General features: G+C 35.2%; 45 protein-coding genes, 6 long non-coding RNA genes, 6 other non-coding genes and 3 pseudogenes across 89 annotated transcripts; 27 read left to right on the top strand and 33 right to left on the bottom strand.

The window, feature by feature from the left end:
• Positions 1 to 1501: 1501 nt before the first annotated feature.
• LOC130510930 (CASP-like protein 5C2) lies at positions 1502 to 3922 on the bottom strand. The gene is made up of 3 exons (XM_057007645.1): positions 2119 to 3922; positions 1874 to 2006; positions 1502 to 1785 (listed from the first exon to the last, which is right to left on the bottom strand). Exons 1-3 carry the CDS (start codon positions 2247 to 2249, stop codon positions 1585 to 1587), a joined length of 465 nt encoding a protein of 154 aa, XP_056863625.1. The 5' UTR covers positions 2250 to 3922; the 3' UTR covers positions 1502 to 1584.
• Positions 3189 to 3256, bottom strand: LOC130512174 (small nucleolar RNA Z105). The gene has a single exon (XR_008945734.1). It is a non-coding gene; the product is annotated as a small nucleolar RNA Z105 (small nucleolar RNA).
• On the bottom strand, positions 3357 to 3443 carry LOC130512253 (small nucleolar RNA SNOR75). The gene has a single exon (XR_008945809.1). It is a non-coding gene; the product is annotated as a small nucleolar RNA SNOR75 (small nucleolar RNA).
• Positions 3923 to 4064: 142 nt separating the features above from the next.
• LOC108851632 (cold-regulated 413 plasma membrane protein 2) lies at positions 4065 to 5298 on the bottom strand. Its single transcript, XM_018625091.2, has 4 exons — positions 4912 to 5298; positions 4709 to 4816; positions 4555 to 4625; positions 4065 to 4390 (listed from the first exon to the last, which is right to left on the bottom strand). The coding sequence occupies exons 1-4, from the start codon at positions 5088 to 5090 to the stop codon at positions 4134 to 4136; spliced, it is 615 nt and encodes a 204-aa protein (XP_018480593.1). The 5' UTR covers positions 5091 to 5298; the 3' UTR covers positions 4065 to 4133.
• Positions 5299 to 6847: 1549 nt separating this feature from the next.
• On the top strand, positions 6848 to 6920 carry TRNAV-UAC (transfer RNA valine (anticodon UAC)). The gene has a single exon. It is a non-coding gene; the product is annotated as a tRNA-Val (tRNA).
• A 1756-nt stretch (positions 6921 to 8676) lies between these two features.
• LOC130511883 (AP-3 complex subunit sigma-like) lies at positions 8677 to 10230 on the top strand. Its single transcript, XM_057009691.1, has 7 exons — positions 8677 to 8822; positions 8913 to 8955; positions 9027 to 9088; positions 9172 to 9268; positions 9501 to 9571; positions 9686 to 9777; positions 9864 to 10230. The coding sequence occupies exons 1-7, from the start codon at positions 8754 to 8756 to the stop codon at positions 9934 to 9936; spliced, it is 507 nt and encodes a 168-aa protein (XP_056865671.1). The 5' UTR covers positions 8677 to 8753; the 3' UTR covers positions 9937 to 10230.
• Positions 10231 to 19535: 9305 nt separating this feature from the next.
• On the bottom strand, positions 19536 to 20908 carry LOC108852834 (mitogen-activated protein kinase kinase 3). Of its 2 annotated transcripts, XM_018626314.2 has the most exons (5): positions 20766 to 20908; positions 20394 to 20621; positions 20097 to 20315; positions 19828 to 19985; positions 19536 to 19726 (listed from the first exon to the last, which is right to left on the bottom strand). In XM_018626314.2, exons 3-5 carry the CDS (start codon positions 20277 to 20279, stop codon positions 19675 to 19677), a joined length of 393 nt encoding a protein of 130 aa, XP_018481816.1. In that variant the 5' UTR covers positions 20280 to 20315; positions 20394 to 20621; positions 20766 to 20908; the 3' UTR covers positions 19536 to 19674. The 2 variants fall into 2 exon arrangements, with proteins under 2 accessions (XP_018481816.1, XP_018481815.1); XM_018626313.2 differs by having other exon boundaries at positions 20394 to 20845.
• A 4342-nt stretch (positions 20909 to 25250) lies between these two features.
• Positions 25251 to 26964, top strand: LOC108853196 (GATA transcription factor 18-like). Its single transcript, XM_018626641.2, has 2 exons — positions 25251 to 25825; positions 26396 to 26964. The coding sequence occupies exons 1-2, from the start codon at positions 25355 to 25357 to the stop codon at positions 26762 to 26764; spliced, it is 840 nt and encodes a 279-aa protein (XP_018482143.2). The 5' UTR covers positions 25251 to 25354; the 3' UTR covers positions 26765 to 26964.
• A 4683-nt stretch (positions 26965 to 31647) lies between these two features.
• Positions 31648 to 32887, top strand: LOC130511450 (zinc-finger homeodomain protein 7-like). Its single transcript, XM_057008443.1, has 2 exons — positions 31648 to 31850; positions 31995 to 32887. The coding sequence occupies exon 2, from the start codon at positions 32010 to 32012 to the stop codon at positions 32703 to 32705; it is 696 nt and encodes a 231-aa protein (XP_056864423.1). The 5' UTR covers positions 31648 to 31850; positions 31995 to 32009; the 3' UTR covers positions 32706 to 32887.
• A 101-nt stretch (positions 32888 to 32988) lies between these two features.
• Positions 32989 to 33062, top strand: TRNAN-GUU (transfer RNA asparagine (anticodon GUU)). Its single transcript has one exon. It is a non-coding gene; the product is annotated as a tRNA-Asn (tRNA).
• A 968-nt stretch (positions 33063 to 34030) lies between these two features.
• LOC108853368 (uncharacterized) lies at positions 34031 to 34686 on the top strand. The gene has a single exon (XM_018626785.2). The coding sequence runs from the start codon at positions 34168 to 34170 to the stop codon at positions 34576 to 34578; it is 411 nt and encodes a 136-aa protein (XP_018482287.1). The 5' UTR covers positions 34031 to 34167; the 3' UTR covers positions 34579 to 34686.
• Positions 34687 to 37538: 2852 nt separating this feature from the next.
• On the top strand, positions 37539 to 40091 carry LOC108855226 (uncharacterized). 2 transcript variants are annotated; one of them, XM_018628991.2, is made up of 4 exons: positions 37539 to 37801; positions 38284 to 38965; positions 39197 to 39619; positions 39705 to 40091. In XM_018628991.2, the coding sequence occupies exons 2-4, from the start codon at positions 38293 to 38295 to the stop codon at positions 39866 to 39868; spliced, it is 1260 nt and encodes a 419-aa protein (XP_018484493.1). In that variant the 5' UTR covers positions 37539 to 37801; positions 38284 to 38292; the 3' UTR covers positions 39869 to 40091. The 2 variants fall into 2 exon arrangements, with proteins under 2 accessions (XP_018484493.1, XP_018484492.1); XM_018628990.2 differs by having other exon boundaries at positions 38281 to 38965.
• Positions 40092 to 40142: 51 nt separating this feature from the next.
• On the bottom strand, positions 40143 to 41458 carry LOC130511680 (lipid phosphate phosphatase epsilon 1, chloroplastic-like). The gene is made up of 4 exons (XM_057009056.1): positions 41042 to 41458; positions 40714 to 40939; positions 40544 to 40617; positions 40143 to 40453 (listed from the first exon to the last, which is right to left on the bottom strand). Exons 1-4 carry the CDS (start codon positions 41435 to 41437, stop codon positions 40226 to 40228), a joined length of 924 nt encoding a protein of 307 aa, XP_056865036.1. The 5' UTR covers positions 41438 to 41458; the 3' UTR covers positions 40143 to 40225.
• A 3280-nt stretch (positions 41459 to 44738) lies between these two features.
• LOC108855229 (uncharacterized) lies at positions 44739 to 45956 on the top strand. The gene has a single exon (XM_018628995.2). It carries the CDS (start codon positions 44917 to 44919, stop codon positions 45715 to 45717), a length of 801 nt encoding a protein of 266 aa, XP_018484497.1. The 5' UTR covers positions 44739 to 44916; the 3' UTR covers positions 45718 to 45956.
• A 5135-nt stretch (positions 45957 to 51091) lies between these two features.
• LOC108855425 (uncharacterized) lies at positions 51092 to 54323 on the bottom strand. Of its 17 annotated transcripts, XR_008945207.1 has the most exons (11): positions 53968 to 54317; positions 53772 to 53894; positions 53599 to 53693; positions 53387 to 53495; positions 53189 to 53267; positions 52964 to 53078; positions 52743 to 52856; positions 52237 to 52332; positions 51813 to 52132; positions 51621 to 51673; positions 51092 to 51550 (listed from the first exon to the last, which is right to left on the bottom strand). It is a non-coding gene; the product is annotated as an uncharacterized LOC108855425 (long non-coding RNA). The 17 variants fall into 17 exon arrangements; XR_008945214.1 differs by having other exon boundaries at positions 51813 to 51945; positions 52010 to 52132; positions 53189 to 53693; positions 53968 to 54322; XR_008945213.1 differs by having other exon boundaries at positions 51813 to 51945; positions 52023 to 52132; positions 52227 to 52332; positions 53189 to 53693; positions 53968 to 54320.
• Positions 54324 to 55594: 1271 nt separating this feature from the next.
• LOC108837153 (uncharacterized) lies at positions 55595 to 58958 on the bottom strand (annotated as a pseudogene).
• A 1815-nt stretch (positions 58959 to 60773) lies between these two features.
• Positions 60774 to 62352, top strand: LOC130511872 (protein HYPER-SENSITIVITY-RELATED 4-like). The gene has a single exon (XM_057009664.1). It carries the CDS (start codon positions 60841 to 60843, stop codon positions 62350 to 62352), a length of 1512 nt encoding a protein of 503 aa, XP_056865644.1. The 5' UTR covers positions 60774 to 60840.
• Positions 62353 to 63475: 1123 nt separating this feature from the next.
• Positions 63476 to 65437, bottom strand: LOC108851500 (thioredoxin domain-containing protein PLP3A). Its single transcript, XM_018624937.2, has 8 exons — positions 65104 to 65437; positions 64688 to 64762; positions 64556 to 64603; positions 64337 to 64479; positions 64190 to 64262; positions 64043 to 64104; positions 63850 to 63947; positions 63476 to 63754 (listed from the first exon to the last, which is right to left on the bottom strand). The coding sequence occupies exons 1-8, from the start codon at positions 65185 to 65187 to the stop codon at positions 63645 to 63647; spliced, it is 693 nt and encodes a 230-aa protein (XP_018480439.1). The 5' UTR covers positions 65188 to 65437; the 3' UTR covers positions 63476 to 63644.
• A 141-nt stretch (positions 65438 to 65578) lies between these two features.
• LOC108848893 (uncharacterized) lies at positions 65579 to 67009 on the bottom strand. The gene is made up of 4 exons (XM_018622347.2): positions 66663 to 67009; positions 66392 to 66571; positions 66075 to 66316; positions 65579 to 66005 (listed from the first exon to the last, which is right to left on the bottom strand). The coding sequence occupies exons 1-4, from the start codon at positions 66954 to 66956 to the stop codon at positions 65753 to 65755; spliced, it is 969 nt and encodes a 322-aa protein (XP_018477849.1). The 5' UTR covers positions 66957 to 67009; the 3' UTR covers positions 65579 to 65752.
• Positions 67010 to 67101: 92 nt separating this feature from the next.
• On the bottom strand, positions 67102 to 68270 carry LOC108848894 (uncharacterized). Its single transcript, XM_018622348.2, has 3 exons — positions 67970 to 68270; positions 67627 to 67748; positions 67102 to 67463 (listed from the first exon to the last, which is right to left on the bottom strand). Exons 1-3 carry the CDS (start codon positions 68226 to 68228, stop codon positions 67296 to 67298), a joined length of 549 nt encoding a protein of 182 aa, XP_018477850.2. The 5' UTR covers positions 68229 to 68270; the 3' UTR covers positions 67102 to 67295.
• Positions 68271 to 68677: 407 nt separating this feature from the next.
• Positions 68678 to 69531, top strand: LOC108850197 (uncharacterized). The gene is made up of 3 exons (XM_018623767.2): positions 68678 to 68790; positions 68889 to 68964; positions 69061 to 69531. Exons 1-3 carry the CDS (start codon positions 68749 to 68751, stop codon positions 69336 to 69338), a joined length of 396 nt encoding a protein of 131 aa, XP_018479269.2. The 5' UTR covers positions 68678 to 68748; the 3' UTR covers positions 69339 to 69531.
• Positions 69532 to 72094: 2563 nt separating this feature from the next.
• Positions 72095 to 73295, bottom strand: LOC130510466 (thioredoxin H1). The gene is made up of 3 exons (XM_057006800.1): positions 73080 to 73295; positions 72556 to 72678; positions 72095 to 72430 (listed from the first exon to the last, which is right to left on the bottom strand). The coding sequence occupies exons 1-3, from the start codon at positions 73167 to 73169 to the stop codon at positions 72299 to 72301; spliced, it is 345 nt and encodes a 114-aa protein (XP_056862780.1). The 5' UTR covers positions 73170 to 73295; the 3' UTR covers positions 72095 to 72298.
• Positions 73296 to 76082: 2787 nt separating this feature from the next.
• LOC108851438 (uncharacterized) lies at positions 76083 to 79849 on the top strand. Of its 2 annotated transcripts, none has more exons than XM_018624865.2 (13): positions 76083 to 76310; positions 76485 to 76643; positions 76742 to 76993; positions 77074 to 77193; positions 77272 to 77352; positions 77474 to 77569; positions 77687 to 77782; positions 77923 to 77976; positions 78067 to 78289; positions 78334 to 78479; positions 78569 to 78634; positions 78727 to 79026; positions 79101 to 79849. In XM_018624865.2, the coding sequence occupies exons 1-13, from the start codon at positions 76248 to 76250 to the stop codon at positions 79572 to 79574; spliced, it is 2130 nt and encodes a 709-aa protein (XP_018480367.1). In that variant the 5' UTR covers positions 76083 to 76247; the 3' UTR covers positions 79575 to 79849. The 2 variants fall into 2 exon arrangements, with proteins under 2 accessions (XP_018480367.1, XP_018480368.1); XM_018624866.2 differs by having other exon boundaries at positions 76087 to 76310; positions 78067 to 78270; positions 78354 to 78479.
• Positions 79850 to 87651: 7802 nt separating this feature from the next.
• LOC108828196 (uncharacterized) lies at positions 87652 to 91775 on the bottom strand. Of its 4 annotated transcripts, XR_008945528.1 has the most exons (5): positions 91616 to 91775; positions 91464 to 91534; positions 90856 to 91012; positions 88020 to 88242; positions 87652 to 87931 (listed from the first exon to the last, which is right to left on the bottom strand). It is a non-coding gene; the product is annotated as an uncharacterized LOC108828196 (long non-coding RNA). The 4 variants fall into 4 exon arrangements; XR_001949304.2 differs by lacking the exons at positions 87652 to 87931; positions 88020 to 88242 and adding an exon at positions 89534 to 89763; XR_001949305.2 differs by lacking the exons at positions 87652 to 87931; positions 88020 to 88242 and adding an exon at positions 89534 to 89750.
• Positions 91776 to 99542: 7767 nt separating this feature from the next.
• On the bottom strand, positions 99543 to 100561 carry LOC108851434 (uncharacterized). The gene is made up of 3 exons (XR_001949303.2): positions 100428 to 100561; positions 100201 to 100316; positions 99543 to 100012 (listed from the first exon to the last, which is right to left on the bottom strand). It is a non-coding gene; the product is annotated as an uncharacterized LOC108851434 (long non-coding RNA).
• On the top strand, positions 100210 to 100745 carry LOC130510741 (uncharacterized). The gene is made up of 3 exons (XR_008944478.1): positions 100210 to 100307; positions 100400 to 100527; positions 100608 to 100745. It is a non-coding gene; the product is annotated as an uncharacterized LOC130510741 (long non-coding RNA).
• Positions 100746 to 102873: 2128 nt separating this feature from the next.
• LOC130510852 (uncharacterized) lies at positions 102874 to 103734 on the top strand. The gene is made up of 2 exons (XR_008944645.1): positions 102874 to 103131; positions 103400 to 103734. It is a non-coding gene; the product is annotated as an uncharacterized LOC130510852 (long non-coding RNA).
• A 6492-nt stretch (positions 103735 to 110226) lies between these two features.
• LOC108849871 (protein FMP32, mitochondrial) lies at positions 110227 to 112320 on the bottom strand. The gene is made up of 7 exons (XM_018623485.2): positions 111705 to 112320; positions 111344 to 111475; positions 111183 to 111242; positions 111028 to 111104; positions 110877 to 110933; positions 110722 to 110788; positions 110227 to 110615 (listed from the first exon to the last, which is right to left on the bottom strand). The coding sequence occupies exons 1-7, from the start codon at positions 111954 to 111956 to the stop codon at positions 110496 to 110498; spliced, it is 765 nt and encodes a 254-aa protein (XP_018478987.1). The 5' UTR covers positions 111957 to 112320; the 3' UTR covers positions 110227 to 110495.
• A 236-nt stretch (positions 112321 to 112556) lies between these two features.
• LOC108851446 (uncharacterized) lies at positions 112557 to 114381 on the bottom strand. The gene is made up of 5 exons (XM_018624878.2): positions 114091 to 114381; positions 113702 to 113874; positions 113307 to 113379; positions 113102 to 113207; positions 112557 to 112936 (listed from the first exon to the last, which is right to left on the bottom strand). Exons 1-5 carry the CDS (start codon positions 114263 to 114265, stop codon positions 112816 to 112818), a joined length of 648 nt encoding a protein of 215 aa, XP_018480380.1. The 5' UTR covers positions 114266 to 114381; the 3' UTR covers positions 112557 to 112815.
• Positions 114382 to 117779: 3398 nt separating this feature from the next.
• On the bottom strand, positions 117780 to 123555 carry LOC108851444 (zinc finger CCCH domain-containing protein 44). 2 transcript variants are annotated; one of them, XM_018624876.2, is made up of 11 exons: positions 123061 to 123555; positions 122784 to 122863; positions 122491 to 122678; positions 121142 to 122036; positions 120907 to 121034; positions 120708 to 120767; positions 120569 to 120619; positions 120394 to 120464; positions 120023 to 120174; positions 119753 to 119916; positions 117780 to 119654 (listed from the first exon to the last, which is right to left on the bottom strand). In XM_018624876.2, the coding sequence occupies exons 1-11, from the start codon at positions 123387 to 123389 to the stop codon at positions 117921 to 117923; spliced, it is 3852 nt and encodes a 1283-aa protein (XP_018480378.1). In that variant the 5' UTR covers positions 123390 to 123555; the 3' UTR covers positions 117780 to 117920. The 2 variants fall into 2 exon arrangements, with proteins under 2 accessions (XP_018480378.1, XP_018480379.1); XM_018624877.2 differs by having other exon boundaries at positions 120038 to 120174.
• Positions 123556 to 125239: 1684 nt separating this feature from the next.
• LOC108851443 (PHAF1 protein At3g51130) lies at positions 125240 to 128449 on the top strand. The gene is made up of 14 exons (XM_018624874.2): positions 125240 to 125469; positions 125779 to 125936; positions 126139 to 126206; positions 126289 to 126394; positions 126489 to 126549; positions 126638 to 126804; positions 126899 to 126961; positions 127026 to 127073; positions 127214 to 127327; positions 127413 to 127503; positions 127616 to 127689; positions 127844 to 127948; positions 128065 to 128129; positions 128275 to 128449. Exons 1-13 carry the CDS (start codon positions 125376 to 125378, stop codon positions 128110 to 128112), a joined length of 1197 nt encoding a protein of 398 aa, XP_018480376.1. The 5' UTR covers positions 125240 to 125375; the 3' UTR covers positions 128113 to 128129; positions 128275 to 128449.
• Positions 128450 to 128494: 45 nt separating this feature from the next.
• TRNAE-CUC (transfer RNA glutamic acid (anticodon CUC)) lies at positions 128495 to 128566 on the bottom strand. The gene has a single exon. It is a non-coding gene; the product is annotated as a tRNA-Glu (tRNA).
• A 35-nt stretch (positions 128567 to 128601) lies between these two features.
• Positions 128602 to 130292, top strand: LOC108851441 (protein CHAPERONE-LIKE PROTEIN OF POR1, chloroplastic). Of its 2 annotated transcripts, none has more exons than XM_018624872.2 (5): positions 128602 to 128751; positions 128985 to 129142; positions 129231 to 129322; positions 129399 to 129843; positions 129925 to 130292. In XM_018624872.2, exons 2-5 carry the CDS (start codon positions 129000 to 129002, stop codon positions 130073 to 130075), a joined length of 831 nt encoding a protein of 276 aa, XP_018480374.1. In that variant the 5' UTR covers positions 128602 to 128751; positions 128985 to 128999; the 3' UTR covers positions 130076 to 130292. The 2 variants fall into 2 exon arrangements, with proteins under 2 accessions (XP_018480374.1, XP_018480375.1); XM_018624873.2 differs by having other exon boundaries at positions 128631 to 128751; positions 128998 to 129142.
• A 2142-nt stretch (positions 130293 to 132434) lies between these two features.
• On the bottom strand, positions 132435 to 134869 carry LOC108850195 (uncharacterized). Its single transcript, XM_057007805.1, has 2 exons — positions 133081 to 134869; positions 132435 to 132768 (listed from the first exon to the last, which is right to left on the bottom strand). Exons 1-2 carry the CDS (start codon positions 134684 to 134686, stop codon positions 132608 to 132610), a joined length of 1767 nt encoding a protein of 588 aa, XP_056863785.1. The 5' UTR covers positions 134687 to 134869; the 3' UTR covers positions 132435 to 132607.
• Positions 134870 to 136040: 1171 nt separating this feature from the next.
• LOC108851439 (kinesin-like protein KIN-7G) lies at positions 136041 to 141657 on the top strand. 4 transcript variants are annotated; one of them, XM_057008763.1, is made up of 15 exons: positions 136041 to 136320; positions 136571 to 136630; positions 136985 to 137221; positions 137298 to 137387; positions 137472 to 137572; positions 137674 to 137787; positions 137881 to 137962; positions 138036 to 138103; positions 138189 to 138254; positions 138334 to 138458; positions 138595 to 138931; positions 139095 to 139223; positions 139306 to 140409; positions 140483 to 140808; positions 140925 to 141657. In XM_057008763.1, the coding sequence occupies exons 3-15, from the start codon at positions 137017 to 137019 to the stop codon at positions 141253 to 141255; spliced, it is 3078 nt and encodes a 1025-aa protein (XP_056864743.1). In that variant the 5' UTR covers positions 136041 to 136320; positions 136571 to 136630; positions 136985 to 137016; the 3' UTR covers positions 141256 to 141657. The 4 variants fall into 4 exon arrangements, with proteins under 4 accessions (XP_056864743.1, XP_018480370.1, XP_018480371.1 ...); XM_018624868.2 differs by having other exon boundaries at positions 136483 to 136616; XM_018624869.2 differs by having other exon boundaries at positions 136483 to 136630.
• LOC108851440 (GDP-mannose 4,6 dehydratase 2) lies at positions 141550 to 142821 on the bottom strand. Its single transcript, XM_057008765.1, has one exon. The coding sequence runs from the start codon at positions 142746 to 142748 to the stop codon at positions 141666 to 141668; it is 1083 nt and encodes a 360-aa protein (XP_056864745.1). The 5' UTR covers positions 142749 to 142821; the 3' UTR covers positions 141550 to 141665.
• A 2239-nt stretch (positions 142822 to 145060) lies between these two features.
• On the bottom strand, positions 145061 to 146285 carry LOC108852678 (60S ribosomal protein L8-2). The gene is made up of 2 exons (XM_018626174.2): positions 145775 to 146285; positions 145061 to 145570 (listed from the first exon to the last, which is right to left on the bottom strand). The coding sequence occupies exons 1-2, from the start codon at positions 146215 to 146217 to the stop codon at positions 145234 to 145236; spliced, it is 780 nt and encodes a 259-aa protein (XP_018481676.1). The 5' UTR covers positions 146218 to 146285; the 3' UTR covers positions 145061 to 145233.
• Positions 146286 to 146528: 243 nt separating this feature from the next.
• On the bottom strand, positions 146529 to 147485 carry LOC130510504 (WEB family protein At3g51220-like). The gene is made up of 2 exons (XM_057006885.1): positions 147306 to 147485; positions 146529 to 147198 (listed from the first exon to the last, which is right to left on the bottom strand). The coding sequence occupies exons 1-2, from the start codon at positions 147480 to 147482 to the stop codon at positions 146749 to 146751; spliced, it is 627 nt and encodes a 208-aa protein (XP_056862865.1). The 5' UTR covers positions 147483 to 147485; the 3' UTR covers positions 146529 to 146748.
• A 2573-nt stretch (positions 147486 to 150058) lies between these two features.
• Positions 150059 to 151531, top strand: LOC130511095 (naringenin,2-oxoglutarate 3-dioxygenase-like). Its single transcript, XM_057007929.1, has 3 exons — positions 150059 to 150418; positions 150681 to 151109; positions 151214 to 151531. The coding sequence occupies exons 1-3, from the start codon at positions 150059 to 150061 to the stop codon at positions 151529 to 151531; spliced, it is 1107 nt and encodes a 368-aa protein (XP_056863909.1).
• A 1463-nt stretch (positions 151532 to 152994) lies between these two features.
• LOC108851357 (proteasome subunit alpha type-7-A) lies at positions 152995 to 154523 on the top strand. Its single transcript, XM_018624774.2, has 3 exons — positions 152995 to 153255; positions 153598 to 154012; positions 154182 to 154523. Exons 1-3 carry the CDS (start codon positions 153083 to 153085, stop codon positions 154344 to 154346), a joined length of 753 nt encoding a protein of 250 aa, XP_018480276.1. The 5' UTR covers positions 152995 to 153082; the 3' UTR covers positions 154347 to 154523.
• Positions 154524 to 154808: 285 nt separating this feature from the next.
• Positions 154809 to 154882, top strand: TRNAA-AGC (transfer RNA alanine (anticodon AGC)). The gene has a single exon. It is a non-coding gene; the product is annotated as a tRNA-Ala (tRNA).
• A 230-nt stretch (positions 154883 to 155112) lies between these two features.
• LOC108849714 (uncharacterized) lies at positions 155113 to 158638 on the top strand. Of its 3 annotated transcripts, XM_018623306.2 has the most exons (14): positions 155113 to 155129; positions 155463 to 155597; positions 155702 to 155748; positions 156187 to 156257; positions 156375 to 156488; positions 156588 to 156763; positions 156853 to 156941; positions 157025 to 157142; positions 157247 to 157320; positions 157410 to 157457; positions 157579 to 157744; positions 157864 to 157995; positions 158098 to 158199; positions 158281 to 158638. In XM_018623306.2, exons 2-14 carry the CDS (start codon positions 155514 to 155516, stop codon positions 158431 to 158433), a joined length of 1374 nt encoding a protein of 457 aa, XP_018478808.1. In that variant the 5' UTR covers positions 155113 to 155129; positions 155463 to 155513; the 3' UTR covers positions 158434 to 158638. The 3 variants fall into 3 exon arrangements, with proteins under 3 accessions (XP_018478808.1, XP_018478810.1, XP_018478811.1); XM_018623308.2 differs by lacking the exon at positions 155113 to 155129 and having other exon boundaries at positions 155239 to 155597; positions 158104 to 158199; XM_018623309.2 differs by lacking the exons at positions 155113 to 155129; positions 155463 to 155597; positions 155702 to 155748 and adding exons at positions 155885 to 155924; positions 156039 to 156085.
• Positions 158639 to 158812: 174 nt separating this feature from the next.
• LOC108849260 (protein POLLENLESS 3-LIKE 2) lies at positions 158813 to 160471 on the top strand. The gene is made up of 3 exons (XM_018622807.2): positions 158813 to 159035; positions 159103 to 159315; positions 159402 to 160471. Exons 1-3 carry the CDS (start codon positions 158883 to 158885, stop codon positions 160305 to 160307), a joined length of 1272 nt encoding a protein of 423 aa, XP_018478309.2. The 5' UTR covers positions 158813 to 158882; the 3' UTR covers positions 160308 to 160471.
• A 1172-nt stretch (positions 160472 to 161643) lies between these two features.
• LOC108849833 (rac-like GTP-binding protein ARAC11) lies at positions 161644 to 163145 on the top strand. The gene is made up of 6 exons (XM_018623438.2): positions 161644 to 162080; positions 162181 to 162268; positions 162359 to 162468; positions 162561 to 162624; positions 162712 to 162842; positions 162926 to 163145. Exons 1-6 carry the CDS (start codon positions 161982 to 161984, stop codon positions 163025 to 163027), a joined length of 594 nt encoding a protein of 197 aa, XP_018478940.1. The 5' UTR covers positions 161644 to 161981; the 3' UTR covers positions 163028 to 163145.
• A 139-nt stretch (positions 163146 to 163284) lies between these two features.
• Positions 163285 to 167215, bottom strand: LOC108849832 (aspartyl protease family protein 1-like; annotated as a pseudogene).
• A 5990-nt stretch (positions 167216 to 173205) lies between these two features.
• On the top strand, positions 173206 to 173936 carry LOC108850192 (probable protein phosphatase 2C 79). Its single transcript, XM_018623763.2, has 4 exons — positions 173206 to 173430; positions 173487 to 173534; positions 173604 to 173753; positions 173874 to 173936. The coding sequence occupies exons 1-4, from the start codon at positions 173206 to 173208 to the stop codon at positions 173934 to 173936; spliced, it is 486 nt and encodes a 161-aa protein (XP_018479265.2).
• A 1070-nt stretch (positions 173937 to 175006) lies between these two features.
• Positions 175007 to 176925, top strand: LOC130510851 (uncharacterized). Of its 2 annotated transcripts, XR_008944644.1 has the most exons (3): positions 175448 to 175854; positions 175939 to 175999; positions 176265 to 176925. It is a non-coding gene; the product is annotated as an uncharacterized LOC130510851 (long non-coding RNA). The 2 variants fall into 2 exon arrangements; XR_008944643.1 differs by having other exon boundaries at positions 175007 to 175999.
• LOC108850191 (methionine--tRNA ligase, cytoplasmic-like) lies at positions 176237 to 178945 on the bottom strand. Its single transcript, XM_018623762.2, has 2 exons — positions 178170 to 178945; positions 176237 to 177878 (listed from the first exon to the last, which is right to left on the bottom strand). Exon 2 carries the CDS (start codon positions 177873 to 177875, stop codon positions 177036 to 177038), a length of 840 nt encoding a protein of 279 aa, XP_018479264.2. The 5' UTR covers positions 177876 to 177878; positions 178170 to 178945; the 3' UTR covers positions 176237 to 177035.
• Positions 178946 to 186160: 7215 nt separating this feature from the next.
• Positions 186161 to 187157, bottom strand: LOC108836439 (uncharacterized). The gene has a single exon (XM_018609597.2). It carries the CDS (start codon positions 187125 to 187127, stop codon positions 186291 to 186293), a length of 837 nt encoding a protein of 278 aa, XP_018465099.1. The 5' UTR covers positions 187128 to 187157; the 3' UTR covers positions 186161 to 186290.
• Positions 187158 to 189204: 2047 nt separating this feature from the next.
• Positions 189205 to 190662, bottom strand: LOC130510740 (uncharacterized). Its single transcript, XM_057007339.1, is given in 2 exon segments — positions 189205 to 190428; positions 190431 to 190662. Coding segments are annotated over 2 exon segments (837 nt in total). The 5' UTR covers positions 190450 to 190662; the 3' UTR covers positions 189205 to 189610.
• A 6425-nt stretch (positions 190663 to 197087) lies between these two features.
• Positions 197088 to 199190, top strand: LOC108849868 (diacylglycerol O-acyltransferase 2-like). Of its 2 annotated transcripts, none has more exons than XR_008945581.1 (9): positions 197088 to 197376; positions 197460 to 197534; positions 197607 to 197692; positions 197779 to 197885; positions 197997 to 198152; positions 198287 to 198373; positions 198457 to 198560; positions 198657 to 198744; positions 198862 to 198905. XR_008945581.1 is itself a non-coding variant. In XM_018623482.2 (9 exons), exons 1-9 carry the CDS (start codon positions 197222 to 197224, stop codon positions 198961 to 198963), a joined length of 954 nt encoding a protein of 317 aa, XP_018478984.1. In that variant the 5' UTR covers positions 197088 to 197221; the 3' UTR covers positions 198964 to 199190. The 2 variants fall into 2 exon arrangements, 1 of the variants encoding a protein (XP_018478984.1); XM_018623482.2 differs by having other exon boundaries at positions 198457 to 198554; positions 198862 to 199190.
• Positions 199191 to 199915: 725 nt separating this feature from the next.
• On the bottom strand, positions 199916 to 203360 carry LOC108855232 (receptor-like protein kinase FERONIA). The gene is made up of 2 exons (XM_018628998.2): positions 202965 to 203360; positions 199916 to 202839 (listed from the first exon to the last, which is right to left on the bottom strand). Exon 2 carries the CDS (start codon positions 202811 to 202813, stop codon positions 200135 to 200137), a length of 2679 nt encoding a protein of 892 aa, XP_018484500.2. The 5' UTR covers positions 202814 to 202839; positions 202965 to 203360; the 3' UTR covers positions 199916 to 200134.
• Positions 203361 to 203723: 363 nt separating this feature from the next.
• LOC108848618 (proline-rich receptor-like protein kinase PERK10) lies at positions 203724 to 206021 on the bottom strand. Its single transcript, XM_018622026.2, has 4 exons — positions 205575 to 206021; positions 205055 to 205490; positions 204604 to 204722; positions 203724 to 204426 (listed from the first exon to the last, which is right to left on the bottom strand). The coding sequence occupies exons 1-4, from the start codon at positions 205704 to 205706 to the stop codon at positions 203971 to 203973; spliced, it is 1143 nt and encodes a 380-aa protein (XP_018477528.2). The 5' UTR covers positions 205707 to 206021; the 3' UTR covers positions 203724 to 203970.
• A 694-nt stretch (positions 206022 to 206715) lies between these two features.
• On the bottom strand, positions 206716 to 208320 carry LOC108852308 (non-specific lipid-transfer protein 12). Its single transcript, XM_018625810.2, has 2 exons — positions 207941 to 208320; positions 206716 to 206936 (listed from the first exon to the last, which is right to left on the bottom strand). The coding sequence occupies exons 1-2, from the start codon at positions 208279 to 208281 to the stop codon at positions 206918 to 206920; spliced, it is 360 nt and encodes a 119-aa protein (XP_018481312.1). The 5' UTR covers positions 208282 to 208320; the 3' UTR covers positions 206716 to 206917.
• Positions 208321 to 209630: 1310 nt separating this feature from the next.
• Positions 209631 to 210404, bottom strand: LOC108852418 (non-specific lipid-transfer protein 5-like). Its single transcript, XM_018625920.2, has 2 exons — positions 209993 to 210404; positions 209631 to 209866 (listed from the first exon to the last, which is right to left on the bottom strand). Exons 1-2 carry the CDS (start codon positions 210337 to 210339, stop codon positions 209857 to 209859), a joined length of 357 nt encoding a protein of 118 aa, XP_018481422.1. The 5' UTR covers positions 210340 to 210404; the 3' UTR covers positions 209631 to 209856.
• A 464-nt stretch (positions 210405 to 210868) lies between these two features.
• Positions 210869 to 212982, bottom strand: LOC108850187 (uncharacterized; annotated as a pseudogene).
• Positions 212983 to 215921: 2939 nt separating this feature from the next.
• LOC108850186 (uncharacterized) lies at positions 215922 to 219048 on the top strand. Its single transcript, XM_018623759.2, has 7 exons — positions 215922 to 216211; positions 216389 to 216586; positions 216723 to 216815; positions 217024 to 217206; positions 217294 to 217396; positions 217735 to 217920; positions 218057 to 219048. Exons 1-7 carry the CDS (start codon positions 215990 to 215992, stop codon positions 219046 to 219048), a joined length of 1977 nt encoding a protein of 658 aa, XP_018479261.1. The 5' UTR covers positions 215922 to 215989.
• Positions 219049 to 220075: 1027 nt separating this feature from the next.
• On the bottom strand, positions 220076 to 220527 carry LOC108852991 (uncharacterized). Its single transcript, XM_018626456.2, has one exon. The coding sequence runs from the start codon at positions 220525 to 220527 to the stop codon at positions 220321 to 220323; it is 207 nt and encodes a 68-aa protein (XP_018481958.1). The 3' UTR covers positions 220076 to 220320.
• Positions 220528 to 222019: 1492 nt separating this feature from the next.
• Positions 222020 to 223439, top strand: LOC108849796 (uncharacterized). Of its 2 annotated transcripts, XM_018623401.2 has the most exons (3): positions 222020 to 222562; positions 222660 to 222744; positions 223015 to 223439. In XM_018623401.2, exons 1-3 carry the CDS (start codon positions 222334 to 222336, stop codon positions 223028 to 223030), a joined length of 330 nt encoding a protein of 109 aa, XP_018478903.1. In that variant the 5' UTR covers positions 222020 to 222333; the 3' UTR covers positions 223031 to 223439. The 2 variants fall into 2 exon arrangements, with proteins under 2 accessions (XP_018478903.1, XP_018478901.1); XM_018623399.2 differs by having other exon boundaries at positions 222038 to 222562; positions 222660 to 223436.
• A 1476-nt stretch (positions 223440 to 224915) lies between these two features.
• On the bottom strand, positions 224916 to 235204 carry LOC108849858 (uncharacterized). The gene is made up of 2 exons (XM_018623470.2): positions 234919 to 235204; positions 224916 to 225301 (listed from the first exon to the last, which is right to left on the bottom strand). Exons 1-2 carry the CDS (start codon positions 235027 to 235029, stop codon positions 225074 to 225076), a joined length of 339 nt encoding a protein of 112 aa, XP_018478972.1. The 5' UTR covers positions 235030 to 235204; the 3' UTR covers positions 224916 to 225073.
• Between the last annotated feature and the right edge of the window lie 281 nt (positions 235205 to 235485).

Here is a 235485-nt window from a genome sequence, read left to right as displayed (position 1 = left end):
CCAATTTGCATCGGTTATCATATACTCTGGTGGGTTATTAATTATCTATGCACATAGTGTATTTTTATTGACAATGCATGTTACCCACGATTTTATAATGTGTGGGTATGCATATTTACCTATTCCATTTTGTTTTCGTAATTCTATATTATGTCATATTTGTATAAATAAGAATTGTGTTTTCATATATTACAAAGAAAAACGTATAATTTGATAATACATCATGCATACATATACGAAGTATTTAATAAATATACATTTGACCTCTAAGCTAGGACATCTCCATTTCTTTCTTTTTCTTTGGTTAATCAGGAGGTCCGAATAGTAAAACTACTTAAACATGCTCAGAATGATGGGTAAAAACAAAACTAATAAGAGCAAACATGAGAGAAAAATTCTTGATATTTATTAAAGGCATGTGCATTTCGGATCTCTCTTATTTTAGGTTTGTTGCTTGCATGTGATGGTTAGAATAGTTTCTTATCCATCATTATGAGCATTCAGATAGTTTCTTTCTCTCATGTTTGTTCTATTATTTTCGGTTTGATACAACAATCTTTTTCTTATGTTTAATTTGCTCTTATCATTTTTTTACTCATCCTTCTCAGAGCAGCAAAACTCATAAGTTAGCAAAAAGCACCCTTAAATTGAGACAAAAATCTTTTTCTTATGTTTAATTTGCTCTTATCAATTTTTTACTCATCCTTCTCAGAGCAGCAAAGCTGATAAGTTAGCAAAAAGCACTCTCAGATTGAGATACAAGAATGAAATATTGAAATTCGGTTCGATTTAGAGGACAAACTACCAAAACCATTGATTAGTACATCCAATCTAAAATGGCATAATTTAAATTTATTTTTGTAAAATAAAATAAAGTGATAGTTTCTAGTTAAATAATATCTATTATACATTTCTGGTTATGATATTTTTAAAGTATTATATTTGAATTTATAAACTTCTTTAAAATATATACACTCATATGTAGCGATGATTTTATTTATGGAACTTAAAATTTTACTAGCTTCAATACCAAAAAATTAAAAGATTTATCAAACTATTTTTCAAAAATAGAACATTATTATCAAAATAAAAAGAAATTATCATATTTTTTTATATAAATCCCTACAGCTAAAAAATATATTTGAAGCTGAAACTAATAAATAATTATTTGTCATCTAACATGTCACAAAAATATTAAGTAAGATGATTTTCTTATCAATTAATATAACTATGACTGAAAGATTTGATTCAATTAGTTAATTTAATGAATAATTTTGAAAATGAAAAGTAAGAAAACTCTATTTTAAGTGTTTTAAGTTTATTATTTTTATAAATAACTGTTAATATCCCACTGATTAATGAAAAACTTAAATTAAATTATATTATTATTTTATATTTTGAGTTAAATTTAATAGGGTATAATTTTCAGATTGGTTTAGGTAATGTAAAATTTAGACCGACATTGACTGAAATACGTGTGTATTATAGAAACGGGTAAAATATTTAAATTTATTTCACAGTATTAACATTAACAGGGCTGAGGTTCTAAAGTAAATAAAATAAAATGCATATGCAAGTGCTATGTCAATAGAATAGTGAATATAAGCTCCAAAGATTGAAAATAGCTGAATCAAGAAACAGAGTCCAACACAAGAAGGCCAGTAGAGCCGAGACTTGGTATTTGATACATCTGCTATCTCCGCACATGGCTGCATCAATAGACAAAAGCATTTCGGTTGCACTGGCTGCACCACAAGCCCCACTTAGAGAAAGAAACGACAGTACCTGTTACATATACAGTATATAGAGAGAGAATAAGCATAACGTTCAGCGTTTTGAGGGGAGATACAGAAACTCTTTCGCATTTGCTTACAACATCACCGGCGAGAACTGTGGATAGAACTCTAGGTTTGTGAGGAAGTTGTTTCACTAAGACAGAGTATGTATCGGCCAACGCGTGTAAGATGCTCCATAGAATTACATAAGCCATTACAACCGCCAAATAGCTTAGGAAAGAGAGACAAGAAAGATTAAAAAATCAAATATCTTTATGAACTGATGCAATCATGCAAATTAACGTTTTCTTTTCTAGAAGGGCTTACAAATTAACGTATTTACCAGAAGGTTGTGACTTCGTACAAATTGTAATCCAAGCACATGGAGATTAGAGAAGCTGAAGAGAACCCGAGTTGGAAGATACGAAGAACGAAACTGACGCTGGTGCCAAACGATCCAGGCACACGCTCCATCTGATTACTAAATGAAATCTTAAAACTAAAACGTTATATGGAATTTATATTAACTGTTTTTTTTTTAAAGTTCTAATAACGAAAGGAACTGCCAATGCTATTGTGCTAGCTCCAATCAACAAACATCGACCAATAATATAACCAAATTAAAAATACTTAGTCAACTTCGAATTAATTATATGAAGAAAATGCGAGTATATTAGTCATTCCAGTCTATAATACTGAAACATATCATCACTCCAATGCACCTAATCTTTTCTTTTTCATCATAAATAAAGGAAAAACAAATTCCCATTATTTATTACAAAATAAATATATTTTCTGATTTTCATGATGAATCGTAACATGTAACAAATTCGTAAATAACTCAATCTTCGTCAACTCGATCAGTGAAGTTACGAACTGCTTAAATGAAAACCGTCGTGAGGCGAGTAGGGCTTCGGTATCAAAAGCATCAAAGAAATTCAAATTGCTCATCCTCTTATCAATGTTTCAAGTCAATACTAATTTACTGAACTTTTATTGGGCTCAACTTCTAAGGCTTCTCCGCTAATCATTTATGATTTACTGAACTTTAATTGGGTCACCTTAAAGGGCTTCTCCGCAAATCATTTACTTTTAATTTAATTTAATTTATGCTTTGTTAACCGTTCATTTCAGGTTGTATAACTTGGTATCAAGTCTCGTGGTCATGCTTCGATTCGAATACGGTCATCGAAATATCTCGCAACCACATGAGTCATGACTATAGTAGGCTAGAAATCTATGAATTGGGTTTAGCAAAATGTTGTTATTCTTAGGACAAGTATAAATAAGCAACTACACCCAGTCCATATATGATATTTTGAAATAAGATCTACAAAAATAAAACGATTTCACTTGAAGAATAACAGTTTTAACAAATTAAAAAAAAATTAAGAAACAGAAAAAAAAAGGCACTCAGAATGAGTAGGAGGTATTAATTCATCAAAAAATCAGATGACAATAAACAATCCTCATCATGCCTTTATATTTTCTACTTCGTTTTGAAAGAAAACAACACCAAAAAACCTTTTAAAATCGTTTTGAAGATAATTCAAATAGGTTGAAAATTAAAAAAAAAAGGATTCCTCTCAGACAAATGCCTCGTTTGTCCCCACGATTTAAAGAATGGATTGATCGGACTCGTCATCTATGTTTTGTTCATCACTGAGAAATCCTTTCACTCTCCCGTATAATCAGAGAATTAAGAATGATAGCAAATCAAATCAAAGTAAAGAGATATGAAATAGAGATAACATACAAAAGAATTTGGAAATCAATACGATATAAACGAACATCTAGAGAAACACATTGCAGAGCCTGAGATTCTGATTAGGGTTGAGCTACGAGATAGGAGGAGAAGACTTATGATAAAAATCGGCGGAGATTGGAGTATTTATAAAGAAGCCGAACTAGGGCTAGGGTTTTAGGAAGTCCCCTACATATAAACGACATGTAGTTTTCATTTAAATCGAACAGCGTGTAGTTCTGTTAACTATAAACAGACGACATGAAAGCTAGTCCTAAGTTTTGAAACAGCGCGTAGTTCGATCTCCTTTTCGAATATGTAAACGACAAACATTCCATGGCTGCATATATGAAACGGAATACATTAGCAATTTACACAGAGCTTTATACAGTTCTTATTACAATAGACAAACAAATTGTTTTTTTTTCTTTTTCTTTTTAATTTCTTTTGATAAGTACAGACAAATAATTGAAAAAATGAGATTCTTATTTTTTATAATATGGAACATTGATTGAGCTTGAGACAGTAGTATAAGGGTATGTAAGAGAAGCAGAGCAATAGGGAATTTATTAGACAAGACATATACAACTTGAGGGATATGGAAGAGGCAATGTCTATTTTGTGACACGAACGATTAGAGCCCAAACAGGGTAGACAAGAATAAGGATGATCCCTAGAGTGTTGGATACTCCACGGGGCTGCGTGAACGAATTCCTGAACCCACCTGAGACTCGGATATGTTCTTGAAGAAGGTAACAGCCTATGAAAAGACCGATGACAGAGCCAATCCAGGTTCCACGTATATGGTGAGCTAGAAAATGTGGAGACACTACTAGCAGAAGGATCAGAGAACCAGGCATCTCTAGCCAATCTGCAATTTTTTAGAACCACAAAAAGGAAAAGAAAAAAAAAGTGTTGTTGAAGATTGTTGCAGCTATTTATATCAATAGACATCATAGAGCAAGGAAGACATACAATAGTGATAATAGACAAAGATGTAAATGAAGAGTGATAGGAGGAGATATTAATAATCACCTGGGAAATGCTTAGGGAAGAAAAGTCTGAGCACAACTGCAACGAACGCAATCCATTTCCCAACGTCTCCACTGATTTACATATAGGAAAAACTTTTTACTTTAAACCATTGCAAACTATAGATAGACTTGAGATATTTATTCTTTGTGTTCACCTGAGGAAGTTGAAAATCACACCAGGAAGGCTAAGGTAGATGTATGGTATCAAGAGTGATGTAAGCATCTTGCTTCTCCAATTTGTACGATCCAATATCAACAAGTAACTTCATCAACAAAAAACAAAAGAAAAAACAGAGTATCAAAGCATCAATCATCTGATCAAATCTCTCGTTAAAACACCAGAGGAGAGAACACGCACATGGCAGCGAAGCAAGCCATCCATTTGACGAAAGAAACACCAAAGGCTGATCCACCAAGCTTCGAGACATCGCTGAAGAGCTTCTTGGCAGCGATCTTGAGCTCCTCCACGTCGGAGTTGACCAAAGCAACCGTGTCGACGTCGTCGGACTTCATCGCTAGGTAATCCACACGCCCCATTAGTACTTTATTCTTTCCTCAGCTGAATAATTGATCTTTCGTATTATGAAGACAATAATTTGGAGGTTTTTATATTTTATTCTTCGAGAAACAATTTCCTCCAGCCTATCTTTCACTATCAGTAATTCAGTATGATCGCCTTCTATGCTTTTCAACTTGCTTTTTATTCTTTTCTCATAAATAGTTCTCTTTGTTTACCGATTATGGTAAGTGATGTGTCCTTCACCGGTTGATTGATATACTAGGGAGTAGGGAAAAAGGTCAAAAAGCCACGTGTCAGGCTTATCTTTCGATTGACCTATTCCTTCGGTTAAGCGCACTAATTGCAATGTCCCAATCATAAATTGTTATTTTTTCTTTGTTTGGTATAAATTAATAAGCGTACACAAAAACGAGAGAATAAATTAATAACAAGAGGCAGGATTTTATAAGATTTCTTTTATTTATACAATCATAATTTCTATAAAATTAATAAATCTGTCACATTAAAATTTATTGGATATGGTTTTTAATGAAAACATCATGGTCCGACTATTTCATCTAAAGCTACTATTCTGAATGAGCGAGCTCTTAGATGAATATTTGATAATGATTAAAATCATTCTAATGTATAGCGAGCTATGAATCCAATGGATAATGATTATGTTCAAGTTATTTCGCAGTCAATTGATTATTCAACAATCCAAAATTAATGGAGTAAGATATAACATGTCTGCCCTAAATATGCAGAATAATTGGATCGAAATAGCAGTATAAAAAAGCTCTTTGTGGGTATCACGACGCTACAAATACTATTACGACTTAGGGGTGTCAAAATGAGTTATAGCTTATGAGCTAATTCAGTCCAGCTATTTTTTTAGGAATATGATCTCTATATTTTAGGTTCATTTAATAAATAAGTTTATTGATCGAATTTAAAAAAGATCAAGAGTTATATGAACGATTTTTAATGCACATGAGCTAACTCATGAGCTTATTCATTTTTATACTTGTAATTATATATATATATATATATATATATATATAACTTCTATTTTTCTTTTGGAAAAAGATAATTTCTATTTTTATCATATTTATCTTCTAAAATTTAAATGTAAAATATACATAAGTAATATAAGAATAAAACTTTTAAAGTTATTTATACTTTTTCGAAAAAAGAAAAAAGAAACTATTATGTTTAGAAATTATCAAAATCTTCTATATAAATTTTGAATAATATTGTAGAAGTTATTTTATCACTATTTAACTTAATTTAATTTAATAAAAATTATTTTTTGTTAGATCACGAGTTAGCTCATTTAACTCATGATCTAGATGATCTGAGTTCGAGCTTACACATTGAAACTCATATAATAAATGAGTTGAGCTGAGTTAGCTCATGAAAGAGTCGAGCTCATTACAAGCTGAGCTGAGCAAGCTATCTCATTTTGACACCTCTATTTATGACTAAGCAACTTCTTTCATTCTCCTTACGCCTTTTTTAAACACTGATGATTCTTTTAGACCTGAAACCGATTACAAAGTGGACGATGAACAATCCTGGAATATAACAGTCAGGCGAACAACACACTGTCCCTTGGAAACTTAAACCCACAAATGGGAAAGAACATGACATAAACAGCATCAAGCTACATATCTTCTCTTCCTCTCTTTCTAACTTGGACATATTAGTACATCAAGCTACATATCATCTCTTCCTCTACTTCCAATATCCATGGACACTGATATTATAGACAAACACCATAGTTCTAACATCAGGTGCTGTGGTGTAGTGGTTATCACGTTTGCCTTACACGCAAAAGGTCTCCAGTTCGATCCTGGGCAGCACCATGTATTTTCTTTTTATTTTTTATTTAATCCAGAATGGTGCTGCATCTGTGGAGGTTCTCCAAAGACAAAATGTCAGTTTAGTTTTCAGAAAAACTCTGACATTCAGAGAAGAAGTTGTTTAGATTCAGCTAACCTTATGGAGATGAAATGTCATATCATCTATTTCCATTCCCATTTCACTAGATAATCATGATACTAATAAGTAAAAACTCTCTCTTCTATTTTGCGTTCAGTAGTTTCTTCTTCAACTTTTGTACGTATGTGAATGCAAATGATTAGTTATTAGAATATTAATGCGGAAGCATAGATGCAGTTGGTCAATGTTTATTGCTTTTTTTTGTATATATAATGATGATTATCAAATGCTGTCTCGATCATGCTTTGAAAGTTTGTTGGTACTTGGTACATATATATCATTACTCGAGAATTTTTCATATCAATCATGCTTAAAAGATAGTTCATTTATTCTTCCTCCTATCCAACTTTTCTGAGTGAAAATATCATGTATAATTACTGATTAGGAACTGACAATTTGTGTGCTCATAGGCTAGATGACAAACAATTATCTAAATCAAATAACTAGTTGGTTAAACTTTTTTTTTTTTTTTTTGGGCAACAACTAGTTGGTTAAACTAAATAAGACATCGTCAGTGAAACAAAAGGTCACCGGAATGTTTTTACCACAACCAAAGTAGCTTCCATGTAAGAGTTCAATACAAAATCTACATGACTAGGACAGGATATGTGTGACTGATGCAGACATGACAAGCACTGACCGATATCAATGGTTGTAAGAATTTGTCTTCTGTAATGACTGCTTTAGACAACTTAACCAAAACAGTTTGTTGGCACAATATCAAGATTGGTCTACTGCGTACACCACGCCTTCTTGGCTTTTGTGGGGTTTCTTTCTAAATTATTTGGTTCAAGGAAAATACATTGGTAATTTCAAGCTGTGGCTACCTTGAAGAAAAGGTTTGTACCATTTATCAAAACAGTATTAAAGCATCGCAAATTGTATACACTGGCATTAACAATACAAAACGAGACAAATAGCGGTCTTATAGGCATATAATGGCATTCCGAATATGAGATTTATACAAGAGAAGAAGTAAATGCAGTGATCATATCTCATTGGAGTATATACACTCATCTACGTGCTGACGGAGAGTAGGATTCTCCAATGCAGCTATCACTCTTTCTTTATCATTCTCCAATGTACCCGATGCGTCCATGTTCAGAGCAAAATACATCAATTATGAACAAATACAAAAGAGAAAAGTTGAAATATAGTCTTGACTAAGGACAAGAGCATAGTTCGTGACATGTACATAGAATCGATTTTTTTTTTTTTTTTTTTTTGGTTAACCGAGAGTGTTTAAGCCGAAGCTCAACTAGTCATTAGAGGACTATACCGACCACTAGTTTGGCTTCAGAATTTCTGATGAGGCCGGCCTAAGATATAACTGCATCTTCGTTTAGTCAAACATCAACATGCAACTCCGTTGACAACAAGATTTGAATTTTGGACTGACAGGTTTATGCGTTGCTTGAAGCTAACCTTTAAGACTAGGGTACCACTGTTTGGTTTATATTAGGGCATTCGAAAATGTTTGGCACTTGGAAGTTTCTCATTAGTGATCACATTCGGAAAAGACTCTAACCTAGCAAGAGGATTAGAGGTGACACCCAATTAGTTAGGAAAAGCCTCTGAGTAATACAGAAGGTTAGAGGAGTTGAATTGTTTTTTTTTTTTTTGTAACAAAAGGAGTTGAAGATCATCATTTGGAGATCAGAGTCGTGGAGAGTTGCAGGGGGAACGAGATTGTGAAGATGATAAAGGCAGTGATGATAATGAACACACAAGGCAAGCCACGCGTAGCCAAATTTTACGACTTCTTGGTCCGGTGACTCTGATCATAATTTTCAGAGTTGGATCTACTTCGACCGATTCTAAGATTTGGATTTTTTTTTTTTTTTGGGGTTTTTTAGGCTGTAGAGAAGCAACAAGAGCTCATCCGCGGCGTGTTTTCAGGTTTTTTTAATAAACAACAATCACATACTCTCTTTGATCTTTTTATAATTCAAATGTGTTGTTGAGAGCAGTGTTGAGCAGTAGACCTGATAACGTAAGCAACTTTCTGGAGATTGATTCATTGTTTGGTCCGGTAAATGCCTTCTTCTTCTTCTTCTTCAATTAAAAGAAAAGAGTCAAAACTTTGTATGTGTATTTTGATGGTTTGAATTGTAGGATTCTCGGCTTGTGTACAAACACTATGCTACTCTCTACTTCGTGCTTGTTTTTGATGGATCAGAGAATGAGCTTGCTATGCTTGATCTCATTCAAGGTAATTAGTTTTTTTTTTTTTTTTTTTTTGCTTTCTCTTTATCAACCACTCTTGTTCTTAGACTCCAATGTAGTATTATATGAAACACAGACAATACAAGTCACAGTCTTGACTTGTAGAATTGTGTAGTGACGTCTTAGCTTCTGACCATAAATGTAGGTATAAAATGCATCTTTCATAGTATCATAACTTCAGTTTCAGTTTTGATTCTCTCTCTCTCTCGCGTTTGTAGTTCTTGTTGAAACTCTGGACAAATGCTTCAGCAATGTTTGTGAACTCGACATTGTGTTCAACTACAGCAAGGTACGCCGCATTATAGTTGAAACCTGGTGCTGCATAATATTTTCGATAACTTACTTACATGTTAGTAGTGGTGATTTGTGTTATCGGTCTTTTCTTTGGTTCGCAATGTTGCAGATGCACACAGTGTTAGATGAGATTGTGTTTGGAGGACAGGTACTGGAAACTAGGTCCGATGAAGTCATCAAGGCTGTTGAAGAAATATCCAAGTAGGCAGTAGCTCCCTCTCTCTCTCTCATCTAACTACTGTTGTGTTTCATTTGGATAAACAGATTCACTTTCGGGCATTGTGCAGATTAGAAGCTGCCTCTAACTCCATTTCACTTGTCCCCAAGTCTGTTTCCGGCTGGCGAGGAGGAGGCCGCTAGCTTCAAAACATGCCTGAACCGTGACAGAGAACAAGTCAGATTCCGAACTATATTAAAAAAGTTTTTTTTTCAGGTCTCCAAAAGTTTACTTCATCACTCTTTGTAATCGTTTCTTCCTTTTTAGTGTTTTGTTTATATGATAGTATATTGTTTCCTCCTCTTGACTCTTGTCTTGTGACTCCGTTTGCTTGAAAATGCGACTCATTGCACCAACGTAAGTGGGCCTGAGAATCGTGATTGTAGATTTGAACTGTATGCTGTTTAGCAATAAAAAAACGGATAGCAGTTGAAATATTGAATCGTGAAGCGGTGGTTAGAATCGGAGATTAATTACAGAACCTATAAATTAATATTTGATAAATTAATAATTTTTATAAATTAATATTTTTTTCGGTTCTAAGTTGAACCAGTTCAAAATATAATACAAATCGATAAAATAATAAAATAATATTTTTCAAAAAAATCCGATGTAAATAGATGGTTCCATTAAAATCACAAATTAGTAATATATCTATATATACATTTCATATAAGTACAAATTAAACATTATATTGTTGGTTTTGTATTCACAATGAAATACTTCTATTTTCTTTAACATTTCAAAATATTTTTATAATGTATAGTAAAATTATATCAAAAACCATATATAAGTTATATGAAACATAAAATATAAACCAAGTAATATAATAAAATAATATAAAAATAAAATTTCTAAATCTTTTTAATTATATATATGATAAAATTAAATATAATTTTATTTATAAAATAAAATAAAAATTTAAAAAAACTTTTGTAAATTAAAATCTCTACGAATTAATAAAATTTTAAAATTTATTGAATATGGGTATCTTTCTGCTTGAAGATAATAATATGGAGGGAGGCTGAAGATTCCAAAATGGCTGAAGTGACAATTCATATCAAAATATCATTCTGCTTTTTGAAATTCTTATGAGCAGTCCCTGCATTTTTCAGTGACAGTCTTTTGACTTTTTACTACCCAATTGATGATTATATGCAGTGATTGATCTACACACGGTAATATATCCAGTTTTCCATAATTATTTTGATCTTTTTATTCCATATTTTGAAATTGATCTAGATTACTTGTTTTATCAGTTTTACTTAGATTCAGATTTTAAACCAAACAGAATTTGATTTTTTCAGTGAGTTAAGGTCGGCCAGTTCGACCAACCGGTTCAATTAGGTTTTCAAAATACTGTTCATTTATCACTATTTTTATTAGATATATACTATGTCTCTATATTTTCGTTTAGTATAATTAAATGATTAAGAATATGATTAACTTAAACTTCTTATTTGGGGTTCTTAACTCGTTATTTGACATTTTTTTTGCATTTTCCGGTTAAGAGATGCTAATTATTTTTTTATACACGGTAATATATCCAGTTTTTTTATATATACTTTTCGGCTAAGATGATATACCAGTTTTCCATAAGAATCTTACATGTTTTCTTCTCCATAGAATAGTCTTCTATTTATTTATTTTTTTGATCAAAGTCTTCTATTTATATCTTGATATTTAATAGAAGTTTTTGTCTCATTTCCACCTTTTGTGAAGCTAAGCAAGATATATGATTATGTCACAATTTCATCTACATCTTCTGACACTTCTAACCGAAAAGAATTTTCAAATGTATAATGGTTAGGTGCTGTGGTTAAAGGATATTCTTCCAAAATTATCCAAATTAAGATGGAAGTCGCCCAGTCGTCCTCTTTATGCTCTAAAGATTTTTTTTGGGTCAAATTTTATGCTCTAAAGCTATTGGGTTAGAGCATCGCTAATGTAAAATTCTATTTTTTTCCTCCAAAATAAAATAAAAGAGAAAATAGAGTAAAATTGTTCCAATCTAATTTTATATCTCATTTCATAATGAAGTAATAAATAAACAAAAAAATAAATTATTTTATTTATGAAATAAACTTTATTATGGAATGAGATATGGAGTTGGATTAGTACACTTCTTATTATGTATTTCATTTCATTCTATTTTAGAAAAAAATATGGAATAGGATTGGAGCTACCATTACTAAAACAATGAAAAAGTTGCAAATCTTGTCTTCTGTTAAGTCAACATAATATAAGTGGAAGATTCAAAGTGGTATGATTTATAAAAAGGAGAAACTTGTTTGGTAAAGATGATACAACAAATTCAATACATTTGTGCCCTAGAAAATTGGTGAGGCTAGTAAAGATGTTCCATGGACCAAAGTGACTGCCTTTGATCATATATATACATATATCTTTTGTTTTTTTAAACTATCTTCTTTTTTCTGTATAATGATCGATATATATACCACCTAGTGGCGGAGCCAACCAAAATGTTTACAAAATAGGTTTTAGAATAAATATATATTATATTGGTCAATAAACTTATTTTACTATGTTTTCTCAGTTTTTAGAGTAAAAAACACAAATAAAAAAAACATTTTTTTTGATTTCACACCTCACCTTTAACTACCACCGTCGTGTTACCAACAAATTTTATTTTCCATTTATACCCTAACTATAGTCAACTGTTTGACGAAATAACTCACGCGCATATGAAAACTAAATACTACTTCCTCTGTTTCATAATAAATAAATGTCATTCTAACATTTTTTCTTGTTACTATTTCTTCAGTTATTCTACAGTTCCAATACAAATAAATACTTATTTTCAGCTGAATATTAATTACAAACTGCATTGATTTTATAAGTAATCCCTTTTATTTATCTCCAATACTATTAGTCAGATATGTCTAATTAATAAAAACTTACATATATTTCTGTCATTTTTTTAATATGTGTAAAAAATATCAAAATTACAATTATTAAAAAACGGAGGAAGTAATTGTCAATTTGAATAAGAAAAACAGCAAACCCAGGGACATATAGTGTCTATGGACTTCTAAAATTCTAACTAACTCACCTGTATAGAAGTATCATAACGAGTTTGGTAGCAATGTATTTCTAAGATTTTTTTTTTTTTTTTTTTGAAACATTATATTTCTAAGATGAGCAATATATTTTAAAGAAAATAATATTATTGTTTCACTAACTTCCAAATATCCGTAAATTATTTTAAATGATAACTATAAAAGTTTCAACCAACGTTGAATCTAAATATAGTAGATCGACTAGTAGCAAAGGCGTTTCTGAGATATTGGAGGCCATAAACATTTTAGTAAGGTGTTAACAAAAAATTTTTTTACAAATTCGGGAGCTTTTTTCAATGTATTTTTTAAAAAAATATTTGGAGACCTTAGACCAATATTTCATTTCACTATACTCAGGACCATTTCTTATAGGTAATTTTCACTTGTTCAATTCTATCACAAATTTTATTCGTTAAAGAATTCAATAAATAGAATATTTTATAGTTATACATTTATTCTAGGAAATTAATATGGTGGTAAGAATCTAGATCATCCTCTACTTTGAAAATTCTTGACAACTAGTATTAAAAATAGGGAAATTTGGGAAAAGAGAACAAAATAACTATGACTTGTCCCCTTAGTACAAAATAAAAATTTGTCACTTTTGGACTATCACTACCCTTGAAGGTTATAAAAATTCATATCAATTAATTTACAAGGCCAAAAATTAAGAAAAACATAAAATATGAAGTACTCAAACATGTGCATATATGAAAAATATTATTTCATATAAAAAAAATTGGAATAGTAAGTTCAAAAATGGGCTAAAAGTGTTAGTATATCAGATCTACCATCTACGGCGTTTTAGAATGTGCAATCTATCTCAAACACAATGATCTACACTAGGTAGACTGTGAAATACACCCGAAACACTAGGAACTACGAAGGCAGGAACTACAAAGAGAACATGTGAATAAAGGTAATGAGAGCAGAGAGTAAGAAAGAGGTTTGTATGTTTACAAGAAGACTTACAATAAGGAACCCAAGAAAGTGTTGCCAGTTCTAACAGCGAAACACATGGCACTAAGTGCAAGTTTGTGTTGGTGTAGCATTGGCTCCAAGAGACGTTGTTCTACCACACCAGCCAATACTTGGTACCTTTTTATTTCAAAAACCATACCTCATTACTTTATTCAATCTAATACTAAAAATGCAGTATATCTCTAAGCCTTTTTTTGTTAAAGACTTCTTGTGTAGTTTTTTTGTTAAAGACTTCTTGTGCAACAGAGTTTAGGAAAATTGTTTATGGAAAACTATCTATCTTCTGACTTGTGTTTTTCCCTTTTAAGGTAGATATATGTTTTGACTCACCAGCGATGATGTGGTGCCAATAGCAAACAGCTTAGTCCCATTGCGCTGCATAACAAATACAAACGATATATATAAACGATCAGCCCTTAAAACAAACTATTGTGTGTAACTGATATCACATAGAAAGAAATTAAAAAAAAGGAACACCACATACCGCTATAGCACCAAGCCTTTGCAAGAGAGAACATGAGGTTCCAGACATAGTAATCTGCAGCAAACAAACACATTGGATTATTTAGACGGGAACGAGCTTCTTCAAAGTGATCCAGCATGTGACAAGCAATGTTTTTAACAAAAGAGTGATAGCTGTAAGGCATTATCAGGGCAGTTGTGGAAAAACTTGGATAAACCACCAGCAGAAAGTGCGAGAGGTGGTCTAATCGTCCTTTCTAAGAAACAAGAAGCTTGTCCCGAGTTTGAACAACTCCGATTGTAGCCGGATGAGATTACAAAGTTATTGTAATCGGTGGTGTTTAAAGAGGAGAGACGAAAAAAAGGGGACGAAGAAGAGATGTGATAAAGCTCTCCGACCAACTATGATGGCTAGAAGGTGTCGAGGGCTTCACCCAAATGGCCTCTTCCATGGAGAAAGATTGAAAGAGTCGGAGGCGAGGGTTCTATTTCTTTTATTTCTTACGTGCCTTTTTACTTTTTAATAAATTGTTTATTTTTTATTTTATTTATAATTAAATCTTAATTGTATTTTAAAGTTAATTAGAAGGGACTAAATTGGGTTTTCATTAATGTTTATACTATAGGAACAATGATTTTATTTTTAATACTAATGAGACAAAACTATAGTTAGTTTGTTCTATTTTTCCAAATTTCCCTTAAAAATATATATAATCAACAATATTCTCCCGTTACTATAAAATCAGAAAGCATTCTTAGTTAGTCCCTGCAATGGTTTTTCATTTTTTAAGAACGCTTACCATTTACCATACAAACAGAATTTTCAGACAAAAATAAAAGAGAAAGCAGAATCCATCAAAAGGGCAGAGAGAAAAAACATTCCAGTTGTGTTTTGTAACTTTTGAGGAATGTGTTTTATTTAAAAAGAACTTTCGAGGAATGTCCCGTTTTTTTCAATTAACGTGACTCCAATACCAAGACATACTATGCATTAGTTAAATTAGTTGTTCACCAACTTATCATTTGATTGCTTTACATGCATGCATGCGGAGCTGAGAACTGAATCTCGTGGCTTGTGACCACGTAGCACTCTGATTAACGATAAACTGTTTCATTCCAGACTCAAGTCTTGGATCAGACACGATGGAGCAGAAAGGGGGTGGCAACCGACGGATAAGGACTCTCCGTCGACCACCGGAAACGAAGAACACAAGAGTTTTTTTTTTTTTGAAACTTTAAGAACACAAGAGTTACAGCGAGACTTACGGAAATTTGGGAAAGAGAGAGAAAAAGCGTTTTCTCTCACCTCTCTCTTAATGGGAATTTTTTTATGACAGTGTGTTTTATTGCTCTTGTACAGAATTTACGAGCCGTTTAGTTTTTTTGTAAGACTATATCCAACGTATCTATATTAAATATTTTTTGTCAGCTATATTAAATATTTTATTTCTAAAAAAAATATAAGAAATACTATTTACGCTTTTATATTTTAAAAGCAAAATTGTTTGCTCTATAAATAGAAAACTCTATTACAAAACAATTATTGAAGAAAAATCACCTTTGTTATAAAATTTATTTTTTAAATAAAAATATAAAGAAAATAGAAAAGAAAGTCAGAGCTGCTCTAATATTCTAAATTATTGTCCTTACGAATGGCCAGATACAATAAAAGTCACGACGAATAGTATACATTAAAATGTAAGTTTTTTTTGCCAAAAACATTAAAATGTAAGTTTTAAACTAAAAGCATGACTAGGTTGTTTTTCTCTCATTAATGTATTTTGATGTGTTGATTCTTGAAGTATCTTAAATATATGCGCACTAATAAAAGATCATTTGTTGAACCGGACGTAGTATTTATTTTTAAAGGATGTTTGCCTCAATAACTTTTTATCTCAAGTTATATAATTTAGAGAAAATTTGGCTCATAATACAAAAAGAACAGTTGTCCAAGAAAATACAAAAACATGGATTTAGCAATCTACCTATAATAGTAAACTTTGGTGTTTAGCAATCAAGATAACATCTTCTGGGATTTAGATATTCATCTAATCAGAGAAAAAGTTTTGTGTACAGGTGCAATTTCTCTTGTTTATTCGAATTTGAGTTGTTCACAACTATATATCATAGTTTTAGATTATGAAAATCTAAAAGATAATCAGAGGAAGTTTACTAACGTTCGATGTACCGTGGTTCGATGGAAAATGGGTTTTTGATCTTTGGCAATGACGAGTTAAAGATTTACCAACACAGCAAGGGTAAAGAAGGCTCTGTTAGAGTCAACCGTAAACCATATAACATGATGATTGAGACGAGATCCAGGATCATGTTGTCTTAATATTTCATTTATGTCAAAATCGTTTCCAACAAACTATATTTCAAATAGAGATTGTTTGATTTAAAAATTATCGAAGAATATTGGAGAACTTTTTGTTCTTGAGTTTCTTTGAATTTTTCAAATCTGATTTGTGTTTGTGATCACAATATGACGTACTCGTAGAAACATACATCGTTTTAAGAATGTGGTTGTTGTCACTCAACCGTGATTCAGTCGAACAAGAACCTTTCAAGCGTAACAGTAGTTTTCTTCTTTTTTAAGGTCAAACAGTCTTTTTTATCTTAATATAAGTTTCAATTCAAACTGATTCATCACCACCATCGTTTGATAAGCTTTAATACAAGCTGGTTTTTCATCGCCAATGTAACAGTCTTTTTTATATTTCATTTTATTGTGGATTTTACTGGCACAAGTTACGATTTTCTGAGGAAGTTTTTTCATCAATCCAGTTTACTAATTACATTTACTATACTCCATCTATTTTTAAATAAGTGTCACTTTAACATTTTTTACACAGATTAAAAAAATAAATAAAATATTATTAAGATTTTCTTTTGCTAAAAAAATATTATTAAGTTTCTATTAATTATATATGTTTAACCAGTAGTATTTGAGATACATAAATACTACTGGTTAAAATTCCCCTAAAATTATTTATAAGATCAATACACTTTATAATTAATTTTAAGCTGAAAATAAGTAAATATGCATTAAAATTCTAAAATGACATTTTTTTGTAACAAAAAAAAATATTAAAATGACACTTGATATTAAATAGAGAGAATAATATAATACTCCTTCTATTTTATAATGATCTATGTTTTTAGAAAAAAAATGTTTCTAAATGATCGAGATTTTACATTTTTAATGTCATAGTAATGGCAAATTATTGATTTCAAAGATATTATTTGTGTTTACTGAATGTTGATTAATTAAAAATTATAGGAAATAGCTAAATAAAGAAAATAATGTATTTATTATCAAAATTTTACGTATTTTCTTAATAAACGTGAAAACTTTAGATTATGCATTATTTTGAAACGGAAAAAATATTTAAAAGTTACAAATTTAAAGTCTCAATATTTTAATACACATACGATTGAACGTGATGAGGGTGTAACTGAGAACCAACAATTTGTATGAATAAATAAGTATGAAATAACTCAGATAAAAAATTTGGAGTAAAAGAAATAAATAAAAAACAAAAGTTTGTGTAACAAAATTTTTAACCAAAAACCACAAGGAAAAAGTAAAAACTTCATACCTTCAGCTAAATAGTAAATAGAATAATATTTAAAAAAACATTTTCACATGATTGGTTACTTTATCAGCTGAACTGAAAAGAATAAAATTTTCGCTAGAATAGTTACTCTATTTATATCTTTCAAAAAAAAAAGTTACTCTATTTATTACTTACAGTCACATCCGAAATGTTAAAAATAGTCACTTGCCAACAACTAATATGTATACTTAAATATTGAGCAAAATAGTAAACCTTAGTTACTTGACTAGAATTATAAGAATTCAACCAATCACAAAAGTATCAAAAAAACTTTGCTGGCTAGTGGTTGAAACAGCACTTATCAACTGCTTCAAAAAGAGCAGGGTTCAAATTCTCTATAGTGCAAAAAATATTTTCCGGCCACTTCTTACATGTTAAGCTTGCAGCCTCAAAAAAACTAGGGCCGGCTCTGGATATCCGAGGCTTGAAACAAAAATCATGAGTTCTTGACTATTGAGTAACATTGTAATTGTGATATTTGGAATTTTAACAGATTAAATGACAATATTAGTTATTACTAAATTCAATTTCTATATTAAGCAAACCCCGCAGTATAATTACGAGAAGCCGATATCGCGCATTAATTTAATTGTTCGTAGTTTATTTATGATTAGCGAAATGTTTGGTTTATAATGTCACGATAAAACAATGCGTCGTCTTATCATGTGAGTTCAAAACTTGTTGTTGGATGGGAGCGTATTTGATCACAGGGTAGTTGGGTCACGTAAAATATCTGTAGCTTTGCATGTAGTGTCGAATCGTAACGCTTTGTGTCTTGGGGTTATCACGTATTACGTTTCGAGTTTAACAAAAATTACCACTATAAATATAGATTACGTACAATAATTAGAGATAAATTGTTGTATGAATATAAACGTGCGACAGAGCATCTTTTGGAAAGTGGTGGTCGTCTCATTAGACGAACTAGTTTCGCCAATCTCAAGACGATCTGATTTCACCTTTTTATTTCTAAATTTATCGTTTTCAAATATTTTTCTCAGATGTTAAGTTTATGTGTAAATTTGTTTAGCTATATAATTTCCCATTTCAATCTGCGTATATTTAAAATTTTAAGATTTAGGCTCTGATCATTTACAGTTTAAAATTAATATTTTTCGTAAGTTTAATTTTGGATTTTCTTTAGAACTATAATTTCTTTTATATATAATGATGAGGTCAAGAGTTTTTATTTGGTCTATTTTAATTAAATAATTTTATCAGTTTATTTTAATTTTAATCTAGTTAAGAACAAAAATATATTTACTTCTAACCCAATTTGGAATTAAAATAAAATAGGATTTGAAACAAAAAAAATTGAAGTATCAAAAAAACTGAATCAGTAATACTCTAAATTAATTTGTTTGGATACATTCTTTTACAATTCAACTTGTACATGTTTTATTTTGAAAGATTTACACTTTAAATCAAAATTTAAAACTAATACTAATTTTCAATACGTTTATGTTTTAAGATTTATTTAACTATATTTTTGTAAGACTGCACAATGATGAACTCTAGGAAGTACGCATAATCGAAAATTCACAGACACTCTCCTTAGGATTATTAAATATTTTTTTTTGTTTTTTTAAATAGTTAAGGACTTAGTTAAAAAAGAGTGTGCAATGGTGTTCCTTATATTTGAGATATAAAAAAATGTATTGCATAAGAGTAGAAAACACAGAAAACTCAGACACAAACATTTCCCAAAACCAAACCTGCAGCTGGTAGATCATTGTTCTCAATGGCTTGTCCTACTTTGCTTAAATTGTAAAGAAGATCCTGCAAATACCCTGCAACACATACACACACACACGCAAATTGCTGGATCAGGTTCTCTGTTTTCTTTTCTTTGAACAAGATCAAAAACAGAACAAAAGAAACATGAAAAAACCTGCAATTTTCTGCAGTTTGCAACACCACTCTCCAACAAGAGAGAAGGTCTTGAACAGCATTCATGGTGGGCATAGCTGGAATAGCTCCTCTCTCTGTTACAGTAATAGCTCCACAAGCATTTGCGAATAGAAGCGCCTCTCTTAGCTTCTTCTCATCCTGTAAATATATATCACACATAAGTCCACCTAGAACCGAAACGCATCACAAAGAATGAATTTTTATATACGACAAAGAGTTAAACATGCAAGAGAGTTAAAGTGTCTTTACTTGCAAGAGTTTGTGGAACATTGACGAAAGAACGGGCTCAGGTATCTTCTTAGTTACTTTCAAGATATCTGCAAGAGATCCTCCATCCATATATTCAAGAGCTATGCTGATCTGTCCCGAATCAGGACTATAAAACGCTCTGTGGAAATCCACAAGTCCTTCATGACAAGGAGCTTCACACATCGTCCTTATCTCTGTAAGCAGTTGCTGCCTTTTCTCCTGCTCAACCAAATCAATAAGCATTCAAAGAAACATACTATATATGATGATATCCAGAAGGTGAGTTACTTTAATTACCCTTTCGAAGATATTGATTCTCTTCAAGGCTAGAAGCCTGTGTTTCGGGATATGAATAGCACGTTGAACAACGCTGCTAGCTCCGCTTCCTATAGCTCCAAAGACCACAAGAAACCCTTCTCACGATGAATCGTTTGGGTCTAACGATGAGGATGAAGAGAAACCTTTCTCAGCATCAAACAAAGGAGAGGCTGAACGTGTCTGGTCTTTTGTAGAACTCCGGCAGAGCTCCAGCAAAAAAAATAATCGAACATAGGAAACAAAATCAAAATTGTCAAGCTCTGATTTTAAAAGTTTGAGTCTTTTAATCAGGAAATCGAACACAGGAAACAAAAATCATATATAATCAGGATGATGGAGAAGAAGACTCACCGGATCGGAGGCGAGGAGGTGGGCGATTCGAACGATGGAGAAGAAGATTCACAGGAAACAAAAAATCAAACGAAACACAACTCTTGCTGTTCAGAAAAAAAAAAAAACACAACTCCCTCCACCCAATGGCAACATGCCACGTCCCTAAGGATTTGATTCTTATAATCCTTATTTACGGATCAATCCTTAGTTATTTAGTTATTATATTATTATTTTATTCCGAAAATCATTGGATTAATTGCTAAGGATTCCACAAGGATCACCGTTGTGGGTGGTTTTAGGCTATTAGCTACAATGATTTAAGAGGTGGGTCCAATCGCTTTTTCTTTGTTTCTTTTCACTAGTTCAAGATCAAATTTATGGGGAGTATTATTGTTCTTTGACCTTCCCTTTTTAGAGAGTCTTCTTTGACCCATCAAGATTCAAGAGCCGAATCTCTCACTTGCTAAGCTAAGATAACATGAAAAATGAATAAAAATACAAAAGAGATATATAGTTCACAAATGTGTATGCATAGGCTAATTCGTTTGTTGCTTTGATGATTGTAGGGATGTACTTCACTTGAATAGAGGGGATTCGTCCCTTTATCTTTTGGGTTCTCCACAATCTAGTCTATTAGCTTTTCTTTTCATGCAGTATTTTCATGTTACTTTAAAAGCTCATCCAAATCTTCCTGAATATTTTTGTTTTTGACTGAAAAATCTTCCTGGATATTCCCATGTCATTATGATTCTAACTTCGTATTCTCTTTATTAAAAACCACACAAGGAATTGGATTCTCATAGGGCTTGGATACTGAACCATACTACGACCATGACTGGTTCTTACTTCTAAAGAGACTGCTGGAGACTTTTTTGTTTAACGTATATATGTAACAAAGACAATTCGAAGATGTATTATATAGTATGAGTTTTATCTTAATTTTTGGGCCTAAACACATAATGGTTCTAAACATATAGCTAAAAATATTTATGATATTAAAACGTTAAATCAACAATCCATCGAACTGATATGTCTGATTATGTGACATATCACATGATATCAGGGACTAATCATGTAGTGTAATGGGGTCACTTGGCTCGTATCATTTTAATTTCATATTAAAATATATATTATTTTATTTGTAAAATTGGGTATATAAGCCCCCATAAAACTCATATTTATCATTTTAAATTTTGGATCTCTTCCGAAAGTTTTAGTTGCCATCTTACTAGTTTCTCTGCTTTATTCAGAGTGTTATTTTAACACTTTTCACATTGTTTTTTTTTTTGTAACTGGCCACTTTTTTGTAAAATTATTTATTTTAACACTTTTCACATTGTTCTCTAGCAAAAAAATACTTTTCACATTGACTATAAATAATTAATCTATTTTGAGATGAATAAAGTTATTTATAAGATCAATGTATTTTGTAATAAATACTAATTTTAAAGTAAGTATAATACATTAGAATATTAAAATGATGCTAGTTATGTAACAAGATAAAATTATCAAAATGATATTCTATATAAAACAGAAAGGTATTAGTTACTGATTTGCAAGATATTTTTTCCTTTAAATTGGTTTTAATTTGCAGTATTTCTTTTCTCAAGACTAAATATTTTTTTTTTAAACGTGAAACACATAGAATTCGATTATATAGCTATCTTTGAAAAGTTTTTACATATACAAAGATGTCACTATCATTGATTGATCCACCACCACCACTGCACATTAAACGGAAGCTCTTCTCCTACCATCTATCTACAAATGAAACAAACCGAGACTCCACGTTTTGAAGAAATGGAGAGTTTTAAGTAAAGCATAATTATGCAAATCCATTGAATAGGGGACTAAGACTACTAAAGTAAACTACGTGATCAGTGGTTTAGTGGTACGAAATTTGAATTACTAAGCAATTCAAGTTTGAAAGAATTTTTCTAAATTATGTGAATGTGAATCTATTGCTTAGAACCTATTTAATATTCGAAAAATGATTAATATGTGGGCTGCATCTTTTTTCTTTCAGATTAGTCTGGATTTTTAGAAAAATCTAAAATATTTTCAAAGTTAATTAAAAAAAGAGACCGCTATAGTAGAGTATTGAGTTGACAAAGTAATTACTTGATCCGTACTCGCTTTAAAAATCCAAATATTGGGCGATACCAAACTGAATAACAAGTTAGCAAATTTTATTATTCACAAGGACAAAAGAAAATATCAATTTTTATTTTTATTTTTTTAGTGCTTATCTTGTTACTTGCTGCTCTTTAATTATTCTATAAAATACTTTAACTTAGTTTTTTTTTTGATTAACCTGGGGTATCCCGGACCTATGGAAAGACCCAAATTAATCCTCAAGGGGAGGTGCAGTCCATAGATAGACCCTCTCTCTGGGTATGCAAATGGGTCCTAAAGCATAGGCCCATATCCGTGTTGGTATCCAAAAATCATGACTTAATTTCCTCCAGCAAGATTCAAACTCACAATCTGGGTGCAGGAAGGAGACCGTCTTTACCATTGGGCCATGATGTTCTGGACTACTCTAACTTAGTTGTTAAGTACTATTTGTTACTTGCAAAATAATACTTGTCTTGTTTTTGATATTAGTTTAATAAATAAGATATCTTATACGGCTTAAATTCGTTTTTATAATATGCATAAATATTTTTTTTAAAGCAAATTTTTTTAGTAGAATAAATAAACAAATTTTCCTGTCTATTTCTTATAAAGTATTAATTGGTAAGTAATTCTCAAATACTAATAAATACTCGTAAATAATTCACAAGTATTCATAATTAGGAATTAATAAAACAGACAAGTAATTTGTAAGTAATTCATTTTTATCAAATATTCGAGAAGATATCTCGTTTTTAGCAAATCAAATATAAATAAAAAAAATTATTACTCATGCAAAGTAAATCAAGTAGCAAATACACCTAAAATAGCGAGTACCGAATCCTATAGTATAACTATAGCTAAAGTTTTGGAGAAATCTTTCTTTTTAACAACTATTTTTTGATAACCAAATCTTAGTCAGTCTTACTTACATAATCGTGGATCATCATTAACCACTTCAGGCTGTGCAGATATCGAACGTGTGATGGCGATGTGGTGGAAGTAAAAGAAGGAAGGCCACGCGCGAATGAGCAGGGTCGCATGAGACTCAGGGTTTTACTAGGGCATAGATACGGATAGAGCAGAGGTTTATAGCGATAGCATTATATTGGAAAAGAACAAGTAAAAATCAAAAACTGTGCCTTGTGATCGGAGATTTTTTTGCAGTGATGACTGTACGCTCTCCCCCTTGTCACGTGGGCTACATTTTGACCACCCTTCTTCGGTGACCATCAACATCACATCACTTTCTCCTTCGATTTTTTCTTTTTTTGCATGGTTTAATTCTACTCCACATAAACCGATAATTTCAAATCCTGCTTTACAGTTATATATATAGATCTAGTAAAAACATTCGTGTGTGAGTGACATAATATCAATTACCTTAAAAAGCAATAACGTATTAACAAAAATTTGCAAGTATGCTGGTCCAAAAGTTGTATGTTTTTCATCCGATTGACCCCACATATCATTTATTAACGTACTTGAACAAAATTTCAATCTCTTTGGAAGCACGTATATGAATGATTTCATTTAATATATATTTCCAAATGTGTTCATCTTAAATTTAGCATCTACATATCCTAAGTTTAGCATCCATCACCAGCTGCCCAATATTCCTTTTACTCTATAGTTTCGATTATTTTACTTTCAAGTTTTATATATTTTGTTTTGTTCAGAAAAGTTAAAATATATTGTTGCAGTTTTTTATCATTACAACAGGAGAGTATCAAGTAAAAGAATACAAATATAAGAATTACTGATTAAACTCGCATGCAGTAAGCAATCATGATTAAAGTTGATGGAGAAAAAATAAAACCTTAATCCCTTAATGTCAAGGGTGAATCATCCAGCCATACTAGAACACCACTATAGTTACATTTGTGTTGTCTTGTATTGATATTATGATGTGCGGCATCATGTCATCTTTGTATCTTATGATCCTTTTGTAAAGGCTGATCCCTTCTCTTAAAGAATGTCATTATTTTTAAGCTGAATGTAGAAAAACATAAGCAAATTAACTCAAAATAGGTCTAGTTTGAGTCATTTAATTATCAACAGTCACATAGATTACAAATAGTGGAAGCATATGTGTTTTATATAATTAGAAAATATAGATAGTGATTAAAATATAACTTGTATATCTGAAGAAACTTGAGAGTACTGGTATCATCGTATTTTGTAATGGAGAAAAACGTAAAAAGTAAGTGAACCCTATTTGAGTAAATTATTTAAATTGATATTACTTCGTAAAAAGCTGAGTCCCTACATATTCTATTGATTTTGATTATTCGTTTACTAAAGACCTGCATATACACACCTCTGAATCTATAATCTATATATAAGTGTGTGCCCTCTTCTCCATTCGTCACTTCACTCCAACGTGAACTTACTCCTTGAATTTATCTCTTCATATTTTCTTTATTTTCTTTCAATTTACACGTAGGGTTTTCAAAGTTAGAGAGAGAGAGAGAAGTGTGTAGAGTGAGATAATGCAGACTCCATACAATACTTCAACGCAGGGGCAATATTGTCATTCTTGCTCAATGTTCCACCACCATAGCCAAAGCTGCTGCTACAACAACAACAACTCCAACTCAAACGCCGGCGTTTACCAGCATAACGGCGAAGGTTATTACTCTGCCTCCGTCGTTGACTGTACACTATCTCTTGGCACTCCTTCCACACGTCTCTGCGAGGAGGATGAGAAACGCAGACGCACTGCTTCATATGGTGCTTCTTCTAGCATTTCCAACTTCTGGGAGTTGCTTCACACCAAAAACAATAACACCAAAACGACGCCGTCTTTTGACGCCCCTTCTTTCTCTACTAGTAATCCCATCAAGCCAATACTCGGTTGCTCCAGCATTTACGGCGGTGGCGACTCTCTCCTCGCCCGACGCTGTGCCAATTGTGACACCACTTCAACTCCACTCTGGAGAAATGGTCCTAGAGGCCCTAAGGTAATTAATTTCTAATCAATCATTATAAAATATACTACTTCTTGTGAATAATCAACACATAAAACTTTAAAAGAATATATTTTTTTCATTAACAACATAAAGATATTACAAAAAGTTTTAAAGAAAAAACAAAAGGATCGGTCCAACAAACCCTAAACCTGAAACCGGTTCTATAACCGACACAGAACTGTCGGAGCAAACCACATCGCCAGAGCGGAACTAAAACTTTTTTTTTGGTAAACAGCGGAACTAAAACTTGGTTATCTTTTATTTCTCCTCTTTAACCGATATTTTACTGTATACAAATAACTATCTATCGAAAATAGCATTAAGTAGGGATATTGATGGTTAAATAAGGAGATTAATTTCCAACAACTTCTTATTTAAAATGGACTTTTAAATTTTCAAATGCAACCTCATATAAATAAGAAACAAAAAACAAAATTTTCAAATGAGACAGTTCATCCCCTTTTTGGAATACTTCAATTTATCTATAGCTTTATTTATTGAAAACAACATTAACTTGTGATTCTGGTTATTTAACGAAATGGATGGTTTTGGAATTTACAGTCCCTGTGCAACGCATGCGGCATTCGTTTCAAGAAGGAGGAGAGAAGAACCACGACGGCTTCAGGGAATGCCGTCGTCGGAGCCTCACCGGTAGCAGGGGTTCCGTACGGACATCACAATGCCGGCTACAACAATTACAACATTAACCCTGGTAACAACAACAGCGGTACTTCGTGGGCTCATCATCACACGACGCAGCAGAGGGCTCCGTGCAACTATCCGGCAAACGAGATCAGGTTCATGGATGATTACGGAAGCACTGGAGCTAATAACGGTGACTCTGACGGTAGCCACGGCGGCGTTCCGTTTCTTTCGTGGAGGCTAAATGTGGCAGATAGGGCAAGTCTTGTCCATGACTTTACCATATGAAAAAGAAAAAGAAATTGACATTAGATTCTTAAAATAGCATTGTAGTTTAATCTAGTTTTCTTAAAAAACGAAGAAAATGTTTGAAAAAGAAGTGTATATCGCGAGACGATGTTGATGGTATTGATAGTGACGATCTAATTAACTTATGACTTAACTATTTAAAATCATTCTCTATTGCAGATTCACAGATATAAACCTACTTCTTATGAGAATTTCTCTGCCTCTTTAGTCCTTTTTGTTATCTTAAAGTTCGAATATAAACCATTATCTTGGTTTAAGCTCAAACTGAATATTACATTCATTTGATCAATCATGAGTGTTAGTACAAAAGTGATGTACATGAAAGAAAATGCAGACCAAAAGTATAGACATAGGATATAACTCTTTTAATGTATACAGTTTTGTGGTTAAAACGGAGAAGTTTCAGTTTCACCTGAGTCCCTGAATTTCACAACTGGGACTTTAATTATTATTTTGTTCTTTTAACTGGTTTGAAATAAGAAAATAAATGAAAACATAAACATTTGAGGGTGATCAGCTGCATGGTAGTGAAGATTGAAATCTGATCGTCGAATTAAGAGATTAGATTCTGATCGTACCAATGTGGGATTACTCGTGTCTGTAGTACTGTTGTGTGTTCAGTTTGGATCAGAGCATTGTAGTGATTTAATGAACTTATTTCTGTCGTATTATGCTCTGTTCTCTCCTCCTTTATATTTTGACCGTCGTTTTGTCCTTTTCTAATTACATCATCTTGACCTTTTGCTCGTGTCAATATGCGCTCAAAAGAATATTTGCTTTCTTTTTATTATTAGTTTTCCGATTTTACTGAACCGATTCTGCAGCTTTTTTTATTTTGGTAAAACCGATTCTGCAACATGGTTTGTACTAATTCTACCTGCTTTTAATCTACTCTGCACGATGACACAAAAATCTCACTATGATGTTATATTTTTCTATCTAGTCGTCGTCGACAGATATTCAACTTTATTCAGCCTCAACCATGTGAAATGATATTTTACATCTACGTGTATGATCAGTGGCGGAGCCACATTGTATGAGATGGGGACGTTTGACCCTAATAACTTTAAAAATTTTAATGTAAAACATTGAATAAACTCAAAATGCCCCATTGTTTTTAACAAATATACTCCTAATTCATTGAACAATTTTACTTATGCTCCCCTACAAAAAAATTCTCCGCCTCCGCCCCTGTGTGTGATCATAAACTTTTAAGTTATCAAAGAGCCGTAACAATTTAGTTTTTATTAGTCACAGGAATACTCTAAAAAGCGGACAGTAGAGTATGTAAAGAACTCGCTGCCTATGAAGCAGAAAAGAGAATCAACTCAATACGTCAAAGTATGCATATCAGATGACATGATCAGGGCTAGGCTGGATAATGTGTGATCATAATGGGAAGTCCACTGATGGTTGTATGAGGCAATGTCAAGGATGATTTACATCAGAAAAACCAGAATGTTCGGCATTAATATGGACAAACCAAGCATAATGGTCTTTGGGCTATGATCTAGTTGAGTTCAAAGGTGATAATTTTATTCTTAACCGGATATTTGACGGAGGTCCACCCAACATAAAACTGCAACACTATACATAGACAATACACGAGTGGACTTCACGATTCATAATTCTCAAGTTTAGTTATAGAATACGAACAATGAATAAAAAATGTGTTTACGTACTACCTAAAACCATTTTTTTGACGTCTAAATTTCATTAATTGGAATCAAAGACCAGAGTTCAAACATAAATACAACAAACAAAGGCTCTCCAAACAATTCAGGATCCAACTGGCATCGCACGAAAAGCAAACAAACAACCCAATAACACAAGAGAAAAAGCTCAGAGGAACCTGCTTCCATTTTAAAACCATTTCAAATAGAACATTATTTTCTCTTATAGAGTCACTTTATTATAAAATTAACAATTTGAGTAAAACCAACTTTATAATAAAGTTGCTCTAAAATATAGTGAATTATAGAGGAGAAAATAGTGATCCACTGGAGATGGAGATGCCCTGATAAGTCGATTTTTTTCACTATATCAGAGGTCTTTGATTCATACTTCCCTAAACTCAATTACTGCCGTTTTATGCATCAATAAAATAAAATGTTTTAGCTGGCAAAAAAAGTTTGTGTGATTGGGCTAAAATGTGCCCAATTAAGAATTTGATCGGGCTTATATACTTGTTAGCAGTTATCGCTAACGACGACGAAAGGAACATATTGCAACTGAACCAAAAAGTGTTATTGGGTAATTAATTAGGCGCCAATTGATATTGCATGAGGCCCAACTAAGTTTCTAGCTAAATGATAAATTTGTCGGTCTATAGATGATTGCTAATGACTAATACTGCTAACGAGAGGTTGACGATCATCGCCGGACCAGTGAGCGATTCTGCCATCTCCATGTCTTTACATAAAAACTTTAGGGTATTCCATTGATAATTTCTTAATATAAAATAACATTAATGTTTAAATTTCAAATACAACAAAATTTTTAGTATAGAATTAAAATACCTAATTTTGTTCCCCTCATGTTTCATATTAAATATTATTTTATCCTTTAAAATTTATTTCATGTTAGTATTGTTTTACATTTTTAAATCAAATATTAAATATTTGTTTTACACTTTTACCTCATTAATTAATAAATTCAAACAAAATTGTATTAAATAAAAATAAAATATAAAATCTGATCATTTTCTTAATTCGTATGCAGAAATTTTAAATGACACTTATACTCAAACATAAAATATTATAAATACATTATTTCCAGTAAACTAAATCCAAAACACTTCGATAAGCTCATTTTTTAAACAATTAGAATTTAGAATTATTAAATAATAAAATTAATATAAACACACAAAATAATAATTTCTCTGTTTCAGTTTCGTTATCATTATAGAGTAAAATATCCGTTTCAAAATAAATATCGTTTTAGAATTTCAATGAAAAATTTATTAACAAAATATTTTTATTTTATTTTTCTATTAGTTAAAATATATTTAGGTGTATAGGTAATAATAAGACTTTCTTCCAACTAATGATTTGCTAGGAAATAGATTTGATTGATATGTATATAGGGTCCATAAAGAATTAACTTTTTTTTTTAACTTAGCTTTAGGATATTAACTAGTTAAGTTAAACATCTATTTGAAGTAAGTTTCCTGCATGGGTATATGACATATGATTAACAGCTAAGCTTTTATCTTCCGAATGGAATATAAATACTATCGGTCGCAGTATCTTCTATATGTAGCATGACTGATTGTTATCATCTTTTGTCACTGAAGCTTCTAAATCTAGCATCAATCATCGTACTGTGATTGATCTGGGATCACTTCGTAATCAAGACCCACTTGCTCTGGGTCGGCCAGGACAGCTAATCGTATCCTGTGAAGAAAAAGGCTATTCCACGCCCACCACTTTGTTGTGACTTCCCTTCTCTTCCAAGCTTCACTTGCTAGATAATCTTGAATTTTGTCCTTGTTTTTGTTTTCCTGTATTTGCAACTTAGAAAACGTGACAGAAACCCCATCTGTAACTCTATGTGGAAGTACGGAATGTCTCAAATCTAGTTTCATTTTGCTAGTATTCTTTGCTTAGACAGCAATAGCATGGCTTCTTTTTTTCTCCCACTTCCTTGCATCCAACCTTCTATAGGGCTTGGGCCAATGTCTAAACAGCTTGGATCTGATTTTGCAATGTCACAGACTCACATATATCAACAAGAGCAGCATTTTTGAAGTATTGGGCGTCATGCTTGTTTCTTTTTAACTTGGGGAGTTCTCTATATGGAGACAATTTACTGAAGTTCAAAGATGCCACGCTTAACATTGATCAACCTCTTGAAAGTTTGTAAGGCAAATCTATTTTCATTAATTTTGGTATATTTGGTAAATAAGAAGATCATCATGAAGTGCAACACAGCTGTGGGAAACAAAGAATCTGAAAACAAGACATGTGGAGATAAATAAAAGTGCAGGTCTTTGTTTGTGCTTATGTGGACCAGCTTTTCATTCTTTTTCATTATTTCCTCAACCCTCCCACCAGAAAATTAATTTAAAATGTCTTCTCTTTCAATCAAGGCGCAGGATTAACTCTGATTAGATGCTGTTAAAGCAACCCTAATTCCATTGGTATGGGAAGTTGAAACTGTAATAAATGTTTATTAGTCCCCAATTCTCCATATAACCCCCAAGCCACCGCGCTAATGTTGATATTAGTATAATTTTCTCATATTTATAGTAACAACAGTTATTCCGGATTAGATTAGTTGTGACGTAAAGTGTATATATTGCCATAATTATACAATTAGTGGATATTTGAATAAAATTTTATGTACTTCAGAAATTAAATTTTTTATGATATGTTATAAATTTTTATAATTTTTGTATAAATTTTCACAATAATACACATAAAAATTTATTCATATCATGTGATCAAGAAAATCAAATTTAATATTTATGTCTTCATACAGCCCCGCCCCCAAGCTACCGAGCTTAATGTCTCCATACTAATCAACACATGTTTTCAATTTGATTTTCTTGATCACATGACACATAATTTCAACTAAACTAAAATTATTGTTGAATTATCTAAAATTGAAATGTGAACTAGTTCAATAAGTTTCTTTTCCATCTCTCACCGCACTACACCCTAATGTCTTAACAAGTTGGTAATTGTTTGACTAACCTAGGGCTTTTTGCAGACACACATTAATTAGTAACACCAATAACATATTAATATCATCATCACAAAAGAAAATAGAGAAAAAAAATAGGAATGCAATAATGGGAGATGGGCCAAAGTTGCAGGTGGTGGGAGATAACATATGACAATGTCTCGAAATTAAGAGGCACCACCACACACACACTCTCTCTCTTTCTCTCTCTTGTAGGTTTGTGTGTTTCTTTTATAAAATCGATATTTTGTTGGATTTTCATGTGAAATTAAACTTGATGGGTGATAGGAAACAGATGCACACACGTCACCACCACCACCATTTCTAATTCTCCCTCTTCTTCAATATCAATCTCATTGAGCTCTTTAAATCCCTCCAGGTGAGTCTAAAATCAGATAACCTTTCCTCTTAAATTCCAAATTTAATAAGTAACTAAACTGCAATGATATCTTTTATTTATTTGCATGCATCAGTTATGATTTATAAGTAGGTTATTACAATTTAACAAATGTATCTTCTTTAGAGCCAGATTTTTACAATGGAGCATGGAGGAAGCTGCAATGCAATTACTACCACAACAATAACCTTAAAAGCAAAACCACATTCCAACCCGGATCCGAAAGACAAACCCGTTTCAGATCCATTCTTGATCAAGAAAGAAAACCAAAAGCCAACGACACGTGGCGACCAAGCAGCCAAGTACAAGGAGTGTCAGAAGAACCACGCCGCCTTAACCGGAGGACACGTGGTGGACGGATGCTGCGAGTTCATGCCCGGAGGTGAAGAGGGCACGCAAGGTGCGCTAAAATGCGCAGCCTGCAATTGCCACCGGAGTTTCCACAGGAAGGAAGTCTACGGACATAGAAACAGAACACGAGAAGAGCTGATATCTACGGTGGTTTACAAGGCGATCCAGCCACGTGGAGTTTATCCAACTAGTGAGATTGGACGGAGGGCTTCGTCGTCGAGCGAGGATATGAAGAAGATATTGAACCAAAATACTGATGGAAAAGATTCGATGAGGAAGAAGAAGAGGGTAAGGACAAAGATCAGTGAAGAACAAAAGAAGAAGATGAAGGAGTTTGCAGAGAGGCTAGGGTGGAGTATGCAGAAGAAAGATGAAGAAGAGATTGATAAGTTTTGTAGGACTGTGAATCTGAGGAGACAGGTTTTCAAAGTGTGGATGCATAATAACAAGCAAGCAATGAAGAGGAACGGTAATTTAAACTTGTGATCTGCAAAAGTTTTTTTTTTTTTTTTGAACAACTTGATCTGCAAAAGTTAAAATTAATAAATCTTGTTTTTATTATTTGCACAAATATTGCTTTGAGTATGAATTCGTGACTAGATTATAGGATTGTAGATGCAAATCTTGAAACCAGAAGCGTCTATCTATGCTATGATTTATTATGTTAATTTGCGATTTTTTAAAAAAATTAGTTTCTGTGTGGTTACAATGAATTGATAGTTGTACCTAAAAGCATAGATACGAAAGGATTTAAAGATATAACAAATCAGCTGGAATAGCTCAGTTGGTTAGAGCGTGTGGCTGTTAACCACAAGGTCGGAGGTTCGACCCCTCCTTCTAGCGTATTTTTTAACATTAATTTTGACTCTTAGTAAAAAAATAACAGAGACTTGATTATTGTAATTGTCAAAATCAAAGATCAAGAATCTTGTATGGTCAACGTTTAGCGTGGTCCTATATTTGGTTCTCGTGTTTGCTCATGAAGTTTATGCTTGTCCTTTTACTTGGTAATTGGTATGGGAAAATAATTTAGAAGCATGATGTATTTGGTTGATTTCTTTTGCTACCAAAAATGAAAAGAAAATGTATTTGTTGACACTAAAGGGTAGATAGCATGGAAGATAGCCAGAAAGCAGCACTTCTTCTTGCCAAGGCAAGAACGCAACAAAGAGAAAGTTATGTTCTGCATTTGTTTTTTCTTTTCTTTCTCTTCACTCCTATCCGCTTTTTTCTATCTCCCAATCCTACCTTAGAGTCCTAAGATGCTGACAAACACAAATATATAGCTATATATAATCATACATATATGACCAAGTCTAACTTTAAAAGAGATTTGATGCCAAAAAAAAAGAAAAAAAAAGAGATTCTCAAGAAGAAGGAGAATATGATTTATATGATCTGTAGAGTCAATTGGGCTTGACCAAACCTCACATGATCAACTCAGTCCTAGACTTAACATGGATTTGGAAACAAGCTTCAGATGTTTCTTTACAAATGATTTTTTTAGAGGTGTTCCCTTTGATCTTGTAAGTTTTCGATAAAGTTGCAACGTTTTTTCTTCCTTCTAGGACTAATAAATTGTTGGATCTTGATGAGAGAAAGAAAGTTCGTTTTGCAACACGACAAGTTGAGTCTAAACTCTAATGACATTGTCTGAAAAATGTAGATGTAATTGTCTGCATAAAGCACAATTTAACGGCGATTAAATAGGGACAAAATGTATACATCATGTGGGTGTAACACTAACACATGGTTATTAAATTACACACATATTTAGTTTTGTTAGTTGGAGATCTGCGCATATATAAAAGTCAAACAGATCTTACTATTTTCCTTTTCATATCACAAAGCAAACTTGGCCTACTTACTCAAATAAACATCAAGAGAAAGATTCTAAGAACACACCTAACCTAACCCAAGAAACTCAACCTTTTCTCACAATACTACCATGTTTAGAGCCATGAGCACCAGAAAAATCCACGGCGGCTACGAAAAACTCGTGGAAGAAGAACCGATATTGAATAGTGTAGATGGTAATTCAAGAGACCCGGTTCAAGAGATGAAGAAGACGCCGACGGAGAAACGAAAGGGTGGTTCTGTTCATCCTTTGCTAAGTTTATTCAATGTTCGTTTTCAGAGGAAGAAGAAGAAGAGTTTGGCGACGGAGAAACCAACCGGTGGTTCTGTTCATCCCTTGCTAAGTTTATTCAACGTACGTTTTCAGAGGAAAAAGAAGAAGACGACGAAGAAGAAGAGTTTGGATACGGCGAAACCGGAGTTTGCAAGGTATATGGAGTATGTGAAGGAAGGAGGTGTGTGGGATCCGAATTCTAACACACCTGTGATTCATTACAGATAGAATCGATGAAGGAAGGATGAATGAAGACGTTTTTTTTTGGTGCACATGAATGAAGACGTTATATATTGTTTTTTTATATATATGTATGAGGAAAAAAAAGTCATTGTGAAGGATCCAACATGTAATTCAGTTGCAATTCTGTTATTAAGAACCTTCGTGTCCTATATTATGTTTCTAAAGATATTTTCATTTTTTTGGGATCTCTTCAAACCTTTGCTTTATCAAGCTTTTCTATTTATACCTTTGTTCACTATCTTATATAGTGAAAAATTCACATTTTATTTAAGAAAAAAAAAAGAAAAAAGGAAAACCATTCCTGTGATCTGATTCAAAAGATGGATCAAAACTATTTCTCCTTGGAACTATTATAGAGCAGTCTATACAGAGCTAAAGATATCATATTTAGAATGAAAGTTCAAAATCAGATTTTACACAAATGTGAAAGTTCTAAAACTATTTTCCATACCGATGAAATTATCCGTTAATTAACTCTTAAACAATCGTATACCAACTTCGTAGAAAACCAAACAAATTTTTAACACAACTGAACTAATAAATCTGGACCCGTGACCAGATCCGGTTAGTCTCACGTCTAAACACGTAAAGCCCCCTCAATTTTTCAGCAAAGTTGACGACTCTAAAAATCAAATTGTAGAACAGAAAATGACGGGGAACACTACGGATGAGCAATGTGTCTGGAAATTGGAGTGAGTCATCAAAGTTGATGTCAAATGGAGGATTTGTGAGTGTGCCAAATAAATATTGGTAAAGAACTGAAATACTGTCAAAGCTGTTGAATTCAGAGAACAACTCACACCGATGTAACTATCTTTGTGCGTATGTGGTAGAAAGCAAGGTAAAACCGAAACTACAACTTGTAGTGGTTAGAAAAAGTGTATATTTTATAGCTTGTGATTCTCATTGTTATAAAGTGTCTATAATCATCTTTTCAAGTGCATCGATGAGGGCTTGTTATATGAGATAGATATACTACTACACAATAAAAAATAGCTTGAAGAAATAGTCGAATAGATTCTGACATAACGTGTGTGATGATCATGGTGAGAAAAGGGCGTTTGAGAGGTTGGCAATGAATCTAAAGAAGAAATATTTGAGAGAGGGAGAGAGAGTTGAGGCTGTGTTTGTGGAGTCGAAAGAAAGTATAAAGAGAATGTGTTTTCTCGTTGTAACTGGTTGTGTAATGTTGATCAATATCACGAAAGTTATAGGTTAATTCATGTTGATTGCTCTTATGTGTCACATGTGTGTTGTCTTTCATATGTTGTTGATTTGTATGTCGAATGGCTTTGTTATGTGGTAATGACATGAAGATTTGGTGTTAAAAGGGAAAAGAGATCTTAGGTAGATACAAGACCCCTGAAATTTTGGGAGTTTTTTTTTTTTGCTAAAGTGCAAATATCATATAAATGAATAAAAGATGATACAAAGTAGGATCTTAGTTTTGGGCTTCCTTGGCAAAAAAGAAATAAAAACAAGGGGGACCCTAGAGAAATTAATCAAGACATCTCATTTATCTCAGCCACATTGACATAAGTGAATGACATTGTTTTCTTTGCCTTCTTGCAGAGATTATGTTTCGCATTTCTCTATCAATGGAGTTGAAGACAATACCCGCGGGTATGGATATCTGATTGTGTATTAGATTGTTCCTTTGCTTCCATATGTGATAGACAACGGTTTGTGTCGCCAGCTTCCTTAGAAGAGTAAGCTTTGCAGATGTTGCAGCTCTTATCCAAGAGAGAAGTTCAGACCAGCCAGTGAGCATGGAGATAGGCAGATGGCATCTAGTGAAAACCCCTCTCCAGACTTCTTTGCTGTACTCGCAAATAAGTAGCAGATGGTCCCTGGTTTCGGTGGAGTTGGAGCAGAAAGGGCACAGTGGTGTGATGGGCATTCCCCAAGCCGCCAGCCTTGCTCTTGTTGGGAACCTGTCATAGTTTGCAATTCACATGTTGAAGCTATGCTTCGGGATGGCACCTTTAAACCAGACAATGTCTACACACGGTTTGATGTCTTGTCTAGGCCTCAGCACCTCTCAAATGGTGGATGACCTGAAATTTTGGGAATTGTAAACAAGTAAACAGAGAATTTAAAAATCTAGGTTAGATGTTCGTACATGAGAATAAGAATTGAATAGCAGATTTTAAATGTTCAAAATGGAACAGAATGACATCCCAATATCGGAAACAAACGTAATGACAAATACAAAAGGAGAGAAAGTCGGGTATTTAAAAACAAGCTTTGATTTTCTTTATAAAGACGTGTTAATCGAATACATTCGTTGTTGATTATACAGGAGGTCCTCAGTTGTTTGCTTTGAATCATGTTCTATATTCTTGATTTCATAGTTTTTTTAGCTATAAATTTAAAATAAAACAAAGTTTCTAACGGCAAATGCATTAGATTTTTTTTTTCTTCTCATCAATGCTTTGAATCATGTTCTATATTCTTGATTTCATAATTTTTCGCATGGGTCATGTATGTTTGGAATTGGCTCCAAAAAATATCAAAAGTCCAGACTATGAGAAGACAAAAATAACTTTCTTAAGAAAATATATTTTATTTGAAAAATGGGCTATACAGATTCTTGAACAGACATGTTGGGCCACAGGGTCAAAAGTTAAAACCAAAAACTTGCTTTAGGACCTAATGTCGCCACGTCAACGTTTTAGTGACGTAGCTGAATATTCGTGATAGGACCCGTTCATATAAGACCCACTTTTAACAAGATCCCTTCCGCGACGTCGTTTCGAATACTCTCGAAAACCCTACCGTTGATTCATTTACACAAAATACCCCATCTTAATCGCGCCTACCTTCCTCGTTAGTCATACCGTCAGAGGCTAAACTCGTCTTTTTCAAGTCTCTCTAAAACACACACGTTTGTCTAAAATGTTCGACGACCAAGCAGCGGAGATGATTTAATTTAAAAAAATAAAAGATAAAATAAGGAATCTGTTCAGAAACTGGTCGCCAAGAATAGAATAGGGGAAAGGGTTTTCACAAATCAAATATTTGCGGAGAGACAAAGCGGAGGTCTCGTTGTTTGCTTGCGTCTCCCTCCTCCTCTTCCTCTTCATCTCTTATACGGTGCCGTATCACCCCTCTTCTTCTTCTTCTTCTAACAATCCTCTCGTCTAAACCAGGATCCACCGTTTGGATCCGTTCAGCTTCTTCCCTGGAGATCTCCTTCGCGCCTGTGGTAATTCTTCTTTTACGCCTTGTGATTTCGTTTTCGGTTACGTTTTTTTTCCCGCCGAGAAGCTTGGAGGTGTTGTTATTGCTTTCCGTTGAGAGATTCGATTTGACTTCTTCACGGCTTGACCTGTTGTTGTTAGCTTCTAGATTCTCGATTTGTAGGTTGATTTCTCGAGCTTCTTCTTCGTTTTTTTAGGTTTTCGCGAGCTGTTTTCTTTCAAATCCTCACGAGATTCCTCGAGAATCTGCTGATTGAAGTTTTCGTTAGGTATAGCTTTGTGGTTGCGATGGTTTTGAATTGATTTGGACTTTTTCAATAGCTGATTCGAACTTGTGATTCCGTTACACCTCTGCTAGTAAATTTCATTTCAACTGCATCTGGTGCTTGTTATTCATATGTAATTCTACTGAAAAAATATAAGAAACGATCTAATTGTTTCGTCTCCTCTTTTTTTTTGATGGTGGAATCTTGAAATGATGCAGCAGAGCGCCACCATGCCTACTTTCTCTGCTATTGCTTTGGATAGAATGCTAGAGCCAGGGGCCGCTTCCACGTCCGTTACTAAATCCTATTATTCAAAGCCACCTACATCGAAGGTGGATAAAGGTAAACCAACTAACGAGAGGACATTCACTCGTCCTAAGATGTCACCGTCTCTCTACGCCACTCCTGATGCAATCCCACTGCCTAACTCCCCATCTTCCTTCCCGCCCTCGCCTTATATCATCAACCACAAGTCTCGCGGCCCGCCGCGCCTTTTGAAAAGCTCCTCCGAGGCTAATGTGGCTTCCCAGCAGCAGAAGGTCTCGGAAGATGAAGGTGTTGTCACTGGTAATGCAGATGTAAAGGCTCCTTCACCTAGGAGGAAGTCTACTTCGTTCTCGTTTTCTACGAGTGAGCCTACCGAAGAGGATTTTGGTGGGATTGTTGATGGTCCTTTTGGGAGTTGGAGTGGAAAGTCGGGTTTGGATAAGGCTGCCAATGGTTTGGAGCGGGGAAACAATCTGCCGGAGCATGTTGGTGCCAAAGCGGAAAAGGAGAGTGACTGTGAAGATTTCTATGACCCAGGTGAGTCAGCAAGCTTCACAAGTAACACAGAGGTAGAGGGTGAGGAAGGTTCACAAAGACTTGCTACACCTGTGGGAGAGTTTTATGATGCTTGGGATGGTACGTATCTTAATCCCACTTTCTTGCTATTGTTCTTCCTTGTCAGGTGGCTGAAAATGCTTATGCTTTTATTGTTTCCGGGGTAGTATGATGAGTCACGTGTTAGAATCAGATTTAGTATGAACGCGTTATTTGCTTTCCTATGTTAAGATAACTGGACATTAGATGATTTGGAAGTGATTTGTAATCCTATACCCTAACGTTAAAGCTTTCATTTTCATGGTATTTCAGAACTATCAACCGACAGTGGAATGCAGAGTTCAGCTAACAACATTGAATCTGAACTAAGGGAGATAAGGCTGAGTTTACTAATGGAAATCGAGAAGAGAAAACAAACAGAGGAATCTCTAGAGCAGATGCAAACACATTGGCTGAAACTCCGTGAGCAGCTGGCCCAGGTCGGTCTATTCATTCCTATCAATCCTACCACCTCCCCCAGCAACATGAACCTATCGGAAGAACTACATTGCCAACTCGAGGTTGCTAGGTTTGTCTCCGACTCTCTAAGCAGAGGTATGGCCAAGGCAGAGGCAGAGATGGTGATGGAATCTAGGCTCGAAACTAAGAACTTTGAGATTACAAGATTGTCTGACCGTGTACACTACTACGAAGCCGTGAACCGAGAAATGTCCCAACGAAACCAAGAGGCCATAGGTAATAGAAAAAAAATCAAATGATTCTTAGTCATTTGTGTCTTTCTTGTTTGCATGAATCTGATCTCCAAATTTGTTGATACCAGAGGTGGCACGACGTAAGAGGCAGAAGAGAAAGAAGAGGCAGAGATGGATATGGGGATCAATCGCAGCAACCATTACTCTTGGAAGCGCGGCGTTGGCATGGTCTTACATTCCTACTGCATCAAAACCTGTTTCCGAAGTATCACAAACTCTCAAGGATGATTGAGTAAGCCTATTGTCTCCATAATGGGTGTTTGATATGAGCAAGAGAAATAAGATACAGGACGTTTAGCACACGCCTTGTGAATAGAAATATATACGTATTTGGTTATTGTTTTAACCGTTCAAGATTGATGTATAGCTCCAAGTAGCTGTAATACACATGTTTCTTTATTTTGCGGTGGCATACTAAAGTGGAAGCCACATTCACTAATATTTGGTTCATGTTAGCTCTCTATTCTCAAGTGCTTGGGTTATTATGTTTGGGGAACTAATTAAAGAATGCGAATGTGGAATTTTTTTAAAAAAATTAAGAGTACAATTTTGAGTTTTTGCTTACAATGTTAATCAAAGCTTGTTTTGCTCAATTATCGTTTCTGAGCCAGTCAAGTACAACATGGGTTGCAAAAGCTAGCGCAAGAGCAGCTGCAACCAGAAATACAGATATTTGGAGTGATAGAGATGACTCGAAGGCTTCAAGGAGAAGCGAGTTCCACGTTGTGTACCAGAAGATGCAGAAAACAGAACCCACGATTGCACCAACCACCACTTGACTGCTTGTGTGAAGCTTCTGAGAAACCCTTAACCGTATCTGCACGTCAAGTTTTTGCAACATTTTAGTGGTTACAAAGCATTTGCATAGGAAGGGATTACAAAGCATGTGAACTGGAAAAACACTTACAAAATATGAACACGACACGAGTATGAGGCAGCTAAGGAACATAGAGACTTTAGTGGTTCCAAGCCATTCCATAACTGTAGAATAACAATATGATCCATATTATCTTAACAGTACCGTACTAGTGAAAACAATTGTTGACTAGTTCCAAGTTCTTTTTTTAATTTGCTTACCAGACAAAACAGCAAACACAGATATGAAAGAGATAGACTGGGCGTGAGTAGATGGCATCCCGGGATCAGTTCGCGAGGTCGTAGCAGGTCTCGCTTGGTTAAGTATACGTTTGAGTACCACGGAGAGAGCCGCGTTCGAAACGGATCCAATGATTCCCCACAAGGCGGTACCATCATGCCGCAGAAGAACGATGGAAGCAAACAGAATAGACACAACCCATTTGCTCTGTCTCCAATAAGAAACATATACACAACACGAAATGAGTATACTTAAAACGAGGCATTTCATCGAACATGTTGCGTGCATCAGGGAGATTCCTTTACTAACCAGACTATTAACGATGGCTTCGATCCCACTAACCGGGACCATCTCGTACCGGATCTCCGGAGACCCATTGATCTCCGAAGCTTCTTGCTCGACCGACCCAGAGTGTTCGCTTCCGTCTCTGCGAGCAAATCTTTCGACTAAAACGGCCATAGATCTAGCGCGGGAAACAGAGAAAGGAAAACAAAACAAAAACCACGAGGGATGATCGAACGAACTATAGCTCGGATAAGCTTTGAGTGGCGGAGAGAAGACGCTGTAATTACCAAAACGAGAGCTAAGTTTCTGTCGGAAATGTGGAAACTTTAGGATGGAATCGTAAGGAGACGAAGAAAGAGGTTGCAGATCAGTAAAGAAAAGAACCTGAGAGGGCTTCTTCAATCTTCCCCTTTGGCGCATTTTATTTATATTCTTGTTCGATTCTTCTTCGGTTCTTCACCACGTGGCATTTTGTTGAGTCAACGGTGAACCAATGTTGAAGAAGTAAACTAATAATGGGGGTAATGTCATTTGAAATTCGAACCAATTACAAAATATTGCATCTTTTATTATTGGTTAAATTAATTTTATTTTATATTATAAAAGTAAATTGTATAAAAATTTATATATTTTTTTAATTTTTATGCAAAAATCTTAGTTACTTCTTAAAATAATACAAAGAACGTATGATTTTAACATTTATATTGAAATCTTGTGTCATTAGAACGTCTTGATTCTATGGTTAAAAAAAAAGTTCTATGGTTTATAATTCTAATCCAAAAATAATGTGTTATTCAATCATATAGACTTACAAATAAATTTTATTCCATAATGAAATTGAATGATTTTTGTTAAAAATAAAGACCTAAATCCAAACAAAAATCTCCAGATTTTAAAATACTAATTAAAATCAACATTGTTGCTGGCAAAAAGAAAAAATAAATAAAATCAACATTGTTAGATTTGTAAATAAATAAATTTACTTTAGTTTATAAATCCTATATGGATTCTTAAAACAATTAAAATGCATGAAATATAATTAATATTATTGGTTTGATGATTATTTAATTATATACAAACCTCTATTAATTTAAAAATAAATGTGTATATAGTTTAGAGAAATGTATGTTTAATCAGTGTCAAGATGCGTCTATCAATCTATCAAACTCAATCTTGAAAGTACAGTTCTGGCAGAGATTGACGATGACCCAGTTCAAGTTTATAAATTTTTTAAAACGCTACGATGTATGGGAAAAACATGGTCTCGCTTTATGTCAAATCATTCCTGAATATCATGATGATGTTTCCATCTCTGGGCTGTGATCAAATCTATGTATCTATGTCGGTATAGCTCGAGTAGTGGTCAAATATTGAATGAGGACTCCAAACAAGTAAACCATATAACTGATTCTTTCCTTTTTTATTTATACAATGAGGCTATATTTTGAAAATATAGTATTTTGCAAGAGATATTTTGAAAATATATGCCTAAGATATTTTTAAAATATTGAACTAATAGTATACGAATTTGCACATGTTGTAAATTCTACTCCTATAGTACTAAAATGTCTCGATTTCTAGTATATGTTTTATCCTACAGTCTGGGTATATTAGTGACCAAAGTTGTTGCCAGGCGGGTCAGGCGTGCAGGTATGCGGTTCGTATGAACAAATAAAAACGCAAGTAAGTGGAACTTGTGGGCAGAAGCTAAAAGGAAGATCAAAACTAAAGCTATGGGTCGACCAATCTTTATATCCACTATCTATTTATTTCCATTTTTATCGATGTGGCTTCTAATTATAAATTGAAGCGACTCAGAGCATTCTGTGGATCCTTTAGCCGAATATCTTTATATTCGGCCTCACCTAATATATTAATTCATCATGCCCACCAAGTGTTTGTTTCTCTCTGCTAGTGGTGTATCTGTTTGATTTGTGTATGTTATGCAATTTAGTTAGTCATATTCATAAACTTTAGTTACCCTTTCTATGACAATCCAACGTGCTATATATAATTATATTGTAAAAGAATACAGTGTGAAAGGATATAAAACAAAGTGATAGATGCGAATATATTCGGACAACAATTTTCATGCGTGACTTACAATTTCGGTGATCCTTGAACTAACTTTTTCGGTAGTCTAATTCAATTCCAATATAGTATATATGGATAAATGTGAGAGATCCATCTAAAATGTGTATTTTTCTATAACCAAAGCACCATAACGAAAATATTTATCAGATTTCTCACAATCAAATTAACAAAAAAAATGAAATCTATTAAAATTGACTAATGTTTTCCAAACAAGAAATTCTCAACAAAAAATAAACTATCAACATGTGCCATTATACGAATGGATTATCATTATACGAATGGATTATTTTTACCATGAAATTATATTATTAGATAATATTAATATATAATAAATAAAACTATTTTGGGAAATTATTAATGCTCTAAAATAAGTAAATGACAGAAACCTATAAGAATTTCGAAGGAAGGTTTTGGGTATAAATCAATAAATCAATTTAAAATAGAACGTAGAGAAGAGTTCGGACTATGGCTTTCATACAAAGTCCGTATATATCCCTGCAATACCACTTGTATTATACAAGGTACAATATTTATGGCCCCTTATTTTATGCACACAGTGCCGGTCCAGCATAATCTCATGCCTAAAGCAAAAAAAAATTATCTGCCCCGTAAGTACAATAGGTTGGTTCGAACTAGGGTTGTTAGGAATATTTATAACAGCTTTTACCACTAGGCTATGTACAGTTTTGACAAATTTGGTGCCCCTTAAATCTTAATATCTTTTGGCGTCTAAAGCCCTAGCTTGTTGGGCTTTAGGTCAGGGCCGGGCCTGTATGCACACGTGATTCATGGCAGATTATTATTATTATTTTGACAACTCATGGCAGTTTAATTATATGTAGAATCTTTCTCGGAACAATGTTAATAAGCATCATGTTACGGTTAAACTTCTTGGTTCCATTCACACGTGATAATTAGTTTAACCGTATTTATATGAGATCAGATCAATTCTTGTGCACCCATAATTTTTTTGAAAAACCAATGCATTCTTTCACAAATTTTTTTATGTGCACCCATAAATATTTTAATTTAATACTAATGCACCCATGAAAATAGTTGTTTGGATTCGCCCCTGCCTTAAATTAAGAATCCGAAAAGAATAATAGCAATGCACTTTCTTTATAAAATTTGAAAGAATCAATGATTTGATGAAGAAGAAAAACCAACCATTAATACCAAAAAATATTTGTTAAAAAAAAGCATACCAGTCTTCATTTTTTTTTATCAAACAAGCGATAACGCCGATACCAGTCTAAAGTGGTGAAAGAGCGGTTGTAATACGGATTGCATACGGCTCACGTGAAAACCTGATTCGTTCTTACATCACTTTTCATTTTTGCCCGGTCCAATTTTCTGTTTTGTTTACTCTTGTTTGTTAATAACAGCTGTAACTCGTTCAAACTTTTTTTTTGTTTGGTAATATTTTCCTGTCAACTTTTTTTTTGTAAATAATATTTTCCTGTCAACTTGAATGCATGAGTCTTCTTTATTTATTTTTTTCACTGAAGCGATCGTCCACTTTAACACTTCCAAAAATTTCAGAATTCCATAAAAAAGAGTCAACAATTTAGTGTTTTTATGTTAAAAATATAGTGTTTTAAAATATCAAAAACCTAGACAGCAAAAATAATTGGAAAAGTACAAGAAAAAGTTCAACTTATTTAAAGAAAACAATAAAAAATTAAAAAAAGGGGGGAAAGAAAGTCTATAAAAAGAGACGCTTGGGGAGAGCCTTGGGTCCACTTCCTTTCTTCTTCTTCTCTGAACAAATACTTTTACTCAGTCTCACATTTCTGATCAGAGAAATGGATTCCAACGCGCTGCGTCGTTTCCAGAGCATTGGTTTCCTTCTCCGTATAGCGGAGATCTTCGCCGCTCTTCTCTTCGTCTGTTGGATTTTCACTTGCCTCCCTTTCGCCGCCGAGTTCCTCCGCCGTCTCTCTTCCGTCGTCTCCACTCCTCTCTTCATGTTCTTCCTCGGGAACTCCATCGTCGTCGCTCTTCTCACCACCACCAAATCCACCGTCTTCTCCGGCGGAGCGGAAGCGGATATCCACCACGCGCTCATCAGATCCGGAGACAATCGCGTCAGTTCTTCCGACGGAGATCTGACCGGAGAGACGATCTTCTTCGACGACAGACAGATGATCGACGCGGAAACCGATTCAAATTCAAATCCAACGGCGGCGCGTGGTGAGCACGCGGCAACCGAACCGGAGAAACAGATGATGGACACGGAAACCGATTTAAATTCAAATCCAACGGCGGCGCGTGGTGATCACGCGGCCACCGAACCGGAGAATGGCTCGGTTACTGTTACTGATTTAGCGAACGATCATCCTCCTCCTCCAACGACGAAGGTTTACAAAAGAAGCAAAACGGAAATCTCCGCGGAACAGAGTCCAGAGATGGTGTCGAAACCCACGCTCCGGCGATCGGAGACGGAGAAGGGCCGTGAAACCGTCGAGTCGTGCGAAGAAGCGCCGTTTCCGGAGGATAATCTGACGAACGAAGAGTTTCAGAAAACGATCGAAGCATTCATCGCGAAACAGTTGATATTTCGTCGCCGAGAATCTCTCGCCGTCGTTATCCATAACCATAACTAAATAATATCGATAAATAAAATGTAGTATCCCGACATAATTATCTATGTTGTTTGTATCTTCGAGTTTTCGGACAAACAAGCACAGTTTTGTAATAGAACGATCGATCGATCTCATTTTGTTTGTGCTAGTTTTCTGTAATATTGGATCGGATCAGATTTGTTAAACGATTCAGGATGAATATGAACAGTGCTTATCTTGTCTGTATGTTTAGATTTTTTTATTTAATTTATGTTGGTCTAGCGAGTGTCACTTCCTGAAGTGATAATAATACAAACTTGAAGTAGACGCTATGTTTCGTGAAATCATGGTATATTACCAAATTACCTAGGGTTTTAGTGCAATACAAGAGAGGAGGCTGTCTGTGAAGTTATTTAATCATTTTAGTTGAGTACATAATGTCTACTCACAATCAAAAGACAAAAGCAATCACAACTCACACGACAATGTCAGAAACGCGATCTTGTTTACCCTCATCATAAACCTTACTTTTAGATGATTTGTATTATCTGTTAAAACAATTTAAAAAGGTCTTAATCTACAAAATCATGGAAAATCTATTCAGGCTTATATGTATACAAGAGATAAATATTATCCTACGGAAGATATATATGTACATGCAGGTGCGGATGTAGATCGGTCGTGGGATCATGTGTCCTCGGCTGAATTTTGATTTTTACAAGTTATCAGCTACAAAGTTTGATAATAGTTTATATATTATTAGTTAAAACTTTACAGAAAAGGCTCTCGATTAACTCAAAACTCATGATAATCCTTTCGACTATAACAATTTCTAGATCCGCTCAGGTGTACATGTAATCTTTGGAAAATTATTTAAGTTCGAGTACGATACAGTATAATGTATATCTTGTATTGATTAATTATTGAAGGTGATGGTATATGTATCTTGATACAAAACTAATATCAAAGCAATACATCTTAAAGACAAATTAAATGTGTAATTGCTCTTTAAGTACAATCCAAAAACGAGACAATCGCCTTTTGAAATTAGTTAGCATTTTGGTTGAGTACATAATGCCTACTCGCAATGAAAGACAAAAGCAATCACAACTCACAGGACAATGTCAGAAACGCAATCTTGTTTGTCCGCATCAATTATCATCATAAAAACTAGTTTTTAATTATTTGTATCATCTGTAAATCTAATCTCTGAAAAAATCATTGAAAATCTATTCACGCTATATGTTTTCAAGAAAATAAAGTATTTTCCTGTGGAAGGAGTACCTATTTATCGTTCTGAAAGGTATAGTTGTAATATTTATAAGATTATATAAATTAATATTTAGAAGATTATATAAATTGTAAAAAAAAAATATATATATATATACGATACGATCTATCTTGTACTGATTAATCATTGAAGGTGATGTAGTATATGTATCTGGATACACACCAATATATAATATTGTATCTAGAGTGAGACTTATTCGATGAATTAATTTTGTTGGGATTGTGAAAGCCCATATCCAACTCTATTTATCCGATTAGTACGATATTGTTCACTTTGGGCTTTAATGGCAAAGCCCGCATGGATTTACTTTTGGTTTCCATCCCAAAAGGCCTCGTACTAATTAGAGTTGGACTTCTCTTTATATATTAGATACTTCTTGTCTAATTCTCCAATGTGGGATTTAGATTGCATCTCTCATTCTCCCCCTCAATCTAAGGATCACATTCATCTCGTGTCCTTTCCTCCATCGAATTGAGGATGATCCTCGTCCTCCACAACATCACAGGTTTCATGATCTTCTAACTCGATCTCTGCCACATACACCTCTTATCATTCCTAATTCATAGGATATATCCATTCTTCTCTCGAAGGGTATTTAGGTCTTTTTCCAGATTTTTCGTCAACCGCTCTGATACCAATTGTTGGGATTGTGAAAGCCCATGTCCAACTCTATTTATCCGATTAGTACGATATTGTCCACTTTGGGTCTTAATGGCAAGCCCGCATAGATTTACTTTTGGTTTCTATCCCAAAAGGTCTCATACTAATTAGAGTTGGACTTCTCTTTATATATTAGACACTTCTTGTCTAATTCTCTAATGTGGGACTTAGATTTCATCTCTCAAACTTGTAGGCTGGCATCAAACAACTATTTGGTAAACATTAGTGAAAATCATCTTTTCGTATGATAAAAACGATATGCAAACAAATTGGGCACGGTGAATAGGCCTAACAGTGAATATATATTTTGAAACATATTTCATTTTTTATAAGTTTCTCATGGGAATGATTGATGGTCTCATAAGTCGTACTACAATCTATATATAATATATTCAAAGTTGAAATTAATGTAATATCTGTAGCCGTAGAGTGTCTGGTGGGTACTTATTAGCACTAATCATAGTGCAATAATATTGAATTGCAAAAGTATTTTGAAAATGCACTTTTATGTAGACAGTACTCAGCAGAATTAAGATGAGAAGTGACTTTCTTTTTCACCGAGACCCGTAATATCTGCTGATAATATTTTAAAACATCCTCTTTTCACCTTTTCTTTTCCAATATATATTGTGTATTTTTCCAGAATTTTAATGATAAATTGTATAAATATTAGATTGTCGCTTAATTTGTTGTATGATCTTTATCTGAAATTAGTATACAGCATTAGTTCATTTAAAACTGGCATGCGTTACATTGACATAGTGGAAAATACAGATTATATTTACGAATATTTTGATTTACAAAAAAAAAAATTACGAATATTTTGCATGAATAACTACACTTTTCACTGTTCCAGAGAATGTCTTTCCTTATTTTATGTACTTTCACTCATGCTCATAGCTTGGGGACCCGATGAAAGAAAACAGATTCATCTTTTCTTTATTATTTCCTTTATGTAATTACAAAAAGGAGCTAAGACATGGATTATTGTGCGTATCATGGATGCATGAACGAAAACAGGAAAGCTAAGGTCCTAAGGATGTTGACGTAAATCAATATATTGTTTTGGGTCCAAGCCTATGAGCTGTATTTGGCCCACAACTATATCACCGGTCGAGAAAAAGATAAAAATTGTCCAATCCCCATATCAAATTACACTTAGGGTGTATTCGCCCGGATCCTTTGTGTAATCACTAGTCCCTCTAACAGTGTATCACTGAAAATTTAAAAGTATATTAAATTATAATTTAATATATATTACATTATAGAAGTATATAGAATGATATACAAGATCCAAACTAATATTAATAAATATTGTATATTTGTCATATAGAAATATTTACATATATATATGAATTTATTTAGGTCAGGAAATCCCTTTACTATATAAACCTATATAACTCTTATAAGTACTAGATCGTTTTTCCGCGCTACGCGCGGAAAATTGCTTTTAGATATTTAACTATTACTTTTTGTGCGTATATCAAATAATGAACATGTTTTATAAACTATTAAGAGTGTGGAATATAGTATAAAAGGATGGAGATGACCTGGTTTATGTTATTTTAATGTTGTATATAGTTTTATGGGTTTTATCTACTCATATTTTTTGTAGTAAATTTGTTTTATTAGTTTGGCAAATTAGCAAGACTGACTTAAGAACACATAGATAAGTTGGAAGATGATGGGAATTTCTTCTTAGTTTTGTTTTCTTGATGGTAATCTTTTTATTTGTTGTTGAAATTTTTTTCTTCGAAATCATGCATTGAACTTGACTCTTATCTTTTCTTTGATTTTTTTGATGATGCTCATTGTTTCGTCAAAGTAAAACTATGTGGCCGATGATGAGGTAAGTAATAACTTCCCTACAAATTAAAAAGTTACTAATATGTATGTATTAGTAGGTTGTCTCGTCAAAGTACAACTATGTTGCTTAGCTTATTAAAAGAAATCAAAATGCGAGAAAGAGTGAATAACATGAATATGAGGATAACTTGGACGTTTCTCAAGTGGTTGGGTATTCGAGTAAGCATTTTTTTTTGGAGAAGTCCTTCTAAAATGATTTGTGAAGACTAATAAAGAGCTTCAGGTGCAGCATTGAGTAAGTAATACTTTAAAGTGAAACATGAAGGTCCTTGTAGAGAAGATTGCTGGGCTAAATTTAAAGAATTAAGTTATAATGAATAACTTTGGTGAAGCATTGAAAACGGATTTGTTTTACCTGCAGTATCCTGACTGTGGGGAGGAGATGGGTTCTCCATTTTGTCCGAAATGGCGATCCTTAGAATTAATCCCATAGTAAGTTAGATTTGTGGATTAAGTTATGTAAATTGTTGACTGATTTTAAATTTCATACACTTGCATAGTCTTTTGGAATATTCCCTTGCAACGACAGGATTCCAACAGCCCAGACTTTGTAAAACGGTTCCAATGGTGTTCTTAGAAGCGAGTTGGACATGTGAAAAGAGAAAAAAAAATTCTATGCGTCGTGTTTTTTTTTAGAAAGACTTTTTCACGCAAAGCAAGTATGAGTTTTATTTAAATATTTAGTATTTCAGTTTGATATCTTTTTTTTGTAAAATTCTACTTTCCTTTGTCGTAAAGGGTACGTGTATATCCGAATATATATTCTTGTAATTAAACTGAGATGGAAGAAGGTTTGATTCCATAATTTTGTATCTTTTCTGTCTTGGTTTTGTTTCTGAATTCCAATGGGATGGATGCTAAATTTAGAAGGGAAAATTACATAAAAATACTCCAACTAAATTTTGTTAAGTTTTTTAATACCCAAAGTTTTTGTCTACCCAATTTAATATTACAACTAATTATTTTGCTCATTTTAATACACAAACTATTAAAACCGTGCCTATTTTAATACCCAAACTTTATATATTTTAATAAAAAATACTAATTATTTTCAAATAAAAATTAAAAAATCTCTAAAATTTCAAACAAAACTCAGAAAATTCTAAATTTTTTTTTATTTGAGAAACAAAAGTAAATAAATTATGTATAATATTAAATATTGTAATAAATGTTTTAAATTTTAAATATTGAATTTAGTTTGTTTTCTGAAATAAAAGATAAATTTATTTTTTTCTTAAAAAATTAAATTTTCAAAATTTTTAAATTTTCTCCATATATTACTTACAAATCTCCTAAATCTTACAATAAAATTAGAAATTTGTTTTATTTTTCTTAGATTTTTTAGATTTTTTAAATTTCATTTGAAACTTATTAGTATTTTTAATTAAAATAAATAAAGTTTGGATATTAAAAGGAACACAATTTTAAAAATTTGGATATTAAACTGGGCAAAATAATTAGTTTAGATATTAAAATAGATAACGAAAAAGTTTGGGTATTAAAAGACTTAATGAAATTTAGTTCATATATTTTTATGGAATTTTACATAAGAGGTCCCTGATATCAATCAAAATGATCACATAAAAAGTGATAACTCAGTAAGCTGGAAATCATTATGTGTGTATTCTAATAAATCAAAGTCTAAAGAAAGAAGAATACTGTTTGCAAATATTAAACCAAAGCAAGATCGAAAGTCAAAAATAAAACAGAGAAAACATAGTCTTGGCTCGAAGAAAATAAAGAAGACAATGACACAATCCTTCCGTGATTCATCCCTGTTACTGATACTTTCATTTTGCTCATCAGTATTGAATCCAGAGCCAGCAACGACACAGAGAGCACAACAACTTCATTCTTTGCATCAAGTGGGATTTCAGTTGGAGTTGTTACAGGTGGAAGAACTCCTGGTGAGACAATCTTAGTAACAGTTATAGCGGGAAGTCTTGTCTGTGGAGTTGTAGTCAGACACCTTGACCCTGAACTTATGTGTTTGGGCATTGGTGTCGATTAAAATTTGGGGGCAGGCATCTCATGGTAAGAACCAATTTCTCGATTAGCCTAAAAAAATTTGGGAGGAATAAAGTAAGTTTTAATGAACTGGGAGAGTATTTTCAGTTGATCTAGTTACCTCAAAGTAGTTGTCAACCAACTCCGAGGCATGCTTCCATGTCCACTCACGTCCTGTGTCACCAAGTAGGACAAAAACAGTCTGGGTATTATTGTCGTAGACAGAGAACTTTGCAAGATTCATGCGAATAAAAGAGAACAAAAATCAAATTTGAGAAAGATAAACATGAAGCTGTGAGGTTAGAGTTCATACTTTGCTACACCAGCAATGTTTGTGTTGCGTTGCCACACTTGGTTCACATCAACGAAGAAGGGCCTCTGGTGGTCTTAGTTTGACAATCGATGGAGGAATAATAATACCATGCAGTGTCACGCTCAAAAGCTTCCTGCAGTAGATAAAAAGCTAGTGATCTACATGGATATGCCTCTGTTTTAACAGAGCTATCTTACGCTTTTATTTAACCTTGGCAATCATGCTTGATGTAAGCAAAGATTTTCCCAATTGTCATTATCTCAGCTCCGGTAACCTCATCTGCAGTAACCAGCTTAGCAATCTTTGTGTTAGAACTCTACCTGAGACAATAGAAAACAATAGATTTCTCAGTCCAAGAGAGACGGAAGTTATAATATTATTTAGAATTGACAAACATAACACTGTTTGCTTTACAATTGCTAACCAGTTGAAGTAATCAATCGTGGGCTGGACATCTTTGTCTATGAAGACACGTGAGAATGACATTGAACTGAGAACTAAATTCCTCGTTCTTGATAAACTATTAAAAAATAGACATCAGCGAAAATGTTTCACAGATGGCAACATATTCGTTAGGTCAAAGTAAACACATATTACTTGAACAGCAACGTAATTCTACTTAGACATCAACTTCAACTTTAATAGCTTTGGGTAATAAAAGACTAATTTACGATGGTGATAAACCTGATAACATGACCTAGTGGTTTCTTGAAGAACACACTATCTGGCACACATATGCTTATCTCAGGTTTGAGAGTTCATGAGAGCAAACAAATATCTTAAATATCACGCTTCAAGAAAAATGTTACAATTGGATTAAAACTAAATAAGGATAACAATAGGAACCGATGAAAAACAGCTTGGCAAAACATTAAACGTTAGGACTACTGACAACAGTGAATTGGTTATGCTAAAGGAGCAAATAATTACCTGCATGACGTTTTGGGTTCACCGTCGTTACTAAAAACATGGTGGGAGTTTTTCACTGTTTTGTAGAAGTCTTTTGAAGCCTGGTGCCAAAGGTACATCTTCATTAAAGGACCACTGAAAAAGTTTAGTTCAAACAGGTTAATTAAAATTGTCTGTACTGTAGAGAGATAGAATTTCAGTACAGAGGCGTCGACATTATTCTAAGTACAGGAAACACATACCCTTTTGATTGCAAATGAACTAAAAAACGACGTGTGGTTGCTATCTCCGTTTCGTCAAGGACAGGAAAGTCAATTAGAGACTGTCTATTTACCAGTCTCAAGTGGCCGACAACATCTACAACATGGTTCGGGATGATTAGTAGTTGAATGTGGCCAGACAAATCTAAATTAACATGTAGATACAGAAATAAAAATGGAGAATATTATTTAAAATAGACAGATTACCGTAGAGGTCACCCCTGAGACCAGACCACAGCCAGCTTGGAAGTTGTCATGTGTGTGTGGAGCCTGAACCTGTCTCTGTCTGCGTCAATGTCAATAGAGAGGCGGATGTGGTCGATCACAGTAAGAACAGAGTTGTGCGAAAAAGAAACTGTTAAACTCTGATCAGCAACTCCATAAATTAAGGGTTGCTCTTACTACCTGTTGCGGTTTGTACCATGCTAGCTGCAACACCAAAGGAGAGATTCCTTTGTTCGGTGTGAGGCAAAATAACCACCGAGTGGGAGATAGGACCATTCCCGTAGTTAATCTTAATCAAATTAACAAAGTGCTTTGAATAACATAAAATTTTCATTGTTGTTCAACAAAGTCAAATCTCTACTTTTCCTTTTGCACTGTATAGATTTATTTACCTCTTCGTTAGACTTTCCGAGTGTATCTAATCTTAACATAGCTTCTTTTTTAGAAGATCAGAGGACATGACATCTTTTGAGGCAATACATGTGTCCTGTAAGGAATTCCAGTTGATCAGAAACAGAAATTTTGTTATAAATAATAGAAGGGGATAAGATACAACAGAGAGGACCTCACAGAATACTCTTATATTGGTCATCGGAATGGCGTACAAAAACTTCGAATACTCAGCCACTAAGCTCCGAACTTTCTGGTTCATATAATCTCTGGAGTCCATGAAAACCATCTGGACTGGCTGAAACAAAAAAAAAGATTTCGTAACATTATTATTAGTTTTAGGAAATTCAGCAGAAAATCAAAAGTTTTACCATTTGTTGTTGCCAGAGGAGCTAAAGAGTAGAAATATTAGTGTTATGAAAAGAGAATTATGGAGAGAGTTAAAGCAATTTGGATGTAAATCCAATTTCGTGAATGGGAGGTTTTATAAAGGATCCGAAGGAGGAAGCCAAAGGATTCCATTAATGGGGTTAATGAGGGACTAAAGAGTGCGAAGGCGTGGGGGAAAAATTGATTACACGGACGATTGGTTCGCAAACAGAAGGAAAAGGAAGATGAACAGGATCATGAATCGTCAATCCCATACGGCTATTAGGGTTTCTTCATCGCGTTAAGAGAAAAGTGATGAGAGCATTGTCTCGGGCTACCGGGCTCGCAGAAACACCCATACGTCGAAGCCCAGAGTCTGATTTTCGGTTGAAGCCCATCAGATTAAAGAGTGTGAGCTGAGGTGGAGGAATGCTTATATCTGATTGGACTGAATTAAATAAGTGACGTGGACATGCTCTCCATTAAGCTTATTTGTCTTTTAGTATAGTACTAGTCCGATGTCCGCGCTACGCGCGGAAAATGTTTGATGTTCAATTGACATATATTATATTGATTTTTTATTATATTTTATATGAACATTGTGTATTTAATATTGGGGTCATTTATGATCAAATACTTTAAAAAAACAATCCAATGATAAAGTTTTTTAAAAAATAAATAAGTTCAAGTATCAAGATGTGTGGGAATGAGAAAAATAAATTGAATGATGGTTGGATCGATTCTTTTCTTTTGAGTTCTCTTCATGGGGTTTTGCATGAACTAAAGTCCCTCTTCACTTCATGCTTTTACTTGATCTCTTATTCATCTTTTGAAATGCTTGACGTATTTGATTGATTTGTTAAAGTAGAATTTCGTTGCTCGTGATGAATTCATTTGTAGTTTGCCTGCAAAATACTGTATATTATTTAATTGTGTTACATATAGTATTTTATTAAATCCTATTTTATTACTATTTTTCATAATATATTTCTTATGATTATAACATGTTTTATTACTATTATAGTAAATAAGGATAATTTAATATATTCATTGTTTTAAGTTAAAACATGTATTTCCTTTTCAAAACAAAGACATACAACAGACTAAACAGAAAATTTAAAAAAATATTATGATTTGAATTCACTAAAACTTACTTAGAAAAATATATATTAGTCTAAGTTTTCATAAATTTTTAAATTTAAATTTTAAATTTTTTTGAGTAAGTAATACATATATTGTTTAAAATATACTATGAATGAACTTAGTAGATTATTTTTTAAAAACTAATTCAAAATTGGTTGTTTCAATAACACAAAGCATAAGCTTTTAGTCAAAATAAAATAACACAAAGCATATTTTAGATTGTAAACAATAAGAAGGTGAATATAAAATTAACTAAACCTAGTTGTGATTCGATTGATTTCTTACTAATTTCAACAAACATTTTAACTTTTTTCCCGTTTGTATCGTATTAATTTCTACACTAATAAATCTATGCAATATACCCATTCCTCACCTTATATGAGACAGTAAAATTAAACTGAAGCAGAGTTACTAATAATGATAGAACAAAATACTATATTTTCAAAATATTATTATACAAAAGGTTATTTCTCTAATTTAAGTGCATTTTATAAAAAATATTAAATTAGTAAGAAAACTGGTTTGTCATTTCAATACACAAAGTACTTGTAAACCAATATATTCATAGTTACAATACTGAAAGCACTTGTAAACCTTTAATAAATACGTTGAATTTTTCGGGAGTACAAATCTTGATTAACATATTTGATCGTCATTTACTTGCAAGTGAAGGATGTTTAGAAAAGTGACGTCCAAAAGCTGCTCCTTATGCATTCCATGAAGCTGTATAAATACAATACAGACCCATCGTGGCCTCCTTTCCAAAGTGCTCAACAAACACATGACTCTCTGCTCATATCTGCTTTTGTATCTTATCCAACATGGTGGCCAGAGTTCAAAGGTCACAACCATACCAGGCTCCACATGACCCACCGGCACCGTTCCAATACAACCCTTAAACATCCTGGAGTGGAAGACGGAGGGGATTGTCTGATGGCTGCTTGGGCTCGCTGATCTGGTCAAGTACCTCAAGGAGAGTTGGTCTCTTATACCAGTCAAGGTTGGTAGACCTCTCAATCATGTTGTCATCCTCAAAAACAGAGATGGGAACGATTGAGATTTTTCAAGTGTCGTATCCAAACTTCTTCAAGTAAGAAAACACCTCCCTGATAATCTCATCGTACCTACCCTTGGAGTATATGGGTGTTGTTGCATTCATCTGCAACAGAAAAACAACAAAGGACATGACTTTATTTTAGCATCGTATCAAAGGAGTATGGTCACATCAAGCAATGAAAAATGAAAATCTAGTTCACCTTATTAGAGACGAAAATCATTTGCTTGATACCAAGGGTGAAGCAAGTAGATTGTGCTCACGGGTCTATACGTACTTAGAGATATCAGCTTCGAAACCACAATGGTGGAGTCCGTGATAAAAACAGCACAATCATCCTGGGAGGTACCAATAAGCATGTTCTTGATGAAATCAAGGTGCTAAGGAGCAGCAAAGACAGTGCAGTAGCACTCGGTGGTCTCAAACTTCCAAAACCACGAAGCTTGTCGATCAAGTGACCAATGTTTGTCGATTTTCAGAGTCGTCTTGGCCTATGACCACAATGTTGATGTAAAAATTTTCTTTATGCATGGCTATTTATCTAATACATCTGCAGAAAACCATATAGAAACAATAAATACAGTAAACACATACTTTCATCAAAGGAGACATAAAACCATATAAAATTCTTCATGGACACTTACATCGGAGGCGAGCTCAGAGTCATTAACACTTACATTGGAAGGTGTCTCACAGAAGGAGCAGCGCCTCTTCCTAGTCTTCCTTTCCAGCGTCCAACTGCTTCTCTACAATAACCAGTGGCTTGTTTTAGTCTTCATGAGTGCAATCATCAGCAGAATCAGGTAGCAATCTCAACTATTCTATTGTGAAAGAAAGAAAGACAAAAAAAAGCTGGACATACCCAGTGGAAACAGTCCTCTTAATCCACATAATTTAAAGCGAGCTGCAACAGGAGCAACCTCATTGTTTTCCATCCAGAATCTTTTGATCCATTTACCGTCCATGCAACAGTACATTGTTGTATCTCTTCGTAGCTTGGAATTCATCAGTTCGTCTCATAAAAAAATCTTCCACCGAGCCCTGTATCACGGCACACACGGCTGTAATGAACAGATAAAACCAAAGCAAAAAAAGTAAACAAAAAGAAAGACTTCGTTGTTTACAAAAACTTGATGCGAGATTGGGTTTAGGCAGAAGATCTTTCCCTTTTCCATACTCAAGGGATGCCCAAGTGACTATCTCAGCTTTTGTGAGACGGATCTCTACTTTGGTTCCAAAATTTTTATATATGAACTTCTCGTACTATCTATATAACACATGGATATTGATTTAGTAAAGGCATGGAAATAAAAAACTATTCAGTTTGACGAATATATATACCTTCCCAAACAATCTTGGTTAGGAAAGATAAGCTTCTTCTCCAGCAAAATCAGTCACATCATTCAACTGGAAAACATAACCTGAATAGATATCTCAAATCAGTACTTTTTAGAGTAATACATTTATCATTTCAAACGATACTCAAAATCCGGTCATCAAACTCGACTTTTTTTATGTTGTGCTTTGGAGAAAACTGAGACCATCATTTTTTCCGGCTTCTGGTAGAACTCATGTATGTTGATCTAGCGTGAGTGTTAAACGAAAAGAAGAGAGGAAAAATACTTTGGATAACTAAACTACCTGAACATCAGGCGGACCATCAGCTGGGGTTGCTAGTGGGGTTGTAGAGCTTGAAGGAAAAGTCAGTGGCATCTGTTGAACCACATATTTCTCTTCCTCTCTGAACAGAGTTAAAAAAAATATATATATATATATATATATATATATATATATATATATATATATATATATATATTGAGATTCTTTCAGAAGAAAACTTTTATTTTGGGTAGATGTAGTACCTGTGATGCAAATATTGCATTCATCTATCATCTTCTTAGGATTGGTATCATTTTGTGCGCCAGGATCTGCTCTTTTCTAGGGCTGCTTGTATATTCTTCTAGCTTCACACAAGCAGTGCTGCAAATACAGAATAATGTAAGAAGATAGATCATTTTCCAATCAAATTAAAATATATATCATCATCAAAGTATCATCAATTTATACAAAGAGACGATGTCAATATCAATGTTCAATCTTATCAGTAAGCAAAAGGAAGTAAGAGTATCCGGCTCTAACCAAATTTTGATCTGCAAAGAGAAATGTCTTTTCTTCAATCCAATAAATTGACTGCAATCAGCATTCTGAATCAATCTGATCAACCGCAATGTTTCAATTTTGATTTCCTTCGGAATAATCAAGAGAAAATAGTTTGTTAAAGAAGAAAATCACCGGGAGTGAAGCTCAAATCCCTAACTTACATCCAGGCGTTTATGATATCACAGACAGGAAGCTTGGGAGAGGGATCCAATACAGCTCGTCCAAACCTGGATTCCACTTCCATTTACGACTGAGGCTGACAGAGGATTCATTGGTTGGAGGGATGGTGACGTCGGACTAAGGAGTCTTAAGAATCCTAACTTTCTGCTAAAACCTTTGAATCCTATGTGAATTAACAGAAACAAAGAGAGATAGATAAAGCAGAACTAAAGACTATAGCAGAACAGCAATAGACAAACGCTGTACAAATTTGTCCGGTCTCTTGTCCGAATCTAGAGTTCAAAAGAGTTTGGCTTCATCATTATGCAGACAACAACCTTTATAAAAAAAAAGTTCAAGTCTTCAACAGAGAAACGAAATTCAAAAAAACTAACCTTGGAATTTGAGAGAGACGACGCCATCTTCAACAGAGACAACGTCAACGTTCCCACCATCAGAGATAAGAAACCCTAACATCTTCGAGGACCAAGTCAACATTTTTAGGAGTCAAATCGAAAGTCTGAGCAGAGTATAGACCCGGTGGGTGAAGCAACGGATGCGAAAGGTGAAGCCTTTGTCTCCTCTTGGCTCGAAGCGTGTATCGCCGATCTGGTAAAGATCTCAGCTTTAGATGTGAATTAAGGATCATGATTGAGGGGAGCGGAACGTTTCTATCAATATCAAACTGGAAATCGTCGGGGTGAAACGCTTAGAATTTTAGTTTCCTTTAGAAACGATGAAGATAGAAGATGTAGAACGTTTCTATTGGCTTGGGCTTTTGGGCCAGATTTTTATTTTACGGATCGAGAAAAAACAGTCACACCGATCTGACGGGGCAAATAATCTCATTTCTTTGGTTGATTTAAATTGAGGACGTGGACAGGCTATCTATGGAGTATATTAGCCTTTTAGTATAGTATAGTTTTATAAGAGTACATATTCTTTATTTCGTGATCTCGGTAACTCTAATATGAGTTGCTCTGAAGTTCTGATCAAGTGATCTAACATTATTAAGCAATGAGTTTTTTTTCGATTTTAAAGCTAAATGCTTTCTAAAATTCAATTCATCATAAACTTTTCAATCCGAGTCTTCAAGATTCTCTTATTCAAATCTGCCATACACCTTAAAGAGTATTGACTAAGTATATTATGTGCCTCTGAATTTTTTTAGCTTCAAACTTTTACAATTGGTTTGTTCGATTATTTCCAATCATTTTTAAAAAAAATTAGTTATAACTTCTTTATCACTTTTTATTTTTCAAATTACAAAATAAAATATCTTTATTTATGAAGTCTTTCGCTTTCTCATTATATATTTTAGTTACTATATCTTAAATGATTTCTATAATTTAAACATAAAAATACGAAAAATTCTTCTCCAAAAACACAAGCGCAACTCGAATAATATGTATTTAAACATAAACCTTAGCTTAAACATATTTAAAACCAAAATATCATATGGACTCTTATAAAAGTATATTTTCAAAGTAAAAATATCTTTTTTTTTCATCTAGTATGCATATTCAAATGTTTATTCTACTTTGATCTATGAATATGCATACTAGTCTTCATTCAAACTCATTGTATTTCAATTTTAGTTTTATTTCCATGTCTTCAAATTCTCTTTTAGTTGATGAACTGGTTGAAATTTAAGAAAAAATATCAAGTAGACCAATATATAAATAAGTTCACTGTCTCTTAATAATATGTTACATATCATAATATGATGTGGTTACTACAAAATTTCATGCATTTTAATTTCAAATTCAAATTGTACGTTAATTCTCTTACAATAAAGAATAAACATTTTGAAATTGCTTGTAATTACTTGATATTGTTTGCCATTTCTAATTTCTCTAGTGGGACTTCCACTTCCTTGCTTGTTTATTTCCTAGAAATAAAATAAAATGCAAATATATGTATCCTCAAAGAAATTATACGTGTTTGATTCAAACATTTTGTTTTTATAGAATGTGGAACTGATTTGATAGTAATATACAAGTCATCAAACTTGAGTTGTTTTTGTATTTGATCATGCATACTAGACCTTTTCTAATCTTTTCTCCAATACTTCTTTTGAGAGAAAAATTACCCACACGTAAAGTCAGTCTTTGTTTACTATTTTTCCTCATCTTCCTTTGACGCACGTTCTGTTCTCTCGTCGATAAATCCGAAAAGCCTCATGACCAAGTCATTGGACCCCTTCTAAAACTCAACTTTCATTCTTCCTTTTTTTCTCATTATTCTATCAAAAAGAAAGGCCAATGTTGTTGCAACGTGAGGATTCTCGTTTATTCCTTGCGTCCACCAATAATAAAACTATGAGTTCTTGTGTCGAACACAAACTCTAATAAAGAAAATGAGTTCCTCTGACTCTTCTTCCGCGGAGTCTCGTCTAGCCACGGCTAAGACGGTTCTCACAACCGCGGCCTCCGTGGCTGCAACCGCAATGCTGGCTAAATCACTAGTCCAAGACTATTTGCCTGACGAGGTGCACCAATACATTTCCTATGGTTTCCGCATCTTCTTTGGTTACTTCTCATCCCAAATGACAATAATCATCGAAGAGTTTGAAGGGTTTGTCCACAACGAAGTCTTCGAGGCCGCCCAGGCCTATCTAGCCACCAAGATCTCTCCTTCTAACAAAAGAATCAAAGTGAGTAAACACGAAAAAGAAAACAACTACAACGTCACCGTGGAACGTGACGAGGAAGTTATAGACACCTTCAACGGCGTCAAGTTCAGATGGGTCCTCCATTGCCACCAGGTTGAGTCCAAGAACTTCCACAACCCGCGGGATCTAAACTCTACACTCAAATCCGAAGTACGATCATTCGAGCTCAGCTTCCACAAGAAGTTCAAGAACATGGCTCTTGAGTCTTACTTACCCTTCATGGTCAAAAGAGCCACGTTGGTGAAGCAAGAGAAGAAAACTCTCAAGATCTACACTCTTGACCCGGAGAACATGTATGGGACTTACTCTGACGCTTGGACCTCTGTGATTCTTGACCATCCTTCGACGTTCAAAACGTTAGCAATGGATTCAGATGCCAAGAGAAGTGTAATGGGAGATCTTGACCAGTTTGTGCAGAGAAGGGATTTCTATAAAAGAGTTGGTAAAGCTTGGAAGAGAGGTTACTTGTTGTACGGTCCACCAGGTACAGGGAAGTCAAGTTTGATAGCAGCTATGGCTAATTATCTCAACTTTGATATATATGACTTAGAGTTAAGTGCGGTGAACAACAACTCTGAGCTCCGGAGATTGCTGATTGCTACTGCTAACCGCTCTATTCTTGTTGTGGAAGATATCGATTGTTCTATCGAGTTGAAAGATAGAACAACTGATGAAGCTAATAAGGAATCAGATGACGGTTATGACACACGATACAAAAAGGTGACACTCTCTGGACTGCTAAATTTCATAGATGGTCTATGGTCAAGTTGTGGCGACGAAAGGATTATAGTATTCACAACGAACTACAAAGAGAAACTTGATGCAGCGCTGTTGAGGCCAGGACGTATGGACATGCACATTCACATGTCGTATTGCACGCCGAGTGCTTTCAAAGCTCTTGTTTTAAACTATTTAGAGATCAATGAGCATAAGCTTTTCAGGAAGATCGAGGAAGGTATCGAGGCGACACAGGTTAGTCCAGCAGAGATAGCTGAACAACTCATGAGGAATGAGAATGTTGATAGGATTCTTGAGGGTTTGATTGAGTTCTTGAAAGTCAAAAAGATCGAAAATGAAGAAGATGAGGCTAGGAAGGAAGAGCAAGAATTGGAGAACAAGGGCAAGGCCACCCAGGGCAAAGACTTGGAGGTCAAGAAAAACGTAGAGGTTGATGAACAGCTTATTAGAAGCCAGTGAAAGTAACTTGTGAAATTAGAAGATGATTATTAAATAACATGCATTAATTATTGATAGTTTATTTTGAGATGATAGAACTTTTCAGTTTTGTAAGCAAGACATGGATCAAGATAGAACGCTGCTTACACATGAAAAGCTCCATAGCACGTGATGGCCCTCATGGCCGATTGCTAACCTGCTGAATGTCGAAATTGCATTTAAAACACTTTTCCGCAACAATTTTACTAATTAAGAAAATTTGTTAAATCAAATAAAAAATGTAAATTTTGTGATTTTGCTGATAAAAATACAAAATTGAGGGTTCTGATTGTTAACGAGGTTGTATAACCAGAACTGCAGAATAGTTTTATATAACTGGATAAATTTAGCAAAATGGTGGAATATAAATAATGTTAAATCTTATATACATTATTTAGTCTATTAAAAAAGTTGATAAAATTAATTTGTTATAATACAAAATTTCACCATCGTATAATTAAATAATATGAAAATAATAATTATTTATTTAGTAGTTTAAATTTTCATTATCATATAGTTAAATAATATAAAAAGTTGATTTCATAAATAATCTAATAAAATTTCGGTTGTGATTAGTAATATGTTGAATGGTGGCACTGTGTTAAAAACTTCATTCCCCAAGAATTTTACCAGTTAAATAATTATGGAATAAAATAAAATAAAAACACAAGTTTTGCGTTTTCACTGATAGAAATTCAAAGAAACTTTCACTAAATGAAAAAAAATGAGGTTTTAATCATGTCATGTGTTATAGCAACTAGTACATGGATGGATTGGAGAAGGGTTTGTCATATTGAGAAATTGATAATGGAGAAGGTTGCTTTTCAGGACTCACGAATTGGTGTCTAGTAGAAGTTGTTAACAAAAACATGTAGTGGACCCATCTTTACTTGCAAGATTCATGACATGGTGATTGTCTTGTTCAAGAAACTCCTTGTACTTGACACGACAAACTGCGGATGGGTGCAAGCTCAGTGAAGTCAGAAAACTTGGTCTTTCTCTGACTCGTGGCGACCAGATTGAAGATGTTGGCTTTAGTGTGTGGACGAAAACACTACCACACATGACCTGATTTATGGCAACGTTTTTAAGCAAACCGTTGGAATGTTTGTGTCAGCAACAATAAACATGGTGCATTACATACAAAGTCATGTAGCATTTAACAGTTGGGATAATATGTCGAAATGTCCTTTTCTAGTAACATATAACAAAAGAGCAAAAGGCAAAGCAGAGACAAGCAGCAATGCAAAAATCTGTGAGGTAAAGCTGGTTGATCAGTCAGAGTCAGAGTCCAGATTCTCTGAAGACCTAACCGAACGCCTTATGCTCTCTTGGTATTCAGCATCTTCATCATCTTCCTCTTTCTTCTTCTTGCTGAGCATTCCTGTTTTAAATAATTCTCCACATTTTAGAATAACAATACTCTATATGAACACTTTAATTACTCAAAAAGATGGATGTGTGGTCGGTCCACCATACCTTTTTTAATCAGAACGTTCTCCAATTTGGTAGTGGTGAAATCATCCTTTGTGCCAAGATCCTGGAACCCAACAAGCCTATCTATCGCAATTCCCTTGCTGAGTAGAATGATAAAAAAAAGCCATATTCAATCAGTAAAAATAGCCTAGGCAACAAGCCATGTAATGTAAGAAAGAACCGAAAGAGATGAAACCTGAAAAGCAAAACGCAAGGCAAGGTCTTTATTGCTAGTTTCGTGACAAAGAAAGGAGCATTCTGCATTTATATCATCATCACCTAAGCATTAGTTTCACAACCCATTTTTATCTATCTTTTTTTTTAGTAAAGTTGGTTGACTGACCTCTGCGTCAACTCTAATGAACTTAGTGTCCACATGTCTAGGGGCAAGAGTCTTCAGATGCTTGTCCATAATCCTAATATATACATTAGGTTTTGTATGAGCTCACATAAACAGAAGATAAAAAAAAAAGAAGAGAGAGATGTTTACTTGCAGCGGTAAAACTCCTTGTGGTAGAAATGACAAATAACATTGGGACTCGTGGTGACTTCCCCCAAGAAATCACCCTCGGTTACCTCTCGATATTCACCATGTCCTTGTCTTTTGAACGCTTCTCTCTTCTCAACTTCTCTCTGCTCCAGTTCAGATAGAGATTTTTAGTTCATAACCAATAAAAAAGTAAGCAAGTGGGAAAAGTTTATCAACAACCTTGAGTGCAGCAATCCTATCAGCGTGCAACTTTTCTAGCTCTGGATCCTACAGAACATGAGAGTCAACACCACCGTTAGAGACAGAAGCTTCAAAATACTCAAAAATAGCAAGAAACAGTTGTGCACTTACATCCATGAGATCATCAAGATCAACCTCCTCATTCACATGATTCGATGATTGCGCCTTCTCATTTGCAAGAACTTCCTGCACACACAGCCCCGTATACAGATGAAAAAAAAAACAGATGAATCATTTCGTAACACAGATCATAACCACTTGTCTGAATATAATATCCAAAAATTGTGCCAAAAAACAGAGACTCATAAAGTCTACACCTTTTCCAGACATAACCAAAAAAAAAAAGAACAACATTTCGTAACACAGATCATAACCACTTGTCTGAATATAATATCCAAAGACACACACACACAGAGAGATCATATGCTAAAAACACGAAAACGAATATATACAATTTTCAAAAAAGTTGAGAGAAAGGCATCGCATTTGATGGATTCCAATACTCAATAGAGAAAACTGATTTTAACCTTTTTGTAATCTCTAGCAGCTGCAGCCAATACGTTTCCGAAGGCCAGATTCGAGAGTGTCGACTTTACTGCATCCGGATCCATCTTTAGTGCCCCCCCCCCAAAAAAGATATCTACGCTCCTCCGAGATTTTTCTTACTGGTTCATAAATTATAAACAGAGTGAGCAATCCGAAATTGGAGTGTTTCTTATTGCCTTCAATTTCAAATCTGGAGCGGAAAAGAAACATCAAAAATAATCCCAAAAATCAACAGCTGAACATCAAAGGTGGAAGATAACCAAAACGACGGCGTTTTAGAGGGAAATATGCATCAGGACTTCCGTTTCAAGCCCTTGTGTTTATGGGCTGTACGAAAAGCCCCATACGGCCCAAAATGTATACACTAAGCAAAGACTTTCTTTATCTAGGTCACTTATTGTGATGATTCAGAAGACACATTTCTACCGTAAACAAAAAGTGTGTAGAAACTTATGGAGCAAGCAACAAATGTTTGATATCAACGACTATATACTGTCTTTCTCACTTTATTTAACCATTATTTTGCCCAAGTGATCGGCTTCATTATTGGATACACATTAGTAGTTTAATTAGTTGTAGCAACATAGTAGTTTCTTTTTTATAAAGGCCATAAAAACGGCATGATGTTTTTTACTCTGTTGTTGTACATAACTTGTTGAAGAAGGAAAGAATCTCCTCCGAGACTTGTTTAGCCTTCTCTTGCTGGATAAAATGATGACCATCCTCAATTACAACAACTTCAACGTTAGGCACATGACTCTTGAACATCTCTCCCTTCACATACCCCATCGTTTCATTTGCTCCTATATCTTTGTCTCCGGCGATAAACTTTGTCGGAACAAGGATCTTGGAGCCTTCCCACGGCGCCAATATCTCCCAGTTCCTGAAAATTTTGATCACAATTTGCGCCAATAACAAGAAGGACACACTAATGGGAAGATTGAAAACTTACAGATCCATGGCTCTGTAGTAATTCAACGGGCCAGTGAATCCAGATCTCTGAAACTTGTCTGCATAAACCTGAATCTCCTCTTCTGTTATCCACTCTGGAATCTTCGATGGAATCTCAAGGTCATCGATGATCTCTGTACCGGGAGGAGCCACCATGAAATCTGTTCTCGTCGTTAGCAAGAACTTCTTCATAACCGTCTTGCAATCATGCTTGGCAAATGCAGCCTCAGCTCTTCCAGGTTTCTTGTAAAATAAACAAGGAACTGAATCAGACGAAGATGATAGAAACAAAACCACAACAAATCTTGAAAAGTTTACCTGAAACTGAGTGATGTATAACCCATCTCCAAAGGTTTTGGAAAACTCTGAAGGTTTGAGGTTTGGATCTCTTGGAGAATATGGAACAGAGAGACTTATGAAACCTTTGACTCTGTCTGGTCTAAACAAGCATAGAGACCAACCTATAACTGATCCCCAGTCATGTCCAGCCACAAAAGCCTATTTAACCAGTAAGAAACAAAAACAATAATTGTAATCCTCTAATTTTTTTTCTTCTTTTTATCAAAAATGTAAAATCTCTATATCTAACCTGAGCAGTGCCGTAGTGATCAAGCAAACCGATGACATCAGCGACAAGGTGGCTCACAGTGTAAGACTCGTGGCTTGGAAGGAACTCGGAGTCACCGTAGCCTCTGAGGTCTGGAGCAACCACGTGGTAGCCATGGCTGGACAAGAAATCGATCTGGTGACGCCACGAGAACCATGTCTCGGGGAAGCCATGGAGTAACAGAACCAAAGGTCCTCTTTCGTCTCCTTTCTCAGCAACGTTTAACCAAATCCCGTTGGTCTTGATCTTCTTCTCTCTCACTAAGCTTGTTTTCATGATTCTTGATATGATGGAAGGGATGAACCTAGTGAAGACTTTTATTACAAGAATTTGAGATTTTGAATGTTACGTAACGATCTCTGAGTCATGGATTTCAGTTACTTCCAGTTGACGTGAATAAAAGACTCTCGACAAGTTTCCAGAAAGAAGAAACACATGACTGAGATTATAAAAGACAAGAAACGTCAAGTAACTCTCGGTTCTTACGAAACAGTAGAGGGACAGACAAGAGTGAGTGAATCTCGGCAACACAACAAAGAAGGTAGGAGCAAAACCTAATTCAAAAGAAAAGAGATTTATTCTATGTTTTTTTTTGGATGAATGAAAAAAAGCAATTCAAGAAGACATTGACTTCTTCTTCTCTTCTTCGAGTCGCTGAAGCTCAGCCAGCCTTTCTTCCCAAGCTCGCTCCCTTGCGACTTTAGCCATCTTGCGTTCCACTTCCTTGATTCTCTTCTTCCTCTTCGCCTCTTGCACCAGCGCTTGTCTCTTCTTCTTCTCAGACTGTGAAAAAGTATTAAGACTTATCTCATTAGTAAACCACATTACTCATCTATAATAAAAATAAAAATAAAAAAATAACACCCTACCAAATGTACATATATGCAAAAGACTTCAATATCTTTTTTTTAAAAGACGACAAACTTGAGAGAGAAAGCACACATACCAGTATGAAAGCACGGCGCTGCCCTATGCGCTTCTTAGCATTCCTTCTTTTGACACTACCCTTGCTGGGATTGTTTGAAGCAATTGGCTCGCCAGGTGTATACTGAACATATGCATAAGGCCCTGCATTTTCCTCAAAAACAATTTTATTCAATCCAAACCATATTATAATATTCTCTGTCTAACATAAACTTCTTTAAGTAAGAACACTCTCAACTTTAGCTTTAAACACACAATCACAAGTTCCACCAAAAAAAAAAGTAACACAAAAGATTCTTCATGCTAAAACCCCCTAGTTAAAATGGATACATTAACATCAATCTTTAAGCGCAACTAAGACAAACCTGGAGGTTTAAGTTTGAATCTTTTCTTCTTGGGATGACTCATGGGCCGTCTCTTCGGGAGCCGAGTATCGGTTAAGCTCAAGCTATGAAAATGATTTGCCATCGGAATCCATGGCAACCTCGATCCACCGGAGAAGGAGGACCATACCTCGTGTCTCGCAGCCGGAATCGCAGGCGTAGAGGAGCGGCTAGAGACGACACGCGAAGCTAGGGTTCTCGACAGTGGTCGGAGAATCGATCTAATCGCACCGAAACCCATTTCACCAAAAGCATTAACGGAAGAGATTGCGATGCTTTGACTCTCCGCTAAACCCTGAATACCACAGTGAGCTATAATGGGCCGAAAAATTATAATTGGGCTAATGACTGTGGTGTTCTACGTTGGCCTAATAAAGGCCCATAATACGTTATTCTGTATATCGTATTAAAACTAAAATCACGTAGATTGCAATAAACAAAATATGTGTGTTTATTGTCTGAAGATATGGAGCTGGAGAGAGACTTGTGTTCTAATTTTCTAACGACAGTAATCCCAAAGTATGCCACATAAGGAAAGCAAATATTATCCCATTAACGACACTGATTCCAAATATGAAACCCATTATGTAAAATATGGATATGGTAATTACCATATTAGATACAGATTTAAATATCCAGTATTGCATCATCGAAGCCAATTAATATAAATATATACACCGTTCCCGTTCATTTTTTTCACAGGAAAACAAAAACTTTCAACTACATACATAGTCTTCTTCACGAGTTCATTTATATAAAAGATGACAAGCATGTTTTTCTCAAATCGTCGGACGACAAGGCTGGTCCGTTTTTAATCGTCATGTGTTCTCATTTCATGTATTTATAATTCTTGCTATTTGTATGTTACCTTTTTTAAGATTATTCGAACGTTTTCTTGCAGACTTGTGGGTTCAAATTGAACACTAACTCACCCGAGTGGCACAAGAGCATGACGAAAATTCTCAAGAAAATCAGAGGTTTGTACACTTTCATTTCGTATACACACATTTTGACATTTATATACCGTCTCAAATAATTTATTTTCTGATTATGAGTTTTTATTTATGGTTTAGGAGGAAACTTTTGGATAGACGTGGACGAAGGAATGGCATACGTAACGGGTCAAGGCGACCCAAACAAGCTATTGAAATTGATGGCTTCGAGGAAAGGCAAAGATGCTGAAATGGCCTTTGTGAAAACCGGAATACATCATCATTCTAATTTTGGCAACAGCTATCAAAACTCTTACTTTGGCCAATCAACGCCTTATTGGCCTGCAGGGCCGCCGGCTATGCAACCTTACCAACATCAGTATTCTTATCCGGGTGGATATGGTTACAGTTATTATTAGGATTTTATGTAGTTTTGTTTTATAAAACTACGTCGAGATCAAGCAAAACCCTTCTTTCTTTAGTCTGTTAGGGTTTTCTGCTTGTATCTTTTTTTTTGTTTTTGCTTTATTTGATTTAAGTTCTCTCTGCTATTTATTAGTATCAGCAGAAGAGGATCAAGGATAAAAGGAGGTTTTTGAATTTTGTAAGAATCCAGTGATTACTCACTGAATTTTCAAGGGAGTTTTGAAGTTCTTATTTTCACGTTTGCATAGTTTTTCTTTCTTTTACCATTTGTGCATACAAAAGTCTAGATTCTCTCCTGCTTCTCGTCGTCAATTAGCTTTTTATAAAAGGAAAAAAAAAACTTGAGCTAGTAAAAATAAAATAAAATGAGATTAAAAGAATAACTATTAATATAAATTGATTAAAATCTAATTAATATAATATGTGACGAGATTTGCGTCGTAATTTTATACCACTAAAGAATCTGGATCATCAGATCGCCACATAAAGGAGCAAAATATCATATGCCATTAACGACAATAATTTCATATATGGAAGGAACCCTTAATGTGAAATATAGATATGGTCAATTACCATATAAATACAGATTACAAATCCAATATTAGATTCTATTTTGCCAACAAAGTCCAATATTAAATATTGAAACTAACATACATATACTGTACACCACTCTTTCATTATGCAAAGAATATCTAGCAAAACTTGCAATTGTACACAACTCTATATATATGGTTGTCGTCAGGAGGTCATAAAAATGACAAGCATATTTTTTGTCGAGCTTTCAGAAAACTACAAGGCTAGTCCGTTTACAATCTATCACTAAATGATTCACAATCATACTTCTTATTTTGCATTGATAAAATCTATACTATTAAAGTACAAGCATGTTTTGGATTTTTACTCTTTTTACCCCTACCGAAGAATATTTCTTTTGTATTCATTAAGGATATTCTGGACATTCTGCGCCAGTTTCTTCTTAATTATTTTTTGGTTTGTCATTAATCACCGGTTTCCTAATTTAATTTCGGCCTGCGATTATTTCTTTGTTTGATACTGCATCGATTATTTCCATGTTTGATACTGTTATTAACACCGGTTTTCTAATTCTAAAATTATTAATTTTGACAACAATCATTATCATTTAGAACGATTTTGAAAAATATAAATATATTTTAAACAAATTTCCAACTTATGATCACCGAATTTGTCTTATCATTAGAAAAAATCACAATATTAAAAATACCGGGTTACAAACCGGTAATTCGTTCAACCGCAGGTCCGAGTCGGGTTTCAAAACACCGATCAAAACTATAAAACTGTTATATTGATTTATATTTAAAATATCTAATTCAAAATTAAAAACCTAAAAATACATGTACAATATAGTTTTAACCGAACATAAACCCAGATATAAAACACATATATGAGACGGGTTATATAAATGCATATACAAGATAGATTATATAAATGCGATTATATAAAATTTTCACCAAACATAAACCCGCGCTTTCATATAGTTTTAACTGAACATAAACCCGGATATAAAACACATATATGAGACGGGTTATATAAATGCATATACAAGATGGATTATATAAATGTGATTATATAAAATTTTCACCAAACATAAACTCGCGCTTTGAAAGCGCGGGTCAAAATCTAGTCTATCTTATTAAAACAGAAACATTCTGTTGGACCTAACATTTATTTTGTAAGTTTTTAAATTAAATACACATTTATACTTTATAGTTAAACGTACATTAAATCACTAATGTTCCTTTCTTTATACTACTATTCATGTTTCCAAACAATATACTTATTTCTTTATACTACTATCAATGTTTCCAAACAATATATTTTTATACTACTATCAATGTTTCCAAATAATACAAAAATTAATCTTAGTTATTTTATATCTATCATTTTCTCTTTAAAATTTTGTAGAAACGTTATAATTTCATAAATTGCAAAATAATGAACTTTAAAATTTGGATTATAAGACTACAAAATATGAAACTATTACAATTTAAATCCAATTAGATTACATATCGGTCATCCATCAGTTCAATCGGTTAGTCTCGGGTTTTAGTAATTTTTTTTAATATGAATATTTTAAAAACCTAAATTGAATTGTCAGATCTCCGGATTAACTGGTATAATCACAATCGGGTTGAATTTAAAAACACTGATTTAAATGCAAAAATATTTTAAATACACACTCTTTAAAAATTACCAAAATATTTGTGCTTCCAAAGCGCGGGTCAAAATCTAGTTATTGATTAAGACTATTTTATTACTGACTTGCGGGTTCAATGTGAATACAGACTCTCCCCAGTGAATAGCATCACGAATATCCTCAAGATAATCAAAGGTTTGTTATTTGACATAAACATAAATTTATATATCGTGTACATCGTCAAAGTACCATTTTGTAAAGCTGATAATGCCTTTTTATGATTTTAGAAGGGAAATTTTGAAAGACATTAAGCTATTGAAACTGATAGGTTCGAACAGAGGCAAGGATGCTGAAATAGCCTTTGTGAAACCTGAAGGGCAACATCAAAACACCTTATTTAAACATATTTTCATCTGTATCCAAACAAGGCCAGTGAGCTTTCCCGTCTTCAGCTAAGGAACACCACCATTAGCTGCCTCATTTTTTTAAACTGTCTTTTAGTCACATCCATTGTAAGCAAATTTCTTTTTAGGAGAAGCAGACGAAAGTAGAAAAAGCAAGAAGCAACTGGGATAAACAAAGCAAAATAATAATTCATCAAATTCTAACAGATCTTATCAGATAAGATTAAACAGGAATCATCATAATATTCATAGCAAAGGCATTCATAACAAAGGCGGGAACAAAGTCATAACATCTCAAGAGTAAATAGAAAGGAATTAACCAATGACTTAATAGTCTTAAGACAGAAGACATGTCAAAGCTAAAAGGGTGTAGTTAAGCCAAGTGTTTGGCAATAGTAGACTGAAGCTCATCTTTCCTGGCCCCAACAACTTTGTCTACAATCTTTCCTTCTTTCATGAACATGAAGGTCGGCATCGACTCAATGGCCCAGTCACTCGCCACTGACTGTTCCATACAAAAACAAAAAGGTAACTTGTGAGATCTTTTGATCATATAAGAATTAAAAACAAACTCTCTCAACAAAGAGGATGAATAAAGAGAAAACATGGTTGAGTTTTTTGTATTTTTACCTTCAATTCGTCAATATCAACCTTCAGGAAAATCACATTAGGGAGTTTCTTAGCCAAATCAGCAAAGAATGGAGCTATGAAACGACATGGTCCACACCAAGAAGCCGTGAAATCAACCACCACCTTCAACAATTAAACCCTCTCATGAATCATTTAATTAAAAAAAATTAACAATACAATGAAAAGAGACCAATCATGTCATAACAACGTTAAAGCTACAATAGTTTGTAACACATACAATAGTCGTTGCAGTCTTTCAGAGTAAACATTTCTACTTAGTCTTTTAGTTTCATAGAATCATCAAATATGACTCGCTAACTCTCATGATTAATACGATATATTCTAACCCTAGAATCTAATATATGGTAATTCAGATTCAAGAAAGAAGAAAATATTTCAATTGCTATGTACGTATAGATATATCGCATGTTAATTTAGATACGGTTTGTCAAGCATCGTTCTAAGCGGCAGAAAACAAACGTATTGTATTGTGAGACAGATCGAGACTATGAAAAAGAGATTACAAGAGTTTTGGAGTCATTGCCCTTTTGGAGTTGCTCGTTCCATGCTTCCACGGTGTGACATGCGATCACTTGCCCTTCTTCCCGAGCCATCTTCTTCTCTCTGTTTCTCCTTTGTGGCTTTGTCTTTTGGGTCTCTCTCTGTTTATGATCTATTTATGTTAGCATGCTCTCCCTTTGCAAATCTAGTCACATAGAAATTACAACTTTTGCCATCAATATTTTTCGATTCTCTCCTTTATCGGACGCGTGATTTAATTTTCCATAATTATACCCACCCAATATGCTACATCCCTTCTTTACCTAAATCATAAATATTCCCCTTTACTCTTACCACTTTTATTTTCTGTCAGTTTACACCATTTTATGTGTAGTTGTTAAGGTTCGGCTTGGATTTATCTAGATTTCAAATTATCGGAGATAGAAATTTAGATTTCATTCAGATATTTACTAATCTTAGTTCGGGATTGATTTGATTTGAATCATTATCAGTTTGAGTATCTATTTAAATTATATAAAATATTGGATTGGATCTAAAACTTTTTACCCAAAAAATAAAACTGAATCCACCAAAACAAAATATTTAAATACTTGTTAATATCTAAATCAAAATTATATATTCAAATACATTAATTAATTTAGATTTATATTGATAAAATATTCAAAATATCTGAATCATAATTATATATTCAAATACATTAATTAATTTATATTGATACAATATTTTTATGTATTTTGAATATTTTATCAATATAAATCTAAAATAATTAATGTATTTGAATACATAATTATGATTCAGATATTATCGATTATTTAAATATTTTTTTGATGGATTCAGTTTTATTTTTTAGGTAAAAAGTTTTAGATCCAATCCAATATTTTTCAATTGTGATTCAGTTTGGTTTTTCGAATGGGATATTGAGTTTTAGGCTCCGATTGGTAACCATCGCTGAATCGCAGAAAATAGTTAAGCTGATGAAAAAATAAATAAGTTGTGGGAAAATTTAAAATTTATGGAATGATAGAATGCATATTAAATTGATCAAAATATTTTATTAGTATTCACTTTGTCATAAGGAAAACAAGTTGAAAATAACTAAAATTGATTAAAATACTATTTATCACTACAATATTATTACTATTTATCAAATAATATTACAAAATAATTTATATTATAACTTTATTTATAACATAACTATTTACCACTACAAAAATTATTGCTATTTATTTAAAAATTTAAAAGGTTATTAGCATATAGTTTAATAACATGAAAATGTTAATTTTGTAAAAACATTGCATGATAATCTATTAGAACTCGTTTTTCTACTTAATGAAAATTATTTATATTTTGCTGCAAAAACGCAAACTTGCATTTTTGCATTTTTTTTATTTTGCAACTTTTATCCCCTAGTCTATATTTGAGAAGTGATTTGCCACATGTCTTCCATACAATCGTTTTCACAAAAAAAATTGTGACGTGGCTATTAAGATTGATGACATGTCATATGGTTAAATATGACATGGACAATTACATTTAATGCTGTATATATTTTTGGAAATCTTTTTAAAATATGGCAATAACTCATATATTACATTTAATATTGATTTTTATTTTTGGTAAACTTTGTAGAATATGGTAATAACTCATAAATCATCACTAAAATAAATATATTCAAATATAACATTTTGAATTTCGAAATATTATATAATTTACTTTTATAATTATAAAGTTTTTATTATCTAAAATTTTCTAAATTTTCTGATTTTTTTTAAAAATATAAATCGTAATATCATTAGTTTCTTTTAGATATCTACAAATTATATAAATATTATTTAGTTTTAATTTTTGATAACTATACAATTTTATATGATTTTTAGTAATTTTGTACAAGTTGATTTAATACATTTAACCAAATGAAATAGATAATCTTTTTATTTAAGATTATAACTTTATATATATATACATATATATTCTTAAATATAATTTAAAATAAAATATTTTCACTTAATTTTATGCTTAATTAATTATATTATATTAATTATTGTTCAAAATAATAAAATATAGAATATTAATAAATTACATTTTAAAATATAAAATTGAACTTTAAAAAATTTATCACTACACATGGTGCAGGAAAACACCTAGATTAATAGTTGTGACATGACTACTAAAATTGATGACATGTCTTATAGATTAATATGACATGGATAATTATATTTAATGTTAATTTATATTTTTGGTAAACTTTTTAAAATATGGTAATAACTCATATATTATATTTATTGTCGATTTATATTTTTGGACTTTTTAAAAATATGATAATAACTCATAAATCATCGTTAAAATAAATATATTCAATTATGGCTTTTCAAATTTCGAAATATCATTTAAGTTAAAAATATTTCAAAAATATATACATATGTTTAGAAAATATAGAAATTAAATCATAAAATCAAATTAAATCGTAAAATCATTAGTTTCTTATATATATCTACAGAATTTATAAATAGTGTTTGATTTTAATTTTTGACAATTATGAAATTTTACATATTTATTTAATATATTTAATTAAAATAAATAGATAGAAAAATCTACCTAAGATTATAATTTTAAATATATACATGCACATTCTTAAATATAATTCAAAATAAACAAAAAATTTTATCTTAATTTTAATGTTCAGTTAAATCAAATTTATATTAAAATATTGATAAAAAAAAATTTATAATATTAATATAAATTAAATATAATTTATATTTATCTATTAAAAATATTTTAAAATTCTTTTACTGCACATGGTGCAGGAAAACACCTAGTTGATTGATAAAATACTAGTGGAATTACGTTTGAAGTGCAATTCCGCCATTCCTCAAGTTACCATCAAACCCTTGTTTTTCCTAGGTTAAAACTTAAAAGCAATTATCTACATGGCGTCTCCACGAAAATAGACGACACATAACAATGGATCCAGTATGATGAAAAAACGGCATGCTGTTTATTTACGTAACGTCCAACACAAAAGTACGACATCGTTTTATACGAATACTGACCGGAGAGATTCTGGGTCGCCTGCGCTGCTACAACACACTGAGTAATTCCAAATCAAATGCAAATCTGCCATTGATTTTGATACATCATCATCAATCACGCCCCACGACGCTAAAACGAAGATGAGGAAACGCGATTTGGCTATCCTGATGCTCTCTGGATTTGCTATCTTCTTCACTCTTCAGGTAATCCGTCTTCTTTAGTTCAATCACAGCATAGAACTTATCGATCTGCTCCCTAGAGCCAAGCTTCGAAACGTTCCTCCTGTAATCGTTAAAATTCATTCTATTGATTGTGGAATTTCGAATTTCTCAGATGGAATCTTATTGACTCGTTACTGATTTGTTGATTTTGCACAGCACGAGGGAGATTTCGCGTTCAAAGAAGCATGGTTCCATCTGTACGATGATTACCCAGTCAAACACGAATCCGATCGTCTCCCACCTCCTCTCGTAGCCGATCTTAACGGCGATGGCAAGAAGGAGGTCCTCGTCGCTACAAACGATGCCAAAATTCAGGTTATAAAAAAACGAATTGATTTGCACCTTAGTTCTTATGGTTTTGCTATTACTTACTGCTGATGATTAACTGTGTTATGGGATGGATGGTGGATTAGGTCCTGGAGCCACACTCCAGGCGTGTGGATGAAGGTTTCAGTGAAGCACGTGTTCTTGCTGAGATCTCCCTTTTACCTGATAAGATCCGTGTTGCCTCCGGGAGACGCGCTGTGGCCATGGCCACTGGTGTTATTGATAGGTATTATAAAGATGGGACACCTCAGAAGCAGGTTTTGGTTGTTGTTACCTCTGGTTGGTCTGTCCTCTGCTTTGATCACAACCTCAAAAAGCTCTGGGAAACTAATCTTCAGGTTTCTTTTTTTTTTTTTATCCTCTCTTTGTCCTTCTTATTGTCTTCTTAGTTCTTACTGATGTTGTTTTGGGATAACAGGAGGATTTTCCACATAACGCCCACCATAGAGAGATTTCAATTTCGATAAGCAATTACACGTTGAAGCACGGTGATACTGGTTTGGTTATTGTTGGTGGAAGGATGGAGATGCAGCCTTATGTATGTAACTAGGCGAAATTCCCCCCTGTTGATTTCCTTTTTGGTTAATTAATAATAGATTTATTCTTGTTGTTGTAGAATCATATGGACCCATTTGAGGAACTCGGCATTAATGAACAAAATGCTGAGCAACACAGAAGAAGTGCTACTGAGAAACAGGTACACGAAAGATGTGCAGTTATTATTATATCTGGTTGTAATTAAGATGTTCTTGTTACATATTTTGTATAGGAGATGTGTTTTGGACTGTTTAGAATTAACTTTTTGAGCTTCTTTTCAGCCCACTGAAGATTCTGGAGGTGTAAACTTGCGTCACTTTTCCGTTTATGCATTCGCTGGCCGGACTGGTGTTCTTCGATGGAGTAAAAAGACTGATGTCAGTTATTTCTCCTATTTGCCCACTTCTTCTTTTGCATATAGCTTAATTGGATACTTAAGTGCAACAGATTTACTGGTCAGATTGATAGAATATTGTTTTTTTCTTCTCTTCTAGGATGTTGAAGCTCACACGTCAGATGCGTCACAATTAGTTCCCCAACACAATTACAAGCTAGACGTGCATTCTATAAATAGCCGTCACCCTGGAGAGGTAAAGTGAATTCGTTCTCCATTGATCATTGAGAAATATAGTTAACCTGTTCTAGTTGTCGTCTTTTTTTTTTTGGCAACAACTAGTTGTCGTCTAAGAGACTTATATTGCATTGAAAACTGAGATATGTTGGAATGAAGTTTGAATGCAGGGAATTTAGAGAATCAATTCTTGGTGTTATGCCTCATCACTGGGTAAGTCTTTTGCTTCATACACGTACTTCCTTAGTCTAATATACTTTTTTAAAAAATCTGTTTTGAACGATGTTGTTGTCTTTGTATCAGGACCGACGGGAAGATACATTGTTGAAGCTTGCTCATTTCAGGCGACACAAGAGGAAAACGTTGAAGAAACAAGCTGGTAAGTCTGCAACGTTTCCGTTTCACAAACCTGAAGAACACACACCAGCTGGAAAGGACTTGTCGAGAAAGATTCCTAAATTGATTGGGAAGGCTGCACGCTATGCTGGCTCGGCAAAGCCCAAGAAGGTGAAAGCTCTTATAAAACGTGAGTACTCACCCACATGAAAATACACATATTGTATATGACAGCAAAACACATATTGATGCAGGGCATGCAATACATACCGACTATAACTAACTACACTAAGCTTTGGTGGGTTCCCAATGTTGTTGTGGCTCACCAAAAAGAAGGAATTGAAGCTATTCATTTGCCTACTGGTCGAACTCTTTGCAAGGTAGCTGTTACTTCAGATCATGAACAAGCTTACTATATCACGAATCAGTCTTTAATATGTTAGCTTCCTTGAACTCTTCCTATTTCCAGCTTCATCTGCTCGAAGGTGGGCTTCACGCCGACATTAACGGAGATGGTGTACTCGATCATGTCCAGGTACACATTACACACCTCTCCCGCTTTCGTTTATTTGGCTTTACAATGGAACTTCATTTGTTACGTCCATATATTCTCTGTGCGCACCATAGGCTGTCGGAGGCAATGTGGGAGAGAGAACTGTAGTTAGCGGATCAATGGAAGTATTGAAACCTTGCTGGGCAGTGGCAACCTCAGGCGTTCCCGTCCGAGAACAGCTCTTCAACGTCTCGATCTGCCATCACGCCCCCTTCAACTTCATGCACTACGGAGAGTTTTCACGAAACTTTGCTCAGGCAAGAGACACATCCTCTTTGGAGATTGCAACTCCCATTCTCATCCCCAGAGATGACGGTCATAGACAAAGAAGAGGAAGTCGCGGAGATGTAATCTTCTTGACAAATCGTGGAGAGGTACTTTTTTCTGATGATCCAATCTCTCTTTTAACTTTGAATCTCGCTCAATAGCTCATTGCTTTCCCTACCAGGTGACATCATACACGCCTGATGTGCACGGCCGCGAGCCGCTCTGGCAATGGCAGCTTCAGACAGAAGCCACATGGTCAAATCTCCCATCTCCATCTGGTTTAACTGAGTCAGGGACAGTGGTCCCAACCCTGAAACCATTCTCGCTACGCATTCATGATAATCAGCCTATGGTCCTTGCCGGAGGAGATCAAGCGGCAGTCATCATATCTCCAGGAGGAAGCGTATTGGCTTCCATCGAGTTACCGTCACAGCCGACTCATGCACTCATCACTGATGACTTCTCTAACGACGGATTAACGGATGTGATTGTGATGACATCAAACGGGATATACGGGTTCGTTCAGACCAGACAGCCAGGAGCTCTGTTCTTCAGTTCGTTGGTGGGATGTATCTTAGTAGTAATGGCAGTTATCTTCGTTACTCAGCACTTAAACTCCGTTAAAGGTAAGCCTCGGCCTTCCTCTAGCTTTTGATAAATAAAACCTCAGAAGTGGGGTTTTCTTCCTCTCTACGGAAGTTGAACCGGTCCCATCAGGGGCGGCGTTTACGCTCACCGGTTTGGTATACCGGAGTAGATTCAGTGTTTCAGCTTTGTAATTTTATTATTATATATATAATTACAGAATTCTATTAAGTGAAAATGGTAGAGGCGAATGTTAGGACTTTTTCTTGTTTCTCTCAGTTTTAATGTTTATTAAGTTGCAAGTGTTACTGTGACCTTTATTTAATCAAGAGTTTTTTTTCTAAACACTGGTCTAATCGTTTTTTATATCTTCATATAATATAATACTTGTATTACATCCTTTATATTATAAATCACAAGTCACTCAATCAATCATATTTTGACATGTGTAAATTCTGTTATTTTTAAAAAAAGTTTTTAAAACAATTGAAAAACAAAAAAAGAACTCAAAACCATAACTTGCACCCTTGAAATGACATGTATTTGAATCTTACTTTAGAACAGACCAAGACTATTTCAATAGAAATAGTAATACAAAGGTTTTAACACAGAGAAACTTTAGGGATGTAGCTTGGTATGGTTGATTGGGCACGCTATAAAGTTACTTATATAGTAGAAACATGGACTGCCGATAATTAATGAGAAAGATATAAAAACTTAATATGCATATCTTTACTTTCAATGTACAAACGTTGCAGAATTTTGTAATATTACTATATTGAATTGGTTTTGTTAACTTTCATGTACTCTTCCGAGGATAAAGGAAAAAACTACTTCACACAATAAATGTAATTAGTTTCCATATGATAGTCAGAGATTTGTATTGCATAAATCAGGCATATAATTGTACGGTATGTATTATATACTCCCTCTGTTTCATAATAAGTGTCATTCTGAGCTCATTTTCTTGTTACACAAAGAGTATCACTTTACAATTTCAATGTAAATTATACTAACTTTCAGCTGAAAACTAATTGCAAACTGCATTGATTTTATAAATAATTTTATTTATCTAAAATACTATTGGTCAAAGAGGTATAATTAATTACAACTTACATATGTTTCAATAACTTTCTTAATCTATGTGAAAAATGTCACAACGACACTCTTTAAGAAACGGAGGGAGTATAAATATACTCCCTCTGTTTTTAAATAATACATGTTTTAAGATTTTCACACTTTTTAATAAACCATATTAAAATTTACTTATTAGTGCATAGTTTTTGTTATTTTATATTTCCTATATTTCTAAACCAATAAAATTTCAAGAAATGCAATTAATGTTTTTGAGATTCACAATTATTCATAATTAGTTGACAAAAATTACATTGAAAATATGAAAAATACATCTTTTTGAAACAAAAAAAATTCCTAAAACATACATCTTTAAAAAACAGAGGGAGTAGTCAATATTTTTGGAGTTATGGCAACTTAATGGGAGCGCCAATTTTGTTTAAGTTTTATTGTGCACCATGAAATCTTCTATATTTCAAATATAAATGCAAATGAGATAAAGCAATTACTCCCTCTGTTTTATTATAAGTGTCACTCTAGATTTTTTTTTTTTGTTATACAAAGAATGTCACTTTACAACTCTAATGCAAATTATACTTTTTTCATCTGAAAATTAATTGCAATCTGTATTGATTTTATAACTAATTTTATTTATCTACAATATTATTGGTCAAAAATGTGTAATTAATAACAAGTTACATATATTTCAACAACTTTCTTAATCTGTGTGAAAAGTGTTAGAGTGACACTTATATAGAAACGGAGAGAGTATCATTTTATTGTGCATCACAGTTTTAATTATCATATATGAAACATAAATGCTGAAAATACAAAAGTACCATTTTAATAAGTTCAACCCAATGTCATTATATATACGAACCTTCACAATGTTTATCATGTTGCAGAATACAACCTAAAAAAAATACGTTAACACCTGGAACGTGGTCGGATTGTTCGTAGCCAAGTGGCTACTGAACTCTGCCTTCGGACCTTGACATTAAGGGTTCGATCCCTCCTTACTTCAGATTGAGAATTTCGGTCCAAAAGTGACCAGTTGACAAAAAAAAAACATCTGGAAAGTGTTCTAGAAAATTGCACTATATGAGATTTCATTGCAGAATAATTTTAACCATTAAGCAATTTTCTGTCATGTTAAACTGAATAATGGACAATGGTACTAAGCTTGAGTCGATGGTAGATCTGCTAAAAAGTTGCATTCGTGAGTACAGTTTTGTACGTCACAACAACATGCTTGTACAATGGAGTAAGTGTCTTTGGTACAGATAAATTAATAGTTTATCTTAATATAATGGCCTAATTTCGATCAGAGGGATATATATTATCATCAACAAACGTAGCTACTATATAGTGTCATCTGCTTAATTTTGTTCATGAAAATATGTTTTAGAAAGAAATAAGCACTTTAGCAGTTCAGGTATGACCTTTCGATGTCCAAAAAAAGCAGTTCAGGTATGGCCTCAAATTAATACAAAACAGGTTGTGCAGGAAAATACTTTTATCATTTTCAGTTTATATGATCTAGACCAGTTACGTTTTGTTTATTAGATAGGTGATGACGAAGAAGTCAAGTTTTTCAGTGGGGCGGATTAAAGTATAAAACATCTCAAGAAAAAATATTTTATAGAAAGTTTTGCTGGCAATAACCGGTTAAGAAAGTTTAAGGAGTACCAACTGTTAATTGTTATATTTAAAACTCGATAGTGTAATATCCAATAAATTTTATTGTCATTTGGTTCGAACCGTGTATTGCCTTTTAGGAGGCTAAGAAAAATAAAATATAATACATGGAGTACCAATGGCATTTTTTATAAATATCCTAATAATTAAAGATTAATTAATTTTGTTGAATGAGAAGGGCTATGAGCTCGCAACCTAAGTAATAATAGCATAAGTGTTATTAATCTACCAAAGAAAAATTTATTCTTAAAAATGCTTCTTGATTAATAAGTAAGAGATTTCTTCGTCCTTATTATTGCTTCTAATTCCTTTTTTGTAATTTTGTGAGGGTAAGGTGAACCGATACAAAATAATTATCAAATATGTTTTCTCATACACATATTAATTTGTTTAATAACTAAATACCAATAAAATAATATAAATATATAATAATAAAAAACAAATACATGTGATGGTTTTAAAATTTTACAACATGTAAACTATAAATTATTATATTTGCAAACATGTTAAGAAACATTTAAATATATGACTAAAATTAATTCTAAAATAAATATATATACATATAAAATTAAAACTTTAATTAAATTCTTTATAATATTAATATTGTGAAACTATAAACTTAGTTTTTTAACTATCTTATTTTGTGATATATTACACTATCTTTGCATATGATAATATTTTAATATTTTACCAAATTCCATTTCTATTTATTATTTATTTATTCAGTAATAAAATCCCTAATCTAACAGATAAGAAAAATAAAGAAGAAGAAATAAATACATGTGAAAGTTTGAAACAATTATTTGATGAAAACAGATATTGTATGCATAAATACATTCATAAATTTATTTTATTTTTAACTATCTTATTTTGTGATATATTACATTATCTTTTCATATGATAATATTTTAATATTTTACCAAATTCCATTTCTATTTATTATTTATTTATTCAGTAATGAAATCCCTAATCTAACAGATAAGAAAAATAAAAAAGAAGAAACAAATACATTTGAAAGTTTGAAACAATTTATTTGATGAAAAAAAATATTGTATGCATAAATACATTCATAAATTTTGTAAATTTTTTTAATTTATGTAATATTTATATATTTTTGTATTTAATTTGTATTTTAAAAAATATGTTTTTTAAATTATTTTAACGGATCCTGATCCAAATCCGGATACTCGCGGATATCATGATATCTAGACGGATATCCAAAACCCGCATATCTGGAAAACACGAACCCAGATCCGACAGATACGGATCCGGATCCGACAGATACGGATCCGGATCCGGGTACTTCAAATATCCCGGATATCCGGATCCGTCCCATGCTGCTTATTATTATTAATTTTTTATTTTTTAACTAAACACATAATTATTACTAGAAACTTTCCAAGGCTACATAGAGTTTATTTTTATAAATTGTTAGTTGCTTGAAGATACTAAATTATTTATATTGGAATAGTTAATTTATATATATTGGAAACAATGAAAAATATAAATTATCATAATGAAGTTTAAATTATTATAATATAAAATGAAAAACAATAATATAAAAACACACATGTTGCATCACTCAAAATATCACTGCAGTAGAAAAAAAAATCTGGTTTAAACTCGAATCATTTTAAATTTTGATTTCCTAACTTATTCATTCCCTCTTGCTTTCAGATTTGTATTACCTAATCAGTGGCTAATATTTTTTTTTAGTTTTAGCAATAAAACTAATCTTTCTAGAAGTATGCATGAAAAATATTTCAACTTCAAAAATGTTGGATCTGATAAATATTTTTGCAAATAAATTGATAAAAGGTAAACAATTAATTGCTTATTGTGTAGTTTCTGAAAATCTATAAAAATTGAGAAAAATAGAATGCTTTTATGAGCTTTTTATGTCGTGAAGACCAGATATGTCTACTAAGTATTAATTTTATATAGAGAACTCGGCCAAAAAAACACTGAACATGGTAAGAATGGCCAAAAGAAACATGTACTCGAGGCTAGCCAAAAAAAGCCTGAATTTTTGTTCACTTTTATCAGTTTATTAAGAAACTCTGATTGACCGACCAGATTAAGACACCGTTAACTAACAGTTAAGACGGTGGTTAATAAACGTTAAATACAATCGTTAAGTAAAACGATGTCGTTTTGAGATGGAATGAAACAACGTCGTTTTACCTATTTTTATTATCAAAATATGTTGTTCACGTGGGTCGAACTTGAGAACTCATGGCCAAATGACAAGGTTTCTTACCACTAGACTACTGTCACTTTTAAGTATATCCATAACATGTTTTCTTTTATTGAGTATCAAACAAATCTCGAAAAATCTAAATTCTTTTTTAAAAAATTCCAAAAAATCTTAAAAATTCAAGAAAATTCTGAAAATTAAAATTCAAAATTGAAATTATAAATATTTTAAAATAATTCAAAAAATGCAACGAATTAAATTTAATGATTAAAAAACTTGAAACATATTTTTAAATAAATTAACGTATGTAATATAAAATAAAAATTATATTATCACACTATAGATTTTAGTATGAATAATGTATTTAAGATAAAATAGACAAATGATAATTAAGATACAATAAACAAACGATATTATCACAATTTGTTTTCTAAAATATGATAATAATTAAATGAAAAACATTTGTAGTGTGATAAATATCATTTTTCTATTTTATCTCAAATATATTAATTTATAAAAAAGTATGATTAATGTATTTAAGATAAAAAAATCAAATGATCTTAGATACATTAATTTTATTGAAAAAAATAATGTTTTGATTTTTTTTAGATTTTTTTGAAATTTTTAATGTATTGATATTTTTTTTTAAACTTATTTGTAATTTCAATTTTAATTTTACTTTTCAGAATTTTATTGAATTTTAAATTTTTTTGGAATTTTTTAAAAAGAATTTAGATTTTTGAGATTTGTTTGATACTCAATAAAAGAAAATATGTTATAGATATTCTTAAAAGTGACAGTAGTCTAGTGATAAGAAACCTCGTCATTTGGCCATGATTTCTCAGGTTCGATCAACGCGAACAACATATTTTTGATAATAAAAATACGTAAAAGACGCCGTTTCATTCCATCTCAAAACAACGTCGTTTTACTTAACGATCTTTGCAAAAGTTGTTTAATCATTCTGTAACGGTGTGTTTAATTTGGCGAGTCATCGATAACTTACTGATTAAAGTTTAAAGTCAAATATAGTTCGGTGTTTTTTTGGCCAGCCAAAATATTCGTATTTATTATAGCAATTCGTGCAAAGTTCATAATTTTTTTGGCCGAATTCCCATTTTATATATGTTATTCTCTGCTAAATATTATTTTTATAAGTTTTTTTCAGGAAAACTAGTAGATATATTAGTTTATAGTTATTTGAAATCTATGATACGTTTATGTAAAACATTAGCGTGTCATTTTACATCAATTAATAAAAAGAAACATTAGGTTGACAATTGTAAATTATATTTTTTAAGAAAATTAATTGTGTTTGTTGAGTTACTATTAATTTATAGTTATTTAAGATTTAAAATCTATAATAAAATGATACATTTATGTATAATATGAGTGTGTCATCTATAATAAATTTTGCAGATTTTTAAATGTTATAAATTTTTAACTATTTATTAGTATGAATAACTTGTGACTTAGAAATAATTCATGTTAATATCTTATGAAAAAAGCAAGATGCTAATATTTATTGACGGATTTCGTGGTGTTTTGCTAATAGAAGATAATGTGTTACTTTCTTAGAAACTTGAGTTTTGTTTTTCCTGTCTAGTCATTGGTGTTCTTCATAGTGCTCAAACAATCCTCCGTTGTTTCTTCTGCATATATTTACTAATTTAATATATATACATTAGTGAAAAGCAAAGTCAATAAAATACTGCAGAATATACATTAAGACACGTACAAAGAAGAAACTCTCAAATCTCCAAACACTAAGCCAAAACTCTAATATACTAAGAGCAGGACTTGGCTATACTTGTTTCTCCGCTGGTTGATTCAAGAGGTAGAAAAAGTCTACAATCATAGCAAAATGGTGATCACAAGCACATACACACATATACAGATGTTGGCTCATAAGCTGTTTAAGGAATACTACTGAAAGAAGCATAAACTTAGGCGTGGATTTGTGAACAATAGTTGCGATAGTTCAAAAAAGTTTAGAATCTATAATCACAATAGTTTGATTGCAACAATTGTGAACATAAACTGAGTCTTTCATTGCAGAGATGTGTTGATGTGTTTACTTCTCTTTTTCTTCCACAAGTCCATGAATTTTAGCATACCTTTTGTACTCTCTGATATGTTTGATCATTGATCATCATATCCACCTGCTGATACATTCCAACGTTAAAACTGTCAATTGAACAAAAAAAAAAGTATATATAAAAACAAAAGCAACATTTACTGCCCAATTCTTCTGAATACAATTTACTTTAGCCATGTTCGTTATCTCAGTTCCCAGAGTGTAAACACATTCTACGATATTTGGGTTGCTCAGGAACAGAACCTAGATACAACAAAGAAGAAAAAAGTCTTGATTTCAGTCCAGGTGGTCAAATATCAAACCACAAAAAGTCCCATTTAGCGATAATGTATATGGTACTATGCCTTTCAAAGGTTCTTGTAGTGGACCAAGCTGCACTGCCACGATCCTCAGGCTTGAGAATAATCGAGTAGCCGCCTTGAGCAACTTGATCTCCTGCTGTCTTCTAAGTGACAGTTTTCCAGTTGGTGTTACCAACAGGTCCAGGCTTTTGAAATCATCAAGAAACCATAAAAATGCAATCTACCGACTTACACGAAACAATATTCTCAAAATCATACAGTTAGGAGATGTTTACCATCTTATGGTCTAAACTAAAAAATTTAGATCAATTACAATTAAAGAGAAAATATTAAGCTACGCAGAGCAGGCGGAGTAACAGAATGGATATATACATAAAATGATTCGAGTATACATCCATCATTCCCACAAGATCTGGCAACCAAAAACAAGACCAGAAACAGAGTTTCTAGCGATCCTTGTTGGGTAGATGAACAACTCAGCTAACAAAGATTTGTATTATACTCCACTAAAACAATACTTCTTTATCTGTTACATTCTTGTCTGTTTTGTTTTCTATATTTCCTCTTTTTGGAAAGAATCTAGCAACGCAATACAAAGTAATAAACAGTTGCCTGTTTGGTGAGAAAATCCGAGTTTAGCAAACCGATATCATTCTTTTGGAACAGAAGCTGATTAGTAATGCTCAAATTGATTATCTGGTCTTAATGATACAAAGCGCGTTTGATCAATACTCATAAGCTTGTTTGAAAGCTCATGTAAAAGCGATCAACTTTGAGATTATCCAATGCGTCGAAACAGCTAATTTCATTCACAATCGTCATAACAACTGATACATAATACCAAAGCATAGTCAGAAACATAGATAATAGAAACCCTAATAATCTAGAACATATGCTTAATTATTCTCCACATCTTCTTTTGGCTCCAACTTTCCCCCTGGGTTCTTTAAGAACTTATATTTGAGCGTAACGACACCAAGGGCCCATCCAAAGGTTACTCCTGCGACCAAACGGGATGCGTATCCAACCATACCAAGATATCCCATTTTTCTCTTGTCCTGCATATAGTAAATTTTGAACATAAGAAACTCTAAGATCTTGCAGATCTATAATAACAATCAGAAAGAAAGAAAGAGGCAGACTCACACGACAGACGACGGCGAGGCGTTAGGGTGCGGAAGAGTGACTCAAAAGAAAGAAAGAAAGAGACTCGAAGACGCGGCGTTAATAATTGCTAAGATTGATCCTGCATGCTTCTTATAAAGTTCAACGAAACCTTACAATACCACCACGGGCCCAGCCCAATTAACTTTACTACCACGGGTCCAGATCGCATCTTTGGGCTGTGCTTATCCTTTTTTTATAGGTTCTTGAATTTATAATTTCTTTGTCAGTAACTTATACTAAACTAGATATAAATCAGTGTGTTGCACGAATTTTATTTGGTATTTTAATTTTAAAACACATTAATTAAATATATATATATATATATATTATCACATTAGTTCTTGGATTTCTAGTATATATTGGTGACTTGTTTTATTAGTAATAATTTGTTTTTTTACATAAAATTTGATTAGTGTTCTATTTCAATAATTATGATGTTTTTATAGTATATTAGTTTTTATTTTATTTTTATTAGATATTTCATTTTTAATTATTTTCCAAAATACTATTAATTATAGTTAACTGAAACATATAGAACTGTGAATCTTTTGTGTTGTTTAAAACAAATTTAAAATAACACAAATCAAGATATATAACACCAATCAATATATATTATCAATAATCAGCTAAATCTATACTATTATAACACAAGACACTTTTTTGAGGTATCCTTCTGTTTTGAAATTATTTACAGATCTATACCACAAACATATTTTTAGGTTATGCTTTTTATTTAATTATAGTTTTCAGATTTTCCTTTTATTTAAAATTTAGAAAACAAAATCGCCTAGCCATCATAATCAATCGGATCTACACAGCTATTTGGGCCCTTCGTCAAAGCCAACTGTTTAAATAAGAGCAATACTAGATTTTGATCCGCGCTTTCAAAGCGCGGGTTTATGTTTGGTGAAAATTTTATATAATCACATTTATATAATCCGTCTTGTATATATATTTATATAATCCGTCTCATATATGTATTTTATATCCAGATTTATGTTCGGTAAAACTATATTATACATGTATTTTTAGGTTTTTAATTTTGAATTAGATATTTTAAATATAAATCAATATAACAGTTTTATAGTTTTGATCGGTGTTTTGAAATTCGATTGAGACCTGCGGTTGAACGGATTACCGGTTGATCAAAGATAAATTCAGTTCAGGTTTGAAAAAAAAAACAAAATTTAAAAATCCAATAAAAACTACTAAAATCGAAATCCAGTTACCGGTTGAACCACTGGTTGAACCAATAAACAATTTTTATTTTTTATAAATAATTTTTGTTAGATAGTTGGGATTATATTTAGGAAAAAGTGGTTTAAAACCAAACCATTAAATAGTTTGAGAAAAAACGATGCAGTTTCAAACATGTCCGGTTGGAAAAATATTAAAATGATGCAGTATCAAACACGGAATAATCACATACCAAAATTGAATTAGGAAACCGGTGGTTAATGACAAACCAAAAACAATTAAAAAAAAAACCAATGCAAAATGTCCAAAATGTCATTAATGAATACAAAAGAAAGTCTCTTTAATAGGGGTGAACAGAGTAAAAATCCAAATGTGCTTGTACTTTAATAGTATAGATAATTATTTTACAAATATATTTCATTTTTCATTTTTGTAGTATACGTATCAAAAACAAATTCTCATGTACTCTTAATAATCTTCCATGAACACCACTGCTTCATCGTCCATTAGAATCTGCAAACTTTCACTTCAAAACAACATATTGATGTGCTATAATTGTTTCCATTACCATTCATCAGTTCCAATCATTTTTTTATTATTTTACAAACAATTGCATATCAAACCCAATATACAAGTTACAATATTTTACAGGTTACGATATGCAAGGCGGTGAAAGTTTTTGATTTTTATAAACCACTAAACTAAAAGCAAACAAAAAAATTATAATCAACTAAATTTCCGGAATTTCCATGCATACCAATATCGAATATTCTAAAACATAAATACCAAATCGTTTTCGAATCAATAACCATATACAACTAAATACTTAAATAAAAAAAACCATAACTCTACTCAAATAAACTAAAATCTAGGTAAGTTGTTAAATTAAGGAAACCGAATATAGTAGATCGTAAATAACTGAGCAATCTAAGTATCCTCATATATATTCAAAATATCATTAACAACCAATCATAAAATAAAAACAGCAGCATTTAATAACTTAAATCTATATAATTCAAACATGAAAATATAATTCACCATAAATTGAATAAACTTGATCCCCAAGATATATGATTCACTAAACAGACGGCTAATTTTAAGAAAATATATACAATTTGAATGCCCTAAACCATCAAACTATTCTTTTCTTATATATACAGCATTTTGACCTCAGAGCAACACACATATTTCAATACATTTCTCAATCTGTTTCTTATAGAATACGGCAGAGGGAAAGCAACAGTACAATCAGCAGTATTCAAGGTGGAATAGATTCATAATAGCATATCAGACTACAACACAAACAAATAGTTCAGGCCTTACTGATATTCCACATTTTCAAACGGGAACCAATTATACATAAGGTTCTGAAGGTAGAGTTTCATGTGTTTTTTTAAATCATATCGAAAATCTATTTGTTTGTATATGTTTTTAATATATCCATTCTCATCTGTCGTTTCTCTCTAAAATTTCAGAGAAAATCACACCAGTGAGACGACGTTTAAGCAAACTAAGTCATGTTCAATTACCCAGCTTAGGAAGATACCTCACACACACGATAATGATATGTCTCCTAACTCAATATTTTAGACACTGCCACCAAACAATCAGTTTATACCTTTGAAATCTATATTCGGCTGGGTACTGAAGGATATCACTAACTCACATCAGAGTGGTGTTTTTGGCTCACAAGTGGTTCAATTTCCTTATATATTTTCTCCAAGATTTGGCGCACTTTCGCAAACTCTGTACCTTGCTTCAACGAGTATGGGATACTGCAAAGGTAAGTGAAAAGACAGCCATATCAACATACGATAATACTTTGTAACAATATGTTTTGTGCTAATTTGATACTTTCATCACAGAAAAAAACGGAAACAAAAGCCATTGGATCAAAAATGTCAGTTGTAAGTTTCTATGAAGTTTATGTGATTATGTTTTGTTTTATGTTAATGTATAACATACAGCTAATGGACTTCTAAAGTTTGTAGCCAAAAAAATATCAGAAACTTCGAACCCCATTATCTATATCATCATCTCGCAACCAACAATTCAGCAGTAATGAAAGAAAGACCAGTTTAACATTGCAGAACACTATGATTCCACCAAAATCCAGATTTAATATTACTGTTATTGAGCCAAAAAGGTTGTTTGGAACTGATGATATTAATCCGGGTGAAGGTATTTTTTTCCTATAACTGGATTTATGACCTAATGAAGACAAACCTTTGGATTTTTTATGACTACATGTGATTCTTTTTGATGTACTTTTGTTCTATTTCACCTTCTGGTTTATTCTGTCATGTAAAGAAAAAAGACAGTAAGAGCAAAAACAAAAAATTTTCGAAACTAGATCTTTAATCAAGACAAAAACTTACCAATCTTGTCTTTCTTTCTCCGAATGGAAAAAAAAAGATGATTTGTCTAAGTTTTCCAGATTCACCGCTTTGGATAGATCTCTCAGAATCTGTCAGTTCTTTTTTTTCTTAGGACATTATTTCTGATTTTTTTTGTCTGGATAACACTAATCTTTTTAGATTTCAGGCCACAACTTTTTTTAATTATTTAATATAGACCTTGAAGATTTACGGACCAACAAGGCAATAATATTATTTGAAGCCCACTTTATATTACACAATCGAAATTCAACAAAACCCCAATGAAGTATATGTATTTTATAAATTTGAAAATCCAGTCAACAGCCCAAACACAATAATAAAAATAATCTATGAAGCAATAATTGTTAATATTTCTATAATCATTCAATTTATAATTTACAACATACAATTTATCATCTTAGTTATGAGACCAAATATATTTAAATAAACATACCAAATTAAGAGGGGGTTATTGGTTTAGAATTTTTAAGGAATTATAAAATTTTAAGAATCCATGGTTATTGGTTTATGGATTTTAAAAATCTTTCCAAAATCCATTGTTATTGGTTTAAAGACTTTTAAATTCCATTCAAATCTTCTGTTATTCAAAAAGTTTAGTTTTTATTGATTTTGATATTCTATTAAATTCTATGGTTATTGGGAGTTGAATTTTTTATATATTTACTCATAAGCTAGATTTTGAAAATACCATGTCTACTTATAAGATTTCTGAAATCTGTGTACTAATAAAAACATTTCCTTACAGTATGATATTTTTTTCTTGTTTGACATGTGATTTTCAGAAGATTTCTTTGTAGATTAGTTTCATATTTGGTGTGTTCTAACATAATCTTTCGTTTGTAAGAGTGATGTCTCAAAAAAAATGTCAATGAAAACAAGACTATTAAAAATCTGCCATGTAGTATGAAGATAAAAAATGACTATTTTCATAACAAATCAAATAACAAACCATAATACAAAGAATCAATACCATAAAATGCATTTGTCTATGTGAACACACCAAACGATAATCTAATAGTGTCTCATCGAGATTTATTGTTGAAAATTTTCTACAATATTCCTGTATATTACCTTAGAAGGATTTTTTTTTAAAACTACATTGTGCAAATTTTAAATAATCAATAACAATCTATAGAAATTAATACAAATTATTTGATAGAAATTTAGAAAACATTTGTGAAATCTCATAAACTTTTAAAAATCTGTCAATTTCTAAAATCACTAAACTCTTTCCGAATTCTATTTCCAATAACCCCCCCTAAGAGAAATTGATACAAAATTAAAAAACTGAAGAATCAAAGGGATAGAAGTTATTATATTTAGTTTTTAAAATTATGTTTTAAACCGGGTAGGTTTAGCGGGGTTTTAAGGGTTTTTAAATTTTGGTTTTTCACAAAACTTAAACCAAATTTATTTTGGATCACCAGGTTTATCGGTTCAACCGTATGTCCTGGTCAAAATTCAAAAAACTACCTATAACTTAAAAATATATAATCTCACATGATTCGTAAGTTATACTTAAAAATATGAATATGATATATACTATATATTTTTTGCATATTTTAATTTTTGAAAGCAATACAAAAATTTAAAACATATACATGATTATCTATTTTAGAGTTGTAGTTAAAATTTTAAAATATATACTATTAAACCAATGGGAACTGTTTTCACTTGCTCAAAACATAAACTAAAATCTCAAATATGTAACTCGAAATAGTATTACGCATCCTAGTATGTGTTTTGCTATAATTTACAACCAAAGTATACATGGTTTAATATTTAAATTTAACAGGAAACAACTCCCGCGCTTTCAAATCGCGGGTCAGTATCTAGTATCAATTGAAGAAGATACCAAGTGGATGGATCAGAATATTGATCAAGTATGTGGCTTCCTCACTGACAATCAGATCAATCGTTGGGAGCATATAGCTCAAAATATCTCACTCCGGCAAATCAAGTCTTGTACAAACTTGTGTGCTCGAACTGGATCCCTACCATGAACTATACAACGATGAATCATGAGCGTCTTAGGCTCATCTACATGATTTATCATCATCGGGGGTTTGACTTTTTGGAAAGATAATCTACAATCAGATTATGTCTATGGCTGAGAAAACTAACAACAAAAAAGTCGCATGGAATCATATTCTCTACCTTAATTCAGCAAGTCTTTGTTATTCTTGCTTGAAAGGATATAATATGAGGATAGTATCCACGGTTGATCACTCCAACTTTTAACGTGGGAGTTCATTGCGAAAAATCACTCATCAAATAATAGTATATGTATATATGTGTGTGTGTTCATTATTGTGTTGTAATTTTAAAAAGAAATATTTACATATTACAAATATCTTTATACAATTTTTTTTGTTTTTAAATATTTAATTATAAATTGTTTATATGTTTTCTAACTTTTATAATTGAAAAAAGAATTAAGGTGACAACAAAATTTATAAGAATTATCTTATTTAATAAAATTTTAGTATTATTAATAAAAATTTCTTTTAATTATAAATTGTTATATGTTATTTTGTAACTTTTATAATTGAAAAAAAAATCAAGACAAAAAAATATATAAGAACTAGAATGTTTCACCCGTGCCAAGCACGGGTATACTTTAATTTTTTTTATCAACAGTTATACTTTAATTACTTTTAAGGGAATGTTTATTTCACATCAAATTAAATTTGAAAAATTTCTGAATTAGAATATGTTTGATAAAAAAGTGACATTTAGTGCATCTATTTGTATTAGTGAAAAAGTATATATATATATATATATATATATATATATATATATATATATATATTTGTAAAAAACAATAGTAATAGAAATATTGCATAATTTAGATTTTTTATGGCAAACCAGAATATAGGATAATACTCTAGATGTGAACAGATTAAATAATTTTTTTATTTTATTTTACTTTCGTTTTTACCAGATTTTTTATTTACATGCTTATTTATGCTAAGACAATGATATGTATTACAGAAAGTGATGTTCAGAATTCATAATTTAGGGGATGCGCAATTTCGATATTAAGAATTTGTCAAGAGTAAATTGTTTTCAACATTAATTGATGGTTTATGAGAAAAAGTAAAGAAAATTAATTTGTTGGTCAAGGTTTTTCTTCTGACCTATCGATCACAGCTGCGCAGTGGGTTGAGACTTGAGAGTGTCTTGGTAAGTTGGAGTCCATCTTCTCTTATATCTTTCATTAACCCGTGTGGTCTTTAATCTAGAACAAAACTTGTCTCTTCCTCCACCTAAGAAGAGAATCTGTTTTACCAAAAAAAAAGACGAAAAAAGAATTTCTGTGAAAGTTGAAGTCTCTTCTTCACTTTTCATATATCTTCTTCTCTCTGCTTCGATTTTGTGATAATCATACCTCTTTATTTCACTCTTTTTCTTTAGTTGAAATTTTGTTCCCAGTTTATTGCCCTTCGATTCTCAAAGTAGCCGCTTAAGATCGAGGAAGAGTCATTCCTCTGTAAAAAAACGTAACAAAGAAGTTCCCTAAGGGACAATAAATTAGCTCCGAGAGTAAAAAATTATCGCTTACTCATTTGTTAAGAAGCACTATAATATAACTCCATCACTAACCAATGGTGACCGACATATTATCCAGAGCAATGTGTAACTTCGCTTAATCATTTCTAAAAACACTCTGTACACAATATCAAATTGAAGCATCTGCTGTTCTACACTGTGGAATAAATTAAACTGTTTGAAATTTTGTGAATATGTTTGTTGTAGAAATCAGATGCGTGGAATAAATTAAACTGTTTGAATTTTGTAAATAAATAATATATGAGAAAAAGGTGGAGATCGTGACTGAAACAGTTCAAACAATTTCTTTTTTTGCTTTTCAATTGTTTTAAAAACTTTTTTTTAAAAATAATAGAATTTACACATGTCAAAATATGATTGATTGAGTGACTTGTGATTTATAATATAAAAGATTATCTTATCAAATTCATTAACGTTAACATTGACTTTAACCACTTAATTATTATAAATTGTTTTACATCTGATTTTAAAATTTTTAAAATTGAAAAATATGTTTTAAGATAACAACACAACATATACATAGGATTCAAACAGGTCATCCCTTCCCGTCCCGAGGTACACAAAAGGGCTGTCCCGCACAGGTTGCGGTACTGAAAACGTCAAGCCCAATCCCGTCCCGCCAAGCCCACACTCCTTTACAGGCCATCCCGCGGGACATAAAGCAGTTCCCTTGGCTTGTTATCTCGAGATCTCTGCTTTTAACTGTTGATTCTTCGGTTATCAGTTCGCCGTCTTTGTCTGAAAGTCAGGACAGGTCCAGAGGGCAAGCGACTCAAGCTGTCGCTTAAAACATCCAATTTTAAGAGGGCATATTTTATTAAGTTTTTATAGTATTAATTCTTTGTTAGTATTATATGTAAATCCAATTTATAATTTTAATAAACATATTTATAAAAAAAATAACTCTAATATGAAACTTTTCTTATAAAATATATTAAGTCAGTACATTCTAGAGAAATAACATATTTAAAATGAAAATTTTGAATTTCCAATGATTTTTAATAAAATTAGGAAGGAATATAGTCAAATGTTTATGATAACATATAAAGTATTGGTACGGAAAAAGACCGTTTTTGACCTCAACAATTTCAATCGTGCCTTTTCATATCCGGAAAAAAATAAGTGCGAATTCATACCTAAACCGCAAAATTATTTAAAATTCCTACCTGAACTTTACAAAATCATACTTTGACTAACTAATTGTTAGTTTTGTATGTAAAGCTTAAAACGACGTTGTTTTATCGTTTAATTAAAATTTGCTATACATGGGGGATCGAATCCTGGTTTCCTTCAATCAACCAAGGAAACAGAAACCATTGTGCTACCGGAACTATATCTTTAATATAACAGACTATTAATCCTCTAACACATTTATAATCTTTTGAAATAAATTAATAACTAATAACTCATATATAATATATATGTATCATAATAAAAAAAACTAAATATATACACATTTAAATAATTACAAATTATATATATATATATATACATTTTTATCAAAATTGTGAAATAAAATATTAATTTGCGATAAAACATTAAATATATAAATTTTATATATTATATTTTGTATACATATATTTATAAAAGTTAATGATTTATTAAAAAAAATAATGTTAAATGTATATATGTATACATTACGAATTTTCTTATATGTTTTATCAAATATATACATGTTTTATCAAAATTTGTAATGCACGTTTTGTATGCATATATACATTTTAACATTAATTGTGAAATAAAAATTAAATTTTATACAATGTATATATGTATACAAAATATAATATATCAAATGTATATATTTAATTTTATTTCAAATTAATGTTTTATTTCACAATTTGATAAAAATGTATATATATATATATTTTGTAATTATTTATATATGTATATATTTAGTTTTTATTATTATGATACATACATATATATATATGAAGGATTCCATTTCCTAGTACCATGTCCAAAATGAACTCGTTATTAGTTATTAATATATTTCAAAAGATTGTTAAAACTCTCGGTTATATTTATTAATAGATGACTTCTCTTTATTATAATTTAGTTAGCTTTATGTTTTTAAATTTCTCAAATAAATGATATATTGATTTTTAAAAAAAATGATATATTGATTTTTTTTAAATGTAGTGATAGATTTAAAATATATTAAACAAATTGATTTATTTTATAATTTTAATGTGAGTAGTATTATATATATGATATTAGATAAAAAAATAAAAATATATTATTTATTGAAATTTTGCTTAGGGCATCTGGAAACATTGGACCGGCACTGCTGAAAGTCCATCATAAAGCAGAGAACTTGGTCTTGGACTTGTATTTTGAGCTGCAAGAAGAATAAATCCCATTTCTGTTCAACCGATTGGAGTTTAAAGAATGACATATAGACATAATTTTCTTTTTAATGACGTAACGAGAACCAACGAACCAAGACCAAGAGGTGGTTGGTAATAGTTGGAACATCTAAAGAATATATTTCCTCTGTAGATGGCCAAAACATCAGTTGTTGGCGAAAGCTCTTTTGCGCAGCCTTTAGCTACTTTAAGACTTGTAGCTTACCTGGTCGTGGCCTGAAGATGATCAGCAACTGAGAGACTGTTCATCAGCTTACCTGCTTGTTGTATGTACAATATATAATGGAACAAAAAATACACACGATATGGTGACAAAGATGGAGATGATAACCAAAGCAAGTAAAATAACTGAATCCAAAGCCGTAGCATAATACATTATTTGGTGAGACAGGAATAAAATGAATAGTTGACCAAAAAAATATAGAAAGAGGTTGGAGTTTTTTATATGTATTATTTTTGTTGATATTGATTTTATTTTATACACTTGTTTAAGAAAAAATCTACATTCTTTTAAAATAATAAATTGTAATAGTTGTTTAACATATTTTGATTGGTGGTATTAGCTCTATTTATAATATTTCATATCCTCATCTTTTATATGATATAAATTATAATACTATTTATTTTATTAGGATTATGCAAACTGAAGACAGTTTTGACTTATTAGAAATTAAATATTTATCAAAAATAAAGATATGTACATATATTAGTTTTATTGCACTCTCCTCTCATCACTCATTTTGAGTTTTTTTTTGTAAATATGTTAAATTTATTATATCTACGTAAAATATACTGTACGTATTAGCATGTTCATGAAATTATTTTGTAACATTTTTGATAATTAATAGTTTATTTATATTTTGATTTACATTTCAGTGATTTATGAATTGAAAAATATATTCACACTAAATAAAAAAAAAAATAGTTTAAGTTTATGCTGATTTAATTTATAAATTATTTATTTCAATTTGTTTGCATAAAACCTACGTATTTGAGTGTCTGGCAAGCTTCTATGTTTGAAGTTATTTCCTATCAATTTTTTCCGAAAACATTTTCCTACAGTACAATTTTTAAAATGTGTTTGCATATTCCTTTTCCTCAATAATACTAAATGCTTTCAGTTCTCTGTTTTCTCCTTAAACGTGCAGCCTTTGTTTAACCGGAACGCATAATATAGTGTTGTTGTTGCATCATTTTAGTCTTCTTATTTCTTGGAGCTCATGGAGTGAGAAATGGATTGACCATATACAGCGCAAGCTCAACAGAAAAGGAACTCCTGAAAGCATTTTATCAACTAAGACAACTCTGTCGAGTTATAAGCTTGTGAACATTCATACAAATTTCACATTATAATTTTGTTAAATATGAATTTTACTTGAATTGTATTTATTTTCCATAAATATTTATTAACTGTATTTTAACCAGTTTCAACTGAAAATTATATTATTTTTAATTTTTTGGATAAATTTGAAAAATAATTTGCTAAACTTTTATTCTATATCATATATCGTTAAATATTATAAAATAGTCTTACAGTTTATGAAATTTGTTGTTAATTTTTTAATTTTCTGTAAATATTATGTTTTTTCATTTTCATTTGAAACTTTGAATACTCATATATATTTGTTGAAATAAAATAATTTTAATGGTGTCGTGGCCATTACTAATTTCACTACACTGTTTTGATTAGTGTTAGAATATATTTTGTTAGAATGTATCCTTCATAAAGGTAGAAAATATAAATCTGTATTCTAAAATAACAACCAAAAAAACCCATTTCATACTTATAGAAAAAGCTTACGTAAGGAAAAGAAAGAGTTTCAAAAAAACATATGGACAATGGCTACAACCATAAGGTTACTAAGAAGAGAGTTTAGCACAAATATAAAAATAGTAGAAAGTAATATATACCAATCTTCATGTAATACTAATCAGATCATAATAGAATAAGTAATAATCTAAAGGGATAAGCAAAAACCATATAATTAAAATTGTATTCAAAGTACAAAAATAAAAGACAAAAGTCTGAAGAGAGAAAGGAAAGAAGCAAAGTCATTAGGGAAACTTAAAACAGTACTTATAATGCAGCAAAAACAATCACTGCATAAGAGGATAAGAAGAAGCTATATTAGCCACTCTTGGAACGCTTGATTTCATCCGACTCAAGACTCTCAGCGGCTTTTCTAACCCCATCACCTGCAGACCCTCCAGAGCCTCTAGAAGGACCAGATTCGTCACCTCCAGTCTTCGGAATACCATCAGACGTTGCTGGAAGTGAAACTTCTAGTGGGAGTATCTTTGTGACAGTTAGTGTCTGAGTCTTACCTTTCAAATTATGATTAGAGACTTTGATGATGAGTTTGCGTGTCTGCCCTATTGTATCAAGTAAAGCTTGCGGAACGGATACGCAATGATCAGCTCCTACCCCTTCATTAGACTAACAACCATGCAAAATATACGTGTGTTAAACTAATATTGCCTTCTCAAAATGAATGATTCGGTGATGTTCTAACTATTCAGTATTTGACGGGAACAAACGAGAGAAAAAAAAACGAGAGAAGACAAAAGTATGGGCCCTTATTTACAGTCTTATCTTTGCCTATGAGTATGGTCAAACTCAATTACCGAGTCAAAGTTTGTGATGGCAGAGACAGTGCAAAGTTTGTGGTCTTTGATACCGAGGTGTCTAAGCTCACCAAAATGGAAGCAGCGACACTAGCTCTGGAGAGGAGGTTTGGTCTCTACGATAAAGAAACCATTCATATACCGTTTTCAAATTTTGATCACACCTCTAGCTAACACACCAATCTTTAACCAAAAACAGATTAAAGGCGTTGGAGGTCCAGAGCTACCTCGATGCCTTGAAGAGCTAGCTTGGAATCAATACGTTTTTCACATACGTGTACCTTCACCGGGTCTGCAATCACTGAAGATAGGCTTGACCCTCTGACCGTAGGTTTCCTCTTACTCTTATATATTCAATTTAATAATGTTAGAAGCAAAAAAAACTAAACCGTTTATTTATCTTAAAGAAACCCGAGGCTGAAAAGGCTCCAGGGGGAGATGTCCACACAGAACAAGCACTGTCATCTGCTAGCGACACTGGTGGTCCTTCCGGCAAGGCAAAGGAAGTAGATGACCCGAATCTACCAAGCTTGGCTGAGATAGAGAAGAGTCGCAAGCGCCCGCGTGAGTGATTGGTACAAATCCACAAAACCGTGAACGGTGAATCCCACTTAGCTTTCCTGCGTTTTTCAGTTTTTACCAAACTGATATGTTTTTCAGTTTCTGAGTTTTCGTTTTAGTTTTGTTTAAAAAAAAAAAGAGTTTTCGTTTATTTCCTTTCAATTATCTGCAAACTATCTCTCACTGGTTTAGCATTTACTTTTTTCATTTTCCCACGCATACAATCTATACGTAACTTTAAAACACTGGTGGGGTCAGTCTGAATGTGGCAAGATTAACACAACTATTCAAATGGTTTAGTGAAAATAAAGGTCTCAAATGCACACCTTAGTTGGAATCACAATTAAGCAAACCTCTGCCAACAACCCCGCAAGTGATTTGGTTACTGACACATAGGATGAAAAAATCACCCAACTAAAATGGTTTAGTGATTTGGTTACCAATTGCTAAATCTCATTTTACTACAAACTTCATGAGCAAGGAATTAAATGACGTGTTAGAGAAAAAGACAGAGAAGAATTTACGTGCAGGAACACCAGTTATTGGAATTAATGAGAAATGGTAGAGGTGATTTCTTTCTATTGTCGAAAAATACTTTTCTTTTTTATAGAGTGGAGTTGGTGACAAAGAAGTTAATCAGCTTGACAAATCTTTTAATTCAAACCTTGAGGCAACAATAGCGTTAACGTGTCCATTGAGAAAAATGAAGTTGCTGAGAAGATATATCGTGGCACTACACAACTTTTCTTGATCTTTGTGTTATTTTATCGCTGTCAATGTTTATGATTGTGATCTCCACCTACACTGTTTTAGTGGACCACAGTACCTGCTCTTAAGGGGTTAAAGCTGGTGGTCTAACGTTTCATCAAGCAGGTGGAGTTGAATATATTGAGTTTGTACGCACTACCATAAAAGCATCACAAAAGAAGGTCTTGGAACAAAAGAAAAGAAGTGAGGCAAGTGTGAGTCTAATAGAAATGCATCATAAACAAAGGTCTTGGAACAAAAAAGAAGTGAGGCAAGTGTGATAACAATAATAAAGCAATTCGTGGGTTTGCAACTCAAATTGTAGGGCAGGATCAAACCGTAGCAGTTAGAATTCTTAAATTCTTAAACCGTTTGTGTTTCATAAATTATTTTTAGAAAAATATAAAATATATATGCAATGTGATTAATCAGATTTAAATGTGATTAATCAGATTTAAATTAAGTGTTCTTCAAAATGTTTTAAAAACAATAGCCAAACAAATAGAAACCTAGTTCCAGACTTTTGACTCTGATTATTTTTTTATATATCTACCATTAATAAAATTTAGAGAGATTTTAAGTTTGGTTTGAAGTCCTCAATCATACCTGTTTTCAAGAGAAAAAAGGTCATTTAAGCCTTCCAAAAAGAATGACACAAACATTACCCAACAAAAAAAACCAAAAAACCCAAGAATCAAATAAAAGTATTAATATTTGCAATTATTTCCAAAGTGAAATCTAATTACTTAAATTATTAAAATACTGTAAAATTAATAGTACATTAACTGTAAGAAAGTAAACCTCTATAATTACTTTACTACTGAAAATATTTCAAATCATGAAGAAAATTTATTTCCATCACAAAACAAACTTAGAAAAAAAGAAATTAAATAGCAAACAATAAATGATAAATTTAAATTTTGGTTAAAACAACAAATTAAAGAGAACAAATAAAGAACCTATTCACAAGTCGGTTGGTACTTTTTTTTACAGAAATAAAAACTAAATAATTGTAAAACCAAACAATTTTATACAGTATTAATTATAAGTTTTACAATGTTTTACATAAAAATAAAAAACCAAGATCAAGAATTCATATAGATGTTAACTAATAATTTAGTTAACTTCTTATTAATCTTACTAATATCCTATATAAAATTTTAACCAAACTCAACAAAATTATTTAAATAGTTTTTCACTTATTTTTATAATTCTATAACCACTTCCACACTATTTATTTTTTTTTGTTTTTTTTTAAATATATAGAAATTAAGTTTAATTAATATTATAGGAAAGAATCCGGGCGTAGCCAGAAAACACCCTAGTATACATAAGAAAGTTATTATTAACGAGAGTAAATCGAGAAACAATTTCAGCAAGAACCTATTAAAAGGCCGGAAGGGATAGGGCCTCCTTATATGTGGTCCGGCCCGTGTTGGCAAAAAATAGGGTTTGAATATAAAGGATTTGGGATTGGGATATTATCATTCATCCTCATCCACAAGCGACGCGTCTTCGTGTGAGTCACTCTCTCCTCTCTATTTCAAAACTCGGAACTCGATCTTTTGATGGTATCTCTGAATGGTTGTTACCTGAGAAATTAAACGAATCTTCGATCTGATGGTAATATCTTAATTAATCTGTATTGAAACGGATTACTACAATATCTTACTGTTTGTGATTCTTGGAATCTGTATAATTGAATCATCAATTTGAGCATTCTTATGTTGTGAACTCTCTCTACTCTCTCTCTATTGTCGTCGGGCTTTTATGATGCGATTAGGTTCCCTTCATTCAGTTTCGTCCGTGATTTAATAATGTTTATGAATCCCTCTGCCTGGGTTAATTATTTATATTTTTATTTATTTTTGATGGTATCTCTTATGCGCAGGCAAAATGGCTCCTATGTCTATTAAACCCATCATGGCTCAAGTGAGGTCCATGATCCGCAGTATTCCTACACCCTCCACGGAGGTGACTTCCCGACCAGTGTTCTGGGAGGCCACGATGGGTACGTACGCGGTTTATGCCCAATGGATATATTACCAGATGTTTAAAGAGAGGAAACTGTAGGAAGCTCTTGATGATGTGTTTAACCAAACTGTGGGTGGGTGGGGTGTTTTTAATAACTTATTTTAAAGACTGATGTAATAATTGTTCCAGCTACAATTGAGATTGAGATTGTGTTTTGCTTTACGTTGAGATTATGGTTTGCTTTTCCTTTGAGATTGTGTTTCCCAAACTTGAATCAACAAAAGAATAATTGGAATCAATGCGCCATCAGGTGTTCTCTGCCGGTATGTTAAAAGAAAATGTATTCAATTAGAAGAAACCAACAGAGTTCTGTGCTGACATTGTTGGATGAATAAACATCCTAACAATTTTTTTTTATCTTATATGAACTGATATTAGTACAAAACTATATTTGATTGGACCGTGGTAGAACATTTATCTAGCTAGCTGAAGAGAGAGAGCATACTTGGGCTTGTTGTAAACCTTCAGCTGATTCTATGGTAAATTCTTCGATCCAAGCAAACATTAGAGAGGCAGATTCCATGCATTTATTAAAATACTGCACTGCTGATCCAAGTTCCCCCAGCACAAGATGGCAGCTAAAGCGCAAACATAAAAAGAATATAATATGAATACATCAAATTCCATACAACAACAACATGTTGTAGTTGATTTTACTATACACGGACGGAGTGTGGTATCTATTTGCTAGGATACACTTAATTTCTGAACATGATATTTCTCCCTGAGATAGAAAATTGCGGCATCTGAATACTTCCACCATCCTCTGCCGTGAAGACAACCTTAAAGTCAGTCAGTCATTAGTAGATCGGGAGTTTACACGTTCATTCGATGTCAGAGGAGTTTCTGTGGGAAACTGATTGCTGGATTTCTCACCTTCATAAGTAGAAAAATCCATGGGTGAGCAATAATATCCAGGGGAACTGAGTTTTTCCCGAGACTCAATGCCCTTAGAAGCCTCATCATTGCATCGATTCGGCTCATGCTGTTTCTTTTTTTTTTTTCTTCACTTTATTTGATCTCTGGTCCTTGGATGAACGTTTGCTGCTAACATGTACTGGAGTTCTGCCTATTTCCGGAAATCGACTGCTCTTAAGCGAAGAAGGATCACATACAATGGTACTTTGAAATCGCCAAAAGTAGTGCTTGTTAAGTTGTTTACGTTGCTAGTGCCGGAATGAAAAGCAGGTCTTTTATTAGATTAAGTTGATTAGATATTTTGTTGATTAAGTTGTTTAAGATTCTTAAACTGCTATACTATAAGATTTTGGTGATAAATTTTTTAAAAATTACATTTTTCAAAATTTTATATAAATTTTAGCATCTAAAATTAGTACTATACGAACTTTGGCTCATGATTAGAGGCAAAGGCATCTGGTTCTATTCGCTAGTACGCTCACCGGTATGTTGACTATAACTTCTAATCTTCAAAGTGATATAAATTACATCACGTTAATTTGTTTTTAATGTTTGTGCTTTTGTTTATTTACATTATTGGATACTGATTTTTATTTTACTTAGGTAATATTTTTATTTTTGACAATCTTGATATTTAAGTTCTCTCCAGTCGACCATTATGGAATATGCTTACTTGGTTTAAGTAAAATTAATATTCACCACATACGTTTGGATTACACATTGGCTCTTTTTCGGTTTATTTGGATGACGGTTAGATTTTTGGATTCTAGGAAGTATAAATAACTGGTACTAAAGCAACATTCCGGTTTTGAATTCGGATCAAACGCAATTAGGACAGGTTACGTTACTGAACAGAATCTAGTTTGGTATCGCGCTTGTTTACTCTCTCTCAGTCCATGAATAAGATTCTGCTTACGTGATGACATTCTCTCCAAGATAAAACATTTGAAGCGGAATTGGGTCCAAGCTGAACATTGTATTTGAATAAATGATCCAATTACACAAAAGCAAAACAAAAAAAAATCATAATCAAGCGTCGCTTAAACCGAAACAAACGAGAAGAAGAACACCAAAACGAGAAGAAAGAGAGTAATTCATTTTAAGGGATAGCTAAACAACCTCTCTTCTTTTGCCTCCTCTTAAGTGTACTTTTCGGAACGTGAACCAAACTCGGAGCATAACTGATGATACGTGGATGTCTTAGCTTTATAAACTTTTGTTTATCCATATCCATAGACTCGTCAGCAATGTAGATTCTGGTAACAAATCTATGACGCAAGCTTTCTTCTGCACAAGACAGTACCGCCACTTTATTCTCTTCGTCGAACAAGAAGCTTTCGAAATACCTGTCAGATATTATAACAATTTAATCCCATGACAAAGTCGCTCCCCCACGACAGGTAGTTGGCTTCATCATCATCGTCAAACTTGTTGGTCACCCATATACTCATGTTCCCTTCCAATTTACAAACGTCTAACAAGGCGATTTTTTTCGTCTCTAACAACCGAAAGAAACGCTTTATCCCAAGGATCAAGACTCTGAAACGGAAGAGGTGCGTCTCGGTTGTGAAATCGAATTTTGTGATCAAGAAAGCATCATTTCCTTTGTCTCGTGGAGCAACGAAGTAAGCGTCTCCTTCCAAAGACACGCCGTTGCGATTTACGGAGTAGCCAAGAGGAGGAAAGGAATCAATCATCAAGAACCCTCCAAGAGTCAGAGGTGAGATCATACATCTCACCCTCCGGAACCACCGACCCTTTCTGACGATAAAAAACGCCTCAAGATTTTGTAGCTACGGAGGCCACAAGAAGAAGAAGATGTGGTCGTGTATCCTAAAGCATACGCATCATCATGAAGTCCCGGGTTCAATGCTCCTAGTTTGACCAGTGCATGGGTTCCAAACCACAAGTTTCCTCCCCGTTAATCTGCATAACATTAAACCGTCGCACTGAAATAATGGAAGTTTATACTTTCACTGATATACTATACTATAAGGCTTTGGTGCTAGATTATAAAAAGAAATTATATTTTCAAAATTTCATATAAATTATGGCATCTAAAATTAGTACATTATGAACTCTGGCTCATGATCAGCTCTGTAAAAAAACATTCGGGTCTAATCGCTAGTTGCTCACCGGTCTGTTGACTAACAAATTTTAGAAGCTTTGCTTCTCTACCATCGAATCTCCAAGGGGGAAAAATACAATAGCCACACAATAAAACTGCAAATTGATTCATGTAGTTGTATAGCCATATATCATAACTTAGTTACTTACTATAGTCTGCGTAGTTTTGGTCTTTGGAGATTGGATGCGTCCATCTAGACTTCTAGTGATGTGCAATACTGCCAATTTTTGGACTATTAATAATATTCGTTGACCATATCTTTGAGATTCGCACGAACGTCCATCGCTCGCTTCACTAAAGTTTTACACTTTTGTTATATTTACAAATTTCTATAAACTTGGGGAGTTATTCCTCCACTGGTTTTAGTTGACTTTTCTTCCAAGTGTTAGCCTAAAAATCAGAAAATATATTGGCATGTCTACTTTCGCATATACCAAAGAACACATATATATTTATATATATTTCGACCAAATATATATATATATATATATATATATATATATACTGTTTAAAATATAATATACAATATTTCCAATAAATTACTAATGAACTTTATCATTTTTTACTTCATTGTTTTAATAAAGTCATATACAAGCATATAATTAAATGAGTGAATTGTAAGAGCAATAACATCAGTCAAAATTTCACAAGAGGTTATTAATAAAATAATAATTTTTGATATAATTAAATTTAATATTTTTAAGAAAATTTATCAATGACATAATACCAAAAATTTCTGAAATGTTCATAAAATGCCAGTTCCCATAATTTTGTTTCTTTTTACCTTTTTTTTGGTTTTAGTTTAACTAGTAAGATACACTCCTTTTTTGGTCAACAAGTGAGATACTCTAAAAATATGAAAATAGACCTAACACATTTTGAAGTTTGAACTACAGATTGAGCATTTCCCCCACCATATTCAACTTCTTTCACACATTCCCGTCGTCGGTTTGACGTTGTTATGGTCCATTGTCTAAATAGTTAGTTCCATCATATCATTAAGTTTCCTAAGAGAAAAGTTACAACTAACCATCTTCCCACACCAGATTGTATATTTTTGAGTAGGGTTTTCAAAGTTCTACGGATAATAGATAAATTGTTTCAACGGCGTTCTTCTCCAATTGTAAAGCAATTATTAGAATTAGGCCTGCGATTTTTGTCCGAACCGAATGGGCCGAACCGGACCGAACCGGTTTTTTTCGGTTTTCGGTTCGGTTCGGTTTTCAATTCGGTTCAATTCGGTATGAGTTTGAAAATTAATTCGGTTATCGGTTCGGTTCGGTTCGGTTTTCGATTTTAAAAAAAAAATTAAAAATTGTAAAAACCGAAAATAACCGATAATAACCGAAAATAACCGAAAAACCGAACCGAAAATAACCGAATAAACCAAAAATAACCGAAACTATCCGAAATAACCGACTTTAACCGAAAATACCCGAATATTTTGGAAAAACTATACCAAAATTAACCGAATTTTTTAAAATCGGTTATTTTCGGAAATAAATTTGAAAACCGAAAAAAACCGATAACCGAACCGAAATTTCATTCGGTTTATTTCGGAATTTTTTTTTAAAACTTCGGTTAACCGAAAACCGACGGTTCGGTTCGGTTCGGTTTCGGAAAACCGAAGTCGCAGGGCTAATTAGAATGGTAGGGAGGATCCTTTGACCTTACATTATTGTTTGCTTTACGCTTCTTTTTTTTTTTTTTTTTTTTGAACTCTTTACGCTTCTTATATTCAAGTAGTAGCCAACATAACACCCAAACTCACACAACTTCAAAACTTTAGGTTAAACCAGTTTATGTTTTTGAACCGCACATTGGTGTTATTGATGCGTTGCCGGCCGAACCACTTTTCTTTCCACGGTTCCACCTCTCCATTCAACACTACTTTTATAAGAAAAAAGCAGTGTTTTTACGACTGTTGTGAATGCAAATAAAGTCTTACATTGGAAGTTTAGATAAATAATGTCTAGTATATAAAAAGATGTCCAACTCTGATTAGTACGAGGCCTTTTGGGAATGAACTCAAAACCAAATCCATGCGGGCTTTACTGCTTCGGCTCAAAATGAACAATATCATACTAATCGGATAATGTAGAGTTGGACATGGGTTTGAAAAAGCCCAACAATTGGTATCAGAGCCGGGATGACGAATATCTGTAAGAAGATCAAAATACCCTTCAAGTTCGAAGTAGTGCTTCCTTCGATCGGAAGGGAGGGGTACGTAACAGAGAACAGTCAAAGATCCTGGAAACTTCGGTTGTGAGAGGAGAATCTTCAAGGTGACTTCGCGATTAAGTGGTGCCGGAGACTTATATCGAAAGTCTCTCCCTAACGACGATACAAGATTAGGTGGATATTTCTAACGGTACTGCAAGGATTAGGTGATGAATGTCCTAATGGTGCAGTAAGAGTTAGGTGGATAAATCCTAATGGTGTAACAAGGGCTAGGTGAAGAGGCCCATTGGTGATTACGGCGGTACAAAAGGTGTGCCAGGTTTCGCTGGAGGTTGAAAACCAAGGGTTCATGTGGTACTTGGTTTGAGAGGAGGTTTGTTGTGAATGCAAATAAAATCCCACATTGGAAGTTTAGACAAATAATGTCTAGTATATAAAGAGATGTCCAACTCTGATTAGTACGAGGCCTTTTGGGAATGAGCTCAAAACCAAATCCATGCGGGCTTTACTGCTTCGGCCCAAAATGGACAATATCGTACTAATCGGACAATGTAGAGTTGGACATGGGCTTGAAAAACCCAACAATTGGTATCAGAACCGGGATGACGAACATCTGCAAAAAGACCAAAATACCCTTCAAGTTCGAAGAGCCTCCACTTCGATGGGAAGGACGGGGTGCATTGCAGAGGCCAGTCAAAGATCCTGGAAACTTCGGTTGTGGGAGGAGAATCCTCAAGATGACTTCGCGATTAAGTGGTGCCGGAGACTTATATCGAAAGTCTCTCCCTAACAACGATACAAGATTAGGTGGATATTTCTAACGGTACTGCAAGAATTAGGTGGTGAATGTCCTAATGGTGCAGTAAGAGTTAGGTGGATAAATCCTAATGGTGTAACAAGGGTTAGGTGAAGAGGTCCGTTGGTGATTACGGCGGTACAAGAGGTGTGCCAGGTTTCGCTGGAGGTTGAAAACCAAGAGTTCATGTGGTACTTAGATTTGAGAGGAGGTTTGTTTTGAATGCAAATAAAGTTCCACATTGGATGTTTAGACAAATAATGTATAGTATATAAAGAGATGTCCAACTCTTATTAGTACAAGGTTTTTTGGGAATGAGCTCAAAATCAAATCCATGCGAATTTTACTGCTTCGGCCCAAAGTGGACAATATCGTACTAATCGGACAATAGAGAGTTGGACATGGGCTTGAAAAAACCAACAACAACTGACCACATTCAACACTACTTGGATTCACAGTTTTCCCGGTTTAGGTTCGGTTTGAAATTTGGGTTTCCATATGAAAATATCTTAAATACTGACTAAAATACACCTATATTATCTAATGGGCCAAAATCTGACTCATTCTTCAAAATAGCATTTATCGAGGCCCGAAAGGTTATTTATGGGCTTTTATCTCCAAGCAGAGAGCTAGCTATGGTTCTAACTATCGTTGCGATTGGTTCGTCATCACAAGAACAACTTTCCACATCCAATAATAATGTATGCATACAACCAAACTATTCTTCATACAGGTGGAAGAACATCATCATAAACGTTGATCGCAAATCTCATAAATTAGTTATTCTTTTCTTTCTTTCTTTCTTTCGTCATATATAATATACTACAACATACGAATAATTCACAAGATGTAGAGAGCAGACCAAGATAATCATCCGAAATAGTTAAAAACAGCAAAGATGATGGTGTTGGTCAACGATGGAGAGTCACATCACATGACGATCCGGAGGACAGCTAGACCAACGGCTGAGATGGAGACAAGTGTACCGATACAATACTTGATCACCTCGTACTTGGCCGCTTCCAACTGAGCTCTCAAAGTGTGAATCTCCTGAGATACATTGAAACCAAAAAGAAAAACATAAACAATCAACTTTTTGCTGCAAAATAAACAAACAAAAACGCAGAGAAACCAGGGATGAAGAGTATATACTAACACGGTCAAGTTTGTTTGTAAGGTTAGAGGTTTCGGCGTTTTGATTCGTTAGCTCATCTCTTATCCTCCTGCTCTCCATCATCGAAAAGATATTTCAAGAAAATCATATAACAGATAAAATGTTAGTTTGAATAGAGATAGAAGAAGTAAGCGGACCCTTTTTCAAGATTCAGGTCCAATCGTTGTCCTGCAGTGACTTTGTCGATCTCGTGCCTGCAATGTATATAAATTGTCTTAGTCACTACACTGAGTGTATAGCAAAAATCAAACCATATAGGGTTGGTTTGTTCATAAAAAAAAAACAGACCTTATATCAGTGCGGATACGTTCAATGTCATTGCGGAGTTTCTCATTCTCGTGTTGCAGCAAAGAGAAATGGTGGTCCTATTACCATGAAACCCAACAATCTTTATAAGACTCAATAAAAAAATTTAAATTATACACTTGAAAAAACAGCTTTACCAGAGAACTGTTAATTTCACTTTTGAACTTGGATAAGTTTGATTCCTGTGTCATTTCAGCCTAACCAGAAGAAGCAAGAAGGTCAAAAAATGAGTCTTTAAAAGAGCTATAAAATGGTGGTCATAAGTGTTGTTGTGACGAGACAAATAAGAAAGACTTACTTTCTGCATCTCACCCTTGGAAACAACCAACTGAGAAACAACTCCTAAGCTATCATTCAGAACCTCAGTTATAGCACCTGTGATAGCCTCTGCTTGCTTTGAAGGCAACCCTTGTGCTTCTAAGCTCCTTACCTGACAAAAAAAATCCTTTGAACCTATAACTAATATCTAGGAAATTAAAGATCAGACATGTGTGTGTGTTTCGTTCAATTGACTCCGGTCTGGAACATAACCAATTGCATTGTCTCAATTCAAAAAAAGGCAAACAAAGTTTAGACAATTCAAAACCAATGAAACATTAGAGAGAAAAAAAACAATTAAGCATCATCAAAAAGATTAAGCATAAGGAGTTGTTTGTTACCAAAGCGAGTGTGTCGACGAGATACAAACGTTTGCCATTGGTTTTGACAAGTTGAGATATGAATCTGGAGTTTGATTGTCTGTACATGTACAGAGGAGATGATGATGATGATGAACGAAGAATGTCGTGGTGATCGAAGAGAGTCCGGTCAAATGTCGGGTTCGGTGAACCGATTGATCTGAGAGTCGATAAATTTACAGCCGAACCGGTTCCAAGTCGTGCCAATCGTAGATAACTCGCGTAACCGGCCATTCAATTTGATGCAAAAACTCGGAAGCCGTAGAGTTTCAATCGATCACAGGTTTTAGATCGGGTAAACCGGGTTGTAATAAGGATGATGGGGTGATGAGTATAAAAAAGACAAGAAGTTTCCCAATTGGGTAAGGATGATGATGAATCTCGCGACGATCAAGAGAAAAAGGTGAGAACTTTGAAGATGGGGTTTGGTGAGAGGATTGTTCGTATGGATATTCTCTGGTTTCTTTTTTCGAATTGAAATCGCTACGACGACTCTGTACCATCAACAGAAACAGACGGACCACGATGATATATAGAGAGAGAGAGAGAGAGAAAGCGTGAAGCTTTTGTCCTTCTTTCCGAATTGGGCACGTTTCCCAACTTGAATTCTGTTTAGTTACTCTTCCACATGGTGTTCGAAACAAAAAAACAAGTTACTGTCCCACATAGACACATGTGCTAATAATCTCTAACTTGACTATGTTTTTCATCAATCAGTAAAATATTTTTACTTACTAGTAAAAGTTACTCTGTATTAATTGATGGTAAGAGCCAGAGAAACAAGTTGTACAAAAAATGAATACTATTAAGATAAACGAGAGTAATACACAGAAATAATGCATAAGCAAAACAATAATACGAGTTTATGAGAATCTTTTTGTCATCTAGACCCTTTTGGTATACAAAGCACAAGCAAAACTGAGGAAGGTAGAACACATTACAATTCTCATACTTGTATATCAATACATCCATTTTTTTTATTATTACGAGAATCCAAAAGGAGTTTTCAAAAAGTGTCAAATCATTCATATCTTGTTGACTGTCACATGTGCTTTTCTGTTCTTTTTTTGGTATCTCACCACAGAGATTTTATTTATTTAGGCCGCTTTCGATGATCGTCCAAGGAGTCGTCCAAATGCTCTTTGACATAATTACCCACTCTCTTCAGGTTCTTCATCACCCCTGCTGCTACCAGGTTTGCATTTCTTGTGAACCTGCATACATCACACCCCCAACAGTAAAAAAGAATTAATGAGTATTGTGTTACCCCCCCCCCCCCACCATTAGGATGACTTTCAGACATGGCTTTTTATATGGTAACATAAGACCTGACTCGTTAGTCTATAGTCGAATCTTAAAGGTCGTCGTCACTAGATTACCTCGTTATGAAGCCGTTTTCAGTGTTTGTAGCAGTGGCTGGGGTTGGGGTTGGTTTTGGGATTGAAGTTGGTCTATGGTTCTGGTGCTGCGGCAACTCCCGAGAATCTACCGTATACACACACAAAAAATAAAAAAAAATGATGAGCATAAAAGATGGCACGACACTTATCAAGCTGGTGACCAAGAGAAGATCAGGTGTGTTACCATTTCTGTTTTGAGCGCGGGCAGGAATAGAAGAAGTGTTGCTGCTTGAAGCCGCTCTTCTATCTGCTAGTATCTGCATGAACCACACTAGAAAGTCTGAGGGAGATAATAGGGGATTACAAACAACACAAAGTAGACCATATTCTTCTGTCATGCCATTGCCAGTAAAAGGATCGTGTTTTGTAGTATAAAATCCAGTTTTACAAAAGTTGATAGTGTCTTAAAAGATAAACACAAACCCCAACAAAAACAAGCCGACAGAAGAAAGGAGACCAACTAGATTGTCCAGAGCGCATAATACTAAAACTCGATGGGCATAATAACATGAACACCATGGCGTAATGTGTATAACTTTCAGAGTAACGAGACAGAAGTGATAAAGAGTGAGGTCAAACCTCAAGGCCGAGACAAACGGGAAGTTGGGTCTTGGTTTGTTGCTTCATGGCAGTAGAGGAGTCTTTGTCAGTCATGTAAACGGAATAACCCAGACATCCATAGTAAAAATCAGCTAAGGTACGCCCTTCTTTAGAAGCTTCAGCTTCAGATTGTCCTACAACGTAATCAGGAACTGCCAAACCAAAAAAAAAAAAAAAAAAAAATCATGAAATCTAATTACTGTATATGCATACAGAATCCATGAGAGAGGGGTGATGATTTCTGATTTCTGCCTATGGATTATAGATTATCTCTGAACCTAATCGCAATTGAGAAACCTAACCAATATCAGGGAAAAAAAGAGACGACTACGTGGCGGATTCGGGAACCCTAGAATAGAATTTGGGACCTTGACGGAGAGTACGAGGGATGCCGACGCAGCGAGGATTCTTATCCTTGGATTTGAGAGTGGAAGAGTAGTAAAGGTATCCTTTGCACGATCTTCCTTTCGCCACCCCTCTCTCTTCCGTTTTCTCTTCCATTACCCTCCTATTCTTCACTTCTCCGCTTGACCCTTCGCTCATCCTCAACCTTCCTTCCTTCTTGATCGCTTTCCAACTTGTCCTCTCTCTCTCTCTCGCTATGTTTTAGCTCATCTTCAAGCTCATTCGTCCGATCTCGGAAACACTGACGGCGGTGCCCTCTTGTTTGTAAATGTTAGCTAATGAACTTAATGAGCCTTGGCCCATTAAGATAACAAGTAGACTTCAGGAGAAAAAAAACTAAACGATCTAACGACTGCGTATTGGTGAAGGTTTTATATAAAGGTAAAGGACTAAACCAAAAAAAGGAAAAAGCAAACAAATGTTAGCAAATAAACTAAAAGGTTTATAATTTGTTTCAGATTATTTAAATGCTTCTAAGATGCCAAGTTCGACACCCCATGCTTGCAGCATTCCTTCTTTTTCAAATAAAATCATCTTTGTTTCTATATATTTGAGTGCCTACCATTCACATATCGTTCGTTTCGAAACTGTCTACGATTCACATATTGTTCGTTTCGAAACTATTACATCAGCATCTAGATGTCTGACATCTTAGATGTACAAGATGAAAAGTTCGAATGACACATTTGCACCTCAAAATCCAAAAAAAAAAGAGAATTTGCATCTCATATACAAGAATTATGTCAATATTAGCAATGTAGGTTTTCACAGGAAAAGCCTAGGCATGGAAGTGGGCCTGCTTGGGTCTGGGGTGAATCAATTACAACACTGCCCTCCACTCTATATAATATGCATATAATCAACAAATATTATAACACCATCAGGACCATAGATTAGATAGTTAACTTCAAATACAGCGGTAATATGAATTGTTAGATGGCTATAAGAGCTTAAAAATAATTTTAACAACCCAAAAAATTAGACAATTTAAACCCAAACTACAAACATTAAAGACTCAAAAAAAATTCTAAACCCTAAAAACGAAAATTTTAAACCCTAAACCAATGCCAAATTCATAAAATAATTAAGTATAAACCTTTAACCCTAAACTCAAATCATAACCATAAACACTAAACCCTAAATCCAAATCATAAAATTATTCTTAAGCTCCTATAGTCGTCTAACAATTCATATTACCGATATATTTGAAGTTAACCATCTAATCTATGGTCATGATTTAATAATCGTCTAATAGAATCGATGTTGGAACACGTTTGATTTTACTAACCATTATTCTGGTTGCTTATAACAAATCCTAAGCTATAAATCATCCCAAAATATAAATTTAAAACTAAACCCTAAAACCTCAGCAGCAAAGATTAAACCCCTAAATCATCAACCCAAGCACAAACAAATCAGTTCTGATCTCTAAATGCAACCGCTTAACGATAAATACTAGATCCCTAAACCCAAATCTGTTTAGAATTTATGATTTGGGTTAGGGTTTAGGGATTATGATTTGGGTTTAGAGATTATGATTTGGGTTTTGTGTTTATGGTTTATTATATAGGTTTAATAAACCATACAAATTTAGGGATTATGATTTGGGTTTTGAGTTTATGGTTTATTATATAGGTTTAGCCGACTATCATAGAAAATATCCATACAAGTTGTTAGTAAGCCGACTATCTTAGAAAATATCCATACAAGTTGTTAGTTATATATCTATCTAAATCTTATAACTAAGCTTATATTTGTGGAGGCGTCAAGGTTCCTGGCATGTCCCGCGTTGATACCAGTACTTCGGTTCTCTTTGCCGTCTTCACCGAAATCAATTTCAGAGTTGAGAGAGCAATCTTCGTGAACAACTTCAGTCAAAGCAGGTACAACTTCCATCATGACTAACTGCAATTCCTGAACGAATCCATGGAATGCAATTGTGTTCTGTGAGAGCGCTACCTCGTCCTTCTCCTTTATGCTACTTATAAGCATCTCAAATGATAGGCGACCCCAAGGATATGCGAAAAACTCATCAAGATCTTTTATCCTCTCCGCATGGACGGGCGAGATTTTCGGTATGGGTTAATCAATAAGTGGATAACATTTCATCTATCCTTGTTAAAGAATTTATTAACCGTCTAATAGGGTTTACTGTTTAGAATTAATGATTTCGGTTAGGATTAATGATTTCGGTTTGGGTTTAGGATTTATGATTAATGATTTCGGTTTGGGTTTAGGGTTTAGAATTAATGATTTTGGTTTGGGTTTAGGGTTTATGATTAATTATTTCGGTTTGGGTTTAGGATTTAGAATTAATGATTTCGGTTTGTCAAATACTAACATATAAACCACCACAAAAGATAAATTAATCATTAACTCTAAACCCTAAACCCAAACCGAAATCACTAACTCTAAACCCTAAACCCAAACCCAAATCATTAATTCTAAACCCTAAACCCAAACCGAAATCATTAATTCTAAACCCTAAACCCAAACCGAAATCATTAATCCTAAACCCAAAATCCCTAAACCCAAACACATGTCTTATATACTAAAACCAAGTCTAACTGGATAACATTTTATTTAACCGGATAACTCTGTATTTATCCTATTTGAAGTATTCATTAACCGTCTAATTGTAGTCTGGAGAATATAAAATGTTATCCAGTTAGACTTGGTTTTAGTATATAAGACATGTGTTTGGGTTTAGGATTAATGATTTCGGTTTGGGTTTAGGGTTTAGAGTTAATGATTTTGGTTTGGGTTTAGGGTTTAGAGTTAATGATTTCGGTTTGGGTTTAGGGTTTAGAGTTAATGATTTCGTTTGGATTTAGGGTTTAGAATTAATGATTTCGGTTTGGGTTTAGGGTTTAGAGTTAATGATTTATGTTTGGGTTTAGGGTTTAGAGTTAATGATTTCGGTTTGTCAAATACTAACATATAAACCACCACAAAAGATAAATTAATTATTAATCCTAAACCCTAAACCCAAACCAAAATCATTAACTCTAAACCCTAAATCCAAACCGAACTCATTAATCATAAACCCAAAATCCCTAAACCCAAACACATATCTTATATACTAAACCAAGTCTAACTGGATAACATTGTATCTAACCGGATAACTGTGTATTAATCTAGTTGAAATATTCATTAACCGTCTAATTAGAGTAATATATTAGTGAGTTGTTAAATATCTAGCTAACATGTCTGTAAAACTAAACACTTGTTAAATGTTCAACAAGTAGTGGTTTGGTTAGCTAAAATGATTTCTTACCTATTATAACCGTCTAACGGGTTCATATTATAGCTTTATATGAAATTAACCATATAACATATGGTTCTTGACCCTGCCAAAACCTACATTTCAAATTTGAGTCTTTATTGTTTGTAGTTTGGGGTTTAGATTGCCTAATTTTTTGGGTTGCTAAAATTTTTCTTAAGCTCCTATAGCCGTCTAACAATTCATATTACCGCTCTATTTGAAGTTAACCATCTAATCTACGGTCCTGATGATGTTGTAGTATGGATTGAGAGTGAAGGGTAACATCGTAATTGATTCACCACATACCCAAACAGGCCCAATTCCATCCCTAGATTTTTTCTCTGTTGCAAATTTCTGTATAATTTTAGTATATACACCTAATTGACTCAAAAAAAAAAGAATCATAACATTTAGATCATATTTTTTCGTTAAAACTAGAAATCACGTTTTCCGTACAAAAACTTTGGTGCTACAAGATGTTCGACATGTTACCTAAACAGATAAATTATACAATATAACAAATGCGAATCAGGGGTGCCAAAAACTACAAGAAGCACCCTTTTTGCAGTTTCCACTCTCATAGAACTTACATATCTTTAGCCCTTTGGGCGGATGAGCTGTGTATGAACCTGATCCATGGTCATGCCCATGGCTACTGCTGTATGGCCATTGCCGATGGTTATGGTTACGACTGTTGTTGACGCTACTGTTGTGATCATTGTTCCACCATTGCCGCTCTCTGCTGTGCCCACCGGATCTTCTTTGATGACTTCCATGTCCACGTGGGCTGCGCTCCGTGTTTCCACGTGGGCCGCGCTCTGTGCTTCCACGTGGTGAGTCATGTAATGATGATGACCTGGGGCTCGGTTCCAAACCAACTCCCGAAAGAGACTTGGGAAGCCTCTCGACCGATCCAGCTTTAACCGTGGTTTCTGATCCCAGTCTGAGAGCTGTTGTCGTCAGAGTCAGGTCCTGACTAACTGGCGCTGGCGCTGGCGCTGGCGGTGCAAAGAGCTGGAGCTCCGGTCCAGCGGTTCCACAGTGGTTGAAGAGAGTGTTGTCTTTTGCTTCTGTGCCCATTGAGCTTTTCCCCGCAGAGACATTGTCAAGGATACTCGGCTGAGAGATATTCATTCTGTTGCATGTTTCAGGTGCGAGGGACATGCGTGCCACAGGGTTAAAGAAATCTTTTTCGGGCCCTTTTGTCAAATCATCGTCGTCATAGTGAAATGTTGAGGTGGGTGAAGAGGGCAAACCGTTCTGCTCCATCGCTTCAACTTCGGCTAATAGATCCGAAACTGATTCATCACACTCGTCCGGGTCAGCCACAATGGCTGGCCACCCAGATGAGTGACCCACTTGGGTGTTGCCTGAAGTCTGAGTAGCTGTGGCGTGATCAGCTGCCAAATCAACTGGCTTCACAGACGGTGCAGCTGAAACAACAGCATCCTGCTGTGTTACTTGAGGAAGCTGTTCTCCAGTGACCACAACACTCGAAGTGGTGGTAGGAGCATCGGTGGTACTTGTGGTGCTGGTGCTCCATGTGACACCAGATGTTCCTTTGACCAAAACACATGAAGACAGAGACTGAATAGTCTCTGCCGCTTGAGCTTCCAAGTCTTCAGGGCTTGACTTTGGTGTAGGACTGCGGATATCAGGGACATGAATTTCTTGATTAAGGTTTGGTGCACGAACAGAACCACCGTTTGTTCCTTTTTCTACAGTCTTGCCATCTGCCACTGAAGTTTCTCTTACGTCAGGAGTAACTACATGTCCTGGAACCACAGACATTGATGCTGGACAACTAACTTGAGGCTTGGAACGAACAGAATTACCATCTTCAACTTTTCCAGAGCAAGGTAAAAGAGTCGCAACTTGTTTCTCTTTTGGATCGTTAGGAAGGGCACTAACAGTAGAGGAAGAAGAGGAGGCTGCACTGTTGCTGACTGGCGTAAGGTTCTGCCGAAGACAGACCCCATCCACGCTAGTGCGTCCCGAGTCGTGCTGAGATAGTTTGAGTTCTTGGGGAAGCAAAGAGGAACTTGGCGAAGTAGTTGCTTTATCAAATCTTCCGGCAAGAGCTTCAGTCAGAAGTATAGACTCGTCTTGGTTCTCATGCGCTCTCCATATCCTAAGATAAGGGGGGAAATGACCACAAGATTTCCATCTGCGGAGCTGCACCATCGAAAACGGTCCCTGTGTCTTTCCGGTTGGATCTCGATAATGCCATATTTCACTCTCCTCATCATCTTTACCACTTTCCTGTAGTACACAGAAAATGAATGTATATGACTTGAAGCCAAAACTAAAAGAACATATGAGAGGTTACATTGCAAACAGAGTAGGAGATGTGGTCAAACCTGGATATCTGACGAATTGTTGTGGACCTTGGAACAATCATCTTTCTTAGTAACATTCACGGCCTTTCTACTTCGCAAAACTGGAGCATCATATTTTCTCTGCTCATTGTTTCCCAAGTTCCCTTTTTTCTTCGGACCTTTACTTTGTGCCTTAATGTGATTATCTGCAAATAGAAAACGTAGAAGATTGTAAACAGCATCCACCAGTGAGGAATTTTCGTAAGATAATGAACAATTAGCTTGTTCACATCCTAGGTTAAAGTGGGAGACCTTGGTTCCTCGTACCCAACACTGCATCTTCTGCTGATGGATGACTCGGATCCATGCTTGGATCCGTGTGAACTTCTGGGACTTCCTGCAGAAGCCGCTGGCGATGCTCAGGTGATTCTAGAAGCCCCAGCTTTTCTAAACATTCTCTAAGCGTGGGAGATGGTTAAGAAATCAAGACTTGAACTTTCCATGCAATCACTCAGTGTAAAGTTATCTTTCACATTTAATTAACACAAACCAAACATTTAAAATGGGAAGACCAGAATTCTACTCAAACTAGATTAATCTTCGCCGTTATGAGTGGAATATCTACAAAGGAAATAGTGTGACCAAAGTGCAACAAATATAGTATAGCAATCTCAAAAGGATATTCTTTTCTGTGACCCTTCTCACTGGCCCGATCACGGAGGTGTTTGACCTTTAATATCTCAGCTTCCAGAGACTACAACGACAAAACATCAGTAAAAAGACAGCACGACAAGAATTTATGATCAGGGAATCTATAATATTTATACGTATGATATTTGCTGCAATTAATTAACCTACCTCATTAATTCTCATGGCTTGCAGTGTTGTTGACGTCTTCAAGATGTCACCCTGACACCGGAAGAAAGAAAGCGTGAGTTTCCAACTTAGGTAAAATATACAATTTCAGGACGAGAAGATATCATGTGCGCGTTCTTACCACAGTCAAACGTTTATTGAGACCGCATTTTATGCTCTGGCGTAGCCGTTTGCACTCGTCCTGAAAACCACAGTTTTAAGTACATATAAAACCTAATTACTAGCCTAACCTTATTAGTAGATGGGGTTTTAACTTTTTATTGACGAGCATAGAAAGTTATATAAACTAATGTTTCAGACTAGAGAGGGGTTATATTTACCTCTGTGACATTCTGGTCAGATAATTGATCAATCGAGATGACCTCTCTCTTTTCTAGATTTAGTATTTCTAGCATAACATCTGTAGTCTTTGCGCCAAGTTGATAGGTTGCTGCTGCCTTGCTTGTACCTGTTAAATAAGGACAAGCAGCTGAGATCTTACTATTAAAATTTTGGGTCATTAATTTCCCAATTTTCTTTCCTCAAAAAGCATTAATATGAACACTGATCAAATACCTACAACTTGAACGAGCCTGTGAATATCCAGCTTCTGGTCGCTGCCAGATACTTTAATTCTCAAAATTGTGCCTACCACCTTTTCGTGAACTTTGCTGATATCATCAAGTAGAGTCTCCAAAAATTTACGTTTCAAATAAATCAAGTTGATATTGTGAACATCAATCGCTGCATATGCATCCAGATTTTCATTTTGTACCCTGCCATCAGTTTTCCTACGCATCTTGCGTCTTCTATCCCTAACCGGTGGATCATGACCACTACCTTCATCTACTTGGCTAGGAACAGCATGAGTAGTTTCCACTGTTGTGGTTTTTTCGTCTTTCGGTTTCTCTTGAATAAGAAAGTGAGACTCAAGAAGCTTAAGCATTTCAAGGTGACCCACTCGCTGTTTTCCAAACAACTTCACAAGCATTAGGTCACACATAACTTGAGACTTCTGCTGAGGATCCCTAAGATTTTTTTTCTTGATATAGTCAAGTAGAAGACCCTGCACGTCGAACTGAGAAATAACTGATGTATCACCATTTCTCATGAACGACAAAAACTCGAGGAGTTCTTTTGTTGCCCAATTTGTATCTCCAGAAAGCTTATTTGGGGTATTACTTGGATTATTGGCATCCAACTTGCAAGGTAAGGTGGAAGAATCACAAGTCTTTCTTCTCTTTGTTCCATTCTCTGCTACATCCAAAGCTGAATTGCCAGACGAATAAGCATTGTTACGGGTATGACCATTTCGTGGCTCCACTATAGGAACAGTGTAAGGAGCCTCCTTCCAAGGATTATATGCTCTAGTAAGCTCGTCCACAGTTAGAGACAGCTCTTCCTTCAGGCAAAGCCAATATACCTTGAATAGATACTCCCAACTGAGCTTGTCATCAAAATCCACCTTAACCTAATAAACAAGGAAAACAATTATGATCCCCACACATTATGATATAGTGAAGAGGATAACTTTAAAAGAAAAACACTCAACTTTCTTATAGAACTAAGTACAAGATTTCCTCCCTAAACAAGAAAAGTTACTCTTTTCCTTTGGTTTTAAGCGATTTTTTTCAAAATAAAACACCCAACATACCCTACTGTTCTTGCGAGAACTTACTAAATATGAAACCCAATATCTCTAAAATTCCATCATTCAATTCAACCCCAAAATTCCATCACTCTCTCGTAATATATGAGTCCTAATCCATCAACCCCAAATTTCCATATATATTGCTATCACATTTACGAGTGTCATGTGCATGAAAAGACTATATTCCTCCAAAGGTAATTGTGACAGGTGGTAAAAATCATCAATTCGCCTGAGCACTGAATGGAAACTAATTGAATGTGGAGAAGTGTCTTACCGCTTGAACATCTCCTTGACCAATATTCTCAATCAACATTATTGGCTTAATACAAGTGCCACAAAGCCCCATGTTACCTCTCACAAACACATAGTCGGCATAAGCAACGCACCGCTTACAAACAGAAAAAGTGCATGTATAACACATATAACTGGATGATTTCTGGCATGCACTGCATATGTGCCAACCTGAAATGAATGAAACAAAAAACATCAGTTTCAACTTCCACGTCGCCATTTAAAAGATTTCAAAAATAACGGCACGTCAGAGAAATATTCCCTCCACATACATACCGCAGTTCCATTTAGCGGTTGTTCGAAAGAAGGCCTCGTCTCTGTTAATACAAGTTGGATGGTACGCCTTGGGGCAGTTCCTGAACATCATCAATTAAGTTATCAATAACACAAATCTCGTATCCAAAAATCTCTCAGATGCCTTCGTTACCAATTGATTCGAGTCTAATTAATGGCATTAATTAGCATGTAATCAAAAATAGTAACTAAAGCACCAACACATACCATATAAATCCCAATTAAGTAACTAACTAAACCTCTTATGACAAAAACTCACCGGCGATCACATAGAACGAGGTCTCCGCCGTCAAAGCAAATAAAACAGACATCTTCTTCCTTATCATCCTTCCGCGGCGGTGGCGGCGGAGGCGGAGGCTGCGGCGGCGGGGGCTGCTGAGTTTGCAACGGCGTCTGAGCGTGCGCCTTCGGAGGCCGGCCACGTTTTCGCTTAACAGGGGCCTCCTGCTCGATCGTGCCTACGACCGTCGGGGCGGGCGCGGAGGAGAGAGCACCGATCTCTTCGCATTGATCAACTCTCATGAGATCGATCCCTCTGACCGAACTCTTTTCGCCGCGAGACGAAGCGCCTCGCTGCTGATTCTCCATCGGCGAGTGAAGAATTCGAAGTACGTGTGAGTAGTACCTGCAGATCGGTTAGTGAAAGAGAAACCCTAATCTGAGGTTCTCTGGGGATGATGATGATGGAGAGAGAGAGAGAGTATGGGTGATGTGTTTGGAGCGAAGACTAGTGGGGAAAACGATAAAATGGACATTGTTACTTAATATGACCAATTTAAAGAGTAAACAACTGTTTTTACTTCTTTTCTGCTTATGGAAATTTTTATTTTCTTTTCATATCATTTCTGCTTAGAGATTTTATATTCTAAAAAGTTGATACTATTTCTGGATTTTAAATTAATTTATAAAATCTACTGGTCTAAATTATAACATGACTATTTTACAGAAAATATGTTGTGAAGTTATTTTTCCTTTAGAATCATTTCTTCTTATAGATTTTGTCAGTTTACTACTATTTCTGGATTTCGAATTAATTTATATAATATAATGGTAGATTTTTTAGTTTAATATTTTTAATTTGGTATGACTATCTTATTACATAAAATTGTGGTGTTTTTTGTTTCTAGCTATAGATATTATTTTTCAAATACACTACATGTAGTCAAAGTTACTAATCTCTACTATTCAAAGATTGTGTGTCGAATTATTTAAAGCACTTTCCATGTCTTAATTTTCTTCACTTTTCACACCAAATGGTACTAGTATCCCAAACGACTTTGAAGTAAAAGGCATCCCCAAAAAGATACTTATGGAAACATCAAAGATTCAAACTTCAAGTGTCTGTCACATATTTTCCCCCTTTTTAATTACTATCTGAGTGTGTAGAAATTACCAGCCTTACGTTTATAATCTCCTCATCCAATTTTTTTAAATGATCATTCATACCAAAGATGAACTGGAAACACAATAGAAGCATAAGATATTTCAATAGTTAAAAAAAAGCATAAGATATTTCAATGTTTTGATCATAACTTCATTCGCCACACTCACATGGCATTGTAGCCTGTTGGTAGGCTTTGTAGGTTTGTTGGTCCATTGTTCACGTGCATGTTGGACTTGCATTTGGGATCTGGCTATACATTTTTGAAATAGATATTTTTTGTCGAAATTGGAAAAAAATAATAATATATTTTCCGAATTTGGTCTTTTCTTTAACATCCATCCTTTTGTCATTAAAGTCCACCCATATTAATTATTTTTTAAACACTAGTGATATTATATTTCAAGTGATGAAAATACTAAATGTTGCTTATTCATGAAAATTTGGTATATGTTATAAGTTATAACAAAAGAAACTAAGTCACATAATGCTTCTATGTGAAAGTTTTTGTTTGCAAACTCGAATAAACTAGTTTTTTCATTCAATGATAGTGTCATTCTTTTACGTAGTAATTATCCGCAAGTTTAAAGTAAAATCTGATTATCAAATACTTTATGTTATTGTCATGGGAAGTCAAGATAGAGTGAGACAGCATAGCATTTTGCATTTAAAAATATTTGATATTATGTTTATTAATAAAAAACTAAATTTTGATCTGTGTTTTGAAAGCACATGATTTTTTATTTAATAAATTTTATATTATATTATAGTTCATTAATCATTATAATTATTTCAAACTTGTACAGAAAAAATTTATAATGTATTTATGTAGATGTGTAAAATTTGAAAATAAACCTATTATAAAAAGGAAGTAAAATTTGTAAGTGTGAAATTTCTTATTTACTATATTGAATCAATTTTATTTACTATATTGATTTTTTCTTGTTACATGTTGTAATGTCAAAGCAACAAAATATTTTACTATGGAGGTTTTTATTTAAAACAAAAAACATTAAACTAACATTGCGTCTATTGCGATGTTAACTTAAGTTGAGACCAGCCCGTCGCCGTCTTCTTCTGCGTGAAACAACAAAAACCAAATTAAAAGAAAAAAAAAGAAAGAAAGAGAGAATTGTTCTCATCCGTCCGAGAAACCGATCACAGTAGGAAGGATTACTGAAAGATCGGCGGTAATGCAGAGAACAAGAAGACGATGCGAAGGTACCGCCATGGGCGCCACCGTCTTCGATCTCCGTCCCGGCGTCGGCATCGGACCTTTCTCTATCGGTATGCGATTCTCTCAAATTCCCTCCTGCTTTTCTCTAGCTTTTCGAATTCGAGAATCACTTGATCATCATCTACCCTGCGTTGGACTTGGAAGATAGAAATTGATTTGCGATCGTCGATTGATTGAATCCGATGATAATACTGTAGTAGTGTTAGCAAACGTTGCTGCTCAGCTGTCTTGGTTCATTAGCAGACTATTAGACTATGTGCAATGTATCTAGACTTAAATACGTATATGTACATAGTCTAATACAAGACTGTTGAGCTTCCAATCATCAATCAAATCGTGGATGTGTTTTTTTTTTCCAGGAATGCCAATTTGTGATGCGTTTGCGCAAATAGAGCAGCAGCCTAACATATATGATGTTGTTCATGTTAAATACCACGACGAGGATCCTCTGAAGCTGGATATTGTTATTAGCTTTCCCGATCATGGTTTTCATCTTCGCTTTGATCCATGGTCTCAGGTACGAGATGATGATGCTGTGGTTCATACCTTCTTTATCAAACCAACTAGACTGCTTTACAATCTATTCAAGTGTGGAAACCAATATCCTCATTTATTTGACTAGTTTTAAGTGGAGTATTCAGTTTACTTTTCTTTTGTTTGTTAAAAAAAACTCTCCAGCTTGGTTATTATTGTTCTTCCATATTTGATTTGTTTTGCAGAGGTTACGCCTTGTTGAGATATATGATGTCAAGCGGCTTCAGATGCGTTACGCCACTTCTACCATTGGGTGGGTTGGGTTAAAAAAGATTGTTTGTGGCTTTGGTGTAGTTTACTGTTGTAATGACTCTCTTTTTTTGCTTGTACTTCAGGGGTCCATCAACTCTGGCGACGTTTGTGGCTGTTTATGCACTTTTTGGACCCACCTTTCCTGGGATTTATGATAAAGAAAGAGGGGTTTATTCTCTCTTCTACCCGGTGAGCAACAAATTTAAATATACGGGTCTCACTCTTCTTCCATATATGTTTTAATTTGTTCTGTCGATGGTTAACGTTTATTTAACTATTGCAGGGGCTATCCTTTCAGTTTCCAATTCCTAACCAGTACACGGACTGCTGCCATGATGGAGAAGGTATGTTTTTTTCTTCGGATTCAAGAGAAACTCACATTATGTTTCTTTGTCTATTCCAATATATGACTTATCTTTCTCTTCTATGAAGCGGCGCTACCATTGGAGTTTCCAGATGGCACCACGCCAGTAGCATGCCGGGTCTCTATCTATGACAACTCAAGCGACAAAAAAGTTGGTGTAGGAAAGCTGATGGATAGAGCTTCTGTCCCTCCTTTGCCTCCTGGCAGCCTTTATATGGAGGAGGTTCTTGTCAAGGTGTGCCTCTTCCCGCTCCCGCTGTGTAGTTTAAACATCATTAGCAGTCAGCCACATCTTACTCTTCGCATGACTGTATTAAATATTTATGCAGCTTGGCAAGGAGTTATACTTTACTGTTGGAGGCCAGCATATGCCTTTTGGTGCATCGCCACAGGTAAAATTAGTATCTCTCTTTGTGTGTTTCTTCTTTGGAACTCATCATTTAATGCTCGGTGTAGGATGTATGGACCGACTTAGGACGACCATGTGGGATACACCCAAAGCAGGTAACTTGTTTGTTTTACATCACGAACAGATGCTTACGTTAGTTAGCTTCTCTTACTATCTTGCCTGCAGTATCTGTCATAATCTAATGCCCATTTGAAAATTTGGATATCTGCTGCTAAAATTGTACTTTGCTTTCCAGGTAGATCAAATGGTTATTCATTCTGCATCAGATCCACGACCAAAAACAACTCTTTGTGGTGATTACTTTTACAACTATTTTACGCGTGGCATGGACATCCTGTTTGACGGCGAGGTAGGCAACTGGTCAAGTAGAGTTAATATGTTCCCTCCCTTCGTATGTGTTCTTTTTAATCCATGACTCTTTACCTTTTCTACAGACTCACAGAGCTAAGAAGTTTGTTCTTCACACCAACTATCCTGGTCATGCTGATTTCAACTCGTACATAAAGTGCAACTTTGTGATCTCTGGTAAGCGATGCAGATGATAGCAGCTTCATGTGAATCAGTTATCTTTTATTCAGATGTATATGTTTCGTCTTACTTTTCAACAAAACTACGATTTATTGCTCTGTTTTTTCAGTTGGAGAGAGTGAAGCAGAAGCAAACAGAGGTGGAAACAAGATCACTCCAAGAACGAATTGGGAGCAAGTTAAGGTAAACTAGTTTCAGACGAAAGTGATACAAGAATAAACAGGGAAAGGATAGGGAAGCTAGTCTGTGTTAGGCCGAGTCAGTAAACCTGAGGATAGTATTGTTAACAAATGAGTAGAACATTTCTCATGAAACCTTTTGCTTTTAAACTTTATAGGAAATACTTGGGGAGTGTGGACCAGCAGCTATACAGACACAGGGCTCAACGAGCAACCCTTTTGGATCGACATACGTGTATGGCTATCAGAATGTTGCTTTTGAGGTGAAGCATTTTTAAGAACACCTAATTTAGGAATTGTGATCCTCTTTGCGAAAAAAAATTTCTTATCAGATTGTTAAAGGAAACCTTTTTTTGATTGGAGTTTAATAATTTTGCAGGTGATGAAGAACGGTCATATAGCCACTATTACTTTGTTCCAGTCATGATGTGTCTACCGTCCGAGGTATGCGCTTACTAATAATAAGTCTTGATTCATGTTCTTTACTGTCTGATTCTATAGAATTCTCTTTTGGGCTCAAAATCGTGTTGTATGCTAAAACTCCTCAACAAACATCCCATGTGGATGATCAATGTATTACTCTTTGTAGGGGGCTTTTATGCTTTGGGTGGAGAGGCTATCTTCTACAAAAGTGTCTGTAAATCTAACGTCATGATATTAAACTACAATTGTAAATGCTGTACAGTCATTTGTTAAGTCGATATCAAGCTTTGTAATGACAGATGCTACTTATTATATTCCATTGTTTCAGTCTTCTTGTCTAATTGGTCTGATGAAGAATAAAAAAAAATTGAAAAGAGAAAAAAAAACTCCGTCGCCGGGCTCGAACCCGGGTCTCTCGGGTGAGAGCCGAGTATCCTAACCAGCTAGACTACGACGGACTTGTTGACTATAGCCTACTGAAAGTTTACTATGATAATAAATTACTAAATACATTTCGTCGAGGAGCATTTGTCGAACTGGTTGCCCTCTTCTATCCGTTTTTGCGAGCAGAGCAGGTTTTTTGTTTTGTTGATGCTTACGGGAGAGAAAGGGAAAGTGGTTTTCTGATTTGTTTTCATCGGCGGTACGGTCTATTCTTCTCCTCTGGCACTCTTTATCATTTCGATTCGATCTCTTATGTTTCTGTTCGAGTAAACTTGAACTTCGTAATAGTTCAGGGGATATTAGATTCTAGTTTTGAGCTGGCGCGAATCAGGTTTAGAACACTGTGAAATTGGTTTAGCCACGAACTGTTTTTAGGTTTTTTTATTTATTTTGCTTTATCGCTTTCATCATATATGATTATATTAAATTTAGGGATTACCACCAGAGATGATGAATGCGTCCGGGTTAACTCTAGCTACCCCCAAATTTCACATTCGATGGCGTTCGCATCGTTTTGGTACATCTCAGAAAAGCTCTCAAGCTTTAGCTGTCCGTCGAGATGATGCAGCAGCTTGTCCTCGTCTTGAAAGGTAGTAGTGTGTGTCTGTCTTTGCCCTTTTGTTCGATTAAGCATATGACAGACGATTTGTAAAGGTGTGGCTGTTGTTGCAAAAATAGGGCTTGTTTAGCACTTTCTACACAAAGAAGCAATGCTTTAATCGTCCGTGCCATGAGTGCTTCCTTTGGTGATATCTCAGACGATTCTTCTGGTAAGTTACATAACTCTGACCTACGCATAATTCTAGGTTAAGCTTTCTAGTGACTAATATTCATTGCTACTTCCAGCTGTTTTCCCTCGGATCAATGTCAAAGACCCATACAAACGTCTCGGGATAAGCCGGATGGCATCAGAGGACGAGATTCAAGGCGCGAGGAACTTTCTCATCCAGCAGTACGCTGGTCACAAACCCAGTGTCGACGCCATCGAGTCAGCTCACGACAAGATCATCATGCAGAAGTTCCACGAGAGGAAGAACCCCAAGATCGATATAAACAAGAAGGTTCGCCAGGTGAGACAGTCCAAAGCTGTGAGCTTTGTTTTCGACAGATTCCAAACTCCTCCCACCGCTTTCCTTGTCAAAACGGCGGCCACGTTTGCGGTTCTCGGAGCTCTCACGGTTCTGTTCCCGACGGAAGAAGGACCAACTCTGCAGGTTTTGTTGTCTGCGATAGCTACGTTTTACTTCATCCACCAGAGGCTGAAGAAGAAGCTCTGGTCTTTCCTTTACGGGTAATCACCAAAGCTAGTATAATTGCTACCTTCTTGATTTGGTTTTGCAACTGATCAGGTTTTAATGATAATGTGAAACAGGACTGGTTCTTTCATCTTCTCGTGGCTGATTGGGACTTTCTTGATGGTGTCTGTGATCCCGCCCTTCATCAAAGGACCAAGAGGTTTCGAAGTCATGTCTTCGCTCTTAAGCTACGTTTTGCTTTGGGTGGCTTCGAGCTACCTTAGGTAGAGTAGCATTCTAGCTCTTCTCTTCACCCCTTTTTGGGTCGCAATAGTATTATTATCTCGGATATGTATGTGGAGAACACACAAAATGAGAAACTGAGTCATCTTCATGTGGCATAGAGAAAGATACTGTTTTTGTTCTTGAAGAATTGTTATTTCCATGAGACCTTAGCTCTCTTTGACGGTTCAATATCATAAGTCAAGTCTTCCTTTGCCGGTTACTTTATACATGTCTTACGATACAAAAAGAAAAAAAATAGCGTAGATGAGGGCAGGGTCCGCAGCCAAAATTTTGAAGACCATAAACATTTAAAATAAAATTTTGATAAATATGTTTTTATATATAATTTGGGAACAAAGCAATTTATCAATACAATTAAAACAGCAGATATTTTTCAGACATCTCCTTAGTTTTTAAAATTATTTACAGGAATGCTACTGAAATATATTAAATATTTAATATTTAAATTACTTAAAATATTTTGAAGAGATCTTTAAAAAATCTGAAAAAACAGTATCCAGCCTAATATAGTTTCACATAGAATTTGAATTAAATAGTAACATTTTTATTTGTAAATGTGATAGTACATAGACGTTTTTTCCCTACGTAAACTTACATTTTTCCTACGATTATATATTATCATCATAACTAACATAGATAGGTGGGATTTAATATGATTATAACATAACTTAGTGATGACACTTTACTGTGCACAGACCCAATTAGTTAAATTCAAACAAAAGAACAATACATATACATTTTTATTATATGAGATAACTTTGAAATTGTATTCGATACTATATATTATACTATTATATTTATTTTTACAAATTCCAAAATAAGTGTTCCATTTCTTTAAATAAAAATTGAAACAATATTTTATAATTATAATAAGACAGAAAATAACATTTCTAATAAATGATTACTCATCCATCTTTAAGCTGGAAAAATGAATATATCGCATATTCAGATTTTATTAAAGATACAAAGTTTGAACTCACCGAAAATAATTAAAATATAAATTTGAATATTATAATTATTTTTCAGTGAATTCAAACTTTGTTTCTTTAATAAAATTTGAATATACGATATATTCATTTTTATATTTATATTTTCAAATTAAAATGTACAAACAAAATAACCTCGCTGTTAAAATACGGATCATCGGTTATCGTGATATTTCAAGAAATGTTCGGTTTAGATATATTAAGGGTGAGTAAAAAAGTCAACCGAACTGAGTTAAACCGAACTAACCAAACCATACTGATTCAAACCGAACCGAAATATTTTTCAAATAATTCAATTGAAGATTTTTCCAATCCGAATGGTTCGGTTTGAAACCGAACCGAGCCGTGAAACCGAACCAAACTAACTATGATTTACTTCAGTTGGAAATTACTAGAACCAAACTAAACAAACTAACCCGAACCCGAACCGAACCGAGAAGATAACCGATATGCCCACCCCTAAAATATACGGTAGGAAAAACTCATTTTGATTTTGATATCGACAATCCATATCAGAGTTTCAATATAGTAATACAAATGTTTTTATAAAAATCATCTTTGAATTTTTTTGTACTAAATTATAACAAAAATGTTCCGCACTTTTAAAGTGCATATGAAAACCTAGTATACATTATTAGTTCTTTAAGAAATTGAGGGCGGCTTTGTCAATGACTGACCGGTGGTCCTGGATGTGATTCACAGCCTGGCAGCCCAAAAAGTAAGGATTGGTTGGCCGAGTTGCGGTTGTTGGTAACCACGAGTTTTCTTTCTTAGAGATATTGACCACACTGCATACGACGAGGAGCATACATTTTCCGTTAAAGTTTTGGGTTGGTTCCCTAAATGAGTCTCATCTGCAGTATTTGACTCCGTGAGTTAAAGGCCTAAAGCTCAGCAAGCTAGGTGCCAAGACACAAGTTTTTTTTAACACTGGGTAGCAATTACATATAGACCCAAGTTCATGTAGAGCATTTAAATTTTTTGAGTGTAATGAACAACAAAAGTGTGTATACTTTATGCGACCAAATCATGAAGCATTGACTTCTTTGACATTTGTTATCATGAAGGCTGCATGGCTTATTGTCCGTAGCCTCCTCATGAGTCATCATGTGCATGACCCTCTTTATTTATTTCGTGTCGAATTTTATGTATATCTTTCCATTAAACACATTTTGGATAATTATTTTGTTCTTTGGTCCAAACAAAAAGAAAAATATTTTGTTTTTTTGTCGACCTCGCAGTTTAATATGTGTTTATTCAACATAAATAAATTCATTTCTAGTGTCCTTTCTAAATTATTGAATCGCCAAAAAAGTTATTTTTTGATTCTGCATAAATAACCCCTATTTTTTTTTTGAAAAATGACTTTCTATTTAAAATTCAAAAGTTTGATACAAATGGTTCACATTTGTGACCAAAGAAATTTAGATTTCAAAGAAGTGAAAGAATAAGAAAACACTAATTTAGAGATACATAAAGCACACAGCATAATAGTTGAAGAAGGTTGATGAAGGCAGTGACGGTGGTTCTAGTGTTTAGGACCACGACCTCGTCCCCGTTTTCCCCTTCCTCCCACCTCTGTCCATTCAAACTCTTTACCTTTAAGTGATGGTTTTATGAGTCTTCCTCCTCGAGTTCTATTTATCAAGTCATCATCTGATGCAAAAGGAGCAGCAGCTGTACTTGAACCTGGAACAAAAAGAGGTGGAGAGGAAGCAAATACCTCATCGAGAGGTAAGTTTTCAGTATGAGGACAGGTGATAGAGACAATGTGATCGGTATCCAAAGAGGACATCACAGCAGCTTCTTTTGAAGATTTTATCTCTGTCAGATCAGTTACTTCTAAATCCTCAGTAGTATCCAATTTGTTTCTTTCACAACTTGAATTAGTCTCATTTACCGACGGTAACTCTAAGCAGACATTGTTATCTTTTTCAATAATAGAAATCTCAGTACCTTGCTTAGTAGTGTTTGGAGATTTATGTAAGTCTTGTTCAGTACCTGAAGGAGAGAAGGTGGCAGTGTTTGTTGATGACTCGTTATTTGTAAGCGTAGTCAAAGACTGAAGGTCAGGTTGAGCAGATGTGATGTCAGCCTGTTGGTTAGAGTTTCCAGCCTCAAATGTAACCTTAGTTGGACCTTGCTCTATTGCCGACGAAGGTGGAAGTGCAAGATAAGTAGTAGTAACAGTGGAGAAAGTAGTAATAGGTACCGTTGATGTATTATTTTGATTCAAAGATGAATGAGTAGAAGGGACGCCAACATCTGTACTTGTAGCTAAGACTTCTGAGACAATAACTTGGGAGTTCTTTGGATCAGTTGTCACATTTGTTGCTTTTACTCCTAAGCAACGATTAGCTTTATGTCCCAGCTGTCCACAAGATGTGCAGCTAGAGGGAAGCCAAGAGTAAATGATGTCTACCAAACTTATGGTACCTTCTTTGTCCTGTAAAGCTACACGCTTAGGGAAGGGCCTGTCTAGCTTGACCTCAACTAAGATTTTTGCTTCTCCAATAGATGTTGGATCTAACCAAGGCTTGCTAGTCAACATAGGTTCCCCGATGCCTGAAGCAATCCAATCAATGCCCTCAATGGAATATAGCTGAAAGGGGATGTTCTTAAGAGTTAACCAAATAGGAATTGTCTTGATTTCAGGGAGTGAGATCGTTTCTGAAGGATTCCACGCAGAAACAAACATTAAGCAGTCATCCACATACCAGATTCCTCGCGAAATTACCCAATTCCTAGTCGACTCATCGGGTATATGAAACAGATAAGAAGATTCACCAAGCTGTTTAGTGAAAATCTTACACTTTTTACCCCAAATTCGGGTAGCCATTCCATGAATTAAACCTCCTGGTGGTGCTGAACAGTTCTTGAACTGACCAACAATGAATTCACGCTGGTGATCTAATCCCTTCAGAAGAACAGATGGCGGAATGCATACCATTGGAGTTCCATCTTCCAAGTATGTGGGAGTGGTAACCCTGTGGAGATTGCATTTGGATCGCATCTTCGCTGCCCATGGATACTCGCTTGAGATAGCATGAAGATCATCACCTACTGCAGAAGATGGAGCCGAGGAATTTGCAGCTTGAGAGGAAAAGATGCGAGCTCTTTGCTTACGAGAGATGGTGGGAAGATTAGCAGTCAGAGCCGGCCATTCTTCAAACACAGGCTGTTTCGAGAAGCCATTAAGGTTATCCTTTTGTATCTGTTTACCGGTAGCGGCATTAAAGTTATCTGAGAACTTAAGCGGAGATGCCCAAGCTCCTAGATGAGGTTGAGAGACTTGGCGTGACAATCCTACGACATCGAGTGTCTCATTTCCAAATAAAACCTTTGAGATCGACTTTGGAGATGGAGGAGTCCTAGTTGTTTCATTTGTCGTAGAGGATGGAGGTTGCTGGCGAAGGGGATCTTGAACAGTTAAGGCATCTTCTCCAAACAGAATCGATGAAATTGATGACGAAGAAGGAAACTCCGTTGTGTATTGAAAGCTCCTGCTGGATGAAGGCATTAGAGAGTCCATTTTACACAGGTGGAGAAGCTCAGGTGAGGCTTTAAAAGTCGGAGATGACACCGGATCTTCTGGGAGATCCGCCATGACAGAGAAGAGAAAGAAGAAGGTAGAGTTATGGAGTATGTCGTCACGAGCGTGACGGAGAGATCCGTGGCTGAGCCACCGAAGGTAAAGGCGGAGGCGGTGATTAGGTTACGAGTCCGGAGGTTAGTTTATCGCTTGTTAAAATAACCCCTATTTCATTCGTTTTCTTAATAGAAAATAGAGTAGACTCTGTTAAGCTTAGTATGATTCCAATTCATACATGTTGGTAATATGAAAATTAATATATGTTCCACCATTTTATTAGACAAAGTAATATTGTGGCACATTCGCTAGAAATAATAAATTTTTAACGCATTTCAAACAAAATTATACTCTAACCTCAACAACATATTACTTGTGTTTTTACAACAAAAAAAAACATATTACTTGTACAGTATATCCTACCTGAATCATTTTATACTGTATACTATGTTAAGTTTTATAGGCTCCATATCAGTTTCAATGTGAGATTCATAACAAAATCATGTAGACGGTTTTGTAACTGTATTCAGAGTATCTTTAGTTTGATGCTAGTTTGGATTACATATAATTAAACGTTCCATTTTCGCGATATAGCAAAAAAAGTGTTAAAAAATCACTTTTACATGTTTGTTTGTTTATCAGCTAATGCATCTTATTTGTATATCATGATGTAGTACAGTAGTAGACTAGCAGACTGGTTTGACGTCGATGACTGAGCGTTGATTTTGGACGATGATTGCATTTAATTATGTACTTGAAAAGTTGAAAGTATAAAGTAAGAAAAACAAACGCACATGCCTTCATGTGCGCTGCTTTTATATTATTTTATTTATATTATATTAATTTAAATTTAAAGTGAACAAAAAGTTCACCAACCCTTAGCTTCAAACGCCAATGATGTAAACATATAATCATATATGCTGGTACCAGAAATCATTACTTGCAAAATCATATAATTTCTTTTGTGGTTGTGATGTAATTCCATTAACATCGAATAATGTGTGTTCATAATAGGTGATTAGGTTAATGATGTGATATATTTATCAACTTAAAACTGATTATAGTCTCACCATTAGTTCTAAATTAGTTCCTATATTATCTACCTCTTCAGTCCAAATAAAAATGTGGATAATAGTTTCGTTTTCTAAAAGTATGTGGATAATCAACCTGAGCTACACTTTTTTGGCAGATATTTTATTTTTTGCCTGACATAGAACTGGATCTAATATGTTGACAAAAAAGAAGAAAAAGAACTGGATCTAATATTTATAAAAACTCGTATAAATCTAAAATTGTTTGATTAATATTTTATACTAGAACTGGACAGTGGACATCATGATTTGGAGTATAAAAATCATGCAAAATGTGGTTAAGGCAGTACGAAATAATAATCTTTAGCGCGCTAATATAATTAGCCAAGTAGATTTCTAATACACACCATTGACGACAAAAGAGAAAAAAAACAATAAGAGCTGCGCCTTTCCGATTTTTTAAACGAAAATAGGTTCGACCGAGAATCTCTCCGGTGGTTTCTTCCGAACGGATTATGCTATTATCTGCGTCGTGAATCGTTCACCGTCGCTTACGCCATTGTTCTTCATCTCGTTTCTCTAAAATCTCCGTTGCTCATTCGCGGATTCAGAGGAAATCAGGTTCGAGTTCCGTTGATTGTTTCTTAGTTTCGTGTTAATGCTTTGCGGTACAGTAGAACTACGCGTGATGGTTAGTTAAATCACTGTGAAATGACTTTTTGTTGGATCTTACGGCTAAATTTTTGTTGGATTTTTTGTTTTTGTTTTATTTGGTGTTTCTAGGAAGCAGGTGTAAGTAGTAAAAGCTCTGTTTACTCACTGCACATGGAGTTACTCAATATTCTTGTCTCCACCATCGAACATTTTGCAGAAACGTCTGTGAAAGTCCTCTTGCAAACTCTTATCAATCCCTCAAGGTAACTCGTAATAAGTAAGTGCTTTCTTTGTGTTTGACACTTAAGCAACATGCAAGGAAGAATTTTTTTAGGGGGACCATTCCAGAAAAAAAACACCAAATCCTCTTCTATAATATTATACGAAACTTCGTTTGTTTTATGTCTTAAACAATGATGAAAAAGGAATCATTCTCTTCTGACATATATTGAAATATAAAAACACGTGGAATGGATAGAGACAAAATGTTCTTTTTGCCCAAGATATGGAAGTAGACAAAAGTTCATTACTGGAGTCATGATGTACAATTATTATTATTTATTTATCTGCCTCTTTATGTATATACATGACATTGCTGCTGATTTTCCTTCCTGGTTTCTTTTGGGTTTAGGATATGAGGAAAGGGAGGTGAGGGATACGAAGATGGCTGCAGGAGAGGATCAGACGCAAGGATCTTCCGGGAGGGAAGAGAAGATTTTTGTTTCTGTCCGTTTGAGGCCATTGAATGTGAAAGAAAGGGTGAAGAACGAAGAGGCAGATTGGGAGTGTATTAATGATGAAACCGTTATATACAGAAGCCATCTTTCCCTTTCCGAGCGTTCCATGTACCCCACTGCCTACACATTCGGTATATGACTAGCTTGCTTTTTTCAGTTTCTTGATCAAACGTCAATCCTTACTTGAGCTCTTTCTTATGCCTCTAGACAGAGTGTTTGGCCCTGAGTGTTGTACCAAGGAGGTGTATGATCAAGGGGCCAAAGAAGTGGTTCTCTCTGTTGTTAGTGGGGTTCATGGTAAGACATGTCTAGCCACTGCTTTCTAGTTTTTGTTCCACTGTGGCTCATGTTTTGCTACCTAATGGGTCACCCTGGTTTCAGCTAGTGTCTTTGCATATGGACAAACGAGCAGTGGAAAGACTTACACTATGAGTGGGATTACTGACTACGCCTTGGCTGATATATATGATTACATTTCCAAGGTGAAGTTAAATTTTATGATAAAGATTTCATAGTGTCTCCTTACCACATTATTTTCCACATCTTCTGAAAAATTGTGATGTGTTTTTTTTTTTTTTTGCAGCATAAGGAAAGAGAATTCGTTCTGAAATTCTCAGCTATGGAGATCTATAACGAGTCTGTAAGAGACCTCTTGAGTACAGACATTACTCCACTCAGACTTCTAGATGATCCTGAGGTAAAATTTGACACTGGCTGATTATACTTAACAACAAATGGAATTGGTTATGCATAATCTAATACATTAGCTGGTTATTTGCTTTTTTGACAGAAAGGGACAGTTGTTGAGAAACTCACAGAGGAAACTCTGCGGGGCTGGAATCATTTTAAGGAGCTTTTATCGATCTGTATAGGTATTGCTTTCCAAACGTGAATCTAAGTTTTGCGTTTAGCATCAATTTGACCAGTATCATCTAATGATTGCAGCTCAAAGACACATTGGAGAGACAGCTTTAAATGAAGTTAGTTCCCGCTCTCATCAGATTCTGAGATTGGTAAATGCATTTTTGCTGATTTACATTATAGATTCTTCACGCTGCTTTTTTGGAGCAGCGTATTTCTGATTGATATCTTTCACAGACGGTCGAAAGCACAGCACATGAATATTTAGCTAATGATAAATTTAGCACACTCACAGCGACAGTGGTATGTACGTTGAATCCATCATGTATTGTTCTCGAAAAAGAGGAAGTAAATTCCATAGATTTGAGTAATTATCCTGCAGAATTTCATTGATCTTGCTGGAAGCGAGCGTGCATCTCAATCATTATCAGCTGCCACAAGGTTGAAAGAAGGTGGTCATATAAACCGAAGTTTACTAACACTAGGAACTGTCATTCGAAAGCTAAGGTTAGCCTGTGTAGTAGCACCTTTAGCTTCAGTGAAGTTCCCTGATTTATCTGCTATTTATTCATCTAATAATGTGTATTGTATTTGAGTAGCTTCCTATTTACATTGCTAAAATATATTGGCTAGCTTAATGCAGTAAAGGAAAAACTGGGCACATTCCATTCAGAGACTCAAAGCTGACACGAATACTTCAGTCTTCGTTGGGAGGAAACGCCAGAACTGCTATAATCTGCACCATGAGTCCTGCGAGAATCCACGTTGAGCAATCAAGAAACACATTGTTGTTCGCAAGCTGTGCAAAGGAGGTGACGACAAACGCGCAAGTCAACGTGGTCATGTCTGATAAAGTTCTGGTTAAACATTTACAGAGGGAGTTGGCTAAACTGGAGAGTGAGTTGAGAAGCCCTCGTCAAGCTCTGGCTGTGTCTGACACAAGTGCACTACTGATGGAGAAGGACCTCCATATTCAAAAGGTAATGCGATTTACTTCAATCAAGATTATACAAAACAAGTAGTTCACTTCTCTCTAACCATCCTTTTGTATTACTGGTAGCTCTGCATTCAATACTGGTGATTTGTCTTAATATGTAAAATCCATTCACTCTAGGAACTTTTATGGCCTTTCATTACTTACAGCTAAACAAAGAGGTGTTCCAATTAGCACAACAGTTAGAGGGGGCTCATTCTCGGATTGAAAATCTCCAACAAATCGTTGGAGAATCACCAATCAAAGAGACATTATCAACAGACTCAGAACATGCAAAGGTACGTGAGTTTTAATGAAAAGAAGAATAAACTCTTAAACTGTTTGATTTACTTTATAATCCCTTTTTGGTATTTCTTACAGTTGGTTCTTGGAAATCAATACCCCAAGCTGCGGGTCCGCAGTTCATGGGAATCTCTGTATATAACACCAGAAAGCTCAGTATCAGCTCAGCGATCCAGTATGGTTTCCCCACAATCAACCGAGCACGGTTCTGACGAGAATGTCTTCCAGCTTACCGACCTTAGGATTGATTCTGGTGCAACTAGCCCAGGCCAACAACACCTTTCATTTGTAACTCCTGGGAGATTCACAAAAGTTCGACTTAATATTCGTGGGGCAGAAAGTAAAAACCAGTTACACATTCACAAGGGGAAATCTGTAGATCAGGAGGAGAGGTTGCATGAAGTGGATGGACCAAGTGAGGTGGGTTCTGAAGACACTTGCACGGAACTTCGATGCATAGAAACAGAGAGCTCTGGTATCATCATGTCTCCAGAGCCAACCATGCTTCAAGACAGGTCTATGTCTAGGAATGCGCTACCAGTATGTGTACCAGATTCAAAGAATTTAAGACCACCAACAGAAATTGTAGAAGAAGAAGAAGAGTGTGTAAAGGAAGTCAGTGCTGTCTTTATCGAACCAAAGGAATGTGTTTTGTCATTAACTGACAAAGCTTCTAACCTCAGAAGAGACCCTACACTTCCAGATTCTGTCACTCTGTCTCCTGAAAAGCCTTATAGTTTGCATCTTGAGAAACATTCGCAGCAAAGAGTAGGAGGTGTGAGGCATACTAGAAGCCAAAGCTGCGGAACAAGCTTTGTACCGGGTTCTTCCTCTTCTTTGTATGAGCACGAGAGAGACGCTAACACACCACCAAGCTACTGGTATCAGAAAGAAAGAGCTGAGAGCAACCTGAAACCGTCCAACATCAAGAAGCCGCCATTACCAAAGCATTCTAGCCGGATGAGCATGCCAGCAACTTGGTCTGAGAAAGACTTCAACCGCAGCACCCAAAGAACGCCAGCTGCTTTAGATGGTGTTGATAAGAGAAAGTCATCAACGAAAAGCTCGCAGGTGTCTTCCTCTAGCGCTCCTGTGTTTAGGCGTCAGACAAGAACTTCCATCAGCCAGGAGGAAGGTGAAGAGAGTGGTCCTCAAAGGGACAAGCGAATCATTCACTTATCGGTTAGTCACTTAGTTGTACTTAGCTTGGTCTTGCTTTTATCTTGAGGGCTAAATCTATTATAAAATATGGCAGATGGAGGAAATAGAACAGAAATTCTTGGCTCTGAGATCAACAAAGAGCTTCAAGGACGCTGCGGTGGATCCAATAGAAGACTATTTAACCACGCCATTGAACTGGCCGTTGGAGTTCAAGAGACTCGAGATGGAGATTATAGAGCTATGGCATGCTTGCAACGTTTCCATGGCACACAGAAGTTACTTCTTCCTTCTCTTCAGAGGGGATCAGAAAGATTGCCTCTACTTGGAAGTAGAACTCCGTAGGCTCAAGTACATTAGAGAAACCTTTACCAACAATAGCAAAGCTATTGAGAACGGACGCACTCTTACATCAATGTCCAGGTATATATAAATATATATTCACAAAAAGCACCTTACCTTTCTCTGGCGTTTTATGTCAAGAAGAATGTATTCTCTTTATCTTTTCTTTAACTGTTTGTGCTTGTGTGACAAAACAGCCTGAGGGCGTTGAACAGAGAGAGGTACAAGCTGAGTCAACTGATGCAGAAGAAGCTGAGAAAAGAAGAGAGAGAGAACCTGTTCTTGAGATGGAGCATTGGGCTGAACACAAAGCACAGACGGCTCCAGCTGGCGCATCGTGTCTGGTCAGAGAGCACAGATATTGATCACGTCCGAGAGAGCGCCTCTGTTGTGGGTAAGCTAATGGGGTTCGTTGACATGGATCTGGCGTCCAGAGAGATGTTTGGCCTCAACTTGTCTCTTAAATCCCGTCCCAAGAAATCTAGCCTGTGGAAACGGAGCGTTCTCTCCCTCTCCATTTTGTACTAAGAGAACAAAAAGGTCAGAGATCAGAAACTCCCAACTGATTCAGGGTCCATTTTCGATTTGGGTCTGAGACTGAGCTTGTCAAAATGTAATTTCTCCAAAAATGTGTTGATGTTTTTCATGCCACTGACTGAACAATCTATGTGGCTTTATGTTTTGATTTTCATCTTTGTACTATCATGTAGACACTAGAGAGGAGTTGCAGAAACAAAGTCATAGTTGAGAGCATTGGGTTTCTACTATAAACACTTCAGCTATGTTACAAAGATGTTGTACGACCATATGTTATAGAGCCAATACCATAAAAACAAGTTGAATTACTTGAAAAAATACGACAAGAAACTAGAAACAAAGACAACAACAAAACAAGCATTATAGCAAAAAAAAAAAAAAAAAAGACAATAATCTCTGAATCAAGGTTGCTGCTGAGCATCCATGTAACCAGCATCAACAAGCACTTTCTCCCTCTTAGCAAGCTCAAGATCCTCATCAACCATCATCTTCACCAGCTTCTCAAACCCCACTTTCGGTTTCCACCCCAACACTTCCTTCGCCTTGCTCGCATCTCCCTTCAAGTTATCCACCTCAGCCGGCCTAAAGTACCTCTTATCAATCTCCACGTGATCCTTCCAGTTCAGCCCCAAGTACCCAAACGAAACCTCGAGAAACTCCTCAACGGTATGCGACTCCTCCGTGGCCACCACGTAATCATCCGCCTCCTCCTGCTGCAGCATCATCCACATGGCCTCCACGTAGTCCCCCGCGAACCCCCAGTCCCTCGACGCCTGGAGGTTCCCGAGGAAGAGCTTCCTCTGCAGACCGACCTTGATCCTCCCCAAAGCCCTCGTGATCTTCCTCGTCACGAAGTTCTCCCCTCGCCGGGGAGACTCGTGGTTGAACAAGATCCCGTTGCACGCGAAGAGGCCGTATGCCTCTCGGTAGTTCACAGTGTACCAATGCGCGGCGACTTTTGACGCCGCGTAAGGGGACCTGGGGTGAAACGGCGTCGTCTCGCACTGAGGAGGCGGGGTGGCGCCGAACATCTCCGAGGATCCCGCCTGGTAGTACTTTACGGCGCGGCCGGTGTCGGCGGTGTGTGATCTGACGGCTTCGAGGAGGCGGAGGGCGCCGGTGGCGACGACGTCGGCGGTGTAATCGGGGATCTCGAAGGAGACGGCGACGTGGGACTGCGCGGCGAGGTTGTAGACCTCGTCGGGCTTGATCACGTCGAGCCAGCGGCGGAGAGAGGAGGCGTCGGTGAGGTCGGCGTAGTGGAGCTTCATGAGGGCCTTGTCGGCGTTGTGGGGGTCGACGTAGATGTGGTTGAGCCGCTGGGTGTTGAAGTTGGACGAGCGGCGGATCAGGCCGTGGACCTCGTAGCCTTTCGAGAGGAGGAGCTCCGTCAGGTAGGATCCGTCCTGGCCGGTGATTCCGGTCACGAGGGCGATCTTCCTCGCGGAATCGGATCCCGATCCGTTGTTATTTTCTGACGCCATTGTTTTTGATTTGGAGTCTGGATCTGGGTGTTTCGCGGTGGCGCTATGCGTCGTCGGGTTGTTGTGTGTTTAAATAGGACAGTGACGGAGAGTTAGAGCTTGAAGACGGAGAGGGTATTTTGGTCAATTAGAGCGTTATTATTATTATATGGTCAATATTATTCATCGTGGGGTAGTATTTCCGTTTCATTGCTGTCTGATTGATGCGGTTTGTTTCCATATAGTAACGCCTCACACGTTAGTGGTTTACTCATTTTTCTGGTCAAACCTCGTGAATAGTCTTGGGATGCTACGTCTGAATCAAGAAATTTCAAATCATTTGATTTTTTTTTTATTAATTTTATAGCGACATATTGTATGAATCTAACAACAAAGATTTTTCTTTTTCAAAATCAGTAGTAAAACGGCACAAGGTTTTTCGGATGTGGCAGAATATTTTAAAACTACGAGTTCTAGCAAAAACTTTCCACAGGAAAATTGGTAATGATAAAATCATTATGGTTCGATTGTTGGTTGGAGATGGGTATCTTGCATATTTACTTTGAGACAGAAAGATTATCAATCTGAATATTTGCCGGGAAGCAACTGTGGACGAGGCCGGCCCTCAACAATCCTCGAAGGCGCGAAGAAGGGGTACATAATAACTGTTTTAATTGACGCTGCAACAACAACTGAATATTTTCAGAAAAGAAAAAGCAGAGGATTATGATCTCCGGAGAAGAAGACCAGGTCTTAAAAGCCTTTCTCAAGTACTGAGACTTGGAAACTGTGTCGGGAAGAGAAGCAAAAAGTGAACTAGTCGGACGGAGTATGAATCACTTTTGGCATACCGAAATTTGCATTTGTAACATGGTTAGCTATGTTGAAAAGGCTTGCTACTTGTGACAGAGTAATGACATGGAACAGAAATATCGATCCTAAGATTCCTAACTATGTTTCTTTGCAAGTACTCATCTCTAGTTTGGGAGGAGCTTATTCAAGGAATTTTGAAGAAGATATATAGCAACTGTTGATACAGATCAGGAACATCATTACTAAAGTGTTGGAAACCACCAAATCCTATCCATCTACCATCTCTTCTTTAATTCTTTCTTGTTCTCGAAAAGTCATTTTTAAGGTAATTCAACCATTTTGTAGCTATGTCTTATCCTCTGTTTATTTATTTTTCACGCAGACCCTTTGTTTTATCGGTTGTTGAAGCGGAAGGCTTCGATGCATTGATCACACTAACCACTACCATTCACAAATTGGAAAATTCAGAAAGACTGTCTCTATTGTAGCACTCTGAGAGGTAGTCAGATGGGTGGAAGTAGCGTCTATGTTCATGACCGATTGAGATCTAGTTTGAGGCCGAGGCTCCAAAAGCCTAAAAGATAGAAATTTAAAAGGTGTTAGAAGAATGATTTTTGAACATACATATTCTGAATCTGTTTCATTCCAAATCACAAAATAGAATCGTCTTGTCACTGTGTAACTAAAACAAAAACTTGAGGTTCAAGACACTTTCAATCTGATTAATTTTATTTCTAACTAATTTAGCAAAGTATTTTGTTTAGAGCATCAAAATGACCGGAACATAATTTGGATGGTAGTCGAGTACTTGAAATAGTCATGGGTGAAAGTTTACTAAACATAATAGAATCTGAAATGACTGCAAAACGAGATCAATCATCTGCGTTTTTAATTTCGTTTTCTTCTCCGAGACGAGACAATAGAGTATTCCAAACATTATATATAAAAAATTCATTGGGTAGATGTTACTTGGGAGTAAAGCTAACAAGAATAAAGCAGTCCAAAACACCGACATTATCTCAAACCAGTATCTGTTACTTTCTAAAACCATTGCCTTCGCATATTACATTATGTAAAGTATATATACACTAGAGTCATTAGGGCATTTGTACAATATGTGGAATATTACATTATTCCTAATCTATTAGTATCATCATTGTCAAATATTGCACAGTCACATCTCTCACTTCTCAACTACAATGATATCTTTTTTCTCACGGATGTCTTTTGTCTCTCTAGCTTAACAAGTAAACCAAATATGGCTCAAACAACACCTTTCCAGCAAGACAGTACTATGCACACAAGCTCAAATTGCCACAACTCGACAAGTCTATTCTCACACATCGGAAATACGCACAAGCAGCTAAAATCGCAAGATATCAAGAACCACCTCTTATATATCTATTGAATCTATTATAATCAAGCCTTTCAGTCAAAAAAAATCTATTATAATCCACTTTTATATCTCAACCAACAATGAATAATTTTATAATAATTATGAATGAAAATTGAAATTGGTCTGCCAAAAGAAAATATTAAATATATCATAAATATATCCCCTAAGGGTAAATCCAATACAAAACGCATAAGATTTAAACACCAACAAAAAAATTTAACGGCAAACTCTTAAGGTTTAATAATAAAATAAGCAAAAAAATCAAAGAAAACAGAGAAGCTTGTGCCACAAGCAAGTCTAAACTGCCTTGGCTGCTGCAACGGCAGCTTGACCTCTGCGACGACCCGTTCTTCTCGCAGCAATTTGACCAACCTTCGCACCAGCTGATTTATCACGTCTGACCGTACTAGCATGACCAATGTGCTGGTGGTTTCCTCCTCCATGAGGATGCTCGACTGGGTTCATAGCCACACCACGAACTATAGGCCAGCAGTTTCTCTTCCCGCGGTTCTTGTGGTATGCCCTACCTGCCTTGAGAAGTGGCTTCTCTGTTCTGCCTCCACCAGCAACTTGCCCAATCATCGCTCTGCATCCACTTTGCACGATCTTCTTTGCTCCAGAAGGAAGCTTAACCCTTTTATATAATAAAAAAATATAATCCGTTATCAATAAAAATATGAAACAAGAAACTTAAACACAGATCGGAACTTTTTTTTGTACTTAAACCCAATCAATTCACATTTATATTTTACTTAACGTGTCACACAAGTTAGGTTAGAAAATGATGTTTCAATAATATAACTAGAGTTAGAGATAATTAAAGTATGATATTAATTACCTAGTGGTGTCGTTGTCCGGATTGTGAGAAATCACGATGGCGTAATCACCGGAAGCTCTAGCGAGGGCTCCACGGTCACCGACATGAAGCTCAACGTTACAGACAACAGCTCCCTCGGGGATGGATCTAAGTGGAAGCACGTTACCTACAACGAGAGTGGCCTTCTTACCACAGTAGAGGAACTGTCCCGTGTACATACCTTCGGCAGCAACGAACAGCTCCTTCTGCTTCTTGTAACGGAAAGGATGTCTGAAATCGACGCGAGCTAACGGAGCACCACGTCCAGGATCGTGGATGATCTCAGTCACAACACCCTTGAGATACCCATTTCTCTCACCGAAGTCGAGGCTACGGAACTTAGCCGGACCCTTGCGGTGGTGAGTGTGGGACTTGAAGACGGAACCAGCGGCACCCTTACGTTGAGCCCTAATCACACGACCCATCTCGATGAAGTGGCCTTTCTTCTTGTTGTTGCCCTCTGCGCAAGCTATTGAGGTATTGGAGCAACTATGTTTATTTATACTAGCGTCCTTATTAGAAAACCCTAGGTTATTAATGGACTTTCATATTGGGCCCTGTGTTAGCGTAGTTATAAGAGCAACTATGTCTTCTCTTGTTGCCCTCTGCGCAAGCTATTGAGGTATAACCCTAGCGTTAACCCTAGTTATTAATGGACTTTCATACTGGGCCCTATGTTCGTAGTTACAATCGAAAACCCAGTTAATATTAATTTTACGAAATTTATAAAAATGTAGATTGCTTATATTTATCATTCATATTTCGGATGCTAAAATCCCTTAAAAACATTTGACACGATCCAGTTTGTCTATGTAGTTGCTACAAATCGACAAGAAAACTGTTACAAATTTAAGTTGCATGAATCCCCAAAGTAAGAACTATTTTAGTTTTGGGGTTATTATTTCAGAATATGTAAGGCATATAAACGCGAGACAAGCATTTCTAAAAGTGGTCAACTAGACCAATTTTCTTGCGAAGAGCCAAGCAGCCAATGGCTTCATCTTCTTTGTCTGCTTCTTCACCATAACTTGGTTCTTCTTCTTCTCCTCTTTGCTCTCAATGACTTTCGTTAACAACGGTGGATTCGCAAACTTCACCGAACGCCTCCTCTCCAAACGATCCTCATCATACACCTCATTTTCGTCAAACCGGTTCACTTTGATCTCGGTTATTCTATCCGGTTCAATAACCCTGGATTGCTCTATAAATTTGAGGTCATCTTCAACTTGAGGGTTTTCAGGGGATTTTCTGACCGAGTGCCTTAGCTTTTCCTTAGCCGTTTCAAGCTCGTGTGTGAGGGTTTCGAGAAGTTGAGACAAAACCTTGTTCTCTTCTTCTGCTTTCCTAAGATTCGCCTTTACTTCATCAAGCTCAGCTTCTATGCATTTGTTTCTAATTCCGTTTATCTAACCACACGGTCGAAAATCATTTCAAGAATGTTAATAATTGGTATGTTATCTATACACATAATTGTTGTTATATGCAAAACATGTATGTATTTAATTGTTATTACCTCTAGAGACTTGTTGATGTAATTATCTCCGAGAAGAATTCTCTCGCCGAAGAGAGTGACGGCTTCTTTAACAGACCGGAAAGGAGCTCCAGTGTCGATCTCCGCGCGAACCATTGCAAGAATGCAGATGATTGAGGGTTGTTTTGTTTGCTTTAGTTGTATGAGTTTGTGGTCCATGTGACCATGTCTTAAAGCTTTTTATAGAGAAAGAAGCATCACTCTCTCGAAATAAGATTGCAACCGTTGGTTGTTGTTGGTAAAATGGATGGTGACTAGGTTAGTATAATTGACTACGTTATGATTAGATTATGTAATGGTTCAGTCATGTAATATGTCATTTCATTTTCAATAACGGGTCGAAATCCCATCTAAATGACAAATATGATTGGTAAGTTGTTAACTTTTTTTCATGGTGCATTTATTTTTTAAAAATATACTAGCAACAGAATGTAGATGAGAATGTCTTTGCGTTTACTTCACACAAAATATAACTTTGGGTAAATACAAGTAGAGAGGTTCGTTGGAACGTCCTTCCGTTTTCATGTGTTCTGTTAGTTTTGCTACTACCAAATAATCAAATCCTCATTGCGACAACGACCTTTCTCCTTATGCGTCTCTTTAATAGGCCTTTATTGGGCCCCGAAATCACAAATGGTTTTTTTTCTAACTGTGTTCCAGTCAGTGTGCGGCAACAATATACAATTCTGATCATCTATCTACATTCTCAACTTTTAGGAAGACAGGCGTGTCGTCTCGTCTTCTCTCCTCAGCGTGATTGTGCCATGCAAATTGATGATGATCTAACATTGTAACGTAAAACCTTACCCGAAAATTCTCCGCGAACCAATCTAAGACGTTGCTTTTCTGCTCACTCCATAAAGATAACAAATGTCTCATCTGTTTTATATTTACATGAGGTATATATCCGGGATCTATGGAATGACTCAAACTAATTTTAGTCTAAAATGCACTTTGTAGATTAACTTTTTTGGATATTCAAATAAGGTCTAAGCATAGTCTTCCATCCGTTTGTCACCGATATAGTGTCGTATATATATATGATTTCTCCAAACTCGAATTTCTACAAAATTCGTCTACCACTAAACTACTTCCGTGTAGCTGATGTCTCATAGTTTACAAATATAAATAAAGTACGAATGCATGTAGCTAGTTGAGTAACCTGTCTTATAGAAAGTGCAGAAATATAACTTATACCGTGGTAGGTAGCGAACGAACTCTTCGTTTCAGTCATCCACTCTTTCTCTCGAAAAATTGTGTATATAGCTACCAAATCTTCTTGGTCATAAATTATCATGTTTAAAAATGTAAAATTGAGAAAAATAAATATTTATAAATAATACATAATGTTAAATAGCTACAAAACTTAAAATTCCAAACACTTGAAAGCTTGATCCAAAGTAAAAACACTAGCACCAAAGGTCAGTAATGAATGTTTTAGTTTCATGATTTCCTTAGGGCTTTTTAGCCAAAGTTTAAAAAGCCACAAACTTAAAACAGCTACAAAGGTATATAGATAATAAGGTTTTTCTCTATACATAGAAACAATTATGATTTGACTTGTGTTTATTCATAGCTAGGAGTGTCAAAATGGGTCATGACCCATAGGTTGACCCAACCCAAACTGACCCATTAATCCAAATGAATTGTTTATTTTTGATCCAATGGATTGATGGGTTAACAAGTTAATGGGTTAACAGGTTAATGGATTAACAAGTTAATGGGTTAACAAGTTAAATAGATCTATTGGGTTGGGTCATTTCTAACCCATTTAGTTTTTAACTAAAAAATTGGTCAAAATCACAAAAATACATTTTCCCACAAAAACCGGAAAAACATAATTTCTCGCCAAAACCGAAAATGCAATTTTCCACCAAAATCGTAAAAAAAAAACAATTTTCCGGTAAAACCGGAAAACACAATTTCCCGCCAAAACCGGAAAACGTAATTTCCCGCCAAAACCGGAAAACGCAATTTCCCGCCAAAACAGGAAAACGTAAATTTCCGCAAAAATGGGAAAACAAAATTTTCGCCGAAAACACAATTTCCCGCCAAAACCGAAAAATACAATTTCCCGTCAAAATCGGAAAAACGCAATTTTCCGTCAAAACCGGAAAAACGCAACTTCCCACCAAAATTGGAATAACGCAATTTCTCGTCAAAACCGGAAAAACGAAATTTTTCGCAAAAACCGGAAAAATAAAATTTTCAATTCGATCAACTTGGTCTTAATTTAATTTATGTCTCAATTCGATCAACTTGATCTTAATTTAAAAATGGTCATTATAAAGATGTTGGGTTCATGGGTCAACCATTAATCCATCTGACCCATTTAATTTAGTGGGTCATGGATCAACCCAACCCATTTAATAAATGGATTGGATTGACCCATGACCCATTAATAGTCAACCCATTTGGGTTATGGGTTGGGTTGACCCATTTGACCCATTTTGACACCCCTATTCATAGCCAAGGATATATTGATTTGTTGACATTAACCACAAACATCCTCTGGATGATATTCACAAATCCACAACTACAAAAACATTTTGTAACTAAATATAGCTACTGGCCAAATTAATTACAAAATTGTAGCCATAGTAACAAAAGATTTGATACTTATAACAATTTTTTCTTGTTGTGTCTTCTCATATATTCATTACACATTCTCTTTTTTTTTCTTGTACATTCAATCTTTTTTTGCCTTTTGTAATTGAACATTCTTGGGTGTATAAATGGCTCCAGCAACTCTAACTGAGCTTGCCGGAGAGTCTAAGCTCAACTCCAAGTTCGTCCGGGACGTGGAAGAACGTCCCAAGGTTGCCTACAATGACTTCAGCAACGAAATCCCCGTGATATCTCTCGCAGGAATCGACGATGTTGGTGGGAAAAGAGGAGAGATATGTCGTCAGATCGTTGAGGCTTGTGAGAACTGGGGTGTTTTTCAGGTGGTCGACCATGGCGTCGATACTAGTTTGGTGGCGGATATGACCTGTCTCTCTCGCAACTTCTTCACTTTGCCTCCTGATGAAAAACTAAAGTTCGACATGTCCGGTGGTAAAAAGGGAGGATTCATCGTCTCAAGTCATCTCCAGGTAAATCCACCATAATTTTATAGTACATTTTAATAACATTATAGTAAGTTTTCTAAAATATATTTTTTAAAAAGTTTGTATTTCGCTTAAATTCATTAGATGCCAACTTGTAACTCGAATTCTAACAATTTTCTACTTGATTTTTGTATTTCTTAATTTATTTTTGCAGCATATAGCCGTAAATTTAATGATGACCCATGCATGTGTTTCTTGGTTATGTAGCATGTTCTGTAGTAAAATACGTAATAATCATTATATGTAGGGAGAGGTTGTTCAAGATTGGAGGGAGATCGTGACGTATTTCTCGTACCCGGTGAGAAACAGAGACTACTCACGGTGGCCGAGTAAGCCGGACGGGTGGGTGAAAGTGACGGAGGAGTACAGCGAGAAGCTGATGGAGTTGGCTTGTAAGCTTCTTGAGATTTTGTCTGAAGCTATGGGACTTGAGAAAGAAGCACTTACCAATGCATGCGTCGATATGGACCAGAAAATAGTTGTTAACTATTACCCAAAATGCCCTCAGCCTGATCTCACACTCGGACTCAAGCGTCACACTGACCCTGGAACCATCACTTTGCTGCTCCAAGACCAAGTCGGTGGTTTACAAGCCACACGAGACGATGGGAAGACGTGGATCACGGTTCAGCCTGTTGAAGGAGCTTTTGTCGTCAATCTTGGCGACCATGGTCACGTTAGTATACTTTCTTAACCTTTTCGATCTCAGAATGCCTGCTTATATTTTCTCTGTTTTGTGATTTTTATTTGGTTAGATTAACTCTTGCATGTCTGTTGAAGTATCTGAGCAACGGGAGGTTCAAGAACGCTGACCACCAGGCTGTGGTGAACTCCAACTCGAGCAGATTATCCATAGCCACGTTCCAGAATCCGGCGCCGGAAGCAACCGTGTATCCGCTTAAAGTGAGAGAAGGAGAGAAGCCGATACTGGAGGAGCCTATTACGTTTGAGGAGATGTATAAGAGAAAGATGGGTAGAGATCTGGAGGTGGCTCGTCTCAAGAAGCTGGCTAAAGAACAACATGATGACCACACGGAAGCTCCCAAGCCTCTCGACCCAAAGGAAGCTACCAAGCCTCTCGACCAAATCATCACTTAATTAGAATCCTTTGTTGGTCCCTGTCTAGTAAGAACAACCTCATTGCAGATATTTTTTTAATTTTGGGTATCTCAAGATAGATCATAACTTGTAGTCTCCTATATATGTACGAGCCGTGGCTGAGCTAGGAAAAGAAACCGTTGTGGTCAAGAGTTTGAATATGTGAAATTGGTTTGATATTATAGGGGCCAAACTATTGAAACTCAACCAACTAATCAAGATATATCACAAAGCTGTGTCTAATTTTGATTAACTCTTAAAATTTGAAATGAGCCAAATGATCCACATGCTTCTTAGATGTCTTGGACATTGTGTATGAATACAATACTTCTTTTTATAGGATAATTATTTCAAATAGCCATTTTTTTAATTTTTTATATGAATAAAATAGACAAAATATTCAAATAAAGTAATAATTTTTTTTCGAGTACAGAATAGAAAAAAAACAGGAGAAAAAGACAGGAGGTAGTTTGAGATTCATACCTGTGTCTGAATAAATACTATTTCTATTACAAATTTTCATCATTTTAGCATTTTAAACATTAACATGTATTTACAAGAAACTCAATTGAGTTTCTTCCCTTAATCCCGTAATAACAAACGAGAAACGGTTTTGAAACGAAACAGTTTTGAAACGAAACGAGAACCTCATCAAATAATAACAAACGAGCAACCCAGAAACGGTTTTGAAACGAAACGAGAAGAAACGAGAATCGGTTTTGAAACGAAACGAGAACAAACGAGCAACCCACAAACGGTTTTCAAACCTAATCGATTGAAACCTATTATAAGAACAAACGAGAAGCTCATCAAATAGATTTAGACAATTATCGTTTTGAAACCCTGATTTCGATTTATACCCAAATCGTTTGCAAACCCTAATTTCGAACACAAATATCCCCAAATCGATTTAAACCCAAAACCGAACCCTAGATAGAGAGGAAAACATGATGAAAAGTCTTCGGAATCGATTAATCTACGAGAGAAGGGATCGCTTTACCTTCCTGAAGCCGACGCCTCCAAATCGCCTTTTCGTCGAGACTCGAGAGCTTTTCTTTTTTTTTTTGGTTTCGGTTGCAAATGACCAAATTTTTTTTCCTCTCGCCAAACACAAACCAAACATCTACCTATCACCGACGGACACGTACACAAGGACTTGATCCTTCTAATCCTTGTTCAAGGATCAATCCTTCCGTAATCGAGCACATCTATTATTATTTTAATCAAATTACCCTATGTTATCGCGCTAAGGATTGGTTAAATCCTCCTTTGCGGATGCTCTAACTGATATGGAGGAAAGTTTAGTATAGAAAAAGGGCCTATTCTGCTTGAGTTTGGGCCAATGTAGCTCATTTAAGGCCCAAAAAGAAACAAATCGACACTGATGATTCTTTATCATAGTCTGGAAACGTGAGCTTGTCCGCAGGGGATTTAAACCAAACTAAAGAAATCTGGCTTGTCGCCTAAGTTGGAATCGATTTTGAACAAAACGAAAGAGAGAGAGAGAGAGACGCAGAGGTGAATTAGAAATAACAGTCAATAGAGTGAGAGATGGCGAGATATGATCGAGCAATCACAGTGTTCTCCCCCGACGGCCACCTTTTTCAGGTGGAGTATGCCCTAGAAGCTGTCCGTAAGGGTAACGCCGCCGTCGGAGTCCGCGGCACCGATACCGTCGTCCTCGCCGTCGAGAAGAAATCCACCCCTAAGCTCCAGGATACAAGGTATAACATATACAGCTCCCAATCTCTAACCGATTCAAAGTTGTTTGTTACACACCTGGGTCGCTTGATTTAGGTCAATTGCTAAACCCTTTTTTCAATCGAATCGAAACGAACTTTGATTTTAGGGTTTTGTATCAACTTCGTAACTGGGAGTGTTAGATCGTAGAATCGTAGCTGATCCGTAGTTAAAAGACTTTACTTTTTTTTTGTTTAACGAGTGTAAAGATTGAACCTTGTGTACAGTGAATTCAATATTTTACTGTTGAAATCGAGTAAAGTTTTTACCTTTATGGATATCTAACCAATAAAAGATTGACCTTTTTTTTTGTTTGTTTCTCACAGATCAGCTAGAAAGATTGTGAGTCTTGATAACCACGTTGCATTGGCCTGTGCTGGGCTCAAGGCAGATGCTCGTGTCCTGATTAACAAGGCGAGGATCGAGTGTCAAAGCCACAGGCTTACGTTGGAGGATCCCGTGACTGTCGAGTACATCACTCGGTACATTGCCGGGCTTCAGCAGAAGTACACTCAAAGTGGAGGTGTTAGACCTTTTGGTCTTTCCACTCTTATTGTCGGTTTTGATCCCTACACTCGTATTCCTTCGCTTTATCAGACTGATCCATCTGGGACGTTCTCTGCTTGGAAGGCTAATGCGACCGGGAGAAACTCGAACTCTATCAGGGAGTTTCTGGAGAAGAATTATAAAGAAACCTCTGGTCAAGAAACTGTGAAGCTTGCTATCCGTGCTCTGCTTGAGGTTAGTTTGCTCCTTTGTTTCTCTATAACTAAACCAAGTTGGTTTTCTTTTGAGCTATTACTAGGGGCCTTATTACCAAGTAGGTTTCTTTTGATCATATGTATTGGTTTCTTGCTTGCCTAAGCGTGTGGATTTTGTAAATAGCTGATGAGGTTTTTGCAATTTGCAGGTTGTTGAGAGTGGGGGAAAGAACATTGAGGTTGCTCTGATGACACGGGAGGAAGGTACTCTGAGGCAGCTAGAAGAAGCTGAAATCGATGCTATTGTGGCTGAGATCGAAGCAGAGAAGGCTGCTGCAGAAGCAGCCAAGAAAGGCCCTTCAAAGGAAACCTGAGCATGAGCCAGGGTCTTTACAATAACGGTCTGAGTTTTCAAGTTGTAACTTTTGGTTCAAATTATGTTATTTTGAGGGTTGAATAGAAAATCTGGACTGCGTGAATTTGTTTTGTTGGATCATTAGCCTGTGTTGACGACATTTTCGCTTTAAATCTTAATCGACAATTTTAGCAAAGTACCATGTTTGTCCATGAGAAAATAGCCCTTTGTTGTTTCTGTGGCTGACTGGCTATTGATGTGGAATGTTTCATGAATAATTCATCTTGTTATCTTCTCCATATAGTTTTGTAGACAAACATAACATGCGAGAACGACATTCAAATCTCCTTTAACTGATATCAACCCTCACAAACAAAATAATGTTATGGATCAAAGCCCTGGAGTTAGTACGTCGCATGTCGCTGGATCTGATTCATCAAATAGTTTTGTAAAACTAACTGTAACAACCATATAATAAAATGGTTTCGTGGTGTAGTTGGTTATCACGTCAGTCTAGCACACTGAAGGTCTCCGGTTCGAACCCTGGCGAAGCCAATATGTTTTCCTATAATTTTTGAAATAATTTAATATTAAAAAAAATCGCCTTTGCCGGTAATCGAACCCGGGTCACCCGCGTGAGAGGCGGGAATACTTACCACTATACTACAACGACACTTGTTGACGTTCATCTTGTTAAATATATGTTAATTATTTTAGTTTCGGGCTCGTTTTTTCGGTGAAAACTAACTTCTTCCCTTTGCGCCGCTCTTTCTCTGTCTCTGCTCTCAAAGTTTGGTTTTAGGTAAAGCTCAGCTTCAAAGGTTTTGTATTAATTGATAGTCGTTCTTGTCGAAATCTTACCTAGATTAAATTTGAGAGAAAGTTTTTTATATACTCCCTCTGTTTTTTAAAGATCCATGTTCTAGGAAAAAAAATTGTTTTAAAAAGATACATTTTTTACTTTTTCAATGTATTATTTAATGAAAATCTGTTAACTTCAAGAAAATTAATTGTGTTTATTGGATTTTTATTGGTTAAAGGTTATGGAAAATTGTTATTCACAAAAATCAATGTATTTTTAATGTGATTTCTTAATATATGTGAAAAATCTAGAATATGTATCTTAAAAAAACAGAGGGAGTATTGAATATCAGCAAAGGGTTGAAGCTGAGAGTAGAAAAAAAGGATGAAGCTTGACGTGAATGTGTTGAGATATCTCTCGAAAGATGATTTTAGAGTTCTCACTGCTGTGGAGATGGGAATGCGAAACGTCAGTCTTCTCCTCTTTTCCTTTCTTCTTTTTCTTTTTTAGGGTTTAGGGTTTTATCAACTGTTGAATTTGTCTAAAAAAAATACTTTGTTAATAATTTGCAGCATGAGATTGTTCCTTCTGAGCTCGTAGATCGCATTGCTGGTCTAAAGTATGCCTCATCTTGATGATGCTTTTGAGTGCTTCCTTTTTCTTCTCATTACGCTTTACTTCCTTGTTGTGATGAAAGCAAATTGCAACAGACATGGAGGATTATGATGTTCCTTGTTGTGATGAAAGCAAGATGATTTTAGAGTTCTCACTGCTGTCGAGATGGGAATGCGAAATGTCAGTCTTCTCCTCTTTTCCTTTTTTTTTTTTTAGGGTTTTTAGTGTTTTATCAACTGTATTACCTCCTAACTGTTGAATTTGTCTAAAAAAATGCTTGTTAATAATTTGCAGCATGAGATTGTTCCTTCTGAGCTCGTCGATCGCATTGCTGGTCTAAAGTATGCCTCATCTTGATGATGCTTTTGAGTGCTTCCTTTTTCTTTCATTACGCTTTACTTCCTTGTTGTGATGAAATCATTTTGTGTGTAAATTGCAACAGACATGGAGGAACATACAAAGTCTTGAAGAACTTGCTCAAGTATAAGCTTTTGCATCACGACCGCTCTAAATGTGACTCTCCTTCTCTCTTCTTCTTCTTCTCTCTAATAGACAATTATTTACTAGTTTTCTGTTTAGACAGTCTTAGAAATTCCTCTTAAAAATGTTTTGTTGCTTTCTTCGTTGAAGATGATGGATTCAGACTCACTTATCTGGGCTACGACTTTCTTGCCATTAAGACATTGGTCAACCGTGGTGTCTTTACCGGTGTTGGTCGTCAGATTGGGGTTGGTAAAGAGTCAGGTCTGTCTTTTTTTTTTTTTTTTTTTGATATATCCATTGGTGTCTGTGATTAAGTGAGAGACGCTAGGATCAGTTGGCTGATAAGTGTTATGATGTTAGACATATTTGAGGTGGCTCAGGAGGATGGAACTATACTGGCAATGAAGTTGCATAGACTAGGGAGAACCTCCTTCAGGGCTGTCAAATCTAAGCGTGACTACTTGAGGCATCGCAGTAGTTTCAGCTGGTTGTATCTCTCCCGTCTCGCCGCTCTCAAGGAGTTTGCTTTTATGAAGGTTATTATTGCCTTGTTCCATTGATTTAGTAACACACTTTTCTTCATCTTTTTTTGGCTTAAATGTTTGTTTCTCTTCCGAATGAGCAGGCATTGCAAGAACATGACTTTCCCGTTCCAAAAGCTATTGATTGCAATAGGCACTGTGTTATCATGTCTCTTGTGCAAGGCTACCCCATGTAATGATCTACATTTCATGTTCACAAATCAGTTATAACCTTGCTGCTGTGAATCACATATTTTCACATTTCGTTAATGACAGGGTTCAGGTGAAGCAATTACAGAACCCTGAGACAGTTTTCGAGAAGATTATAGGCATTGTTGTTCGTTTGGCTGAGCATGGTCTAATCCATTGTGATTTCAATGAATTCAACATCATGGTAGAGATATTGCAGAGTCATAGCATAGCTGCCTCCGTTACCATGATTCTCTGTAATAATTGCTAGTTATTTTTCCCTTTGCTTACACCTTTGTTTTATCGTAGATTGATGATGAAGAGAAGATAACGATGATTGACTTTCCACAAATGGTATCTGTTTCACACCAAAATGCACAAATGTATGACGATTATCTCATCTCTGTCCTCCTTTTTATCACTTTCCATGATTGTTTTCTAGGTTTGTTTATGCATTTTTTTTTGTTTTCAGGTACTTTGACCGTGATATCGAATGCATCTTCAAGTTTTTCAGAAAAAGGTTACTTGTCAATCTGTTCACATACCTAGGAAGCATATGATCTCTCGTTCTTTAAGTTTTCTTTTATCTAGGAGAAAAAACATATTTCTCCATTTCTGTGAACTCAGTTTTTTCCTTGCAGGTTTAATATGACTTTCCAAGAAGATAGAGATGATGATGACACAGAGGTGGAAGTGGATGAGAACAGCAGACCATCTTTCTACGATATAACTAAAGATGCCAATGCTTTGGATCGAGAACTAGAAGCTAGTGGTTTCACAAAAAAGGAGCAGAATGACCTCGATAAAGTATGTGACCCTCTATGACGACTTCACTAACAACTCTTTTTATCTAGCTGGGCCTATTGTGTCAGTTGTGTCTAATTTGCAGAGCACTTGTCTCTTTCTGTTTTGCCTGTGTTGTGTAGTTTATTGAAGGTGGGCTGGAGAAGAGTACAGATTCCGACGAGGATGAGGAATCTGATGATGAAGAGCAAACTTTTGAGTCAAATGAGGAAAGAAACCTAAATGAAATGAACTCACTACAGTTGCAAGAGGAGGTATAAAAATTTCCAAGTTCATCATATAACTGAAACATGTTCTCTCTCTCTCTTTATGTAGCCTCCTTGTGCTCACACAAATATGATTGGTATGATGTGTAGGAGCAGAATAGATCAGATGAAGTTGAGGCAGAAGTTGAATTGGATGATAATGAGAAAAGCGAAAGCAGTGGAGATGATGAAAATGAAGCTGAAAGAGATGAGGTTAGTATCTTCTGTGTAGTAGTAACTCAGAGAGAGTATTGAGTTGACTTTAACAAATATGCAACCTTCCCTTTGCTTCAGGAGCTGGACAAAAAACTAGGCAAGCAAAGACGCAGAGCAATGGCAGCAGCCAGGGGAGGTAGAAAGTCACAGTCTTCAAGAAACACATACAAGGACAAAGGTGGCCGTTCCCAAAACTCCAAGATCCACAGCAACATGAGTGGCTGCTGGTGATGGATAAAAACTTTTCACAGCAATTTTGATACCCCCACAAAAACAAACTGTGCAAGATGTTGTTAATGGGCCTTTCAACGTTTGTAAACGGGCCTATTTTTAATTTTTTGTTGACTTATTTTTTTCCGATAGACAAGAATCTTAAATTCAGTTTCTATATAAATCCAGAGAAAATATCTCCAATGATATTTGTCCAAATTTGATTGATTCTGTTTTAAAGGGGCAAATCTGAAAATACAATGTAAGTCAAGGGAATGTATATGAGAACCGCTCCCTCAATAAGCGGAAATAGAAAAAAAATACAAAATACAACGGCTAGTGTATCTCAACGGTCGGAAATTTTGAACCTTTTTTTTATAAGTTCCGATCTCACTCAAGCCGTCTTCTTAAAACATCACATCACTCCTCCTCTGAGATTCATTTCTTTGTCTTTTATTCACTCTGCAAAGATGATGATGAAAGATGTATTCAGACCGACCAAATCCGCACCTAGTTCTCCCGCAAAGCCACTCGGCATCTCCCGCACTCGGTCTGAATCATTTCACGCTATCCACAAAGTTCCTGTCGGAGACAGTCCTTATGTCAGAGCCAAGAACGTTCAGGTCACTTAAAGTTACATCCTTTTTTTTTTTCGTTTTCACCTGATTGATTGATTTTATGGGATTTCAGTTGGTGGAGAAGGATCCCGAGAGAGCGATTCCTCTGTTTTGGTCGGCCATTAACGCCGGAGACAGAGTAGACAGTGCTCTGAAAGATATGGCCATCGTGATGAAGCAGCAAGATCGGGCAGAAGAAGCCATCGAAGCTATTAAATCTCTCAGAGTCAGGTGTTCAGATCAAGCACAGGAGTCTCTCGACAACATCCTCCTAGATCTCTACAAGGTCCTTACTTTTACCCAAAAACAGAGCATCCTCTGTTTTCGCCGTATTGATTTTTGGATTTGTTTGTTTGTTTGTTTGGTTTACAGAGATGTGGGAGATTAGACGACCAGATCGCACTTTTGAAACACAAACTCTTCTTGATCCAAAAAGGACTCGCCTTTAACGGGAAACGAACCAAAACCGCTAGGTCTCAGGGGAAGAAGTTCCAAGTCTCCGTGGAGCAGGAAGCCACGCGGCTGCTGGGGAACTTGGGATGGGCTTTGATGCAGAGAGACAACTTCTCGGAAGCAGAAGATGCCTACAGGAGAGCGCTATCGATCGCGCCGGACAACAACAAGATGTGTAACCTAGGGATCTGCCTTATGAAGCAAGGAAGGATCGACGAAGCCAAAGAGACGCTGCGCCGCGTGAAGCCCGCGGTCGTGGACGGTCCTAGAGGTGTGGATTCGCATCTGAAAGCTTACGAGAGAGCGCAGCAGATGCTTAGGGATCTTGGCTCCGAGACGATGAGGAGAGGAGGGGGTGATAGAGTTGAGCAGAGGAAGCTTTTCGACGCCATGTTTGGTTCTTCCTCTGTATGGCAGCCTCAGCCTTGTAGAGAACAACAGAGCGTGAAGGCCGCGGCTAAACCGAAGAGTGATGGATACGGTGACGAGAACGTGAAGACGGATGTGAATGTGGTGGTGAACCCATTGAGGGTGGATGCAAAGCCGTTCTTCTCTTCTAAGCTGATAAACAGCAATAGCGAGAAGCTGAAGAGGACGAGATCGGGAGTGTTGAGTAGCTGTGGTGGTGATGAGGGAGAGGCAAACGCGAAGAGGAGACTGTCGATGGAGAAGAGAGCGATAGACTGTGGATTACCAGACAACAAGGAGTTTGAAGAGGCGATGATCATGGCTGTTTTGGGGACAGAGACGAAAGTGGACGACAAGAAGAGGCTTAAGTTTTTTCAGGATATCACTTTGTCCTCCTCCTTAAGCCCAAGAGCCTGAGATATATATCTCAATCTCAGGCTCTCTCTAACCAAATCTTTTTTTATCAAGTAAAAGGAGATGAGCTCTTGTTCTCCTTTGATGTTGCTACATTTTTTTTTATCTTATTTTATTATTCACAGTTATTTGTTATTGACCAATAATGAAAGCTGAAAGTTATGTTCTTTGCCTATCTACTACTAGCTAATAATAATAGATGGTAAAAAAAAACAATGAGAGAGACGAAAGGAGAAGATGAGAATGGGATTGGTTGTTCTTGCTCCACATGTGTTATATATAATCAGTGGCCAGTGCCTTCTCATGCTTACTTTTCTCTTCTGTGGCTACTACCATTACTCTTCTCTTCTATTCATCTCTATCAGTATACGTGCCCTTGTTCTTTTGATTGACTTCTCAACTCTTATCAGTGTATATACAATATATGACAAAGAATCCTGTAATAGATAAATGAGCAAAGGTTGAGATACTACTACTAAAAGTAAGCATGAGAAGGCAGTGAACGTGACTAGAGACATGACTCTAAGTAACTTGCAGATGTTTAAGTGTTTCAGACAATGGCTGGGTTCTCAGGTGTGAGCCTGTGCATCTGTGAGGAGTAAGATAAGGTCAAGAGGTTGCTTCCTTGAGAGAGAGAGAAGGAGACATCAAACAGTCTTTTTTACCATTTTGTTCTCAGTTCTTTTTTTTTTTTGCTTGATCCAACAATGTTATGAACTTGGATTGAGTTTATGCTAGTTTTACTATAAAATGAGTGGTCAGAGACTTTTTTTTTTTGAATCATTGCCTGAAACTTCATCAAGTCAAGAACTTCTGATCTGTGTACATTGGATGTAAGTAAACATCTACTTTGACCCCAATTTTTAATGTTTATGTATTGATCATCCATTCCTAAACTTATTTATATATATATGAATGGATCATCAAGCGTCATAAAGTTTGTTAGAAAACAGAGCTTCATTGAAAAGGGTTACAACGCAAATGGTTATGTCAAATCATTAGGAGTGGAGGGGGGGAGGTGGTGGGGGGGGGGGGGGGTAGCATTGTATGATGATTATCGCAACTTACCTACCCGCTTATTTAACTTTTGGACAATTCTGTTTAGTGTTGTTAGTTAGGGGGGCATTGCTTAAAGAACAAAAAAAGTATTTAATTTTCTTTTGGTTCAACATAATAATTTAATTTAAAACACTGAAGCAAGCAAATAAAGGATATCGTTCTGTTATAAAAGATTGAGACTGGGCGGCAGAAAAAGACAACAAATCCTTAAACATAAGTGTCAGATACTCCATAAATAAATAAAAAGACAGACAATCGGTTGGTAAGTTTGTTAGAAAACAGAGGTATTAAAAGAGAAGAGAGACAGAGAGAGAAAGAGAGAGAGAGAGAGAGAGAGAACGTTTCAACGCCATTTGTTTCCGGTGAAAGCTAAACTAACAAACTATTCGTTGTTTTGTTTCTCTCTCTCTCTCTTTCTCTCTTTGGTCTAACGGGTTTCTCATTTCTGGGACAAAGTCTGTTCTTTTCGATCCTCAATGTCCAGATGGTTGGTTGAATTTGAGCATCAAGAAGAAGAAGAAAACTAACAGAGAGAGAGAGAGGAAAGGATCTGAAGTTCAACGACTGTTTTAGAGATCTGAAGGCTAAAATCTTTGAGCGAGCTTTGAGGGGGGGACAATGAGCGCTTCAAGATTTGTAAAGTGTGTGACGGTTGGTGATGGAGCTGTTGGAAAAACATGTTTGTTGATTTCTTACACCAGCAACACTTTCCCTACGGTTCTGTCCAATGCTCATGCTCATCTTCTTTTGTAGTTTTACATTCTTCATCTTTGTATATAACAAGCTCATCAACTTCTTGGTTTCTCTATTCATACAGGATTATGTTCCTACAGTTTTCGATAATTTCAGTGCAAATGTTGTGGTTAATGGAGCCACCGTTAATCTTGGATTGTGGGACACTGCAGGTATCTTTTTATTTTTATTTTTTGGAATATGTATTTTGTGCTTTTGAATCTGAGGTTTTGTAAAATTTTGGGTAATATTGTATAAAAAAGGGCAAGAGGATTACAACAGATTAAGACCACTAAGCTACCGTGGGGCAGATGTTTTCATCTTGGCCTTCTCTCTCATCAGTAAAGCCAGTTATGAAAATGTCTCCAAAAAGGTAATCAAAGATTTTTCTTTTTCTTTTTGGTGTTAGTGTTGTTTACTCTCTATTTATCTCTCTGACAAGGTTCACACGTGTGTGTGTTGCAGTGGATTCCGGAGTTGAAACATTACGCGCCTGGTGTCCCCATCATCCTTGTTGGAACAAAGCTTGGTGAGACTACTTTACATTGATGATGACCTCACTACCTTTTAGTTACTAGTTGTGACACAAGTGTGTGTGTGTGTTGTTGTTTTCTAGATCTTCGAGATGATAAGCAATTCTTCGTCGACCACCCTGGCGCTGTCCCGATTTCAACTGTTCAGGGAGAAGAGCTGAGGAAGCTAATAGGAGCACCTACTTACATCGAATGCAGTTCCAAATCTCAAGAGGTTACACATGAACAGCAACATTCGATATTAGTGTTTAATATTAGATAGATTTGTAATGGTTAAATGCAAATGTTTGAATGCAGAATGTGAAAGCTGTCTTTGACGCAGCCATACGAGTGGTGTTGCAACCGCCTAAGCAGAAGAAGAAGAAGAGCAAAGCCCAGAAGGCATGCTCCATCCTATGATGATGATTGGAAAAGCTCTGTTTTATATTATATTTGTTGGTTTTTGATATATTAAAAATCTTCTAACAAATGTATCAATGTGTTAATGGACAGGGACACCCATGTTTGGTTTTGGTCTTTTTTTTTTATATATTAATGTGGAGTTTGTTCTGATCTAACATCTTTTGCTTATGCCACAAATTAACACAACCAACATGTTGTGAATCAGTTTCAGTCCCAACCTTTCTCCCTAACCTGTAGTTATGTGCACGTTTAGATGACAAAAGAACAAATCTTCATATAATACAACATGTTTTACATCATCTCCTCCTTCATGCATTTGCCTCAGGCACCTTGTCATTTAAAACAGACACTGTAACAGGGAGATAAGATTATCACACTCTCAAACCAATGAATTATTGTTTTACTTCTCAAACGAAGATTATTATTAAACGGAACATATAAATCAGTCAAAACCACACGCTAACCGAATGCTTATGTAAATAAGAGGACGGGCAAAAGAGGTAGAAGAAGCAGTAGTTGAGATGAAAGAGGGCTGAGACTGGCTGCTCCACCTGTGCCGTTTCCGGTAGAGCTACGAGGGTCCAATGAGGGAGGTGTAGCAACGGTAACAAGAGGAGGAAGAGGTGTACTAGGTTGTGGAGCAGAGAGTCTTGGTGCAGGAGCTTCGATCACCGGTGGTGGAGGAGTAGCTTCTAAGCTTTCATCGTCATAACCTGCCATTAAACACACAAAAAACACTTATATAGCAATTGCTTTGTTCCAATGTATATCATATTCACACCTTGATTTGGTCGGTCACTTACAGTTAGACTGCTTCCAACCCAAAACCATCTTCTCCCGGTCGAATACAATGCGGTGTCCTGACAAGAAGTTCTCTGCAAACAACCAAACATGGAACACATTCAACACATACTCTTCATCTCTCTGATCTGCTTCAGTTCCATGCAGCAAATATGTGAAGCAAATATGTATTGGGATACTTACGTCCGATAATATTAAGCTTGAAATTCACACTCTTCAGAATACCTAAGCAGTACATGGCGGTACCGTCCTATAATTCAAGTTAAAAGAAAAAATGTATAAGCTAATCAATGAAACTACACATATGTGAAAGTAAAGACATGGTTTCGTACCTCACTGAACACCGAGAAAAGAGGGTTTCTCAGAATCATTTGTGATCCTCCTCCAAAAGTCATTACAATTTTAGGGAAAAAAATGGTTGTAGTGTTTGGACTGAACACAAAGAGGAAGAACATCAGAATACAGTTGTGGAACATAGATTGCTACTTAAACTATACCCATATATACACTTCATATGTTTCCTCTCTAACATTTAGTGTTAGTCATTTCTATTACTTTCTAGGTGTTCTGTCATTTTAAAAAAAAATTACCAACACATTCTTTCTACTAATATGGAGAAAAGCATATGACAAGAGTGGACGCATGACCTTAAGTCATAACAGAACTCAAATGGAATCCTAGGATCAATGGGGCGTCTCTTGTCTTTGACTTGATCGTCAAACTGCAACATTAAGAGAATGAAGGTGATGTGCATATAACAAACAAATGCTTTGGTGGAATTAAGTTTCTTCTACCAAGTCATCATTTCAACGCCCATTGATAAAATTACATGTTTGAGACATCTAATGCCTTGCAAAACAAGAAACCGTGACTTTGGTAATCTAATCCATAACTTTGGCAATAGTTAGGTCAACAGATATACTTTTGCAGCAAGAAACTATATATAAATTTAGTAATTTAAATCATAACTTCGGCAATATTTAGGTCAGCTTGCATACTTGTGCAGTAAGATACTATAAATTTGGTAATCTAAACCATAACATTGGCAATAGTTAGGCTTACTTGTGCAGCAAGAACTATATCTTTTGTACTTAATACTCGGTTTTGGTACTTGTATAATAAACTATGTCAGCGTAAGCACTAGAATATATCATTAGTCTAATCTAAGGCACTTACAGTTTTGGTAAGCAGATCATATTCCGTCTCAAGTAAGTGTGTAAAGGATGTGCCAGTGTCGACGAGTGCAAGAAGCTTAATACCGAGAGCCTCTACTCCCACTGATACTTCCGTCACATCCACAGCATAAGTCGGACTAGTTTCATTTGAGATAAAGAAAGTCATATAGGAGAGACAGAGACAGAAACAGAGTCAGTATAAGATAATACAGCGAACTGAAAAACTATTAAGCACTGTGAAACCAAACGGGCAATAGACATCGCACATTGGTTCAACAGGAACTAGTGGCGTCTCCTTCTGGTCTGTGTAGCCTTTGTCTCCGAAGCTGATTCTTCCGACAACGTCAATGATATTCCCAAAACACATTGAGAAGGAGTTTGCGGTAATATTTGCTTTTGCTAGCACACTTGGAACAGAGTAATCTTTCATTCCAAGCCCGAGAAGACCGTTCACAGCAAAACCTAACTGGAGCAAACCTGTCTGCCTCTGACCGCAACTGCATCACAAAAGACACAAACACATCTGAGTTCCAACTTCCAAGAGAGACAATAAAACATTTTTTATTGTTAATATAGGTTTTTTGCTATGCATAACAACGTCATTGCTTACCCAAGCGTGACATTAGCTAGAACAGGCTCCAAAGCATCATCCTCCGTGATCAAATGCAAGACATCCTCGACCAATGTCCCTATGGTGGATGTGTTGTTAGAAAGGTACTGGACCTGATAAGGGCAAATACTTGCAGGAGAAGAACATCCTCTAGATCCAAAACAACGCTTGTCACTGCATCTAATGCTTGAGCTAGTAGAAGATGCGTTTGGGCTGTATAGATTGAGGGGTATACTCTGTGTCAAAGAAGAGAAAGAAGTTACATACATGAAAATATGAATATAAAAAAAAAAAAAAAAAAAAAGAGAGTATATGCTTTCTTGAGGAGAAAGGTACCCGTGGAAGTCCAATATCTTTCAAGTCACGGATACAAGTGGTACCGCAATTGCAAGGCAACCAAAACAAATCACTGCCTGTGTCCAGAGCCACCAGGAACCATGTAGCGGGTGTTCCCACGGAGACATTAGTATAATGGAGGCTGAAACCACATGGATATATACACAAAATCATATTCAATTTGGTTGCATCTATACGATTAAAGCAACATGATCCTATCTTTAAAATTTTGGTTTCTGACACTAGATTTTCATCATATTTATAAGACAATACCATTTTTAATATTATTATCGTACATGGCATTATTTAGTAATCTTGTGATCAAATATGAATATATATACATATATATATATATATATATATATATATATATATATGAAATTAAAAAGAGATTATGTTTTTTCAGAAAAAAATTTTATACATTTTCTTCAAACTACATTATAAAAATTCAACAAAGTTTTAGGAATCACACATTTCTTCAATTTCATATAATATTAATAAATATATGAATAATTTAATCAATTTAAAAAATTATTATCAATTTTCCGAGTTTTTATCGCAGTTGGTATCAAATCATGGGTTTGTAGCAAGTTTTTGTTTTTACTGAGTTTATTAATTTTTTAATTATTTTTTTCATAAAATACAAATTTAACTATATATGGATCGCCAGATCTATTAGTTCAACTAGGAATCAAAGTCGAATATAAAAACACTATTTTAAATTCAAGTATTATATTAGAATAAATTTTAAATTATAATTTTTCCAATTAAAAAGTTTTAAACTCATGTAAATTTTTTCTCGAAATCGTCAATAAAGAAAATGTTCGCATTTTTTTAAAATAAAAACGCGGGTCAAAATCTAGTTAATTAAATTAAAGAAGAAAACGTGAATCAAGATGGGAAGAGGCATTACGATCCCAGGAGGTCGATTGCAACCGTGCGGTTCCCCGCATGAACGTGACTGTAGGCTCTTCGTTGTTGGAAGCAAGACCTCGACCCCTGATCAAACCGATCACGTTGGGCCAAAACCTTGAAGTACTCCATACTTCCGTTCTCGGGGACAAGATTGTCGAGCCCAAGAGTCTGCTTGACCGCATCAGAGAACATGTGGTGAACTTCGAAGCTGAACTTCCCAGTAGCCTCACATCTCTCGAGCCCCCAGCCCACCACTAACACAGACAACAACACAAACAAATGGCGTGCTAGAGCCATAACTTTGATATATTCAGAGAAAACAACCACACCTCAAGAGTAATAAAGCACAGGACGAGTCTCGTATTTGTAAGGTGTCAAAAGCTTTGACTCGTTCGCATTGTTCCAGATAAGCAGAGAGAAGTTGAGTTGCTTCTTCGAACTAATAGTACTTGTTTAATGGTAGTTGCCATTAATTTTCTGCTTATTAGTGTTCTTCCCAGAAGCTGATGGTTGACAAAGGGCAGAGTCTACGACTCTTGAAACTAGGCGTTCATAAGTCTCTTTGTCAACGCTTTTTTTTGCTGAAATATCCCCTTTATTTTTCTTATTTTGCACTTAATTCCTACTATTATATTCTAACCAGCGAACAAATTTTCACCTAACTCTGCTATTATAGAATTTGTATGATAGACAACAACATTGTAGCTGGCCTTTTCTTTTTAAGTTCACAACATATGAAGTTGGCTTGTGCGTTTTTACTTCAAACTGATACTTCGACCCTCATCCGAACCGAAACCCCATCCAAACTGTTATACAAATGTACTGACCTTTTGAACCTAGTATCTATAATATATACGGTGTGACAATTACAACCTTTTTTGAAGTCTTCAAAAGAAAATTTACAACTTGTTTTATAATACAAATTACTAAACTTGATTGTATACAACAACTTGAGAAAGATTAGCTCATCTATAGAAGTCAAACAGACGAGGAGCGCATTATGAATTATGAGTCACAAGAGAAGTTCAATAATTCCCATTTGCTTCGTTTTTTCTAAACTTACAAGTTTTGCAGCATATACTAAAACATATATATTCCATATTTTCCCAACATTTTCTGCCCTTTTTATCTTGTATAACTTTAAATGTTCCAATATTAGACTTGAATATTTTACAACTTGGGGGCAGGAAATGTCTCATGCTCCCATATAGATATGGCACTGTCGGAAATTAAGATACATTGTTTACAAAATGCCCCAATCGGATAAGATGAGAATCAAAGAAAACCGAGGGTAAATTGAACAATATGTGAAACTCGGGTGGAGGAAACCAAAATGAGATTAGCGATTTGCAAAGATGTAACTGACATTAACAAACGTACATAGGAAGCAAAGGATGAAAAGTATAACGAAGCAGCAAGAGGGTTCAAATGGGTGTATCTGGTTCTTGGAGACGGCTTTGGCGAGAGAGATAGGGGCTTCGCTGATACGGTATGTCCGTTGAAACATTTTTATCGTTACATGAAAATACCAAGAAGTAAATTAATTAATTGCTGACGTTTATTTTTACTTGGATAAGAAGTTAGGGCTGCCTGTCAGATTCTCTCCATCCAAAAGATCATTTCTCACGATCGTGGACGATTCAGTAGTTGGTTATACAATTTTCTAACAGAGAGAAACAAAAGTTATGTGATTATATAAATAAGTAAATCTTAATAAATTTAAATTTTAGCAAAAGAATATATATTAAATTTAGTTTAAACGCCGGTTCTATATATATTAGTTCAATGGGATATGTCTAGGACCGGCCGGCTCTAACATTGTTCATAGCATCATAAAACTGAAGCACATCCCAGACTCATAACGGAGGATGCAACTCCAACATCCATCTCAACTTCTTACTACTCCAAACCATTATCTGATTTTTTTCTCTCTCCATGAATCTTTTTTTGTGAATCAGGAACATGTGTGTGTTTCTCCTTCTTGCAACTCGAGTTTCTTTTACTACACCAAACTTTATTCGATCCGTAAAGAGTTTATTTGTTGTGTGTATGTGAGGAGAATGTCAACGTTTTGCAAGGTACGGCATATGTCAACGAATTCTTAAAAATCGTTGACGAAGGAATATTATTGCCAACGAAATTCCATATTTGATTCAATTATAGAAAATCAACTCTCGTATTTAATTGCTCTAGATTACAGAGAATGAGAGAAACTTGATAAAATCAAAGTATTTCTTAATATGACCTTTTAAAACAGATTAAAACCTACAAGTACATGATCTACTTTGAATCGTCGTCAGGGGCGGATGCACGTTTAAAGGTATGGGGTCACGTGCCCCCGACTACTTTTATAATTACCGTGTGTTAAGACTTAACAATATGAATTATGTAGCTCAGTGGCTTATAGTGCCCCCATTAAATATTGGAGAAAGGAGGTTCGATGTCCCCTTATAACAACTTCTATTTTACCTTTTTTTCCCAAAACAACCTATTTCTCTTATTTATTCTTTGTAATTTAATATTGTAATAGCATTTACATACATCTTCTTTCCTACATTTAATTTATTACTAATTGACTTCTTTATCCTTAAATCATTTGTTCATCTTTCTAACTAATTAACTCACACACACACACACATATATATATATATATATATATATATATATATATCACTTATTTTATATCATTAGTCAAAAAATACTTTATACTTTCTGATAAACTTTTTAGACAATAAGACACCTAAATAAAAATTTGAAAAAAGAGATATTAAAATCAAAATTTAAAATCCAAAATATTTAAGATTAGTTTTGTTTATAATTTCATGGTACCAAATTTAAATGTAGTATAATACTTTAAGCTTAATTTTGTTAGTTATTCTTATTTTATATTATATATAATCTTTATTTAAAATAATTAATTTATATAATATATTGTGCCCCCGATAAAAAAAATTCTGGATCCGCCACTGATCGTCGTGTTTGTGTGGCTCTTTATATATATACATGTGGAAATGTAATTAGAGACGTGGAGGGGTGTTCGTTTGTTTGTTCCATGAGTTAGGTGCAGCCGGTACACATTTGGCAATGATAAAATGTCAAAATCTATACGAAAATAAAGGGGTGTTTTCGTAATGATATGAAGATAGGAGGATGGAAATGAAAATACTGATAAAGTATAGTAAGTAGAAAGCTTTGACTTCGGACAAGGTTATGTACACGTGTCGCATACCTCTGGCCCCGCGCTCAAATTACTCCTGTAATCCCGCTTTGTATTTTGATTAACACTCATAATCTGGCGCTGAAAATAGTCTGCTTGAAAAATTGGTAACCTGAAACATAAACTCATTGTCTCAATTTTTTCCTCCATAAACATTACACAATAAGTAGCTTACTTATTTTAAATTTATCTATTTTGGTAAAAGAAGCTCTGTACATTATAACCATAGACTTTGATTTAACCTATTTTAACAAATTTGATATATATAGTATCCTTTCAGTTTTTAAAAGATACATATTTTAGATTTTTCACATATATTAAAAAAACGCATTAAAATTTAACTGTAAATGCATTACTTTTTGTGAATAGGAAATTTCCATAATTTTTAGCCAGTATAAATTCAATAAACATAATTAAGTTTTTTTGGAGTTTGCAATTTTTTGAAATAATTTTTTTCCGCTTAATGGATCTTTATGAAACTAAAGGAGTAGAACTCTGGAACTTACACAGACGAGCAAGTAAAAATGTACAAAGGAAACACAAGTCTATATAAAATTATAGGAATCTCAAATACAAATTAAACGAGACATAACAAACAAACAAAAAGAGAGAACGAGTTCTATATTGTAAAAGGCATCCAATCCCTAATACATATTAACCATATATAGTCTCTGCGTTCAGATTACCAAGAAGAAAGTATCTGCGTTCATTCTGTACCAAGTGAGTGCTGATTTAGTAAGCAGTATATTGTGCTGACGTAAGTGTAGACTCTTGGTGATCAACAATATCCAAATACATTTCTTCAAAGAATGAAATCCAAACTTTTTGAGTAACATATGCATGTCTAGTGTAATAAGGTAACTGTTCTTCACGCCGAGATCAATTGATATTACAGTTTTTTTTTTCTGTTTCGTTGTTGTTGCTGTTTGTTGTTGTTGTGTGCGGCTGTGTATGCATTTATCGTCTAAGAAGATGTGAAGATCAAGCCTTGGTGCTTGAGAAACTGGGGAGAAGATCGAGGCAGTGAATGAAATGAAGATCGTTTACAAGAGGATTCCCGGTTCTCCTAGGTGGAGACCCTACGTACCACATTGACTCTATTGTTTCCGCCTTCTATTGGCTGCACACATTACAATACATATTAATTAACGAACACTCAAGAACCATGCACGCACGCATCCAAGCTTGCGAATATTCAAGAACCATCCAACCTTTTGCAAAAAAAAAAAAAAAAAAAAAAACACTCAAGAACCATGCACGCATCCAAGCTTGCGAATATTCTGCCCATTTTAATATAAATGTTGTTACATTTTCCATGCCTACACAAAAATCAGTGACGTTTGACCAAAAAGAAGTGACTTTTTTTTGAACTTATTTAATTTTGGAGGAATTTTATTTTTACGACAAGTTTGATCCAAAAATAAAATCTTTAAACATCATTTAAAATGAAACAGATGGAGTATATGAAAGAAATATGACCACCTTATCGATGCCAATAACATCGTTTTTTTCCTCCGAACTTTGTTGGCTGATTAAGGCATAAACATGTAGGAGTTAGAGTGAATTATCATGATGAAATTCAATATGTATAAAGAAAAGGCAGGAGAGATATTCAATTCAATATATATATATTAGCCTTCAAAACCGGGCTTCGTAGCCTGGTGGTAATGGAACCTCGGCTGAGGTGCCCGCCACCTAGCTTCGAAACCCGGCCACAGCGATTTAACATCCTTACTGCTGGGGCGCTGGACCCCTTCGGGGGATATTTGGGAAAGTGGCTGCCCAGACACCAGAGATATCAAAAAAAAAAAAAAAAAAAAAAAAAAAAAAATATTAGCCTTCAATTGCTTTTTAAAAACGTTTATAATTGTAGTTACATGAAAAACAATTCAGAACCTAAGCACTTATATATAGGACACCAAACGAGTGATTGAAAATGTATGCAAACTCTAGACCATATAATGTTACCAGTTGACAAACACATACACAACTTCATTGATTCAGTACGAGCCAGAACTGAAGTAAAATATTCTCATGCAATGAACTTATAGTTTGCTTGTAGATAGATGGAGATTATGGTGGAAGTTTTAGTTTCCAAGTAGATTATCTTTTCTACAAAAAAAAGCCACACATGTTGTAAAAAAGTTTTTTTTATCTGAATAATTTTAAATTTATTCCAAATGTAAGCAAAATTTTTTAAAAAAATTTATTCAAAAAATAAAGTTACCAATTGGAAGGGTGTATAGAATGCGAGAGAGGTTTGAGGAACTCGGGAAGAGAAGGACACACACGACATGGCTTAGGACAAAGAGGTTGCTTTGTTGTCGTCTCCGAATGGTGCATATTTTTTCCTTTCTAAATCTGATCCAAAGAACAGGTAGAATTAATTTTCTTAGCTGGAGTCTGAAAAGTAATTAGTTAGTGTGAATCTATATATGTACACAAGACAGAAAAATATATATGTAATACGTTTAAATAAGCAGGATGAGTGAAGGCAACTTTGGTTATTTTCAGACAAAAACACTAAAAAAAACGTGAGCAGTTTACATGTGTGAAGTTTCTGTGATTCCTCCATGTCTTGGTAAAGAGTGAAAGTAGGGTTGATTTTCTTGACTATTCCCACACTCTTTTCACTTTTGAAAATTTACCGTAAGGCCCATTTTCTTATTTGTATTGTACTCTGTTGTTCCAGAGAAAAGGCCCATTATTTATTTCAAAATATGAAATGGGAGAGAGGTGAGCAAAGCACAAGCACATGGGAGGAAGTGAAGAGGAACTGGGAAAAGAAGTGCAGCTGACTAAGTGCAGGTGGAGATGGAGGTGGATGTTGATATGCACACGTATGTCTTTGTTAATGGTCATCATTAATCATCATCATTGGTATTTGTTGACACTCCAAGTCTGCGTCTTTGTCCCTCTTTAACATCTGCTTCTGCATAATCTCAGGTACCCATTTCACTACCTTCCTAAAGTTCTCATCTTTTTGATTGAGTTAGTGTTTTTGAATTGCAGATTCATAAAGTTAAAACCCTTGTTTGATCCGATCCCTTTTTGACGGATGTGGAGGAAGAGAAAGAGGGTTTCCCTGATGTCGTGAGGGAGGAGGATGTTAACAACATTAATGAAACTTTTGAGTCCTTGTGTCTGGCCTTCTTCTTCTTCTTCCTCTGATTCTTCAACAGTAGGGAAACAAGATGGACTCCTCTGGTACAAAGACTCTGGCCATCACCTACTCGGTGAGTTCTCAATGGCCGTTGTTCAGGCCAACAACCTTCTCGAGGATCAGAGCCAAGTTGAGTCTGGCCCTTTGAGTACACTTGATTCTTCTGGTTCTTACGGAACTTTTGTTGGCATCTACAAGATGAGTTTCTGATATTTGCTTCTGATGGACTTTGGGAACAGATGAGCAACCAAGAAGCTGTTGACATTGTTCACAACCACCCACGAAACGTGCGTTTACTTACACCCAATAGTTTCACTTGAGCAAAAAAACAGATACTGATTGTGTCCTTTGTGCAGGGGATTGCACGTAGACTGGTGAAAACGGCACTGCAAGCAGCAGCGAAGAAGAGAGAGATGAGATACTCTGATCTGAAGAAGATAGAGAGAGGTGTGAGGAGGCATTTCCACGATGACATCACTGTGGTTGTCATCTTCCTTGATGCCAATGTAGTGAGCTCTTCTCTCTCTTTCTATCCGAGGCGGCGGTATGACTTTCCCCAAGAAACTCTAAAAGCTACTGCTAGTCCCACTTTTTCTAGATTTCATCTTTTGTAGTTATTTAAAAAGGTCACACTCTCTTTGTTGGGTATAAGGATGTATAATTTCAACGTGAAAGCCACACACTACTGACGTTTGCAACCCATTCCAGTAAATTATTTATTTATTTTATTTGTTCAACGAGGACTTTCTGTAATCTTGTAATTGTTGTTGATGAATGAATGAATGTAGTAGGCCTTGCTTCTGTTGTACTTTTGTGTTGCATGAAACTCTCTAGAACAGAGGAGTGTTTGATCATATGATATATTTTACTTAGATTTTTATTTGTAATGCTGTTCAATATCACTTAGCTTTCAGTTGCTAACGTGTTTGAAGATTTTATGATTCTAAATGACTTGTTCTGCAATCCACCCCATTATGTGACTACCATAAGATGACATACATGGTGCACACTTTTGTCAGTTTACTATGAAAATGATGTATTTAAACTCACTTTTATTTTGCTCAAAAAAAAATCGTATATTTTAATTGTTTATGATTCTCTTTCTCATCTACTGCAAGGGAACAAAGGAAGCTTACCCAGTTTCTCTACTTTGCTTTGGTGCCAAGTTGAAAGCTTAACTCTGAGCAAATTTGAAATAAGTGTACCTTGCAGAGTTGCAGATATTTACCTTTTCCTTTTTTTTTGTGTTTTCAATATGGAGAAATCTACTCAGCACTGTAAATTATGTAGATAGAAAGATAGAACTCAACGTGTGTATTCTTAGCTTTTTACATAGTATTCTTCCATTTTTACTGGCTTGGTGTTACTTTTAATACTGAGACATCGATATTAAATTACTCAACAACGGTAACAAATCCATAAAGTGATTCATATCCCCAAAATAGTAAATATGGAAAATACAGAATGAAACATGCTGATAACCTATAGACCAAGAGCAGGTAAGTTTTGGTATATATTGTGTTAAATCTTAAGAAAATATAATTGGGTAGAGAAGAGAGAGATAAAGTGTGTTTCTGCATGAATTTATGGCAATGGTGGACCTGAGAGGTTTTAATGTTAGCTACAAAGAAAAGTAAAAACAGGTGTGCAATAGTTTTTGCCACCCCCACCCATCATAACCACAGACAAAAATAGGATTCGTTTTCTTCTCACAAAGCTCTGGCATTACAATGTGACATTAAATCTAGGATCTCTTCAATGGAGTGAGAGAGAAAGACAGAAAGATATGGGTCCTTAGGGTTCATAACTGTCTTGAGGTTGTAAAAAGGAGAATGATAGATAGAGAGATAGAAAGAGAAGGGCAAGTAGTTAAATTAAAAAAAAAAGAGCAGTAAGAACATTAATGGTTTGCAGGGCAGCCAGTGTTCCCTCCTTTCTGCGAGAGATTCTCTCAAAATTTATTATACAGCATCTTCGATCTTCTTTTTAACTTCTTCCTCTACATCTTTTTAACTTACATTTTTACATATATATTTTTGCTATGAACCCTCAAGAAGGAAAGACATTAGGAGACAAAGGAGTATTGGTTCACATTGCATAGCCAATTTAGTTTGTAACAATGTATACATATAGTGAAACTTGAAATAAAAAGAGAGAGGAGATAGAAATAGAGGGAGTAAAGAGGGTGAGCCAGCTTTAGTGTATTGGTAGTAGATGTGGTTTAAATGCCCCATACCTTCCATTTCCTTCTCTCATATACCCTAATTTAATACCTCTCCTTTATAACTCCCCTTACAGACATTCTCACCTCTCCTCATCACTCACACTTCCCCTCACACGTCTATCTTCTTCCTTTTTTTGTTTTGTTTTACAAGACAGTCTTCCTTTGAATCTGCACCTTTAGCACGAAAGAGTACTCTTTGATATTGGCCTGGTTCACTCAGATATTCCAGATCACGCACGCACTATATATACGCATTCTCTTAGTTATCTGATTGAGCCGCGCCAATATCTCAGTGCTCTCTCGTCTCTCTCTTTCTGTTTTAGACTATGTTTCTTGTAGATCTACCTATATGTATTGACTCTTTTTTTTTCTTATGTGTGTTGGTAATGAATTTACATTCTTTATTGATAGTTTTTTTTGATGTAAAACTCTTTAATGTAACTACTGTTCTTGCTTGTTATATCCAGATTATTAAATATCGCACTGCGACTCCATAGAAGCCTTACATACCCTTTCTTCCCACCCAAGGTACTCCTACCCAACCCTTCACCAGCTTCCTTCCCAAGTATTAATAAAATCCTTCTACTGTTTGTGAATTGCCTAGCATCATTATCTATCTATGAATCCCTTTTAGAATGTATATTGTCTATTACTTTTCATTGAAAAAAACTGAAAATTTCAGCTAGACTCATATATATTGTTTTATCAGTACAAATTGAAGAGTGTTAAGGGTTAATTGGTATACATATACAAAGGAAGTGAATAAATTTGAAAGGACAATGTTATTATGTAGATGTCACAATCGCAAGAGAGGTAATATGTCATGGAATTTTTAATGGGAGAGAATCTGACGAGCACGAACCCTAACCTGCAAGCGAGCAAGAGCATGCATACAATGTAAGGCTATTCGAGCTTGTCTCCTCACAAGCACACCTCTCGCCACCGCTTGAAGCTTCACCAGACTCTTGAGCGCTCTAAACGCTCTCCTTGCCTACAACACTTGCAATGGTCAACTTTAAAAAAAGAAAAGAACAAGGTTAATGTGTTCATGTTTTACCAGGTGACCCCTGAAGAAAGCTTGGATTTTAATGGCGGCATTGTGTTGTCTACTGGTTTCTCGTACAGATGAGCGAATGGTGCTAGGAGATCGTCGGAGAAGGTTCCTCCGCACAACGCCAAACAATCTTTTGGAGTTGGCCATTTTGGGAAAGCCCTTGGTCTCTGCTTTGTTTTTGTTTTGTAAAAGAGAAACGTGGAGAAGGAAACGTAGTGTAAACGAAAGTAAAGACGGTGGCTTGAAGGGAAGGAGATGATGTGCTCTCCATTTTTTAGTTGTTGATCTTAACGAACGAACGTGCTCGCATGCTCTTCTCTTTCTAGTTTCGCTCTTATTTTTGTTTTCTTTTTGTTTATTTTACTTTTCAAGACAGAAAATGAGAAAAGTCTTTGGTCCTTTTTTTTTTTTTTTCGCTTCGTAATATAGGCATTCATTCAAAGGAAACATTGTATTTGGTAATAATACGACATCAAAATGATTCAGAAAGTATTATTAAAACGCTAAATGTTATAAGAGAGCCAGTGCATCGATATCCAAACCTGCTTCCTCTGCAGGCCTAGGGCGTTCACGAGCCAGACTTCCAGAGAACATTTGTTTGTACGATTCCACATGTTCATCTTTCAAAAACTCGAACAATGGTCGAGGGGTGCCTATCCTGTGGTTAGGAGGAAGAATCTCCCAGGGTCTACTTGCTTGCAATAGCTCTCCTCTCTCGTCGGAGAGGGAAAAAAGTGGAAGCAAATTGAGCTGCTCAAACACCCCACGTGAAAACGATGGCATGAAAGGCTCTAACAATCGTGCAACAAGGTGTACTAAACCAGCAGCCGTTCTTAAAAAAACTGCACTACGCCTTTTATCTCCCTTGTAAAGTTTCCAATATTTGTGCCCTTGACCCACAACGAGCATAGCAGTATTCAGGCCATGCTTGAGCTGAACCTTTTCCATGGCTTTGACATACTCAGCCACCAATCTTCCAACCTTAACACCCACGCATGTAGACAGAATGTGAGATTTAGCACGAGGAGCATCAGGAATGACAGACCCATAACCTGCAATAAGAAGCAGAACTCGATTTACAAAGTTGCCTAGGCCCAACAACTTGGTATTCAGATTTGCTTGAAGATCCTTCCATTTAAATGATGCGTCAGACACCTCAGGCCTTCTGGCCAGCAAGTAGTATCGCCATACTTCAACAGGGATACTTGTATCTCTGACATCATTACCAAACACTCCAACACCTTCGCTCTTGGAAAAGTTTCCGCCTTCGTAGTTCAAATATTCTGTCGCGCTGACTGTCTTGGCCATTGTCCAGTTTTCCCCACTGCCACGCTGAGCTAAGGGAAACATCACCTGCATACCAACAAACAGACAGTTACAAAACAAAAAACATATCCATCTACAAATATAAACCTTCCTCTAACAAGGAGACCTAAAAAAAAACACATCCAAATTATATATATATATATATATATATATATATATATATATATAAAAACACCAAATAGCCAAGGTTCCCAAGACCAAAATAAAAGCATAACCCTAGGACCTTGATGTCACTTAGGGTTAGGTGAAAGATATTTAGAACAAGAACAAGTCAACGGAGGTAAAGCAATTTAACAGAGAGGTTAATGGAATACTCACAGTGTGAAATGGGAGGCAGTCTTTCCCATAAACTGGTAAAGTTCCACGTTATCAGGATTCTTCCACCACTTGTCCCATTCAGAGGTGTAGCATGATGTTATTGAGACGTATCCAATAGGAGCGTCAAACCAGGCGTAGAAGACCTTATCCTGGTATATCTCATGTCGGCCGGGAATTCCCCACTTTGGATCCCGTGTGATGCATCCCTGTCTACGTCCTTCCTTAAACCAAGCGAACGTGGGTGAAAGAGCATTTGTGCTCCAAGTTTCACAAGAGCCGATTATATACTGGATATGATACTGCTGCCTATCTTCCAGGCGTGGAAGCTCAATAAACCGATGGTCTGGCTCGCAAATTGTGGCTGAGTCCTCTTTAAGCAAATTTTTTTTGCCACAGCTGGTTAAAAATTGCTCGTGACACTTGTGTGTGTTGTGGAGTACAAGTCCGACCAAACACGTCAAAACTGATATCAAACCAGTCATAAACTTGTTTATGAATGGCATGGTACTTGTCACAGACTTCCTCCGTGGAGCAATTCTCCTCGAGAGCTTCGGTCTCAGTAGCTTTGGTCTGATTTTCAGTCCCGTAATCATCTGTTCCACATATATAAATAACATTATAGCCACGGAGACGACAGTATCTGTAGAGATTATTAGCTTAGGTTACTTAGGTTAGAAGTTAACTTGATCTAGGTTAGTGCAGAATATAAAGACACACACGATTTAACGAGTTCCCGGCCCTCGGCGCGGTACGTCTCGTGGGAGAACTTCTGCTCCCAAAATCCACTAGATCAAATAGGTTCTAGTCCCACCAAATCAGTGTACTAGAGTGTTTACAAAGAATCAAATACTCCAAGCTAGAGGATACAACAAAAGCCTTAAGATAATAGACTTAAGCCTAAGCTATGTATCTTGTATTGTTGTCTCCTTCCTCTTGCTTCTTCCTCTGAGATTGATCTGATCCTTGTATGTTGTTTGCTTGTGACTGCTTGGCTTTTTACCTAATCGAACACTCACATATTTATATGCTTCGTGTTGGTTTCAGGTTGCTAACTGGATGGGCTTGGAGTGGGTCTACAGGTTGTCTTGGACCAAGCACAATGTTGCTGCTACTGGCCCATTAAGATTTGGCGAAGCCCAACCTCCACAAATCTCCACCGGTTGGCATGAGCCCAAATCCAGCCCATTCTTCTTGCCGACAAACCCATTCCTTGTCACTTTTGATCTTCGGAGAAACCAAAGCGTCAGTGTGACTCTCTCTCTCTCCTATCATCTCTTTCGCGAACCTTCTCCGCCAAATCGGACTCGGTGTCGACGATAGAGATCGTTGGTTGCTCTGTCTTGCTGTCGTTGATCATCGAGCGAAGGTCCCGTAAGCTCCACCTCACCGGTGGTGCATATTCCCCTCTCTCTGTTTCACTTGAAGCCTCTCGCCAAACTCGGCGATTCACTCCTCTGTGGATAACGACGGCTAGCTTCGCCGCGATGCGATGTTGTCACCTCTCCTCTTAACTCCCCTCAGGTACATCTAATCTCTTCTCTTCATAAGAGACTAGGATCATCTGTTAAGGACAGTTGGACGGATCTTATGACTCGTTGAGCTAACCCGTGGATTCTTTTATCTGCATGTCTTCTCAGATTACTCGAGTCTCTTCCTCTGGACGCGATTGAGATTCTGACATGCCGTTGAGCTCACAACTGAGCTCCACCATCACGCTCCACCTCTCCCGTGAGTAAAGTATCCTCCTTTTTTAACTGAATCTTCATAGTATGTGTTCCATTCGTCTATCTGACTCCTCTGTACTGTTTCAGGTGTTGATTGACCTCAATGTCGAGCTGACATTGTTCCTGGCTTAACATATGTCTGTTATCTGACATTCGTTCCAACTTCCTGAGCTGTTGACACACTATTACATTCTGTTGGTAAGCCTGTTACTCAAAATACATTTCTTCAGTTAGATGACGTTTTCTGTCTTGATACTAACACTTGTACTTTGCGGCTTGGTGTAGGTCTACTATCTCTGAGGTGTGGGTGACTCTTTCCTCAACCTTTCTGGCCCTTTGATGCTGGTTTCAACAACCCTTCCGACATCCTTCAAGAGCCAGTGTATCTTCATACAGGAATGTCTGGTGGTCCACGGTTACTCCACCTGAACCTGGCCTTCTGCCTTGGTTCTTATTATCCTCCAGGTGATTCCTCCTTCTTTATAGACACTCCCTGTTGCCTTTGATTCCCTCTGTGTGCACACACTAACCAATCTTTTAAATCTTGTGTTTGTGTATTGCGAGGATGGGATCATACAACTTGAATCACCTGTAGCGTCTCCAGTCGTCTCAGTTCACATTCAAAAGCTCACAGCAAAGCTGGAACTTCTGACCAGGTACCGTTTTAGTTAGGAAATCTGCAGGATTGACGTTAGTATGAATCTTGTTTAGAACAATGTCTCCTGCTTCCACTAGATCTCGAATGAAATTGAACTTAGTAGCTATGTGCTTAGTCTTTTCGTGATTGACTGGATTGCGTGCTAGAGCTAGGGCACTTTGAGAATCACAATAGAGCTTGATCCCCTGCTGTTTGAAACCCAGTTCAGCGCATGTTTCTTTTAGCCACATAGCTTCTTTTGCTGCTTCGTTCATTGCCATGTACTCTGCCTCTGTAGTAGATAGGGCAACTACTGATTGTAAACATGACTTCCATGATATAGTATTGCCACCAAACTTGAATGCATAACCTGTGACTGAGCGTCTCCTGTCAATGTCTGTTGCATAGTCTGAGTCTGAGTATCCTTCCACTAGTAGTGTAGAGTTCTTCTTGAATGTCAAATTAGAATCCACAGCTCCGTTTAAATATCTTAGGATCCACTGAACTGCTTTCCAGTGTTCTCTTCCTGGTTTACTCATGAATCGACAAACATAACCAACTGCAAATCCTAGGTCAGGTCTAGAGCCAACCATAGCATACATTAGGCTCCCCACCGCACTAGCATAGGGAATCCTTTCCATCTGTGAAGCTTCAACTTTCCACTCATCATCTGTTAAGCTTCTCAATTTAAAATGCGATGCAGTAGGAGTAATCACAGGCTTAGCGTCCTGCATTCCGAACGTCTTTAGAACTTTCTCAATGTAGTTGCTTTGAGATAAAATCAGGGTTCCTTTAACTCTGTCTCGAGTAATATCCATGCCCAAAATTCTTGAGGCCTTTCCCATGTCTTTCATCTCAAACTCCCCGCTCAGCTTCTCTTTAAGTTCTCTGATTACTTTCTTATTTCCTGAAGCAATCAGCATGTCATCGACATATAACAGTAGGTATATAGCTTTATCAGTGTTCACGTCCCTCATGTAGACACATAGGTCCTTGCTACAACGTTCAAACAACTGATCCTTCATGAATGTGTTGAACCGATGGTTCCATCTTCTTGGGGATTGCTTCAAGCCATACAAGGACTTCCTTAACAGGCACACTTTGTTCTCTGTCCCTGGCTTTATAAACCCTTCAGGTTGTTCCATTAGAATTCTTTCTTCTAAGCTCCCATGTAGAAAAGCAGTTTTAACATCCATCTGTTCTAGCTCAAAATCTAGATTAACCACAATACTGAGCATAAGTCTGATAGAGACGTGTTTTACAACTGGTGAAAATATCTCATTGTAGTCAACCCCCTCTGTCTGAGAATACCCTTTAGCAACTAATCTGCCTTTGTATCTCTCATCTTCAACTCCTGGAATCCCAGGTTTGAGCTTAAATAACCATCTGCATCCAACAGTTTTGGCCTTAGGAGGCCTATCAATCAAATCCCATGTTCTATTCTTCTTGTGAGATTCCATCTCCTCTATTGCAGCATTGTTCCACAACTTCTTCTGTGGGCTTCTCATAGCTTCAGCATAGGATTTCGGTTCTTGTACTTCCAAATCTTCGATCACATTTAGAGCATATGCGACGAAATTACCATCCTCATATCGGGATGGAGGCCTCACGTTCTGTCTTCTTTCCCTATCTCTGGCTAGAACATATGTGTCAAGCGCTCCAGTGTCATCACTCACACTCTTCTCCTCGTGATCACTTTCACTGTCATCGTGATCTTGTTCTTGTTCACTTGAGTTGTTAGAGTCAGTTGATGATGATGATCCTTCTCCACCTTGATCAGATGGGCCTTTGGACTCAACAGAGGGAGAAGGCCCTCTGATTAAATCATCACTAAATGAAACCCTCTTCTTAGGTCGTTTCTCTGTCTCTTTAGTTGCTCCTGTGCTTTCTTTCTTTTTAGCAACAGTGTGCTTATACAACTCATCTTCGTTGAAGACAACGTTTCGGCTTGTTCTGCATCTGCCTTCATCTTCTATCCACACACGATAGCCTTTGGTACCTATAGGATACCCCACGAAAACACCCTTAATTGCTCTTGGTCCTGTTTTCTCTTCAGTTATGTGAACATAGGCAGTGCATCCGAACGTTCTGAGGTGTCCCAAGTCGGGTTTAGCACCTATCCACACTTCTTCTGGCATCTTGAATCCCAATGTAGAATTAGGTGATCTGTTGATCAAATGGATAGCTGTGGATGCAGCTTCTGCCCAGAAGCTTTGGTCTAAGCCAGATTCGGCTAACATGCATCTAACCTTATCCATGATGGTCCTGTTCATCCTTTCTGACACCCCATTCTGTTGAGGGGTGTAACTGCAGGTTCTGTGGCGCTTAATCCCAGCCTGCTTGCAGTGATTATCGAATTGCTTATTACAGAATTCCAACCCATTATCTGTTCTCAAGCATTTAATCTTCTTCTCTGTCTTAGTTTCAACCTCAGCTTTCCATTCTCTGAATTTAGAAAATACCTCATCCTTAGTCTTCATAAAATAAATCCAGACCTTCTTAGAAAAATCATCAATAAATGTCACAAAATATTTGTTTCCTGCAAGACTATCCGGTGTAGATGGAGAACCCCAAAGGTCAGAGTGAACATACTCTAGAATCCCTTTAGTCACATGCTTAGCCTTAGGAAAACTTTGCTTATGAGATTTACCAATTATGCAATGCTCACAGAAATCCAATGTCTTAACTTCCTTGTCAATGATAAATCCCTGTTTGACAAGTTCAGACATATTATTAAGACTCATATGACCGAGGCGAGAATGCCAAACATTAGTCATATTTTTCTCAACTTTAGATAGATTGGCCTCTCCTCGAGAGACCGTCCCCTGTAGATAATAGAGCCCCTGATGATACTTCCCTGATATAACCGGTTTATCATCTTTATAAAAGTTAACCATAAGATCCTTTCCTTCATATCTGCATCCTGACGTTTCTAACATACCATAGGAGATTAAGTTTCTGCTCATACCTGGCATGTATCTCACGCCTGTTAAAATCACAGTAGATCCATCTGGATTCAGAATTTTAATCTTCCCAATTCCTTGTATGTTGCTGTGTGTATTATTTGCCATTAACACTTTTCCACCTTTGAATTCTTCCAGGTCAAACAAGAAATCCTTGTCAGGAGTGATATGAAATGAGCAGCCAGAATCCATCACCCATTCATCCTTGGTGTATTGAGTACTCACGGTAAGTATCAATGGTTGCTTCGGTTCTTCTGCTAGATTAGCTGAGTCTTGCTGTTTATTTTGTCTTTTATCAGGGCATTCACGATTCCAGTGACCCTCCTTGCCGCAGATGAAGCATCCCTTGGAGTTCTTATTTCTGGGACGCGATTTGGATCGTCCATGTCTGCTTTTGGATCTCCCCTTATAGGGTTTTCCACCTCCTCTGCCAGAACGTTGATCTGATCTTCCTCTCTCAACCATCAGACCTTCTCCACCTGACCTGGTAAACTTACCACTCTCAATCAACTCTCTTTCTTTTGATTTAGCTGCTCCAGTAACCTCAGCTAGGCTCAATGTTTCTCTCCCATACTTGAGAGTTTCCTTGAGTTGATCATACTTGTTAGGTAGAGAACTTAGCAGTAGAATAGCTTGGACTTCCTCTGAAACTTCAACTTGCAAATTATTTAAATCTGCCACTAGTTTCAGGAACTCATCCACATTTTCATCAATAGATTTTGACTCCACCATCTTGAATGTGTAGAACCTGAGCTGTAGATAAATCCGGTTAGGTAGTGATGTCTCTGTGTACAAATTATTCAATGTACTCCACATTGCAGCAGCAGTCTCGCAATGTTGAATTTTCCTTAAGACTTTGTTACCAACATTCAGCACAATCAGGTCCTTGGCTTTCTCTGATTTTTCAAATTTTGCAGGGTCAATTGCAGGAGCAGGCTTAACGATTCCAGCAAGCCCCTTTCCAGTGTCTTTCATGGCAGACTCTGGTTCATCCTTAGCATCAGGATCTTCTTTTAAAAGCTTCTCGTCAGTGAGTATGGCTTTTAAACCGAGCACTCCAAAGTGAGCAAGCATTCTCACTTTCCATAGTGCGAAGTCACCATCGCCTTCGAACCGATCGATCTCGATGCGTTCCTTTGACTTCACCATTGAGAAGGTACTGTATTACCCTCTCTCTCTCTCCTAAGTAGCCTAGATGTATAACCGGAAGCTCTGATACCACTTGTAGAGATTATTAGCTTAGGTTACTTAGGTTAGAAGTTAACTTGATCTAGGTTAGTGCAGAATATAAAGACACACACGATTTAACGAGTTCCCGGCCCTCGGCGCGGTACGTCTCGTGGGAGAAATTCTGCTCCCAAAATCCACTAGATCAAATAGGTTCTAGTCCCACCAAATCAGTGTACTAGAGTGTTTACAAAGAATCAAATACTCCAAGCTAGAGGATACAACAAAAGCCTTAAGATAATAGACTTAAGCCTAAGTTATGTATCTTGTATTGTTGTCTCCTTCCTCTTGCTTCTTCCTCTGAGATTGATCTGATCCTTGTATGTTGTTTGCTTGTGACTGCTTGGCTTTTTACCTAATCGAACACTCACATATTTATATGCTTCGTGTTGGTTTCAGGTTGCTAACTGGATGGGCTTGGAGTGGGTCTACAGGTTGTCTTGGACCAAGCACAATGTTGCTGCTACTGGCCCATTAAGATTTGGCGAAGCCCAACCTCCACAGTATCTAGCATACACATCAGCGCTCAGAACACCTCCGATGATGTCTCCGAGATGAGGTACGTTGTTGACGTAAGGCAGAGCACTGGTGATTAGTATATTTCTTTGCCCAGGGATCGGCAATTTGGGGCCGTCGTCTTCCATCGCAAAACAAACGAAGCAAATTAACTTTTAGGTTATTCCTAGAGGGAGAGAGAGTCTTTGGTCCTTTTACATTCGGTTAATAGTTATGTCAAAAATATACTTATATACTTTGTTTCTCAAACCTAATTATTATTCTATCACAAATTATAAAAATATTTTATCAATGATTGCATGATCACACTAAGTCACTTTATCAAAATTAAAAATTGGTGATTTTCTTTGCATTACACCGAAAATCAATTTCAAAATAATTTTATTAGTTCCCTTTATGGTTAGCAGAAGTTCGATTAATCTGTTTAAGTCGATTATTCTATTAATTTTCATAAATATTAAAAATTACATTTTTTATTTAAATTTTATCATTTTTGGTGTAAAATTATTGATCATGGATCAGTCGAGAGTGCTTCCAACTTATTTGTAAGAAAATTAAATTGTTCCTTTGTCACTTGTGAAAATAGTTCTCAGTCTGGTTGCTGCTTTATTAAAGAAAAAAAAATGTGTTGCAGATTTAAGTCCATTTACCTGAGAATTAAATAGGCCTAGTTTCTCAAAAGAGGCCCAACTAAGGTCTTGTCCTCCACTGTTCTGTTGCGGCGGGCCGGCGGCTAATGAGAATTTTGGCAATTGCCAAATAATTTCTACCTCTGTCAAATTTTCATAGAACTACAAAAGTCTACAAAACTACATTTTGGAGATCTTATTTTTGTCTTCTTGAGTAATTCTCCATGTACTTAATCAGTTAATTTATATAATGTTTGGACTCACTGCACCCGAACTTGAGGATACAACAAGGTCGTTTTGCTAAGTTCTTTTTTTTTGGGGTGTAATTATACAACTTACCTCATTAATCTACGAAGGTAACATGTTTCATCAAAATATGAGTGAAGTTGTATACGTACACAATCTAATAAGAAGTTCTAATTGGATTATATATGCAAAGAGAGTATGTTCAAAAGAGAGACTCTGGCTTGGATCATACGCCTGTACAAGCTTTCAAGCGACTCCTCCAGTTCCTCAACTGCAACATCTACTTTATCCAAGCTGTTGATCAAAGACTTGATTCCTTCCTTCTTTATCTCTTTCGCTGAACAGAATCTTTGTAGCTCTTCGTCCATCATCTGGAACTCGTTTTCTTGTCCGGTCTGAACTTGAGCACTTTTACTAGTGACGTTATTGATCACCAGTTTGCTGACTAGAGCCCATCCGGAAGGTTTGGGTTTTGGTACTGATGCGGACAACGACAACATGACAGTCCTAAAGGAAATACATGTTTGGGAACAGACTTGTTGGAGCAGTGTGATCAAAGGATGTGTTGAGAAGATGGAAGAATGATCTGTTTGTTTGAGCAAATAGAGGAGCTTAGCAAGATCCTTGTGGATCAATCGCCGAGAGCGGACGAAGGCTTTAACGTGGCATCGGATAGTGAAATCTCCACCGTGTCTCCTCCGTCTGAAAGCAGAGCGGAGGTCTCGGAGACAATCCTTGATGCGGCTAGTTATGTCTCTTAGCTTGGAGCACAAGTCAAGGTGTACAAGGGAAAGATCAAGAAGATCGGTGAAGAAAGAGTGATGAGGGAGTAGTGATGAAGCTGGTGAGTTGTTACAGAGATGAGAGATTGATTCATAGAGCCGTGACAGAAGTGAGAGGCTATTATTAGTATTATCTGTAGGAAGCCTTGTGAGGAGTTGCTGGATATGGTTGAGACCATTTGAGTGTAGCCTAGCTGGTAAGCTACTAGATCGAACGTGATAGGTCGCAGCCATTGATATAGAGAAAGTTTTAAGCTGGAAAGAAGCTGAAGTTGAATGTATATATAGAGGGAGATAGGTCAAATGAAATAGGTTTTAGACTTGTCAAAGTAAAAGCCACGTGAAGGGGACAATGTTCATTTGTTCCATCAAAGCCCCACTTAATGTTCTTTTTTATGCCTCTCTCAATTAATTTTGATATGCACCTAATCTCATGTCTTTGTTATCATTAGATCTTTAGTTAGGCGAGTGGAATCAAAACTAAGATATTTTGTCAAGAATCTCCTTCAACTTTGAGTGTTGATAAACACCGTCATGCACATATGAATTGTAATTACTTAATTAGTGGGCACACAATCTTTCATATTTGTATTATCATCAAAGGAATATAGCATAATCTAAACAGTACACCAAATCATTAGACTGAAAATGATCTTGAGGAAAGGTGGTAGTTGGATAGTACTATACATGGGCCCGTGTGCACGAGTGTCTTGTTAAAAACTTCCAGAGGAAACGATAATAATAAGATAAATAATAATCAATCACATTCACAACTCACACCGCCTTGTCTTACCTAGTTTAAATTCATGAATGTGACTTGTCACTATCAAAAGTACAGGCTGCCACTGAATCTCATCATCCCTCTCTTATTAGATTAGACATCTCAAATATCTATCCTAACTATAGTTAGGCTTCTCATAATAATATCTTCACGTGATTTGGATATTGTAACTTTCTTTTTTGATTTTTCTTGGATATGCAACTTAAAAGGTTTACAAGGAGATATTTCATTTCAGATATTTGTTTGATCCCATGCATGTATGAAAACCAACTTACGTTGTTGGTTCTACATGTATATAAAACTCAACTCCCTACAAATACTCCAATAAATATATTTTTTTTTGTTCACATCTTAATATGCAATCCAACAAAAAAATGTACATAGAAGTTTTTGTTGTTGTCACTTTTTAAACATATAGAAGAAGTTGATACTAAGGAACTATGTGGAGTTTTAGGTATTGTGACCATAGCATTGAAAAGTTTGGGCCATCAGCCATGTGAAGTCACTTACTCTTGGATGGACCCTCCATTACATAAAAATAGCAACTATTGGCATCACACATGTTTTTCACTAGTAGTATTATTTTTCTTATTTTTTTGTCATTTTGTGTAATAATTGTGCCACCCAATTGCCATTATTGGCAAGCCATTGCCCCCATCACCTCACCTCTATTTGCCGCCTCTCCATAACTCTCTCTCCCCTGTCTCTTCATTCCTTCTTTCATTTCAATAAAATATCCAAAGAATATAATATCAAGATATTATGTAGAAGAGGTATGAAAAAAAGAGGTATGAAGAAGCCAAATGCTTTTGTTCACCCACTCATGTTTTCTCTATCTATTGGGTAATACAAAAACAAAACCAAGCTTTTGATATATGAGCAAGTTTTTTCTTACTTGGAAAGGTGATTTATAAAAGTTAAATGAAATAAATAAATTTGACAAAAAATGAAATAAATAGATCACAAGAGCTACTGGAATTTTTTTCAAATTAGTCTCTCAATATAAATATATACAAATGTTTACAAGTAAATATACAAATGAAATTTTTTTCAATATATCTAGTTGCTCTAACATATTTTGCTAAATCTATTTTCTGCTAGAAATGTGTTAGAAATATTGAGAACTTCTATTATCACGAATAAAATCTCAGTATATATATAAAATAAATAAATGAAATTTAATACTCATTATATTGAAAATTTTGTTAGCTGTCTAGATATATTGTTTAGTTATCGTTTCTAACATTTGTACATGCATCCTTTTAGTTTTAGAGAAAACAAAAATGGAAATCAGGATACAAAAAGAATCGTTTATTTTTTCATATTGTGTTATACTAAAAAATCGTTTATTATTAGTTAATTATTTATTGTACTATTATTATCTTATGATTACTTGATTGCTATACTATAAAATTGGGATGGGGCCGACATATTAGCAAATTTGAGCTGTTGCATGTACTGGTGTGTGGGGACAAGAGGAATCAAAGACCCACTCCTCTCTCTCTCTCTCCCTTTTATTAGCTATAAACTGAAACCACTAGATCATCCGAAATTAAAGATCTTGATAATGATGATGAAGACTTTATCATTTGTGGTGGTGTCAAGATTTAATCTTAAACAAATAATGTGCACGAGGGAAGGGACATCTACCAATGCTGGACTGACATGTCAACTATTTGCATGATATACACGCAAGAGAAGTACAGACAGAACTCTAAACAAAGTAACAAACTCATCCTTGTACCTTCCCTGACTTTGCCCTCTTACTCTTAGACATGAGTTTCGTGGGTATTACGAAGACTTTGATTTATGTAGTTTAAATCAGCGGGTTACAGTAATGATACGATAAATCTTCACTATGAGAACTTGTATTATGTATTTCTATATATGTTTTGTGTACAATTAGAGACTAATTAGCTAATTAGTACTAAACAAACTAAGAATGTGTTGTAAGAATGTTAAGCAAATAAACTCTATATTGGACAAGAGACTTGAAAAGAGAATCAAGTGCAGCTTCAAGTCCTTCTGTTCTTTCCTCTAATAACTCCAGAGTCTTCTTCACTTCCTTGGAGTTGTCTCCATCCGAACGCAAAACCAAATCAAGATTCTGCAACTCGCTCGTTATTGACGACGATGAACGACCCCCACCAATAAGTTTAGACAAGAATTTGAGAGTACATGTATTTGTCTTCATAGACGTTGTTGTGGACAGAAACATGAAAAGAGACCTCAAGAGAGAAACGGCAAACGCGGTGGTCTCAGAGCCATCCAGCTTCTTTAGGCCAAGAATAAGCTTGCTAGTCTCTTTCTTGATCTTTTTTCTGAAGACAAAGTACTCTTTGATCTGAACGTCCATGGATTTTCCTGTTCTCCTAAGTGCAGACTGAAGGTTGCGGAGATGTTCTCTGAGAGTGAGGATTAGGTTTCTCGCTGCTTCACAAGAATCTAGTAACGTGGCTGACACGTCAAGACAATGTTCGGCTTGAGCGGTGGGAAGAGAGTGGTTGAGCTGGTGTAGAGAATGGTAAAGCTCAGATAGATTGAATAATGATACTTGAAGAGATTGAGAATCAGAGGATGAGTTTTGGCAAGTCTGAAGTTGAGAGAGAGCAGCTTGAAACTTATCAGAAGGATGGTGTATTCTTGATGGTAGACTTATAGATCTGATGGGCATATGGAGATGGGTTTCAGGAAATGCCATGTTTCTTGATTCTGCTGAAGAGAGAAGGGGAAGTTAGGTATATTTATATGAGTGAAGGCATGTGAAGGAAACATGGAGATATTTAATTAGTTTACAGTGAATGTTTAGTTAAGCCACGATGCACATGGAGGTGAAGGAAGCTTTGAATGCTCTGTTTTTGAACGTGAAACTAACTTCAAAGGACCAGAGCAAGATGAAGACATGACTAGATGTTGCCTTGTGATTCCCATTTGATTAGCCGGAAAGAGTGGGTTTGTCAGAAGAAGGAGACATGGAAACATTTGTGGCAGGCCATTTTAGATTTCAACTCTTTTTTTTTTTCATGCAGTTGCACTTAATTATAATACTAATTCATTCACGGGGATGATTACTCAAATAACATTAATCTTTGTTTTTATTACTAGATTAACACTATTTTTTATTTATTTACAGGACTGTTTGTACCCAAATTGTCCTCATATCCTTTGTTAACAAAAAATATATTTACCAAAAATGCCATTACTAATTTATCAAAAATAAAAATTATTTTCGAAATTGATAAAAAGTATGCCGTTGAAAACCTGCAGTACATGATGACAGATTTATTAATTTTGGGCAAATTTATTTTCTCCAGCAGATTTTACACGGCAGACTTAATATCGTTTTAGACTTTTATAAAAGAATCTGCCATACACTACAATAAACATATTTAAGTTCACAGATTTTTGTAAGCTGGCAGACTTTTATAGCATATTTTGGTTCTATGATAGCAGGTTCTTAATATGTGGAAGATTTTTTTTTCCAGATCGATAATTTTTTCGCAGACTTTTTATATCTTGGCAGATTTTTCTACATTTGTGATGGCAGACTTTTTATATCTTGGCAGATTTTTCTACATTCGTGATGACAAACTTATATTATCTTATTTTACATGTGGCAAAGTTTTTGAATAGTATTCATTGTAGCAGACTTAAAACTAACTTTTAATTGATGGCATACTTTTATTTACAACATGGTAGACCTTTAGGAGTTTTATGTAATGACATACTTTTATATAATAAACCAGATTCTGGTTTACTAATTGAACCTAATAACATTAAAAATTTTGGTTAAGTAATGACAAAATTGAGCCCAAAAGATTGATCAATAATTACTAGGTTTAGCCGTAAAAATGTCATTGTTTCTCATTTCGATTTGGACTTAACTCTCTTGTTTCTTTTTAGACAATTTATTTACTGGTTATACAATGTGTCCTCTGTCCTGTTGTACTCGGCAACCAAAAAGACAAGATGAACAAAAAGTTAACAGGCGTTTGCGTTGATTTATAACTAGAACATATATTCCTGTAGATATGGGTCAGTTTGATTCCAACGACTTAAAATTAAATTCATAATCAAATTACACAACTTCTAGTCATCAAGTATATAATGATTCTGAAACATGAAATACTACATAGCAGTCAATAAATTTGTTTTTAAAACATGAAAAGACTAGCTGGTTTGTAAGTAAATGGTGAACAGTTTGGCTTGATCAGGTATAATCCAGATCTTTCAACCTCAGAATAACTCCACAGCTGCTTCTTTAATTGATCAGGTATAATCCATCTATGCCAACTGATTCCTCGACCATTTGCAAACTTGCCAAGTGACAGTTATGATTCATGCTTCGGTGTTGCAGTGGCATTTTCCCTCTTCAGACAACCTTTTTAGATATGTTTTTGGATTCATATCTCTGTCAAAAATGTACAATGTAATAAAACAAGACATTGTCCAAAAACATATGAAAAGCGAGTTAGACAATTAGTAAATCAAGAGGGATTGGTGTAACTCTTATCTAAATTTTCAAACATATAACCCAATGAAAAATCAAGAACTTCCAAATTACTGGAGTGTATACATAATACTATTAGCGCAAGAACAAATTTTAATCAAGTATACCAAGGTATTGTAAATCAAGTTCAACTCTTTAGCAAGTGGAGATGAGCTTCTAGCAAACATGCATGCTATGAAAGTACTACAAACGAATGGTAAGGCTCTATAATAATAAAGTATGTAACGATTTATCATTACTAGTTATGAAAGCAACAAAATAAATCATAAGCAAATTTGATCGTATATTCCACATCTCAGAAGCACCTCGTAATCAACTACCAATTCTCTACTACCTAGTAATCAACTACCAATTCCACAACTCAGAAGCGGAAACACACAACTACCAAAATGAGAAACCCAAAATCAAATAACATACATGGAATGGCGAAAAAAAAAAGAAGAAGAAAGAGACTCACCTTGATGCCACGATTTGTAGGTCAATTGAATAGCTTCAACAGGAGATGAGGTTGTGCTTCTGAAGAAACAACTGAGAAAAAAGTGAATAAAGCCACGACCTTCCACGGAACTGAGAATTTCAAAAGAGATCTAGAGTTCGTCAAGTGGATTTCGGATTTACTTCTCCTATGTGAACCGAAGGCTGTAGTGGTAAATCAGAGTTCGGACATGACCGAATCTATGAGGAACCATGTTACTAAGAAAGAGAACTGAGGGTTAAAATTTCTTAATTTGGGGATTCAGGGTTGCACGAGAGAGAGAGAGATCGTGGGGGGGGAGAGAAAGTGTTTTTTTTTTAAGTTTTCAGATTTGTCTTTCTTCAGCAAAGCTTCCCCTTTAGGTAGAGTTTTTCATTTTCTGTTTTAAAAAACTATATTTAGTTTAATTCTATTTATTGAATGGGCATTTTGGACTTATCCTCACTTTTTCCTTCTTTTTTTATTTTTATACTAGATCATGACCCGTGCATCCGCACGGGTTTATTTTTGATTCACATATTTTATATACATGTTATATATTATTTAAAATTTATAATATAAAAAAGTTAAAATAATCCGGATCCAAAAAACCAACCTGGACCAAAAAGTTTCAAATACCTATTTAGATCTAAATGTTGAGGACTCGAAGAACTCATACCTGAAATGAACAGATTTATACCCGTCCAGTAAGCTAAATTCCAAACATAATATCTTTTGTTATATTTTTAATTCATTTTGTTGGGTTGGTGAGATTTACTATTTATTCCGAAGATTTTTGGCTAACTTAATGGTATATATTGGTAAGTATCTTTTTCTGAAGAGGAAAAAAAAATTGGTTTTTGATTAAATTTATCTTATATAACAAATTGTTGCTATACATAATTTTTATAAAAACTAATTTGTAACAGTAATATCATTTTTGTTATAAATTAGAATATTATGGTTAATAGATTCAAAGTATAAAGTTAGTCGTCTTCATATTATTGCTAATATTGATAGATGTAAGTTAATGAATACATATAATATATTGTATTATTAGTAATCTGTCGTATAGTATTATATGTTAGTAGATGTATTATTAATAATCTATCTTATAGTATAATATGTTAGTGGGTGTATCTAGTTTATAGTAAAATGTATGCAATATAAGGAAACATGCATAGTGGATAAAATAATAAGGTAAGAAGTGAAAAACTATGGTAATGATTGATATAATTATTTACAAAAAGCCATGTCTAATGTATGCAATATAAGGAAACATGCGCAGTAGATATAATAATAAGGTAAGAAGTGAAAAAACTATGGTAATAGTTGATATTAATTATTTATAAAAAGACATGTCTAATAATAATTAGATTAATATAACATTAATTACATAAGGTCCAACTTTAAAATCCACCTAGAAGAAGTTGTAATGTTTCTGTTTTAATAAGATAGATGTTATTCTAGTCATTCCAAGAAAAATATGTGTTATTGTAAGTAATTTCTCTTCTTTTTTTTGTCCCAAGACGGTCGTGAAGAGAAAGATGTTATAAGTTGTAACCCTAACAAAGTTATTTTAAAAAGAGAAGTCTTTATCTAATATTTGATTAGGATATAGGAGGGCGGTTCAATGTTTTGTCCCATGATTCAATCAATCAAAACTAGTGTTTTTAAAAATTGATTGAGTGCTTCAAGGCTGTCATCGAGTTCATGATCAATTGGAGGCATTGTTGAGTGAGAGACATGATTATGAACTAAGATAATAGTCTGTCTCCGTTACAAGAGCTATGCTTTAATGCTTATATATTAAACTTGTTTATCTAGGGAAAATTAAGAATCATGTTGGTATGTAATTAATTCGATTAAAGCTTAGCTAGATCTTGAGACGATGTAGTGTACGGGAAATTTTAAAGCTGTACGCTTCAGACAAAAGATCTACATGGGATTTGATACACTGAACCTATTTTTTTCAAGAATATATGCATTTGAAATGTGCTTTATCTGGTTTAGCTTAATATATTATTGGTTAACCGGATGATATCCAGTGGTTTTGTTCGCTTCAGAGACTAAAGAAGAAGAATCCGGTATGAAAGGAGGGTCTGATATTGGAGAGATATCAAAATTATCTTACTGGTGGAGCATACTTGAAAGGTTATATATGTCTAAGTTCTTTGCCTAATCAAATTTATCTTCAAGTTATACACCTCTTGGATGTTTGAACTTAAATCTATAAAATGAGATATGATTTTCTCTTGTGACAAAAAAAAGAGATATGGTTTTCTCAAGATTGTCACTGACTTTAGCAAGTTTTGAGTAACTTTTTAATGGAGTTCAAGCTATACTAATGTCAAGTTCACCTTCTCATAAAGTTTACCAATGAAAGATTATATTTCAAGGAGTCACTCACGCTTGAAGAAGTGACTGGAGCAACACAGTCTAAGAGATGAAGTTTAGCATAAATCAAGGTCTAGGTTTAGCTGCTACAATAAGAAGAACTAAGATTAGAGATGATCCTACCAATAAAAACAAAGAGTCGCTCCAAGTTAATGGTAAAGGAAGATTTATTTCAAGAATAGTTGATTTGCTAGAAAGAAAATTATATCAAGTGAGTGACAAGGAGAAACAATTGTTCTCACTGAGAAACTTCAAGTTTTATATGAATTAGAAGTATAAGACATGAACACAAGAGATCAATGGAATATACACTATGGATGTACATCTCACATGACATTAATGAGGGATCGGTTTTAAACAATAAACGATATTTGAGCTATGTATCATATTTAGAGATGAAACACTATCGTAGCTCAATAAGTTGGTTATGTTAAGCTTGACACACATGTATAAACAGTTAGAATCATGAATAATGTTAGGTTATGTTCACTACATAATCTCAAAGACTCCTATCATATGCAACTAGGGGTGTTACGTACGATTGATTGAATATTTGTTTGCATCCATGATTTGGCAACATAACGAACACTACCACACAAAAATACCTAATTGACTGTTTTAGGTAGTTTACAAATTTCTAACTTTTGTATGGATTTATAGCTAATTGACTCATAACTTATTATCTTAATACCTAATAATTTTAAGACTTCCGCATTGAAATGTTAACTAGTTATTTTATATTAAGAAAAATATCTAATCTAATATGATGATTAAGATTTAGGAGGGGGAGGTTCATTGCTTTGTCCCCTGATTCACCCAAAGCAAAAAACAAACTTTATTACAAGGTTTAAAAACATTTGGAAGCATTGTTGACAGAGAGAGACAAGATTATGAGTTAAGATAATGGCATGTCTCCATTACAAGAGCTATGTAAATTAAAGTTGTTTATTTTTGAACAAAAGAAAAAGGGACGTACATATAAGACTATTGTAATGTACGGGGAATCTTAAAAAAGTGGTACGTTTCAGACAGAGAGATCTTTCATGGAGTTTGATACATTGAACCTTGTCTCAAAGTCAATTCATGCTGCTTCTACTGTATATGTATGTAGTGATTTAGAAAAAAGGCCTGATGACTTGGGCTTAAATTTTCTTACTATCCGTTCTTAAGACTCCAAATGAAAATGAACCCATAAAAGACTTGGGCAATACAGATAAAGCCCACAAGTTAGGACTATGTCTCTTATCGAATGGTAGTTACGTGATCCTCCTGTGTGTATGTGCGCACTTTTAACCCAAAACCGAAAACCAACCGAACCTTACCAAGAATAAGAGGTACTAAACCGAATTAAATAATCATAAGAATCGAACCTGAGGTTAAAAATAAATATAAATTGATGGGAAATAAAAAAATCGAACCTGAAGTTAAACCGGTGGTTCAATCCGTTTAAAAGTCTTTTGATTTTAACCGTAATTTACGGTTTGGAATCGATAGCGGTTCTAAGATAAAAATCAATTAAAACCAAACCCGACTCATCATTTGCTTTCTCTCTTCGCATCTCGGAGGAGCTCCTGGCATCTCCGTAGACGCCGAGAACAGGTAAACATCACTCTCTGAGTGAGAAGATGTGTTAGGCAGAGATGCAAAACTCGAGCACTGAGGCGCGCAGCTATTTGATGCTAGAGGAAGACAGCTTCGCATTGGAAAGAGAGAGAGTTAAAGGAAGTGGAAGATGAGGTTAAAGTACTTGAAGATGAGAAAGTTGAGCTCTTGAATAAACTCGTTGTAATGGAAGGTCTAGTTTGATCCATTGATGAATCCCTTTTGTCTTAATATTATACCATTTGTTCAGTGAGTTGTTGCTGTACACATCCAACTGTTTGAAATGTTCAAAGTTGCTATTTATTTAACTGCCAAGTGGTATTAAAAAAAACTAATGAAATTCTAACTTTCACATTTGTGAACCAATGAATAAATATGAACATGCAGGACATGGTCTAATGGAAAAATGATTTTTATTTTTTTAATATCTGTGGGCTCTTTAATGATGGGTTTGTTATCTAAAAGATTGGTTTGTTTTCCCGAGGGAGAGACAGAGGGAGAGAGATCGAGGATCAAACTATACACCATCGTGTTTTGGTCTGTGAAGCGGACAAACCGAAGAATCAGGGACCAGAGCTGGTGATATGGGGAAAGTCAGAGACTTTGGAGCTGAGGAACATATCCCATCAAACATATTCCACGCAGTGATCGCCATATCCATCTGCCTCAGCGCCATTTACTTGAACCTCGCTCTTGTTCTCTTCTCCCTCTTCTTCCTTCCACCTTCTCTCTCCCTCCTGTAATATACATACTCTGTTTCTATCTCTGTTTCTTCCTAAAACAAGACTCTTTTGAAAAATCCTCTGTTTTTTTCTTTTTCAGGGTCTTGGGCCTGCTCTCTCTGTTTATCTTCATCCCTATAGATGATCGTAGCAAGTACGGTCTTAAGCTAGCTCGGTAGGCACTTCTTCTCCTCCTGGTTCCATCCTTTAATCGTTTCTCATCTTTTTTATTTTTGTTTTTTTACAGGTACATATGCAAGCACGCGTCTAGTTACTTCCCCGTTACTCTGCATGTGGAGGATTACGAAGCTTTCCACCCTGATCGCTCCTATGGTCTGTCACAATCTTTCTTTCTTACACCAAAGTTTGCAATCTTTTTTGAGATGGGGTTTTTGACTTTTAAAACCTGTAACATGCAGTTTTTGGTTATGAACCGCATTCGGTGTGGCCCATTGGAGCTGTTGCACTTGTTGATCTTACAGGGTTTATGCCTCTTCCTAACATCAAACTTCTTGCAAGCAATGCTGTGAGTTTATGTTGCTTTTTTCAATATTGTATGCCTTTGTGTGTCCTTTTACATCGTCTCTAAAGCTCAGTTGTTTTTTTTTTGTTTTGTTTGCAAAAAAATTGATGTTAGATATTCTACACACCGTTTCTAAGGCACATGTGGGCTTGGTTAGGGCTCGCCCCTGCTTCTAGGAAGAGTTTCTCTTCCCTTTTGGAGTCTGGCTATAGTTGTATACTCGTACCTGGTGGTGTTCAGGAAACATTTCACTTGCAACTTGATGTTGAGGTAGGCTAACTCAGTAGGACTCACTTGGTGCTTTGATGAAATCATATTATTGATTTGTGTTACAAAGTTTGGAATGTGTTGAGACTTGCCTTCACCAACATTCTGTTTAGTGATTTGTTGAAAACTGTTTGCAGAACGTCTTCCTTTCATCAAGAAGAGGATTTGTGCGCATTGCCATGGAACAAGGGTCACCTCTGGTTCCAGTTTTCTGCTTTGGTCAGGTAAGGGTAGACCAAAAAAAGTGTTGTGCTGTGTGTAACTGAAACCCTTAAAAGTCTTATATGTCTTTTGTTTTATCCTGCAGTCCCGTGCGTACAAATGGTGGAAACCGGATTCAAGCCTTTATTTTAAACTAGCAAGAGCGATCAGGTTTACTCCAATCTGTTTCTGGGGAGTTTTGGGGTAAGAGTATGTCTCTTGTTATTATTATACTTTTGTTGTGTTACATTTTGCATATAAAATCTTGAAAAAAAAACTAAAACTATTCACATTTTGGTTTTGTAGATCCCCAATACCATATCGGCACCCTATTCATGTGGTGGTTGGTAAACCAATACAAGTTACAAAATCTCTGAATCCAACTGATGAAGAGGTTAGTAGTTCGTTTTCTTCTTGGGGTATGGAATGAGGAGGAGTCCAGATTCTTCTACTAGACGTTACTGTGTAGAATACTTGTTAACATTTCATTTCACTTGTTGTTGCATCTCAGATTGCTAAGTTGCATGGCCAGTTTGTGGGAGCGCTTAAGGATCTGTTTGAGAGGCACAAGGCCGGAGCAGGCTACTCTGATCTGCAGTTGAACATTCTTTAAACAAAATTTCTGAAATTGGAAAGTTTTTTTACTATGATTTTTTTTTCTTTAGGACAACATTACTATGAAAGTTATCCTTAAATGATTTGTTGTTACACTTGTACCTGGCATTAACCTGTGTTCAATGTCATATCGATTGTTGCAGCAATGGAATTACATTTACTTCTGTATCTAATAGCAAACATGTATTTAAACAAAAAAGTTAACGGAACGGTTAAGTTTGTACCCACACACAGCATCATATCTTCTTCAAGAAAGCGGTGTGGTAATGGTAATAGTGAAGAAACAACAGCAACCAGCTTGAGCATTTATGTTCTTAAAGTGTTTCTTGTATTTGATTGACATAACATATACAACTTGAGCATTTTGTTGTTTTGCACAAAATAGTTTCAAGAAAAGACATTGGAGTTACCGGTATTGCGGAACTGAAGTGTAAACCAGGTTGTAGTTTAGCTCACGTTTAACAAAGTTACAAGACTACAAAGCAACCTAATGTTTGGTTTAGGTCCTTTAGGCGTATCTAACAATGTAAACTCGGTTGTACTTTAGGTCTGATTTTGAAACGTCTACATAGCAACCTAAGTTTGGTTTAGGGCCTACCGAACAATGTAATTATGGTGAGAAAAGACCTAATCTCCTTGACTGGTTCATTTTTGACTAGTAATTGGTTATTAACGATGCATCCACTAGTAGTTTACCACTACAAAAGTTTACAGGTAACAAAGCAAATAGTGAACAGACTTTAAAACGTCAAAAAGCAACCTAATATTTGGTTTAGGGTCTAACTAACAATGTAATTACGATAAGGAAAACCTAATCTTCTTGACTAATTTGCGTCACAATTCACTTTACACACTTGTTTGTTTGGTTTATTTTGACTCATAATGGGTTATTGGTATCTAACAATGCATCCACTATAAAAACGTTATGGATAACAAAACAAATACTAAACTGAACCGAATCATGTTCTGTAAAGGAAAAATTAAATAAATAATTTTTACACTTTGCAATTGTGGTAGCAAGTAGTAATTGTATGATTGTATCAAATACACAATCCAAAATTCTATATAAATAACAGCAAAGAGAATAATATTTATAAATAATACGAACCAGGTCCAGCATCCTTTTGATGGGGTTGGTTTAGAAAAGGTAGAAATGCACCGTGTTTTATCTAACGTCCCTTAGGATTCATGATCTGAGAAAACACAGCACTTGGAGTGAGTCCATCTGAATCTTCACTCGCCAAACTCCTACCACCAATACTCATATCTATTCCACTGCTCCTAGAGTCACTCACATCAGAACCCTTGTCGTTGTTGCTCTTCCCTTTACAGTCATCATCATCGTACTTAATCTCATCCACGTCCATCTCACTGCATATCCCTTTCCCACTCTCCTCAGCGCTTTCCTGAAGCTGCAACGCGAACTCTAAGTTCCAGAGAACATCTCCCATCGACGGTCTCTCGATGCCATGGTCTAGCACACACTTCATCGCGGTTTCAGCAAACTTCTTGAAACATTCCGGTGTGATCTTGCCCTTGAGATACGGATCAACGATCTGGTCAAGCATGCCTTTCTTGTAGCAGTACGGTGCCCACTCAGCTAAGCTCACTTGTTCTTTCGCTAGCGTCGGGTTCAAGGCAGGCCTTGCGCATAGGGCTTCGAAGAGAACAACACCAAAGGAGTAGACATCTGATTTATCAGTCAGTTGCTGTCGTCTGAAGTACTCTGGGTCGAGATAACCGAAGCTTCCTTTCACGACCGTGCTCACGTGCGTGTGGTCAAGTGTAGGACCGGTCTTTGACAGACCGAAGTCAGAGACCTTAGCCACCCACTTCTCATCGAGCAGAATGTTCGTCGTCTTCACATCTCTGTGGATGATCGTGTGTTTCGCACCAGTGTGTAGATAGTGCAACCCACGTGCTGCACCAATGCATATCTCGAGACGTTGCTTCCAAGGAAGAGGAGAGTTCTGAGTCTTGTAGAGATGCTCTCTCATAGTCCCATGAGCCATGTAATCATACACTAGTATCATCTCGCAGTTCTCTTCACAGTATCCAATCAAAGACACGAGGTGGCGATGTCTAAGCTTCGAAAGCATCTCGATCTCTGTCTGAAACTCATGCACACCTTGCTCAGACATAGGGTTGCCTCTCTTGATAGCTACCTTTGTAGCTCCACCATCGATCTCTCCTCTGTACACTTTGCCGAAACCTCCAACACCGAGCACCCTAGACTCATCAAAGTTTTTAGTAGCGGCTTGGATCTCAGCAAAGGAGAAGTGACGACAGAGGTTCGAAGGAAGAGACGAGGCATGACTTCCCGTAGTGTTCGTCTTCCCCGAGCCACCGGAATGCGAGTTTCCATACAGAGAAAGTGGAAGCCACCCCGATGTTGCATCACTCGCAGGCTGGTATTCACCATCCTTGCGTCTACGGTAAGCAACCATCATCACACATAAACCAACGATAAGAGCTAAAACAACTACACCACTGACAACAACAACACCTGTATGGCTCTTGGAGTGACCAGCACGAGGGCGTATGACCCTGGATGGATCTGCAGTTACCTGTGGACCAGGTATAGGATTAGGACCGGCAAGATTACCATCAGAACCATTCATCTTGAAAATCTCAACACCATTAAGAAGAGCATCGTAATACTCCGGTTTGCCCTTCGTGTTCGGATGAAGAGCTAGCCACAAATCTTGCTGTCCTTTACCATCAGGAGGATTCACGACGTAATCTTTATGAAAAGGAATCCCATTCCCGCCCGTCCAGCCAGCAACGTCAGCTTCGGACTCAGCCGTTTGGTTGTTGAGGTAGATCGTAAACACGCGCTGGTTGATCTTGGTGATCATGGGAAGAACCTCGCAGAAATGAAGCCTTACGAGGTAAATGAAGCCGGAGTCGATGGTGAAAACCCAAGTCAGGTTGGAGTTGAGGTTGATCTGAGCGGATGGAGTCATCGATCTAGCCGTGGAGTAAACAACGGAAGGAGCAATGTACGTAGGTGTGCCTTTGGGGTACTTAATGGTCATGTTGGGATCAGCGGTCTCGACGACTCCGATCCCCGCGGCGAAAATGTAAGGGGAGTCGTCGTACCAGGACCTGTAAAGACCTGTGTCTTCGGAAGGAGAGATATCGTTCCCTCCTACGTTGAGCCTGTAGATATTCTCGAGAGCGGTGCTGTTATCTATAGTGATGGCAGTGGAAGATCCCACGAGGGACAGAGTCCCATCAGTGCTGCTGTAAAGATCAGGCATCGAAGTCACCTCGATCCCGTTCACAAAGGCGTAAGCATTGGGTGTTGTTGATTCAGGTGCGAACGTCACGTTCAAAGCTCCTCCGCCTTCAACGTTCACGACGAACTCTTTGACGATGGAGGAGTAAGTGAGGGCCTGAGCTGTTTGAGCGGCGCTGAAGTTGTTGAGGAGAGTGTAGGGACCGGAGGTGACGGAGAAGAGGGAGGTGGTGGAGTTGAGGCCGTCGTATGAGTTGGGGTGGAAGTAGAGACGCACGAACTTACGGCCTGAAGATAAGGGGAAGAAGGAGTATGTGAAGGGAGATCGGAAGATTCTGGCCGTCATGTAAGGGACTTGGGGGACGGAAGGGTCTTGTGTGGAGGCGGGAGAGGTTTTGGAGTCTCCGGAGGAAGACAGGAACTTAGATTTGACGTCGGGGATCCATGTCCGGTTATCCGTGTCGGTTAGATCAGAGGAGCCGCCACAGTTCAAGAGGATCTTGTCCGTGGGAGTGTAATCAGCAGCTGAGGTTGATGAAGATAAGGATAAGAGGAGGAGGGCGAGGAGGAGAAGGGAGAGACGTGATCGTCCCTCCTTGATCTTCATCGATCAGAGTTAGCTTTCTTCTCAATCTATCAGACAAGAAATAAAAGAGAAATTTTACAGGTCTAAAAATGGAAAGTTGTGCAGACAAGGAAACTTATTTCGACAAAGAGTGTAACTGAAGATGGTTTCAGTAGTAGGAAAGTGGAGTTACCTTGAGAATTGGTGAAGAACCCTAACCGATGAAAACAGAGATATTTTGAGGAGAGAGAATGGAGGAGAGAGAATGTGACCAACAGAGAATTGATTAAAGAGGAGAGAAAAATAGTGGAGGTAAGTATAGGTAAGACAAAAACGGACAGCTTTGTTGCCTTACTCAACGCGTAAACTTTAGTTTAAATTTAAATTAATTGTAATGATAATCTTTTTGGTTTAGACTTTAGAGGGCTAGTTGAATCCGGCTTGATAGCGAGATCAAAGTGACGATGATGCCTTTAAGAGTAGTGTAGACTTATCTCAGAGTCGAGTAGTGTAGACTCATCTTTTTGGTTTAGACTTTAGAGGGCTAGTTGAATCTTGGTATATAGGATGACAGTTCGTTCATATGTGTATGAAAGCAAAGAGAATATTTAAAAACGCGTGTTTTTTCCTCTGCGGTGGTGACGAGTGACGATGACCCCTCGACTCTTAGCTGGGCCCTCTCATTGTAAAGCGAAAGACTGGGTCCTGTTTTTGTTTGAGAACTCAATCGGCTTTTTAATCCTTACCTTAGACCTCGTGTGGGCCTGATGGACCTCGTCTAACCTTATTGAATATGAAAAGGATACACTAAGCTGGAGCAATTCCCAAATTCTCAGATGATTTCTGTGGTTGTTCAAAGCTCCATTATATTCAGGAAAAGTGGTGAAAGCATCAAAGATTTTAGAGATAAATCGATTCAGACATGGCAGCCTATAACAGATAGCAGGGAAACTACAAAACTGAATGCCTTGGTATACAAGTTACACAAAATATGAAACTAAAAGTGTTCAAAAACAAAACACAACAGGGTTCTGGTTGGGGAGACTCAAGTACAAAATGTAACATTTCTTCAACTTAGAAAAAAAAAAAATTTTAAAAGCTTTGCGTGTATAATATTAAACCTTTCTGTATCTGTCTTGTCTTCTTTGCAGGAAACTGTATCCATGTAATAGTTTGTCCCATCCACACACAAAAAAATACTAGTCGTCCCAGTCATTATCCCAGCCGTCTCGGTTCGAAGCTCTCGCTGTTAATCCATTGGCAGAGATCCTGGCACTGTTTGCTGCACCACCAGGCGATTTCACAGCGTTATTCTCGTCCCAATCATCATCCCAGCCCTCGTCCCAGTCCGCTGTCTCCACGTCGTGGCCACTCTCTAACCCTGCCCCTCCGCTCAGTTCTAGCTCACGGTAAGGCACTCCGTTGTCGTCTGCACGGCGATTCTTCCGGCAGAGACAGAATCCCCAAGCTCCCCCGAAGATGACGACCGATACTATTAAGAAGTAGGCGCCGTTGATGGGGGTCACTAGCTTTTCGTAGGAAGGAAGGTGGATGGATAAGGTGTTTTCTTGTGGTGGGTACATGTGAAGCACACACTCTCCTTTTCCTGCGTCTAGTATGAGTTTGTTTGTGTCTCCACTAATCGATATGTTCACCTGGTGCATAGAGAGAGACAACAGTTTCTGTTAAATAAGTGAAAGAAGGTTGATTCACCAGAGTAAAAACATTTGCATTGTATCATCAAAGATCAAAAAAGTAGTTCAGACTGACATATGTCCAAGGTAACGGTTTTAATCAATGGAATCAGAACGGAAGCATTATAGAACACTTACCCTTTGACTCTGGTGTTTTGTCAGTGTCAGCTCTGGTGAAGAGTTAGCTGGGAGAACAATTTTTGCTTTTAAAGATTCCTCACCTTCATTTTGAACTAGAATCGACCATTTCGAAGAATCTGCAAGAATAAACCACACAACTTACGAGAATGAAAGAAAACAATCAACTCAAGCAAAAACCTAATGGAAAGAAAACAAACAAATGAAGCAGAGACCTTACAAAGTGTAAAGGCATAAAAAAAAAGTTCCATGGCGCTGAGATCACATTTATTCACAAATTAACACAAAGACACTAATCTCAAACATCTACTAATTTGGGGAGTTTTGAATTAAGCAATGAGGCTTCCTAATAATGTAAAGCATCTTCTAGTCTAGTCCTTAACAAGATGAGTCTACACTAATAGAAACCAAATAAAAAAAATATCACTACAAGAAGACACAGCAAATGTACCTTTGTCAATGCTCAAAGTGCAGGCCACCAATGAATTCTCAGTTCTACATATCTTAGACTTCCCTGCACATGTCTCAGCAACCGCAGACTCTGAGCTCCCCTTCTCAGGATCTTTAGGCGGCGCAGGAGGCGGAGTATTTCCCGTCTCCGCCGCCACCGTCCCATTTCCCCCACTCTCAAGACTCTTGGGAGGCGGCGGCGACATTTTAGCCGGTGACTTTCCCTTATCCACGCTATCTGTTCGGTTAGCTGGAGGCGGGCTTATGGCCTCCTCCGTTGTTGTATTAGACGTTACAGTGACATTCTTCTCTCCTTCAGCTTGCAGCTGAGGCGGCGGTGGCGGCGGTGGCGGTGGTGGACTCGTCGAGTTACTAGTCGGCAGTGATGAGGTTGCATTTGCTTTTCCATCTCCAACAACATTAGGCAACGGAGGAGTCTGAAGCAGAAACGTATATAAACATTAACACTAGAGATTCAAACGAAAGAGGGGAACGAAAAAATAAAGGAGACGACTTTTTACTTGTGTAGTGTTTGAATTGGAAGAATCTTTCGGTCGTTGTTCATCTGCTAAACCCCGAGATGAAGCATTGGAGACGAAGAGCATCAATATAAGAAGAAGAAAAAGTGACGAGACCCAGCTTCTTCTATCCATCGTCGCAGGATCGAAGGTCAAAAAACCCTAATTTATGATTTCGATCGCTTAATTTCTATAGTCTCGATTCGATCCCAGATTTGAAGCTCCGCGCATTTTCTCAGGATATCCGTGGACGTACGCGGATCACAGCCAGGCGATTTGCGAATCGCGGAAGCTTTGATTGCACGACAAAAAAATTGGATCTGAGAGAGTGATATAGAGACAGGTTTTTATCTGGTTGAAGATCGGTCGGGAGACGAACGGCGGTTCGAGATGGTCGTGAGTCTGTTGAAACTGGATCAAATCGCCGAGACAAGTTGAGTTTGACGAGTGTACGGCTGCCTTGGGATAAATACTTGAGCCGTTAGTGTCTGAAAGCCCATTAGTTGTTTCTTTTATCTTTATCAGGCCCATATTTCTCGTTTCTTTTTTCTTTTTTAACATTTCTTTCGTACAGAAAAAAAACGGATTATTTCGTAGTATGAATTTTTGCATTAGCTTAACAATCAAATTTTTAGGTATTTTGAACCTTTTCGATTCAACAATAATTGAAGAAAATTGTAAATTTAGTTTGAAACAAATTTATTAAGGCACTTCTGATTATTTATTGGGCTGAGAAGCGTTGCATCGTGAAAATCCCACCTATATAAACCGGTCACATATAACGTGTTTGAAACGTGAAATTTTAGTGTACTTAACGTCATGGCACGATCTAGTTCAAACCTAATGTGCATATTTATTTCCTTATCTCAGAAAGTCTAAAATTTAACCCAGCTCATCGTTTCTACATTTGTATGTCGTCCCTTCAGTTGTATCGACATCCGGTAAAAATATAATTTTTACGACTGCCGGTATACTAATTATTCAGATGGTTGCCCAGCGGATACAAACCAAAAATTTATTATATGGATGGAGTAGACAGTTCTGAAAGTACCCTGCACTGTATTTGATCGTATTAAATGCAAATCAGTATGTTGTGTCCAGTATCCCTGATGGTACTACGGTATGCGTACATACATCATCAAAGTGCCGAAAAGAAAAAGGAGCAAGAAAGAGTTCCTTTGTCGTTATTGCCATATGTAATGGATGATTACATAATAAGAGAATGAACTCATAAAATGGGAAATAACAGCATAACATTATTATTATTATTATTTTGAAAAGGGCATAATATTATTATTTAGGTTAAAAGCTTGCAACTTTGATTAGTCGTACATCTCCAGCCTCCTTCACACGGTAGCCGATATACTGCAACATTCGAAATACCAAAACAATTATATGTATCATGACACTGGAAACAGAGCCGTGCCCAGAGTTTTTGTTGAACTAAGCACAATAAAATTAGCTAAATATTTCTTTTTTTGAGAAAAGCTATAAATTAGCTAAATATTTGATAGTACTTAAAATAAATACCTTTTAAAAATTAATTTATAAGTAAAATGTTTGTTGACATAAAGAAACTGTTAACAAAAATGCAGAAAATATAAACTTACATAGAACTATGATACATAATTCAGTAACTTATATAAAAACTATGTAGTGTATTTTTAATTAAAATAAAATAAAATTTAACAACCAGATAAGAATTTAATGATTGTTGTAAAAGAAAATATAAACAAGTGAAATGTCAGAAAGAAAGATTGATTTTGAAGAAGAAGAAACACAGATTTAGATTTTCACCATATAAAAAGTTATTTATAAGCATGCCTCTATAATTTATTTGAAATCAAATGATGCCCTAAGCCTAAGACAGAAACTCCAAACGAATTTCATACAATCATACCAAAAATGGAAGGATTATCACTCCATTATGTACAAGATTTTTTTTATATACAAGATATTTTTGAACTATGTATTTATGTTGTAGTTTAATTAGGGAATCTCCAACCCCACTCTATAATTTACTTCAAATTGAAAAATAAAGTTGAAAATGGAGTAGAAAATGGAGTAATGACCAAAAAATAAAAGTATTACTCCATAAATAGAGTAATGCTTTTATTTTTTTATCATCGCTTCATTTTCCACTCAATTTTCAACTCCATTTTTCAATTTGGAGTAAATTATGGAATGCGGTTGGAGATGTTCTTAGGACCTGGTCGCCTGCATATTCATTAACTCTATTTACTTTTTAGAACCGAGTGTATAAATGAACTTCAAGATAATTAGGGAAATTGCACCCTAAAGTTAATTTCCAATTCGGGAAAAAGAAAAGGCAATATGAAACAACAAACGAACAAGTTATGGAGACGTACGTGTCACAATTGGTGCTAAAACGAATGGGGTAGGGAACTGAAACACCACAAGTTGTAGGGAGTGTGGCCACAAGGTCGGTGTTGAGGCCAGTGATATCCCTAGCCGCAGATTTAAGGCACTCACAGACTTGTCGGCGGTCCGGTGTGGTCTGAGTCATTTGGTTCAATGATTTGACTCCCACGCAGCAGTCTGATGGCAATGGACCACTGTTGGTCAAGTAGCCCACACACCGTGCCAGTGTGCTTGTCACTGTCCCACACGTTATGGCTGACTCTGATGGGGCTGCCATGCAGACGATTAGGACGAGGAGGCATGTGATGATCTTTGAAGGGAACAGCATTTTGTTTTTATTATTTTGAATTAATTGTTTTTACTTGCTTTAGATCGTCGGTGCGGTTTTTATAATTGAGAAAGCTCATGAATGTCATGCGTACCCGTTAATTGTGCTTAGTTTCTCATGCATGCAAATTTAATGAATACCAAAATACAGTAACTATTAAACATTAAAGTACACATATTACAATGTTAATACATTTCTTTCCCAATATATTGGGTTAGTTGAGTTTCAAGAAGATGTAACGTTAGAATTTAAATAGGTATTTTATATTTGGTTTGACTAAAGATGATATTCTGACAAATTAGAGATTATAAATGTCGCATTATCATTACCCAAAGACTAAATTAAATTAAAAATATTGCCTCACAAAAATCATCATCCGCAAAGGTAAAATCATTTAATTATGAATGTAAGAAATATATATTATGCGTATGGCCTACGTTATTTGGACATGTCAAAGCAGGTTGCCAAGCACAAATTATGAGGCCACTCGTACGAGTCCAAGAGACTATAATGATCAAGTGCAATGCAAGGATTTAAAGAAAAAGATAAGGAAAAAATGGAAATGATCCAAGCGAAAAAATAATGGACGAAAACATCAAATGGTGTTAAGAGTTGGAGACATTATTGGAGTCTTTGGAGATAACTTAGCAAAATGTGTATCCTATGCACTAGCTGTTACGGACCGTTAACTTAATTTGTTAAATTATTATGTAAATAATATATAATATATTAATATAATTTTTAATATATATATATATTTTTTCAATTTTTCTAATACTTATCTTCTCAGATTTTTTTTCTTCTGATTTGTCTAGATCAAGTTACATCTTTATCTTTACGTTTTTCATAATGGTCTATCTTTCGGATCTCCTAATATAGCAAGAGGAAAATGACAAATAGACGGGCAAAAGAGATTAGGACGATGTCTATCGTAGGCAAAGCTGTTAATTTGTATGTTCGCAAACTTCACTCTCTCACAAATTATTCCTTCGTCACACACTCGCCAACAAATACCAAGAGCACAAACGAAAGAGTGAGAAATGAAAGGGAAAAAGTTATGATCATAAACTGCATAAGGACAGATCTTGTTTACGAGTCAAGTCTCTTGTGTTCGCGAGGATCAGTTGTTTTTCCTTCTATATATATAGTGACGATCTTTCTCGCAAACTTAAAGCATAATAATTAATCCAGTGGACTATCTTACTACTGATTATAAATTATTAGTATTACCTCTACCTAAGCCAGTTTGATCATACTTGTTTTAAGAAAACCTAGTGTCGATCTTAGTTTATATATATATACCGTGCGGAAGCAGTGAAGCATTAAAAGCAGAACGTGGCAACAAGATGGAAACAATACATAACTCAATATATCATCAGAGGAATACATAACACAGACGACCAATTAACTGGAACGCCTTATATAAAGAAATACTTGAAAACACAAATTCTAAAACACAACGATACTTAACAGTAATAGGATTGGATGCACTTATACTAGTGACATCTTAATTATTCTTTAATACTCTCTCAACCATAGTATGATAAACCCTTCAACTTCTAAATCCTCTCATGTTCACCTGACGCTGCAACCAACCAAATACATCAAACACATTGTTATGTGGTCAGAAACACACTACTAAATTCCAAATAAAATGATATAATACAACTCTGAAGTAAAATGAAATAGAGATAAAGTGAGAGTATATTACTTGTTACAGTTGATTCTTGCGCTGATGGGGTAAGAGATCCTAACTCGGCAAGCACCAGGAAGACCAACAGCACGGCCTGCGTTAAGTCTGGAACCCAAGGCTTTAGCTGCTCCTTGGATGCAACGACAAGCTTGCTGGCGGTCAATGGTGGTTCGAGCCATGCTGTTGAGCCTCCGAACGCCAGAACAACACGCTGGAGAAACGTAGCCACCTTTGGTGAGGTAGTTGATGCATTGGCCCAAATTGCTGGCGACTGCACCGCACGAGATTGCTGCCTCGGACGCCATTGGAGCGGACACTAACATGCACACAATCACCAACGTGGACAACTTTAAGAGCCCCTCCATAATCTTAACTTTTTGTATTTCTTTTTTTTTTTCTTAAGGAAGGAATGGATTTGGATGATGAAAGAGAGCTAATAAGGATTGTGTTTATATAGAGAAGAGCTAAGAGGGAAAATGCATGAAAGTGAGGGGAGCGGTGTGAGTCTAGTTGGTAGTTGGTTTCATTTAATACATTGCTTACTCTCTTTTCTCATCTTTGTTTTTATACTAGTTTAGTAAATCTATGTCAACTACTACATACTGATCTCCGGCTTGTTCTCTATTTTTTATTTTTATCAGATAAGATCTATAGACTAGATCAGAAAGTGTTGATCATTCTTGTATACACATTAAAAACCAATCATTATATTACTTACTCTATGTTCAGCTTAGCAAATTGTATTGTAACCAAGTTTTGAGGTAGTTATAGAATTAATGCATGGAGGTAAAACTGAAGAAATTGGATATTTAGGCTATTAAAATAAACAAAATCTTATATATGTACGTTACAAGAAAGTCAATTTCTTACAATTTATGCTAGCAAGTTGTTGATTCCTTGTTTCCCCTTTTCTTTCCTTTGGAGATACAAAGGGCTCGTTTTCATTCTGTTCCGCAAGAAGACCTACAAACTAGTGATAATTATCTTACAAAACATGGTTTGGAACAACCTATGGCAAAGACATAGTTTTGCTTTCGACTATTCAACTTTGATCAAATTTCTTCGTTTTCTGGAATTGTTTTTCTTCATCAATAAGGTTAATCCTAGATAGAGAATTAACCTTATTGAGTAGTATACATATACTTTTGACTATGACTCTCAGTCAGCCTCGCCAAATTCTTCAATATTCGAGCTGCTTTCCACAACCGACTCTCTTTTAAACCTACAAGAGTAAGGTTCAAGAAATAAAGATGCATGTTTGAATTAGAGACGACAGGAACGTATAGCAACAGCCTATTTTTCTATTGAATAGCAAAAAAACAAGGATGATACCTGGAGCCAAAGAGGACAAATCCTGAGGAGACATCATCAATCTCTGACTGTTCCTTCCTGCGTCACAATATAGTGTCTCAGCTAAACATCAGTACCATGATGGTTCTTAAGCTCTGCTATTTGACTGTAAGCATAAGCTTACTATCAAGGAGAGAGGAGTAAAAAGGGTCTGAAAGAGTTCAACAAAGTTAGTGTACCATGTATTTCTAATAAGAACATGTTTTGGCCAGTGTTGAGGATCCCAGAACTGTCTGCGGATCTCCGGATGTGTATTCAAATCTGTTCATGGGTAAGAAAATCTCAGTTCAGACAAAAACACTTTCTTTCAATATTTGAAGCGAGCGGGTAAACAGCAGAAAAAAAATAAAGACGATTAAACAAAGGACAAGACTTGGGTTCACTCCCTATGGTGAACTCTCAAATTCACCTCAATTGTTAGCACCAATCAAAGTGCCATGTAGGACTAGTAAAAAAAGGAAACAAAATTAAAAAGAAAAAAAAGGAAAAGAACTGAAAAATACGTCGACTAATTTTTATAACGCCATCTATGGCTTCTTCTTCATCACCAACACATAATTTTAAAAGTTTCTTTTATCATCTAGACAGAATATTGAAAGTTTTATTTGTCAAACTGGTGTCTACAATCCTCTTCCCTTATATCTTAAATCTAAACCCAAAATACTAAACCCTAAACCCAAAATACTAAACCCTAAACCCTTGGATAAAAATTTATTCCAAAGGTTTAGAGTTTACCCAAGGATGTAGGGTTTATCCAAGGGTTTAGGGTTTAGTTTTTAGAATTTACCCAAGGATTTAGGGTTTAGTGTTTTGGGTTTACCAATTTGACAAATAAAACTTCAATATTTTGTGTGGATGATAAAGAAGCTTTCAATATTTTGTGTAGATGATAAAGAAGAAGTCATTGATGGCGTTAAAAAAATTAGTCTACGTCTTTTTTATTTCTTTCCTTTTTTTTTTAATTTTGTTTCCTTTTTTTATTAATCTTACATGGCATTTTAATTGGTGCTAACAATTGAGGTGAATTTGAGAGTTCACCACAGGGGGTGAACCCAAGTTTTGTTCTTAAACAAACCAAAAGTGAATGAATATATAACTTTCATCAGATAAGGTAAAATCAAGATATAATAGAAAGCAGAGAGATTAACTAGGCATAAGACATGGGATCTAAGCCACAAAGGCATCACAATGTCGAGAAGCTACCAGCAAATATGTCATATATTCTTGAGTTTTCAGATTTGAGCGTAAGACTTGACATATCTGACTAGGCCAGATTCGAAATTAGTAGTGCAGACAAAAATTCACTTATTCACAGAAGATAGACGATAAGGAGACACCTAAATCAGGAGAGAGAAAAAAAAGAGCTAGATAAGGAGTATTACGTACAGCCAAGAGGCATATCAATAACTTGAGCTGGTGACTCCAAGCAAATCTCCTCCAGAACATCTCTGTGCAAACGAAAAAAAAAATCAAGCCACACCGAAATGACTCAAACCAAGCCAAGCACAGAAACTTTACTAGTCAGGCAAAGCTTATAAACCGATGCCAAATTTACTAATAAGGCAAAGTTAATAAATGACTCAATATGCTAAACATACCAAACTGACATCAATCACTGGAACTTGTAAGCTCTTACGATTTATCACCAAAAGCCAATAAGAAAATTTTCATTTCCAACTTTCGAATTTTCTGCATGTAAAAATCATTCATAACCACACATCAGATACCAAATCAGCACATGACTAATTTACAAACAAGGAGAAGCTGAAGCCTAAATCAACATAGTACTCCATATTCAGCGGCAAAAATAGATGAGAAAAAAACATAACCATAACGAGAGCGTGTGGCTTGTTGGTGATTAAATCGAGGGCGAACCTACCAGAGTTTGAGTTCTGGCCACTGGGGAATTAACACTTTGGTATTGTCAAGAACATGAGACCGAAACATGGATCGGAAACTTTTTCGCAGTCTGCTAACATATAGATAGTCTGGATCCACTTTTCTTAAGCCATGATACTATTATTAAAACAAAAAACACAACCATAGCCACACATCAGACATCAAATCAGCACATGACTAATGTACAAACAAGATCAAGATCGTACTCTACATTCAACAGCAGGAGATATGAACACAATCTGTAACAAATAAGAGCTAAAATCATATATTCATGGATTTGTTGGTATAAAGAGCCTCAATAGTTAGTATAAAAACGTTTTATCCCTCTGTTGGTTATTGTTTAAATAAATATGAGGAATAAAAAGAACAAAAATGAATAGAAATAAAATAAGAGAAAAATCTGTTCCTCTCTCATAATTTGATAAGGAATGTAATCTTTTATTCGTGTTAAAGAATGTAAAGGACTATTTTTTTTTTTGACAACGAAAGCTCCATACTTTTATTAAGATGATTCTAACCAAGTGGTGTCAAGCACCAACCAAGTTGGAACCTCAGAATTAACATGGGAATAACAAAAACCTCGAGCCCGAACACCTTTTGCAAGGCGATCTGCTCGGATGTTCTTTAAACGAGAGATAAAAGAAATGGAGCAAAACATAAACTTAGAACGGAGCTCAAAGAACTCATCAAACTCAGCCATAAGACTTGGCCATTCTTCTTCTTCCTCAATAAGCCTAACCAGTTATTGACAATCCGATTCAAAAGCCATCGAGGCGTGACCGAGAATTAGTAAGGACTTCATAGCCCACAACAGAGTAGAGAACTCTGCATGTAGGAGAGACAAAACACGGTTACTAGCAAATGAACCGAACATTGTACTCCTATCCTCATTCTCGATCACGCAACCCCCACCATAACGCGCATCGTCATCCTCATTCTCGATCACGCAACCCCCACCATAACGCGCATCGTCGTCCTTCCACCATAACGTGTAAATTACCAAGAATGATAAGAAATCCACTATTTCTACTCATTCCATTGATCACTATTAAGAACCAAAAGTCATATCTTCAATTCTTTGTGTATATATTTTGACTTTTTTTCCAAAAGTTAATAGTTAATGGGCTAAATTTTTACATGTATATTTTTTTCAACTAATAATCTTTAATAAACGAAAATGTGGCAAACCATTAACTAAAAGATATGCAAGGAAAAGGTGGAAAATATTGCATCAAAGCTCCATCATGGAAAACCTCATGTGCCTCCCTAATCCTGATAAGCCATATTGGTGCTTCGTAGATTGATATGAGCCAATTGGTGGATTAAGACTGTGTCTTAAAAAATAACATAGGATACCATATATTCGGTGCTGGTAGATGTTGCATTAACCCTTTTAAATTTGAGTATTTGCACTCAGTATTTCTATTTTGAAAAACATGGAGTACTTTTGATTTGATTCGAGATAAGTTGTGCATACTTTTTAAAAAAATGATCAAGGATCCAGAAATTGACACATATATTTTTATGCAATAGTAGAGATCGAATTTAGGATTTTAGTCTACTTTTAGTTTTCTGAAGATTAAATGTTTGTACCAACTTTTCGGTAAAAACGCATATACAATATAAAATATTAACTAACAAAAACGGTTATTTGAAAATGATGACTTGAAAGATTTTAGTTTATTCGTGAAGATTAAATGTGCATACCGACTTCTTCGATAAAAACTTGGATACACTATAATTTATTAACTAATAATAACGGTTATCTGAAAACAACGATCCAAAGATTTTTTTGTTTGTGAAGATTAAATGTGTATACTCACTTCTCCATTCATTATAATGTATTAACTAACAATAATGATTATTTGGAAAAAGATCGATCCTAAAATTGTACTTAATTTTTAGTTTTCTTCAAAGGTATTTATACCGACTTTTTCAACAAAAGAGACGGATACAATACAAAGTAATAATTAACAATAACAGTTATCTCAAAACAACGATCCAAAGATTTTTTTTTTGTAAAGATTAAATGTATATATTCACTTCTTCAATAAAAATATGGATACATTATAATGTATTAACTAACAATAACGATTATTTGGCAAAAGATCGATCTTAAATTTTATTTTTTTAAAAATATTTATGCCGGCTTTTTCAATAAAAGACGCAGGTACAATACAAAGTAATAACTAACAATAATGGTTATTTGAAAAAACTGTTATAGTAGCCAAATTTAATTTAATAGGTTAGTTATCTACCAAAAGAAAAAGGAAATTAATCCCTTCACAAAGTATAAGCAATCATTCAAAAGACCCAAAAGAAATCATAATTCTGACTCTAAGTTTGACTCCCCTCACACCAATAGAAAAAAAACAAACATCGAATCTCTTAACAATTGACCAACTCAGAACACATCAAAAAAAGACAATAATGTATAACTGACGAATCACAAACCAAACTCCAAAATGGTGTCTAGAATCCAAGTCTAGTTAATGCTGGTCTCCCTTTCCAAATACTGCATCGTTAAGAATAAGAAAGCTTATCGTCAATCAGAAGAATCTTTATTGATTGCAGCCAATTAAAAAAAGAGAGAGAGAGAAAGAACATCAATTACACAGAAGTACAGAACCGAACCTTTGAACATTAATCACTTCGAAACCAACACACTTCCTTCTTCCTTTTTGCCCTGATATCGTTTGTTTGTTTTGGCCATCGCCGAATTCAATTTCGGGTGCTCTCGTATAAATCGATTTACTGTCCTCTTCCATGGCTGCTGCGGATATCGATGACTGTTCTGTAATGGAAAAGAGTTCGTCCTCATTTTCACGGCTTCCGCCGACTCTGTCTCCGTCGGAGTTCTGGAACAGAGTGGAGGACGTCACTCGCGAGATTATAGAGCTAGTTCATCCAACACTTGTATCCGAGGATCGAAGAAGAAATGTGATTGATTATATGCAAAGACTAATCAAAATGACATTAGGATGCGAGGTTCATTCCTTTGATAAAAAAAAAACATTCTCTGTTTAATGTTCTTATTACATTGGCTTATGTTTGCATTAACATCTAGAAGTTACGTGCGTGAAATCGTCTATGTTTAATCAGAGTGTAGTTTTCATGTTATGCTCTGTCTTGTTATTCTTATGTTTGATGGCTGTGTATTGTCAGGTACATTCTTTTGGATCGGTCCCATTGAAAACGTATCTTCCTGATGGAGATATTGATCTCACAGCTTTTGGTGGGGCTTTTGGTGGGCCCTGGAACGATGATGAACTGGCCCACAAAGTTTTCTCTCTGCTTGAGAGTGAGAAACAGAATGTGGATGCCCAGTTTATAATTAAGGATGTTAAGCTGATACTTGCTGAGGTTTGTTTATGTAATCGCTTATGTTATTTTATACTTTGAAAACTCTTGCCGTTGAGTATTTGCATGTATGTATGTGGGTGTTTATGCATGCTGATCATGTGTTTTTTTTTTCTTTTTTGTTATCTCCTTGCCACAGGTTAAGCTTGTGACATGTCTGGTGGAGAACCTTGTGGTTGATATCTCTTTTAATAAGCTCGGTGGGATTTCTACTCTCTGCTTTCTCGAGAAGGTAATATGTCCTCTTCCAGTATGATTATGTAGTGATCATACTTCATGAGGAGTTTTCTTTTTTAACTTAATAGATTTTCTTGAATATTACAAACATGCAGTAACATGTTTGAAAGGCATTTGGCTAGGATAATGTTTTCTTATTAATAATTTCTGAAGGATGCTATTGTACAAGACTAAGATTGATGTTGACGGTTTGATTTACGCAGGTGGATCACCTTATTGGAAAGGACCATCTATTCAAGAGAAGCATCATACTCGTCAAAGCTTGGTGCTACTACGAGAGCCATATTCTCGGGGCTGTTCATGGATTGATATCCACATATGCTCTGGAGACGTTGGTCTTATATATTCTCCAACTCTTCCACTCATCGTTGGATGGTCCACTAGCAGTAAGAGTGTTGTTCAGCTAATCTTCAGCGACAAATCATGGTTTAGTCTCATATTAATTTGATTTACTGAGCTTCTGTTTTCCGTAGGTTTTATACAAATTCTTGGACTACTTCAGCAAGTTTGACTGGGATAACTATTGCATTAGCTTGAGTGGTCCTGTCTGCCGTTCCTCCCTACCAGAAATTGTTGGTAAGCATGTCCTGAATTTTATGTAAATTTGAGATGCTTTTTTTTTCAGTGGCTTCTCAAATTATTTTTATACTCTCTTTAAAAGATATTAACAGTATATTTAAAAGAATTAATGGTATAATTTTAAAAGTTAATAGCTCCATCTATAGATGTGTTTAATTTTTGTGAAAAATTTAAAAGTATAATTAAAAATTTCAAGTTTTTGGCACCTAATTTATACATATACTTTTTTTTTGTTTTTAACTTCTTTTAGAATTGGAGCCATGTTCAACCGCTTCACTTGCATATATACTACCTCTTTTGTGATCTCAGTGTCTGCATTCCTTTGATTTATGTAGTTGAGACTCCGGAAAATGGAGGGCAAGATCTACTGCTGACAAGTGAGTTCCTCAATAACTGTCTGGAGATTTACTGTCTACCTTCACGAGATTCTGAGACAAATGCACGTGCGTTTCAATCAAAGTATCTGAACATAGTTGACCCGCTTAAAGAAAATAACAATCTTGGTCGCAGCGTGAACAAAGGTCGGGACTCCTTTTCTTTTCTTAAACAATGGCAGTATTTTTCTTGTTCTAATGATAGCAATGGCTTTGTCCGTGGAGTTTATCTGTTTTGGTAAAACTATAAAAGCTCATGGGTATTGTTTTCTCTTTTCCACAGCTAACTTCAATCGCATACGAGCTGCATTCACATTTGGTGCTCGGAAGCTTGGGAAAATCATTTTGCAGTCTGAGGAGGAAGACATAAGTCTTGAGCTTCCCAAGTTCTTCTCGAACATGCTACGCAAGCATAGGAGTGGCCAGAGGCCTGATGCTGTTCCATCTGCCTCAGCTGCCAACCATGTCCAAGAAGGTCAAATGCTTGATAAGGAAAGTGTCTCTCCTTTGAATGGTAAGCATCATTCTTCTCTCCCTCGGTTCGAAAATGGTAAAGTATTAAATGGAACCGGGGTGGAGAAACTGCAAGAGAATTCATGTCTTGGCACTCCAAATTTTCTGTGTGATCTCACAGGGGATAGTGTCAGCCAGCTTTACAGTTTAGTATATGGACGCTGGTGGCTTGGTTATGTCCAAAACGGTCCACTATTGACTCAGGACAATTCATGGGAAGTGTTTCCACATGCACTGCCACTATTCATCCCGAATGCCCCTCTGGGTCTAGTAAACCCCGATGGAACTCTTGTCTTTCTTGTGAACCCTCAGATGATTCCAAACACTAATGCTGGTCTCCAGGAATTGCCTAAGCCTCAAGGAACTGGGACATACTTCCCCAATGTGGTCGCCGAGGAATTGCCTGAGCCTCAAGGAACTGGGACATACTTCCCCAATGTCAATGTGGTCGCCGAGGAATTGCCTAAGCCTCAAGGAACTGGGACATGCTTCCCCAATGTGGTCGCCGAGGAATTGCCTACACCCTCCTCCCGAAGAAGATCACGTCGTAACAACCGCCGTCGCCATCATCAACCCAACCAAACAAATGGTTGTTGTGATATGAGTCAAGCTGGCATACTTGGAAGCTACTCTGGTACCAATGGGTCTATAAATCATCCACATGAGCCTCTACCAGCTAAGGGAAGAAAGAAAAGTGATGTCATAACATCTATACCCTCCTCCATGCAGGAAGATCGGTACAGCATATTCTCTGACCATTAGAACGTCACTCAACTATTTTTTTTTTTTTGATCATCAAATCCGATTCACTTGTGACTATTTCATTCGTTGTGGTATGTGCGTGTAGGGTGGTAACATGTAGGCAATCATACAATTTGACGGATGATCAGGAGTTCCCTCCTTTGTAGCTCTGATCTGATCACAAAAAAAAAGCTTGCTCGTTAGACCGTTATAGGAACTGGTATAGCTTTCTAACTTGTTTGTTTTGTTTCCTTAATTAAGTTATTTGTATCCCAGAAAAGAGAACAAAAAAGATGGAACTGATTTGTTTTGGGTTATGTTTATTGTTTCCCATTATTTTTTTAATCTATGTAACTTCATTATCAAAATCTCAAACTCTGGATAAAACTTTTGAAGAGCTTTGTGTTTTTATACTTTGAGAGGTTTGCGAGTATATTATAGAATGTTTTTTTTGTTGGGTAAACTTCAAGCCTCAATGTCAAATGTGAATGTCTTCTCCTTCCAGTAAGATAAACAGATTTGATTCTTGGGTTTTTTTTTCCTGTGTCCGAAACAAAATTCGATTCATTTAAACAAATTATAGAGTGATAATTTAATAATCAGAAGAATTATAAAAAATTGTCGGACTCCTAGACAAAGATGGTTGTTTATCTTCTCGTATCAAACGTAGAGGCAGTTGAACGATTCAAGAAAGGAGAATGTAAAAGTAGCGACAAGGAAATGGTTATTAGATAATGTGATTAGCAATTTTGCAAAACATATGAATGAATTTTAAGTTATTTTGTTATCAACTTTTGAATGAATTTAATCAACTTTTACAAATAATGTAGAAAAAGCATTTAAAAGTTGTAGTAAACTGTGAGTTTTGAATTGCAATTTATAGTGAAGTTAAACTAGATTGGTTTCTCCAAAAAAAAAAACAAGATTGGTATACTCATAAAAAGAAAATGATATACTTAAATCTATATAAAGTAATAACTAATAAGAGTTGATCATACATAAGAACAAAAGATAATGGAATATTAAAAATAAATTTGCGGTAATTAGGTTATCTAACCTCATGCATCCAAACAAATCATGTATATTAAAAAAAAATTCATCAAAGATGAACTTGACTTTGTCACGTACGAATATAAAAGTAATGAAATGCATGTAGAGATCCTTAAGCCAAGGGCTAAAGGTCGATAGATAGAACATGGAGAGCAAAGGGCCGTCGCCAGTAGTTCCACTTGTGCTCGTCGTAATCTTCGGATGGTTCCTCTGCGGCTCATACCTTATCTTGCTATTAGAGGATTATATAGTACCAATCTTACAAACCGGAACATTCATCGTAGGAATCCTTCTCTTACTTCTCCTCCTCCTTCTCCATGTCTTCTCTTCTTCTTGGATATCTCCATGGATCCCTTCCCTTCTCATTATACCATCACCTTCCTCTGCGACTTCCACTGACTCAGACAACTTTGGCCTCGGATCCTTTCTTTTGCTTTCACTTTTTTTCATTTTCTTCTGGTTTTTTCAATCATTCTAAGTTTGTAATTGATGTTTATTGTACTTGAACATATTAATATGTTCTCTTCTGGGCATTGTGTTTGTTAAATGCTGTTTCAGTTGTTGTACATTTTCTAGAAAAAAACTACATGATTAATATCATGCAGGACTCCAGCATATAGAAAACAGACTATTTGATTAATCATGCAACTCTATATATATTGCTTGGTCAATAATAAGTCCAAGCAATCTATAAAGACTCTGAAAATAAAAGCAGCTCCAAATAAAATGCTAAATAAATATCATCTCATTTACTTGAGTGATTCAGTAGCAATATGTTACTATATTTACAAAATATCCTTTAAATTCGAGGAAGAATACTATATAGTTAAAAATAAATACCATGCTATGCATATAACTAAATTCTAATATGCTAACTTGATTAGAACATATTATATAGTGTTTTACCGATTATCATATAGTGTTGTCCATATGCTATTATCCGAATTGAAATATCTAGTAATAAATTATGTTGATTAACTGGGATAAATGGGTGGGATCTTAGAAAAAGATTTTAAGGTTTATCTCAGTTGGTGATCCATGTCTTGACCCTGAGCAGAGACGTTTACTGGCTAAAACAGGGTGATACCGGGAACGTAGAAAAGCAGAGAAGAAAAGACATGCTAGGCTGGAGAAGGAGCTTTCAGAGGAAAGGAGAGAAAACGAAGAGAAGATGTAAGAATACTGGAAGAACGGAGAAAGCTAAGAGATGAGAAAACTGAGGCAGAGAAATGCAGCGAACTGTTACTGGCTGTCAAGGAGAAAATCATCGAAGAGACGGGTGTATGAGTCAAAAGAGAAGGAAAGAGAAAGAGAGATAAACCTTTTAAGTAAGAGCAGTTGTGATGGTGAAGAACAGGAAAGGAAACCGTGCAGAAGCGCGATCTTGATAAGAACGATCGATCATCTGGAACATGAGAGGCATGCACTCGATAATTTTCGAGGCTCCAACATGGATAGAAGACAGGGACATGGTTTAGAGAATAATAATGCCACTAGTATCGATCGGTAGAAAACCTGGTGGTCGGTTTCCTCTATACCTACCTATGACAATCCCATCAGTTTTGTCCTCCCATCGCCATTCACTGTACTTTAGTGTGTCCACTGCCAGTAGTTTATGTTATTCCCTGCATTATCTAGCACGGAGAAGTGTTTGCCTTTTAGTATACATACAGAAAGCATTCTCTTGAGCCTGCTCCAGACAATCCATTTGAACATCCTTCTCCCAATAGTTAAGTGCTTGTTCGATTGAAAACCTTTTGTTTCTGTAGTTTGCTGAGATATATGGCCAGACGGCAAGATGTTAAATCTCAAACCAAACTTAAGCATGGCAGCCTAATCTTGATGAATAAGTGCGATGAAGAGCTGAATCATATGGTACAATTTGTGATTGTGCTGGAAAGTGAAGGGCCACAGGGGATAATGGTTACGGGAAGCAATATATGTGGCGGCGTGAAGTTGAGAACAACCGAGAGAAGATGTAGGGAGTCGTTTTGGTAAACAAAGATTTAAACGTGATTAGGTCAATTTTTTTGCAGATAAACACACTTCGGTTTGTGTCCGAACATGTTCCTACTGAATCTACACGTGCAATATAACTCGTATAAACGAAACCAAATCTAAATTGCTCAGTTGCAAGTTCGCCCTAGAGAATTCTTCTCTGGCCCGCTTCCCAAGGTGCACCGCTCAGATGAATCCCCTCCGCTCCAACGCCGCCGTTCTTTCCTCTTCCCGCTGAAGCAGCTCTGCTCCCTCTCCATGGCCCTGATGGTGACTTATTTTCCGTCACGGTTCAGATCTCCTCCAGATCCACCGCAGTGGTCGCTGTGTAAGTCTCGTCCGTTTAAAGCTCTCACCCTCACCGTCCCTCCAAAACCTCCAGAACCCCCAGACGTTCCCTTTTTCCTCGCTCCTCCTCTTCAAACCCTCGAATCCTCCGTCAATCCCGTCGCCTTCCTCCCTCGTTGCAGCTCTCCGGTTCCTGTTGGTGCAGCTTCTCCTCTGAGTTTCTTTGCATCGACCATTGTTGTAACCATGACTGTTTTCGTGTCATTCAGAATGTGTGTTTCTACTGCTTGGTGCAGATTTCAGCACAGTTTCTCTTTTCAGCTCGAGCCACAGTTTATCGTTACAGAAACCTCCTTTCTCTCTTAGTCAAGCTTTCAATAGGTATTGTCTCTGTTTCTTCTTGGAACAAGTCTTACCTGGATGAGCCTTGGCTTGATTTAGGTGTTAATTGTTTCGAGATGAATCTTTTACCTCTGAATGAGGATGTTACCCTCCCTTTGAATCTTCCTTTACCTCAATTTGAGGATGTTGCAAGCGATCTGTCTTTACCTCTACATGAGGATGTTACACTGTGTTATCCCGTTTTAGTACCTCCGTATGGGTTTGGTATTAGAACCTTTGTCTGGTTGGTTTTGTTTTCTATGGTTTCAGGGACTGTTGCTTCTAAAAATGGAGGTTTTGGATGGTGTATCCATGGTCTTGATGAAGCCCATAACTCTCAAAGCTCAGCTAGGATATTATATGTGGTCTCAACCCTTGCAGCCGAAACTTTAAAGTTGCAGGTGACCCTTCCTTCAGCATCATCTGCTGGATTTTCAAAGTTTCAAGTAAGTTTGGATTCCATTGTCCTCTTCTCTGCCCTGCATCCAGGGATGGATTCGAACGAGATCGCAGGTTGTCACCTTGCCACTCTCTTCGGTCCCCTATCATTTAACTTTTATCAGTGCACAGCATTATGTTTGGCTGTTGCAATTGCTATGGGTGTGTTCTTCAAACAATGTTTGTCTATTACTCTATTTTGAGATATGAATGAATGAATGAAATCTTTGACAAAAAAAAAAAAACGAAACCAAATCTACAATCTTTTTTGTTGAATAATTGATCTTTTTTGTTGAATAATTGAATACTGGCGAAAGTGAGAGAGCGTATTATTCTTTACGCGATCGCTTGAAGCCGTAGTGAAGTGATAAAGTGCCTTGGTCAATAAAACCATAACTAAATTTTCTCTTTAACATATAAACCAAATATCTTTATCATTTTTGGCTGCAACTGCATCCACACATATTATTAGTAACATAACAAAATATCTTACTTCAATTATTCAAATAATATGTCATATATATGATGTCGGTTATTTTCGATTGGACATTTAGTATTTATGATTGTTTTAAAATACTATACTATATGATATTATTTAATATTTTTCTATATATTTCTGTCAACTCATCACTATAATTATTGTCTATAACGTTGTTGACAAAAAGGTATCTCAAATTATTTTATTTAACTATTATAAAATATAAGAAGAAATAATAAAACCGATTTTCAAAGAAGAAAATTTTAAAATTTCTTCAGGAACTCTGTGCACACTTGTCATCTTATTGATTTTGGTATCTTTATAATTTAAAAATTAATGACATAATTAAATTATATAAAAATATTAATATTCATTTAAAAAACAACTAGAGTTTTGTTTATGATTTGCTCTCACTAGACACTAAGGTAGTGTCGTAGTGGGTGCTCCTTTTTCATTATCTCAAATAGGGAAAAGTAATTTAATTATTATTCCAATAGCTTGTAGCCTTGCTAATGGCCTGTAACCAATCAATCACATTTTCATTTGCTTTATATTCCAAAATATATGAGGCGCATCCAATGTATTTAGTTTTCTAGTAGCTTGTACGCAATATAGTTTGAATTGGGTCCCGTCATGTAATTTTCCTCGTTATTTCTAACTAGTTTTCTTCATGTTGTATACTTGTATTTGTATCTGTTGACTTTCTAAATTGAGTTATTTTATTCTTGAAATGCTCTTAGTTACATTTTGAAATTTCATCTTGCAATTCTTTGAATCCCTCTTTGATGTCAATGTATATACCATTATATTGTGGTCCAAATCAAGAACGTGCATACCAATGGTTGGTCACGATAATAACCAAGGATAATTGAAACTAGTGAAATATTATTAATTTCTAGAAATGTTTTTCTTTTCTAGTTTCATTCATTTGTTTTCGGTTCATATCTGAAGACAACGATTATAAATGGGAAACTCAAAGACATCAAAGCTTTTTTTTGTTCCTAATCTTCAAGAAGGAGACTACTTCTTTAATAAAAAAATGTTAGTGAGAAGTAAATGAAATTATGACCGAGTCCAATGACTCAGTATACGTCTCTAGGATTTAGATTATATGGTCAAGATCTTATTGAATTATGATAAAATAGTTTATTAAAGCTTCTAAACATACAGTGATACTAAAAGAAGAGATTTGTGACTGTGATGAAAAGAAAAATGAAAGTATGACCGAGTCCATTAAACGGCTCTTGGATTAAGATTATATGGTCAAGATCTTATATTGGATGATGATATGATAATATAATAAAGCCTGTAAACATACAATTAATGGTACAGTGCATGTGTTGTTCGTTAACTCGAAAAAAGTATATGTTGAAGATTTTATGGTTGATGAACAATAGTAGACAGATCATAAAACTATAGTTTAGAAGGAAGAGGCAAAGAATTAATATCAAAAACTTTAAAGATAAAACGAGTGGGATGAATAGAGAAATGAGTGTGAAGAATAGAACCAACGGTTGCGATAAGTTGTCTCTTAACCTGCTTGGTGATGCCTCCCATCGACACAATTTCTGCATACGCAGCTGCTTCTTTGTTTCCACCGAACACTATGTCTATTGACCCCTTCAACACCACCATCACCAACTGCAATAAACATATTTTTGTTTAATAAAATAGAATTTGGAAGATTTCTAATATTACCTTCTCAACACATAGAATAAATATTTTAGAGGAAACAATTCTTGGTCATGATATTATTCTTTGGGTTTCAATAGGCACATTATAGGGCTATAAGAAAGATCTAATCATAATTCCAATAGGACATCTCAATTATTTTACATATAAGGGCATGTGCATTGAGGGATTTAGACGAGTTCGTGGGCTCGAGTTCTAAGGCCCAAACGTTAAAAATAAATGAAAAATCGGGTTTAAATCGGTGAACCGATCCTTCCCAGTGAACCCGTATGATACGGGTTCAAGGCACGTGTCTCTCCTCCATTGGCCACGCGGTATCGCGTAAACGCGTTGGAAAATAGGGTTTCGAGAGATCTCTCTCATTTTCTCGTTTCTTTTCGAAAAGTTGGGTTTGTCGGTCTCGGAGGCGATTTCTAAAGCGACACCGATTCCCGGAGCTTTTGACGGTCTAATCGACGCCGGAGTATTTCATCGACGATCTCAGGTTAGTTTCGAGGAGTTTCACCGTTTGATTTAACCGATTAGCCTTTCATTTAAACGATTAGGGCTCGATGATTCAAAATCGATTTTGGGGGTTTCGAGTTAGGGTTCGAAATCGATTTGTGAGTTTCGATTTTCGGTTTGAAATTGTCATGCTTTTTGTGTTTTCTTTCTTAATCGAGTTGTGGTTTCTTTCTTACCTCATCTTGTTCTCTTTCTCGTACAGATGGATCCCGGTGAAGATAGAAGTGAGGCAAAGAGGCAACAGAAGTACATGGATATGGTGGGATACGTGGCTGATTCGGAGTATGGGATTCCGACGAGGTGTCCCTGTGGTGGGAGGATAATTAACGAGGTGAGGGGGAAGGACCAGTACGACACTCTCCCTGGGAAGCGGTTCTTCACGTGCATTCACTACGAGGTAAGAGTTCTTCTAGCATATATGTCTTTGTTTTTTTTTCTGTTATAGTAATTGTTTCTCATAAGCTTTTTTTGTTTTTGTTGTCAACAAGGGTGATGGGTTACATTATCGTCAGCCTTGGGTGATTGGTGTCCAGGAGCAACTCGAAATCTTGACTAAGCGTGTGGAGGAGGCTGAGCAGCTGATCAAGTGCGTGCCGGAGCTCAAACAACAGATAGAGGGACTGGAGGTATAGTATAGTCGCTGTTTGTTTGTCTTATTTTTCTTTATATTTTATGTTCTCTGTAATATTTTTGTTTTGATTTTATTACTTCACTAACACATTGTCTCTCTTTGTTTACATGTCCAGGCAGAGGTTAAAAGCCTCACGGGGGTTGTTGATCACCTCAACGCTGAGGTTTATAACCTCACTGTGCAGGTGTCGCAGTTGGAGAAGGTCTGCTTCGACTAAAAAGAAAAGGTAACACTGAACTTGAACTAGAACATAATTGTAGTTGTAGTGTAATTAAGTAGACTTGAACTAGGTATAGTATAAGTGGAACTGAACTGAAGTAGGTTAATTGTAGTTGTAGTGTAATTGTAGCTCAAGTCGTAGTACAATTGTCTTGAATTTTTTTCATTAACTTTGTTTTGGTTAGTTGCGTAATGAATGCTGGATTCTTTAAAACAGATTTGATGTGTAGAATGAATGCTATCTCTCGCTCGCTAGTTGTAGTGTAGTTAACAAAATTTAATTGTTGGTAGTTAGAGCATGTTTAATTTTTTTGTCCTTTGAAAGGCAAAACTAGTTTAAAAACATAGGCAAACCTCATCTTAAAACACACACAAACCACATCTGAAACACACAAACCACATCCGATACCAACCTTGAAAACACAACCAAAAATGGATCCTTTTTCCCTAATAGCTTCCCATAGCAGTGAAGTTCCATACACCGGGTGTTCTGAGGTTCCTAAACCGGTGGAAAGGCGCAAGTGGACAACGAAGGAAGACGTGGTGCTGATCAGTGCTTGGTTGAACACAAGCAAGGATCCCATTGTCAGTACTGACCAGAAGGCAGGGGCGTTTTGGAAGAGAATTGAAGAGTACTTCAATGCTAGCCCTCAGCTCGTTGGCTCCGTTCATAGACCGTGGGGTCAATGTAAGCAGAGGTGGGGAAGAGTGAATGAGCAGGTTAACAGGTTTGTTGGAAGCCATGAAACCGCGTTGAGGGAGCAAGCGAGTGGCACTAATGAGAATGATGTCATGAAGGCGGCCCATGACATCTTCTTGAATGACTATAAAGTCAAGTTCACCATGGAACATTGTTGGAGGGAACTGAGGTTTGATCAAAAATGGAGATCAAACGTTCTCTCCAAAGAAGGTGCGAAGGAGAAAAGGAAAGACCCTGTGGAGGAGGTCGGTGCGGAGGAAGATGTGAGGCCTCCTGGTATAAAGGCAGCCAAACGCAAGAAGAACGGGAAGGAAGCAGCTTTTGATAAGATAGAAACCATACTAGCAGAGAAAAAAACCATTAACAAACAGAAGCTCCTTGAACGCCTCCTTGGCAGGAAAGTTGAGACACTTACTGATGAAGAAGTGTCTCTTAAAAAAAAACTCATATCTGAAATGCTCTGATTTGGTTAGTTGAGACACTTGCTTCTATACTTGTTTGAATCATAACATGTTTAATGGTTTAATTCTCTTCTTCTGAACTTGTTTGAATCTGAACTTGTTTGAATATGTTGATCTTTAGTTGTTTATTGAATCTCTTGTGTTATTTTTTGCAGGTCGCGGTTGCAGGAGGTGGATGCGTGTGGAGGTGGATGCGTGTGGAGGTGGATCCTTGTTCTGTGTGTTTGTATTATGAGTCACGGGTAGTAGTGTAGGTCTGTTTGTTTCAATCACGGGAAGGTGTAGAATTTTGTTTGTTTCTACACTCACGGGCAGTAGTGTAGGTTTGTATTATTTTGCTGTTCTGTACTCACGGGTGTATGTACCCTCTATGGCTCTCAATCATGTATTTTTTCTACTCACGGGTGGAACCAAAACTCTATATATAACTATGTCTTTCATTTCTGTTTGTGCAATAAACTCTCATTGCTCTCATTTCTGCAACAAACTCTCATCTCTCTTTGTGCAACAAACTCTCACAGGAGTGACACAAGCATATCTCTTTGCCATTATAGTAACTTGTCTATCTCACTTCTCTTTTTTTTTCTAAGAAAAATGATCTCTTTATAACTATATGTATATAACTATACGCATATAACATTTCTATAAATAAAAATATCAAATTTGTATAAAGATATAAAATTTCTATACATATATAAAATCTATCTAAAAGTATATAAAATTTCTATAAAGATATAAAATTCCTACAAAGATATAAAATTTCTATACATATATAAAATTCTATAAAGATATAAAATTCTATAAAGATATAAAAATCTATAAAGATATAAAATTCTATAAAGATATAAAGATTCTATAAAGATATAAAGATTCTATAAAATTTTCCATACATTTCTTATAATTTCTATACTCATATAAAATTGCCATTGTAGGAAATCACTTCAACAATGTCATCAAGTGATGAAATCATTTACGCATCAAGTGATGAAGCAGATGAAGCTATAGAAGAAATGGTCGACGAAATAGTTGATAACTACATCGACGCAGTAGTAAACCAAAAAGCCAAGAGACGGGCTTATATCGAAAGAGAGCGGGAAAGAGGACACAATCAACTATGGAACGACTATTTCAACGAAAATTCAACATACCAACCAGAAATGTTTAGGCGGCGTTTTCGAATGAACAGACCATTGTTCCTTCGCATTGTCGAACGCCTAAGCACTGAAGTTCCATACTTTCAGCAGCGAAGAAATGGTCACGGAAGGTACGGTTTATCTGCACTTCAAAAGTGTACGGCAGCTATACGTATGCTCGCATATGGTCAATCGGGAGATATGTATGACGAATATCTCCGCCTTGGTGAAAGTACTGCACGATTATGTTTGGAAAATTTCACAGATGGGATAATACAATTGTTTGGCGAAGAGTTTCTAAGAAGACCTACAGCGGAGGACCTTGAACGATTACTCGATATTGGAGAGGTACGCGGGTTTCCAGGGATGATAGGCAGCATCGATTGTATGCATTGGGAGTGGAAAAACTGCCCAAGGGCTTGGAGAGGACAGTACGCACGTGGTTCAGGAAAGCCAACAATTGTCTTAGAGGCTGTGGCATCACAAGATCTTTGGATATGGCACGCATTTTTTGGATTACCGGGTACCCTCAACGATATCAATGTTCTTGATCGATCACCAGTTTTCAAAGACATTGAAGAAGGCCGAGCACCGAAAGTTAATTTCAAGGTCAACAACCACACTTATCGTATGGCGTACTATCTTACTGACGGAATATATCCGAATTGGGCAGCATTTATCCAATCCATCACACTTCCTCAAAGTCCTAAAGCATCACTATTTGCTGAACATCAAGAATCCACCAGAAAAGATGTTGAACGTGCTTTTGGAGTATTGCAATCGAGGTTTGCAATAGTTAGGAACCCAGCTCTACTATGGGACAAGAAAAAGATAGGAAAGATTATGAGAACTTGTGTCATATTGCACAATATGATAGTAGAGAACGAACGAAGCAGATACGGTCAAATTGATACATCTGAGTTCGAGTCGGGAGAGTCAAGCAGAAGTTCGCAGGTGCACGGCACAACAAGTTTTAATATCGGTAATATCAGCCGTGTCATTCGCAATGAGGTTCGAGATTCACAGATACATGCTCGTTTAAAAGCTGATTTAGTTGAAAATATTTGGCAAAAGTTTGGTAATGTTGATGAATAATCTTTGTATTTTTAAAAAATAATATTTATGTATCAATAATCATTGTATTGAATCAAAACTTTTATAAATTTTTATATATATTTTATTTTATGAATCCTCACAATTTTAAAAAAAAAAATATTATTAATTTATTCCTAAGAACCCTTTTTCGGGTTCACTAATGCGGATGCACAATAGATAGAGGTTCATCACTGTTCACGGTCCCACCAAAAAACTAATAAAAAAATCTTATGAACCCCATTAAGGGGTTCACTAATGCGGATGCCCTAAAATATCTAATAGAACAGACAATGATGTTGACTTTTTTTAATAGCCATATTTTTGTCAAGACGCCAATTTAAGTGAAACCTAGTAAACAATGTTTTTATCATTGGCATCCCAAATTCCCAATAAAATTATTGTACCATCCCCTATATATTATTTGAGAAACATTTCGAAAATTAGAACCTTAGTTTTGTATTAATTTAAAAAAACCCCTATCCTACGTGTCATTCAATTAGAATGTTAATTAATCCTATGTGGCATCATTACATTGAAATTGAAAAAAAGAAGGAGGTCCAATTCGATTTTTATTTCTTCCTAGAATCAATAATACAAAAACTATATGATATAATATATATAATATCGATGAGAGTAACAATTACATAAATGAGAGTTAACTTAACGGAGAAAAATATTTACTTTCCTTAAATAAAAGCTACGGAATTACCTAATATGATTAACATATATATGACAATTAATGGTTATGAATAATAAATATTTGATAACATTTTTTGTATTTTAGTTTTTTGTTTGATTTTATATTATTAAAAGATATTAAACAATCACATTAACCATATAATAAAAAATTAGATTTTTCTTATATGTTATTTTGAATTTTTTAAAATGTCTATAAACTAATATTAAATATAATACCGGATTTTAAATTTTATATCCGACTGTACACAAAATTTAGGTATATACTTTGAAATAAATTACAGTGTCTTAAACCCTTTTTACATTTTTTACAGTATCTTATATATATATATATATATATATATTTTAATATTAAATATAATGAATTTACATATAAAATGCATTTATTTTATACGAAGTATATATATATATATATATATATACTTCGTATGAAATAAATGCATTTTATATGTAAATACATATACGTATGTAGGGCTAGAAAAAAATCTTAATAAAAAAAAAACAAACCGAACCCAACCAAAGATAATATTAAATCTGAACCGGAATTGATTAAATATTCAAACAAGTTATAAATTTTGGTATTTAGAAAACCGAAACCGATAAGAACTGGAATATTTTGGGTAACCGAAATATCTGAAATATGTTTATATACCTAAATATATTAATTATTTTATATTTAATGTATACTAAAACATCCAAAATAGATAAGATACTTTTAAGTTGTCCAACATACTTAAAATATATACAAATGGTCAAAAATAAATGTGCGCTAAAATAAAACACCAAAAATACTTACAATATCTATTTATTCTCTATCCAAATATTCAAACCGAACCAATATATATACTAAGTTTAGGTATTATGACATATGTTGTTCAAGTTTATATGTAATTTTATTTTGTTTATAGATTTTTAGAAATTTAATGTATTAAATGAATTTTAATTTTTTTAAAAATAATTTAAATTATGATAAGATCTGCGCCTTGCGCAGGATGAAGTTGTTATTTTTATTATGTTTTGAAGAATGAAATAATAGTTCGATTTTATTTGGATTAGGGGTGTTCAATCCGAATATCGGGTTGGTTTCGGTTTGGTTTGGTTTTTTCGGTATTTCGGTTTGTAAAGTATAACTAATCTTCTAAATCCATATTTACTTCTTTTCTATTTGGTTTATATACCGTCGTTTGCATTTTATTCGGTTTTGATACCAAAAAAATAAAATTATTTAGTTTGAGATCATATTATATATTATACGAATTTGGAGTCATGGTGTCAAAAAGTCATTTATTAAAAAAATATTATATATTTAAATAAAATAATAAAAAACAAAAAATGCTTCTATCATCTAATAAATAATCAAATCTAAAATTAATATCAAAGCTCTAAATTTAAAAAATAAAAATAAAAACAGAAGCATGAAAGAAAGTTTTTATTATTCTTCCATATTTAGTGTTCATCAAATTAATATGTCTTCAATTGAACACAACTTTGTTTGTTTAAAGATAAAAAAAAGTTGTAAAGAATTTTACTAATTGTTATCCATCAAATTTATAATCTTTACTTCAACTTATAGTTACTGTTAAAATAAAACAAAAAGATCAAAAAATACTAAGAAAATAAGAAGCCTCAGTTGTAGTAAATTGTTACTTAATTATAGTTCAAGTGATTCAAGTGATTTAATATATAGGGGATATGTTGGCTGAACATTTGTAATTGTAATTGCGGACCGAAATCTATTTTTGAATTTATGATGAGTTTGATCGATTTGGGCTTAAATTTTTTACACACTGTTTATATTTATAAAAACTGTAATGTTTTCAATGGGCCGATTTTATTCCAAAAATAAGTTCTACAATTTTTTTTAACTTTCACATCATTGAGAACCATTTTAATGATTTTAGAATCAGCACCTTATTATTTCCAAAATCGAATTACTTTAACTTTATTCTTTCACATAGTTTTGAAAAGTTTCAACTGGACGACTAAATTGATGCAGCCAATTTTGTTGCTTTAAAAAATATATATATATATATATATATATTATTTAATTCAAATATTTATTAAATAAAAATTCATATTAATACAATCTTATGATCATTTGTATCTTATTATAACAAAACTAATTAAGCTATTGATCACAAAATTTTCAAAGTGGGATCTTCAAATTTCTAATAATTTATAGGCGTTTTCAAAAATTTAAAATATAACATATAAGAAAAAATTTAAATGTTTTTATTATATAGTTATGTGATTGTTTAATATCTTTGATAATATAAAATAAATAAAAAGGAACTAAGATACAAAAAATTGTTATCAAATATTTATTATTCATAATCATTAATTTTCATATATACATTAATCATATTAGGTAAATTCGTAGCTTTTATTTAAGGAAATTAATTTAATTTGAATATTTATTTAATAAAAGTTCATATTAATACAATTTTATGATCATTTGTATATTATTATAACAAAAACAAATTAAGCTATTGATCACAAATTTTCAAAGTGGGATCTTCAAATTTCTAATAATTTATAGACGTTTTCAAAATTTTAAAATATAACATATAAGAAAAAATCTAAATGTTTATATTATATAGTTAATGTGATTGTTTAATATCTTTAATAATATAAAATAAATAAAAAAGGAACTAAGATAAAAAAAATTTATCAAATATTTATTATTCATAATAATTAATTTTCATATATATGTTAATCATATTAGGTAATTTCGTAACTTTTACTTAAGGAAAGTGCGAGATTGTTTTTTTGTACATTATTTCATCAATTCGATAGTTAGTTTAATAAAAAGTGTAATATAAGTTAAGATGGACCAACATATTTTTCTAAGAATAGTATATTTTATATAGTTATTTATTAAATGAGACTTCATAATCATTTGGTTCTATGATCAGCGCTTATATAATAAGTTTATAATTTATAAATGTTCTTGAAAATTCATTGAAAGTATTAATATCAAAATATTTATGTAATATTATATGGTATATATTTTAATCTATATATATATTTATTTTATTATTAAATGATATTTTTTATTCATATGATTTTAAAATCATGTGTATCTTTTTATTAAAAAAATTTCAAACCATTGTTCATTAATTTTAACATAACAATTTTAATATTTTTAATCATTTACTGTCATTTTTTAAATTCAATATATAACATATACGAAAAATCCAAATTTAAAATTTGTATCTAATTTGATTGTTTAATTTATTTTAATAATATAAATTAAACAAAAATGATTGAAGATATATAATTTGTTATCAAATATTTATTATTAAAATCATTAATTGTCATATATATATATATATATATAAGTCATTTATGATAATTTTTTAGGTTTTATTTAAGAAAAGAAAATAAATAAATCAAATTAGACCATTCACTTTTTCAATTTCAATGTAATCATGACACGTATGATTAATTAACATCCTAATTGAATGACACATAGGATAGGGGTTTATTTTAATTACTAACAATTTGAGGATCTAATTTTTGAAATGTTCCTCCTTCAATACATAAGGGATGGATTATCCGAACACATATCGAATCTTCAAGGATCCAAACCAAATTTGAATCGAAATTTATAAATACTGAATATGGATGAAATCTTTGATCCCGAAAACTTGAAAATCGAATAGATCTGAATCAAAGCCGAATGAAACCCGAACAACCATTCCTATATGTATGTAACATATAACTTTATAAAATATTTCACTCCGCGCAAGGCGCGGGTCGTCACCTAATTTTATAGTATTTAGGAATATTCAACCGAATTCTATAAGTTGTAAAAGATGCCTTAAATATCTTTCACACTACCTTATATTTCTAAACCAAAATAAAGCTCTTTCTATTTACAAGAGATACTAATTCGAGAAGAGGAAGTAATTCATGACTGTATTTAGAAAAGATACATTATTAATACGATCTGTAAGAACATTATATACATTGAACAAAAATCAACTTGTGTAAGAACTCTAAAATGGAAAAAGAATATGGAGTTTCATTAAAAGACAAAAATGCATCTAGAGAAGTTAAACAAGCTGCATATGTAAGTCCAATTCTAAAGGAAAGAGGAATCAAACGTAAAAAGAGCTTCTTACGTTATCAGGCCGTCCAACGATGGAAGCAACGGCTTTCGCCACTTCCGAGTAGAAAGGATCGGTGTTAAAGCCGTCCAAATTGACGTTAGTTGTAATGTAAAGACAAGGCATTTTGCTATCGTCAACACCAACGCCCGTTTCTTGATGCTTTGAAGCTTATTTCCAAGAATCTGAAGAAAGACAAAAAGAAGGATCAAGAAAGGATTTTTGGGAGTTGAAGTTGAAGACGAAGAAAAGAAGATCTCATATGGGCAATAAATAGAGAACTTATAAGAAAGTACCGTCTCCAAGTTAATGAAGTGTTTAATAAGAAATGAAAAAGTTGTATTATTATAGATATGTATGATGTGAACAATCTTTGAAATAATATCTTTGGTGTTCGAAATCTGACAACTTGACATGTGACTAAATCAATTACTGCAGCTACGTCGCCCTCTAAAACAATTGGTTTCAGACCCAAATTGGACCACACAACAATATAAAAACAAGTCCCTAATTACTTTTTAAGGATAACTAAAGGATTAACCTAATATTAGATATTGATCGCACAGATATTAATTTTCTATT

Source organism: Raphanus sativus, chromosome 4 (assembly GCF_000801105.2).
Source record: "Raphanus sativus cultivar WK10039 chromosome 4, ASM80110v3, whole genome shotgun sequence".
NCBI classification, from domain to species: Eukaryota; Viridiplantae; Streptophyta; class Magnoliopsida; order Brassicales; family Brassicaceae; genus Raphanus; species Raphanus sativus.
The sequence above is the reverse complement of the archived record's forward strand: the minus strand, read 5'-3'. Positions and strand labels throughout refer to the sequence as shown.

What these genes read in the sequence shown, in the direction of transcription:
- LOC130511450 (XM_057008443.1), top strand. Translation starts at nt 32,010, where the DNA reads ATGGAGCATGGAGGAAGCTGCAATGCAATTACTACCACAACAATAACC.
- LOC130511680 (XM_057009056.1), bottom strand. Translation starts at nt 41,437, where the DNA reads ATGCGCCAAAGGGGAAGATTGAAGAAGCCCTCTCAGGTTCTTTTCTTT. An exon ending in TGTGTTTGCTGTTTTGTCTG is followed by an intron (nt 40,618 to 40,713) that starts GTAAGCAAATTA and finishes GTTATTCTACAG; the next exon opens with TTATGGAATGGCTTGGAACC. An exon ending in TCGTGTCGTGTTCATATTTT is followed by an intron (nt 40,454 to 40,543) that starts GTAAGTGTTTTT and finishes CTTGACGTGCAG; the next exon opens with ATACGGTTAAGGGTTTCTCA.
- LOC108849871 (XM_018623485.2), bottom strand. Translation starts at nt 111,956, where the DNA reads ATGGCCGGTTACGCGAGTTATCTACGATTGGCACGACTTGGAACCGGT. An exon ending in CCAAGGGTGAGATGCAGAAA is followed by an intron (nt 111,243 to 111,343) that starts GTAAGTCTTTCT and finishes TCTTCTGGTTAG; the next exon opens with GCTGAAATGACACAGGAATC. An exon ending in CGTATCCGCACTGATATAAG is followed by an intron (nt 110,934 to 111,027) that starts GTCTGTTTTTTT and finishes TATACATTGCAG; the next exon opens with GCACGAGATCGACAAAGTCA.
- LOC108855229 (XM_018628995.2), top strand. Translation starts at nt 44,917, where the DNA reads ATGGATTCCAACGCGCTGCGTCGTTTCCAGAGCATTGGTTTCCTTCTC.
- LOC108836439 (XM_018609597.2), bottom strand. Translation starts at nt 187,127, where the DNA reads ATGGCTGCGACCTATCACGTTCGATCTAGTAGCTTACCAGCTAGGCTA.
- LOC108849833 (XM_018623438.2), top strand. Translation starts at nt 161,982, where the DNA reads ATGAGCGCTTCAAGATTTGTAAAGTGTGTGACGGTTGGTGATGGAGCT. An exon ending in ATGAAAATGTCTCCAAAAAG is followed by an intron (nt 162,469 to 162,560) that starts GTAATCAAAGAT and finishes TGTGTGTTGCAG; the next exon opens with TGGATTCCGGAGTTGAAACA. An exon ending in CCTTGTTGGAACAAAGCTTG is followed by an intron (nt 162,625 to 162,711) that starts GTGAGACTACTT and finishes GTTGTTTTCTAG; the next exon opens with ATCTTCGAGATGATAAGCAA.
- LOC108851357 (XM_018624774.2), top strand. Translation starts at nt 153,083, where the DNA reads ATGGCGAGATATGATCGAGCAATCACAGTGTTCTCCCCCGACGGCCAC. An exon ending in CCTAAGCTCCAGGATACAAG is followed by an intron (nt 153,256 to 153,597) that starts GTATAACATATA and finishes TGTTTCTCACAG; the next exon opens with ATCAGCTAGAAAGATTGTGA. An exon ending in CTATCCGTGCTCTGCTTGAG is followed by an intron (nt 154,013 to 154,181) that starts GTTAGTTTGCTC and finishes TGCAATTTGCAG; the next exon opens with GTTGTTGAGAGTGGGGGAAA.
- LOC108849858 (XM_018623470.2), bottom strand. Translation starts at nt 235,029, where the DNA reads ATGCCTTGTCTTTACATTACAACTAACGTCAATTTGGACGGCTTTAAC. An exon ending in TCGTTGGACGGCCTGATAAC is followed by an intron (nt 225,302 to 234,918) that starts GTAAGAAGCTCT and finishes TGTTTATTGCAG; the next exon opens with TTGGTGATGGTGGTGTTGAA.
- LOC130510930 (XM_057007645.1), bottom strand. Translation starts at nt 2,249, where the DNA reads ATGGAGCGTGTGCCTGGATCGTTTGGCACCAGCGTCAGTTTCGTTCTT. An exon ending in TACGAAGTCACAACCTTCTG is followed by an intron (nt 2,007 to 2,118) that starts GTAAATACGTTA and finishes CTCTTTCCTAAG; the next exon opens with CTATTTGGCGGTTGTAATGG. An exon ending in CAGTTCTCGCCGGTGATGTT is followed by an intron (nt 1,786 to 1,873) that starts GTAAGCAAATGC and finishes TATATGTAACAG; the next exon opens with GTACTGTCGTTTCTTTCTCT.
- LOC108851439 (XM_057008763.1), top strand. Translation starts at nt 137,017, where the DNA reads ATGGCTGCAGGAGAGGATCAGACGCAAGGATCTTCCGGGAGGGAAGAG. An exon ending in GACTTCTAGATGATCCTGAG is followed by an intron (nt 137,788 to 137,880) that starts GTAAAATTTGAC and finishes CTTTTTTGACAG; the next exon opens with AAAGGGACAGTTGTTGAGAA. An exon ending in ACTCTTACATCAATGTCCAG is followed by an intron (nt 140,809 to 140,924) that starts GTATATATAAAT and finishes GTGACAAAACAG; the next exon opens with CCTGAGGGCGTTGAACAGAG.
- LOC108850195 (XM_057007805.1), bottom strand. Translation starts at nt 134,686, where the DNA reads ATGGCGGATCTCCCAGAAGATCCGGTGTCATCTCCGACTTTTAAAGCC. An exon ending in TGCCACCTTCTCTCCTTCAG is followed by an intron (nt 132,769 to 133,080) that starts GTACTGAACAAG and finishes TTTTTGTTCCAG; the next exon opens with GTTCAAGTACAGCTGCTGCT.
- LOC108855226 (XM_018628991.2), top strand. Translation starts at nt 38,293, where the DNA reads ATGCCTACTTTCTCTGCTATTGCTTTGGATAGAATGCTAGAGCCAGGG. An exon ending in GTTTTATGATGCTTGGGATG is followed by an intron (nt 38,966 to 39,196) that starts GTACGTATCTTA and finishes ATGGTATTTCAG; the next exon opens with AACTATCAACCGACAGTGGA. An exon ending in ACGAAACCAAGAGGCCATAG is followed by an intron (nt 39,620 to 39,704) that starts GTAATAGAAAAA and finishes TGTTGATACCAG; the next exon opens with AGGTGGCACGACGTAAGAGG.
- LOC108852834 (XM_018626314.2), bottom strand. Translation starts at nt 20,279, where the DNA reads ATGTGTGAAGCTCCTTGTCATGAAGGACTTGTGGATTTCCACAGAGCG. An exon ending in TGTTCCACAAACTCTTGCAA is followed by an intron (nt 19,986 to 20,096) that starts GTAAAGACACTT and finishes ATATATTTACAG; the next exon opens with GATGAGAAGAAGCTAAGAGA. An exon ending in CAAACTGCAGAAAATTGCAG is followed by an intron (nt 19,727 to 19,827) that starts GTTTTTTCATGT and finishes TATGTGTTGCAG; the next exon opens with GGTATTTGCAGGATCTTCTT.
- LOC130511872 (XM_057009664.1), top strand. Translation starts at nt 60,841, where the DNA reads ATGAGTTCCTCTGACTCTTCTTCCGCGGAGTCTCGTCTAGCCACGGCT.
- LOC108848618 (XM_018622026.2), bottom strand. Translation starts at nt 205,706, where the DNA reads ATGGATAGAAGAAGCTGGGTCTCGTCACTTTTTCTTCTTCTTATATTG. An exon ending in CCAATTCAAACACTACACAA is followed by an intron (nt 205,491 to 205,574) that starts GTAAAAAGTCGT and finishes TTTCTGCTTCAG; the next exon opens with ACTCCTCCGTTGCCTAATGT. An exon ending in CAAAACACCAGAGTCAAAGG is followed by an intron (nt 204,427 to 204,603) that starts GTAAGTGTTCTA and finishes TCTATGCACCAG; the next exon opens with GTGAACATATCGATTAGTGG.
- LOC108851446 (XM_018624878.2), bottom strand. Translation starts at nt 114,265, where the DNA reads ATGAGCGAAGGGTCAAGCGGAGAAGTGAAGAATAGGAGGGTAATGGAA. An exon ending in CCCTCGTACTCTCCGTCAAG is followed by an intron (nt 113,875 to 114,090) that starts GTCCCAAATTCT and finishes TTGGTTTGGCAG; the next exon opens with TTCCTGATTACGTTGTAGGA. An exon ending in CCGTTTGTCTCGGCCTTGAG is followed by an intron (nt 113,380 to 113,701) that starts GTTTGACCTCAC and finishes TGGTTCATGCAG; the next exon opens with ATACTAGCAGATAGAAGAGC.
- LOC108849714 (XM_018623306.2), top strand. Translation starts at nt 155,514, where the DNA reads ATGAAGCTTGACGTGAATGTGTTGAGATATCTCTCGAAAGATGATTTT. An exon ending in TGGAGATGGGAATGCGAAAC is followed by an intron (nt 155,598 to 155,701) that starts GTCAGTCTTCTC and finishes AATAATTTGCAG; the next exon opens with CATGAGATTGTTCCTTCTGA. An exon ending in TTCAAGTTTTTCAGAAAAAG is followed by an intron (nt 157,458 to 157,578) that starts GTTACTTGTCAA and finishes TTTTCCTTGCAG; the next exon opens with GTTTAATATGACTTTCCAAG.
- LOC108850192 (XM_018623763.2), top strand. Translation starts at nt 173,206, where the DNA reads ATGAAACTTTTGAGTCCTTGTGTCTGGCCTTCTTCTTCTTCTTCCTCT. An exon ending in CTGGTTCTTACGGAACTTTT is followed by an intron (nt 173,431 to 173,486) that starts GTTGGCATCTAC and finishes CTTTGGGAACAG; the next exon opens with ATGAGCAACCAAGAAGCTGT. An exon ending in TCATCTTCCTTGATGCCAAT is followed by an intron (nt 173,754 to 173,873) that starts GTAGTGAGCTCT and finishes TTATTTAAAAAG; the next exon opens with GTCACACTCTCTTTGTTGGG.
- LOC108849260 (XM_018622807.2), top strand. Translation starts at nt 158,883, where the DNA reads ATGATGATGAAAGATGTATTCAGACCGACCAAATCCGCACCTAGTTCT. An exon ending in TCAGAGCCAAGAACGTTCAG is followed by an intron (nt 159,036 to 159,102) that starts GTCACTTAAAGT and finishes ATGGGATTTCAG; the next exon opens with TTGGTGGAGAAGGATCCCGA. An exon ending in TCCTCCTAGATCTCTACAAG is followed by an intron (nt 159,316 to 159,401) that starts GTCCTTACTTTT and finishes TTTGGTTTACAG; the next exon opens with AGATGTGGGAGATTAGACGA.
- LOC108851500 (XM_018624937.2), bottom strand. Translation starts at nt 65,187, where the DNA reads ATGGATCCGGATGCAGTAAAGTCGACACTCTCGAATCTGGCCTTCGGA. An exon ending in CTGCTAGAGATTACAAAAAG is followed by an intron (nt 64,763 to 65,103) that starts GTTAAAATCAGT and finishes CTGTGTGTGCAG; the next exon opens with GAAGTTCTTGCAAATGAGAA. An exon ending in TCATTAGAGTTGACGCAGAG is followed by an intron (nt 64,105 to 64,189) that starts GTCAGTCAACCA and finishes ATATAAATGCAG; the next exon opens with AATGCTCCTTTCTTTGTCAC.
- LOC108855232 (XM_018628998.2), bottom strand. Translation starts at nt 202,813, where the DNA reads ATGAAGATCAAGGAGGGACGATCACGTCTCTCCCTTCTCCTCCTCGCC.
- LOC108853368 (XM_018626785.2), top strand. Translation starts at nt 34,168, where the DNA reads ATGTTTAGAGCCATGAGCACCAGAAAAATCCACGGCGGCTACGAAAAA.
- LOC108851632 (XM_018625091.2), bottom strand. Translation starts at nt 5,090, where the DNA reads ATGGGGCGTGTGGATTACCTAGCGATGAAGTCCGACGACGTCGACACG. An exon ending in GTGATTTTCAACTTCCTCAG is followed by an intron (nt 4,626 to 4,708) that starts GTGAACACAAAG and finishes TATGTAAATCAG; the next exon opens with TGGAGACGTTGGGAAATGGA. An exon ending in CTTCCCTAAGCATTTCCCAG is followed by an intron (nt 4,391 to 4,554) that starts GTGATTATTAAT and finishes AAAAAATTGCAG; the next exon opens with ATTGGCTAGAGATGCCTGGT.
- LOC108850197 (XM_018623767.2), top strand. Translation starts at nt 68,749, where the DNA reads ATGACAAGCATGTTTTTCTCAAATCGTCGGACGACAAGGCTG. An exon ending in ATCGTCGGACGACAAGGCTG is followed by an intron (nt 68,791 to 68,888) that starts GTCCGTTTTTAA and finishes GTTTTCTTGCAG; the next exon opens with ACTTGTGGGTTCAAATTGAA. An exon ending in AATTCTCAAGAAAATCAGAG is followed by an intron (nt 68,965 to 69,060) that starts GTTTGTACACTT and finishes TTTATGGTTTAG; the next exon opens with GAGGAAACTTTTGGATAGAC.
- LOC108851438 (XM_018624865.2), top strand. Translation starts at nt 76,248, where the DNA reads ATGAGGAAACGCGATTTGGCTATCCTGATGCTCTCTGGATTTGCTATC. An exon ending in GAAGTGCTACTGAGAAACAG is followed by an intron (nt 77,353 to 77,473) that starts GTACACGAAAGA and finishes GCTTCTTTTCAG; the next exon opens with CCCACTGAAGATTCTGGAGG. An exon ending in GATGGAGTAAAAAGACTGAT is followed by an intron (nt 77,570 to 77,686) that starts GTCAGTTATTTC and finishes CTTCTCTTCTAG; the next exon opens with GATGTTGAAGCTCACACGTC.
- LOC108851440 (XM_057008765.1), bottom strand. Translation starts at nt 142,748, where the DNA reads ATGGCGTCAGAAAATAACAACGGATCGGGATCCGATTCCGCGAGGAAG.
- LOC130511883 (XM_057009691.1), top strand. Translation starts at nt 8,754, where the DNA reads ATGATAAAGGCAGTGATGATAATGAACACACAAGGCAAGCCACGCGTA. An exon ending in CCAAATTTTACGACTTCTTG is followed by an intron (nt 8,823 to 8,912) that starts GTCCGGTGACTC and finishes GGGGTTTTTTAG; the next exon opens with GCTGTAGAGAAGCAACAAGA. An exon ending in CATCCGCGGCGTGTTTTCAG is followed by an intron (nt 8,956 to 9,026) that starts GTTTTTTTAATA and finishes TGTTGAGAGCAG; the next exon opens with TGTTGAGCAGTAGACCTGAT.
- LOC108850191 (XM_018623762.2), bottom strand. Translation starts at nt 177,875, where the DNA reads ATGTTTCCCTTAGCTCAGCGTGGCAGTGGGGAAAACTGGACAATGGCC.
- LOC130510466 (XM_057006800.1), bottom strand. Translation starts at nt 73,169, where the DNA reads ATGGCTCGGGAAGAAGGGCAAGTGATCGCATGTCACACCGTGGAAGCA. An exon ending in GCAATGACTCCAAAACTCTT is followed by an intron (nt 72,679 to 73,079) that starts GTAATCTCTTTT and finishes TAATTGTTGAAG; the next exon opens with GTGGTGGTTGATTTCACGGC. An exon ending in TTGATATTGACGAATTGAAG is followed by an intron (nt 72,431 to 72,555) that starts GTAAAAATACAA and finishes TGTATGGAACAG; the next exon opens with TCAGTGGCGAGTGACTGGGC.
- LOC108852678 (XM_018626174.2), bottom strand. Translation starts at nt 146,217, where the DNA reads ATGGGTCGTGTGATTAGGGCTCAACGTAAGGGTGCCGCTGGTTCCGTC. An exon ending in CCGGACAACGACACCACTAG is followed by an intron (nt 145,571 to 145,774) that starts GTAATTAATATC and finishes ATTATATAAAAG; the next exon opens with GGTTAAGCTTCCTTCTGGAG.
- LOC108849868 (XM_018623482.2), top strand. Translation starts at nt 197,222, where the DNA reads ATGGGGAAAGTCAGAGACTTTGGAGCTGAGGAACATATCCCATCAAAC. An exon ending in CCACCTTCTCTCTCCCTCCT is followed by an intron (nt 197,377 to 197,459) that starts GTAATATACATA and finishes TTTCTTTTTCAG; the next exon opens with GGTCTTGGGCCTGCTCTCTC. An exon ending in AACTTCTTGCAAGCAATGCT is followed by an intron (nt 197,886 to 197,996) that starts GTGAGTTTATGT and finishes AATTGATGTTAG; the next exon opens with ATATTCTACACACCGTTTCT.
- LOC130511095 (XM_057007929.1), top strand. Translation starts at nt 150,059, where the DNA reads ATGGCTCCAGCAACTCTAACTGAGCTTGCCGGAGAGTCTAAGCTCAAC. An exon ending in TCGTCTCAAGTCATCTCCAG is followed by an intron (nt 150,419 to 150,680) that starts GTAAATCCACCA and finishes CATTATATGTAG; the next exon opens with GGAGAGGTTGTTCAAGATTG. An exon ending in ATCTTGGCGACCATGGTCAC is followed by an intron (nt 151,110 to 151,213) that starts GTTAGTATACTT and finishes TGTCTGTTGAAG; the next exon opens with TATCTGAGCAACGGGAGGTT.
- LOC108848894 (XM_018622348.2), bottom strand. Translation starts at nt 68,228, where the DNA reads ATGGGTTTCGGTGCGATTAGATCGATTCTCCGACCACTGTCGAGAACC. An exon ending in ATTCAAACTTAAACCTCCAG is followed by an intron (nt 67,749 to 67,969) that starts GTTTGTCTTAGT and finishes AGGAAAATGCAG; the next exon opens with GGCCTTATGCATATGTTCAG. An exon ending in AGCGCCGTGCTTTCATACTG is followed by an intron (nt 67,464 to 67,626) that starts GTATGTGTGCTT and finishes ACTTTTTCACAG; the next exon opens with TCTGAGAAGAAGAAGAGACA.
- LOC108851441 (XM_018624872.2), top strand. Translation starts at nt 129,000, where the DNA reads ATGATGAATGCGTCCGGGTTAACTCTAGCTACCCCCAAATTTCACATT. An exon ending in TATCTCAGACGATTCTTCTG is followed by an intron (nt 129,323 to 129,398) that starts GTAAGTTACATA and finishes TGCTACTTCCAG; the next exon opens with CTGTTTTCCCTCGGATCAAT. An exon ending in CTCTGGTCTTTCCTTTACGG is followed by an intron (nt 129,844 to 129,924) that starts GTAATCACCAAA and finishes AATGTGAAACAG; the next exon opens with GACTGGTTCTTTCATCTTCT.
- LOC108852418 (XM_018625920.2), bottom strand. Translation starts at nt 210,339, where the DNA reads ATGGAGGGGCTCTTAAAGTTGTCCACGTTGGTGATTGTGTGCATGTTA.
- LOC108848893 (XM_018622347.2), bottom strand. Translation starts at nt 66,956, where the DNA reads ATGAAAACAAGCTTAGTGAGAGAGAAGAAGATCAAGACCAACGGGATT. An exon ending in ATCACTACGGCACTGCTCAG is followed by an intron (nt 66,572 to 66,662) that starts GTTAGATATAGA and finishes CTGGTTAAATAG; the next exon opens with GCTTTTGTGGCTGGACATGA. An exon ending in TATACATCACTCAGTTTCAG is followed by an intron (nt 66,317 to 66,391) that starts GTAAACTTTTCA and finishes TTATTTTACAAG; the next exon opens with AAACCTGGAAGAGCTGAGGC.
- LOC108852991 (XM_018626456.2), bottom strand. Translation starts at nt 220,527, where the DNA reads ATGAAAAAAAGTGAAAGCAAAAGAAAGGATCCGAGGCCAAAGTTGTCT.
- LOC130510504 (XM_057006885.1), bottom strand. Translation starts at nt 147,482, where the DNA reads ATGGACCACAAACTCATACAACTAAAGCAAACAAAACAACCCTCAATC. An exon ending in ACATCAACAAGTCTCTAGAG is followed by an intron (nt 147,199 to 147,305) that starts GTAATAACAATT and finishes CCGTGTGGTTAG; the next exon opens with ATAAACGGAATTAGAAACAA.
- LOC108850186 (XM_018623759.2), top strand. Translation starts at nt 215,990, where the DNA reads ATGGCTGCTGCGGATATCGATGACTGTTCTGTAATGGAAAAGAGTTCG. An exon ending in CTCCCTACCAGAAATTGTTG is followed by an intron (nt 217,397 to 217,734) that starts GTAAGCATGTCC and finishes TGATTTATGTAG; the next exon opens with TTGAGACTCCGGAAAATGGA. An exon ending in TGGTCGCAGCGTGAACAAAG is followed by an intron (nt 217,921 to 218,056) that starts GTCGGGACTCCT and finishes TCTTTTCCACAG; the next exon opens with CTAACTTCAATCGCATACGA.
- LOC108853196 (XM_018626641.2), top strand. Translation starts at nt 25,355, where the DNA reads ATGCAGACTCCATACAATACTTCAACGCAGGGGCAATATTGTCATTCT. An exon ending in ATGGTCCTAGAGGCCCTAAG is followed by an intron (nt 25,826 to 26,395) that starts GTAATTAATTTC and finishes TGGAATTTACAG; the next exon opens with TCCCTGTGCAACGCATGCGG.
- LOC108849796 (XM_018623399.2), top strand. Translation starts at nt 222,334, where the DNA reads ATGGCCCTGATGGTGACTTATTTTCCGTCACGGTTCAGATCTCCTCCA. An exon ending in CAGCTCTCCGGTTCCTGTTG is followed by an intron (nt 222,563 to 222,659) that starts GTGCAGCTTCTC and finishes TGCTTGGTGCAG; the next exon opens with ATTTCAGCACAGTTTCTCTT.
- LOC108852308 (XM_018625810.2), bottom strand. Translation starts at nt 208,281, where the DNA reads ATGCTGTTCCCTTCAAAGATCATCACATGCCTCCTCGTCCTAATCGTC.
- LOC108851443 (XM_018624874.2), top strand. Translation starts at nt 125,376, where the DNA reads ATGCAGAGAACAAGAAGACGATGCGAAGGTACCGCCATGGGCGCCACC. An exon ending in ACATCCTGTTTGACGGCGAG is followed by an intron (nt 127,328 to 127,412) that starts GTAGGCAACTGG and finishes CCTTTTCTACAG; the next exon opens with ACTCACAGAGCTAAGAAGTT. An exon ending in GTGCAACTTTGTGATCTCTG is followed by an intron (nt 127,504 to 127,615) that starts GTAAGCGATGCA and finishes CTGTTTTTTCAG; the next exon opens with TTGGAGAGAGTGAAGCAGAA.
- LOC108851444 (XM_018624876.2), bottom strand. Translation starts at nt 123,389, where the DNA reads ATGGAGAATCAGCAGCGAGGCGCTTCGTCTCGCGGCGAAAAGAGTTCG. An exon ending in CTCGTTCTATGTGATCGCCG is followed by an intron (nt 122,864 to 123,060) that starts GTGAGTTTTTGT and finishes GATGATGTTCAG; the next exon opens with GAACTGCCCCAAGGCGTACC. An exon ending in GTCAAGGAGATGTTCAAGCG is followed by an intron (nt 122,037 to 122,490) that starts GTAAGACACTTC and finishes CTTGTTTATTAG; the next exon opens with GTTAAGGTGGATTTTGATGA.